This window comes from Anabrus simplex, chromosome 4 (assembly GCF_040414725.1).
Source record: "Anabrus simplex isolate iqAnaSimp1 chromosome 4, ASM4041472v1, whole genome shotgun sequence".
In the NCBI taxonomy this organism is placed as follows: Eukaryota; Metazoa; Arthropoda; class Insecta; order Orthoptera; family Tettigoniidae; genus Anabrus; species Anabrus simplex.
Window position 1 is genome coordinate 74,096,582 of NC_090268.1, and position 233,404 is coordinate 74,329,985.

Below are 233,404 nucleotides of genomic sequence, written 5' to 3' on the forward strand. Positions count from 1 at the left end.
ATTAATCGGCCATTACCTGGTTGTTGACTGCCGCCGAAGAAAGAGGCGCTTCCCGCCCCCTGCTATGTACTTTACACACGAAAAGATGGAACAGAAGTGGCGCAGAGACCCTAAAATCAGCAGTTTATACACTCTCGCGGAAAGTTCGAGGCGTTTTAGGAAGGAAAACACCCTCCCACAATCTTTTATTGGTGGTTAAAGGAAACCCCTACACAAGATGAAGAAGAAACACATCATTGGTGGAAAATTAATTTAAGAAATTCGGGATTGGCTAAATTCAAAACAAGGGGAAAGAAAGGGTTAATATTGCCAACTTAAACAATGACTGAAAGAAATTTAGCAAAGAACAAACTTTTGAAATTAAATTTTCTCCAAAGAAAACAGTTCTTTCACTCCGCACTAGGGTGCACTATTGTTGATCTTCAGTAGTGTCCTCTAGAAGAGAAAGTTCACACTTCTTACTACAAGCAAAACAAAAATACGTCGAAAATGACACAGTTCAAAAACTCCAAAATTTCCAAGTAGTGACATCTTCTGAGAAAGTAGAAAATTAATACCGTAGATAAAGTTCAGACTTCCTCCAGCAGAGGAGTTTCAACTGGCGCAAATTTTAAATAAGCGGCGTGGAGGTGTACCGCCCGGTACAATTATTATTATTATTATTATTATTATTATTATTATTATTATTATTATTATTATTATTATTATTGTTATTATTATCTGACTGGGTAGCTGGTAGTCTATGATCCTTAATGGATTGTGTGAGCTATATGATTGAGGTATTCCCTTTCGTTATTCTTGATCTAAATCCCTTGTTTAATTCTCGTCCGATTCCGATAGTATTAGGACAGGCATTTCCTACAGCAGGTCGGTAGATGCAGAGTGGGTGTCAGCCCATAAGTGGCCACGGCTGGTCCGTGGTCCAACAGCTCTGCACTCTGACCGGCCATGCGAGCAGAGGAGGGGTGGCCACGTCTATACCGTGGCTCTACACCTCTGCAATCGGGAGACGGGACAGGGCTGGACCTCACGGCTGTTCCCAACCGTCGGCTGTCCTGAGAATGGTTTTCCGTGGTTTTCCATTCTCCTGCACTAAGGTGAATGCCGGGACAGTTCCTAATATAGGCCACGGCCGCCATCCCCCTCACCTTCTCCGAGCATCTCCTTCACAGTAACAAATAACCCGGCCTGAGAGATGGCGTCATCGTCTAAGAGGCCCGCCTCCCCCTTCAGGGGAGTAATGAAAACATTTTAGGAGTAGTAGTAGTAGTCCTACAGCAGGATGGCAAACCTTTACTGTCCAGCGTGTCATTTAAAGTCTTGTTTATTACTTTTTACTGCCTACTCTGCCGTGGGTTATTTTCCTTTAAAATCATTACAAAACACCTCATTTGACTTCATTTAGATGTTAGGTTTCATTACATACAAATCAATTCGACTGAATGTTTCCTGATTTTAATTTGCAATCACCACTTGAAAATAACATTTAATAACAGATAAATTTTAAGAATAAGGTATATTTTTGCTTTAACTTTATGCAATTTGTAAAAAATACGGCCATAGAATTAATTGAGATTACTAATTCGTAATGTTGTCCGACTCGTTGGCTGAACGGTCAGCGTACTGGCCTTCGGTTCAGAGGGTCCCGGGTTCGATTCCCGGCCGGGTCGGGGATTTTAATCGTCTCTGATTAATTCTTCTAGCCCGGGGACTGGGTGTTTGTGTTTGTTCCAACACTTTCCTCTTCATATTCACACAACACACTACACTACCAACCACCACAGAAACACGCAATAGTGATTACATCCCTTCATATAGGGTTGGCGTCAGGAAGGGCATCCGGCCGTAAAACAGGGCCAAATCCACATGTGCGACACAGTTCGCACCCGCGACCCCACAGGTGTGGGATAAGCGGTAGAAAAAAAAAGACTAATTCGTAATGTTAAAATATGCTATGTTGCTTGATTTTCGACCTACAGTATTTATTCTTTCTTTGTTTTCTTTCTTAATACATTTACCCTCCAGGTTTTGCTTTTCCCTTGGACTCAGCGAACGATCCCACCTCTGTCGCCTCGAGGACAGTGTGGTGGAGCGTGAAAGTTTGGGTCGGGGGATACAACTGGGACGGAGGACCAGTGCCTCGCCCAGGGGGCTCACCTGCTACGCTGAACAGGGACATTGTGGGGGGATGGAAAATTTGGAAGTGATAGACAAGAGAAGGAAGCGGCCGTGGCCTTACGTTCGGTACCATCCCGGCATTTACCTGGAGAAGAAGTGGGAAAACGACGGAAAACCACTTCGAGGATGGCTGAGGTGGGAATCGAACCTCCCTCTGTTCAGTTGACCTCCTGAGGCAGAGTGTATCCCGTTCCAGATCTCGTGCCACTTTTTAAATTTCGTGGCTGAGCCAGGAATCGAACCCGTGCCTCCGGTGGTGGCTGCTAATCACACCAACAACTAATATAACGGACGACCTATTTGTTACATGTTAAAACATTAAAATATGTTAGTATGTTGTGTGACGCACCACAGAATTCGTGTTCGCGCGTCACCTAGTGGCCCGCGAGTCAGAGGTTCGCCATCTCTGCCACAGAGTCTCCTAACTTTTTCGGTGTTAATGGACTTTCTCTTCTTCGAAGGAGGACCCTTACTTTTCGGTACGTAAACATTTTTTCTACCTTTCTTCCTCATGTGGGTAGGAGTTCTATTACACCACGGTAGCCCTTGACTGTCACAAGGGGTAGAGGGTACTTCAGCTTACTCTCAGTCCAGGTCCATGACTAAATAACTAGCGTTCCGGACGGGTCGGGGATTTTAACCTTCGTTGGTTAATTCCAAAGGCCCAGGAGCTGGGTGTTTGTGCCGTCTTCAGCATGAGAATTCATCATATGTAGGGTCTGCACCAAGGCCATACGCTTAGGCTCTACGTCCATCGGTACAACGCAACTGCGATCCGACTAAAACAAAGTCACGTGAGCGTTGGACGGGAGTCGTTTCACAGTCGGACCCCTGTTGAATGCACACTTCTCGTCCACCTGTGCGTCTGCAACGCACTCACGAACGATCAACTCACAAACGACTGGCTAGTCAAATGTGTGCCCGAATCGAGTGAGACCCTCCTGCTATTTTTTTCATAATTCACCACTCGTATAATTCAATTGTATTATGCCAGATCGTTATCACGAGTTGCGTATACAACTCGTAGAAGCAGTGGAAAAGCACCCTTGTTCATTCAACTACAGTTTGCCAGAATACTAAAACAAGAACTCTCAGGATAAGGCATGAGGAAACTGTAGCCAAATAGTTGATACGAGCGGTAAGTGCACATTGTAAGTGCAATGTGCTATGTTATACTATTGGGTGTTTAATCGTATAGCGTATCTATGTACTGGTATATAAAATAAGAAGTTTGTCTATACATTGCTCAGAATTCAGTAGGATTGGTATTTGTGTACCTGTGAAATAGTAGTTAAGAGGAAGGCCTAAAACATATTTCTCAAATAGGCTTGTCTGTGTAATTAGACAATACACCTTCCAACCATAGTTTATTAATATATTTAATACGATTTATCAACTCTGCATATAAAAGAAACACACCAGGATTTTTCAGTTTGATGATGATGAGGCTTTTTGCTTAAAGGGCCTTAAAAGCCCATTTTTTTAATTTACTAAAGTCGTTGATACAAGAAGGAAAGCAGATCTATGGCATAGTGCCTAGGTAATTTGTTAAATGAGGCGATTCGAATAATAACGGCAGATCCCAACTGCCATTGAATTTGTCGATGAGAGTAGGACTGTAGACTCCTGTAGCAGACTGACAAACTTTTGATTTTGCGTTAGTGGATGAAGAACATGCAACGCAACTCTCGTACAACTGACCTAAACAAGTTGGGTTTAATTTGGGTTGAGTTGCGTTGCACCGATGGACGAAGGGCGTTACTGTCATAGCTACAAGTCAGGTGAGTGGTGGGGACGAGAGCACGGAGCGGTAGGCAAGAGCCTTAACCCACGCTCTTGCTCCCAGAATTACATCCTAATAATAATGTTATTGACTCCACGTCCCGCTAACTACTTTTACAGTTTCTGAAGACGCCGAGCTGCCGGAATTTAGTTCCGTAGGAGTTTTATTACGTGCCAGTATACCTACCAACACGATGCTGACGTATTTGAGGACTTTCAAATGCCACCAGACTGAGCCAGGATCGAACCTGCCAAGTTGGGGTCAGAAAGCCAGCGCTTCATCCGTCTGAGCCACTCACCCCGGCAATTACACTTATGCGTCTCTGGTGTATACTGAGAACATGTCATATAGATTTTGTATATTACAGAGCTTAAATGGTGACAAGCGTCTAGGACACCACTTAAACTATCCCCTAGTATTGTTCTACATGCATCCTTAATAAAGTATTATGAACATAAATTGTTTCCTTCGAGCGGGAGAGCGATATCACCAAGTGTCACATCCGGGTCCGGACATTGTTAGGGAACTCTCTCTCTCTCTAAAAGATATCTCCCTAACCAATCCAAGAGATCGCCAAGCAACGAATAAAGGGGAATGGTCTTATTGTATAGGTTTTATGCATGAGGCAGCGTGTTCAGCAAGGTCACTCCTGCTTGTTGGTCGAAAATAGAGATAGGTTTTCCAACGCCTAAAACAATGTATCGGTATATCTTTTCTTCTCTGGTGTGGCTGGTAGTGTGTAAATGAAGAGATAAGAAGACGAACACAAATATCCAATTTCCAAGCCAGTGAAATTAACCAGACGCGGCTAAAATATCCGACTTCTCCAAGAATCGAGCCCCGGACTCTCTGAACCGAAGACCTCAATGATGACGATTCAGCTAAGAGAGCTGGACTTCATATAATAATAATAATAATAATAATAATAATAATAATAATAATAATAATAATAATAATAATAATAATTTGCCTCTGTGGTGTAGTGGTTAGTGTGATTAGCTGCCACACTCGGAGGCCCGGGTTCGATTCCCGGTTCTCCCACGAAATGTGAAAAGTGGTACGAGGGCAGGAACGGGGTCTCCTAAGCGTTGGGAGATTAAATGAATAGAGGAGGCTTCGATTTCCACCTCAGTCATCCTCGAAGTGGTTTTCCGTGGTTTCCCACTTCTCCAGACAAATGCCGGGATGGTACCTACAGTAATTAAGGCCACGATCGCTTCCTCACCTCTGTCTTCTACACCATGCTGGTCCCGCGGTGTGGGGGTAGCGTGGTTGCCTCTTAAACGGAGGCTCCGGGTTCGATTTCTGGTGAGGTCAGGGTTTTTTACCTGGATCTAAGGGCTGGTTCGAGATCTACTCAGCCTACGTAATTACAATTGAGGAGGTATCTGATAGTGAGATGGCGGCCCCGGTCTGGAAAGCCGAGAATAACGGCTGAGAGGACATGTCGTCCTGACCACACGACCTCTCAATATCTGCAGGCCTTCGGGCTGAACAGCGGTCGCTTGGTACGCCAAGGCCCTTGTTGCGCCATGTTTTGTTTTGTTTTTGTTTTCTCTACTTCTACAACATAAAATTAAATATTAAATTTATTTGTGAGGAAAATGAATGTCATACCCTTTTATGATGATCTAGGAGAACTTTCATGCACTGTATTATTGTACTGTACCCTACACTTTGTTTTGTTTATACTTTATTAGGTCCATGAAGATTTTTATTGATGGTGAATTTCTTTATTCTTGAACTACAGTTGTGAGTGTTCGAATGGAAAATGTGTCCCCTAATCTGTTTTAGTTTTTCCGACTAACAGAACTGTTTAATAACGGATATCTTGTAAATCCCCAAAGATTTACTCTATTGAGAAGATCCACTGTATCATCGCTCGTTGTTATTGCACGGGATTTCCTTGTAAATGAAAATTTTGTTTTCTTTTTTTTATTTAAGAATATATGAAAGAAAAATATTTCTTGGCTTTTAGGATGTCCAGAGAAACACTGCAATGAGGTGTTCATGATTTCTTTCTCATTTGGAGATTCCCTTTACTTCACGTTCCTCCTTGCTAAGTGAACTAATTAGACTTCCTGTTCTAGGGAATACTAGTCGGTGTGATAAAATACTGCTTGAGACTACTCTAGTTGGAAGATACGTGATTTAATACTCGCACAGTGATCTCATGACTACGCTTGTCTGTGTCATTTGTTAATCATGAGAGAGCGAGAAGAAAATGCATCTACCATCTTCTCTCATAGCCACCACTATCCTGCTTCTCCACCAATAAATGCTCACTTCATAGCCATAATTAAACATGGATTTTAATTTTTTGTGACATCAAACACTTCCAACCAGCAGAACAAAACAAGGATGATAATAATTATTTTTCTTTCTTCGATTTTGGCCTACTTTGGACCACAGTAAACAATTAATTTGCTGGTTAATCCTTTTTCCTTCTCCCAGAACTTCTTCATAATTTCACTGTGGTCTATATTCATCTCCTCTGACCACATGTTCTTGGACTTTTAATTTTGTTTTTCATGGAACCCCGTGAATTTATCAATTTTAGCTCGAAACATACCTCTGTTAAGATTTCTTTTGGATTGTTGCTAACTTCCTCCATGTCTTTTCTTGTTTCATCTACCCATTTATTAGTTGCTTTTAATTTGATGATGTACTTAAAGATTTTGTTTTTTAGTCGATATTAGTGTTTTTGTTTATTTTTTACAAATTGTACATACAATTCAGGGATGGTCGATGGAGAAAGGGCATAGCCCCATATAGATATATGAAGATGCCTCCATCCCCACTTATAATTACAATATTAAGTAATTACATTTATAGTAGGCTACAGAATATGTTTGCATACAAATACCGTATTTATATAAACTATTATTTAAAAATTCACAGGACCTGTTCAATATTTAAGTAATTCTACTTACACTCTCATGAATCTCCACATACACTTCAGCTAGGCCGGTTCATTCATACCCACATACAATCTCATACACTCGGGTCACATCTGTCCTGTCACGTATACTAAATGTTCACACAAGTAGAAAATTACGTTATGTGCAGAAGGTTTCTTTAAATGTACAATCATTTTACCTTTTTCTGTGGTGAGAGTTCATTTCACAGCCGAGCAAAACGAATAAAGAAGTCACTTTGATACTACACCCTTCCGGGCCTCGAATGGATGACCCACGCATAAGAATGCCTCCACGTAACGGGGTAAACACCTACGGATGAGATTGGATTGAAGAGCGGGTCGAATTGCTTAACGAGCTTCGAACCGCTCCCCTACCTACTTTCTGTGCTTGCCCGGCAGCATGAGCACTTGGGGAGTGGTACGTTCGAAAGAAAGAAACAAAAAAAAAAAAAAAAACAAATACTTAAGATGGAGCCTTATGTCTATAATATGAAAGTAGGATCTCTGGGTTCAAATGCCTATTGGATATTGCTTAGCACTGCTACAAATGACAAGAATCATAAAATAGGGGTTACGAATACGAATTTATTCAAATATGACATATTAAAGAAATTGACACAGCTCTATACAATGAACTCTCCGCATATGGGAGAAAAAGAAAATAATGATCCCTTTAAAATATGAATCGCCCATGGGCGTCGTATGCATAACGGTATGATTGAGGTTTTGCGACTTGCTATCGTTCATCTTTCCTCATTAGTTCAGACCGTTCATGAAATTTTTATATTATTCTGTCGATCACACCGTGAGATGATCTGATGTCCCTATTCACATATTACTCCCTGTTCTTAGCACGAACATAACCGGGGCCTACGCTACATAATTATCATATTAAAAGAAACATTTGCATGATACACAAACAAACACACATACCATTTAGCTAAACCCCGGACTCCTCATCTATCACCAAGACCACGCAACGTTGTACAAAGGTTCTGTTTGAACTCAAAATTATATGCATATAATTACGAAACATACACAGATATATGGATATATACACTTCATGCATAAAGGAGAGCCATTCCTAAAAAGAAACAGCATGGTTATCACTGTCTCCGGCCCAAGGCGCAAGCCTGGGGCAGCTCGCTCAAGGGCGCCATCATAATCCAGAGTCGAACTGGCCGACTCCCGACCGAGAGGTACTGTGGGTTTCTGAAAATCCCTAGAATAGCTACAGTCTCATATCACCGGATATCTGGGGGAGATCCCTACTCATTTATTAAATACCTTTTAAAATCACCGTGATATTATTATTATACAAGTATTCTTAGCTAAGCCATTTAAACCAAACAGAAGAGCACGGGGTAGACCCAGAGCCCCAAGTCTTAATACAATGGTACAGCGGGATCCTTCTGTCAGGAAGGCGAGAGCTAGACATTCACAAAAAAAGGAAGGGCGGCCATTCACTTCGCACGACCATTTCTCATTCATTGGCCACGCCAGATTCTTCTCTCCCTCACACGTCCATCCTTCTCATCTCGGGGACATATATCCATGGCCCACTTCATTTGTTTATTCATATTATCGTGGAATTCCCATGAAATACTCTTTTATTCTCTCCCTTCTCATTATTACCGCTGAACGCCGACTGTGGGCACGATCACTTCTAACTCATCTCATCGTAAATTACTCGGGCATTCGGCCCTCTCACTACGTTTCATATCGCGTATCTTCTTCCCTTGGGCATAGGGCTCTCATGACTCCTCAGTCCACCTTCCCACACTCCTCGCTCCTACCGCAGGAAATATACCTATATTTAAATCTTCCGACCAAAGATTAGGGACTCCTGCCTCTGGGTCTCACCCCGGCCATAGATTTAAAAAAACCACTCCAAACCATTCTGGCCAATTAATCAAAAATCACGGGAGACTTGCACATGGTCCCTCACACCTACCTAAATAACACAACATATACCTCTCCCGGTCGGGATTTCTTCTCTCTTGCTGTACATGCACTGATTATATGTGTAAGCTAGGCATGCATTGCCTGACTGACCCATGAGTTTCCCTGGCATCTACGACAGCCACGTGGGACAGTAACTACCAACATTTTGACATGGTTTTCCCTGCTCGCCAGCATTATTGTTCCAGCCACCCCTAAGGGAAACTCAAATATTCTCCTAACCTTGTTCCCATATTTGCTAGGACATTCTACATATTACTAAAAATATAACCCTCACGATAAGCTAATTATTAAGAAAAAATGAGTCGTCCGGGAATTTAGCTCCCTTGAATTTACTCCAACATTATAAAGATCAATAAAATTTCCATATTTGGACATGCATTATCTTACAACATTTTGATATTTACAAAAGAAAGCTAATCCTATCCCCCGGTTACATTATCATGCTTAAGAAATTAGATTTGGACATCACTCATCTGTTTGGTGGCCGTTGTTTCTCCTTCCACGGGAGACCCATGATGGAGTTTTAGTGCTGCATGACCCCGCGGTTGGTGGCGGGCGTGCAGTCCTTCATCCCTGGTCCATACAAGTCCGACATCCTGGGAAACTCGTTCACAGCTGAAATCTTACAGTAATCCAAAATGGGTAACACTTTACACTCGTCACACGGCCTCTCTTTCCAGAGTTTACACCACGAATAAGACGGTCTTTCAAATCACGGCGGGCGCGTTCACAGCAGGGATCGGGTGGCTTACGAGACTCGAGCACCCTGATTCAGAGTAACACTTTGGGTGATACCAAATTATGAATTTCACTGACTCAATAAAGCCGGCACCGTCCCAGCCGTATTCCGCTACTCGTTTGTAAATTATGCTCGCGGATTAACTAGTTTGACACGCGGCACAGAGACAATTCACCTAGGCTCGTTTGGCCTCCCGTTACACTTCACAAAGGCTTTGTACTTCACAGCGGCGATGGACACAATAACACTCTTACAAAGCGGTCAATGGTTTCGGACTGTAAAACTGGAGCACCGCGGGACACAGTGTCCTTCTCAACGACCCGCAAAGAACAACAGTCTTCTGCGATGGCCAGCCCGGCCTATATCATTTTGCCCGCCGGAAGCCTGGGGGCGTAATCGTTCACGGTTCATTAAGGACAAGAGCTCCTTTCATACCAAGAATTGAAGACATTTAAATAGTGCATCTTGTAGCCCTCTATCTCCTCTTTCATTTGAACAAGGCGTGCTGGACCTACGATCGGCGGTTTTTATGCAATTTGCTTCCCGCCTTTGATTAATTCATAGCGTCCCTTGGGGGGTGGAGTCGTCTTTTGAGCGCGACTCTTAGCTTGGGTGACGCTGTTGTATTCACATGTGTTAGCGATATGTTACATCTGGACAGCTGGTGACCTCATTTCTTCCCCTGAATAAGTTATTACATATTTTTAGTCTGGGAACCGCAGAAAATTCCGCTCTATTCAATGGTGCGTCTCACATAATTTTCCTATGTCTGGATCAAAATATCATCCCATTTTTACGCGCCAAAATCCAACGTTGGCACCCGTGACACGTGCATAAAAAACCGGAAGTTCCTTATGTTAGTTTGGAACTCTGGGAAGCTAAGCCACACCTCGGGGCGTATCTGACTACTCCAGCATCGCGTCCTCTTCTAGCTCTCTCTGCAAGTTGAGAGGGTATTTCCGCGGGGGCTTGGCTCTTGCTCTGTCTTCCCTTTGTTTTTCAGGCGCTCTTTCGCGGGTTCCGTTCTGGCCGGACGCCGCTCGATCCCCATCGCCCATACTGCTACCAATGACGCGACCTTTAGGAGTGAATTTAATGAAGTAGAAAGGCACCTATAATTCCAGTGAGCTGTACAGGACACTGTACGGTTTCATTACGATGTTGTTCTTATAAGTGGAGGTAAAAGCGACACACCACGACCTCTTTGAACGGAACGGTAATTGCTAACTGTTCCATGCTAGAATATGCTTTTACTGCTACAGCAGAAATATCGCCACAATAAGAGATGAACACTATCATGTGGAGGAAGCCCGCGACCTACTAATGCCACCATGGGCATTAAAATAACTATCTGAGCATCCCACGACATCGGCCACATCTTTAAGTTAAGCATGCTATTTTAGTATAAATAATTCCACTTCTTTGACTCCCGAAAAAAAAATTCTGGGTCATCAATTACAAAATACCCTTATCATGAAATGGGATTTACATGACCTGATGGAATCAGATCCATATAGTAATTGGGATCTATGGAAACAGGCTCTTTGAAAGCTACAGGAATCGGAGGTTATTCATCGTCGTTGTAGACCTTCAACGTTTGAAATTCCTGATTTGGTCCTTCTAAAGAATCATCCATAGAGTTCAGCTTCTGATTTTATATCTTCCAAGCTTTGCTCACGCTGGCTGGGACTGTACAGAATTGTTGCGCTATCTAGCAGTACTGCTTCTGTGCATCTCATTCCACATTATGAAAATGCTACGCAGCAACAAGCAATTTACACTCAACCAACCACAAAATAATGTATTTACCTGGCTCGTCAATTTGGTGCTCGCCTGTCAACGTCATGTGACTCTTACATCACTGAACTTTTCATTGGACAATGGCGACATCATACGGTAACTTTCCCGTACATTCGTACCGCCCCTTTATCATAAGACATTCGGTATAAATACTGAGGTAAATGCCAATCAAACTGTTCAGCATCGCGTGGTGGTCAACGAGTAGAGAACAGTGTGGCGGTCGTGCTGTTTCATCATTTTCTACGTAAGGTGAGCAGGGGTCTCTATTAACAATGGTTTGTCCATAATTGAGGGCCAAAGATGGAAAAGGTGAAAGTGCCAGAAACATGTTCTCGAGTAAACAGAGTTCCCGAGCAGAATGTCACACTCACCCTTTTCTATCAAAGGAGACCAGGAATTAATGATTACCTACGGCCTTTGAACTGCAAGTATACTAAATTTTATATAATTACCTAACAATATTTAGGTTCTATAAATTTCATTTCTTTAATTAAGTGGCTCAGAAATGAGTGACAGCACACTGACACAATGGACAGTACAGAAGAATTGCAGCCAATAACCTACTACGCAGGTGTAGCAGGGGGAGAGGTGATACTCCCACGTGGCGCGTCCCAGATGGCGGATAGGGGGGCCTAACCGGCTTGCCGGCGGACTTGAGGGAAATAAAATACCCCTCGCGGACCAAACACACACCCCCTGTGGGTGCAGGAGGCAGACGAATAATACACCCACGGTATCCCCTGCCTGTCGTGAGAGGCGACTAAAAGGGGCGACCAAGGGATGATTACATTCGAACCATGAAACTACATGCGATTAGTACCACCACGCGGAGAACACCAAGGGTCGCTTTTACTTGTGCGTAGTACCACTATATTAGGTACGAAATAGGTTTATGATTAGTAGCACACAGGAGCACCGTGCGGTTGGCATTTGCAGTACCTGTGATTAGTACCACCATATGAGCAGAACCATGGGATGATAGCTACCATGGTTCTGCCTTGCCTGTGATTAGTACCCACTATATGAAGAACACCACGGGATAGGGGAAGGTCCCTGTAGCTAGTACTCTTATGTGATGAACACCATAGGTTTGCGTTGCCTGTAAATGGCGCCGCAAAGTAGGAAAAACATATGTCTGTATTATACGTCGAATTTCATAACTTCTGAGTAGTACCATAATGTGTGGAATACCGCAAGTCTCTGCTACTTATGATTACGACCGCAACAGGACTGATACCATGGTTCTACATTACTAGCAATAAGTATCATTCTGAGGGGCCTTTGACCTGTACCACGAACCTGCTACGAAGGCGTAGCAGGGGGAGAGGTGATACTCCCACGTGGCGCGTCTCAGGTGGCGGATAGGGGGGTCCTAAACGGCTTGCCGGCGGACTTGAGGGAAATAAAATACCTCTCGCGGATCAAACACACTACCCCTTGCGGGTGGGGGACGCAATGTAGAATACACCCGCAGTACCCCCTGCCTGTCGTATAAGTCGACTAAAAGGGGCGACCTAGGCGCGGACATGGATTGCGGTTTGGTATAATGTGTTGGACTTCCTGTGGATGGGAGGGGTCGAGTACATTCACAGGTAATCCCTGCCTGTCGTAGAAGGCGACTTAAAGGGTCATGTGGCCATGGTCCCCTCTTTATTTTTTTATTATTTTTCCGAGGGTCAGATGTAGACCATTCCAAATTTTGATGTGCGTGCTGCCCGGAGATGGGCCTCTTACGTGTGCGATTACGCCCAAAAGCCCGCAACTGTCCACCCAGGACCATTGCGTGGTGGGAGCGCCATGTACCTTGGCAGTGGTATCCGCCTGACAACAAAGGTCCCCGCACAGCCGAATGCCAGAAGGACATATTATTATTAATTATTTTTAATTTTTTCTCTACACGCTATGGGGTACATGCTATTGCGGGTGACTGGAGGAAGGGAGCCCTAGTGCTCATTGCCTCAGTCATCCCGTATTAGGCATCGTCCAACATCGGACCCCGGGCAGTACCTGCTACGACCAGGTGGGTATTGCCTTGGCTGCTTGGTTCGGCTACAGAGACCCCTGATCAGAGTGGGTGGCATTCGGGGAGGATGCTATCGGGAATGGCTTCCAAACGAAGTCGTCCTTCTCAACGTGGTCCTCCACCTAAGTCTTTAACTTTTGCTTCCCTGAGAGGTTCAACTCCCTGGGAACATGCGCAGCGTGTAGGAATAGGATCCAGCTTCCCTAGGTTTCTTGAGGACCTTAAGAAAATGCGCAACGGTAGTTTGCTTATGAAGACTCGCACAGCACTGCAAGCTGATCAGCTGCTTAAGTGCGACCACTTTGGCGAAATCCCCGTCAAAGTGGAGGAGCATAGGTCCTTGAACCTGGTTCGCGGAGTCATCTTTCACCGCGACCTTATTTTGAACACTGACGACGAGTTGATGGAAGACATGAAGAACCGTGGCGTGACACACGTCCGGCGCATTACGCGCAAGGTCAACGGTGAAGACGTTGCCACTGGTGCCTTCATTGTCTCTTTCAAGTTGTCAGTGTTACCAGAGAAAGTCAAGGTAACAACTTATCGTTGCGATGTGAGGCCGTACATCCCGCCTCCTATGCGATGCTATCAATGCCAGCGATTCGGACATATGGTATCTCGCTGTTCGAATCGGGCTGTATGTGGTACATGTGGACGAGTAGCTCACGGCGCGGAGGAGTGCACAACTCCGTACAAGTGCACTAACTGCTCCGGTTTTCATTCTTCTCGGGATCGGAACTGTCCGATATACCTGAGTGAGAAGAAGATCCAGGAGATCAAGACCCTGGATGGTCTTTCCTACCAGGAAGCGCGCCGTAAGTTTAATTCCACGAATACACCTGCCCGTACACTCGACTACAGCATGATAGCTCAGAGTCTTCCAGGTTCATCATTTTCAACATCGTCACCTGTGCTGATCGCTGCGCCCAAGGCGACTGTTGCTGCTCCCAGCGACGTCGCAAAGAGTAAAAGCTCGAAGGGGGGGACCAACCCACCTTCGACCAACCAGAAGTCTGTGCAGGCTGGCAGTCCCCAGCCGGCACAGCATGGGGGGAAGACTAAGTCTCCCCCCCTAGGAGGTCGACGAACGTCGTGCCCCAGCCGGCGGAGGCGGCTTTGTCGACCAGGGCTGTGAAACCATCTCCCAGCCCGTCTAAACTATAAAAAAAAGGGGAAGAAGAGCGCCCGTCCTGAGCGCTCTCGGACTTCCCCTGCAAAGGAGAAGTCATGCCCCCCGTCTGGGGGGTATGAGTCTGCGCCGGGCGGTACTCCTGCTCCGAAACCTGCGCGCTCTCCTCGTAGGGGACCCATTCGCCCCCGAAAAACGTCGAAGTTCTGGGCGGCATCCCCGCCGTCTGTTGACGACGAGATGGATGTCGCGCTGTCCACTACATCTACGGATGTAGATGTTGATAGTCTTTAGGTTTGTGAGCATTTTATTGCTCATAACCTAACACTACTTATATCGTCCACACTATGGCACTGTTACAGTGGAATTGTAGCGGTTATGACAGGCATCTTGCTGAGTTACGTCAGCTTATTAGTGAGTACGCAGCGAGTATAGTCTGTATTCAGGAGACCAATTTCAGACCTGGTCATCATACGGTCTTGAGGCATTTCAAACTATACTCGACAGAACGATACTATGCTCACCGGGCTTCCGGAGGCGTTGGCATTTTTGTACGTTCTGATAGCTACAGCGAAGAAGTTCCATTAAGAACCCCTCTTGAGGCTGTAGCTGTTCGCGTCTCGCTGCCTGTCATAGCAACAGTGTGTAATGTTTATCTTCCATCAGGCCAGCATCTGAACATCAATGATGTCGCTGATCTTATTGATCAGCTTCCACCACCCTTCCGCTTATTGGGAGATTTTAACGCCCATCACCCCATATGGGGCTCTGAGACACCTTGTCCCCGAGGAAGAGAGCTGGAAACACTTCTAACAGATCTGGATTTATGTATTTTGAACACAGGGGAACCAACTCACTTTAGTGTACGTTACGGCACATACTCTCGCATAGACGTAAGTCTATGCAGCCGGACGTTAGTTCCACTGTTTCGGTGGAATGCACACGATGATCTCTGTGACAGTGACCATTTTCCCATCATTCTTACTTTGTTGAAACACAAATCCGTCGAGGCTCCCCCTCGATGGATTCTTAAACATGCTGATTGGCCAAAGTACACATCACTACCTGTCTTTCACGATGATGTCAGGCGGACCGTCGGCGAGGAAATAACTTACGTCACCCAAGTTATTCTTGCTGCTGCTGCTGAGGAGTACATTCCGTTTTTCTCGGGGGCTCCTCGCCGAAAACTCGTTCCTTGGTGGAATGATGAAATAGCAGCAGCCATCAAAGAACGCCGTCGCGCTCATAAACGTTACCGTCGACAGCCTACTGTGGCCAACTTGGTAACATTTAAGAAACTCCGCGCTAAGGCGCGAGTTCTTATTCGACGAAGTAAGAAGGCTTCATGGGAGAGATATGTGTCGTCCATGACGTCACATACTCCATCATCTCAAGTGTGGACGAATCTTCGACGAATTTCGAGTATTCAAGGATCATCTGCTGTACCGGGAATTTCCATTGCAGGCAGTGTCGCCACTGATCCCCTCGCGATTGCTAATCATCTCGCTTGTCATTTCGCGGATGTCTCTGGCTCCGGGAATTACAATCCTGATTTCCTCCCTCTGAAGCGGGAGGCAGAACGTCATCACCTTAGTTTTGCCACCCAAGCTTCAGAGGACTACAACGTGCCCTTTACGGAGTGGGAACTCCGCAGCGCCTTAGCGCTTTGCAAGGACACGTCTCCTGGACCGGACAACATCCATAACCAGATGTTGAAACACCTTAGTGATGATAGTTTACTATATCTCCTTCGTGTGTTCAACCGAATCTGGACAGAGGGTGATTTTCCGTCTCAGTGGCGAGAGGGCATAGTCATCCCTGTCCTCAAGCCTCACAAAGACCCTAAGTATGCAGGAAGTTACAGACCGATTTGTCTTACAAATTGCCTGTGTAAGCTATTTGAGAGAATGGTAAATCGCAGACTCGTGTGGTGTCTGGAGAAACAAGGACTCTTGTCCGAGTACCAATGTGGATTTCGAGCCGCTCGATCCACCACAGACCACTTGGTACGCCTGGAGAGCTCTATCCAGGATGCGTTTCTCCGCAAACAGCACTTGGTAGCTGTCTTCTTTGACTTGGAGAAGGCCTACGACACCACCTGGCGATATGGCATCCTTTCAGTCCTGCATCAATGGAGATTCCGAGGTAACTTGCCGGTATTTATTGCGAATTTTTTGTCCCTCCGTCTATTCCGTGTCCGAGTAGGGAGGACATATTCGCAATACCACGTTCAAGAAAATGGAGTCCCACAGGGATCGGTTCTTAGTGTCACTCTGTTCGCGATTGCCATAAACGGTATTGTCGCTGCTGCTGGTCCAGCCGTAATACCGTCCCTATATGTGGATGATTTTGCTCTGCACTATAGCTCGTGCAGTATGGCAGTCGCAGAGCGACAGTTACAGCAAGCTATTAGGAGGGTGGAGAAGTGGACCTTAGAACATGGCTTTCGGTTTTCTGCCGCAAAGACCTCTGTTGCCCACTTTTGTCGTCAACGTACTCTTCACCCTCATCCTGAGCTTTATCTAGGAAATGTCGTTCTTCCAGTTGTTGACACCTACCGATTTCTTGGGCTCCTTTTTGACAGTAAATTATCGTGGGAGCCACACGTGCGGGAGCTAAAAGTGCAATGCACCAAGAGGCTTAACCTCTTGAAGTTTCTTAACAGCACTAATTGGGGAGCTGACTGCGTGGTGCTCCTGCGATTCTATCGGGCACACATTTTATCCCGGTTAGACTACGGCAGTGCAGCATATGGCTCCGCAAGACCAAGCGTTCTTGCGAAGCTGAACAGTATCCACCACAGCGGGGTTAGGTTGGCGACGGGAGCTTTTCGTACTAGCCCCATCGCTAGCCTGCTCGCTGAGTCTGGTGTGCCGCCTTTACACCTGAGGCGCCAGCAACTACTACTTATGTATGCTGCAAATTTGCGACAGATGCCACTTCATCCGAGCTATCCCTGCGTGTTCAACAATGGCAACCGTTTGTTGTACGTTGCTCATCCTCGTGCGACGCGGCCGGTTGGGATACGCTTGGATAGCAGTTATGAATTGTTTGACGTACCTTCGATTCCTTGCCTTGTCAGACAACCAAGTGGGTTACCTCCGTGGGTTGTACGACGACCTGAAATCATCCTGGATTTGCACACTGGCCCGAAAGGAGACACGGACCCTTCTATTTATCGGAGGATCTACCTGTCCGTTCTTCGCCGCTATCCAGGTTCAGTCGTCGTTTACACGGATGGTTCAAGGACAGATACGAAGGTGGGCTGTGCGTTCGTTGTCGACAATGATCGGTTTCTTTTTGCTCTCCCGGACACTTGTAGTGTGTACACGGCAGAGCTCTATGCTATCTGTGAGGCTCTGCGGTACGCACTAGACAATGAGCGCCGACACATTCTTGTGTGTACTGACTCCTTGAGTTCGCTTCAGTCTATTGATACCTGTTTCCCTCGACACCCTCTGGTGCAGCGGATCCAGGACCTGCTGGCCGGGTGTTCGGATGCCGGCACCAGAATTACGTTTGTGTGGCTCCGCATCCACATGGGCATAGAGGGAAACGAGTTAGCAGATGACGCTGCCAAGGAGGCAGTTACACTGCCCCCGTTGCCTTTCAAGGTTCCAACAAGTGATATTCGCTCTCAGCTGAGACATCTGGTTATGTCTCATTGGGAGATGGAGTGGCAGGCCATCCCACTTCCCAATAAGCTGCGAGCGATAAAAGGAACAACGAAGGTATGGAGGACTTCCCTTCGGGCTTCGCGGAGGGAAGCCGTGGTATTATGTCGCCTTCGGATCGGCCACGGTATCTTGACGCACTCCCATCTACTGAAAGGAGAACCCCCTCCGGTGTGTACCTGCGGCGACCATCTTACCGTGGTACACATCCTTACGGAGTGCGTGGACCTGGTCGATCTGCGCCGTAGTATTAACCTTCCGAGTACTATCTCCCTTATCTTGCGCGATGACGAGCAGTCAGCAGACCTCGTCATCCGCTTTATGAGGGATAGCGGTCTGTTTTATCGTGTGTGATGATGTCCTTTGTCCTCGTGTTGTTTATGTCAGTTGCGCTTTTATCTCATTGTCTTCATTTTAGTTTGTGTTGCGCATTTTAATGTGTTATTTGAACGTCTAACGTAAATTATGTGTTAATATCTGTATTACTGGGCAATGCCTTATTCCTTCGATTTCCTGTACTTTCTCTTATTTTAATAGAACATAAGGCATTGCGTATTAGATCCACCGACTGTTTTAATCTCACCCTCATTTTTCTTCATCACCATTCTTTTTTAACTCTAGTCAGTGGATACTTTTTAAAATTTTAACTTCATGTCTCATCTCATTCTTTTCGTTCCATTAGAGGCCGATGACCTTCGATGTTAGTCCCCTTAAAACAACAAGCATCATCATCATCTTTGACCTGTATTTTGGATTCATTTAGACACCAAGCATCCTCGATTCAGGATTGTGCTTTGGAAGTGGTCCCTTGGTCAGTAATACTATTAACTATGATAGTTTTTTGAGTCGGATCCACTGATTGTTTTAAATTCATGTTCATTCATTCATTCTTCATGACATTTTTTATTTTGGTCAGTGGATGATTTTGATCTTTTACTTTGTCGTACCATTAGGGGCCGATCACCTCGATGTTAGGCCCCTTTAAACAAGAAGCATCATCATCGAAGAATTGCAGCGCGAGACGCTGGCACATCCACCCTACCCCGCCAAACTCAGATGGGCACATTGCATTATGCCTCTATCTGTAGAACTTCCTAACAACTAAGTTACCATGTGTTAACATCCACTTATCACAAAAAAAAAAAAAAAAAATTATATTTCGGTACCTTCACCCTTTTCCATCTTTTGTCCTCAATTAACAATTACTCTGGCAAGTAGCATAAACCTTGATTCAGCGGATGATATTTCTGGCTAAATACACTACATTTGTTATAGGTGGGCATGAACTATGCAGCTCAGCAAAACTGTGGGAGATAACACAGTAAAGGACATTACTTGGTCTTTCATATATTACGGAAGTGAAACCGCAAAAGATTCTCTTGTATGCTGTTTTCATGTGTTCACACATGCTGAGATACGAATTGGAACTCTCTGTTGAAAATCGTGCCCCTTTTCATTTGACTCTCCGGCCGACTTGGAGCGAGACTGCCCGGTCTGGTGTTTCCAAACAAGACATTGCCCGTTAGCGTGTGTGACCTACTCATGACTTGTACCAGCCTTCAAACTGGAGTCCATTTTGGTCATCAAAATGAGCTGGACTTTGTGTGGCTTACAAAGCTTGAAAGCGTTTTTATAGAAGCTTCCCTCTTTATCCGTCAAACTTCCGTTTTTGTAAACATCCTACCTCCTTTTGTATTTTAAAATACGTTTAGGCTATAAGTTGTAATATTTAAATGAGATTTGTATCTAGATTACCCCACCTCATTTGAAAACTGTGAAATGATATTTCTTTCTTTCGCAATATGTAGTAACAGATGAACAATAAATGGCTTGAAAATCTTAGAAAACTAATTTGAGGCAATAGGCGTGGATTATTAGATTTCTTAAAAAAAAGTCCAAAATTACGAGTGTCAGGAGCATCTCAAAGTATTGGCTGTTGAGCATCATGAAGGGAGTTCTGTGCCGTTGAAGCCGAAGCCGAAAATATCCACTGCCCTAGTAGTGGGAAATGGTTTGAAACTTATAGTCTTGAAAACTCCACCACTAAGAAACACCATGAGCATCTTAGAGCCGGTCCCAAGTCCGGATAAAGAGGAGGGTCATGAAAATAACCAATCCCAGTGACTTCCAGCGGGAATAGCTTATTTTGGGGAATCCAAAACATGCGAGATTACCTCGGGACAAAATAATTAGATCACGATCACGAGAACTGACCAAATTATACTAGAGTACTAATTTGAGGTTTTTTTAATTGCAAGTTGCTTTGCGTCGCACCGTCACAGACAGGTCCTATGGCGACGATGAGAATGGAAGGAGCTAGGAGTGGGAAGGAAGCGGCCGTGGCCTTAATTAGGTACAGCTCCAGCATTTGCCTGGCGTGAAAATGGGAAACCACGGGAAACCATCTTCAGGACTGCCGACAGTGGGGTTCGAACCCACTATCTCCCGAATACTGGATACTGGCCGCACTTAAGCAACTGCAGCTATCGAGCTCGGTGAAAACAATTTGGGAGCGTCCTGTCCTGATTGTAGTGGCTGTAAAGGAAATGATTTTGTTTAATTAAACAAGGGACTAGTCTGGTATACTTGGTGGATCAGAAACAAGTACTAGGGTGGGATGCTGAACGAGGCTATCCTTTAGCCTTCGTCAGAATGCCACAGTATTTCAAGCCGATTTTTTTATTATTGGCAATAATGTAGGAGACCATCAAGAAGGGCCGTTATAAAGACATTTTTATGATATATGACAGTCAAGCGGCTCTTAAAGATCTGGAATCCTCGAGGTTCAATCTCAACTGACACTTATGCCTAGCTACACTCATGGAACTGGTGAAACACAGTTGTTAAGCAGGCACGAAGGAATTCACGCCTACGAAAGAGCTGGCAGGTCGGCCAAGTAGAGCTCTCAGAGCTTATTCACAGAACCTGAGCTAGTATTTTGACTTTTCTATGGACTAGTTAAGTCAAAGGCCAAAGAATTTATGATTTACAGTCGTACAAAGCACTAGAGATTCACGGACGGATGAAAACATGCAAAAGCTCGTATAAAAGAGTTTAAATAAAGGTAGCGCAAATAAACTACTTCATATGAGCAGAAGAAATCTGAAATGGATAACTGATTTGCTCACTGGTCATTGAAGACTGAAGGGACATTTATACAAGTGGAATTTTTATGAGTCGTTCTTGTGTTATATGTCACAAACCAGATGAAGCTACCAAACAACATTCTTGGGAGACACTTCATTGATTCAACTGAACTCTCTAAAGTGGGGGAAGCATTAATAGATCTAATTCGTCCGATATAGTGACTTCTTACTTGTAACCTAATCTAACCTAACGTTTGGCAATCGTAAACAACAGCACAGTTAACGTCTGTGCCATAACGTGAAGATGAAAATGAGTATTTCCTTTTTCTTTTAGTGCATTGATTCTTCTTTTTCTACCACTTTACTCACATACTGGTGGGGCGGCGATCTGTGTTGCACATGTGGAGTTGGCCCTGTTTTATGTCCGGGTGCCCTTCCTGACGCCTACCCTAAGTGGGGTGATGTACAGTACTCACTATTACGTTTTTCTTTGGTGGTTATTAGTGTAGTGTAGTCTGGTGTATTTTGTGTGCATGAAAATGAGAGTGCTGGGACAAGCACAAATCCCAGTCCCCAAGTCGACCGGGCGAGTTGGTCGTGCGGTTAGGGGCGCGAAGCTATGAGTTCGCATCCGGGAGATAGTGGGTTCGAACCCCACTGTCGGCAGCCATGAAGATGGTTTCCGTGGCTTCCCATTTTCACACCAGGCAAATGCTGGGGCTGTACCTTAATTAAGGCCATGGCCGCTTCCTTTCCATTCCTAGGCCTTTCCTATCCCATCGTCGCCATAAGACCTATCTGTGTCGATGCGACGTAAAGCAATTAACAAAAAAAAGTCCCCAAGTCAAATGATTTAGCTCTCTTAGCTACATTAAAATGTTATAATAACATGTCCTTCTAACTGTGTAATGATTTTTGCAATTAAAATGTGTATAAAGGTAAGTTGTTTTGACTAGATGGACAATTATATTACCATTTTCCATACCATTGTAAATTGTAAATACGGAATTACGCTGTAATCAAATAATTTTGTCAAGAATAAGCTTTATAAAGATATATTGTAAAACATTCCAAAATGTTTTCATTTTTACGTTTCTACGTTAACTACTTTAAATGCACTAAGGAAGTTTGTCTACTTAAGAGATTCTGATGGGCTACTTAAAAAAAAACCTCTATTTTAAACAGAAGTGGAGAAATTATTATTACCTTTTCCAATCTTATCTTGATAATTTAATTAGTGAAATTTTCATCGCCTTTCAAGTTGACCTCCATTAACTAACATAGATATTTGAATAACTTTACTTCCACAGCTGCAAGTTATGTTGTGTAACAGACTTTCTATTTTCAAAAATATTGGGCATACAGTTCTTCAGAGTAAGTTTCCAAAAATGTAACAATTTATGTTTGCGATTTGTTTTTAAGAACGTGATTGAACAAGACTAGGAGATATATAGTTTTCTGAGAAATTTCAGTTAAATATCTCTGATATCTTCTAAGGTACCGGTATGTTGTGTAATATAGAAACCTGCACCTTTCAGAAGATTCACACTTCCAAGTTTCCTTAATATTGTTCTTAGACCGAAACGGACACAAAATTCCCTAACGAATTTGTTAATAATGGCTGTGCATCCCACAAGCAACCCTGTTACCGTAACTGTTTGGAGGTCGTACTTGGCATTAAAATAATCCACTGTGGACTCATAGATGTCCTTTTCTTAAAGATCGACAGTTAATGGTTGAGATTTACCAATTTCAAAGCAGACCACGGGATCGATGATGATGATGATGATGATGAAATCAGTCCTACTTTTCCTGTCTATCACTATGAAGACAACTCTGCGCGGACTGGTTTGAGCAACACAAGGAACCTCCTGGTGCAAGGATGCACAGAAATGGTGTCTCGACATAAACAATCAACACTGCCCCACTCCAGTACTGAGAAAGGAGGGGAGGAATTGAAGGGGTGGTGTTGAAGGCCATTCCAGAACCGAAAAGGAGGGGAAGGAATTGAACGAGTAGTGCTGAAGGTAGAGTGTGTGTATTGCTATACATCCACCACTTTGCCCATTTCAATTACAACAAAGTCTTGTAGCGGGCTGTCTACCTGCAGCAATGCGTTGAAGCTAGGAGATGGGGGATAATACACAGTAAAAAAAAATAGGGGAACATGTCTTTGAACGTATGCCATGCTCCACAAAACAATACCTCACACTCATGTATATTACAAACTAAACCTTTATTCTTTACCGTTGAAGTATACAAAATAACACAAACGCAAATGTCCAAATATGGGCGAAAACGAAGTGATAACAGTCCTCCAGGGTTGATTTTTATCACAATTGGGGAGCTTCAGTATGATGTATGTCCTCCACGAGCATTTATTACAGCTTGGCGACTATGTGTCATGCTCCGGATAAGTCGACGGAAGTCACGTTGCGATATCATGTCCCATTCTTCAATGAGAGACTGTTTGAGGTCTTGGAGAGTCTGTGGTGGAACAGGACGCCCACGAACACTTCTGTAAGCCTATCCCACACATACTCGATGGGGTTAAGGTCGGGACTCACTGCTGGCCATTCCATCTCTTGAATGTTCAGTTCTCACAAGACAGGTCTGGTGATGCGTGCTACATGAGCCATGGCATTGTCGTGCATGAGTACAAATTCAGGGTCAACACCGTATGCAGCAATCAACACATGCTGTAGCAGTATCTGCTCGATGTACCTCGCAGCAGTAAGATTAGCACGGACAACAAGATCCGTACGGCCATCAATACTGATGGCACCCCGCAGCACCACAGAACCTTGTCCAAATCGGTCGTCTTCCTGGGCAACATTTGGCATGAACTGCTCACCACGGCGTCTTCATACACGTTGACGTACATCACGCTGTGTCAGGGGAAATATGGACTCGTTTGTGAACAACACAGGTCTCCATTGGCGAAGTTGCCAGTTGACGTGGGTACGGGCAAATAGAAGGCGAGCTGCGCGATTTTGCTACGTTAAGCGGGGCACTCGAATAGGACGTCCGGGTCGTAAGGACACTTCTCTTAACCTGTTTCTTACTGTCTGGTCAGACACCGGGACTCCAGTGACCCTCCTGAGGTCTTGTACAGTTCTCTGCCAGTTGTTGAACGAAGGCGCAACGCACAGATGGTCAGATATCAGTCATCCTGTGCGGTTGTCATGCGTCCACGACCTTGTCCAACCCTCCTTATGAACTGACCTGTCTCATTGTAACGATTCCACAAGCGTTGAAAAACTGACGGAGAGACATCGAGTTCCACAGCAACACGACGAAAAGTTCATCCTTCCTGGATCAAAATGACGGCCTTTGTGACTTAAACCTCGTTAAGACGTCTAACGGGATGTGCTGCGTACAACGTGCTCAAATGACCGCAGTAGTCTGTGTACCTCACAACGGACGCACCACTATTCACTTAATTTTGAGGGGTTACCTGACAGTTTAATTCATGGCTACGCCTACAGATGGAGTATAACTTCTATTTGACATGCCCTGAGTAGCTAAGGTCTCAAGGTATGCTGTACGACCATTGGAATCCCATCTACCAAGTTAACTTTCATACACCAGACGTTACAAAGCATGTTCCCCTAAATGTGTACACCTCGTAATTCCTTTTGGTTAAGGCTGACGCTGTCTGCACCCTATGAGATGGAGGAGTTCTCCATGCTGGGAAAGGCCAAGCACATCTTAAATGTTTCATTCTCGTGGCAATGTTTGCAAACGGGTACCGTCATTTCTTCTTCCGTGGAGAGCTCTCACAGGGCTAAAATTATATTGAAGTTTTATGGCATCGCGCCATTGACCAACCCTTCTCCGGAGTCAATCCAGATGTTAGCTTTTATATGTTACTTATACAGAACTATGTCTTTGCAATGAGCTCTTAACTGCCACCATACTGTACTCTTTTGCTTGTAGTGCACTTGCTATAACCTCTGAGATGTTATCGTTGGATTTTGAGCCTGATTACTGATGCCTCAGTTCTTGAATAGATATGTCTCTGCCTCTCTTCAGGTCTCGAACTCCATTTACGTACTCTATTTGATCTCTCACAGATGTTACAAGCATTGAACTGATGGATCGACAATTTCCACTGCACTTTACATAAACCTAAACCTTTAAATTGTTTAGATGTACATAATATCGTCCCTGCTCTGGCAAACTAACGAATCTGAAAATTGTCAAAAGGTTAGGAGAGCTGAAAGAAGTTGTGATTACTCATGTCAAATCAATTTTTATATTTAATTATTGGTTTTATATGTTAGGCATACAGAATGAGCTGCAGATGTGAGACTTTGTCAGAGGGTAGACAATATATAAATAACAAAATCTAGACCAGAACTTCAGAACTACAGATTCCTTAGTTTGTCAGTTTCGCTAGTTTGCCAGAGCAGGGACGATATGGTATTCAATAGCCAATTGAAAGTTGGAGAATTTCTTTACATTGGTGTTTTATCTTTTTAGTAAGATTCATCAAATCACAAAAAGTTTCCAATTTTAAGTTTGTTAGTATTTTGGAAACGGTAAACGAGTGATTGTAAGATAAACTTCTTTTGCATGATGCAATTGTTTTCATTTGATTTGACTTGTTTGTTTAATAGTGGTCAAGTTGTAAACAAAGTGATAATAATGTTTAGTAAAGCAGATAAAATAAGTCCGCCTCTGTGGTGTAGTGGTTAGTGTGATTAACTGCCACCCCCCCTGAGGCCCGGGTTCGAGTCCCGGCTATGCCACGAAATTTGAAAAGTGGTACGAGGGCCGGAACGAGGTCCACTCAGCCTCGGGAGGTCAACTGAGTAGAGGGGGGTTCGATTCCCTCCTCAGCCATCCTAGAAGTGGTTTTCCCTGTTTTTCCACTTCTCCTCCAAGTAAATGCCGGGATGGTACCTAACTTAAGGCCATGGCCACTTCCTTCCCTCCCCCTTGTCTATCCCTTCCAGTCTTCCCATCCCCCACAAGGCCTCTGTTCAGCATAGCTGGTGAGGCCGCCTGGGCGATATACTGGTCATCCTCCCCAGTTGTATCCCCGACCTAATGCCTCTCGCTCCAGGACACTGCCCTTGAGGTGGTACAGGTGTGATCCCTCGCTCAGTCCGAGTGAAAAACCAACCCTCTAGGGAAAACAGGTTAAGTAAGTAAGTAAAGCAGGTAAAATAGCATAATCAATATAATAATTGTATCTGTCCCATGAGAATGTTTACTGAGAGCACATCATGCACGGAGAATGTGATCATCTTTCCCTGCACGGTACCCATCACCATACACATTTTCACTGGGTATCGAATGTTTATTAAATACTTATTTTCTCCGAAACTAAAACTCTTCTGGAATCATAAACTAGGATAGCTTGTATTATTTTCGTTCAGGAATATCGGTCTAGAAGTCCTTAAAACTAAGACAGAATATACTTATTTCAATACATTTATTCTTAAATACGAAATAAACTCCAGTTTTGGAACATGTAACAATTAGTTTAAGACGGAATTCAGAACACACAATTAAAGTAAAACACCCAAGTATTCTGCCAAAATTTACAGGGACATCGTTTTTAAAGTGCTATAAAAACAGCCGTCTTGGATATGTACAGAATTTTACGATTACTATTTTCTCTTTCAGTGAAATGTGACTTAATTTCCAAGTCTGCGAAAAGAATTCATCCAAAGTGAGAACTGAAATTCCTTCTTATTCTTCGAAACATCGACCATCATTCACTGCTACTGGTTCCTTAATTGGTCGTATGGCGCGCTGCCAGCTCGAACTTCCACACGCGGTTAGGGCTGATCTCCGCGACGTAAAGTGCGCTGCCGTTTGGACAAATAGCAAGGCTATGAGGATTGGAGAACCCCTGAAACACAGAAAGATCTCAGTAAGAATGGGATATTTTTACTACGGTAAAAATGCGTTCATTTTAAATATAGAATACAGCATTTTATCATTTTCACTTCACAAGATCAAAGATGTAGATCAGATCTGAATTTGTTTTCACAAATAATTTCCTGTTGCTGTTGGGGTGATGCGGTACTTTTAAATTGGTCCTAAATTGGGGCTCATGACGATTATAGTTATTCAAAATGTGTAGACTAATTAGATGTTTCATCGCAATGTTCCAAGATTAAGTGGGTGAAATCGGCCCTTTGGAACTAGGGCATAACTAATATAGGCAAACTATCGAATTTATCGCAGAAGGACTGAACAAAGCCATGTTACGTACAGGGACGGCCCTACCTTATGTGCTGAAGTGCTACAACACAATGCCTATTTCAAAATAAATTACTTTAGAAATATTATCTGCAATCAAATACAGTTCATTGAAAAAGACGTCAGCCAAAGAATAGGAAATTATTCAACTCCTCTCACAATCAGGTAACTGGTCGTGTGCTCCACGCCGGGTGGCTGTGCGATCACAGCTCAGCGAGAGTGTCTAAGCTTTTTGCCAGAAAGCAGGAACTCTGCCTTTTGCGCATGCGTGGCCAACTTTTCCGATAGGCTGTGGAAACAACAGCCAAGACCGGCAAGACATCACTTCATTGCGATTCTTCGTTCGACCGCAGAGAGACAACACTAGTCACGCTTGCATTACCACGTGGCAGGTGGCACCCTCTTGTCTCAGCGGTAGTATTTAAGAGGGGATCGCTCAAAGCAAACGGGAAAACAAAATAATGTAGAGCTGTTCCCGCCAGGTCTTTTAATACCAAAGAGGATAGAATACTCTCAACTTGCCTATTCCATAGCCACCTTTGTTAATCGACGAACTATAAAATTTGTACATTTTATGTTGTCAAAATAAGGACATGATATTGTGATTTTCTGTAATAAAAATGTCTAGTTTATAAAGGACACAATAAAAACATAACATGTAATTTTGCATAACGACGTTCCTGGTTTTATTTGAATAATTTTGGTAATATTGGGAAGATCTGTTTTTGCGCGCTCACACCAAGTGATTGAGTTCGTGAATATTTTGCCATTGCAGTTGTTATTGTGCGTTTAATTATAAAGTTTTATTATGAGGAATTTGTATATGTGTTGGGGTTGTTTGCGTGTTTGTTCAGTGTGGAAAACTCAGTGGGGAGCCTCTTGAAAACTTGTATCGGTATGTTTCTGAATATTTTAATTTTTTGGAGGGGGGGGGGGATGGGTTACAGCACACAACCGATTTTCTGCACCAGCCGCCACTGGTTACGTAACCTAATCAGGGTGTGTAACAATTCTTAGTCTTTTGTTAATCACCAGGTTACATCGAGCAGTTATCACTACTGGTGGGAGTTATTATCCCTATCATTTCAAAATCATTTTAGTTCGTGAGTAGCCTCGCGATTCCTGGCAGCAGCTTGTTTAGTTCTTATGACTGTATATTAGATGTGATTTGGTCGCTACTAAGGAAAGGAGGATAGTTCTGTATAGACTCTTTGGAATACATATGAAATATGACTGAACAAAGCTCAATTTACGCCCCTCGATGCGAGAAAGAATGCTCGGCGAGTCGCTACGAGAAACCGGAAACTACATTTTAAGGCCCTAAAACGGAACCTTTCCGAAATATATCAAGAAAATTAGCTGCGGTAAACCGATCAGGTCATTGCGAAACGTAGCCCCGATGTCTCACGTTATTCACCGTACCTTTCTTGTTGCGTTATTACACACAGCCTACTTGATCATTGGGTTCATGTTTTTCGAAATCGATCGAGTCAGTAGTATTATTGGTTGTACGTCCCTCCAACTGCTTTTACTGTTTTTGGAGACGCCGAGATGCCGAAATTTTACCTCGCAGTAAATCTATCGACATGGGACTGAGGTATTCTAACCCGGCAACTTAGGCTCAGAAGGTCAGCGCTCTATAACCTGAACAACTCAGCCGGTCTCTATTATGGTATATTTATACATCATTGGTTGGCACGTGTTGTCTTTGCTCAGTATTTCTTTGTCCATTGTTTTTTAAGAGCCCGGCTGAGTGGCTCAGACGGTTGAGGTGCCGGCCTTCTGACCCCAACTTAGCAGGTTCGATCCTGGCTCAGTCCGGCGATATTCGAAGGTGCTCAAATACGTCAGCCTCGTGTCGGTAGATTTACTGCGGGACTAAGTTCCGCCACCTCGGCGTCTCCAAAAACTGTAAAAGTAGTTAGTGGGACGTAAAAACAAATAACATAGGCCCTACTTCACATGTCTTTGCTCAATTATAATGGCCGCTCCCGAAGAGACAGTTGCCATTAAGTGATCAAGAAGTCGGAAGCTATACGGCGCGAGTACAGAGAAATGAACATGAAAGAACAAGTTGTAAGGTCAGGCATTACAGAAAGGAGATATAATAGGGTAATTCCGGGAGAGTTGCCGCACTTTTTATGTCTTTTGTTATATCTCGGTATATTTACTTTAAAAATTGTTGCAAATTCATCGAGCATAATTTGAAAACATGCACATTTGATCAGGGATGAACAAAATATTGGCAATTGAAAGTAAATGGGAGAAAGGAGTGAACAAAGGAATTGTTGCATCTGCGGCGTCTCTCCCTGGATCCCGGTATAGATGCCGACTTTGCTCGGGAGAGATGCCGCGAGTAAAATAATTAATGACAAAATCAAATTTAAGCCAATTTCTTCAACTTTAATATAACCGAACACTAGAACGTACTACAAGACAATTATATCCACATAATATAATCATTCAATGGAAAAAAATCTATCTGATAATTTACAACATTAAAATCATATTTTAATTTCGATTTACTATAAATGTGCATGTGCAATGGATTCTTCACTGTGTTATATAAAACCCCACGGCACTTAACACCCTTGAAATGGCTCTGGCCTGCACAGCGACCGCTGCTCAGCCCGAAGGCCAACTATCAGGGAGAGACGCACCCTCCTGTTTTCATACCTCAAGGCTATCATGGCCCAAAATTAGCTTACTCTCAACTACAGTTATGTTTCTGACGTCTACTGTACTAAAAACGTCTGATTTAAGCATTTGAAGCCAACTTAATATACAATAAATTAACACACGCAAAAACTTTGTCAGGAGGAAACATGTACTAGCCTCATGATATCGGCTATAATTGGCGTAATATACGAGCAAATTTCGTCACACTCGCAGACAGTAGTTCTTCCTTAGAAACTGAAAAACCACACATATTGCCATCTAGCTGTAACGATGGGAACCTTTAGCTACAGTGTATGCGGCATCTCTACCGGGGCGGCATCTGTCCCGGATTTACCTTACTCAGTGTTCAGCCACGACCAGCCGTAGGTGGCATTGTCCAGGGTGCGTTGCTTTGAGGATATCAGTTACAATTGTACACAAGAACCTCGTTTAACCGGCCCTCATTAATCTGGATTTATCTGGACAGAAAATAATAAAAATGTATTTTTACTTGTGCAGTATTTCTTTTACAGGGGCGATTCTTCTTGACCACAAACCTGCTACGCAGGCGTAGCAGGGGGAGAGGTGATACTCCCACGTGGCGCGTCCCAGGTGGCGGATAGGGGGGTCCTAACCGGCTTGCCGGCGGACTTGAAGGAAATAAAATACCTCTCGCTGACCAAACACACAACCCCCTGTGGGTGGGGGACGCAGACGAAGAATACACCCACGGTATCCTCTGCGTGTCGTAAGAGGCGACTAAAAGGGGCGACCAAGGGATGATTGGATTAGAACCATGAAACTACTTCTGATTAGTACCACCACGCGGGGAACACCATGGGTCGCTCTTACTTGCGCGAAGTACAACTATGTTAGGTACCAAATAGGCTTATGATTAGTAGCACGCACGAGCACTGCACGGTCAGGCTTTTACGGTACCTGTGATTAGTAGCACTATATGAGCGACACCAGGGTTCTGGCTTGCCTATGATTAGTACCCACTATATAAGGAACACCACGGGATAGTACGAGTCCCTGTGGTTAGTACACTTATGTGCTGAAAACCATAGGTTTGCACTGCCTGTAAATGGCGCCGCTATGTGCGGAACACCATAGGTCTGTATTACATGTGCGAATTTCATAACCTGTCAGTAGTACCATAATGTGTGGAATACCGCGAGTCTACGATACTTTTGATTAGTACCGCACCATGACAATACCATGGTTCTACTCTCCAAGCGATAAGTACCATTATGAGAGGCCGATAATCTATATTTTGGAACCCTCTACCTTGCAAGCATCACCGATTCAGTATTGAGCTATAGAAGCAGTCCCTTGATCAGTATTACTATTGTTTTCGGTCAGTTTCTGAGACTGAGGCATTGCGGGTCGGCTCCACTGATTGTTTTAAATTCATATCCATCCATTTATGAGGTAATTTTTGGGCTTGTGCCGTGTAATTAATTATAAAAACACACTCAACGCGTTTCGAAAGGAACTTTGTGTCTCCTGATGAAGAAAGGCAGAGAAAATGAAACGACGCATAACAGGTTGCTAGGAGAAAGCAACAAGGAACTTGAAATGGTGCCCTAAGATGTAAACGGGACACCATTTTAGCCCCAGATAGAGACAACGAATGGCAACAGTAAAGCATTACTCTCTAATGGTTCTGATAATATGTAGCCATGATTCACTGAGGTTGTAGCCTGTATCGTGGTTGAAATTATCTGGATGTTTATACGTATTTCAACCGCCTCCCTGATAATTCTTGGGCGATATTGCTTTATACGGGCAAGAACATCCACTTCTCGGACGTAGATGTGAACGACGTAAATGACTGGTTGAAAAAGGACTGTAATTCAGGCTACGGAATAATGACAGACGAATAAATTATTGCCTCTTGTTCCTCGGCAGGTAATGACGAGAGAGATGGTGAATTCGAAAATGAAACTGGCGCTCCAGCAGAAGAAACAATGACTCGTGGAGATGCAACAATGAAGCTGACAAACTGATGGCCTATTTAGAATCCCAGACTGAAACCACACCGGCAGAACTGCTGCTAGTAAAACGTCTTCGTGATCGTGCTGCGCGCAAACGCTATACAAATGTAAAACAGAAAAAGCTCACGCATTATGTTAGTGCATAAAACAGAGTCGTAAATTTAACAAAAGCGTTCTTATAATTTTTTGTACAATTGAAAAGAGGTATTACTGTACAACTTATGTTAATGTATTATATAACATGTAGCCTACTGTAGCCTATTTGTTTCTTTACTTTTTCCGGATTATCCGTATTTTCGATAATTCGGATCAGTTCCGGTTCCACTTAATCCGCATAAACGATGTTCTTGTGTACAAGGATCTAAGCAGGCAAAATGAGTTGAAATTGTGAAAAAATATTCACTGAAAATGTGGTTTACAAAGAGGTACTCTGACATTAATAGCATTTGCAACCAGTGTTCAGCCACGGACAGCCGTATGTAATAAAGAAAACTCACAGAACAAACATTAAAAAATAGCAAACAGAGTTTTTAAAATATAGGGCAATAGTCAGAGGGGAATCCATGGCCCATGCCGCGGGAAAAAATCCAAATTACTGAAGATAATGCCGTATTCAGTAACTAAATACAGGTTTCAACACAGCGGAATCATACATTTCTAGAGCCCGTTTATTAAGTTGTCAACAGGCTTTTCTGCTTCTGAAATATAATTCAGATCCCATGTAGATATAAAAATTGTAGATACGCTCAATATATCTATGGGTTAAATTATTTCAGAGAAGTGTACCTACCGAACAAGCTGGCTACAAGGTTTAGGTCACGCAGCTGTGAGCTTGTCCGCTGTCGGCGGCCCTAAACATGTTTTGCTGTCATTTCCCATTTTCAAATCAGGCAGTTCCTTTAAGGTGGCGGTCGCTTCCTTTTCATTCCCAGCCCTGTCCTATAGCACCATTGCCGTAAATTCTGTCTGTGTCGGTGCGACGTAAAACAAATAAAAATTAAGTGTACACGCGAGGAATTTACACAAACGCATGCACACGTGCTGGATTGTTTTTGAGTGATTACACATAATCGATAGTTGGATTTGGCAAAGCACGAGTGCTTGTTGCATCTACAGATATTGCAGGAATGTTAAGTGTTGGATACCGAGCTCTATAGCTGCACCACGAACCTGCTACGCAGGCGTAGTAGGGGGAGAGGTGATACTCCCACGTGGCGCGTCCCAGGTGGCGTATAGGGGGGTCCTAACCGGCTTGCCGGCGGACTTGAGGGAAATAAAATACCTCTCGCGGACCAAACACACACCCCCTGTGGGTGGGGGAGGAAAACGAATAATACACCCACGGTATCCCCTGCCTGTCGTGACAGGCGACAAAAAGGGGCGACCAAGGGATGATTGGATTAGAACCATGAAACTACTTGTGATTAGTACCACCACGCGGGGAACACCATGGGTCGTTATTACTTGCGCGTAGTACCACTATGTTAGGTACCAAATAGGTTTGTGATTAGTAGCAATCAGGAGCACCGTGCGGTCAGGCTTTTACGGTACCTGTGATTAGTAGCACAATATGAGCGACACCAGGGTTCTGGGTTTCCTATGATTAGTATCCACTATATAAGGAACACCACGGGATAGTACGAGTCCCTGTGGTTAGTACACGTATGTGAAGAAAACCATAGGTTTGCGTTGCCTGTAAATGGCGCCGCTATGTGTGAAACACCATAGGTCTGTATTACCTGTGCGAATTTTATTACCTGTGAGTAGTACCATAATGTGTGGAATACCGCGAGTCTACGATACTGTTGATTAGTACCGCACCATGTCAAATACCATGGTTCTACCTTCCAAGCGATAGGTACCATTATGAGAGTGCGATGACCTGTATTTTGGACCCCTTCAGCTTGCAAGCATCATCGATTTAGCACTGAGCTATAGAACCAGCCCCTTGGTCAGTATTACTATTGTTTTCCGTCAGTTTCTGAGACTGAGGCATTGCGGGTCGGCTCCACTGATCGTTTTAACTTCATATCCATCCGTTCATTTTTCGTCCTCACGTTTTGAATTCTGGTCAGTGGAGGATTTTGTATTTTTTATTTTGTCAAAGCATTTCGTACCATCAGGGGCCGATGACCTCGATGTTAGGCCCCTTAAAACAACAAGCATCATCATCGATAGCTGCAGTCGCTTAAGTCCGATCAGCATCCAGTATTTGGGAGATAGTGGGTTCGAACCTCACTGTCGGCAGCCCGGAAGAAAGTTTTCCGTGGTTTCCAATTTTCACACCAAGCAAATGCTGAGACTGTACTTATTTAAGACCAAGGTCGCTTCCTTTCCACTCCTACCCATTTCCTGTCCCATCGTCGCCATGAGACCTAGCTGTGTCAGTGCGACGTAAAGCAACTTGTAAATAATAATAATAATAATAATAATAATAATAATAATAATAATAATAATAATAATAATAATAATAACAAATATATATATTACAATTTGCTGCACATCGTATCGACACAGATAGGTCTCATGGCGACGATGGGATAGGAAAGGGCTAGGAGTGGGAAGGAAGCGACCGTGGTCTTAATTAAGGTACAGCCCCAGCACAACAATTATTATCATGGTTATAATTATTATTGTCCGACTCGTTGGCTCAATGCTCAGCGCACTGCCCTTCGGTTCAGAGGGTCACATGTTCGATTCCCGGCCGGGTCGGGGAGTTTAATCGCTTTTGATTAATTATTCTGGCTCCGGGACTGGGTGTTTGTGTATGCTCCAACAATTTCCTCTTCATATTCAGACAACGCACTACACTACCAACCACCACAGAAACCCGCAATAGTGATTACGTCCCTCCATATAGGGTTGGCGACAGGAAGAGCATCCAGCCATAAAACAGGGCTAAAACCACATGTGCGACGCAGTTCGCACCCGCGATTTCACAGGTGTGGGAAAAGCGGTAGAAAATGAAATATTGTTATTATTATTATTATTATTATTATTATTATTATTATTATTATTATTATTATTATTATACGCGATTCAGAGATTCAGAATGTAATTTGAATGAGAATGGATGTTACAATAACGAGAAAAACGTCCTAAAACTGAACCTGCAGATCTATCGGTAAGGGAGGGGCGTAATAACTTAATGATGCAATCTGTAACTTTTTAAGCAAGGCAGTCGCGTTCATATTCCTGTCGAGGCATGAGGAATGTCACGTCGCTGTGGTGGTCCACGTGAAACTGGAGCTCCTGTCAAAACTACAGACTCACTAGAACCTTTGGCACAGTGTGTCCTAGAGCCATCATACAATGAATGTGTGTGAGGTCCAGCACTTAAAGCGCACACGGTGCCTCAAGTGCCTGCTGAAAGCTTTTAACGACGTGCTACATACAATAACATGGAGGGTCTGATGACAGAGATAAGTGTGTACTGTCTACAAGTACTCCCATGATGAGTAGTGTTTGAGAAGATAACCACAGTTACTATCTTAGACTCGATCATTTTCGGCAGTTTTTATTTTGTCAAGTTGCACAGTGCTAGCGACGAAGGGCGAGAGAAATGCAAATGTATTGTTATTGTTGCCTCAGTCTACTGTTGCATTGTGCTGTTCCTGTCTCTATCCTCACTTCGCTCAGATATCAGACACATTTTACTGTGCAGGATGAGTAGCTCATGATATATATATTTTTTTTAAATTCTTAAGAATGATCTTAAAAAATATTAATCATATACAGTCTAATGTGTCAATGATGTATATTTTAATTAATTTATTTATTTTTACATACCGGTACCCAAATTATGGGATGTTTAGCTATCTTGTAAAAGGCACAGTCCATCCTTAATGTGTTAATGAATAACTAATAAACTATATTCTATTACAGTGATGCTGTATTCACAGATGCACCGAAAGGAAAACAAATAGAAAGATGTAAAGGACCATGAATTCTTGCATCAGATTTATATTTTTGTTGCGCTATGACACACATGTCACACCTTATTACAAGCAACTTTCCCTCCTGAAATTTGAAGGACTCAGAAATATTCATGCAATTGTGTTCGTGTTCAAATCACTAACTTAGAGAACTCCTCAGTACCTGTCATCAAATTTTATATACCTTTCTTCTTTTCACCAGCAAAATACACGCTTTATTACTACACTTTCCATTCCCTTCAGCAGGTCAGCTGCCTATAATCGCTCATTTATTCCGACGGGAACTAGATAATGGAACTCTGTTCGAAATGACATCCGCAGCAGTAACCCATTAGAGTCTTTCAAGTCTTCCTACAGAAAGTACATCTTATGGCTAGTCCACACCAAAGTTAATAAACAATGTTAACGAAAACATTTCTGAAGATGTTAATAAACTTTTGTTAACAAACTTCTTTAACATTGTGTCCACACCAAATAAACATTTGTTAACAAACTTCTTTAACATTGTGTCCAAACCAAAATATCTGTTTGTGAGGTTACAATGGATAGGGTCAGGAAGAAGAAAATACTTACAGCTGCATCTTTCATTATTTTAATGAGTGCAATTAGAGAAAAGCGCAGACGCAAAGTGTGGCAAAGAAAAATATTGGAAAAGCGTTCAGAATTAAGTTTGGAGAGGACACTTATGTCAGAACTTTTAATTCATGATGCAGCAGGCTTTCAGAATTTTCTGAGAATGTCTCCACATGACTTTCAGTTCTTGTTGACAGTAATTGGGCCTGAAATTGCAAGAAATGATACAAATTATCGGAATGCCATCTCCATTAATGATAGGCTTGGTATAACTTTAAGATTCCTAGCAACTGGTGACTCCTACACTTCACTTATGTATTTGTCTAGAGTATCAAAACAAGCAATTTCAGTTCTTGTGCCTGAGGTGTGTGAAGCTTTATACAAAAATCTCAAGGAATTGGTAAAGGTAAGAAACAAAGATAATATTTATGTAATCTATTTAGGCTAGTATTATTCGATTATACACAAGTGGTTATGGAAGGTTAGGTTATTCAATGAGGAGCAAAAATGGAAATTACTTAATTATATTTACCACAATCCACTTTAAAAATAAGTTTCATTCACCATATATATTCAAAGTACATTAAAACATTCCTAAAAATTACAATACAAAAATAAAACTACGGTACCTTAGAACATAGCTAGAAGAATACAAAATTAAGAATACATTAAAACTTACATTACACCCGTACATACACTTCCAAACTCGTACTCTCAATCCCACACTTGCCCCCAGTCACTCACTCACTCACTCACTCACTCACACTCAACCACACTCGCAGTCCCACTCAACCCCACCCTATACTACACCAAGACATGTAACATTTCACATTGATGATGCACAAGTGGACTTCGACCCTGACGATACCTCACAATAAATTCAACCCAAAAGAAAAAAGGAAAAGGACTGGTAAAAGCACTGATGATATAAAATCTGAGGCTTACAGTGCATTTCATCAAGTGGCACAAGCACCAGTGACACCAGAGGATGATTTTGACGTGTTATAACATGTTACTACATGTGTGTTTGATGTGAAATGTTACACGTTTATGGTACATGATTACAATACAAAATTTTTAAAAAATACAACATAACAAGAATAGAAATACATTAAAACATAGCAGAATAATTACAATTAAGTATACAATTAGAATATAGCATAAAAAATACTTCAAATTATGCACATTATGAAATTTATTCGCTTGGAATTTCTAAAACTATAGCTTCACCACCTTCATTAGGAAATTGTTCCATTGATGCTTTAAATATTATATTATGCATTTCAAACTTCACTCTTGCCAGAAGATGAGGATTGTTTTTAAATTGGCGCAGTTCATTGCCAATTAAACGTCCATAAACATCAAATTCATCCTCTGGTGTCACTGGCGCTTGTGTCACTTGCTGAAATGCACTGTATGCCTCCGCTATGATATCATCTGTGCTTTTACCAGTTCTTTTCCTTTTTCTTTTGGGTTGTATTTGTTGTGAGGAGGTACTGCTTCCTTGAGTACTCCCCTCCATTTCCATCAGTAGAGGAAACTGACTTTCAGTGCTCACACTGCATACATCGTCAGGGTCGAAGTCCACTTGTGTATCATCAATCTGAAATGTTACAAGTTTTGTTATAATAAATGTTGAAACATGATTGGTTCTTGACATTTTCATAGGCATACTATTTTCTTTGGTCTTAAATTAAATTATTAAAAGGGCACTCAACCATAATTTTTGAGTGTAAGTTAAGGTACTATGAAACCTTTATTTCTTTGCTCATTTCAGATTCCACAAGTTGACACAGACTGGTTAAGAATAGAGAGAGGATTTTCGGGAGTATGGAATTTCAGTCACTGTATTGGGGCAATAGATGGAAAACATGTGGTACTACAATCCCCTCCAAATAGTGGTAGCCACTATTACAACTACAAAGGCACCCACAGCATAGTCCTTTTGGCTGCAGTGGATGCAAATTATATGTTTACCTATTTTGATGTGGGGTCTAATGGAAGACTATCAGATGGTGGAGTGTATGTGAATTCTAGTCTATATCCAGCAATTACGAATGACCTATTAGATATTCCAAAACCCTGCCCACTTCCTGGGAGAGAGACTGATACTCCATATGTATTTGTAGCCGATGAAGCATTCCCATTGTGCACGAATATCATGAAACCATTCCATGGTAGTTTTGAGAGGGGATCACCTGAAAGGATCTACAACTATCGGCTTAGCAGGGCACGGCGGGTGGTTGAAAATGTGTTTGGAATAATGACAGCAAAATTCAGAGTATTCAGAAAACCACTAATGCTTGTTCCAGCTAAAGCTAGAATTATTGTGACTGCATGTATTGTACTTCACAATTTTTTGCTTAGAAATAAAGCTGCAAGAAATACATACACTCCTCCAGGTTCATTTGATAGTGAAGATACTGAAAATGGGACAGTCACTCCAGGTTTATGGAGACTGGATGAATTTGAACTGCAACCTATACAGGAAGGACAAGGCAGGCCAGCACAAGATGCTAAGAAAGTGCGCCTTGAATTTACAAATTACTTTTTGAGTGAGGAAGGAAGTGTGCCATGGCAAGATCACTGTGCATAAATCTGTTTTGGTTAGTGCAATGGGATTGTTATTCTTCTATGGTATATTTGTTTACATAGCTCATTAGTATAAGAATGCAAACACAATACTGTTCTTATGATACATCAATTTTTATTTGACTCTTACATGCTAATAGAAAAATAAGTATGCTACTATTACTATGTTGTTAACTCTTTTCAAACCAAGGGGTCACCTACATATTGAGTCCCCTGACAGTAATGTACATTATTTATGTATGGATAATCTCAATGTTAAGAATTATATATGTGTAAAATAATAAATAGCCTACATGTTTACTTACCTCTACCTGTGAATTGCTTATTGTGGTCTCGCTATCTTCTTCCCTTACCATAAACGCTAGCATGCTCTTATATGCAAACCATTTTGGTGTATAAACACAATCCGAACTGCTCCCACTTTTTTTACTTTTCTTGACTTTCAAAAATTCTCTGTGGAACTGACCTCTGAGTTTGTTAATTTTATGCTCAATATCATGTTGAGTGCAATTAAACTCAGAGGCCAGTTCCGAGTAACTATCCTTTCGAGCATTCCTGTCCTTGTGGTTTGGATGCCGACTGTCCCACAAAACAGGATAATTCTGGTAGGATTCAATGAGCGCCAAGACCTTTTCATTTGACCACTCCATTTCAACAAAATAATATTGTCATATACTTCCTGGTATTTCGTAATTCCGCGCAATATACGAGTTGCTTGCGATTCAATAGTCGATTTCGAGAAACAAAAAAGTATCGTATTGCGCGCTACGAGTTTGCGTGTTTCAATTACGTCTTTGCGCATGTGCGAACCGAAATGTTAACGAAAACACGAAAAGTTAATGAAAAGTTTCATTCACAAAAGTTAAAGAAATTTTGTTTATCAACATGCTCGAAAAGTTAATGAACACGCTATTTTGTTTATTAACAGACAGAAATGTTCATGAACATTGTTCATTAACAATGTTTATTAACAAAGTTAACGAAAATATCTTGGTGTGGACGTACCTTAAGATGCATAAAAAACGGTATGGATCTTGATGAGTAAATGATGGTGTCTGTGTGTGTGTGTGTGTGTGTGTGTGTGTGTGTGTGTGTGTTTTAGTTAATTTTCATTAAATTAATTTAAACTTAATTTTCATTAAAATTCATTTTAGTAGTTTGACAAATTATATGTAGGTATACATGTTGGTATAATTCTTATGTTGCATTTAATTTGAATTTATATTACAAATTAGTTTCTTTTAAAATATGTAACATTCCCCACAATTTCCTGTACAATGATGTGGTTAAGTGTAAATGAGGACGATGAGTCCTAACTTCACCACTACTAAAGATAAATAAATAAATAAATAAATAAATAAATAAATAAATAAATAAATAAATAAATAAATAAATAAATAAATAAATAAATAAATAAATAAATAAATAAATAAATAAATATTAGAAGGACAAGCTTATTAGATACCACTCATGTGAACCTTAATCAACAGGGAATAATGACTACGTGATTTTGAACCTTATAAAACACCCACGAGGACACTTTCTACCATCGCAACTTAATTCGTTACCATCACCACTGAATAATATTGGTCAGAGATTTTGATCGTAGATCGACTTAGAAATGAAATAAAAATTCACGAATAACTCCGTTACCTTAAGTGATAGGCCTACGATAAAATATGTATCAGGCGGAAAGGATTGAAAACTGTACTTTACTACATCTTTTGTAATCTACGTGTCTTATGATGTACCAGTATTTCCGGAGATATTTGTGAACCACGAACCTGGCGTAGCAGGGGGAGAGGTGATACTCCCACGTGGCGCGTCCCAGGTGGCGGATAGGGGGATCCTAACCGGCTTGCCGGCGGACTTGAGGGAAATAAAATACCTCTCGCGGACCAAACCCCCCCCACTCCTGTGGGTGGGGGAGGAAGACGAATAATACACCCACGGTATCCCCTGCCTGTCGTGAGAGACGACTAAAAGGGGCGACCAAGGAATGATTGTGTTAGAACCAGGAAACTACTTTTGATTAGTACTGTGGCGGCCTCTAGTATTAATATATGTGTATAAACTGTGTATGTGTTATAAACTCTTAGAACTTTGTTTGTGTTTCGAAGACTTTTATATATTGATGTTCTGTGCTTTTAATATTATCTTTATTCTCTCTGATTATTATTCATGTTTTACTTTCGTCCCCACGATAGTTGGAGTGTTAATTAAACACATTAATACACCATCCCTGTTCTATTATTCAAGTACATAATCATCATCAATTACCACATTGGTGACTCCCGACGTGATATTAAAATACGGCGCGGAACGCATTTTGTGGTTAGTCAAGTGTGAAAATGACTGATGCCAGCAACGAAACAAATCCACCGCCAACAACAGTATGGAACGAAGCGGATATTGCTCGCATTTCAGTGAAGATTCCGCCCATCTGGAAGAAAAACATAAAGGTATGGTTTCTTCCCTCCTCTGCGAACCATGTGACCTTGCCGCGGTGGGGAGGCTTGCGTGTCCCAATGATGCAGATAGCCGAGCCGCAGGTGCAACCATATCGGATGGGTATCTGTTGAGAGACCAGACTAACGAATGGTTCATCGAAAGGGGGGTAGCAGCCTTTCGGTAGTTGCAAGGGCGGCAGTCTAGATGATTGACTGATACGGCCTTGTAATAGTACTCAACATGGCTTAGCTGTGTTGATACTGCTACACGGCTGAAAGCAACGGGAAACTACAGCCGTAACCACCTCCCGAGGACATGCAGCTCTCTCTGTATGAATGATGGACTGATGATGGCTTCCTCCCGGGTAAAATATTCCGGAGGTAAACTAGTCCCCCATTCGGATCTCCGGGTGGGGACTACACGAGAGGGGGCGATCATCAGGAAGATGGATACTGACATTCTGCGAGTCGGAGCGTGGAATGTTAGAAGTTTGAATCGTTGTGGTAGGTTAGAGAATCTGAAAAGAGAGATGGATAGGCTAAAGTTAGATGTAGTTGGTATAAGTGAAGTACGTTGGCAGGAAGAACAGGATTTTTGGTCAGGCGACTACCGAATTATCAACACGAAATCAAACAGGGGTAATGCAGGAGTTGGTTTAATAATGAATAAGAAAATAGGGCAGCGGATAAGCTACTACGACCAGCATAGTGAAAGAATTATTGTCGCCAAGATAGACACCAAACCAATGCCCACCACAATAGTGCAGGTCTATATGCCTACTAGTTCAGCGGATGATGAAGAAATTGAAAGAATATATGAGGAGATAGAAGATTTAATACAATATGTCAAAGGTGACGAGAATCTAATTGTGATGGGAGACTGGAACGCAGTGGTAGGCCAAGGAAGAGAAGGTAGCACAGTAGGAGAATTTGGATTGGGACAAAGGAACGAAAGAGGAAGTCGGCTGGTTGAATTCTGCACTGACCATAATTTAGTCCTCGCCAATACTTGGTTCAAACACCACAAACGACGGCTGTATACGTGGACGAGACCTGGAGACACTGGAAGGTATCAAATAGACTTCATTATGATTAGGCAGAGATTCAGAAACCAGGTGTTGGATTGCAAAACTTTCCCAGGAGCAGACGTGGACTCTGACCACAACTTGTTGGTCATGAAATGCCGTCTGAAGTTGAAGAAATTGAAGAAAGGAAAGAATGCAAAAAGATGGGATCTAGACAAGTTGAAAGAAAAGAGTGTGATGGATTGTTTCAAGGAACATGTTGCACAAGGACTAAATGAAAAGGCCGATGGAAACACAGTAGAGGAAGAGTGGAGAATCATGAAAAATGAAGTCAGTAGGGCTGCTGAAGAAATGTTAGGAAGGAAGAAAAGATCAACTAAGAATCAGTGGATAACTCAGGAGATACTAGACCTGATTGATGAACGACGAAAATACAAGAATGCTAGAAATGAAGAGGGTAGAAAAGAATACAGGCGATTAAAGAATCAAGTGGATAGAAAGTGCAAGGTAGCTAAGGAAGAATGGCTGAAGGAGAAGTGCAAGGATGTCGAAGGCTGTATGGTCCTGGGAAAGGTAGATGCTGCATACAGGAAAATCAAGGAAACCTTTGGAGAAAGGAAATCTAGGTGCATGAATATTAAGAGCTCAGATGGAAAGCCACTTCTAGGGAAAGAAGACAAAGCAGAAAGATGGCAGGAGCATATCCAACAGTTGTATCAAGGTAACGATGTAGATAATTTCGTTCTGGAACATGAAGAGGCTGTTGATGCTGATGAAATGGGAGACCCAATTTTGAGGTCAGAGTTTGACAGAGCTGTGAGTGACCTAAATAGGAACAAGGCACCTGGAATTGATGATATTCCCTCTGAATTACTGACTGCCTTAGGAGAAACCAGCATGGTAAGGTTATTTCATTTAGTGTGCAAGATGTATGAGACAGGAGAAGTCCCATCCGATTTTCGGCAGAATGTTGTTATACCTATTCCCAAGAAAGCCGGTGCTGACAGGTGTGAAAACTACCGCACTATTAGTTTAGTATCTCATGCCTGCAAAATTTTAACACGTATTATTCACAGAAGAATGGAAAAACAAGTTGAAGCTGAGTTGGGGGAAGATCAATTTGGCTTCAGAAGAAATGTAGGAACACGTGAAGCAATCCTGACTTTACGTCTGATCTTAGAGGATAGAATCAAGAAGGACAAGCCCACGTACATGGCATTCGTAGATCTAGAAAAGGCATTCGATAATGTTGATTGGACCAGGCTATTTATGATTCTGAAGATGATAGGGATCAGATACCGTGAACGAAGAATTATCTACAACCTGTATAAAAATCAGTCTGCAGTGATAAGAATCGAGGGCTTTGAAAAAGAAGCAGCAATCCAGAAAGGAGTGAGGCAAGGCTGCAGTTTGTCTCCTCTCCTTTTCAATGTTTACATAGAACAGGCAGTAAAGGAAATCAAAGAGAAATTTGGAAAGGGAATCACAGTCCAAGGAGAGGAAATCAAAACCTTGAGATTTGCCGATGATATTGTTATTTTATCTGAGACTGCAGAAGATCTTGAGAAGTTGCTGAATGGTATGGATGAAGTCTTAGGTAAGGAGTACAAGATGAAAATAAATAAGTCCAAAACAAAAGTAATGGAGTGCAGTCGAACGAAGGCAGGTGATGTAGGAAATATTAGATTAGGAAACGAAGTCTTAAAGGAAGTAGATGAATACTGTTACTTGGGTAGTAAAATAACCAACGATGGCAGAAGTAAGGAGGACATAAAATGCAGACTAGCACAAGCAAGGAAGAGCTTTCTTAAGAAAAGAAATTTGCTCATTTCAAACATTGATATCGGAATTAGAAAGATGTTTTTGAAGACTTTTGTGTGGAGCGTGGCATTGTATGGAAGTGAAACATGGACGATAACTAGCTCAGAAAGAAAGAGAATAGAAGCTTTTGAAATGTGGTGTTACAGAAGAATGCTGAAGGTGAGATGGATAGATCGAATCACGAATGAAGAGATACTGAACCGAATTGGTGAGAGGAGATCGATTTGGCTAAATTTGACGAGAAGAAGAGATAGAATGATAGGACACATCTTAAGACACCCAGGACTTGTTCAGTTGGTTTTTGAAGGAAGTGTAGGTGGCAAGAACGGTAGGGGTAGACCAAGGTATGAATATGACAAACAGATTAGAGCAGATGTAGGATGCAATAGTTACGTAGAAATGAAAAGTTTAGCACAGGATAGGGTGGCATGGAGGGCTGCATCAAACCAGTCTATGGACTGATGACTCAAACAACACAACAACAACAACAATGGTTTCTTCAAGTTGAAACACAGTTTACTATGTTGGGTATCACTAACGAAACCACGAAATTTAAGCATGTTGTTGCGTCATTAGAAGCGGATATTGTAGAATTAATTTCCGACTTTTTATCTCGACCACTATCTACCACTCCGTTCACAGAGCTTAAAGCACGACTAATTCAGGAATTTGAAGAGTCAGAGAATAGGAAAGTGACGAAATTATTAACAGAATTAGAATTAGGTGATAAGAAGCCTACTCAACTCTTGCGTGAGATGCGAACTTTAGCCGGTACGCAAGTCAAGGACGATTTCTTGAAAACCATATTTATGCAGCGGCTTCCTGTTACCGCACGTTCTATATTAGCTACGAGTAAAGATAATCTGGACACCATAACCACTATGGCTGACAAAATTGTTGAAATTTCGCAACTGAGGTTAAATGTTTGTGGTCAAACCGCGCAGGCACCACCATCCACCATTGCAGTCGATAAAGTAAATGATGTCAGTAACGATCGTATCTCAAGACTAGAAATGCAGATCGCTGAATTATCACTGAAAATCAATGAATTGAAAACGTTGTCACGTTCTTCAAGAAGTAGCTCACGATCATCTCGTTCCTCACCAAGAAGGTCACGAGACAGGTCCCGGTCAGCCCACTCTTTTAATCTTAATGGAGCACTATGTTGGTATCACTTGAAATATCGCAGCAGAGCAAAGAAATGTCAGAGCCCATGCTCATATCAACCACCTTCCGCTCAGAATTCTAACATGCAGTCAAACTAAAACGCTCCACACTAGCGGCGGCAGGTGATCGGAGTTATTTTTCACGCCGCCTATTTCTCACAGACAGAAGTAGCGGAAGTCGTTTCCTGGTCGATACCGGAGCTGATTCTGTGATTCCGCCTTCGGATAGTGATCGCCCAAAAAAGACAGATCGTAAACTTTATGCAGCAAACGGCACTGGTATTAATATTTACGGAGAGCGACTACTAGTACTCAGTCTGGGTTTACGGCGCAATTTCACATGGAAATTCGTAATTGCAGATGTGCAATCACCGATTATTGGAGCCGACTTCATTCACCATTACAACCTTATCGTAGATCTAAAGAACAGGCGACTCATTGACCCATTAACATCAGCAGAGGCACCTGGCACATTGATTAAAGTCTCGGGCATAGAAACAGTTTATCTAATGCCACCAGATCAAAAACATGCTGACATTCTAAAGAAATTTCCCAACTTGCTCCATGAAAACGTCCATTTCGACATCCCAGATACCTCTGTTTATCATACCATTGTCACAGAAGGACATCCTGTAGCAGCAAAGGCACGACGACTACCACCAGATAAACTCAAAGCAGCTAAAGCAGAGTTCCAACAAATGATCGATATGAAAATCTGCCAGCCATCAAAGAGCGCCTGGGCAAGTCCCCTCCACTTAGTTCCCAAGAAAGACGGATCCTGGAGACCTTGCGGAGACTACCGTGCTCTCAACAACATCACCAAGCCTGACAGGTATCCTATTCCTAACCTTCAAGATTTTAACAGCCAACTACATGGAAAACGAATATTTTCAAAAATAGATCTGATCAGAGCTTATCATCACATCCCTGTACATCCGGACGATGTACCTAAGACAGCAGTGATAACTCCATTTGGTTTGTTCGAATTTTTGCGGACCCCATTTGGACTCCGTAATGCGGCTCAAACTTTTCAAAGATATATCGACAGTATACTCAGAGACCTCGATTTCGTGTACTGTTATATAGATGACATCCTAGTGGCATCACAAGATGAAGAAGAGCACAAGAAGCATCTTCAAATGCTTTTCGAACGACTCAGTACGTTCAACATCAGAATCAATCTGAACAAGTGCATTTTCAGTTCAACAGAAGTACCTTTCCTGGGATATGTGATATCTGCAGAAGGAATCAGACCACTACCAGAGCGAGTGCAAACCATTGTTGACTATCCGCTACCCACAACAGTAAAAGAACTGCGCCGGTTTCTTGGCCTCATTAACTTTTACCGAAGAGCACTGCCAAATTCAGCCAGTAAACAAGCAGAGCTTTTGAACCTACTCCACGGGACTAAGAAAAATGACAACAGGAAAATTAATTGGACAGAACATCTTCGACAAGCCTTTCATGATCTAAAAAGTAGCTTGGCCGATTCAACACTTCTAGCTCATCCATCTTCAAATTTACCACTAATTTTAATGGTAGATGCCTCAGATTATGCTATTGGTGCATCCTTGCAACAAATCAAGGACAATAATCTGCAACCATTAGCATTCTTCTCCAAGAAACTGACAGATGCAGAGAGGAATTACTCAACCTACGACGGAGAACTCCTCGCTGCCTACTCAGCTGTGAAGCACTTTCAGTACATGCTTGAAGGACGTGATTTTCCGATTTACACCGACCACAAGCCACTCACCTTCATGTTTAAGCAACGTTCAGACAAAGCTTCTCCACGTCAGATACGACACATTAGTTTCATCGGGCAGTTCACCACAGACATACGTTACACTACTGGAAAGGAGAACATCGCAGCTGATGTTTGTTCACGAATTGCTTCAGTCACTATACCTCCAACTGTTACCATGGAAGAAATAGCAGAAAGCCAACAATGTGACGAAGAACTTCCACACATTAAGAATACGTCACTTGCACTTCGAACAATAATGTTGCCCAATGGTGAAGAACTCGCTTGCGACATGACTGAAGATATGATTCGCCCATATGTACCTCAACAACTACGACAGGCAATTTTCAATTCGCTACACAATTTAGCTCACCCTGGTGTTCAAGCAACCATTAATTTAGTAAAAAAGCACTTCATTTGGCCATCACTAAGAAAGGACGTAAAGACCTGGACATCAGCATGTATTCCTTGCCAACGAAGTAAAGTCTGGAGACACACCAACAGTGCAGTGGGACAGTATCCTCCAACGGCAGCAAGATTCAGTCACATTAACGTGGACATAGTTGGACCCTTACCTCCATCACAAGGATATCGCTATTTACTAACAATTATTGATCGTTTCTCCCGATGGCCAGAAGCAGTTCCATTAGCTGACATCACAGCAGAAGCAGTTTCATTTGCCATAGTCTCAACATGGATATCTCGTTTTGGCGTGCCTCATATCATAACTACTGACCGCGGAAGGCAGATTGAATGTCAACTTTTCAAATGCCTTACAAGCACACTGGGCATCGTCCACATTAAAACAACAGCATATCATCCGGCAGCAAATGGGAAAATCGAACGCTGGCACCGTCAATTAAAATCTGCTTTGAAGGCACAGATGTCTGATGATTGGGTTTCGAAGCTTCCCCTGGTCTTGTTAGGACTTCGTTCCTACATAATTCCGCAAGTCAACACCTCGCCAGTGGAAATGACTTACGGCTCAACAATTAGGCTACCAGGAGTATTTCTCAACGAACAGAAACTAGTAACTGACATCCCAACCTTCGTTTTCAAATTGAAGGAACAGTTGAGGAACATAAGACCAGTCCCAACAGAACATCACGACCGCAAAAAGATCGTCATTCATCCACGGCTGATGACGAGCAAGTTCGTTTTCGTTCGACACGATGCGGTCAGAACACCTCTTAAATCACCATATGACGGGCCATATCCAGTCCTGTCTCGCAGTGACAAACACTTCGAGGTGGAGATGCCAACAGGGAAACAAACTATTACCATTGACAGATTGAAACCTGCCTTCCTTCTGGCAGACCAATCATCGGAAAACAAGGAAGACATATCTGGAGAAACTACTCTGGACATTCCGTCGAGTTCCATTCCAAAGACTGTCAACCTTCAGATGAAGACAGGCAGCACTCAATCCAATACACCCGCACCACGGATCACCAGATCAGGTCGAAGGGTCACCTTCCCTCGAAAATGCATGGACGCTGTCACTGCGGAGGGAGTGTGTGGCGGCCTCTAGTATTAATATATGTGTATAAACTGTGTATGTGTTATAAACTCTTAGAACTTTGTTTGTGTTTCGAAGACTTTTATATATTGATGTTCTGTGCTTTTAATATTATCTTTATTCTCTCTGATTATTATTCATGTTTTACTTTCGTCCCCACGATAGTTGGAGTGTTAATTAAACACATTAATACACCATCCCTGTTCTATTATTCAAGTACATAATCATCATCAATTACCACAGTACCATCACGCGCGGAACACCATCGGTCGCTTTTACTTGCGCGTAGTACCACTCTGTTAGGTACTCTATAGTTTTGTGATTCGTAGCACTCGAGTGGGGTTCAGTGTGGGTTTCCAGTACCCGTGAGCCGTGCCCATGTGTGCAACACCGCAGGTCTGGGCGTTGCCTGTGGGTTGTACCCGTGTGAGCGACACCACGCGTCTGGGCGTAGCCTGTGAGTTGTACCACTATACGAGCGACACCGTAGGTCTGCGTTGCCAGTGATTAGTACCCACTCTGTAGGAACACCACGGGAATACCGGCGCCCGTGATTAGTACACCTAGGTGAGGAACCTCATCGGTTTGCGTTGGCTATGAGTGGCGCGATTGTGTGAGAAACACCATAGGGCTGCGTTACCTTTACGACGTACAATACTTGTGAGTAGTAGGCCCTACCTTAATGTTTGGAACACCGTGAGTTTACGCTACCTTTGATTAGTACCGCAGCTTGAGAAATATCATGGTTCTCCTTTACTACCGATAAGTGCCATTAGCATCATTGTGCTTTATAAGTGGTCCCTTGGTCACTAATACTATTATTTACAATCCTTCTTGAGTCTGATCCACTGTTTTCTTTGTTTTTGTTGTGTTAAATGTCCATCCATTCATTCTTCATGCCATTTTTTAATGTTTTTTTATTTTGGTCAGTGGATGCTTTTCATTTTTTGTTGTTATCTCATTTCGTACCATTAGGGGCCAATGACCTCGATGTCAGGCCCCTCTAAACAACAAGCAAAAAAAAAAAGATATTTGTGAAAAATTTGATAGTGGGAAATATGTATGTAATTATTCCGCGCTCGGAAAAACGCATGAAAATGATTGGAAATTATATTTCGCACGACCTTTATTATGTAGGCTATCGATACATCTAACATAAAGAGAGACAATAGAAATTGCTTACTTTTATTTACCGCTACGCCACTACAAAATCATCAACTAATATCGCTGGATTGGCATGAGTCAAGAAATTATTTTTTCTCCGTAATGTAACAAACAGATACAAATTGAACTGTACCTAGTTCCGACTTTTTAAAATACCTAATCTTAGATAGAAACGAAGTATGAGGCAAGAGTATAAAGTGTGCAGGTAAAACTGTGTTTGGTCAGTATCATACATGTTTTAATGATTGGTTTTTAATGTTCATATTATTGGAAGTTTAGCCCGCCTGGTGGCCATGATCGTTAAGGCGCTGAAGCCTAAAAACGGTCTAACACCGAGGTTAGCCGGTTCGAGTCCCGTTGGTTGAAAAAATGTTCACCATCAGAATGTTGGCCGGCAGGGTAGGGGAGGTGGTGGTATACAATTTCTAATCACTAGATTGCGTGCCAAAAGTCTGGATTAAATTCCAAACCTCTCCGCAGTGCTCATATGGAGTGAGGGCATATGACGCTGTTGATGGTGATTCGTCCGTCGGATGGAGACGTTAAGCCTTGAGCAGACCCCTTGGTGCTATTCGACAGGAGTAGGCTATGTGCCGCCACCGGGTTTCACCCTCTCCCTACTATCATATATCACGTCATTCATTTCATCTCTCATTAACTCCTCTGATGAGGTTGACGTCAGGAAGGGCATCCGGTCATAAAAAACCGCCACGACAAATTCATCTCACCTCATACCCGACCGGGAAACGGGACAAGGGTTGGACAAACATTATTGGAAGTTTAGCTACTTGTAATAATAATTTAAGATACCTTCTATTGAGGACCGTTTTTGAAAAACTCAACAACTACAGAAAGTAAAATTATCAGAAAACACATTTTATCGATTATCTTCCAAAATAATCATCACATTTTAAACTGAAAATTCGCTTATAATAGAGCATTAACACAAAAGTTATTACTGTAAATAACTTTTCAAAATAATTATTAACAACAGTAAAAAATAGGGTTGAGAATGGTGGGTTTTCTGTAAAACTCAAGGCCTACAGGAACAAAAGTTTAGAAAACCATTTTCAGAGGTCATATTTCACATATTATGTAGCACTACACGTTGAAAATGAATGGATTGGCTCGTTTGGATACTCAGCATCATTATTGTCCTCACTCCGCTCTGACCAACCTTGCAATACTGCAGAATAGAACTTTTCTTAACATTGACGTGATTTCATAATTTGATAGGAAATGCCTTGTTCATACTCCTGAAGTTGGCTGTACCACTTTTTAACACCTCAACAACAATATAATCAGCAAAACAATTTGTTTGAACTTTGCACTGAACTGAATTTTTTGATTTCACATACGTTAAAACCCGCACTTCTGTCATTTTGAAGGATAACTTGTGTTTCAATACCTGTCTACTTGTTGATTTCAAGTCGTGCACTTCCCGGCTCTTCCCAAGAACAAGACATCGCCCTGATATAGTTTCCACTTTTCTCAGTTGTTTCTCAATATTACCAAAAACTGACACGGTTTTCGAAATTTAAAAAAAATACCTCTTAGATGCAAATAAAATATGGAAGAGAATGAAGGTGTTGAGTTTTGATTAAAAAAAATTCCCGTAGATGTGGAGTTTCGCAAAATCTCCTATCTCTTACTGTGGTAGATATTCAGTTTAGCTAAATTCTGATGAGTGCAATTGATTCCTCTCTTATTAAACTACACGACCTCATATATAAATCTTTTTTGGAAATTTTGTAGTTGTTGAGTTATGCAAAAACGTTCCTCAATTGATGTAGACTATATGAAAGCCAGGCGCGTGGAGCCACATCTGAATATTTCTTGAGCTCACGAACTGAGTGGTGAGTACTGAAGTAAACTACGTATATTGTTTAGTTATCAGAGAGACCCATGAGATGAAAAGTGATGTTAACCTATAATGTATTTCCGTAAGAGCTGACAACGCCTAGAAAATTGAACCGGTATTTGATTGCTTCTGCCTGTTGTTCGTGTCATCTGAGGTGATGGTATTCGAGGTGCTTCTGCAATTACATTCTTTACGTTAAAATATCAAGCTGAAGTAAGGAAACTGAAAATAGACTGATGTAATTAATCATTCAAGGTATCCAGCTCTAGGGAAATTTAAAGTGTCAGGATGTGAGGACAAGGCCAATCGGATCACGATGCTCCATTTTTGACTCTAAAACTACTTAGCCTTCTTAATAATGTTATGTTTTTACGTCCCAGTAACTACTTTTGACGGTTTTCGGAGACGTCGAGGTGCCAGAATTTTGTCCCTCAGGAGTTCTTTTATGTTCTAGTAAATATACCGACACGAGATTGATGTATTTAAGCACCTTCAAATACCACTGGACTGAGCTAGGATCGAAGCTACCAAGTTAGGGTCAGAAGGCCAGCGCTTCAACCGTCTGAGCCACTCACCCAGGTCATAGCCTTCTTGACTTGGATAGTTTTCAGAATAAGGAGTCCAGAGCGCGGTGTGCGCGTTGAGGAAAGGATCGCCCGCAGTCCTATTAGATGTAGAATCTTTCCTTTCGTCCGTGTACCGTGTTTCGTGCAGAATTTCGAGTGTCACACAGGAAGGAATAGAAATGCAGCTATAAATGGTATCTAAATAGTTAGAAAATTGAAGAATGAAAATATTCTTTGAAATTAGTTTCAAATATCGGTGGAGTCATGGTGAGAGGTTGGAGAGCGCCTGTCCATTTTGTGTTGAAATAGAGATCGTGACGCAGTAAACTTAGTTTAGCTCGCTAATCCTTGGTGCTAGAGTGTCGTGAGTAGTATCGTTAAACTGGTCTCTAAGAATTCTATCCTGCTATCTACGATTGGTTTCCATAACTTCGTGACTAGGTGAATTGAAATTTGGAAATGTGCTAGATTTGCAAAATGCCTAAATGTCTTCGATCTAAATGGATCAGAAAGTACCATATTCCAGGGATAGAAGGAATTCTAGGAAGTCGAGTAAGCCCAACAAGTCTGCATCGTAATGTACCAGAGATTCCTGGCAGCGCAAGAAAGTGGAAGCGATCGCTTAGCGGGACATAGAGCCCAGCACTTCCACAGTGCCTGTGGCTCCTGAGGACTGGTAGTCAGCTGTAGATAACGAAGCAGTCGCTGGGGACCACTCGCAGGCCATCTCACGTCGGACGGAAGAGTCTGGCAAGATTGATCAAGCCGTGTCGCCTCAAAACTCACGAGCCTTAAAATTCACGAGTATCAAAATTCACGAACCGAGCTCGATAGCTGCAGTCGCTTAAGTGCGGCCAGTATCCAGTATTCGGGAGATAGTAGGTTTGAACCCCACTGTCGGCAGCCCTGAAAATGGTTTTCCGTGATTTCCCATTTTCACACCAGGCAAATGCTGGGGCTGTACCTTAATTAAGGCCACGGCCGTTTCCTTCCCACTTCTAGCCCTTTCCTGTCCCATCGTCGCCATAAGACCTATCTGTGTCGGTGCGACGTAAAGCAACTAGCAAAAAAAAAAAAATATATATATTAGTAAGAATAGGTTTCTTTCCTTGGGCCACCTGGCCAGTATTTCCTTGGATGGATAATGCCCACCCTATCCGCATAACGACTGTTGATATTTGAAAATGTAATCGGAATTTGTGCGAAAAGGTCCACTGTTACCGCCAGCCGGAACTGCGTGCCCTCTTTCAATTGTCACCTCTCTCATCAAGATGTGGACCTGTCGTGTAGCCTCACACGAAGTATACGTGACAGGAGGTTGAGAAACCCACGGACATCAGGTACACACTGGTGGGCTATTGTCACTTGAAATTGTCACCTTACCGGCACACGTGGTTGACGGTCTTTAATGACAAACCCGTGCCGTTTCGCCCGACTTGTTTTATCTCTGCTTATAAAACCTATAACCGTTGTACATTAAATTCAGTTTATCCTTTTCCGAGGTAATGGATTCCATGTTGTGCACTGCTCGATGACACTAAGCAGAACAACTGAGTAAAGATCAGTGTTACACTTGCAGAATTTGGTCTGTGGTGGGGCGATAATTCCTGTTAACGATACATGGGATATCCCATAATAATAATAATTTCGTGTGGCTATTTCTAGCCGAGTGCAGCCCTTGTAAGGCAGACCCTCCGATGAGGGTGGGCGGCATCTGCCATGTATAGGTAACTGCGTGTTATTGTGGTGGAGGATAGTGTTATGTGTGGTGCGTGAGTTGCAGGAATGTTGGGGACAGCACAAACACCCAGCCCTTGGGCCACTGGAATGAACCAATTAAGGTTAAAATCCCCGACCCGGCCGGGAATCGAACCCGGGACCCTCTGAACCGAAGGCCAGTATGCTGGCCATTCAGCCAACGAGTCGGACGGGATATCCCATTCTGAAAGGGGATGGACAAACATGTGTTTGAAGAGCTGCGTTAGTCATCCCTCCTGCGGTTATCGCAGGTAACTGCTGTCCGGAGTCGTGAATTTTGAGAATCATTGGAATGTTAATTTACTAGTTTGTAGTCGTGAGTTTTGATGCTATCTATATATATATGAAATAAGAGTTTTGTCTGTACATTGCTCAGAATTTGAAAAGAATTGTATTTCTGCATCGGTCATGTCCTCAGTAACCAGGAAATGCACTTTTTACTTTTCCGTAATGTCTGTCTGTCTGTCTGTCTGTCTGTCTGTCTGTCTGTCTGTCTGTCTGTCTGTCTGTCTGTCTGTCTGTACACGCATCACTGGAAAACGGCCAAAGAGAATTTAATGAAAATCGGTATGCAAAGTCGGGGAATAAGGCGCTACAATCTAGGCCATAAATAATTTTATTCACGCTGATAGAAATGGTAGTTTAGGGGAAGGCCTAAAATTTAATTTTCAAATATTTATGTTTTTAGTAATCCTATCTTCATAAAAATTGGTATGCAAAGTCTAAGAATACGTCAATACAATGTAGCCTATGAATAATTTTATTCACTCTGAGTGAAATGGTAGTTTACGGGAAGGTCTAAAATTTAATTTTTAAATACTTACGTTATTAGTGGTCCTATTTAATTGAAAATTGGTATGCAAAGTCGGAGAATGAGCCACTACAATTTAAGCTATAAGTAATTTTATTTACGCTGAGTGAAATCGTAGTTTAGGGGTGGGCCTAAATGTAATTCTCAAATATTTATATTATTAATTGTCGTATCGATAAATACTACATAATCAAAGTTATAGAGAATTAAATTTCCGACCATTTATGTCTTATACATTTTTACCGTACCGTATGATAAGACAGATATTCATGAATTTGTATTTTTGTTGCTAAGTCCATATCAATGCTGAGCCACGAGAAAATGGGTTAGCAGGATTTAATGAAAATCAGTATATAGAGTAGGGTAATAAGAAACTACAGTCTAGGCTATAAACAATTTTATTCATCCTGGATGAAATTGTAGTTTAGGGGAAGGCGCCTAAAATGTAATTTTTAAATACCAATGTTATTGGTCCTATCGAAAAGTACTATATGAAAAAGTTATAGAGAATACAATTTCCGATCATTTATCTTTTATTCAGTTTTACCGTACCGACTATGATAAGAGTGGTATTTCAGAGTGGGAATAAAACGAAATGTGAAGGCCTATAATATCGAAAGTGCATAACATTGATCAACAATAACATTACATTGACCATTGTTTATTGTGATGTTCTTTGACTCTTATGCTGCTTCTCAATTCCGATAGATGGGATCACTGCTGCGTACCGAGTATAACAGCCTGACTGAATATTGGCGGGAAATAGCTGGGGAGTTAGAAAACTGTCTTCTTTAGCATGCCATTCCTCTGGTACATACATTTTCTGATACAGCTGGTACGTAACACACTAGATCATCATAGTATTTCAGCTATTCGATCCCTACTCTAACGCGCTGTTTTGAATGAGCAGCGTGCATACTTAAGGCAGAGCCTCACTTAGTGGTGGTAGTAGTAGTAGTAGTAGTAGTAGTAGTATGGCCTGGTCTAGAATAACAGTTTAGGCCTTTTCCAAATTATAGCACCATAATATTCACTAAATAACTCAAAATTCAACTCAGAAAAGAGCCGTTTCTTTCTCTTCACTTTTATTAAATTCTACATTCAATTTATTTCAAACTAGCAGTGAAGAGGGGGTTTCTCTTCTGTCTTGGAGGAAAAATTTGCCTTCAAGTCAGATAGATTTTTCCGCCGCCAGTGTAGTGAACTGATATTTTCCGACTCATCGGGTACTCCTAGGAAACAGAATAGTATCTGGGCATAGTTTTTGTCCTGGGAGTCTCCACTATTCGACCCTCTCCCCGCCGAAGAAAGCCGAAGAGTGTTCACGGATCACGGCTGTCTGCGGTTTGGTCATTCCAGGTCTGGAACTTTGGACTGTTAGATAGGCAGCGTAGTCCTGTTCGTTAAAAGTGAGAATATGTGTGGTGTTTAATTTGAACGAGTGTTTCGTAATATGAAAGCATTGCTTTTAATCGCGCCATTCCTATTGACGTCATTGTATGTTCATTTCAGTTGGGAAAACCACTAAGACAGTCTTTCTGAGGATGTAAAAAGGCATTATAATGAAAACATCCCAACCTGATTGTGACTGACGGTATGAAATTGGGTCTACAATTACAGTGAAAATTCCCTCAGTCTTCATATGAGAAAAGATGTTTGGTGACCTCCCGTCGCGTTTCTAGGGTAACGTTAAGAGCTATACAATTTAAGACAATCTTGCTCACAACGTGTACACTACCTAACCTAGAATTCTGTACACAATGTAGAATTCCGTAGCGAAGCACGGGTACATCAGCTAGTTTTCTACTAATTTTAGCCCGTTAGTTTTGAGACTCGTGACTTTTGAGACATAATCGGGCAAGCTGCCACTAAGCACTTTGGTGTTGTGTTGTGTTATGTTATGTTGTGTTGTGTTGTGTTGTGTTGTGTTGTGTTGTGTTGTGTTGTGTTGTGTTGTGTTGTGTTGTGTTGTGTTGTGTTGTGTTGTGTTGTGTTGTGTTGTGTTGTGTTGTGTTGTGTTGTGTTGTGTTGTGTTGTGTTGTGTTGTGGACAAAGATTGTTGTTTTATAAAATTTGATCTACTTCATTCCTGTCAAGGAGATGTATTCTAATCCATAAAACTTGCAACCGTGCCTTCGACACTGATGTTTGATAAAATCATTGCCTCATTGGAGTCTTTCAGGATACTTGTACTTGTTCAACAAACCTGCCATTTTTTCTCTAAATATTCTCCGAAAACAAGGTGGTATCTTTCCAAAAATTTCAACATGTGCATGCGTGATATAGGCCTAACGATAAGATCACGAAAAAAACACAGCGTTTATTTACGAAAGCCGGAATGTGATATCAACACGGAAAATTAGCCTATACACATGAAACTGTAAATGTAAAATGGATTGAAGATCTCATTTCCATCAATTAATTTCTTAGATTGATTGCCGACGACGTTGTTAGTTAGTTAGTGATTAGTGATTAGTGGATGACTTCAAATTAATGAGAAAGGAAACATTACGTCAACTTTGAGAAATCCATCCGCAATAGAGACAAAAATTTTAAATGAATGTTCGAACTTCGTAAAATATGACTTTTCTAAAAAATTAGCGAATAGTTTGTCCGAAGGAACAGCGTGAAGAAGAGTGCGAAATTTTTGACGTCGGTAGTACAGTAGCTTCATTTGCCCCTCGGCTTCTACCACCCGTCGTACTCCGGTAAAATGCATGCATTAAATGTAAGAGGCAATTTTTTAAAAAAATTTACGAGTTGCTTTTACGTCGCATGACACAGATAGGTCTTATAGCGACGATGGGACACGAAAGGTCTAGTAATGGGAAGGAAGCGGCCTTGTCCTTAATTAAGCTACAGCCCCAGCATTTGCCTGGTGTGAAAATGAGAAACCACGGAAAACTATCTTCAGGCTGCCAACAGTGGGGCTCGAACCCACCATCTCCCGAATACTGGATACTGTCTGCACTTTAAGCGACTGCAGCTACCAAGCTCGGTAGAAGCAATTCTAAGTACATTACTCCACTGCATCTTCAGGTAGTAGGCCTATGCATGCCTAAGGTGTATGAAAACCTTCTACGTCAAGAACAGAGAGTTTTCACACTGGAAAAATATTGTAATGTACGTCAGCGAAGCTCTCAGTCGTTCATAATTACCTGAGCTACAAACACCAAATTTTCAACTTACTTCTTAAAAAATAGAAATAGGACATTATTTTACGTCGTCCGTACTCGGGGTCCTACTAGTAACCAGCAGAAAAAAGTGTTTGTAATTTTCTCCGAAAGAACCTCTATATCTAGTTATCTTGTCAAAGAGCAGGAAAACGTAACTTATTTTTCCTGCCGCTTTTCCCCACACCTGTGGGATCGCGGGTGCGAACTGTATGGAACATGTATATTTGGCCGTATTTTACGGCAGGATGCCCTTCCTGACGCCTACTCTACATGGAGGGATGTAATCACTATTGCGTGTTTCTGTGATGGTTGGTAGTGTAGTGTGTTGTCTGAATATGAAGAGGAAAGTGTTGGAACGAACACAAACACCCTGTCCCCGAGCCATAAGAATTAATCAAACACGATTAAAATCCCGACCGAACCCGGGGCCCTCTGAGCCGAAGGCTAGTACTCTGACCATTCAGCCAACTAGTCGGACAGCAGAAAAACGTAACTGTAAGTCAAAATCAAGAAATTATTTACAGATCAGTGAAAATGTACAAAGATCATTAACAGCATGCGTTAATAATCTAATTAAACCTCATACAGTGAATGTTTTAAAATATAATCGGAAACATTCGCTGCAGTATGGTTCCAGTACTCCGACCGTTATGTTTACTCACCATTGCGGGCTCCCAGTGGTCCACGATAGCCTCGGACTTGGGAAGGAGCGTAAAGCCCCTCACTGGTATCTGGGGAGATGTGGGGCCATTGACAGCGTACACGAAGCTTCCTGAAACAGAGAGGCCCTGTTAATGTACATTTAATTAGAATATTGAGTTAAATTCTCAGTAGGCTGAATCTACTGTAGTAGTTCAAGATTATTGTATACTCGGGAGAAGATAACTAAAGAAAAATATGGATAACAATGTAAATTTAACATTCAGAGTTGAACATTTTAGACCTACGCGGGACTCAAACCTTAGCCCCCGTAACAAAAAAGTGTTCAAATGGTCAACGATGGCCGTGCGTGCGGGTAATCAATGTGTGTCGGTAATACTGGTATAAATATACCTTGTGTTAGGCCAAAGTATTGTTAGTTCTCAACAGTTGCTCTAAAATGCTATTAGACAGCAAATTATATATGAACATGTGCGTCAGAGCAGCATATTTTAATATCTTACGTAGTCCGTCACTGCAGCGCCATTTTAAATATGTCGGCAGCTCTGAAGATGGTTTTCCGTGGTTTCTCATTTTCACACCAGGAAAATGTTGGGGCTGTACCTTAATTGAGGCCATGACCGCTTCTTTCCCACTCCTAGCCCTTTCATGTCCCATCGTCGCCATAAGATCTATCTGTGTCGGTGCGACGTAAAGCAATTTGTAAAAAAAAAACAACAACAAGAAAGCCAGTGATTGAGTGTGCTTGCGAATGGAGCGAGCCGACAACTTTCTTTGCTACTTGCATGTCATTGACGGTGAGCGTCCGGCTTCATAGCTGACTGGTCATTGTGGCCCCGGCTTCGATTCCTGGTCGGATAATGGACTCTTAATCTTTCATGGTTTCTTCCGTTGGCTCGGAGACTGGAATGTCGGTGCTGGATTGTTGGTGCTGTCCCCAACATTCCTACTAACTCGCATATCGCATACCACACTATTCTCCACCGCGATAACATACCCTTTCACAAACATGGTAGACGCTGCCTTGTAAGGGCTGCATCAGGCTAGTAATAGCCACATTAAATGAATTAAATTGACTGTGAGTGAAACAGTACCGTCTGTAAAGCCAAGAATAACGGCTGAGATGATTCTTTCAGCTGACCGCACGTCAGCACTTAATCTGAAGACTTACGGGCTGAGCAGCGGTCGCTTGGTAGCCCAAGGCCCGTCAAAGGTGTTAACACCATAGGGTGAACGAAACAGCTTCCTACTTGGAAACTACGGTAAGGAAGTTCTTACGCTAATGTAGAACGCCAGTCTATATACAGTATATAAAATACAGTGTTTTGTCTGTACATTGTTCGGAATGATATTTCTGCACCGGCCGTGTCCACAGTGACAAGGAAATGCACTTTATAATTTTCCGTCATTTCTTGTTTGTTGTTTCTTTAGGGGGCCGAAGACCTTAGATGTTAAGCATCATCATCATGTCTGTCTGTCTGTCTGTCTGTCTGTCTGTCTGTCTGTCTGTCTGTCTGTCTGTCTGTCTGTCTGTCTATCTTGAACCCATGACCTTTGGACCTCCAAGGGTTCAGTATGTATGTATGTACGCAAATCACGAAAAAAATGGCAGAAGAGGTTTTAATGAAAATCGGTATGTAAAGTCAGGGAATAAGGCCCTACGGTCTAGACTATAAATAATTTTATTCACGCAGAGTGAAATGGTATTTTTAGGGGAACGCGGTTAATCTTCAATTTTTAATACCTGTGTTATAAATGCAATTTAATAAAATCATATTCACGACGTGTACACGACTTCATCTAGAATTCTGTATACAATGTAGAATTCTGTAGCGAAGCACGGGTATGCCAGCTAGTAGATTATACTTCTACCTACCTCTCGCAGCCACCCCAAAAACTCGTCCTAGATCTGGTTCTTGGATGGTGAGTGCTGGTCCCTGTTCTCCTTGCTGGCCCCGAAGTCCTGCTCCAGGACATGTGACCCTCATATTTTCTCGGTCGGCTACACACAGCACATCCAGATGCTCGAGCAGAGCTAGGCCATGTGGCACTTGGAGCGATAGGAACTCTGAAAATAAGATTAAAACATCCTGATCAAACAAACAAGATACATTTTCAATTAGAGATATTATTGATTCATCTGAAAGATGCCCACTGTCTCTCTGTTCTGTCTCATGAACGAATAATGGACGCTGTACTGTCTCTACGGTTACGTGGAGTTTGAAGCACGTCACATTGCCCATTGAGTGGCCGATCAGACATTATATCCCGGCAGCAGGCAAGACTTTTTTGATGTTACTCCTGAAATACTCGTAGATGACTGCTTAAAGAATCAATAGTCAAATGCAAGGACTATTGGGCCATTGTCCGCCATGATCTGTTTTATGTTAATTAGGCCCTATGTTAAGAGAAATGCTCATTTCCAATTGTCATTGTCATACGCTAAGTAATAATAATAATAATAATAATAATAATAATAATAATAATAATAATAATAATAATAATAATAATAATAATAATAATAATAATAATAATAATAATAATAATAATAATAATGGCGTGTGTCCTCCGGAGAGGCCTAGTGCTGGTTTCCCGATTTGACGCCGTATAGGCAACCTTCACGTATTTGAGATTTGGACCCTATCTAAGTGAAATCTAATGCTGGAAACGTCACACACACCCAGTCCTCCAGCCATTAAAAAAACTAACGAAAGTTAAAATCGCCGACCCGACCTGGAATCGACCCCGTGACCCCTTGAACGGAAGGCCAGCATGCTAACCATTCAGCGATGTTGCTGGAAATAATAATAATAATAATAATAATAATAATAATAATAATAATAAAGTAAATGCATGTCCTCGATCCTAGATGGTACTGCTCATTTAAGGCACACCCCCAATGTAGGTGAACTGCATGTGCCATTCCAACCACATACCAGCCCTCCTGCCATTCTTAAATTTCTGGCAGTACCGGGAATCGAACCCAGGCCCCCTAGGACAGCAGCTAATAACCCTAACCGTTGCGCTACGGAGGCGGAAATAATAATAATAATAATAATAATAATAATAATAATAATAATAATAATAATAATAATAATAATTATAATAATAATAATAATGAAATGAAATGTCGTATGGCTTTTAGTGCCGGGATATCCCAGGATGGGTTCGGCTCGCCAGGTGGAGGTCTTTCTATTTGACGCCGGTAGGCGACCTGCGCGTCGTGATGAGGATAAAGTTATGATGAAGACAATACATACACCCAGCCCCCGTGCCGTCGGAATTAACCAATTAAGGTTAAAATCCCCGACCCGGCCGGGAATCGAACCCGGGACCCTTTGAACCGAAGACCAGTACGCTGACCGTTCAGCCAACGAGTCGGACATCATAATAATAATAATAATTGTTACGGAGATCTCCGTGGTAGTTAGAGGTGAAAGAAGGTGCGGGCTGGAATAGGTCTCAAACTACAAAATTAAAGTTAATTTAAAACTTTAACAAAGGTTATATTTTCTTTTCAAAATCAATCAATAACAAAGTATAACAGGTACCAAGTAGCAGATCAATAAATTAACAATTTACAGTTCGTTACAAGATTCGGGCTTCGAGCCCCAAGTTTAATTTCTGAGCTCTCTGCTCACAACCACAATTGCTAAAGGGCAGAAAACCCCTAAATACAAGGAGCACTTGCTCCCAGCTATTAACCTCAAGCCTCTCTAAGGCACCTTTACCACAACACCATAAAGAGCTGACCCGCTCTCGATCTTTCAAGCCTATCAAGGCAATAACAGACTCTTATCCAAAACTGCTATCAAGGCATACAAAGAAACAGGGGTATTTAATACCCAACCTACAGGGCCTTCGCATGAAGAAAACTAAACATCAGGTTAAGTTACTGGCTCAAAGTACAGAAGGGATTGGAGGCGTGAACTTGCACTCCTAAATACACTTTTAAAACCTAAGTGGCTCTAGGCCGAAACACAGGGGCTAATCCCAAGCTAAGGAGGTGACCCGTATGAGAAAACTTTAATATTTTAAGGCAGAGAAGAAACGGTTATGAAAACGTAGTCACCTCAATTTCCAAATGAAGGGGAGTTTGAGAGGGTAAAGCACTCTCTATCTCCGCTTTACAGTAAAAGAAATTTATAGATTTGACATAGACAGAAAAGAATTTACATTTAAAAAAAGGTAGGTTACATACTAAAGGTTTCGAACCCTCCCCGAGAGTTAAACTGCTGAGCTAGCAAGAAATGAAGATGTTAACAGGCCATTACCTTGTAGAAGAACTGCTGCTTGAAGAAAGAGGCGCTTCCCACCCCCTGCTACATTTCCACACACACTAAGTTAGATGTTACTGAAGTGGCACCGAGACAAGAAAATCAGCAGTTTATATACCCTCGTGGAACATTCGAGACCTTTCAGGAATGAGTAGACACACCCTTTCGCTTTTATTGGATAGCTTAGAGCAACATATCTATGTCCAAGAAGACGTACATGATTGGTTGGACATAAATTACAGGAATTTGGGATTGAATAATTTCAAAACAGGCGGATAGAAAGGATTAATGTTGCCAACCCAAAGATAACAGAACAAAATATAGTAAAAACAAAACTTATGAATACTAAATTTCTTCCAGAAGGTTCATTCCTCCGCACCAGAGTACGTAATCATAGTTTTTAGTAGAGACATCTGGTAGAGAACGTCCACACTTCTTGATCAAATACAAACAAAAACACATCAAACTTCACACAGAGCTATCTTCGGAGAAACTGTTGAGTTAATACAGTTTGTTAAAGTTCAGGCTTTCTCCTGTAGAGGAGTTTCAACGGGCGCAATATTTGAACTAGCGGCGCGGAGGTGTACCGGCCGGTACAATAATAATAATCATAATAATAATAATAATAATAATAATAATAATAATAATAATAATAATAATAATAATAGAGATACTGAGACCAGTCAAAAATGAGGGCACATTTAGATTGTCATCCAACTCAGGAGCTCTACAGTTGCACAAAAAATCACAGACTCTGCCAGGAAGAGATGTTTAAACATTTTCTCAAGAATGGATCGGGCCAGACTATCATACAGAGTACCGAATTTTGATCTTTCCAGTTGGAAAGCTAACACCATACTTATTAAGCCACTGCGGCCAATTTGTACCAAAAAATGTTTTACCGAAGACACTTCATCGACTGGACAGAGACAACAGCTTCATCCTCCCTTCTTATCAGTAAGGGCAGTTTTCTCTTAATTTAATATGGAAATTAAAATATTTACATTGATAAGCATCACCCAGCAGCCTTGTTTAAATCCTCAATACCGGTTTCAAACCTGTTAAGCATACAACATGCTCGCAATTAGACTGATGTTCAATCGTGCTTGCTTTTCTCCTTAGAACTATGCAAATATTGCACCAAGACTGCAGATTTGAAGAGAAGAAAACAGAACGGCATACTGAATGTTATTCTTGTGAATGAAAATAAGAGCTGAATTACCTCACTTTTGATTGATTGTCCAAGCGGGCAGGAGATCCAGGTCCGACCCACAGTGGCGATCACATTATCAACTCTTTTGTCGTACAAAGAAAAAGCTCATCGTGGACCTTTGGCTTTTGTATTTCATACAGTATAGTGTTGCGTTTCGTAGTGTTTAGGGTCAGAGGGTACAGTGTTTCAAAACTTGTGAAATTATCTGCGGTATGAATGAGAAATGTATATGTGTACTATGTAATCAGAGGAGTAACAAGTAGCAGTCTGCCTTTGTGGTGTAGTGGTTGTGTGACTAGCTGCCACCCCCGCAGGCCCGGGTTCGATTCCCTGTTCTGCCACGAAATTTGAGAAGTGCTACGAGGGCTTGAACGGGATCTACTCAGCCTCGGGAGGTCAACTGAATAGAGGTGGGTTCGAATCCCACCTGAGCCATCCTGGAAGTGGTTTTCCGTGGTTTCCCAGTTCTCCTCCAGGCAAATGCCGGGATGGTACCTAACTTAAGACCACGGCCGCTTCCGTCCCTCTTCCTTGTCTATCCCTTCCAATTTTCCCCACATCCATCCCCCCACAAGGCCCATGTTCAGACCGCCTGGGCGAGGTACTCGTCATCCTCCTCAGTTGTATCCCCGACCCAGAGTCTGAAGCTCCAGGACACTGCCCTGAGGCGGTAGAGATGGGATCCCTTGCTGAGTCCGAGGGAAAAAGCGACCCTGGAGGGTAAACAGATAAAGAAGAAGCATCTAACCACGTCCCACAAAAGAACAAAATCTTTTAGTGAATACAGTAATAATTAATGCCTATTCGGGCGATCATTTTTCATTTGTATTTCAGTGAAGGATGTATATTTTTTCGGTTTGGTTTGGCCTACTAGGGACCACGGGCCTTGCCTTAATTCTCAGGTATGTTGTTCTGCGTTTTCTTCGACCGGTATGCTTCCATTTTCTGGCTGTACGGCTGCTTCCTTCCATCCGGCCACTTAGGTCTATTTGTCCCTGTACTCTTTTTGCCTGTAAGGGACAGTGGGAAGACTCCCTGTAGGATGGCCTGTCGGTACTGAGATCGGTTTTCTGTGGTCTCTGATGGGATGTTCAGTTCCTCTAGGTCTGATTTTACTGAAGCGATCCACTTGGTCTTGGAAGCCTTTTCTCCTCTTGTCGCTGTGAGGATCCTATTATTACTACTTCTAGAGCGGAATCTTATGGATATCTGACTGTATAGCTGAGTGGTCAGAGCCCCGCGCTCGTTTCCTGGTCGCTTCAAGTTATTTTAATGTTAAATGGTTAATTCTCTTGGCTTGGGGAATGGATTTGCGCTGTTTCTGACATTCTTGCAACTCGCACACTGTACAGAACAACATCGTTCAGCACACTAATACGCAGTTTCCCATACAAGGCAGACGGCACGGCACACACACTAGTCGGAGAGTATGCCTGATAAGGACCACACACGGCTACCAATAGCCACAGGCAATATAATAATAATAATAATAATAATAATAATAATAATAATAATAATAATAATAATAATATAGTAATTTAGGGATATCTCGACACGCTAAGCAAAAACGTGTAATTTTGATAATGCTTTATTTGCAAAATAGTTCAATTTTTACCTGGTGAATTTGCAGACAGTTAGTGTATGTTTTCTATTATTTATGGCCAAAAATAAAACTTCATATCATTGTAAATTAGAAAATAAATAAACGATGCAAAAATGTCCACTTCTCCCGCACTTAGGGAGAACCTGACACTAGGTAGGACCTCGGAAGAGTTACACAGCTATTGTACACAGTGGGCACATATAAACTGTTCGTCGTTTCCATTTTCTACACACATCTCGTGGAACCATTTCCTGCATTCCCCACTACACTGGACCCATGCCTCATTTCGGTTGTCGTCATAGAAATAGCCATCACATACTGCGCAGTAATTCTCAGAGCAATTAAGACTGCTTGAGGAACAAGCTTCCCCACTACCAACACGCCGAGTTCTCGTTGTTTTGTTTAGATTTGAGGGATTCTGTTCATTTACGCGTTTCCTCTTCCTTAACTTTTGTCGGTAATCCTGAGAAGTCACCATGGCGGATTCTTGCACTCTTCTCTCTCTTCCTTTTCCAGATAGGAGTCTTAATATCGGAACAGGAGATAACTCCTGGACTGGGCAACTCGGAGGTGTAAATGCAGGTGAGGCTTCATGTTCCTGTGATAATGTAGGACTACTGGCCTTAGTTTCGACAGCAATATCTTCTCCAACATGTACGTGATTTGAACCATTTTCGTCTTGCACAAGGTCGTATTCAAAAATGTCTTCTTGGAGGATATCGGGATTGTACGGATAAATGACAGTGTCGAGATCTCCCACGCTTGTCATGTCGACATCTCCCCGAGTTACATTGGCAGGCAAGAGGTGGCAGCACTTACCACGCTGAATGATTGGCGATTTGGAAATGACATGGCCGCTTCTCCAAAACGTGCTTTGTGCGCCTAACCTCAAACATTGCCTTAAAAATATCGCATGTCTACGTATTTCGTTCTACAACCTACTCATTATCTTATAGTACGTTACATTTACATCATATATCCCTTACATACTCACCTTCAACTATTCAGATGTCTTGTATTTATAGTGATAATCGTCTGTTACTGGGATCACCATGAGCACAACACCCTACGGCTGCAATACATGTAGTTACTAGTTCGACCTGTAGAGTACTGTGGTTACCAGGGGCGCTAAGCTTAAAAGTGTCGAGTTCTCCCTCATGTCGGAATCTCCCTAAGTTACCTTAATAATAATAATAATGTCGTGAAAGAACAGCATGGGAAAAACAGAGATAATATTGACATCAGCAGCACCTTTAGAAGGAATCTTCTCCACGTCGTAACATGCCCATTTCATACTTAAACATACCGTGGATGAATTCATTAAAGTAATACGCAAATTTTGAAGCCTCACAATTCGTGTCCCAGAATACTTCAAAGTACTACACGGATGTTCGTTTCAAACCACAAACAGCGCGCAGCTTAAGTTTCACGATAATCTCACTTCCCATGGCATACTGTTCCCTTGTTAGATCAAAATTAAAATTATTTGAAAACGATGTCTCAAAACTGCTAGATGTAATTCTGATACTATAGCTTTCTGGACGGTTAATTCTGTTTAGAAGGACTGAATCTCAACCTCAGCTGGAAATATAAATATTTGTGCAAATCCGACTCCCAGACATTTGTGTGTGTGTGTGTGTGTGTGTGTTTCGACTTAATTTTCATGATTTCTAGAATTGGATTAATTAGCGCACGAAGTTAGGACCACGTCATTCGTGATACGTAAACAGACGCATTGCATCAAGTAAAGCTGAGCATAATAACATGAAGATCGTCTTTTGTCAGACGAGCGTGTGAAATATATTCCTTATCAACATGCGGGCCGATGTTAGTGGCAGGATGTACTAGGCTTGAACTGCTACTTCCGGCAGTAAGTGGCTCTTGGAGATCAGGGTGGGCACTTTGCACACGTTGAAGACAGCCGTGGCTTTCCTCTTGGTCAGCTGATTTACTGATAAAGCTCAGGAACTGCAGGGTGTAATTTATCCAATGAAGGAAAATAAAGCTGGCTATGGATGGCGCGGTTAGTCACATACGTTGTGTTATTTTAAAAGCTTCAAACTGGATTTTAGAATCATGATTATCCGGTTTAAAGAACCAGTCCATTTTATATCGACAATATATTTTGTACTGGGCGCACAGTGTAGTGTATTAACCCTGGCACATGTAGGTGTGCGTCGTTTCATGTTGGACCAAGCGTGGCACATTTTGTCCATATGTTTTTTTCACTTGAGCTTATTTTTGGACTGGCAGTGTTTAAATGATTTTAGACGGCAAATTTTAATATTTTAATTAACTTACATTTAAAGTCCGATTTACACAAATAGCAAGTAATAATAATACTAATTTCGTGTGGCTGTTTCTAACCGGGTGCAGCCCTTGTGAGGCAGACCCTCCGATGAGGGTGGGCGGCGTCTGCTATGTGTAGGTAACTGCGTGTTATTGTGGTGGAGGGTAGTGTTATGTTTGGTGTGCGAGTTGCAGGGATGTTGGGGACAGCACAAATACACAGTCCCCGAGACACTGGAATTAACCAATGAAGGTTAAAATCCCCGACCCGGCCGGGAATCGAACCCGAGACCCTCTGAACCGAAGTCCAGTACCTTGACCATTCAGCCAACGAGTCGGACAATAGCAAATAAAATATTAAGATGTGCTGTACACTTATTACAGATATATTTAGAGCAAAAGGATTATTTTTAATAATGGAACATCATACATGACGTCAGGAAAGATAGACAATGAGAATACAGTCGAGGATTCCTAAGGTATTTATTATCGCATAGCAGTGTTGCCAGGTCTCCGGAAATTTCAGGAGATCTCCCAATTTTTGTTTGCAACACACCAGGAAACTCGAAAAAAAATATCTCCCGAAATTTCTTCTAATCCAAAGTTAAGTCAAATGAATAATAATAGTATATAATATATTTGTGACGAAAAACTCTTTCTTCGTCTCACTGCCTCACGTTTTATCGATAACATCACTCGTCAGGGTTTTCCCCGCATTAATTTTAGGCTCGAATTTCGTAATCTCGCTCCTCGTATTGAACTCAAAACTCGCGCTTGACTGCATCACTCGAAGGGAAATCCCCGATCTGAAAATAGAATATAAAATCTGCTTCCTGCTTCAACTTCAAAACTGGTACACAATTTCTACACCTGATGAATAACTACGTCTACAGAAAAAGTGGCGAGAAAGAGAAGAAAAAGCACAGAATGGCTGGAGAGTATCAGTGAGTGTATATTTTTCTCATAATAACTTCACATGACTATTGCATTCTATATTTTGTTATAACTAGGGCTCGGATGTTTAAGACCTAAAAATAGCCCAAATAAGCAAGCAAATATGACCTCGGGGAGAAATAAGACTTAAAAAGTGACGAAATATGACGTAAAATTGACAAAATATGACCCGAAAATGGTTAATCTAAATATGGCCATTTTAAAATAACTTATAAATCGAAACGGAAATTCCTTATATGCATATTTGTTAAGTAAATTCTTTATTCTTACCTTATATTAATTGTCTGAATATAGGGCCTACATGTTTATTCATAGTCTTGTCCTCGATTCACTCATCAAATATTTGTGAATACATCTGAAAAGTCAAAACATGTTGGTTTGAAACACGAAAAAACTAGAAATCAATATATTTTTTAAATTTTTTTTGGAACGTTTAAATCCAGATTGCATTAACATTACTCAAATGCGTTGAAGTTTAAACTGAGCACCACGAAACGAATTAAGTGGATGTCTTTCGATACATTATGGTAGGGCGGCAGGGCAAATAGTGCAAACTCACATAACTTTTTCATTATTCTCCGCGGGCGGTAATGAAGTGTATGACAAGATTCATCTTCAAAGCATCAGGCGCGAAAGACCTCCGATTATCACTTAACACATTCTTATAAGAGAAGAAGCTCCTTTCTACGTCACAGGACGTTATTGGTGTGTATTTAAATAATATTAAATCACTGCTGTCGAGTATGCACTCATCTTGAAATGTACTGGTACCTTCTTCTGTAAGAACATCATTTATCTTGCTACACACAGCGAAGACCGTCACTTCGATTAAGCACGTTTTGAAGTTTCCGTTTTACACTGACGCCAACTATTCCATGTGATTGTTGTGCTGAAAGTTCAACATTTCTCACAATGTCAATACTTGCATGAATTTCTAAGCTAGCAGCTTCTGAACGAGTAAACGCACTCGATATAATTCCAAAGTTCAACGTAATATATGCCAGACTTTCTGACAAACTGTTGGAAAACAATTCCTGCGGAATCTTGATAGAAGATGGAGAGCATTCCATTTGCATTAACTACAGATGTGATGCGGAAAATCCGTTTCGAGAATACTAGTTCTCATTGGGAAAGTTGACGATGACTTTTCACAGGCATCTGTCGCCAAACCGCCGAGATATTTTCTGCGAAAATAGCTCAATATATGACTTTATGCCAAAAAATAGCCAAAATATGCATTTTTTTCCTATTGGCTTTACGTCGCACCGACACAGATAGGTCTTATGGCGACGATGGGACAGGAAAGGGCTAGGACTGGAAAGGAAGCGGCCGTGGCCTTAATTAAGGTACAGCCCCAGCATTTGCCTGGTGTGAAAATGGGAAACCACGGAAAACCATTTATATGACAAATAAAAATCACTTAATTGTGACGATAATAACCTAATTTGCACCAAAATCCACTCGGGCAGGAAAATTGAGTCAAAGAAAAAATATGATTTTTCCTAAACATCCGAGAAACTACTGAAACTACTGCTCGAGAAACTACCGAAATTTTCATTAAAATTCCGGAACTTTTTACGTACAATCTACTAATATTTTATTTGTAGACCTGGCAAAACTGCGCATAGTTAAATGTGCTAAAACTACTCTTTAGCTGAAGATCTAATTTCTCCTTGTATTAACCACAGCACATGTCGGTATGCGTCGTTTCAAAATGGACTTATCGTGGTACATTTTACCCATATATTTTTTCACATAGGCTTATTTTTGGACTGGCAGTGTTTAAATAGCTAATTTAAATATTTGATATTTAAAGCCCGATTTACACAAACAGCAAATAAAATAAGAATATAAAGAATAAGATTTGTTGTACGCTTATTACAGATATATTTAGAGGAATGGCCTTCGTAATTTACTCAGTTTTAAAGATCTCCTAAAAATACATGGGCGCAAACCACCACCCTCGGTCCAAAGTGTCCTTTTCTAATCTCAGGCCTGTCAGCGTTGTACATTATGTTCTTTTGGTCGGTAGTGCCTCCCAGTTGCGGAACAAAGACAAATATTTGCGGAGTGGTCATAGTACGTACTACGAGTACAATGACAGCAAACCATACTTTCAGAAATCAATGATGTTATATTTCATGTTATCAGGCTAGGACAGTGGTCCCCAGCCTGGGTGTGATCGCCCCCGGGTGGGAGATTTGGGTTATCAGGGGGGCGGCAATAAATAAGCAGGGGGCGATCTGGGGGCGACGAGTATTCAAAGGGGGAAGTTTAAAATAGTACTGTATAATAGAAGATGTCGGGAATAAATGCATTTATTATAGTACGCCTCTGTGGTGAGTGGTTAGTGTGATTAGCTGACACCCCCGGAGGGTCGGGTTCAATTCCCGGCTCCACCACGAAATTTGAAAAGTGGTGCGAGGACTGGAACGGGATCCTCTCAGCCTCGGGAGGTCAAGTAAGGGGAGTTCGATTCCCAACTCAACCATCCCCGAAGTGGTTTTCCGTGGTTCCCACTTCTCCTCCAGACAAATGCCGGGATGGTACCTGACTTAGGGCCGTGGCCGATTCCTGCCCTCTTCCTTACCTATCCCTTCCAACACCCCTCCCCCCTCCACAAGTCATCTATTAAGCATAGCAGGTGAAGTCGCCTGGGCGAGATACTGACCATCCTGCCCAGTTGTATACGCCAGACCCAGTCTCACGCTCCAGGACAATGCCCCTGGGGCGGTAGAGGTGGGATCCCTCGTTGAGACCGAGGGAAAAACCAACCCTGGAGGTTAAACGGATTAAGAAAGAAAAAAGAAAGGAAGGAAAGAAGGAAGGAAGGAAGGAAGGAAGGAAGGAAGGAAGGAAGGAAGGAAGGAAGGAAGGAAGAATATATTTATTATCAGAGTTTTTCCGTAATCCTATTGTGTAAAATCTATTTCGGGCCTATATGTGAAGGAACATATTGTTTTTAAATGTACGTAAAATACGAATTGGACTAAGAACTTTCATTTATAGGTAATCCTAGGTTGTATTGTTCTGCTTGTAGTGTAGAAACTTTGTGTTCAGCACCCTGGCCCAGTGTAAAGTTTACCTTGACTGCCAATGCTTGCCTCAAGCCTCCAGTAGTGTCCAGCGTCCTTGGCAGGCCTGTCGTCAACTATCAGCATTCGTACAAAGTTTTGTTATGTCAAACTGATGTAGATTTCAAAAAGGAAAGACCTATAGTAGTGCAGCATCATCGCCTAGAATTGCTCTCTAATCCTCGCACACGTCATAAAGCTTTCTCGTCGCCCTCAGGACTCTGCAGTGTCATCCTGATGGCGCTACTGCATCATCTAATTGGGAATAAATGTCAAACTAAAATATTAAACCTCGAATGGAAATATCTTTCACTCATGCCCTTTCGAAATCAGTCACTTCAGAAGGTGAAGCTGGTTTTTTAAACTACTTGAAGTCGACTCTTTATTCGGTAGAAAACGGAAATGAAAATGGTACTAACATCATCTTGCTGTTATGATTGTTTTATCTGTACCTTTAGATGAGAGACTTGGATTGTTTGTAATACATACGCCTCACATATTTACCCGAGTGGAGCGAACCCCCTGACGAAGAATCGCTCTGAAATGCAAACGTTATAACAGCTGAGAGTCCAAAGAAGGAATGTTCAATAGTCACTTATTAGATCGTTATTATCTTCAGAATCAGTTTGCAGGATGTATCCTAAGGAAGACGAAGTTTCAAGCGATCCTAGGTGTCGATTTTATGCCAAAATATACGAAGCACCAGGAATATTTACCTACGTAAAGACTTTTTTGAGACAGTTTACCAATATATTGAACGTAATTCAGGGTTAAAATGACCATTTCGCAATATACCATACAGTTTTCACAGAAATAGAGTACAGTTTTCGCTTCTTACTAGGCTATCTAAAATTACTTTAGAACAACTTCTTCTTTTTACTTAAGTAAATCAATTTAGATAAAATTTTAAGTGTGGTGGTGAGGAACTGCAACTAGGCAACCATCCTCTATATAACACTTATCAGAGAGAAAAACGGGAGGGATCCGGCACTTCGGAAAATGAAGTAATCAGCCGAAGAAAGACAAGGGCCACGAAGGGCGTGAAAACGGAAGACTCCCTATGCCTCGAATGCTGTAATACACCCGGGGTCGGAAAAGAACAAGAGTTAACCAAAGGAAGTCGGATAGGATAGATGAAAGTGAGGAGCCAGTCACAAGTAAGTGAAAGCGATGCCAGGACTCAGCTAAGGGCCCCTTGGTCACTAATCCACGCTCCCAAGTGCAGAGACTTTAATCGTCTCTTACGACAGGCAGGGGATACCATGGGTGTTATTCTACCACCCCCACTCATAGGGGGAATAAAAGTTTAAGATATTTGGTATTTTTCCCTATCCTCTTCTATTATTTCAAAAGAAGTAGCTTTAGTGATCAGTGTAGTGATACGTTTTTCATTCGCTGCTCACAATACAGGGTGTTTCCATGATCCTGATTCAGGTTTTCAGGACTGCTGGAGAAGGACACGTGTATCAATCTGAGACAGGGAACACCCCATCCGTAAACGCCTCAGTCGCATGTTATATGCCAACGCCGTTTTTGGTATGTTGAAAGTTTTTCCACGAATGTGGGTTCAACATGATGCAACCCCAGCCACTTTTCACTTGATTTTCGAGAACACTTTAATCAGACGTTCCCGAAAAAGTGGATAGAAAGATGAGACCCTGCTGCGTGCTACCCCGTCCGCCTGATGTGATCCCACTTGATATCTTCTTGTGGAGTTATGAGAAGAATCTTGTCTGCGAGATACTTGTGAGGACTGCAAATGACATTGCTAAACCGACGCCAGAGTTGTTTGACCGGATACGCTAGAACTTACTGCGATGTTGTCGAAGCTGGGAAACACTATTTTGAACAGCGGTTGTACATGTCTTCGTGGCATGTGCAGGTAAATAAAGGTATTACATCTCCATACAAAGATTATTTAGTTTTTCTTTTAATCCCTCGTGCATAAGTATCCCACATCAAATTTGGTTTATCCCCAGCGACTGAGACATTTCCGGTACGGGGTTCCTTATCTCAAAAAGATATATGTGCCCTTCTTCAGCGTCCTCGGAAACGCCCGTTAGAAGTGAAGTCTACTCTAATCATTTTATGCGTTCTGACGATGACATTTTCTTTTTGTGAAATGTAACTCCTATCTTGTATAAAACATCTTCCTATTCAGAAACAAATGCTCTTTATACCACCCACAGTTAAATTTCCCATCGTTTTCCCTCGGAAATGTTGTCCACAAACAGCGCATGCAAACTAAACGTTGTGCGGGGCTTTCACCTGTATCAGAAACATTGTGTTTTCCCGATCTCGAAGAAGGATGTGTACCTAGGAGGCACTGAAATGGAAGATTTGACAGATTTGTAAACAACTGGCAATTTAATATATATAAATGGCGTATGACTTTTAGTGCCGGGAGTGTCCGAGGACATGTTCGGCTCGCCAGGGGCAGGTCTTTCGATATGATGCCCATAGAAGACCTGCGCGTCATGATGAGGATGAAATGATGATGACGACGACACATACACCCCGCCCGCGTGCCAAAGAAATGAACCAGTGATGGTTAAAATTCCAAACCCTGCCTGGAATCGAACCCGGGATCCCTGTGACCAAAGGCCAGCACGCTAACCCTTTAGCCACGTAGCCGGACAATTTAATATAAATTACTTTTTATGACGAGGTTCTGGACCATATCAAAAAATCAAATGTCGTATGGCTTTCAGTGCCGGGATATCCTAGGACGGGTTCGGCTCGCCAGGTGCAGGTCTTTCTATTTGACGCCTGTAGGCGACCTGCTCTTCGTGATGAGGATGAAATGATGATGAAGACGACGCATACACCCAGCCCCCGTGTCATTGAAATTAACCAATTAAGGTTAAAATCCCCGACCCGGCCGGGAATCGAACCTGGGACCCTCTGAACCGAAAGCCAGTACGCTGACCGTTCAGCCAGCGAGTCGGACTCTGGACCTTATAAACAGGTTAAATAACATGCTCGTACATTGATATCCGCCTTCCATTAACGTTTATTAAATATTGTGTACATTTTAAGCAATCTCGTGGTTTATTTCTCCTTCATGGTCTGTAGGTTCCCCTTTCCAGATTTCGTGAAAAAACATTTTCAGTGTTCAGTTGCTTGTCCAAAGAAATAAAACTGTGTATTTTTGGTGCATATTTGCATGTACATTTTGAAGCAATTTTGGTGCAGAAATAGTCAAGCCCGAATATAATAAACGTCCTGGGATATCCCGGCACTGAAAGCCATACGACATTTGATTTTTTGATATGGTCCAGAACCTCGTCATAGAAAGTCATTCTTTTCAAAGTCTTTCTTTTCAAACGATTTAGCTTGATTCTCGAACACCTCATCAATGATATCTATTAACGTCGATGGTTCACAATACTCTGGGATCATAACGTATTTTAAGTAGGTAATTCCAGTCGACACTATTAGACTTCACTTTTGGGAGTTGATTCGTCCACCATATACGTTCACACAAATGACAGAATTCATTGAGATTGGCCGAGAAGAAGTTGGTATCCATATACTGTTTACACGATGTAATTCTAGCTTTGAAATCCCGTCGTTTTAGTTATTCTTGTTGATGAGGTTTACGTTGATTCTGCACTTTGACATTGTTTGAAGGTCTATTATCTTTATCAATTTTCTTTGCTGATCGCTCTACTATCACGGCATCTTCATCCGAACTACCACTAGGTCCTGGTTCAGCACTATTTCACCACTTATAGTTTTTTCACTTTTCTAACCGTACATAAAATGTATATAGAAAAATATTTAATATTTATTTCCACCTATTCAATACAATACAAGATGTTGGCATTTAAGTTAAAACATTTTTTTAAATGTGAGACATGTTTCGCCTCTTACTGTGAGGCATCTTCAGTCACTATCAAAACCTTTTATTTTTGTCAGACAACAGGTTGAAATTATCTTAAAATGTGTTTGATAATGATTGTAGGTGAGATAACATTTTTTTACAGTTATTGTAAAAATGTTCATGAATAACTAAAAATCTAATATAATGATGAAATCATGTGTAATTCACTTGATGAATGGGACGTCATTTGATGGTACAGTAGCAAGAAAATGGCTTGAAGTCTTAGTCAATACCAGATATCCAAAACATAGTGGAAAGCGTATAAAAAGGACGTTTACGTGTTGGCGGCATAATGACGCTCGACACACTTAACCTCAAACTGGAAACTCATTGGTTGATTAACTCTACCATTAGTAACGCTGTTGTCACATCATACATGACACCCTTCAAGTCGAACTGGAGAACTTAGTTTTGCGAAATTTAAAAATCTGCCACGTACATTTTTTAACAAAGGATCAATCTATTTATTGAAATATTTAAAATGAACATCGAATAATGATTGTGGAACAAGTTCATTTTTAAACACTGCCCTCTTTGCGGGTTTTCCGTGAATAACATTTGGACCAGATAGGTTTTCCATATGTTCCCCAAAACACGCGTTTTGACACCTTAACCATTTCTCTGCCTTGAATGCTTTAGTCACAATTAAGTGAAGTAGCTTAACTTTACGTTTTTGCAATACTGTGAGATCTAAGAATCACTTTCAATGTTAAAATACGGAAATTATAAACACAAATTTATAGAAATATGCAATTAAAATCGTGTAATTTTATTCTAAGAATTGATTCGTCTGTGACTTTTTGATTTAAGCAACATTTTGCCCCAAATTATTGCAGAATAGGATAATTTTATTTATTTCATGGAATGTTGCGGTACACTAAAACGTGACAAAGGTCGCCTGAAAATGTAGGTTTGACCTGCGTAATAAATTATTGTTGTTTGTTGTTGTCCTTCTTCCCCTTCTTTTCAATAATATGTGCTGTCGTCCTTGAAAGTTGTATCAGCTGAAATTTCTTTTCACATTTGACTTCGTTTGAATAAACATTTACCGAGTGAGCTGGCCGTGCGGTTAAGGGGCGCAGCTATAAGCTATCAGCCTGCGTTCGGGAGAAAGTGGATTCGAAACCCACTGTCGGCAGTCTTGAAGATGCTTTTCCGTGGTTTCTCATTTTCATAGCAGGTAAATGCTGAGGCTGTACCTTAATTAAGGCTGCGGTCGTTTCCTTCCCACTCCTAGCCCTTTTCTCTCCCATCGTGGCCATAAGACCTACCTGTGTCGACGCGACTTAAAACTAACTGTAAAAAATATACTTGAGAGTACACAACATCATCTGAGAATAGTCACTATTACCCGACAACTCGTTCAATGAATATTTCCTGCTGCTGTTTTCTTTGGGTTTTCACAGAAAATGGACTCTTAATAGTGGGACGTAGAGCACTAAAGAAGAGAGTAACACATTCAGTGGTGCACATTCTGGCGTGCCGAAAGGAATGCAGGAAATTCCTACTCCCCTTCCTTTCTTCAAAGCTGTGTACTTGTATTACAAATGCAACTCGAGGTGAAAATAGGCTGGTTTTCTTGCTGTTGAAGGATGCCCAACATATAGGCAAAACCGACTTTACCGAGCTCGATAGCTGCAGACGCTTAAGTGCGGCCAGTATCCAGTAATCGGGGGATAGTGGGTTCGAACTCCACTGTCGGCAGCCCTGAAGATGGATTTCCGTGGTTTCCCATTTTCACACCAGGCAAATGCTGGGGCTGTACCTTAATTAAGTCCACGGAGTCCACGGCCACTTCCTTCCCATTCATATGCCTTTCCTACCCCATTGTCGCCATAAGACATATCTGTGTCGGTGCGACGTAAAGCCAATAGCAAGAAAAACCCGACTTTGTTGAAGATGATTGAAATTCTCCTTAATTTCAAACTACTTCTTCTTCTTCCACCGATTTCCCCACATCTATGGGCTCGCAGATTCGAACTGCACAGCAGATGTGGATTTGACTCTGTTTTACGGCCGGATGCCCTTCCTGACGCAACCCTGTATGGAGGGGTGTAATTACTATTGCGTGTTTCTGCGGCGGTTGGTAGTGTAGTGTGCTGTCTGAATATGGAGAGGAAAAAGGTGGGACTAACACCAACAACCAGTCCCCGGGACAGAAGAATGAATCAGACGCGATTAAAATCCCCGACCCAGCCGGGAATCGAAGACGGCCAGCACGCTAACCATTTATCCATGAAGCCAGACCCTCCATTAATTCAAACTATTATGCTGAAATATTCTGTTACGTTTAGAATACGCAATAACACGAAAACCTCCCGAAAAGTGCATTTACGTATGCGCATTTGCATTTTCAAAAAATCCAGGCCCAAAATTTTTATAGCATTTATTATTTTAAATTGTCGCATACACTGATATGCAATCATTTTGCTACAGAGAAACTGTTTATATTTTTCAGTTACAACTTATGGGTTTAGTTTCGTTTCATCACGTCCAATTGTTTAAAACAACCTTTTTTGAAATTCATGAACATGTCTAAATATCGAAATAAATAAATAAATAAATAAATAAATAAATAAATAAATAAATAAATAAATAAATAAATAAATAAATAAATAAATAAATAAATATATTTACATCAATTATACTATTATTATTGCGTTAAAGTTGGTAATTTAGACATAATGGAATCACTAGAATCTTATAAAACAACAGAGATTGAAAATTATGAACAAAGTATCCTATAATTATTATTTTTTCTTGCTTAATATTGCAAGAGCACTTGATAAAACTCAATTGATTCCTACATTTGTATGAACGCCATTCCTTGAAACTGGTAGGTATAAGTCTTAATTGTGTATTCATTTCGTGGGTCGTATACCGAACGCAGTAAACAGATAGTGTTCAGAAAATATGTTATTCTTTTGTTTCTTTAAAACTGAAATTTTCGAGAAAAAAGCGAAGCAACAATTAAAGCTGATGTGTTTGATGGAGAGATACGCGACCTAATGAGGGATGCAAAGTTTTAGTCATGAATGAATGAAACAGAAAAATCTGCGTGGCGTTCATTTAAAAGCGTGACAGAAATCGTCCCAGGTAACAGGAACTCTAAAAAAATTCACTAGGAAATTGCCGAGGAAATGTTAGTTAAACTTAAAATCTCTAAGTTGTAACATGAGTGTACAACTTCATTTTCGACACAGCCCCATATTGACTACTTCCCCCAAAATTCTTGGTGCAATGAATGAGAAGCAGAGTGAAAGACTTCACCAAGATATTAAAACGATGGAAATTAAGATTCTAAGGCAAGTGGAATGAAACTAAGTTAGCGAATTATTGCTGGTGCGTAACAAGGAGTACATCTCCAAGTCACAGCAGGGCAACAAAACGGTGCAACATTTCGACCGACAAATTGAACATCTGAATGGCTGTAAGTACTTTTTATTGACATAATTCAATGTTGTATAGTTAATATTATACACACGAAATTTATATTACGATGTTTAAATATGTTTCAAAAATAATATACCTAATTTGACGTTGTTGAAATTATTGTTCAAATTTTGAAGGTTTTCGTTCCTTTTTAAAAATTACATAAAACAGGACACGATAGACAAAATCTGAATACAGGCTTGGATTCTACATCGCTCAATACCAAATCAGTTATTTCAGGTATATTATTTTATTAAATTACAGGTATTTTTTTAAATGATGAAATTTCCCAATGTTGATGTTTATCGATATTCTTTTCAAAATAACAAAACACTGATGTGATACAAAAATTCTGAATACTGATATAGATTCTGGGCACTTTAGTTAAGAAGAATCAGTAATATTTTATGTTGTAGCAGAAAAGAAATTGAGATGCATATCAGTGTTATAGACCAATCTGCATACATTCGTGCCAGCGTTGCCAATTCACGGAAGAAAAAATATTGTCACTGCGCCTGCGCATACCGCCAAGTGATAATATAGTGGGAGAAATAGCGACCCGCAACACATGTATCATTAGAGCAAAAATTACTTCATATTACACAATATTGAACCGTAGATAACAGAACCTTACCGGACAAAGTTCTCTGAGAAATGTAAAGAATTTCACGTTGTTTCCTTTACACGGCAACAGCCTGAAAGTTTATCTTGTCTACAATTACGGACCGTGAAAGTAAGGACATTTTAATATTGCATTTTGCACGAAAACTACCTTATGTATTGCTTAGGCAGTGATTAGTAAATTCATTTATTATTATAATAGTCTTATTTATCGAGAACGGAATAGATCTGGTCACTTCATCACGAAACGAAAAGATGCCGCCCACTTTGGAGCGTTCCGATTCGTTCTGTTTCAATCCAGCCAGTGGTTCCTCGTTAGAATCAGTCTTACCATTGTCCCTAATTCCAGTGCCTCAAGCACCAAGTTCAGGGAATTGTGTTCACAAGTCTCTTGATCTGTAGGTGTCCTCCAGGTTTGTGGGACGAACAGCCAGCCCTAATTAATGATTTCCGGAACATGTTAATTTGGCCACGTCTGCTGGGTGTGTCTCAGACGTGCGATATATCAATTAACGCCTTATCGATCTCGCTCTAAGAACAGGTCTCATGGTGAGCAACAGCGTGTATGCAAATGTTCCAGGGTTCATTGCTACTTGCTGTTACAAGTGGACTCTGTTTATCGGCAACTGATTGTAACGTTCATCTTAATTCTGAGAAGCCAGTCCACAAGGTTATCCGCCTGCCTTCTCGTTTGAACAAATATATATTTTTTAATTTTTTTTAGTTACTGCTCATTACACGAAGATAAATCTCACTTTGTATTTCTTATGTGTTAGATGCTTCTTTATATCTATCAGCCACAATGAATTATTGTGCACTAAGAAGGGATGTTATGAAGGCGGTGTATATCTTTACAGCGCTGATTCTTTAACTATGAAGACTCTCTTGGAAAGGTTTCTTTTTGTCTCGTCGATCCAGTTTCCCGCTGAGATTGTTTACCCAAGATTCCACTAGGTTGCTCGAATTAACTGGGTTATTATTATTATTATTATTATTATTATTATTATTATTATTATTATTATTATTATTATTGTTGTTGTTGTTGTTGTTGTTGTTGTTGTTGTTGTTGTTGTTGTTGTTGTTGTTGTTGTTGTTGTTGTAGTCACATCCTAATTCTTGAAGCATGAGCAACGGCCGAGTGGCCTAGTAAGTGGTCCTGAGAGTCGGGATACCATTTGCTATGGAATGGCAGTGGGCATCTCGAATATATTCTGAGTCATGGTCCTCCTTGTGCTTGGGCGGCTATGACCATACAATCCACCGGTGCTCCATAACCTGTTAGAGGAGAGATCCTCACTTGGACTATGTGTAAGTAGGGTAGCATCCTGCTTCACGAATTTACCGAGCTCGGAACATTTTTAGCAAGCCTCGGACCTATGGGAGTAACAGAGTCCCACTCCCATTTGACAGGCGAGGGACTCCTTCGACACAACTTGGCGAACGAAATGGAATTCGATGGGGAGCTATCAATATTAATGGGGCTTATGGAAGAAAGAAAGTAGAACTGGCTGAGTCAGCAAAGAGGATGCATCTAGATGTCATAGGAATAAGTGATATTCGGGTAAGGGGAGATAACGAGGAAGAGATAGGAGATTATAAAGTGTACTTGACGGGCGTTAGAAAGGGAAGGGCAGAGTATGGGGTAGGGCTGTTTATCAGGAATACTATTGCACGCGACATAGTTTCTGTTCGACAGTAAATGAGCGAATGATGTGGGTAGATTTGGCAGTTGGAGGAATTAGGACGAGAACTGTCTCGGTGTATTCATCATGTGAGGGTGCATATGAGGATGAAGTTGACAAGTTTTATGAAGCATTGAGTGACATCGTGGTCAGGGTCAACAGCAAGGATGGAATAGTGTCGTGCAGTGTCGTAATTTTGCATTACGCGATATGACTTTTTTGTTGTAGTAATTCCACGTCATTCTGTATGCCTTATGTAGTTTGGTGTTTCTTTCTACATTGGCACGACTGTCTAATCCTGATGGTAGTATAATTTCTCCAAGGTATTTGAAGGAGGGCACCTGTGAAATTGTGCCGTTTTCCATCTCTAGAGGAGTTCTTTTGCTATTTTGACGTAGATTTTCCATGTACTTGGTTTTCTCGTAGGATATCTGGAGGCCTGCCTTTGATGCTATATTGTGTAGTCTCTGCATGGCATACCTTGTTTCATCCTTGGTCTTAGTAATGATTGCGAAATCATCAGCAAATGCTAAACATTTCACATTGACCTTGCTTCCCAAATTTCCGATGTTCACACCCTTGATATCCTTTTCCCACTCTCTAATAACTTTGTCCACAACTAAGTTAAACAGAATAGGGGAGATGCCTTCACCTTGACGAACGCCCGTACATATTTCAAAAGGCTCAGAGATTTCTCCAAGGAATTTCACTTTAGAGGTCGTATTTGTGAGGGTCTGCTGGATAAGGGCTCTGGTCTTCTTGTCCACTCTGAGTTCTTCTAGAGTATCAAATACTGTCTGTCTGTCTGTCTGTCCACAGAGTCATACGCCTTCTTAAAATCCACAAAAGTGACGATCGTGCTGGCACTTCGGCGAATGCTTAATATCGTTATTATTGTTATTATTATTATTATTAATATTATTATTAATATTATTATTAATATTATTATTACTATTTTTGCTAGTTGCTATACGTCGCACCGACACAGATAGGTCTTATGGCGACGATGGGACAAGGAAGGGCTAGGAGTGGGAGAGAAGCGCCGTGGTTAATTAAGGTACAGTCCCAGCATTTGCTTGATGTGAAAATGGGGAACCACGGAAAACCATTTTCAGGGCTGCCGACAGTGGGGTTCGAACCTAATATCTCCCGAATACTGGATAGCGACCGCACTTAAGCGACTGCAGCTATCGAGCTCGGTTATTATTATTATTACTATTATTATTATTATTAATACTATCAAATGTACCCGTGCTTCGCTTCAGTATTCTACATTGTATACGGATATCGAAATTACTGTACATGCAGTAAATAAGAATTTTAAGAAATCATGTCTCTTAGCGTTATCCAAGGAACAGCATTGTTGTGTTGTTTTCAATGTGAAATGTGAGTTGTGGAGTTGTGATGATAACGGCAGGCTAACTTGCCTACTGCCATTCACAATCGAGTTGGAAAGTTTACATTATAATGGTAGGCCCCATTGCCTACTGAGCGGCTACAATCGATTAGGGAGTTGTTGTTACAATGGCAGGCCCCCTTTCCTACTTCCACACAGATTACAGTAGAAGAGTCTTTATTACAATCGCAGGCAACTTCCCTATTGAAACTCTAAAATTGAGTTGTGATGTTATCATTATAATGACAGGCCAATTTTCCTACTGCCAGCCAGCTTACTGACAGTGACACCGAATTGGTGAGTTTCCATTAAAATGCCAGGCCACAATGCCTAATGCCAGTGATATTTTGGTGGATACATTTGTTTATAATGGCGGGCACCCTGGCCTACAGCCAAACACAATCGGGTAGGGGAGTTTTGAACAAAACTGCAAGTTTCCTTGCCTTCTGCAAGTCAAATCGAGAAGGGAATTATTCATTACAATGGTAGGCCCTCCTTACAAATGCCAGTTGAGTTTGAGAAGGACACCATTCCTACCGCCAGTCAAAGTCGATGTGGGGAGTACTGATTACAATAGCAGACACAACTTTCCTCGATCGCTACAGATCGACATCAATGAATATATATAGATCTATACACGAAAGTAAATGAATGTTTACAATATTGCAGACTTTCATTTACAGACTAACTGGTGCTAAACAGTACGTCATATCGACAAACGGATTGTATCATAAGACGCCGTATTTAGCGGTCTAAATGGCTGGTCCTATGATATTTTACCGTATATCTTCTATTCATGGATCAGATTGAGTAAGATACGATGAAAGGGAGTGAAATTTGGGTAAGATTGTTTCACACTGCATTACTTTTCGGATAATTATGTGACAGCTACAAACGTAGCATTTGGCTCACATGTGGCTACAGGGTGGGTCAATGTTTGTGTAGAATTTTGTGAATCTATCTTTCCTATAAGTGATTCAAAATATGAATTATCCGTGTAAAAAGTACAATTACTTACAATCGAGAAATAGGGACAAATCTAATGTATAAGGGATAGAGATACGGCAAGAAGTCATAGGATCAAAGTTTTAGATCATTGAACGGAGATTGTGCCATCCGTTTCCTGATACGACTTACCGTTTAGCCACGAAATACCTCGCAAAGAAGGTCTGCACCGTCATTAAAATTGCCTACATATTTCGATATTATTTGGGGATAAAAAGTGAAAAATTTTAAGATCTTGGAATTTTTCCGTCCGTTACAGGCTAAAATGTATAATTTTACAAAATTTCATTTTTCTAGCTCGTCTGGCGGATTATGTCACAATCTTGATTTGGGGGAAGGGGCGGTAAAATTAGGACTTTCAGGAAACTGAAGCTAAAAATATGCAGATGGTCATTATTACCCTTAATCAGATAGCTCTGCGAACATTTCGCAAAAATAGTCAATGTACAGACACACAGGCATTACGACTTTATTTACATCGATCGATAAGGAAACTTCTCCGCGTACAACACCTTTAGGGCTCTGTCCGCTGAACTTAGCCTGCAAAAATTACCGTTCATGATATCTCCTTTATTAATCCTCCTGTCGAGGAAATGCACACGAGAAAAATGTTTTTAGAATTGGAGATCCATCAAGGTTGGTCGATTACCAGTCACGTTGGTCTTGTATATATTGATGATAAAGCTTGTTGTTTAAACGGGCCTAACATGTAAGGTCATCGGCCCCTTGCATATATTGTGGGAGAGTAAAAAATCACTGTTTCGGATATCTATAAAACTCCAGTCCACTCCAGAAATCTGAAATGGTTTGGACCTTAAAGCTCACCTTTGGATGCTACATATAACTTTTGGTTGAAAAATCTTCAGTAGTTTCCAAGTTATAAGAAATAAGCTTTACTCGCACCCGCCTTTGAGTAAAGTTCGTTGGGGACCTGTGCTGAAAAACCGTCCATTAATGATATCCCCCTTATTAATCCTCCTATCGAAATGATGCACATGAGGAAAAAGTTTTAGAAATTGATTTCCACTAATTTTGGTTGTGCATATTTTGTGGGGGTACAAAATCATGGTTTCGGTTTCAGATAAACCCCCAGTAAATTTAGGTATTCAGAAATAATATTGGTCGTAAAATCTACCAAAGGAAAGGTGGATTTTAGATATCAAGTTTGGTAGAAATATATCCAGTAGTTTTCAAGTTATAGGAACACAAACAGACAAGCAAACATAAAAATGGACACCAAAGCAAAAAAATATGCGAATGGTCATTATTACACCTGAAACGGATAACTGTACGGAAATTTCGCCAAAATAATTAATGTACAGACACACGGTTGTTACGATTTTATCTATATATAAAATATTTATTATTATTATTATTATTATTATTATTATTATTATTATTATTATTATTATTATTTTGCTACTTGTTTAACACCGCACTAATACGTCGAAAGTTCTCGGCGACAGAAGGATGGGAAAGGGCCAGGACTGGGAAGGTAGCGGCCGTGGCCTTAATTAAGGTGAAAATGCATCGTATGAAAATGAAAAAAACATCTCAGGGCTGCCGAGTGTGGGATACGAACCCACTATGTTCTGAATCCAAGCTCACAGCATTATTATTGTTACCGAGTTTTTGTGGTAGTTATGCGTGAAAGAAGGTGCGGGGTGGTGAACGGGTCCCAAGCTACTAAAATAAAATTAATTTAAAATTTAACCAGGTTATATTTTCTTTTCAAAAACAAAGAAATAACAAGCATGGCAGGTACAAAATAGCACGTCAAAGGGTAGTTACAATATTTACAGGATTTGGGCTTCGAGCCCTGAAAACACAATGCCTGGGCAATCAGCTCAGTTTTACCTCAAACACAAGTTTTAACAGAGGGGCAGAAAACCCCATTCATACCTAGGAGCACTAGCTCCTCTTTACACAGGAAAGCCTCCTCGAGGCATACAAAATCGAATTCCAAAAGAGCAATCTGCTCTCAAAGTTTAAGCCAATCATAGGCCACACCAAACTCCACCTTCAAGCTGTCCTCTAGGACATATACACAGGGGTAACATACCCAACCTACTGAGATCTATTAAATGAAAAAGGAGGTTAATTAAATGACCTCTAAAATAACAATTTGAGAGGAGGCAACTTGCACTCCTAATACACTTTGATTAAGGCCTACTTGGCACTAGGCCGTTAATACAAGGGCTAATCCCATACTAAAGAGGTGACTTAAGAAGAGAACACTTTGTTTTACGTTATCAAAGAATAGGTTGAGAAAACTAAGTTCACCTCAAAACAATATGAGTGGGAGCTCGAGAGGGTTAGCACTCTCTATCCCAGTATGTAGCTTTAAAAGAGAATATATGAAAAGAGTAGTTACATTTAGGAAAAGGTTACATGGTGGAACGCTTAGAACCCGCCCCGAGAGTTAAACTGCTGAGCAAGCAAAGAAAGAAGTTATTAATCGGCCATTACCTTGTTGTTGACCGCTGCCGAGGAAAGAGGCGCTTCCCGCCTCCTGCTATGTACTTAATACACTGAAAGATGGAACAGAAGTGGCCCAGAGACCCAAAAAATCAGCAGTTTATATCCTCTCGCGGAAGGTTCTAGGCGTTAGGGGAAAGAAAACACCCGCCCACAATTATTTTATTGGCTAGGGTACAGAAACATATCCCAGTTGGGGGAAGATACATCGGATAGGTCGGAAATTACTAAAAGAAATTCGGGATTGGATAAATCTAAAACAAGGGGAAAAAGAGGGGTATACAGCCAACTTAAACAATAACAGAAAGAAATTTAACAAGAAGCAAACCTTTGAAATAAAAATTTCTCCAACAAAATAGTTCTTTGACTCCGCACTAGGGTGCACTATTGTTGATCTTCAGTAGTGTCCTCTAGGAGAGAAAGTTCACACTTCTTACTTCAAGCAAAACGAAAACACATCAAAAATGACACAGTTCAAAAACTCAAAATTTTCCACGTGGTGACATCTTCTGAGAAGGTAAAGAATTAACAGCGTAGATAAAGTTCAGACCTCCTCCAGCAGAGGAGTTTCAACAGGCGCACATTTTAAATTAGCGGCGTGGAGGTGTACCGCCCGGTACAATTATTATTATTATTATTTTTTTTTTTGCTAGGGGCTTTACGTCGCACCGACACAGATAGGTCTTATGGCGACGATGGGATAGGAAAGGCCTAGGAGTTGGAAGGAAGCGGCCGTGGCCTTAATTAAGGTACAGCCCCAGCATTTGCCTGGTGTGAAAATGGGAAACCACGGCAAACCATTTTCAGGGCTGCCGATAGTGGGACTCGAACCTACTATCTCCCGGATGCAAGCTCACAGCCGCGCGCCTCTACACGCACGGCCAACTCGCCCGGTATTATTATTATTATTATTATTATTATTAATCTCTATTGGGCGATCTATTTCTGAGTGAACTTCGAATGTGTCACCAAGGATATTTTACAGGACGTGTCAAACTGACATTTTACCACCCTTAAAAAGTCCGAATTACTCTTCCGTGTTTGAACTGCTATCTTAGTAACCGGAAGCTGACACTCAACCACTGATCCACAAAGAGAACAGCTGACAGCATAAGAAATAGTTCTCCTAACGTCGCTCATAAATCAGCTACTTTCATATTGTCAAAGGCAAAGATGACGTGCCATTGGATGATGTACTATAAATACACTATCTAATTAGGTCGTCTTGAGTTCCTATAGAATATATCGCAGAACTGTGAAGTACAGAACGAAAATGTAAGATGTTAATAAACGCATCGTAGTTATTGATGTTATTTACAGTCTTTTTACGACAGAATCCGGTCTTCTTAGTGTAGAATTAGTTAATACATTTTCAATTTTCAGGCTATCAAGCACAAGGTACAATATTGAAAATGAAAATCCTCAGCCTGTTTCCAGTCATTCGACCGGTCAGGAATGGATGAGTCCCCCATCTAGCGGCGTGGATAGAAATTAATTGTGCCGGTTGCCGAAGCCTGTCGCACTCCTCTGGGGCAATGATTAAATGATACTGGAGAGTGTTGCTGGAATTAAAGTTGACAGGGAAAACCGGAGTACCCGAAGTACCCGGAGTACCCGGAGTACCTGCCCCCGCCTCCGCTTTGTCCAGCACAAATCTCACATGGAGTGCCCGGGATTTGAACCACGGAACCCAGCGGTGCGAGGCCGGCGCGCTGCATCCTGAGTCACGGAGGCTACAAGGTACAATTATTATTGTACTAAATATTCATACAATCAACACCGATGTTTAGATTTACATAATTTTGCACATTAATCTATGCTTTTTCTCGTCTTCTTCGTCTTTATCGAAGTCATTCTTCACGAAACGTAGATACTCCGTGCTAAGTTTGAAAACCTAGAACTTAATACTAATATTGGTTTTACGTCCCACTAACTACTTTTACGGTTTTCGGAGACGCCTAGGCTCTGAAATTTTGTACCTTAGAAGCTCCTCCACGTGCCAGTAAATCTACAGACACCGGACGAGTTGGCCGTGCGGTTAGGGGCGCGCTGCTGTGAGCTTGCATTCGGGAGATAGTGGGTTCGAATCCCACTGTCGGCAGCCCTGAAGATGGTTTTCCGTGGTTTTCACACCAGGCAAATGCTGGGGCTGTACCTTAATTAAGGCCACGGCCGCTTCCTTCCAACTCCTAGACCTATCGCATCTCATCGTCGCCATAAGACCTACCTGTGTCGGTGCGACGTTAAGCCACTAGCAAAAATAAATCTACAGAGACAAGGCTGTGGTAATACAGCACCTTCAAATACCACCGAACTGGGCCGGGAGCGAATCCACCAACGTAAACGCTCGAGTCGAGTGCTCTTTCGTCTGAGCTATCCAGCCAGTGATCTGTCGTGTATTGAAATCTTAGTGCGGGCAGCTGGCATTTAAGGCGAACTGTTTTCAAAGCAATATGTTATTTATTAGTGATGGGCAGTCTGAGACGTGGTTTCAAGATTTCTAGTAGTTACTGAGACGTCGTACAGATCGCAGCACGGGAGAATCGGGCTCGAGATCTGTGACGTGGTGTGTGAGTTGCAGGAATGTTGGGGACAGCACAAACATCCAGCCCCCGCACCACTGGAATTAACCAGTGGAGATTAAAATCCTCGACCAGTCGGGAATCAAACCCGGAAGATTTCTTTAGACTAGCGCAGGCACTATTTCTCGGGAGAAATTTCGAGATATCTCGAGAGCGTTGTCCCGCATTGTGTGGCGAGCAGCGTGTCGTAGGCCTGCAGGTAGAATGAGCTGAATGTTGTTTGTGCCAATATGCGAATAGGCAACCACGGGCCTCCTCCATTCCGTAAATACGTGTTATCAAGCGACTAGGGCGTTCATTTCTTTCATTTCTTTCATTTCTACCGAGGTCTATTTTGTCGCAGTATAACATAATTATATAGGATACGCATTCTATCATTGCATGCAGTGGTTAGTACACGAATCAGTAGGCTAAGTGCAGAACCTGACGGCTATTGTAGGTACACCAACCTGGATAGCCTACTAGAGGCGTGCATTATTCGAACTCAAGACGGGGCAAGATGCGCCTTGCTGCATATGCAACCACCATTACCATGTTGGCTCGTCTCAAGTTCGAATAATGCACGCTTGTAGTATCCAGGTAGGTGTACATCCTATCTATAGTTATTCACAAATTATACAGGGTTATTCAGCTAAGATGCTCACTTCAAATAAGTCGTGAACACTTTAACTCTTCACTTTCGTTAATGGTATTACGAGGCTCATAGTTCAACGTGCAGTAATTTCCTAGGCTTTTGACAAAATTTATCGGCACACACGTTTCCATAATATGAGAACTGCCGATGATATACTATCAAGCTTACTCACGTAGTTACTGGGACGTCCTACAGATCGCAGCACAGAAGAATCAGTCTCGAGATATGTAACGTGAGTCTCGAGAACCTCTAGCGCGAGCGTTGCCCATCACTATTATCTATCTCCAAACTCCTCTTAAAAGCGATGAGAGCTGAGGGAAAATTAAACACACATGCATTACATCAAGGACAATAGATATTTGCACTTGGTTACTGTTCAACTTTCGTATTCACTACCTAACGTTCTTTCGTCGCAGATTTCTTCCCAACTGGTATAACTGTAGTCTTGTATAAGCTAGTCGTAAATTAGTTTCGTACTCCCTACATATCTTTCCAGCTCCATTATTTCAACACAGTCTGTCATTTTGATCAAGTCATCAAGCATTGGCCGATCTGATTAATATATTCTCACTGAACTGAATCCCTCCCTGCCATTTTATACCTTTCAGTAAATGATCCATGTGAACTCCGAACTACAGTATACGGATAAAAAAAACACACTGGAAGTATTGCTTATCTACTATCCACATTTCCCTAGCAACGATAAGTTATTCTAAAATCAAGAGGCATATGAAGTTGGTTCGAATCCGAAAGGGCAAACATGGAATGAGATGGGCTCAAAATTAGAAGATGAATATTTTTAAACCAGCTATTGTTTTTTCGTTTAAATATCATCAATACCGACACAAGGGGTACCGTTAGAAATATCTCTCTGCGAGCGAGATAATGGTACCATAAAGAAGTTGAAAATATGAGAATTTTTTAACATACATCGTATCGACTTCTGAATGTAGTATCCGACCCATGAGGTGGTGGTGGTGATTATTATTTTAAGAGAAAGTACAACTAGGCAACCATTCTCTGTGTCGGGCTCTAACACTAATCAGAGAGAGAGAAGATGGAGAGATCCGGACACTTCGAAAAATGAATGTTCGGGCAAAGGAAGATAAGAGCCACGAAGGGCGTGAAAATGAAAGACTCCCTTGCCCTCGGGAACCTAATACCGTCGGGGTCGGAAAAGAACAAGAGTTGACCAAGGGACGTCGAATAGGATAGATGAAAGTGAGGAGCCTGGCACAAGTAAGTGGAAGGAATGCCAGGTTTCAGCTAAGGCCCCGTGGTCGCATATCCACGCACCTAATTTAAGAGCCCCTGGGCCCCTTTTAGTAGCCTATTACGACAGGCCGCGGATACCGTGGATGTTATTCTACCGCCCCCACCCCCATGAAGTGTGTATCATTGAAAAGAGAATATTAATCCTAACACGGTACCATTGCTACAGACTTAGGTCAATTAGGTATAAGATGTTCTGAAAATTACTGAGTGTTTTGAAACTTATGCTCAGGATGTATAATTGACCATCCATATCGCTTGGTGAACCAGCCAGATAAGATACTTCTCAATGAATAACGCCGGTAACATCACAGTAGCAACCACGATGTCATTCGTCTGTTATTGTAGTTGTTATCGATCACTTGCAAATGAAATTGTACTGAATTGACAAATATTGTGTATATTTAAGTCAATGGCGATATTATCACCGTTTACTCAACAAAACTTTATGATAGTCTATGTGTTATAGATTTGTGGTAGTTTTTACCCGAAGTGAAACTTGCGTCGGGCGATTTTGTCACGAAAACCCAGCGGGACACTCCCTGACCTGTACCATCCATATGTTGTTTCTTAAAACTGAATGCGATTTGCACGCAGTGGTACCCCTATAAAATATACTGTCAGAATGTAGGGCAAAAAACTTTACTTGAATTCTGTAAAATTAGCAAAAATTTGTCGATAAAGAAAGAACTAAATATTTACGAATAGAGAAGTAAGAGGTATTGCGTGGTTGTTAATGGGTGTAATATTCATAAGGATACAGATTTAAGAGACGAACATGATGAAAATCGTAGATTATTCTGCGGAGAATCAATGGGTATCTACAACCTGTGTCTGAAAAGTTCGGTGAATGGTCTCATAAAATAAAGACAACGTACGTTACACACAAAACTCCTTTAGTGGCCTTCAAAGTAATCTCCGTTAGCTACAACACACTTTTGACATCGACTGTAAAGCTGCTGGAAGCTGGCAGCAAACGCTTCTTTTGGAATCTCCCGGAGAACTCTTGTCACGCGTTGTTGGTTATCTGCTACACTGTCGAACTGGTGGCCTTTCAGGGCTAATTAAAGACGGGGGACAAAAAAAATCTGCCGGCGCCAAATCTGGAGAATACGGAGGGTGTGGAAGAATAGTCACCTGACGTTCAGCGAGAAACTAGGGCACACGGATCGCAGTGTGCGGACGGGCATTGTCGTGGAGGAGCTCCCACTGTCCACTCCGGTACATTTCAGGCCGAACGCGTTTGATGCGTTGCAGAAGCCGTTTCAAAACTCCCTCGTAGAATTCCGCGTACACAGGTGTACCCTGGGGTACAAATTCATTATGACTGATACAATTGCTGTCGAAAAAGGCGATCAGCATTGTCTTAATCTTGGACTTTGTGCGCCGACTTTTCTTGCGAGGCGGAGAAGGCGCTGAACACCACGCCATTGACTGTCACTTGGTCTCCGGATCATACTGGTAGCACCACGTCCCGTCTCCTGTAACGATGGTTTTCAACACCTCCGGATTTTGGTCACAAACGTCAATGAAATCTCCCGACGTTTCCATCCGAGTTTGCTTCTGCTCGTCTGTCAGGTTGTGCGGTGCAAACCGGGCACAAATATTATGCTTTTTCAAATGTTCGTGAACAATGGTCCTTATACTGTCCTTGCCTACACCCACTTCATCTGCTATCATTCGTAAGGACAGTCGCCGATCATTCGCAAGCATCTGTCGCACTCGTTCGATGTTGTCTGGAGATGAGCTTGTGGCTGGTCGACCCGAACGCGCCTCGTCCTCAACACCTTCCTTTCCATCTCGAAAGCGTTTAAACCGGTCAGAAACGCACTTTTTACTCACTGCTTGAGTGTGGTAAACTTGCACTAACATTGCGTGTGTTTCCGTTGCCATTTTGCCTATCATGTCTCTTAATGCGTATGCGCAGCGCATCGTCCGAACTAGCACGGTGTACAACGTAGGCGACCATTCACCGAACTTTTCAGACACAGGTTGTATAACAATAAAGGTTAAGGAGAGAGAAACACGAAGAGAACTGTTGTTGTTTGCTTTGTGGAGAAATAACGGAATAGAGTATGTAGGGAGAAACTCATTTGCGGTCAAATACCTGGGTAGTGATTCCGAAGGAAAAATAAGAAAGAATTTACTGCAGTCGTAAAATTAAAGAAAGAGTGGATCGCAGCGGGTAAGACAGGAATTTTTTTGGTACACGGCATTAAAAAGTATGTCATCATCATCTACTGGAGGCAGTGAATGCCTTGTCGCTGTAGCCACATCAGGCGATCTTCTGCTAGCCTCTTCATGTTGCTATATGAACCACGTGCCGGTTCACCGACGGAGTTCCTGATGTGTGACATCCTTGGTCGTCCTCTGGATCTCTTTACCAGTAATTTATATGCGGTAAATGTTTGGAGAAGAGAGTCGTGTCTCAGTACGTGTCCAAGGAACATTGTTTTATTCTTCTGTACCGTATTTAATAAATATCGATCCTACATTACGTTTTTTAAAACAAGCTCATTTGTTTTTCTATCTGTCCAACTTGTTTTTGTAACTCTTTTCCGAAACCACATTGCTGCAGCCTCAAGTATTGTTTCTTCCTGTTTCCCTAATGTCAGGTTTCTCATCCATACAGTAGCACACTTCAAACAAAAGTCCTGAGAAATGATTTGCTGGTCTCCAAACTGGGATGGTTGTTTAGCAATAAGTTTTTTCTTATTTCAGAAGGCTTGGTTTGCTACCACTATTCTTTATCTTGATTTCCGAAAGGAACCTCTTGTGAGAGGTAACTGCACTATCCAAAACAGGATAATTATATGTCTTGTTCTACTGGTGTTATTTAATTTTAAGTTTTCTTATAGCTGCAGGCTTCTCTTTGTTTACTATCACGATTTTTTTCCTTATATTTATTTTTAGTTTAATTTTTTCTAAGGATTTGTGTCAAAAGAAGATAAGATAAAATAAAATAATCTCTAATTAATTCAACTAATGAAGGATAGAAAGAAAGAAAACACTGACAATTTGGAGAATGGGTGTAAAGATTTATTAGGCTTAATCTAGTAATAGGCAAACTAACTGTAGTAAGGAAGATCAAACGCATCTATGAAAAATGGATTGCAAAAATTGAACACACTCTCCCCAGTTTCAATTGATCCAGAACTAGGGGATGAGAATATTCTATTCCTATTATTCTCCTATTCGATTTTATTATATTATATAACATATAATTTCGTATTACATAGCCCAAGCATTGTTTTACCTCGAGATTTTCGAGTCTTGATATTAGTTTAGTACAATATTAACTATAACTTATAAATATTCTATTTTCAGAACTATCAGATGTAATCAAAAAATTTCTGTCAAAAATAACCAATATCAAAAATATGAAATTTTCAGGAGAAACAGTAAACTGCCTCAATGTGAATTTATGTAACAATGAAACCAGGCAAAATGTTCATACTTGTGCTCATAAGAAATAAATATGCTGAAGATTGTGATGTGGAAAGTTTAACATTGCTCTCTTAAAAATATTCAGATATCGGTTGTTTTTCCTGAAATTGATATGAAAAAACATAATATTCCTTGCATTCAGCTTTTAACGCAACAGAAGTTTTCCTTACACATATATATTTAAGTTAATTGCAATATTATCACAGTTTACTCACAAACCTTTATGATAGTCTATGTGTTATAGACTTGTGGTAGTTTTTTCTTACTTATTTTTCTTACATCACATGGTACTGAAAACGGATTAAGAAAATAACACATTAATGTCACGGTCTACTAGAAGATTTTCATTGTTCTTATCTTCATCTACATCAGTATTACCATCAGCAGTACATTCTGGTTCCTCTTCCAGCTGTATGTAAAGCAGCCTACTTGCTGGGTTCTGAAGGAATGCACGCAATCGTTTCAAGGCCTGCAGCTTTGCTGGTCGAAGAGGAATGGGACTTCCATACAATGGGGCTAGTGGCCATGCTACACTGCACTCAGGATCCTTCTCAACTTCCGACATAATGCAACAGTAAGAACTTACAACCCGAGCACAAGAAGGACGAAATGTTATGGCTTGCAAGCAAAAACAACCAATGTCATTTGACATTCATTATTCTTGCTGGAAATCCAACTGACATTGGTCGTTTCTACTGAATTACTAATATTCCATGCCTCTGTAGCTCGGTGACTACGGCTGATGTTGTAGAATATGTAAAAATTAAATGGCGTATGGCTTGTAGTGCCGGGAGTGTCCGAGGATATGTTCGGCTCGCCAGATGCAGGTCTTTTGATTTGACTCCCATAGGCGACCTGCGCGTCGTGATGAGGATGAAATGATGTTGAAGACGTCACATACACCCATCCCCCGTGTCAGCGAAATTAACCAATTATGGTCAAGATTCCCGACCACGCCGGGAATCGAACCCGGGACCCCTGTGAATAAAGGCCAGCAAGCTAACCATTTAGCCATGGAGCCGGAGTGTAGAATATGTGATGTGTATAGAGAGATGAGCATCCTGTTATCCCCATTCCACTAATATCTCATTTCTGGTACTGTACTTCTTGACACTGGTTGCTTCTGTCAGAAACCTTTCAATTTATTTGCTTCACTTTCTTGATAAAATCTGAACAAGTTCATAGTGGTTATTTCTGCCACGTGCCTGTATTGTTGTTTGGCTTCTCCGAATTCAGATATTATCTCTAGGTGACCAGAATATTGCTAGTCGGTCTTCTGTCTCAAGTCACGTGCTAAGCCACTTTCAGTTTAAAGTCATTGCATCTAGATACCGTCGAATATCAAAGCATGGCCGAGTTTTCAGAAAGCCAAACTTACGCGGAATACTTCGTCAGGTGTACAAATGGTATGAATCAAAGAACACACTGTTCTCAAGTGGTCAATAAAGAGTTTCACTGAAATAATGGCAATTAAGGAAATATTGGAATGAAGCAAATATAAAATTTAAAAATAATTGTGTTCAAGCTCTATACAGGGTGTTAGGTGTATACGTGCAGATAATAAGCTAGTCGGCTAAGAAAAATACATCTCATAATATATGCTATGTACTTTTTACCTTGTCCTATTAGTTTGCCCATAACTGAGCCAAATATTTCAGGACCTAATGTGTTTTGAACGGCCGTAGCAGGATACGCCGGTGATGTTATTCTGTCCACGCGTAACGGAAGTACAGTAGCCGAGTATAGGGCTTGTTGAACCTGTTTCTTATCGCAGGCCAACACATGTTGTTGTGCACTTCCCCTAAAGGCTTGGCAAGTATAAGAGGATGACTCACGTGCCAGGTCACTTGCTGTACTCGAAAACCGGTGTAGGGTACTCTGTGTAAAAAGTACACAGAATCCTTACAGTGACGTCGAAGATCCGTACAAGCACATACGTGCGAATCAAGTGTTGTGTATTTGTGTGCGATTTTTAAGACGTCAATGGCATTACTCAGTGATCCAAGCTGACAAAATGAAAGGAAATGGTTAATAAGTAAATGAAATATGGGCGCAACATTTCTGTGCTGTTATTGCGACAGTCTACGATGAATTTCTGACAATAGACAATGCGGGTTGTCTATGCTTATTCATAAACTTTTTAGGTCATTGAAAGGACGGTGGACACTGAAAGAAAAGGCTATAAGTATTCAGTGAAATTGTTATTAATGAGACAAATTTCAAAAACCGTAGTTGCATCCATCGTGAACATTGCTCGAAGGAAAAAGACCTGCTGTGGAATTGCCGCCGGGCATTTCTAATAGAAGGCTTATTCTTCTTTTTCCTAATCTGTTTACACTCAACGGTTGGTTTTTCATGGGACTCAGCAAGGGATCCCACCCCTACCGCCTCAAGGGTAGTGTCCTGGAGCGTGAGACATTGGATCGGAGATACAACTGGGGAGAATGACCTGTACTTCACCCAGGCGGCCTCACCTGCTATGCTGAACAGGGGCCTTGCGGGGGTATGGGAAGATTGGAAAGGATAGACAAGGAAGAGGGAAGGAAGCGGCCGTGGCCTTAAGTTAGGTACCATCCCGGCATTTGCCTGGAGAAGGGGGGAACTACGGGAAACAACTTTCAGGATGGCTGAGGTGGGAATCAGACCACCTCTACTCATTTGACCTCCCGAGGCTAAGTGGACCCCGTTCCAGCCCTCGTACCACTTTTCAAATTTCTTGTCAGAGCTGGAAATCGAACCCGAGCTTCGGGGGTGGCAGCTAATCACACTAACCACTGCACCACAGAGGCGGACGGAAGGCTTATTACTGAACAGTAAGTATCGATAGGTAAAATGATGACTGTAATGGACCCGTTTAATTAGAACTTCCGTAAAAATAATATTACTACTACTACTACTACTACTACTACTACTAATAATAATAATAATAATAATATCTTTACGTTCCACTAACTAATTTTCACGGTTTTCGGAGACGCTGAAATGCCAGAATTTTTTATCGCAGTATTTTTTAATGCAAATAAATCTACAGACACGAGACTGACGTATTTGAGCACCTTCAAATACCACCGGACTGAGCCAAGACCAAGCCTCCCAAGTTGGGTTCAGAAGGCCAGCACTTTACGCAGTGCTGCACCAATCATCTTGCCGGGCTGAGTGGCTCAGACGGTTGAGGCACTGGCCTTCTGAGTCCAGTCTTGACAAGGTGCTCAAATACGTCAGCCTTGTGTCAGTAGATTTACTGGTACGTGAAGAACTCCTATCGTACTAAATTCCTGCAAATCCGCGTCTCCGAAAACCGTGAAAAGTAGTTAGTGGGACGTAAAGCCAATGACATTATTATCATCATCTTACCTGCACAGTTCATAGGGGTATCTTACCTGGAGTTCCTCATAGGTACGTTATTAGAGCTTTCAGAGGATGCTCCGTTTCGACTACGCCGAAACATGTGGTTTTTACACGATGGTCCACCACCTGATATAAGCCGCTTACTGCGTGATCATTTGGATCAGTCCTTTGGTCTATGGCGAATAGGACGACATGGACCCATCAATTGGCCCGCCAGATCTCCAATGGATATTACGGAAGACTGGATTCGGAGAAGTGATTTTCTTTTGTTAGTTGCTTTACGTCGCACCAACACAGAGAGGTCTTATGGCGACAATCGGACAAGAAAGGCCTAGGAATGGTAAGAAAGTAGTCGTGGCCTTAATTAAGGTTCAACCCCACAATGCCTGGTGTGAACTTGGGAAACAACGGAAAACCATCTTCAGGGCTGCCGACATTGGGGTTCGAAGCCCCAATCTCCCGGATGCGAGCTCACAGCTGTGCGCTCCTAACCGCATGGCCAACTCGCCGGGTACGGAGAAGTGAAGTCTGCAGAGTAGTCCAGGGAGGTCACTTGAACAATTGCTACGTGTTTCACATTGGTATGTCAGATGTTACACCATTTCTGCAGCGTATTGAGTTGGGAGTTCAGTTCCCAATCGATGTAGTATTTTGAGTCTCGATAGTTCGATATTCTCATAAATCCGAGCAGAAAAATTGAAGTACCGGTAACAAAAATTAAAAATCTAGAGTTTCAGTTCGCGATTGCCTTGTACGTGGCGCAAGCTGAACACAACACACGGAAGACGTGCTTGTTAAAACGCTAGATATTGACCTTGAACACAGCATGGCATTTCTTCATTCTACACTGTACTGGTTTGGGTACATTGCGTGTGTGTGTCTGTTGGTGTGCATGTTTGATGTTTATACACAAAACCTGTTTGTCACACTTTGTCCTCTAGTGCTAACCACAATACGAAGATACACCTGACTCATCGCAAAGAGACCTGGTTCTGGTCTTACGCATGCTATCCTGTAGTAAACTACTGCGAGCGATGTAGGCACGGGTGAAGTACATTTCATCTTGTTTCCTCCTACACCACGCATATTTTACTATTTTCTTCCCTGCCTTTCAGCTCCTAATGACCTGATAATACCGGTAATGTTATTTGCTTTACGTCCCACTAACTACTCTTACTGTTTCTGGAGGCGCTGAGGTGCTGTAATTTAGTCTCGCAGGAGTTCTTTTCACGCGCCAGTAAATCTACTGACACGAGGCTGACTTATTTGAGCATCTTCGAATACCATCGGACTGAGCCAAGATCGAGCCTGCCAAGTTGGGGTCAGAAGGCCAGCGCCTCAACCGTCTGAGCCACTCTGCCCGGCAGCAAAAAATATTATTATTATTATTATTATTATTATTATTATGATTATTATTATTACCGGGCGAGTTGGCCGTGCGGTTAGAGACGCTGGGCTGAGAGCTTGCATCCCGGAGATAATGGGTTCGAATCCCACTGTCGGCAGCCCAGAAGATGGTTTTCCGTGGTTTCCCATTTTCACACCAGGCAAATGCTAGGGCTGTACCTAAATTAAGGCCACGGCCGCCTCCTTCCAACTCCTAGGCCTTTGCTATCCCATCGTCCTATAAGACCTATCTGTATCGGTGCGTCGCACCGACACAGATAGGTTTTATGGCGACAGATATAACTAAGGACTAGGATCGGGAAGGAAGCAACCGTGGTCTTAATTAAGGTACAGCCCTAGCATTTGCCTGGTGTGAACATGAAAAACCACGGAAAATCATCTTTAAAGCTGCCGACAGAGGGATTCGAAGCCAGTACATCCCGAATATTGGATACTGTTCGAACTTTGGCGACTGCTACTATCAAGCTCGGTGATGATTTAAGAGTGGATTTCTGCCGCTGGTTAATTGATCAAGCACTCAATCCAGAATTTCTGTCAAGTGTATTAGTGACACATAAGGCAATTTTTATAGAAGGATTGTTTAATATTTAGTATACCAAGGCAACCTCTAGCACCGGCTCTCAATTAATATCTGGATGGATGCAGTGAGAAGTCTGTCTCTTTGACCAATCGTCTTTTTATTAGCGTTATTTTGCTTTACGTCCCACATACTATTTATACCGTTTTCTGAGACGCTGAGGTGACGAAATTTCATATCGCAGGAGTTCATTTACGTGCCAGTATTTCTACGACACGAGACTGACGTATGTGTGCCCCATCAAATATCATCAGACTGAACCAAGATTGAACCTGCCAAGTTGGAGATCGGAAGATAAGGACCTCAACGGTCTCAGACACTCAGACCGGTACCAATCACCTTACTTGCATAAATTTGATCGGTGTAGCTTTCCTTATGGTGACGATGGGAGGGAAAGGGCTAGTATCGGAAAGGAAGCGATCGTGGCATTCATGACGTTACAGCCCCAGCATTTGCCTGGTGTGAACATGGAAAACCACGGTAAACCACCTTTAGGGCTGCCGACAGAGGGGTTGGAACCCACTATATCCCACTCATGAGCTGTGGAATATCCCCATTCAATAGGACAAGGCAGTTCCCAGCACCGGTTCTAATTAATATCAGGATGGGTGTAGTTGGATGTCGGTTACATCTTTTTATTAATGTTATCTTGCTCCTGTACAGTAGATACAGTACGTTACTGGAGCTTTCAGAGGAAGTGTCGCTTCGACTACGCCGAACCACGTTGATTTTACACGATGGTGCAGACATTTCCTCAACGGTAGACAGGACGATGTGGAACTATCAATTGGCCAGCCCTTATTCCAGTGGGGGGACATGAGAAACAAAGTATACCGAACTGAGGTAACCACTTCGGATGACCTCCGTGAACGTATGTTTAAGCACCAGAGGATATTATGAACCACAGTGGTGTCTTGGCTCGAATGACAAGTTGCTTTACGTCGCACCGACACAGATAGGTATTATAGCGATGACGGGGCAGGTAAGGGTTAGGAGTGGGAAGGAAGCTTTTTTTTTTTGCTAGGGGCTTTACGTCGCACCGACACAGATAGGTCTTATGGCGACGATGGGATAGGAAAGGCCTAGGAGTTGGAAGGAAGCGGCCGTGGCCTTAATTAAGGTACAGCCCCAGCATTTGCCTCGTGTGAAAATGGGAAACCACGGAAAACCATATTCAGGGCTACCGACAGTGGGGTACGAACCCACTATCTCCCGAATACTGGATACTGGTAGCACTTAAGCGACTGCAGCTATCGAGCTCGGTGTACCAGTAAATGTACCGACACGAGGCTGACGTATTTGAGCACCTTCAAATACCACTGCACGGGGCCAGGTTCGAACATACGAAGTTGGAGTCAAAAGGCTGGCACCTCAACCGTTTTAGCCACTCAACCAGGCAGGAAGCACGAAATGTAGGTACGTTTAATTTACTTAGTTGTATAATATGTCCATTTTTCGTTTGAAACAAAACGTTCGATGTGCTTCGATAATTCAATTCTGATTCTACTCATATGGATATCCTATGCCATGCATTTGTTCGTTGGCGCAAGGAACTGTCTTCCTTCTTCTACCTTTACGCAATGCACAACGGGGATCGTACCGCATTTCACGTCCCGGCGTGCGTATCCCAACCAACAATTATATCACACGCTCGTACAGGTCGCGCACCGACACAGGTTTTCAGGTCATTTCCATACTCACTAGACCACAGGGCTGACGACCACAGATATCCCTATCCCCTAAAGGACGTAACAGCAAATGAACCAGTATTAACGCTGAGAATTCAATACATCTCCAGGGTCCGAAACCGATAACTAGTGTTGTCTGAAACCCCTAAGACGGAAACTAAATACTAACAACATCAAACCAGTCTGGCGATAATGTAACGTAACATGTTGTAGACTGGTAGCCTTCAGCTGTTACCGTAGGTCAGTTGCTCGTAAACATAAAACCAGTTTGGCAAGTATATTACGTAACATCTCGTGGCATTGAATAGGGAGCGCTCAGCTGTCACAGTAGTCCATTTGCTCTTAAACATAAACAGAACAGAAACCAGTTTGGCAGGGATGGCGCGTGACTTGCCTGTTATCAAAGGAAAGCTATTCATTCACAAGAACAAGGCATACTACCTATTCTAAAAACATTGTACCCCTTTGCTCTCGAAAATAACTTCCGAGGATTACTAAAAGTTTGATATATAGTGGTTCGTCACATCGTTCTCTATTGCTACAATAAATATCTGCACGTATACACCTAACACCCTGTATACCTTTACAATCGTGGGATTACATGCTTTTAGCCTCACTATGGCGGGCTAGTCACTTCGATTACCAAAAACTATCCAACCGATTCTGAGTTGTTTTCTCTTTTATTTCCTGGTCACCAATTCTTTCTTTCTTTCTTTCTTTCTTTCTTTCTTTCTTTCTTTCTTTCTTTCTTTCTTTCTTTCTTTCTTTTTTTCTTTCTTTCTTAATCTACTTACCCTCCAGGGTTGGCCTTTCCCTCGGACTCAGCGAGGGATCCCACCTCTACCGCCTCAAGGGCAGTGTACAGGAGTGTGAGACATAGGGTCTGGGGATACAATAGGGGAGTATGACCAGTACCTCGCCCAGGCGACCTCATCTGCTATACTGAACAGGGGCCTGGGTGGGGGAGGGGATGACTGGAAGGGATAGACAAGGAAGAGGGAAGGAAGCGGCCGTGGCCTTAAGTTAGGTACCATCCCGGCACTTGCCTGGAGGAGAAGTGGGAAACCACGGAAAACTACTTCCAGGATGGCTGAGGTGGGAATCAACCCACCTCTACTCAGTTGACCTCCCGAGGCTGAGTGGACCCCGTTCCATACCTCGTAGCACTTTTCAAATTTTGTGGCAGAGCCGGGAATCGAACCCGGGCCTTCCGGGGTGGCAGCTAATCACACTAACCACTACACCACAGAGGCGGCGGTCACCAATTCACCAATCAATCAATCAGTCAATCAATCAATCAATCAATCAATCAATCAATCAATCAATCAATCAATCAATCAATCAATGCTGATCAACATTTAGGGCAGTCGCCCAGGTGGCAGATTCCCTAGCTGTTGTTTTCCTAGCCTTTTCCTAAATGATTTCAAAGAAATTGGAAATTTATTAAACATCTCCCTTGGTAAGTTATTCCAATCCCTAACTCCCCTTCCTATAAATGAATATTTGCCCCAGTTTGTCCTCTTGATTGATGTACGTCTCCATTATTCTCCGCTAGCCTCTTAAACTCTACTTAACTATTCCATTCTACAACTATTCTAGACTTCAAATCCACATACACTTCTACCATTCTTAACCGCTAAATTTCTCTCTCCTCCCACCAACATGATTCAGCATGTTTTCTTCTGTGAAACGATCTACCTATTTCATCTTTAAAATCATTCTATACTCCCAAATTTGAAGGAGAACGGAACAAGAACATCGGTAGGAGAATCGTACAGGTATCTCTCAATTTTGCGTTAACAATCCACTTGTAGGCTACAGCTGTGTATGGGCTGATAGTATGTTCAATACTATTTTTCACGTCTAGTATCAAAAGTAAACGATTATGCACTAATTATTATTACAGTTAATCACCTAATGGTAATTTGGAAGAAATAATTTCTTTGATCAGAAGTGTTTAATATGAAATTCCATAGATTAAAACTACGTCCATTTGTAAAATTTAATGAAAGTGATGTTCAATGCATTTATACCCATTTGAGCATCAGCCACCATGTCATTTTAGTTCAACAAGATGTCTTTTGAACAGAACAATATGCAAACTGCTATTTCGTGATTACTGATCACACGACGTCCGACACGTCCAATAGAGGTAGATAGGTGAGGAGGTAGTCAAAGTGCTGTCATCCTAGACCGTGACAAATCGTTCGTTCGTAATCTGTTTACCCTCCAGGGTCGGTTTTTCCCTCGGAATAAGCGAGGGATCCCACCTCTACCGCCTCAAGGGCAGTGTCCTGGAGAGTGAGACTTTACGTCGGGGATACAACTGGGGAGAATGACCAGTACCTCGCCCAGGCGGCCTCACCTGCTATGCTGAACAGGGGCCTTGTGGAGGGATGGGAATGTTGGATAGGACAGGCAAGGAAGAGGGAAGGAAGCGGCCGTGGCCTTAAGTTAGGTACCATCCCGGCATTTGACTGGAGGAGAAGTGGGAAAGCACGGAAAACCACTTCTAGGATGGTTGAGGTGGGAATCGAACCCACCTCTACTCAGTTGACCTCCCGAGGCTGAGTGGACCCCGTTCCAGCCCTTGTACCACTTTTTAAATTTCGTGGCAGAGCCGGGAATCGAACCCGGCGCTCTTGTGACCTAAGGCCAGCACGCTAACGATTTAGCCATGGAACCTCGTTAATGTGATTACCTCAATGAAGATATTTTTCCGTGCAGTAACACTTAATTACTTCCATTAGTAATAATAATAATAATAATAATAATAATAATAATAATAATAATAATAATAATAATAATAATAATAATAATAATAATAATAATAATAATAATAATCGTATGGCCTCGGCTAACGTGTGCAGACATTTCAATTTGACGCCATCTGGCTGTCTGCTCGTCAATTTCGATGCTCTGTTTTACTCTAGGCCCCCACTAGATGGCAGACCGAGTAAACCGAAACTCTCTTGGGCGTCTATGGCTGAGATTTAATGAATTTTGTCGGGTAAACACCAAATGTGTCACTAGAGATCTTTTACATGCCGACATCGTACGACATGGAGTGATCCCCATGAGGTACTTTCACCCCATCAACAAAGTAGTTAAAACTGAGAGGACTCTTCCTCTTCGTGAAACTTACAACCTGACATTCCACTCCGTTTCCCCCAGTGCGTGGGGGCGGTAGAATAACACCCACGGTATCCCCTGCTTGTCGTAAGAGTCGACTAAACGGGGCCCCAGGGGCTCTGCAATTTGGAGAGTTAGTTAGCGACTACGGGGCCCTTAGCTGTGTCCTGGTCTTGCTTCCACTTACTTGTGCCAGGCTTCACACTTTCATCTATCCTATCCGTCCTCCCTTGGTCAACTCTTTTTCTTTTCCGACCCCGACGGTATTAGAACATTCGAGGCCTAGGGAGTCTTTCATTTTCACGCCCTTCGGGTCCCCTGCCCTCCTTTGGCCGATATCTTCATATTTCGAAGTGTCGGATCCCTTCCGTTTTTTCTCTCTAGTTGTACTTCCTCTTAAAACAATAATCATCACCACCACCACCACCACCACCACCACCACCACCACTACCTTCACTCCGTTTACGACCATACCATTGTCTGCTGTCCATCTTGAACACTGTCGAGGTCTCTTTTGCTGTTTCTCACAAGACTGGAACTTATTTACTCCTCTATACATTATAAGAAAAGCAGCAAAAAGTCTTGTCTGTGATTGCAGTTCTTTACATAATTTATATACATAATAAAATATAACGGTACAATAATACTGCCCTGCACGACCACCCCCCCCCCCCTCCCTCTTAATCGTTACAGGATCAGGTAATCCTTCACCTTCTCCAATTCTCTGAGATTTTTCTAAATAACCTATATAGCCTCCCATTCAGCCACCCTTTTGTGTAGTGCAATAGCCCTCATTTTTGCCAGCAGTCTACCATGATCTACCCTATCAAATGCCTTGGATAATTCAATAGCGATACATTCCATTTGACCTCCTGAATCTAAAATATTTGCTATATCATGCTGGAATCCTACAAGTTGATCGTCACTGGAATAAACTTTCTGACATGCGAACTGCCTTCTATCAAACCAGTTAGTAATTTCGCAAACGCGTCTAATATAGTCACAAAGAATGGCTTCCAGGCCAGACTGACTGGCCTGTAATTACACGTTTTATATTTATCACACTTCCCTTTGTACAAAGAGGCTACTATAGGAACTTCCCTTCGTCGCCATAAGACCTATCTCTGTCGGTGCGACGTAAAGCAAAATAGCAACTTCCCAGTCATTTGGTGTAGCTCCTTCATGCGAACACTCGGAATTGGCTTTAAGTCACACTGACGCACACAGATGAGTCGTATGGTGACGATGGGATAGGAAAGGGCAAGGAGTAAGAAGAAAGCGGCCGTGGCCTTAATTATAGTAAAACACCAGCAGTTTTCTGGTGTAAAAGTGGGGAAAACACGGAAAACCATCTTCAGGCCTGCCAATAGCCGGGTTCGAACTCACTATCTCCGGAATGCGAGCTCACAGCTTCACGCCTCTGACAAAAGGTGTCAGGGTGGTCAGAACGCACTTTATATTTCAATGTTGATAGCTCCGCATACGATGTTGACCGAATATTACCGAGTGAGGACTAGGGAGCCGAACGCTCAAGAAAACCGGCGTGGATATTATCTAATGGTTCGTAATGGGCTAGGACCCGGATGTTATGACCTAAAATATTAAAACTATGCAAGTATTTATGACCTGAAATGTATTAAAATTTGACAATAAATATGACTTAAAAGTCTTTTGGTCACATTATCGAATTCTTCAAAGATTTGCCGCTGTTTAAATTAACATCATATTGAAAATATACTGTTCAAATCTAGAACATTCAATAATAATAAATAATTAATAATGGACAGTGGCGAATGAGACCAAATGAGGATTTGTACAGCAAGACAGAACCTCTCACAGCGTCAATTAAGACGAGACGGCTATTATTTTATGGTCATCTCTTGAGGATGACTGATGATCAACTAACAAAAAGAATATGGAATTTTATTCGATCTAAGGCAGCAAGGCCGAGATGGTTCCAGGAATGCGAAAAAGATCTGAGGCAGATTGGTATTTCAGACCAAGAAATTCATGACAGGAACGCATTCAGAAGATTGGTGAACAACTATCAAGGTTTCCAAATGGCATCAACTTCCAGAAGACGGAAAGGACCTTTGTCTGAAGAGCATAAACAGGCACTCGTTGCTGGGCTCAGAAGATACTGGCAGGAAGTCAAAGCCGGAAAAAGAACAAGACCTAGACACTGAAATGAAGTTGGTTGTTACCACGCAATCCATAGAGGCTCAACTCGGTGTATAAAAAAATTTGAATTTTATTACTATATTTTGAATTTATTTAATTACTCAATCCAGAGGTAACTCTCGACTCTGCACAGAATGAAATAAATGTCACATTTCGATGACCGATGAGAAAGCATTACAGTAGCAAATTACATATATTTTAAAGTTTTCATATAGGAACGATCTTCTATTTTCACGCAACATTGATTTGTAACGGTAAAAAGACGCTCAACATTGCAGGATGTTATTGGGGGATATTTGAAATACGTCAAATCATTAAGATTTCAACTGAGGCTCACTATTCTGTCTCTTTCTATAAAGCTTACCCTCCTAATTCACATCAATATATGTTTCTAAAGGTTAATACACACCTAGCGACAAAGTTGCAGGACATTGTATGGGGACAGTTGCAAGACACTGTCCCTAGGCTGTTGAGATACAATGTCCCGCGTCCACATCTATAGAGCCAGTTGCACCACAGGAAACGGCGCGAAATGGTGCAAAAAATTGCTTTATGTGCTTTTAATGTTGTGAATCATTTTCTCCATCTTGTGAATGGACATAGTGAACTTTTCAGCCAGAGACTCCATTGCTTCCCTCCTTTCGTCTCTGCTTTTATACTCGGTGGACATAACATCCCAAAGGCAAGGGAGGGTGTGTAAATCCTCAATGATTTTTAGAGTAGTTTCCATCGCAAAACAACAGAACACGAAACACAACTCCAACACGTGGCGGCTATCTGCACTCTGGCATCGGCGTGTCCCGGGACTTTGTCTCGCGACACGTCCAGATTACATCACGTTGCGCAACATTTGTGTCATGTATCCCATTTCGAATGGGAGACCTGCGACAGGCAACTTTTGTATCGCGACAGTCCCAAACACGGAAAAAATGTCGCAGGACATCCCTGGGACTTGTCGCGATACACGTGTTCCGCAACTTTATCGCTTGGTGTGTATTAGCCTTAAGAAATATAATTGTAAGAAATTACAAACAACAATTAGGAAATGTGAAAAATTCGTTTTCAGACGACTGAAAGAAGATATGCGAAAATGGAATAAACATGTGACAAAAATACGAAAATTCGCGGAGAAATATGACCATAATATGAAAAATTACTGGAAAGTGACAATAAAGCGCTAAAAGAGCCAAAATATGACTTTATATGACCCTTGAAAATTGCATAATTTTAGTCGCCGTAGATAAAGCTTAATTTTTATTTTCCATGGTAATAATTTAAAGAAAAAATATAGAAGGTCATAAATATCCGGGTAATGATCAATGTTGTTTTCATCAATATATCCCTTCTCACAGATTGTGTTTTAAAGTTATCAATTGAGAATATAGTAATGCTGAATTGACTGAAACTCTTATTAAAAACATATTTTGTTACGGCTTGAATTTTCCTTGGTTCTCTTAAAATAACTATAACCTGTCTTCGTCGAAAATGTACCCGTTTTCAGATATCAGTGTATCTGTTCTCAGTTACTATTGTATGAGTAACAAGATAATAATGTAGCCGTCATCAGTGATGAAGATGGCTGCTGCTTGCCGTGTTATAACTGTTATCTGCTATAAGTTACGCGCTACTCTCCCCAAATAGAATGTGCTTGTTCATATTTTCTCTAAAGGAAACTTTACAAACAAGCCAGTGGCTATACGGAATATTAAGAGCAGAGTTGCTCAGCTGGCAGCCTGTTGAGGCTAGCCCAATGCGGCCGGGCTGGCGTGGCGTAAATGCGGGCAGCTTACGTAGCAAGCATACGTCACAGTTAAGCGAAAGAGCGAACACACTTGGCAGGGAAGGGAAGCAGTAACGTCCGATTGCGACTACGAAGCTCACCTCCACTACTCAGCGAAATGCGGTACAGTATTAAAAATAAATAGCAAGAATACTGACCTTTTTAACACATTCCGGTTTGATTTATACTGCGCTCGATATAAAAGGTCAGTTTTATTTTCTTATATTTATGCATTCAAGGAAAAGTGGCACGTTATAATTTTTGTGTTACAATTTACAAAGGTACAGGTTTTAAGCGTACAAGCTACGATTTACAATTCCTCGGATGACTGAATTTCAATTTAAAAAAAATAAAATTCCTGTTATTCATTCAGCAAAACGTAATATATTTACATAATTCAACAAGTCAGATGCTTGATTTTGCATAGTGTTGTAGTGTCACGTGACTTTCTCTGTACACTGAATTTCAGAAAATAGTATTTAAAACTTATCAGGTGTCCGATGATAATAGCTAGCCTCCAAAAGGCGGGGGAGTTTTATCACGAGTGAGGACGTAGATATTTACTATCCAAGATGAAAGTACAACAACAACAACAACAACAACAACGACGACGACGACAATGTAAATGCATCTAACAATGCGGTATGCATTCAAATAAACAACCTAACTGATGTTTTTCCCGGTAAGGATGATTGCATTGTTGGTGAGTTTCATCAGATAAATTTAAACCCAAGCAACCACAAGCCACGCCTTCACCACCTTAACTCCCTATTAGAAATGTTTCTTAATCACCTCTTAAAATATAAAATTGAAAATTGTAATTCATTACGTACATTGCAAAAATATTTCAGGTTGTTGACCTAACTCTTTATTGTATCTGATCAAAATACATGAACTCCTATGAACATAAATAATTTATTTCTTAGAGCGAACCACGAACCTACTACGCTGGCGTAGCAGGGGGAGTGGTGATACTCCCACGTGGCGCGTCCCAGGTGGCAGATACTGGGGTCCTAACCGGCTTGCCGGCGGACTTGAGGGGAAAAATATACCTCTCGCGGACCAAGCACACAACCCCTGTGGGTGGGGGACGCAGACGAATACACCCACGGTATCCCCTGCCTGTCGTAACAGGCAACTAAAAGGGGCGATCAAGGGATGATTGTATTAGAACCATGAAACTACTTGTGATTAGTACCACCACGCGGGAAACACCATGGGTCGATTTTACTTGCGCGTAGTACCACTATATTAGGTACATAATAAGTTTGTGATTAGCAGCACGCAGGAGCACCGTGCGGTCGGCCCCCCACTTAGAGTGCACTCGGCTTTCACAGTACCTGTGATTAGTACCACTATATGAGCGACACCAATGGTTCTGGCTTGCCTATGATATGGGTACCACTATATGAGGAACACCACAGGATAGTACGAGTCCCTGTGGTTAGTACACTTATGTGATGAACACCATAGGTTTGCGTTGCCTGTAAATGGCACCGCCATGTGCGAAACACCATAGGTCTGTATTATATGTGCGAATTTCATTACCTGTGAGTAGTACCATAATGTGTGGAATACCGCGAGTCTACGCTACTTTTGATTAGTACTGCACCATAACAAATTCCATGGTTCTACTTTCCTAGCGAAAGTACCATTATGAGGGGCTGGTGACTTGGATTTTGGACCCCTTTAGACTGTAAGCATAATCGATTCAGTGTTGTGCTTTAGAAGCAGTCCCGTGGTCAGAAATACTATTGTTTTACGTCAGTTTCTGTGAATGTGAGGCTCTGTGGGTCGGATCCACAGATTGTTTTAAATTCATATCCATCCATTCATTCTTCGTCCTGAATTCGTTTTGAATTCTGGTCAGTGGAGGATTTTGGACTTTTAATTTGTCGTTACATTTCGTCTCATTTCGTACCATTAGAGGCCTATGACCTAAATGTTAGGCCCCTTTAAGCAACAATCATCATCATCATCATCATCATCATCATCATCATCATCATATCAAACAGCTCCAAAGTTGGTCTCATGAGAGTGAGTGCTTCCCTTCGCAGCCTACAGTCCAGAATTGAAATCCCTGCGCGATCGAAGAGTCGAAACAAGGACCACGAGGCATGACACGCTACCCCCACACCACGGGGCTGACTCATTTCCTCTACCTAGATCCAAAATACTCCAACCACGTCGTCTCCATTGCATTACGAACATCTCTTTATTTTTATTTTTTATACGCTCCGATGGTTCCGTGGTACTCGAGTTATGTGAAGTCTCCTCCTTCGTTTATTCCTGGCTTCACATGTCGGAAGTGGATATAAAAAGAGCAGGCTAAATGTAGTTTACTTGGTGAGAGCTTCAATATGTCCCCATGACAGGAACTTGTACAGACTGGGTTTATTCACAAGACGAGTAACAAGAATAACTGAGTGGATGCAGAGCTGTCAAAATATGAGTATGTTCCGGCGAGATATTGAAACGAGTTCTTGTCGGGCTGAGTAGCTCAGACGGCTGAGGCACTGGCCTTCTGACTCAAACTTGGCAGGTTCTCAAGGTGCTCAAATACGCCAGCCTCGTGTCGGTAGACTTACTGGCATGTAAAAGAACTCCTGCGGGACAAACTTCCAGCATCTCCAAAACCCGTCAAAAAAGAAGTTAGTGGGACGTAAGAAGAATAACATTATTATTTAATCTTCTTCATCTTCTGTTTCGAACCGCTTTTCCCACAAATGTGGGGTCGCGGGTGCGAACTGTGTCGCACATGTGGACTTGGCCCCGTTTTACGGAAGGATGCCCTTCCTGACGCCAACTTTATATCCTGTTTCTGTGGTGGTTGGTAGTGTAGTGTGTTGTTTGATTGTCAAGAGGAAAGTGTTAGAACAAACACAAACACCCAGTCCCCGAGCAGGAAGAATTAATCAAACACGATTAAAATCCCCGACCCGGCCGAGAATCGAACCCGGGAACCTATGAACTGAAGGCCTTAACGCTGACCATTCAGCCAATGAGTCGGACTACATTATTATTCAATGTCAAGGTTAATTTTCCCTCAAAGCAGAATTCTGATTAAAAATTATAATGTTATTGGTTTTTGCTTCCCACTAACTATTCTTGACGGTTTTCGGAGACGCCAAGATGCCAGAATTTTGTCCCGCAGGAGTTCCTTTATGTGACGATAAATCTACTGATACGAGGGTAGAGATAGTAATTATTGTTTTAAGATAAAGTACAGCTGGGTAAGTCCGGCCCCGCGGTGTAAGGAGCAACGCGTGCGCCTGTCACCCGGCGGCCCCGGGTTCGATTCCCGGCCGGGTCAGGGGTTTTTAATTATAAATGATTAATATCCTTGGTCTGGGGACTGGGTGTTTGTGTTGTGGTTGGTAGTGTAGTGTGTTGTTTGAATATGAAGAGGAAAGTGTTAGAACAAACACAAACACCCAGTCCCCGAGCTGGAAGAATTAATCAAACACGATTAAAATCCCCGACCCGGCCGAGAATCGAACCCGGGAATCTATGAATCTATGGGTGTTTGTGTCGTCCTTAACGTTCCTTTCCTCACATTCAACACTTTTCACTTACGCAATTCCAATTACACGCAGGTTCATATCATCTGGTTCAAGTAGGGGCAAAAACTCCCTATAGGTCGATGCCCCGAACAAATAGCATTATAAAAATAACAGCTGGGCAAAAATCATCTATTAACACTTCTTTTTTTGCTAGTGGCTTTGCGTCGCACCGACAAAGATAGGTCTTATGGCGACAATGGGATAGGAAAGGCCTAGGAGTTGGAAGGAACGGCCATGGCGTTAATTAAGATACAGCCCCAGCATTTGCCTGGTGTGAAAATGAGCAACCACGAAAAACAATCTTCAGGGCTGTCGACTTGGGATTCGAACCTACTATCTCCCGGATGCAAGCTGACAGCCGCGCGCCCCTAACCGCACGACCAACTCGCCCGGTCTATTAACACTAATAGGAGAGATGAAAGTGAATAGCTTGGCACAAGTAGGTGGAAGCAATGTCTCACTCAGCTAGGGTAACCGTGGTCGCCAATTCACTCTCCCATGTTGAAAGCCCGTGGTCCTCCTTTCAATCGCCTCTTACGACAGGTTGGTGGGCGGGGGGGAGGAAGGTAGAATAACATCCGTGGTATCTCCTGCCGAGCCGAGTGGCCCATTCAGGCCTTCTGCCCCCAACTTGGCAGGTTCGATCCTGGCTCAGTCCCGGTGAAATTTAAAGGTGCTCAAATACGCCAGCCTCGTGTAGGTAGATTTACTGACACAGAAAAGAACTCCTGCGGGGCAAATTTCCGGCATCTGGGCGTCTCTGGAAACCGTCAAAAAGTAGTTACTGGGACGTAACTACAATGGCATTATTATCATTATAGTTGTCAAGTTGTCCGCCTATGTGATGTAGTGGTTCGATTCCCGGCTCTGCAACGAAATTTGAAAAGTGGTACAAGGGCTGGAACTGGGTTCACTCTGCCTCGGTAGGTCAACTGAGTAGAGGGGGTTCGATTCCGACCTCAGCCATCCTCGAAGTGGTTTTCTGTGGTTTCCCCACTTCTCCTCCAGGCAAATGCTGGGATGGTACCTAACATAAGGCCACGACGCTTCATTCCCTATTCCTTACGTATCCCTTCCAGACTTCCCATACCCCCACAAGGCCTCTGTTCAGCATAGCAGGTGAGACCACCTAGACGAGGTACTGGTCCTCCTCCCCAGTTGTATCGACTCCTTAAGTCTCACACTCCAGAACACTGCCCTTAAGGCGGTAGAGGTGCGATCCCTCGCTGAACCCGAGGGAGAAACCAACCCTGGAGTCTAAACAGATAGTTGTCAAGTTATGAACAGGAACTTACTACACATTTGTGTTTGACGCTAGAAATTCTACGCGGAGCTCAGTACACTAATGAAACGAAAGACGTCTTCTGCATCGAAATAAGTAAATAACAAGTCGTAAACTTTTAATTGGGAATTAAGTTCTCCTGTGAGATACGCAGTTCATTAGCATCGTATTCTACTATTAAATTAAACCATATTGGTTATTGGCAGACTGAATTTCAGTGAAACTTAATGACCGGTAAATTAACAGCAATTCAATTTCACGGTAGGTAGACCTTTTCGGTGATCACCTAACAGTTGGTGCAATCAAACTGTCCGCGACGAGATTGTACGCAGTTGTTGCGTGGTGTCGGCATCTGGCTTTGTAGCTAGTTCGCATTGTTCGCCTCGAGATGGCAGCATTCCCTTCAATTGATGTGCCGAGACCCCTAGATTGAGGACCTGTCAGGAATGCCTATACAATCACTGGGCGACGCCTTTCGTGTGTTGAAGATACGCCTCACTTAACACAGCGCAGAGGAAGGAACATTCTCTTGTAGCATTTTGAAATGGCAGGGTGCCATAGTTACCTTTCACGATAGAAATAGTAACTCTGATACATAGTAGAACACAATGTTACATTTGGTAGAGGAAGCCGGTTCCTTTAACCCATTGTATCGATACATTTTGCACATACGTTCTCAGAAATATATTTTCTAAGAAAATGAAGTAAATTAACGTATTTATATAAAATCTTTTTTCTTTCTTTCTTTCTTTCTTTCTTTCTTTCTTTCTTTCTTTCTTAATCTGTTTACCCTCTAGGATTGTTTTTTCCCTCGGACTCAGCGAGAGATCCCACCTCTACCGCTTCAAGGACAGTGTTCTGGAGCGTGAGACTTTGGGTCGGAGATACAATTGGGGAGAATGACCAGTACCTAGCCCAAGCGGCCTCACCTCCTATTCTGAACAGGAGTCTTGTGGGGGGATGGGAGGATTGGAAGGGTTAGACAAGGAAAAGGGAAGGAAATGGCCGTGGTCTTTAGTTAGGTACCATCCCGGCATTAGCCTAGAGGAGAAGTGGGAAACCATTTCAAGGACAACTGCTTATATAAAATCAAAAGGTATTTTAAACAGATCACTGTACCGATATGATTCTCTACTTAATAAAAGCCAAAATATGGTAATTTCTAAATGTATTTCTTCCTTTATTTTAAGGCTGCCAATTTAACAAAGCTTAACATAGCACATACGATTCTAATTATAAAAATTAATTTCAATAGGAATAATCTTTGGAGAATATAATTTTAAAAATGTAACTGGAAGATAGATCATCGTATTCTCAAGGCTAAGGCCCCGTAACCGTAACCGTAAAATTAACGTAAAATTTGTGGTATTTACAATGGAGGAACAACATGAACGTAAAGAGTACACGGCAGCCAATCAAAACACTGCCATGTTATTTAGCACGGAAGTCGGGTTTTAGGTTATCTCACAGTTTTATATTTTAATGTCTCGATGGAATCAAACAACGTGGTAGCGGAATTCATATTAACTTCAAACATCTCTTGCTTTGCTCCTGGGAGATGTGTGCATGAAAAGGCGAACTAAACAACTGTGCAGAAAATGCGTCTGCCAAGCCCACTGAAATACCAGCATCAACCGACCCTATGAGCAACATTTTCACACCATTCATAACAGGGAATAACTGCATAAGGAATGGCATTACTAGCATCACTCATACCTCAGTCGCCTTCATGTTGTCAAAGCTCAGGATGAGACTCAGACAAGTGAGTGGTGGTTTGTTTTAAGAGGAAGTACAACTAGACAACTATCCTCTATATTACACTAATAAGAAAGGAAAAATGGAAGGGATCCGACACTTCGGAAAATGAAGATATCGGCCAAAGAAAGACAAGGGCCATGAAGGGCGTAATAATGAACGACTCCCTATATCTCGAGTGCTCTAATACCGTCGGGGTCGGAAAAGAATAAGAGTTGACCAAGGAAGATCGGACAGGATAGATGAAAGAGAGAGCCTGGCAAAATTAAGTGGAAGCAATGCCAGGATTCAGCTGTGGGTGGGCACCAACCCACGCTCCCAAGTTGAAATCCCATGGCACCACTTTTAGTCGCCTCTTACGCCAGGCAGAATTAAAGTAACAAATTTGTTTAAGCCCACTCCAGAAGACGTGGTGGAGTGTCAACACTAGGTCTTGCCAGCAAAGGCCTACAATTTAGAGATCGGGTGTAAATAGTGAGTAGATGTAACTGTAATATTTAAGGCAGTAACAGAGAAATTAGTCCGCCTCCGTGGTGTAGTGGTTTGTGTGATTAGCTGCCACTCCCGGAGGCCCGGGTTCGATTCGCGGCTCTGCCACGAAATTTGAAAAGTGGTACGAGGACTGGAACGAGGTCCACTCAGCCTGGGGAGGTCAACTGAGTAGAGGTGGGTTCGATTCAAACCTCAGTCATCCTGGAAGTGGTTTTTCGTGGTTTCCCATTTCTCCTCCAGCCAAATGCCGGGATGGTACCTAACTTAAGGCCACGTCCGCTTCCTTCCCTCTTCCTTGTCTATCTCTTCCAATCTTCCCATCGCCCAACAAGGCCTCTGTTCAGAATAGCAGGTGAGGCCACCTGGGCGAGGTATTGGTATTCCTCTCCAGTTGTATCCCCGACCCAGAGTCTGAAGCTCCAGGACACTGCCCTTGAGGCGGTAGAGGTGGGATCTCTGGCTGAGTCCGAGGGAAAAACAGATTACCGGGCGAGTTGGCCGTGCGGTTAGGAGCGCGCAGCTGTGAGCTTGCATCCAGGAGATAGTGGGTTCCATCCCCTCTGTCGGCAACCCTGAAGATGGTTTTCCGTGGTTTCCCATTTTCACACCAGGCAAATGCTCTGGCTGTATCTTAATTAAGGTCACGGCCGCTTCCTTCCCATTCCTAGGCCTTTCCTCTCCCATCGTCGCCATAAGACCTCTCTGTGTCGCTGTGACGTAAAGCAAATAGCGAAAAAAAAAAGGTAAACGGATTAAGAAAGAAAGAAAAAATAATTTTTTTGTTTTTACGTCCCATTATCTACTTTTCACGGTTTTCGGAGACGCCGAGGTGCCGGAATTTTGTTCCACAGGAGTTGTATTTGCGCACCTTCAAATAGGCTACCACCGGACTGAGCCAGGATCGAACCTCCAAGTTGGGGTCAGAAGGTTAGCGTCTCAACCGTATGTGCCACTCATCCCGGCACGAAAGAATTAGCTTTTACGTTAGATACACACACACATATATATTGTATCTTGCAATAAATTTTATTAGTATCTCCCAAGTTCCTGGCGATCCGGAACTAGGGGATAGGAGTACTCTATTCTATTCTATACTATTCTTAATCTGTTTATCCTCCAGGGTCGGGTTTTCCCTCGAACTCAGCCATAGATCCCACCTCTACCGCCTCAAGGGCAGTGTCCTGGAGCTTCAGATTCTGGGTCGGGGATACAACTGGGGAGGATGACCAATACCTCGCCCAGGCGGCCTCATCTGCTATGCTGAACAGAGGCCTTGTGGGGGGGATGGGAAGATTGGAAGAGATAGACAAGGAAGAGGGAAGGAAGCGGACGTGGCCTTAAGTTAGGTACCATCCCGGCATTTGGCTGGAGGAGAAGTGGGAAACCAGGGAAAACCACTTCCAAGATGGCTGAGATGGGAATCGAACCCGCCTCTACTCAATTGACCTCCGGAGGCTGAGTGTACCCCGTTCCAGCCCTCGTACCACTTTTCAAATTTCGTGGGAGAGCCGGGAATCGAACCCGAGTCTCCGGGGGTGGCAGCTAATCACACTAACCACTACATCACAGAGGCGGACTTATTCTATTCTATGTTTCCTAAAGTTTCCTAATGTGGTGGCATACTCAACTTCGATTTTGGCAACATCTTTGGAACATTGGTATGAGTAATACTAATCACACCATTTCTCACACAGTCATTTCAAATGACGACTGGTGTACAAATCTTTGCTTATAGGATCAGGTGATTGATGCCTGTCCGACTCCGCGGCTAGATAATTAGCGTGCTGGCCTTTGCTGCATGGGGTCTCGTGTTCGATTCCCGGCTGGTTCGGGGATCTTATTCCTCTGGCTTGGGTGCTGGATGTTAGTGCTGCCTTCATAATAATTAGAAATAATTTAACATGGAGCCCAATTCCCGGAACCCTTTTAGTCGCCTCTTACGACAGCTATACGATGTCAAATCGAAAGTCCTGTACCAAGACTCTCCAGAGACCACACGCCATTAATATTAATTGGTGCCTATGTTTAATAGACTTGGTAGACTGAAAGAGCAAAGGGAAACTATCACTCATATTTTTATCTTACAAGTAGAGGCCAAACCCTGCGGCCAACCGATTTCAGTGAGCTTCAATTTACCTGTTGGGGGCACTCAACAGTAACTCATCTATAAGAGTATAGGTCAATAAAAATGTAAACAAAACATTTCGTAAATTGCAGTACACTTTGCAGTATTTTCTACCTGAAATTAATATAGGCCTATACGTTCTCAGCCAACGGCCGTAGCCGTGCTGAAACACCGGATCCCGTGAGATCTCCGAAGTTAAGCAACATTGGGCGTGGTCAGGAGTTGGATGGGTTGCCACGAGCTGTTGGTGGGGGGTAAGGGAATGGAGGAGCGGAAAGGAACTGGCCACCCTACCGCACGTAAACTCCGGCTCAGGAACACCTCTGCGGAGGTTCGGACCTGCCTTCGGGCAGAATAACCTTTACCTTACCTATACGTTCTCAGAGTTACTGCTGGATCTCTCTCTCTAACTCTCTGCTAATTTGAGGTAGGAAATAAAGTTCACTGCAGTTTGCCTAATATTTTCGTTCGCATTTTTTATCTTCACTTCCTCCCAAATAATAATTTATTTTATCGTCGCCATAAGACCTATCTGTGTCGGTGCGACGTAAAGCAACTAGCAATATATATATTTCGTACAGAAAATATAACTGCGACGAGATCCAAACTCAGGTCGTCGAAATTCATAGTCACAAGCCTGGAATGAAACATCTGGCGATGAGAAACGTACGAATTTGGAAAACACCGAAACAAAATAACAATAGTGAAGGGACAAGGAAGGGAACTACAGTACCTACGCAAATCCTTAATGGCTGGCAACCAGGTATTACTTAATTGATAGCCAGTGTCCCTGTTGAAATTGTTAGGATTGCTTACGTATTTCCACAGCTTCCCGTATAATCCTGGACCTGGATTGTCTAGTGTGAGTAAGAGCTCGAGCATCTTGGAACATGACATCATGGCCCGACAATGGAGCTTGCTCAGCTATTGCTGATTTGTCTGGCTGGTTGAGAGACGAATATTACGTTCGTGTTCCTTGATACGGGTACCAATGGACCGGCATGTTTCGCCAACGTATACCTTACCGCAAGTACTGGGAATTTCGTATACCCCAGGATGTAAAAGTGGGGACAATTTGTTCTTGGTTTTACGCAGACTGTGAGCAATTTTAGTGACGTTGCCAAACACTGCTTTTATATTGTGTTTACGGAGGACCTTGGCAATTCGATCTGTGTGCTATGAATGTAAGGCAGGTAGGCAGTTCCCTTCACTTCTTCCTTCTGTGAGCTTTGCTTGGTCGTTTGGTGTACTTGTTTCCAGGGGCGGTGCGTGGTATTGCTGCAGGGTTACACAACTCCCAATAATTTTGAACTTCAATTGTCGTCTTTTCTTCTAATGTTTTGGTTTAGTAAACCTAACACATATTCAAAAACATGTTAAAATCAACCGTCCTCGGGCGTTCGTTGTACTAATGCTTCGTAACGGACCGACAAACGCCACTGGCTTCGAATCAAACTCAGGGGGTTTGCTTTCCTACGGCAACTCCCTAGCGGACAGCGCGGCGCAGTGTACCTCAGCAGGGACGAGCCTGCATAGCATCAGGTAGCATGCTCGCCAGTATCGGTCTCAGGGAGTTGCACGAGACTAGCAAGCCCGCTATCGAGAAACAGTTCAAATGTCCCCGTTAGACTGCGCCACTCCGCGGAGATTACTTCATTCCTACATTCTCTCCCCTCGTAAAGGTAATTCATTTCCATTTTTTTAAATTTACAGATTTAATTTACGTTGTAACGACGGACATAGGTCTTACGGCAAAGGTGGGATAGGAAAGGGCTAGGAGTTGGAAGGAAGCGACCCTGGCTTTAATTAAGGCACAGCCACAGGATTTCCCTGGTGTGAAAATGAGAAATCGCGGAAAAGCATCTTCAGGGATTCCAACAGTGGTGTTCGAACCCACTATACCCCGAATGTAAGCTCACAGCTGCGCGACCCTAACCGCACGGCTAACTTGCTGGGTAATTTCTTTTCCACGCCATACCAGACCACCCAAAATATTACCATCATCTTGCTTCAATGAAAAACAGGATGGCAAATTTTCAGTTCAAGTGAGGAAAAAGTAACTCTGCCAGGCTGAGTGGCTCAGATGGTTGACGCGCTGGCCTTCTGACTCCAACGTGGGCGGTTCGATCCTGGCTCAGTCTGGTGGTATTTGAAGGTGCGCAAATACATCAGTGTCGTGTCAGTAGGTTTACTGACACGTAAAAGAACTCCTGCAGAACAAAATTCCGGCACCTCAGCATCTCCGAAAGGTGGTGATTGGTGGTGGTGATTATTGTTTTAAGAGGAAGTACAACTAGGCAACCATCCTCTATATAACACTAATCAGAGGGAAAATACGGAAGGGACCCGACACTTCGAAAAATGAAGATATCGGCCAAAGGAAGACAAGGGCCACGAAGGGCGTGAAAATGAAAGACTCCCTAGCCCTCGCAAACCTAATAGCGTCGGGGTCGGAAAAGAACAAGAGTTGACCAAGTGAGGTCGGATAGGATAGATGAATGTGAGGAGCCTGGCACAAGTAAGTGTAAGGAATGCCAGGACCCAGCTAAGGGCCCCGTGGTCGCCAACCCACGCTCCAAAGTTCAGAGCCCCTGGGGCCCCTTTTAGTCGCCTCTTACGACAGGCAGGGAATACCGTGGGTGTTATTCTACCACCCCCACCAACAGGGGGATCAGCGTCTCCGAAAACCGTAAAAAGAAGTTAGTGGGACGTAAAGCCAGTAACATTATTAAGAGTAACTGTAGTTACAGTGTATAATTAGCCTCTTATTTCCTGGGTTGTAATTGCTAGATATATTACAGTTTGATTAGGAATGTAGTTCATTACTTAACGATAATAGAGCTTCTTGTTATTTCTGTAAGCTATAAAAATGTGACACTGAAAATGTTGGTGCAACACCCAGCTTCAGATACCGCCAGCCGCCACTGCTTATTGCTATGTGGGACAAAGGATAAACATTTTATTAACGTATAAACTCGAGTGTCTAAACTTTTCTCCACGACAACAGCCCTCGAATGGCTCTAATAGCATCGGAGTCGGAAAAGAACGAGAGTTCACCAAGGGAAGTTGGACATGATAGATGCAAGTGAGGAGCCTGGCACAAGTAAGTGGGAGTAATGCCAGGACTCCACTAAGGGTCCCGTGGTCGCCAATCCGTGCTCCCAAGCTGAGAGCCCCTGGGGCTTTTTGTCACATAAATTACACAAGGCTCACCTGGTGGCTGAGGGAGGATACGTAGAAGATGACCTCTTCCGTTGAACTTCAGGATTCGCGAGTTACAGTATCCATCCGCGATGAACACTTCCCCTGAAGACGCTACAGCCACAGCCGTGGGTTTACACAACCTCCTGGTGCCAGCCCCGGGACGGAATTTCTCGCCGAACACAAGTTCAGGGGTGCTCGCTCCGGGAGGAAACTGAAATATAAATGTTGGAAATTCATAGCTATTTAATTGGTAGTACGGGATAGGCACATGTTTCGAAGTTTTACTGCCCTACAGTTGAGTCTCTAACGCCACGTAACGACCGTTATCAGCAATGTGGAAGTCTTAATCAGTGGATGTTCTGCCTAAAGCAGTACCCTCCTTCCTTGTCCTACTCACAGAAAAGTGATCTGCACATCTCACAAAGAGCAATAATTACATTTTTACGAAAGTAATCCCAAAAATGAGGTCTCCTATCTTTTTCATTTGACAGCCTGAACATTTAGCTACCTTTTTACATAATCACCATTTCGGTCGATGCATTTTTGTAGACGCTGTGACAGTTTTTGTATGCCAATGTCATACCAGCTCGCCGCCATAAAGTCTACCGATCCCAAAACGTAGTTGTCATGATTTTACCGGCAGAATGTGTTTGCTTGAATTTCTGCGGCTTTGGCGAAGAGGGTTACCTCCACTGGCGTGATTGTTGCTTGGTCTCAGGTGTAAAGTGGAACGCCGAAGTTTCGTCACCTGTGACAAGTGAATCCAAAAAGTTGTCCTGTTCACCTGCAAAGCATGATTTACCATACACTATCGTCAATTGGTTGGCGGTAACATCCAATGGGAGCTCCATTCTCAGCGGCTGCCAAGCAAAGACTGAGTGCCTCATCGCGGCGTGCGCGAGAAACACTCTTCACAATGTTGTGATCAACAGCCATACAACTATAGGAGACCTTGTTTTTGGAATTACCCTCGTAAAACATATCAGTGATCCCATGCTGCTCCATAACATTCGTTATGAATAGGTCAGATAACTCGTCTTAATATACCTGCCGCAGTCATACTGTTTTACCTGCCCTTTTAAATGGTTTTATCAAGATTTAATAAAAAAGCGCGTTATGGCATGCCTTAGTTCGTAGTCAGACTTCATCCGTTCTGATGTGATCATGTCGTCTGATTGGTAAAATTCTATCCATATATTAGCTTTTTTTCTTTTATCCTGCAGTTCTTGATGCAAATCGTGGTATTATGTCCTGGAAGGCAATAATATTTTTAATCGTAGTTTTATATAAAACGGTTGTCTTGTGAGCTCCTAGGTTAGTCTCCAAGGAGCGTTCTTTAAGATACATGGCCTTCGCGCTGTCTAGTGTAGCTATGTTATCCTTCGATAGGTGTTCCCACATTATGTCTAAGACGTATGTCATGATGTATTTTGTTTGCAGGTAGACATTTTTTTCCTAGCAGCATGTACGTTATTAGAAACGCTCTGTCATCTGTTGAAAATATTTGAAAGCTGGGAAAGGTTACAGAATCAAAGAGTATCTAGCAAGGAATAGTATTCTTCCGTGAACAGAGGAAGAGTACACTCCCTGGCTTGACAGGTAGTAATCAAGGTACGTAGAATACAAGGTAGGGATCACTAGAGAGGTGCGCAGTTGCAAAGCAGAGCTGTGACGTCACGCAGGACCCTCGCGTTGAATTTGCTCTGAATGAGGTAGAGGTAGTTCGAATAAGAATCGCTGTACACGCAGAAGCTAGGTGCTAATAATAAACGATAGTAACATACCTGTGATGTACAAGAAACCGTGTGTGTTTATTTTATGTGATAAAACGTAAAAAGCAGTAATAGTGTACACTTTTCAGTATGCTTTGTCATGCCATTGCAGGCTGCACAAATTATAACAGGCACGCGAAGGAACGAAACATACACTTTCATGTAATCCCTAAAGCCACTGACATAAATAAATGGTGACAAAAGTAATCAAGTCATAATCGAAAGCTATCTTTCTCAGCTTGGAGGGTTCGGAAGGCTTTATGACCATCCTCTTCCGACAGCTGTGAGGCGAAAGGTGAGATCATTGCTTCTTAGCCTCAATGATTCCCAGGCGATAAGAAATTCCATCTGTCCTTCGGAAGATTATGAAACATTACGCCCAAATATGTTACATGCTACTGATGAACTCGATCAAAACTCGGATATCGTATGCCAGTCTAAGGCCAGCGTTGAGCCCACAAAATCCTATTCTTTACCGGAGGATAAGCAAAGGTTCGTTAAAGTCCTTGAAGAGCTAGTAAAACAGCTCGAGGACAGTCGCGAAACCAAGGATCGTGATGAGCTGCTTGAAAACTTCACAGGCTATATTGTAGCTTTTAGGGTAAAGAAGAAGAACCTCGATATAGAAAGCAATTACGGAGAGAAAACAGGTCAAACTACAAGGGGTGGAAATTAGATTTCAAAAAGAGGTCCATTTTTTCGCAAGTTGCTTAACGTCGCACCGACACAGATAGGTCTAATGGCGACGATGGGACAGGAAAGGGCTAGGAGTGGGAAGGAAGCGTCCGTGGGCTTAACTAAGGCACAGCCCCAGCATTTTATTGGTGTGAAAACGGGAAACCACGGAAAACCATCTTTAGGGCTGCCGACAGTGGCGTTCGAACCTACTATCTCCCGAATACTGGATACTGGCCGCACTTAAGTGACTGCAGCTATCGAGTTCGGTAGTTTCAATTTTAGCACGGGAAAGAACTGAAAGAGGGTTCTCAACATCATGCCAAACCTTACGGATATCCTGAAGAAGGAATTCCCCGAAATTTATGAGCTTCCAAGTTGCTTAGTGAGAAGCCGTTCTTTTATTCGAATGAACGCTTTAAACAAAAGTAATACATTCAAGAGACCGGGTTTCAGTTAATACAATACCGATAAAGAAAGAAGGAAAGCAAGTAAATTCCACTGATGCTAGGGATAAGTGTGTTTGATATTATTTTTTTAATACCAGCATTATACTTTGTGTATAACATACCTGTTATTTTTTTATGAAAGGCAATTTATTATGTTGTATATGAAACCAGTGCTAAGAATGTTAATTAATTTATATGGCCTATCTAATTGGAGGAGAACATTTACTGTACTGTTTGTGTTGTGGACAGTTTCCTAACATTTGCTGTTTGTGTTGTTGACAGTGTATATAGTTTCCCAATACTGCTTGTAACAACGGGCATATTTCTTGCAGTCATCAAGCTTTAATGTTCGCGTCTGTAACAATTAGAGCCCCTTTTTATTGTCAATATAGGTGTTGAGAACATGAACATATGGAATGGTCATTCCACTGCGATCACAGTCTTAGCATTGTTACAAGCTTTTATACAATACTTCAGAAACGCTGCTGGATTCACAGTGTATTTGATCTCCTATTATTACTCTACTGTAATAGTGAAGTGGAATGCATTTTCTTATGTTATGTTAAAATATCTATGAAGTTCTCTTATCTCTAACTTGTGGCTAAAACAGAATAGCTTACAGCTGTCTATTAGCCTACCTCATACAGAAGACAAGGCGCTGAGGGTTCATGTTGACGTCATCGACGGCCAAGCGTGGTGGGGAGACCTGCGCGTGATCCCTACCTCTTATTCTAACTACCTTGGGTAGTAATCAAACATGGCTGCATGCAATGACATTTCTAAGGATGAAAATCACATATATCAGAATATTAATGAAAGTGTTAGTCGCTTAGCAACCTGCTAAGTACAAAGTGTATTGCGGGTTAGGGTAAGCCTTCGCCAGCAATTATTGCAGTGATCACTTTAATGATTTGATTTTACGATTACCCAAGTTGGCTGAACTTCGAGACCTACTAATGTCTCATGATTCACCGGCACGTAATTCCGGAGAGAAAAAACAGAAATGAAGCAAATAGATCCATTTGACGAATTTGCCAAAGTTGTTTTTAGTAAACTCTTGATTATTGATTTAGAATTTATATTCATTTTAGACTGGTTGATAGTCGGCCATGGCACTGACTTCTGTTTGTACCTTCGCACACTCCGGTGTCCACTCCTAATCAGCAGGACCCACCAAGAACAGGCAGAGGAGATCGGTTACATAAGCATTAGGAAAGGGGGACGGCCTCCTTTTGCACCCACCAACACTCTCGACGAAGATGACTCTGAGGGTGACATGGACGAACAGGGTACGGTGGAAGTAGGAAGAGTTCAGAGTTACCCCATTCCAGAGATTCATTTTGACAATATAGGGCACTTAACAACATTTGTTGATGCAAAGAATGCCTCGAAATGCAGAAGGCCAGGATGCCATTCCAAAACTAGGATACTCTGTACAAATGTGGTATGTACCTTTGCGCTCTAAAAAAATTACTGCTTCTGATATTATCATACCAAGTAATGAGTATAATGGCTTTTGTAGGCCTATAGTATATCAAATTAGTGATAAATTGTCAAATCTTATATATAAAATTGGATGTTGGTATATTTGACGTTAATAGACTCAAAAACTACTGGACCGATTTCGCTGAAATTTTCACAGTTTGTTCTTATTACATCTAAAAGGGATTATCAAGTGGTTTGAACGAAATCTGATTGGTAGTTCGGCACTTTGGATGAGAAGGGGTGAAAAGGAAAATAGGGGAAGATAAGCAAACCGCAAGACAAGTCTGATCAGCGGGTTGCCTACCCAACAGTATGTGAAGATTACGATGTGTTTCTTAAAACTTATTTCTGCTTTTAATTATGTAAAAGTGAAAAGTCTAAGTTCTGCCCCCATAGCACAGGGGGTGAGAAGGTGAGAAAATGTCGCAAATTACAGATATTACGGGTGAATGTGTGTATGTTCCAGCATAGCTCTCAACGAAATTTGATACTCATATAACTTACTATCTGGAAAAATTACTGTAGGGGCAAGAAACCCATAGCACCCCTAAAGGAAGGGGGTGAAACTTAAAAATCCGAAAATGACGATATTAGTGACGATTTCATAGTCTTTGTGGTAGTTGAGATGAACTGTGACACTCTGAATGCCGTTTAAGTCAAAGTTCGTTCCCAATCGGTATGGTACATATTATGAATTACTGTTTGGAAAAGAAAACTGTAGGGTAAGACACACATACGGGCCGGATCATACAGTATATAAATTGACTTTCATAACTGACTGACTGACGGACTGACTGACTGACTGATTCATCATCGCCGAGCCAAAACTACTGGACATAAAGAAAATAAATTTTGGATGTTAAATTTATATTACGATGTAGGTGCATGCTAAGGGAGGATTTTTGGATATTCCGCCGCTAAGGGGTGAACAGGGGAACAAATTTTTAGAATGAGTATCTATATCTCAAAAACTTAACAGTTTAAAGACATGAACGTTAGTATTTGGAATATTCTTTAAAAATAAGGAAACACGTATATTTTTGTTTCCGGAAATTCCTTTTAAGGGGGATGCGGTGAAAAGAGGTTAAAAAGAGCTTGAATACTTTTTACGAGGATTCTTATATCTTAAAAACTGAAGATGTTGCAGACGTGAAAATTGGTATTCGGAATCCTCTATAAAAATAAACACATTTTTTATTTTTGGAAAATCCAGTTTAATAGGGGTGAACGGCATTGACAAAGGGGGTGAGTTTTTTAAAAGACTGTATATATCTACAGTATTTCTCAGAAATGTAACATTTTACACACCTGAAAATTGGTATTTGAAATGTTCTGTGAAGGTAAAGAAACACAGGTAATTTGTTTTCGGAAAATCCGCTTAAGGGGAACTGAAAAGGGGGATGAATTTTTAAAATGAGCGTATCAACAGCACATCTCAAAAACTTAACATGTTTCAGACGTGAAAATTAGTATTTTTAACCTCTTTTAAAAATAAAGAACCACATACTTTTGTTTCCGGAAAAAAACACTTAAGAGAGGGGGGTAAAAAGGACTGAAAAGGGAGTGGAATTCGTTTTATTAGGATGCTGATATCTCAAAAATTGAAGATTTTACAGACGTGAAAATTGGTATTTGGAATCTCCTTTAAAAATAAAGAAACGCGCTTCTTTTATCTTCTGAAAATCCACATAGGGGGAAATAATTGAGACATTAGTTGAATTATTTTTACGAGGATACTTGCACCTCAAAAACTGAAGATGTTATAAACGTGAAAATTAGTATTTGGAATCTCCTTTAATAAAGAAATATGTATTTTTTTTTGTTTTCGTAAAATCTACTTAGGTGGATTGGGGGTGGGGGTAGGACTGATAAAGGGGTTGAATTATTTTTATGGGGATACTTATATCTCAAAAACTGAAGATGTTACTGACATGGAAATAGGTATTTGGAATCTCCTTTAAAAATAAAAATAAAATCGACTTGAGAGAAGACTATTTCTCACACCTACAGTTCTAAGTCGCATCTTAGCCCCAAAAGGCAATAGAACAAACGTGATGTACAAAGACTTTCTGGGGTAAATGAAACTCAATTCTTCGGTGAGCTTTTATACTTTATGGAATTTCAGATAATGTCTTAGTACAATACCGGGGAACAATTACTTTTATCAGATGACGAAATCCACGCGAGAGAAGCCACGGGTAACTGCTAGTAATATATATATATATATATATATATATTTCGTTTCTATGTATGTTCAGAGCTTGTATGTTTTGATGAGAGTGTTTGAAAAATATGTTTTTGTTATTTTAAGTAATCAAAGTACATAATTGTAATTAAAACGCGTATTGTTTCTAAAATCTATCTGCTGAATCAAGATAATTGTACTGTAATCCATAATGTGTTAACGAAGACCTGAGTTCACATAAACACATTACGTTACAAAGAAAATTTTTTTTGTACAATTTGCTTACTGGTGATCCATATTCTCAGAAATTAAATATTTAAAAGTTCCATATCCAGAGTTTTCAGCCCAGGATTGAAGAAGATAAACTAATTATATAATGAAAGTGGCAAATATTAATTTCATTTTCCCCAGAATTTTGAGAATATTTCGAGCTGTTAACACACTTGAAGTTGCCCTGTTAAGTCAGTATTAGAACTAAGTAATGTATTTGGTGCGGGAAACTTCCACACAGTCCGACGATCTTTTACCTGGCTCGGCAAATGACAGACAATCAATGTAGCGACTATTGCCTTCATATCAATAAACGTATGTCGTTGCTTTATTCACGTAGCCATGCTACCTGGTCTGGGAGTAAGATACTACGCGATTTTTCATAAATAATTTCGCAAATATACACTGACTGACAGAGCAAATGCAACACCAAGAAGGAGTGGTCAGAACTTTATGCCAATTGCAGGGTAGACTGACGTCACTGAGGTATGCTCATGATGTGAAATGCGCCGCTGTGCTGCGCACGTAGCGAACGATAAATGGGACACGGCGTTGGCGAATGGCCCACTTCGTACCGTGATTTCTCAGCCGACAGTCATTGTAGAACGTGTTGTCGTGTGCCACAGGACACGTGTATAGCTAAGAATGCCAGGCCGCCGTCAACGGAGGCATTTCCAGCAGACAGACGACTTTACGAGGGGTATGGTGATCGGGCTGAGAAGGGCAGGTTGGTCGCTTCGTCAAATCGCAGCCGATACCCATAGGGATGTGTCCAAGGTGCAGCGCCTGTGGCGAAGATGGTTGGCGCAGCGACATGTGGCACGTGCGAGGGGTCCAGGCGCAGCCCGAGTGACGTCAGCACGCGAGGATCGGCGCATCCGCCGCCAAGCGGTGGCAGCCCCGCACGCCACGTCAACCGCCATTCTTCAGCATGTGCAAGACACCCTGGCTGTTCCAATATCGACCAGAACAATTTCCCGTCGATTGGTTGAAGGAGGCCTGCACTCCCGGCGTTCGCTCAGAAGACTACCATTGACTCCACAGCATAGACGTGTACGCCTGGCATGGTGCCGGGCTAGAGCGACTTGGATGAGGGAATGGCGGAACGTCGTGTTCTCCGATGAGTCACGCTTCTATTCTGTCAGTGATAGTCACCGCAGACGAGTGTGGCGTCGGCGTGGAGAAAGGTCAAATCCGGCAGTAACTGTGGAGCGCCCTACCGCTAGACAACGCGGCATCATGGTTTGGGGCGCTACTGCGTATGATTCCACGTCACCTCTAGTGCGTATTCAAGGCACGTTAAATGCCCACCGCTACGTGCAGCATGTGCTGCGGCCGGTGGCACTCCCGTACCTTCAGGGGCTGCCCAATGCTCTGTTTCAGCAGGATAATGCCCGCCCACACACTGCTCGCATCTCCCAACAGGCTCTACGAGGTGTACAGATGCTTCCGTGGCCAGCGTACTCTCCGGATCTCTCACCAATCGAACACGTGTGGGATCTCATTGAACGCCGTTTGCAAACTCTGCCCCAGCCTCGTACGGACGACCAACTGTGGCAAATGGTTGACAGAGAATGGAGAACCATCCCTCAGGACACCATCCGCACTCTTATTGACTCTGTACCTCGACGTGTTTCTGCGTGCATCGCCGCTCGCGGTGGTCCTACATCCTACTGAGTCGATGCCGTGCGCATTGTGTAACCTGCATATCGGTTTGAAATAAACATCAATTATTCGTCCGTGCCGTCTCTGTTTTTTTCCCAACTTTCATCCCTTTCGAACCACTCCTTCTTGGTGTTGCATTTCCTCTGTCAGTCAGTGTATTTTCAGGTCTACATTCTGAAATAAAACCTATTTAGCCATGTGAAATCTCTCTCTCGGAATGTTTATATAAAATTTCATGATATTCCACCCAGCGGTTTAGACATGATGCGGTTTCGGACAGCAGACACGCGTGATTTCATTTTTATGTAGAAAAAAGCACTCAGTACATCGTGGGATTAAAGGGCACCTTCAAGTGGATAGAAGTGGCCAAGAGGGATGTGGAATTACTCAAGAGATGATCCACAATAGAACAGTTAAAAAAGTCGACAGTCTAAAATCGTTTGAAAAGAAACCACTAAAGATGAGATCCAAACGGATCATTTCCGAAGAGGAGATAAATATGAGAAGCGAAAGAATGAATGGATTCTCGGCAGAGAAAAGAAGAAAACCTTAAGTTTTATGTGGCTATTAGTTTTCCAGACTTGGAAAAAAGTATACTCAATAACCTTGACGATGGACGTTCGTGCATCTTACCCTAAACATTTAATTCTTTCGATGTGAATCACTCAATAACCTTGACGATGGACGTTCGTGCAGCTTACCGTATACAATTAATTTTTTTCACTTGAATGTTTTAAGGAGACAGTCTGGAGATAATCTCATCTTTTAAAATAATGTAAGGATTTTCAAGAAAATTTGTGCAAATGTCACCGACATTGAAGTAAATACATCTCAAAACTTTAATTAATTTTGAAAAATAATATTTTTGAATCTTCTGATTATTTCAGTTCCATACTTTTCGTGAAGTTTAATTGAAATGCTAACGACAATTTGGCATTAGGTTGGTTGGTGATACTTTTTCAAAACACTGTTTATGAACTTTTCTGTACGTAATTTACATTCTGAGGTAAATTGTATGTAAATTCATGTAATATTTATGTACAAAAATTGGGGAAATATCCATATTGTCTGTAAAATCCTAATATAACTGTGATACATGTACCATAAAAATCTTGTTTTGCCAGAATATTATGAGATACAATGGGATTCAGTACCTAAAACTGGAATTTTCGGGAAAAGTAGTTTCTACTGTGTTCGAACTCCCTGTCAACAGTCTTGAAGATGGTATTCCGTGGTTTCTCATTTTCCAGACGAATGCTGGGGCTATACCTTGATTACGGCCACGGTCGTTTCCTTCACACTCAGCCCTTTTCTATCCCGTCGTCGCGTCTGTGTCGGTGTTGTAACGATTCAAATCCCGTTACAAGCATTCATCTGTATTATTATTATTATTATTATTATTATTATTATTATTATTATTATTATTATTATTATTATTATTATTATTATTATTATTATTATTATCACTATTATCGTAGGTATTATTATTGTTTGTTTCAGTTCTATAATCTGATTTCGCTATATATTAATTAATTATCGCTTACTTCATTGTAGTTAATTTATTGTGCATATATATATATATATATATATATTTCTGTGTGTGTGTTAGCATTAAAATAGTGTAGAGTGAGTTTTGATGCCTAATATCAGACATGGATATGTTTTGTGAAACCTTTTGACATTGCAACATATGGTGTAATACTGCCACCGTAACTGTCGAGTCATCGCTCTGTCATTGTATGCATTTAGCGTTGAGATCATATTTAAGGAAGACATAGTTCGCCTGAGGCTATTTCAACACAATATGTAACATTTGTAGCTGGATGGGAGTTACATCATGTCTGTTTTTAACCCTGACGTGGGTGTTATACCATGTGGCAAATAATGGCTATATATAGGGGCTGTAATCCTATAGCGGTAATCAGTTGGAAGAAGAGATCAGTTGGAAGGAGAGTGAGGCCGCAGATGGTCATTCAATTCAGTTGGAGAAGTCAGTTGGATAGTTCAGTTGGTTGGAAGCAGTTGGTTGGAAGGAGATGAATGGAGAGAGTTGCCATGATGTCCATTGGAGTCAATTGGAAGGAGACTTATGTGGAACAGTGATACGGGTACGTAATCGCCAGTGACCAAATGGATTATATGTTCGGAGTGTGTTTCGTGCATCTGTTCGGTCCAGTTCTTGTATCTGGCCGATGACCTTGATGTTAGGCTCCTTTAAACAACAAGCATCATCAGTTCTTGTATCAGTTCGGTGCCAGCCAAATCCTGAGTCGTCGTAATGCAGACTAACAGTTATCAGTGAATTACTTGTAAAGTTGATTGTGAAGTGTGGATATAATTTCAAGCTATACTATATCTCGTTTGTGAAACTAAAAGGATACATCACCAAATTAGGCTTGATATACCTATAGCTGGTACCAATTCAAAGGAATACGTCGTAATAACACTCAAAGTGTTGAAGGTACTGTAAAGTGAACCAGTGAGGGACAAATTTCTTGTATAACTTTTAAATGTACGGTCAAGAGGATTTGAAAGTTAATGCCTACAGTTTCCTTCAGTTATAATGTCAGAGTTTTATATTATCTTTTGAATTATCGCAGTAAATCTCGTTCGTTAAAAACAGCATTTAAAGAATATATTTTGTTTAGTATCAAATAATTGTTTCATTTCAATAGTAGATCAGATAACCTCACATTTTAATGGGGAAACCGAACGCCAAACTCCTTTTCCGAGAACCTATATATTATGCTGTCAAAGTACAAGCTTATTACCTAGAGATCTTAAAGACTCTCATTTTATTATCGCCACATCTATTTGTAGCTGGCGCCCATCAACTATTGCATGCGTAAGCAATCAGGTAAGTACTAAGTTTGAGTACATAGTCCGACGATTGAGCATATTATTTCATGAATAATTGTATTTCATTTAAATTTAGTTTCATATTTTGAAATCCGTGAGTAAAAATGTACAGTGTGAAGTAAAGCAGATTGTAGAAATAAGTATTTGCGGTGTCCCGCCCAGAAAACAATGGATTGTTAATGTGATAAACTGTTTAAATTAAACTTATTATTATTGTTATTAATATTGCTATATGTAAAGCTGCGTGATCCAAGAGAGGATTTACCCAAAAGGAGCTCCAGAGGAGTTTTGTAAGAGGTCCCACAAGCGGAACGGAAGTCGATCCCCACTATGACTGCTAGTAAATACCTGACAATGACTATCTGACATTGTACCTCTTTACTCTATGGAATTTAATTACCTATGTAATCTAATCATTGTGAATTATTGTGTGTATGGCCATTGGCTGCAATAAATTATTACATTGTTTTTTATTATTAACAAACACATCCCAAATGGGAAATATCCCGCTGGCAATGGTCACTTAAAGTTAACATAATTTCCCAACAACAACAACAACAACAACAACAAACAAACAAACAACCAAACAAATAAACAAACAAACAAACAAACAATAAACAATTCCATGGAAATAAAATATTACAAGAAATACTACTAGTTTAACATTCTAAATCCAGTATCATCATATACAAATTCACACACACAACTTAAGTATTTCCAGTACTTAACTCTACGGCTTACAATACTATAGGTTGAGCTTACTACTAGCTTTACCGAGCTCGATAGCTGCAGTCGTTTAAATGCGGCCGGTATTAAGTATTCGGGAGATAGTAGGTTCGAACCCCACTGTCGGCAGCCCTGAAGATGGTTTTCCGTGGTTTCCCATCTTCACACCAGGCAAATGCCGGGGCCGTACCTTATTAAGGCCACGGCCGCTTCCCTCCCACTCCTAGGCTTTCCCTGTCCCATCGTCGCCATAACACCTATCTGTGTCTGTGCGACGTAAAGCAACTAGCAAAAAAAAAAAAAAAAAAAACTACTAGCTTAACATTACAAGTGATAAAGAAGTGAAGTTAAACCATAATTTCCTTGCAACGACAACAACAAAAACAAAAACCTTGTGACAAGAAAGAAGAAACTTATTCCTTTCAATTTAAGACATTTTCTCTGGCAAAATGACCAAAATATATATCTTTATCTCCAGGCTGTCCCCGTAATAGGCCTGTCGATGGAAGTCTGGAGATCTTACTTCAAATATATTATTCACTCTAAGCGAATCTCTCAGTAAGATTCCACTGCCTAAGGCATTGCCTGTTATTTTGGAGCTGTTATTCGGAACATAGTATTTTTCCGGAACAAAAACAACCGGAACTGTTCTAGAAAAAGAACAACTTTGCTCATCTCTAGTTTCCTTATATAAGAATATGCATTCTCTACATTTTAATAAGAGGGTATTGTATTCACATACTGTATGTTGAATTCCTTTACTTAAGTACTGATTTATTCCACGTGACCACACAATACGCCTGTGCGTAGAAGTGTGAAGAACTTACCTTAAACACCTGATGCATAGCGACGTCTGTGAGCCAGGTATTCCCATGATGGTCTACGGTAACACCATGGGGTAAGTAGAAGAATCCACCGCCCCAGGAATCTATCACTGCTCCAGTAACACTGTCCAGTGTCAGCACTGTGTCAACGGCGATTGGGCCATCTTCTACTCCCTGGAAATGTTCTGTCTTGTTGAATGATCTGAAACGAGAGACTCCTCTTTCAGTGTTCTATGATTTTAAGGACTTTGTATTAGAGATGGGCAAAAAATAACACACCATTTATTTTGGAACTCTTCCGGACTGGGAACTGATTTTTAAATGAACAGTACGCCGGAACATCCTTTTCTGAAAGAACAGTGTTCCATGTCGCCTGCAATCCAGCGTTTGTTCATTAGAAGTGTTAGAACTAGAGTATTATACATAGTGGTGTGTACAAACTTGACAATATCAATTACCGAATGTTTCATATTTTACTGGTACCTGCCTTCTTTTGCCTGTCTGTCTGTCTGTCTGTTAGGTCATCAGCCCAGAGGCTGGTTGGATCCTCGAATAGCACCACCAAAAGTTATGCGGTTATAAGGAAACTGCAAAAACCAATGGCAGCACCAAAATGAGGCGTACTAGGCAAGACGAGGAGTGAGGTAGTTTTGCCATTGCTTTCCTCACTGGGTCAGAAAGTGCTATTGCAGCGAGACTGACCCTATGAGCAACACCTTTCATAACACTCAGATGCACTGGTCGTGCTCTGAATGCCATTACTCAGCACCACCCATACCCCAGTAACTTCCATATTGTCACAGCCATGGACTTTACTCTGGCCTGTGCCAAGAGATGGATATAAAACTACTGTATCCATCAAGAAATGGCACTTTTGCCAGATAAAAGCCTTATTTAATCTATAACTGTCAGGTTGTTCTGTCTGTCGAAATCAATTTATGATTAAATAAAATATATAAAATACCTGGAAAATAAAACATTTAAGAACAGATCAAACCTGAAAATTAATTTAATTTAATTAAGGTTTTTTTGTTTCATTAATACCAATTTGTTGTGATAAAACAATGTTTCACCGTTTTCTAGAGACATTAAAAGTAAAACGTGCGTCTAACAGTGAGAAAACAATTTTCGAATTAGCATTTATGAGGTTCGATAATATTTTCTAATTCTCCACTGCCTAAGGCATTGACTGTTATTTTGGAACTGTTATTCGGAACATAGTATTTTTCCGGAACAGGAACAACCGGAACTGTTCTAGAAAAAGAACAACTTCGCTCATCTCTAGTTTCCTTATATAAGAATACGCATTCTCTACATTTTAATAAGAGGGTATTGTTTGATTGACTATCCGCATAGCAGTCTTGAGTAGTCATACACCATAGCATAGCAGCTTAAAACGCTATATTTGGCTACTTTGACCATCAGAAAGTTTTTTACACCTCATCTCCAAGGTTACTCAAGGCTCGCTCAGAATAGTAACGTCAGCGCCATGGAAAAGAAACGTTTAAGTGCAAGTGAAAAATAGAAGTTGATTAAAGAAGTGGAGAAAGGTAGGAGGAAGAAATGATAATATTCAAATAATACTGAAATTGTAGAGGTAGAAAAAATCATTTATGTCGAACATTGGGGAGTAAATGACGGTACAGTTGATATGTTTTGTTGGCCCGAAGTAGTATGAACGTTTCTCTGCACCTCGAAGGATTTTTAACCTGTGCAGGCACTTCGAGATATCGACGTTCGACTGTATTTGAATCGTTTGTTTCACAAACGACACTTCTCCAACGTACCAAATTGTTCAGAAAACAGCAAAAACTGTCCGTAGTGTGTAATGTCATTTCTTTCTTTTTCTTTCTTTTTTTTTTTTGCTATTTGCTTTACGTCGCACCGACACAGAGAGGTCTTATGGCGACGATGGGATAGGAAAGGCCTAGGAATGGGAAGGAAGCGGCCGTGGCCTTCATTAAGGTACAGCCCCAGCATTTGCCTGGTGTGAAAATGGGAAACCACGGAAAACCATCTTCAGAGCTGCCGACATTGGGGGTCGAACCCACTATCTCCCGAATACTGGATACTGGCCGCACTTAATACTGGCCGCACTTAAGCGACTTTAGCTATCGAGGTGAATGTCATTTCTATCCTTTCGATATTTAATATGCTTATTCTACTGTTGAAATGACTATGACAGATAGGTTGTTTGTATGAAATAGTCCAATATGTCCCTTTGCAGACTTTGTTGAAAATGGTGGAGACGTGCTGTTTCTGCAACAAAAACCATTAATGAGAATGTAAGGAAGTGTAACATTGATTTTTATGTCATTTCAATTTCAAAAGGAACTTTATTTGTACTGAGGAAATACAGTGTTTAAACCCATTATTTAACAGTTATTCGTAAGACTTACTTATTTGCACATATTATGATTATACCACATTGTATAGAAAAAAAAACAGAAGAATACTCCTTTTATGTCCCTTTCCAAAGTTCAAAATATATATAAAACAAAACAACACAATGTAATACAAGTAACATGTAAGTCTCTTATCTTTGAACAATGCTTCTCACTTTTATTGCGCTGACGTTGTCCGTGCAAACAGTTCATTATAAAACTCATGGTGTTCTTCTGGTATGTAAGATTCCAACTTCTTTATGCCTGCTAATTTCTTTTCATTTAATGGAACACAGCCCTGTGAATAAGCAAGTCTAGTTGTTAACAAAGGGAGACGGGTTGCAGAAATAAGCAACTTGAAAGTATGAACGCACAGTCCATCAATACTGTATTTTCCTAAGACATGATTTGCCTCATACTGAAACTCAATAAATTGATTTATATGAAACGCGACTTTTGCATCTCCTTTCACACCTCTTCCTAGCGACTCAATTGAAAGAACTGACTTCTTGAAGAATGTCTTCCACCAGTACTACTTTGTGAAGCGGGCTGATTTGAAGTAAAAACAACACCTCTCCAGGATAAGTGTTCTTTCTGCATAGAACGGAAACTTTCATTCGCGACTGACAGGCAGAGATATATGGTAGAAGTGTTTTTTCTGCCCAAAATGGTAGCCCTTCGTGCATTAATCATGGCAATATTAATAACTCATATAGTGTCAAAAAGTGGAGAAGTGCTGTTTCTGCAACAAACGATTCATTTAAATGAATGATAGTGAATTTATATTAAGCTTGCTAAATTATGATTTGACATTTGTAACTGCTAAGTCTCAAAAAATTGAATTCTACCAAATTTCAGCTAGTTAAAGGTGATCCTCCTGCCTTAAACAGTATTTGTTGGAAGTATCCCGTGTTTTCAATCCAGTCATTATTATAAAATACCAACTCACAATGTTAGTTAAAATCTTTATAGACCTGATGCATATTCAATTAATTTTACTATGAATTGTGGATTATTTTTTGCAAGGGCATTTTTGAAAGTCGCACGAACACTTTTAGATTTTTGGTGACAATGAGGTGGTAAGGAATAACACTGGGAATTAGTCGGCCATTGCCTAATTTTAACATGGTGTGGAAATGGAAAACCGCGGAAAGGTACCTTCAGAGCTGCCGGTGATGGGATTCGAACCTACCGTTCCTCGAATGCAAGCTTACAGCTACAAGAACGCTACGGCGTAGCCAATTCGCTCGGTAAATTGTCCAGTCCTAGGATCCTTAACGGGTCAGATGGTTTGGGTCAGTACCTATTCCTGTACTGTACCCTGGGTTCAAATATCAGTGACTGCTGGTACGGGAGAGGTTTCCACCAGTATCTCTGGTTTCGTCTATCAATTTATTTCCCATAATCATTCATTTGTAATCACCTTGAGATGAGTTACAAACCTAAAGATCTGGCACCGGGCGAGTTGGCCGTGCGCGTAGAGGCGCGCGGCTGTGAGCTTGCATCCGGGAGATAGTAGGTTCGAATCCCACTATCGGCAGCCCTGAAAATGGTTTTCCGTGGTTTCCCATTTTCACACCAGGCAAATGCTGGGGCTGTACCTTAATTAAGGCCACGGCCCCTTCCTTCCAACTCCTAGGCCTTTCCTATCCCATCGTCGCCATAAGACCTATCTGTGTCGGCGCGACGTAAAGCCCCTAGCAAAAAAAAAAAGATCTGGCACGTTCCTATATCTTTGTGCCAGTTGATGCTTCATCACCTGACCTAGCACTTAGCTAGAAACAAGTAGATATAACTTAGTTCTAATCTTGACAACATTCCTTAGCAGATCGAGTAGGGGTTCCCATGCTACGGAAAACGTGCAATTAAGACATTTCCTCAAGTGTGCCGAAAGTTGAAGGGCTAAAGAGCACGGAAAGGTGTCAAATTGTGAATCTTGGATAGCTCTATCAAACTAAAAGGAATTTAAAAATTTGAAAAGAGCCTAAAATCACTTGTTTCTTTACTCATTTTTTAAATTAAAATCCTAGCCAAATTAACTTCTTTACATAAGTCTTTTCCGGAATGTGTTCCTTGGTTCAATATCCTCAGGCTATTTTTTATTTTTTGAAAAATGTCCACAGTGAATGTAGTTATAAGGGCTTAAGTGAAACTCTACATTGACTCACATTAGCGCTCGTAGTGGTAGAAAAAGGCAAACTGCTAATCTAATCGAGCGGATAACATTAATAAGGAGAGGATTGTAATGAGGGAATAAATAAAGAATATACTCTCATATTTTATTTACCTAAAATTCGTCGCCCATATCCCTAGTACGTTCACTTCCCCACTGTCGCCAGCCCTGAAGATGGTTTTCCGCGGTTTCCCATTTTCACACCAGGTAAATGCTGGGGCTGTACCTTAATTAAGGCCACGGCCGCTTCCTTCCCAGCTCTAGGCCTTTCCTTTCCCTTCGTCGCCATAAGTCTTAACTGTGTCGGTGCGACGTAAAGCCAATTGCAAAAAAAATATCCCTAGGATGTTTCCAACATTGAGTTGCTTGCCTAAAGGGCTAGAAGTGTGGATTTTAAAATTATTTTTGTTTAATTTTTTGTTTACAATTTGCTTTACGTCACGCCGGCATAGATAAGTCTTACAGCGACGATCAAATAGGAAAGACTGTCGGGCTGAGTGGCTCAGACGGTTGAGGCGCTGGCCTTCTTACCCCAACTTGGCAAATTCGATCCTGGCTCAGTCCGGTGTTATTTGAAGGTGCTCAAATACGTCAGCCTCGTGTCGGTAGATTTACTGGCACGTAAAGGAACTCCTGCGGGACTAAATTCTGGTACCTGGGCGTCTCCGAAAACCGTAGAAGTAGTTAGTAGGACGTAAATCAAATAACATTTAAAACATTATTGTTAGGAAAGGACTAGGAGTGGAAAGGAAACAGCCGTGGCCTTAAGTAAGGTTCAGTCCCAAGGTTTGCCTGGTGTGAAAGTGGGAAACCATCTTCAGGGCTGCCCACAGTGTAATTCAAACTCCCGAATGCAAGCTCACAGCTGCGTGACACTTTCGCACCGCCAACTCGCTCGGTTGTAGATGTAGTGTATATTAAATGCCCTTAAATAGAAGCTGAAAGTTTTACGTATCCGTATGTGATATCTCTGTTTGTTTGTTTGTTTGTTTGTTTGTTTGTTTGTTTGTTTGTTTGTTTGTTTGTTTGTTTGTTTGTTTGTTTGTTTGTTTGTTTGTTTGTTTGTTTGTTTGTTTGTTTGTTTGTTTGTTTGTTTGTTTGTTTGTTTGTTTGTTTGTTTGTTTGTTTGTTTGTTTGTTTGTTTGTTTGTTTGTTTGTTTGTTTGTTTGTTTGTTTGTTTGTTTGTTTGTTTGTTTGTTTGTTTGTTTGTTTGTTTGTTTGTTTGTTTGTTTGTTTGTTTGTTTGTTTGTTTGTTTGTTTGTTTGTTTGTTTGTTTGTTTGTTTGTTTGTTTGTTTGTTTGTTTGTTTGTTTGTTTGTTTGTTTGTTTGTTTGTTTGTTTGTTTGTTTGTTTGTTTGTTTGTTTGTTTGTTTGTTTGTTTGTTTGTTTGTTTGTTTGTTTGTTTGTTTGTTTGTTTGTTTGTTTGTTTGTTTGTTTGTTTGTTTGTTTGTTTGTTTGTTTGTTTGTTTGTTTGTTTGTTTGTTTGTTTGTTTGTTTGTTTGTTTGTTTGTTTGTTTGTTTGTTTGTTTGTTTGTTTGTTTGTTTGTTTGTTTGTTTGTTTGTTTGTTTGTTTGTTTGTTTGTTTGTTTGTTTGTTTGTTTGTTTGTTTGTTTGTTTGTTTGTTTGTTTGTTTGTTTGTTTGTTTGTTTGTTTGTTTGTTTGTTTGTTTGTTTGTTTGTTTGTTTGTTTGTTTGTTTGTTTGTTTGTTTGTTTGTTTGTTTGTTTGTTTGTTTGTTTGTTTGTTTGTTTGTTTGTTTGTTTGTTTGTTTGTTTGTTTGTTTGTTTGTTTGTTTGTTTGTTTGTTTGTTTGTTTGTTTGTTTGTTTGTTTGTTTGTTTGTTTGTTTGTTTGTTTGTTTGTTTGTTTGTTTGTTTGTTTGTTTGTTTGTTTGTTTGTTTGTTTGTTTGTTTGTTTGTTTGTTTGTTTGTTTGTTTGTTTGTTTGTTTGTTTGTTTGTTTGTTTGTTTGTTTGTTTGTTTGTTTGTTTGTTTGTTTGTTTGTTTGTTTGTTTGTTTGTTTGTTTGTTTGTTTGTTTGTTTGTTTGTTTGTTTGTTTGTTTGTTTGTTTGTTTGTTTGTTTGTTTGTTTGTTTGTTTGTTTGTTTGTTTGTTTGTTTGTTTGTTTGTTTGTTTGTTTGTTTGTTTGTTTGTTTGTTTGTTTGTTTGTTTGTTTGTTTGTTTGTTTGTTTGTTTGTTTGTTTGTTTGTTTGTTTGTTTGTTTGTTTGTTTGTTTGTTTGTTTGTTTGTTTGTTTGTTTGTTTGTTTGTTTGTTTGTTTGTTTGTTTGTTTGTTTGTTTGTTTGTTTGTTTGTTTGTTTGTTTGTTTGTTTGTTTGTTTGTTTGTTTGTTTGTTTGTCCAAACCCTGGCCCGTTTCTCTACAGGGTCGGCTATGAGGTGAGATAAATCTGTCGTGGCGGGTTTTTATGACCGGATGTCCTTCCTGACGTCAACCTCATCATAGGAGTTAATCTGATTAAATGAATGAGGTGATATATGAGAGTAAGAAGGGAGAGGGTCCGCCTCTGTGGTGTAGTGCTTAGTGTGATTAGCTGCCACTCCCGGAGGCTCGGGTTCGATTCCCGGCTCTGCCACGAAATTTGAAAAGTGGCACGAGGGCTGGAAACGGGGTCCATTCAACCTCGGGAGGTCAACTGAGTAGAGGTGGGTTCGATTCCCACCTCAGCCATCCTGGATGTGGTTTTCCGTGGTTTCCCACTTCTCCTCCAGGCAAATGACCGGATGGTACCTAACTTAAGGCCACAGCCGCTTCCTTCACTCTTCCTTGTCTATCCCTTCCAATCTTCCCATTCCTCGTTCGGCTCCATGGCTAAATGGTTAGCGTGCTGGCCTTTGGTCACAGGGCTACCTGGTTCGATTCCTGGCAGGATCGGGAATTTTAACCATCATTGGTTAATTTCTCTGCCTGAGGGGCTGGGTGTATGTGTCGTCTTCATCATCATTTTATCCTCATCACGACGCGCAGGTCGCCTACGAGCGTCAACTCAAAATATAATCGGACACTCCCGGCACTAAAAGCCATACGTTTCATTTATTTCCCATTCCTCCTGTTCAGCATAACAGGTGAGGCCTCCTGGGCGAGTTACTGGTCATCCTCCCCAGTTGTATCCCCCAACCCAGAGTCTGAAGCTCCAGAACACTGTCCTTGCCCGGTAGTGGTGGGATCCCTCCTGAGTCCGAGAAAAAACCGACCCTGGAAGGTAAACAGATAAAGAAGAAAGAAGAAGAAGGAAGGGAGAGGGTGAAAGTCGGTGCCGGCACATAGCCTACTCCTGTCGAATAGCACCAAGGGGTCTGCTCAAGTCTTAACGTCCCCATCCGACGGACGAATCACCATCAACAGCGTCATATGCCCTCACTGCATGTGAGCACCGCGGAGAAGTTTGGCACGCAATCTAGTGATTAAAAATTGTATACCACCACCTCCCCATCCTGCCGGCCAACATTTTTGTGGCGAAAATGTTTTTGACCGACGGGACTCGAACCGGCTAACCACGGTGTCAGATCGTTTAGACTTCAACGCCTTATCAATCATGACCACCAGGCGGGCGTATGTGACACCTCTACGGTTAAAAATATTGATGAGGATTTTTTGCAATAAAATCGTAAAAAAACAGCTGTGTTTTCTCCTGCGGCCATGCAGAGCATTTCGCGTGTGATTCACTTTTTAACACTTACCCTGTATCCCAGACTCTTGGACCTCGGTGGAAGATGACAGGTTGACCATCAGGTCTCACAGACACTCCACTCACTTGGCCTAGGCCTGGGATGGGTTGAGGCCATCCTACTATCTCCCGCGGTCGAGGACTCTCTCCACCATCCTCCTGAAATAACAAATAACACAAGTTCAAAACTAAATCCTTTGACATTTGCCTATCATTACATTGCCTGTTTCTTGTTTTACCGCGCGCACATAGAGGCTTTGTTACGTTGTTACATTTTACCATATCTCTATTATATAAATTCACAAGGCTAACTGACTGACTCACTGACATTAATTAATGTTTACCCACTTCCAGATGAGCTAGAAACTTGAAATTCGGCAAACTAATAGCCATTAGATTGTAACCTAAGGAAAAATTCCAAGAAGTTCACATTTGACGTTTTTACCCTCCCTTCCCCAAAACAAAAAGTCTGACGGAAACTTCCATGTGCTCTAGAAAATTGAAAATTTGCAAAATTGGTCTGCAACAGGCACAGAAATTCCAAAAGGTCCAAAGTTTAACTTTGTAAACGTGGGGGCTATTTTCATGACGGTGCAGACTATCGTTTCGAGGTATTTTGTGGCTAAATGGTAACTCTGTTCGCAAAACGGATTGCATATTCGGGTCTAAACGTGAAGATATCTGCAAAATTTGTCCCTATGACTTTTCGTCACATCTCGATTCCTTACGCCTTAGATTGAGCTGCATTTTCCGATTTTACGAAAATTTTGAACATTTTCGTTAAAGATTGTACTGTTTGGCACTCTTATAAGACTGATAACGAAATTCGACAGACTCATTGACACACCCGTAGGCCATTGACAAGCCAACTAGCATTATTCCAATTGCTGTGTAAGTATGGAAAAACAGTAGAGATATGTGGAAACTGTACTCAAATTTCAGACTAATTTAAGTTTCATCCCCGATACGGCTCCCGAGTTTCAAGACTGTGGCTGTTTATTTAGTCAATAAAATAATTTCTCAACTTGTGAAAAACGTACGAAATTTGCCCCAGATCGAAACGTTTACTTCTATCTATACTATAAATCGCCAACACAAGAGAAAATATCCTAGGACCAAACCACGTAAGCCACTAAAAGGACGGTCCGGTGGCGCAGTCCGTTTGTCGATGCGACATACCGTTTCGCCACAGTATTTTTTGAAAACGACCACTTCTAATATAGAGCAACCGGAGGTTTTGGGGCGGAGCCCCAAACGAGCGAAAGCGAGTAGCTATATCTGTATAATACGTTTATTCCAGGGAGCACGCAGAACTATTATTTATTACTGATCTTCTTGTTCTTCTTATCTTCCCAAAACTTCATCATCAGTCGCCACTCATCTATATCCAGGGCTGTCGCCCAAGTGGCAGATTCAGTATCTGTTTTTACCTAGTATTTTCTTAAATAATTAGAAGGAATTTGGAAATTTATTGAACATTTTCCGTGGTAAATTATTCCAGTCCTAAACTGCTCTTCCTATAAACGAATATTTGTCCCAGTTTGTCCGCTTGAAGTCCAACTTTATCTTCATATTGAGACATTTCCTACTTTTAAAAACACCACTCAAACTTATTCATTTACTATTGTCATTCCACGCCTTCTCTCCACTGAGAGCTCGGAACATACCACTTAGTCGAGCAGCTCGGCTCCTTACTCCCAAGTCTTCCCAGCACAAACTTTTGCAACATTTTCGTAACGCTACTATTTTGTCGGAAATCACCCAGAACAAACCGAGCTGCTTTTCCTTGGATTTTTTCCAGTTCTCGAGTCAAGTACTGTAATCCTTGTGAGGGTCCCATATTCTGGAACCATACTCTTGTTGGGGTCTTACCAGAGGCTTATATACTCTCTCCTTCATATCCTTACTACTACCCCTAAATACCCTCATGACCATATGCGGAGATATACACGCTTTATTCACAATACCGTATATGTGATGCCAACGGCCGTAGCCGTGTTGAAACACCGGATCCCGTGAGATCTCTGAAGTTAAGCAACATTGGGCGTGGTCAGGAGTTGGATGGGTTGCCACGCGCTGTTGGTGGGGGGTAAGGGAATGGAGGAGCGGAAAGGAACTGGCCAACCTACCGCACGTAAACTCCGGCTCAGGAACACCTCTGCTGAGGTTCGGACCTGCCTTCGGGCAGAACAACCCTTACCATACCTATATGTGATTACCCCAATTACATATTACGTTGGTGAATATCAGTTTACATTTGTGGAGCGTCCAGGCGAAACCAAACATGTCCATCAAATCCAGACTTTCAGGAGGAAAGAGAAACGTAAACTATCAACTGGATAGCAGATTTTTAATGTGCACCCTTAAAATATAATTTTACTGATCTCTCTGTATAACTAGGACAGATCAAAAATCAATAATCAAATAATTCCATGTGTAAAAATTGACATGTTTGGTTTTACCTGGACAGGGTGTGATTAGTCAGGTTTTGCTCAGACGCTAGCCGAATGTTTTCATATGTGTTTCTAAGACGCTAGCAGGACGCGTTAATTTCTTCTGAAACAATTCATGCGTGCCTTTAAAACAAAAACGGTATTCTTTCTTTATGATATTAAATAAGAATATGTAGGCCTACAATGAGAAATCGCTTTCCACCAAAGCCAGCCTCTGTCACTGCTACACAGTTGTTCTTCCAACAGCACTCTACGCAATTGAGACGTCATCCTTAACCATCAACATCAAGGGCATAGAGAAAATAGAACGGCAGATACTCAGAAAAGCCGGCTCTGTGGTGTAGGGGTAGCGTACCTGCCTTTTACCCGGAGGCCCCGGGTTCGATTCCCAGCCAGGTCAGGGATTTTTACCTGGATATGAGGGCTGGTTCTAGGTCTACTCAGCCTACGTGATTACAATTGAGCTATCTGACGGTGAGATGGCGGCCCCATTCCAAGAAGCCAAGAATAACGGCCGAGAGGATTCATCCTGCTGACCACACGACATCTCATAACCTTCAGGCCTTCGGGCTGAGCAGTGGTTGCTCGGTAGGCCAAAGCCCTTCGGGACTGTTGCACCATTGGGTTTGGTTTTTAGATACCCAGGAATATATTTGGACCCATTATTCAAGACGGTATCTGGATGTGTAAAAGTTCAGAAGAACTGTATTCTATGACTGAGCGATTCTCCTCAGTTTCACGTAAGTGGCGTATGAAATTTTACGGACATAGCACGAATAGACGACTCTCGACTGACCAAAAGAATGTTTTTCATCATTAACGGAACCCGACAGACCAAATCACGCTGGTTGGTAGACACTCAAAGTGACCTTGCAGAAATTAATCATTACTCACTGGCAACTACACGGACTACATTCAGACAGAAAATCAATTCATATAAATTCACATCCAAGAACCCAACAGCCAGGAACTTGAAACTCAAAAATGCTTGGACACAAGAGAGAAGACAAGCTCATAATAAAATGATGAGAGAGTTTTGGGAAGATAAGAAGAACAAGGTCCAGTGCTAAGTAATCTTCCTACGTGCTCCTTAGAGGGCAAAACGCATTATACCAGGTGGCTCGCGAGCGCCGTGTTTCCTACTTATAAATGACCCACATACACAGGTGATGAATGGGATATCTACTAACTGATTTTCACCGGGGCACTACTACAAGCAGGCAGGTTACTTCAGAATATGAAGAGATAACAACCGGACGGTCGCTCGCAGCATGTTCCTCAGCGCTACCCGTCTAATGCCACCCATTGCATTAGTAAACCTCGTTTTCGACCGCATAGTACTGGGCTGGTGTATGGTACAGCAGCACTACATCTTCTGTCTGCATATAAGCAATGGCTAGTGTGTTCAGCATCGACGAATACACAGACATCATTTTAATCTGTGGAGAATCTGGTCGCAATGCAGCCGAAGTTCCAGACAGACGTCTGCCTTCTACACACGTATTTCGCTGGACAGTATTAGGTTTTGTTTCATACAAACAACTCTTTCATAGAGTGGAATGTCCACAAGTGAATAAATTAATTTATTAAATTTTCTTTTCTGCTTTTTGGCGTATTTACAAATACACCCTGTTGTGGAATATGTGTAGAAAAATGGCTGCTATTTGTTTCACAACATCCAAAATACAGCACGTAGTAGCGCTCCTTCGAAAACAAGTGACTAGGCATCCCATGCATCACTGGTGCATGCAGGACATTTGTAAGTAGAAAGTACGGCGCTCGCGGGCAGCCTGGTATATACGGTATGTAAAATAAGAGGACGAATGCTATCAGTACGCTAAAATAATATTTGATAGTACATTAGAAGACTAGTGGATACGAAAAATTCTTCAAAATGAACAAAATAAATACAATAAATGATGAATTTTGGTTAATATGTAGGATCAAAATCTAGGATACCTTAAAGAAATGTTTTAATAATTAGTTTTAGTTACCACGGCAAAGTTGTACATTAGTTCAGTTTATCTTCAAAGTTATAAGGTGTCCGGATCGCTGGCTGAATGGTCAGCATAGTACTCTTAGGCCCGGATTCTATTCCCGGCTGGGTCCGAGAGATTTTAACCTTAAATGGTTAATTATATTGGTCCGGGGAATGGGTGTTTGTGTTTGTCCCATCACCCTTGCAACTTACACACCTCAAACAGCATTATGCTCCACTACAATAATATGCAGTTTCCTATACACGGCACATACTGCTCAACCTTTTCGGAGGTTCTACCTTACAAGGGTTGCGCCAAGCTGGAAATAGCCACACGAAATTACAATTGAAAGAAGGTAACTACGTTAATTATTTCACGTTCTGCACACGTTTAAAACAACGCTAACAAACAAGAACTGGGAAGAAAAGCAGGGGGAGGGGAAGTCACCTGAAAAATTGCCCGCTTGTAGTTAGAGGTTCGAAATGCTCAGGCCTACTACTAGTACGTGCCTACTTTAGCTAAGACCTAGAATTCTGTACCTTCAAAATTAGAAGACTCTATTCGGTTTTGATCAGATCTCAGCCGGGAGATGGATTCACACGATAATGTTGTGCATCGAAAACGTGTGATAAACACACCAACCACTGTTGGGCAAACTTGCTTCCTTTGTCATCAATATAACTCGATGTATTGTTTCTCTCTTTCCTTTTTACTTTCATGTTCCGGATTTTTGTTTGTTTGTTAAGATTTGTTTTCTTTCTTTCTCCCTTTCTTTCTTTCTTTCTTTCTTTCTTTCTTTCTTTCTTTCTTTCCTCTTATGTTCTCCAAGTCTTTTATTTAGCTTAGTTATATTTGATTTTATAATAAAGTAGTACGTATGATGATGTTTGAGTCATCAGTCCATAGACTGTTTTGATGCAGATCTCCAACACCCTATCCTGTGCTAACCTATTCATATCTACTTAACTACTACATCCTACATCTCCTCTATTTTTCTTGCCATATTTTTACCTTGATCTACCCCTACCGCTCTTACCACCTACACTTCCCTCAAAAAACAGCTGTACTAGTCCTGGGTGTTTTAATATGTGTCCTCTCATTATCTTCTTCTGTTCAAATTGAGCCAAATCGATCTCCTCTCACAAATTTGATTCAGTATCTCTTCATTCATGATTCTATTTGCCCATCTCACCTTCAGCATTCTTCTGTAACACCACATTTCAAAAGATTATATTCTCTTTCTTTCTGAGCGAGTTAATTTTTTAAGAAAGGTCTTCCTTGCTTCTTCTAGTCTGCATTTTATGTCCTCCTTACTTCTACCACCATTACTTATTTTACTACCCAAGTAATAATATTCAACTACTTTAAGAATTTATGTCCTAACCTAATATTTCCTGCATCACCTGACTTTGTTCGACCACACTCCTTTACTTTTGTTTTGGACTTATTTATTTTCATCTTGTATTCCTTCCCCAAGGCTCTCGTATATTTCTGTAATTTACGTGTTCACTCGAACAACAATACCAACGGCCGTAGCCGTGTTCAAACACCGGATCCCGTGAGATCTCGGAAGTTAAGCAACATTGGGTATGATCAAGATTTGGATGGGTTGCCGCACAGTGTTTGGGGGGGGGGGTAATTGAATGGAGGAGCGAAAAGGAACTGGCCACCCTACCGCACGTAAACTCCGGCTCAGGCACACCTCTGCCGAAGTTCGGATCTGCCTTCGGGCAGAATACACCCGAACAATTGTACTGCGGAACTCTCAAAGCCATTTTACCATATATTCGGAAGATTCTGCTGCTGCAAATAGTTCCCAAAATTCATTTATTTCACACATCTTAAGCAAATTATTTTCCTTTTTTTATGTATCAACGACCACTAATTAATTAACTGATTGTAAAGTATAATCCTAAAATTGTCCTATAAAATATCCTTCCAATTATTACGATGTTCTATAACTAAATACATAAATAAATATGGTATGGCTGATAAGATATTTGCGCCATAACAACTGTGCTAATCGTCTTGGAGGACTGGAATAAATTTAGATTTCTGAGCAGTTCACCATTACCCTGCCGAGTCTACGAGACTCTTTAATATACGGTAGTAGTTATACACATGGTCTAGGAATGGTTCTTTTCACCGTATAGGTAATCTCGAATAGAGCTTAGGTATAATATAATGGTGAATGGTAATGTGAATGTCAATACACAGAACATATGTACCGGAGCTGAAATCGAAGTTCGAGTAAAAGTACGTCTCAGTGCAACAAGTACACACATCATCATTTATAGATTTACATGTAAAATAGTGGTCGGAACTGCCAGTTATTAAGACTCGTGAAAGCCACGAACCTGCTACGCAGGCGTAGCAGGGGGAGAGGTGATACTCCCACGTGGCGCGTCCCAGGTGGCGGATAGGGGGGTCCTAACCGGCTTGCCGGCGGACTTGAGGGAAATAAAATACCTCTCGCGGACCAAACACACACCCCCCTGTGGGTGGGGGAGGCAGACGAATAATACACCCACGGTATCCCCTGCCTGTCGTGAGAGCCGACTAAAAGGGGCGACCAAGGGATGATTGCATTCGAACCATGAAACTACATGTGCTTAGTACCACCACGCGGAGAACACCAAGGGTCGCTTTAACTTGTGCGTAGTACCACCATATTAGGTACGAAATAGGTTTATGATTAGTAGCACACAGGAGCACCGCGCGGTCGGCTTTTGCAGTACCTGTGATTAGTACCACCATATGAGCAGAACCATGGGATGATAGCTACCATGGTTCTGCCTTGCCTATGATTAGTACCCACTATATGAGGAACACCACGGGATAGGGAGAGGTCCCTGTGGTTAGTACTCTCATGTGATGAACACCATAGGTTTGCGTTGCCTGTAAATGGCGCCGCAAAGTGAGAAAAACATAGGACTGTATTATACGTCGAATTTCATAACCTCTGAGTAGTACAATAATGTGTGGAATACCGCAAGTCTCTGCTACTTTTGATTAGTACCGCAACAGGACGTATACCATGGTTCTACATTACAAGCGATAAGTATCATTCTGAGGGGCCTTTGATCTGTATTTTGGACCCATTGCGACACCAAGCATTCTCGATTCAGGATTGTGCTTTGGAAGTGGTCCCTTGGTCTGTACTACTATTAAATATGACAGTTTTTTGAGACAGATCCACTGATTGTTTTCAATTCATGTTCATTCATTCATTCATGACATTTTTTATTTTGGTCAGTGGATGATTTTGAACTTTTACTTCGTCGTTTCAATTCGTACCATTAGGGGCCGATGACCTCGATGTTAGGCCCCTTTAAACAACAAGCATCATCATCATCATCAAGACTCGCGAAAGGGAATAATGAGGCTTATTGTTCTGTCAGCTTGGACTTGAAACTGGCGTCAAGTCTTTTGATTTACTTTATGATAGCAGTGTATACCAAGAAGAGAATATAAATATTGACTTGGATCTCCAAGACGAAAAAGTATACTTTCTTCATACTACTACTACTAAACGTTTGCATTCCTCCCCTGAGGGGGGAGGCGGGCCTCTTAGACGGTGACGCCGTCTCTCAGGCCGGGAGATTGGTTACGGTGAAGGAAATGTGCGAAGAAGGTGAGGGGGTGGGCGGCCGTGGTCTATACTACGAACTGTCCCGGCATTCGCCTTAGTGCAGGAGAATGGAAAACCACGGAAAACCATTCTCAGGACAGCCGACGGGTGGGACCAGGCGTGAAGTCCGGCACTGTGTCCAAGGTCCGTCTCCCGAATGCAGAGGCGTAGAGCCACGGTAGAGCAGTGGCCAACTTTCCTCTGCTCGGTTGGTCAATCAGAGTACAGAGCATATGGGACAACAACCCACTCTGCATCTACCGGCGCTTTTTTCATGCCTCGTCTCCCATCATATACAGCAATTAATCACTACTCTTTTAGTCCGAGTATAACTCAATTTGTTGGACCGTCCTCTTTCATTCTCTGTTTTATTTTTAGCCACCGATCAGAGTGCTTCAGTGCTTACAAGCGCTCGCTACTGTATATGACATCTCGTTAGATGCTTTTCTGTGTTTTTCTTATTGACCTCCAGGAAAAACCTGATTAATGTGGGTTATACATGCTGTCCCAGCTCAGCTGCTTCAGAGGATCAGTCGAAGAGTGTGCCAATCATGATCCCAAGTTCGCGGGTTGAATTTTGAAGGGCGGTCAAATAATCTTGGGGGTGCCGGGCTGAGTGGCTCAGACGGTTGAGGCGCTGGCCTTCTGACCCAAACTTGGCAGGTTCGATCCTGGATCAGTTTGGTGATATTTGAAGGTGCTCAAATACGCCAGCCTCGTGACGGTAGATTTACTGGCACGTAAAAGAACTTCTACGGGACAAAATTCCGGCACCTTGGCGTCTCCGAAAACCGAAAAAGTAGTCAGTGGGACGTAAAGCGAATAACAATAATCTTGGCAACTCGTGTCACTGTTGTTAGCATGTCACTAATGTCACCCGCCAAAATTACATAAACTTAGCCAGAGAAACCGTTCGCCTGCCTCGAGCTGTAAGGGTAGCGTGCCTGCATCTTACCCGAAAGTCCGGGGATTTTAATGGGGGCCAACACCTTTGAACATAGAAAAATGATGTGTATTATACTCTTTATTCCACAACAATGGAAATTAATACTAACAGGAAACTTGGTATGACAAAACACATGATTCCTTAACCCGCGAGTGGTCGCTAGCCAAAATGTAACGTGAGTGGTCGCGCGTGAGGCTTTCTCTCAGATTAAAATAAATATGACATTTTTCACAGTTTTGTGGGTCGTAAGGCTGAAATTTACCACCGAAATCAAACGCAAGTTCTACCTTATATATTTTAGATAAAAATGAAATAAAGAAAATGAAATAGCGTATGGCTTTTAGTGCCAGGAGTGTCCGAGGACAAGTTCGGCTCGCCAGGTGCAGGTTTTTGAGTTGACTCCCGTAGGCGACCTGCGCATTGTGATGAGGTTGAAATAATGATAAAGATGACACATACATTCAGCCCCCGTGCCAGCGGAATTAACCAATTATGGTTCAACTTGCCGCCCCTGCCGACAATCGAAGCCGGGACCGCTGTGACCAAAGGCCAGCACGCTAACCATATAGCCATAGAGCCGGAGATAAATATGAAATGATTAGCTGTTTATTAAAGACACAAATTTCTACTTAAAATATCAAATGCAATGTACATAAAAATAACTTCCGTCGTGGAGTTGTAAAAAAAATCTCACACATGCATTATATCTAATAATATTTACGTACAAAGTAAGCTTTCTGAACACAATAACATTTTCAAAAACCGGGCGAGTTGGCCGTGCGCGTAGAGGCGCGCGGCTGTGAGCTTGCATCCGGGAGATAGTAGGTTCGAATCCCACTATCGGCAGCCCTGAAAATGGTTTTCCGTGGTTTCCCATTTTCACACCAGGCAAATGCTGGGGCTGTACCTTAATTAAGGCCACGGCCGCTTCCTTCCAACTCCTAGGCCTTTCCTATCCCATCGTCGCCATAAGGCCTATCTGTGTCGGTGCGACGTAAAGCCCCTAGCAACAACATTTTCAAAAACAAGAAGTGCTCATAATACAAATACTAACGCGAACAACAGGAGTAAGTTTTCCGCTCCACTTCAACATAACACCAACGCCATTGGTCGCGCGATGAGAGAAACTCTCACACAGCGCGCACGGACACATAGGAACCTTTGTTCTGGATTGATTGATTGATTGATTGATTGATTGATTGATTGATTGATTGATTGATTGATTGATTGATTGATTGATTGATTGATTGATTGATTGATTGATTGATTGATTGATTGATTGATTGATTGATTGATTGATTGATTGATTGATTGATTGATTGATGGGGAGGGGGTGCTTACCCTTCAAATGGGAATCGTTCTACTAACGACAGTTATAAACTCAGCTAGAAGAGGGAACAGTCACCTCCCTTTCATCATTGTGAAGTAATATAACAATAAGAAATTATGTGAGAGAAAATCTCATATAGCGACCACTCGCGGGTTAATAATATGCCTACAAACCTATGCTATTAAACAATTAATTATTCAAAATGGCGGTGTATCATGGCTACTATTTTACCGTTTCCGTAATAATTTCCAAACACATGAAGATTTTTCTATGATTCTTTTTTAATTATGAAAAGTAATGTTATAGCTACAACATGTACTAGAATCAGTGAAATCCATCAAATAAAAATACTTTTACCGAGCTCGATAGCTGCAGTCGCTTAAGTGCGGCCAGTATCAAGTAATCGGGAGATAGTGGGTTCGAACCCCACTGCCGGCAGCCCTGAAGATGGTTATCCGTGGTTTCCCATTTCCACACCACGCAAATGCTGGGGCTGTACCTTAATTAAGGCCACGGCCGCTTCCTTCCCATCCCTAGGCATTTCCTATCCCATCGTCGGCATGAGACCTATCTGTGTTGGTGCGAAGTAAAGCAAATAGCAAATATATATAGGCCTATATAAATACATTTTCCATGAAGTTATTTTCTTTCTTCTTTCTCCTTCTTAATCTGTTTATCCTCCAGGGTTGGCTTTCCCCTCGGACTCAGCGAGGGATCCTATCTCTACCGCCTCAAGGGCAGAGTTCTGGAGCGTGAGACATTGGGTCGGGAGATACAACTGGGGAGGATGACCAGTATCTCGCCCAGGCGCCTCACCTGCTATGCTGAACAGGGGCCTTGCGGAGGGATGGGAAGATTGGAAGGGATAGACAGGGAAGAGGGAAGGAAGCGACTGTGGCCTTAAGTTAGGTACCATCCCGGCATTTGCCTGGAGGAGAAGTGGGAAACCACGGAAAACCACTTCCAGGATGGCTGAGGAGGGAATCGAACCCACCTCTACTCAGTTGACCTCCCGAGGCTGACTTCCAGCCCTCGTACCACTTTTCAAATTTCGTGGCAGAGCCGGGAATCGAACCCGGGCCTCCGGGGGTGTCAGCTAATCACACTAACCACTACACCACAGAGGCGGACTAGTTATTTTCAAGTAGTATTTTTTTTCAATAATTTTCATTTGAAAATACTTTTTTAAACTTAACCAATGAAGGCTAGCTCAATAATTCTAGTATATTTTCTTCTTCTTCTCTATGAAATATGCGTGCAAAATTTCATCTTAATATCTTAAAAACATTCAGAAACGGTTCTGAAACCATAAGTTGCGGGAAACAAGCAACAAACTTACCGACAAAGGGCTTGCTTGGGTGACAGAGCTTCATGTTTTTTTGTCGTAACTCCGAAAGTATGGGAGATATTAACAAAAATGTTACACCATTGTAGAGAGAAAAATTCAATTTTAAATGAAATCGCATTTTTGGTCGGTCAAAGGTGTTGGTCCCCGCTTAATTCTAGATTGAGGGCTGGAATGGGGTTCACTCAGTCTTGTGAGACTAACTGAAGAGCTGGATGATATGAGAGGTAGCAGACCCGGTCAGCTGAGAACGTAGGAGTACGTGACACTCCAGTCGCTACAGGACATCTGGCTGGGTAGCAGTCGTCTTGACAGACCATGACTCTAATGGGCTGTTGCGCCACGAGCCTTTATAGGAACTGTCCACTAGAATTTCGCTTTTGGTGCTAGGCAGCAGCACAATTAGAATGTAGAAGTTGATCGGCGATCTGCCTAGATGGCACCACTTCAAAAGATGTGCAGCTCGGTAGCTGAAGCCATACTAATCATCATAATCATAATCATCATCATCATCATCATCATCATCATCATCATCATCTATACTATCTTAAGTGCGGCCAGTATCCAGTAATCGGGAGATAGTGGGTTCGAGCCCCACTGTCGGCAGTCCTGAAGATGGTTTTCCGCGGTTTCCCATTTTCACACCAGGCAAATGCCGGAGCTGTACCTTAATTAAGGCCACGGCCGCTTCTTTCCAATCCCTAGACCTTTCCTATCCCATCGTCGCCGTAAGACATATCTGTGTCGGTGAGACGTAAAGCAAATAGCATCTCTACTATAAAAGTCATAATATTTAGGCTCTAAAGACTTATTCAACGAATTTAAATTCTCCACTCTTATTTATCGAAGATAAGTTAATCAACAAGTGTTTCTGTATAAAATAATAAATGTTATGATAGATGAAAGCGATTTATTTGCTACGGTAAACTTCAGTGTACAGTTAACTTATTTGACGACACGGCAACCATTCTACAGTGGACGATCCATGTCCGTTAGTCAAAGAAATCCACCATTGGTTAGAATAATTGAACAGTTTAATCAAATAAATTTAAATGTTAATAATATTGATTTTACAATGCCAATTTACGAATTTCTGTTTCACATTGTTTTACACATATCTGATTCGTGAAGTTTCTGCATGGATAATATTACGTTGTCTTCAATAAGTAGGTCTATTCCAATATATTCCTGTATATTGTACACCATTTCATTGTAACATTGTCTTTTTGAGTAAAGTATTTCCTATTACTGTAGTATTTTTCCATGATTATATTAATTAATGCATTTGTTAAAATTTTATACAAATCATGGTTGTACACGAAGATGCTTTGTTTGTCTGCGAGAAAGACTCATTTTGTTCATTTTTTGGTTTGTTCTCTTTTTCTCAGCGTTTTAATGCTATCTTTTAAATGTTAATGTACTATCTACTGCCTTTTGTAAATTGAGGTAACCTCTGTAAAAGGCAATGTCTAAGTAAATAAATACAATAAATAAATCATCCAATATCATCATCATCATCATAATCATTTTCATCATTCAACCATTTCCAATTGCTCGAGTGTGCTGTAAGAGCGCCCTCCACCTCTGTCTATCCAGGTCATTTCTTCTTCTTGGACTTGCCACTATTCCAGGTCCTGCTTTATTTGGGAGATCCATCTTTTCCTCAGCCAGTCTGTAGGTCTGTTGCCTTCGAGATCTTTTTCAAACTATTATTTTGAAACTCTATTTTGGTCCATTCTCTTCATATGTCCAAACAACTGCCACCTTGATATGGTTACGTTTTTACAGAGAGTTTCGTCATTTAAATCTGATGATGAGTCACTTCATTTCGGACCTTATCTCTTCTTATTTTGTGGAGGTTTAACTTAAGAAACTTTACTTCAGCGGCTTGGTTTCTGCTATTAAAAGTACATTTTTCAAGGATATAGGTTGTTAATGGTGTGAAGTAGGCCTAACAAAGAATTATCTTGGTTTTCAAAGGGATTTGGTTATCCCAGAGGAGATGCCGAACTTGGTGGTAAGACAGAATTCCTCTTTGAAACCTGTTGGTGATTTCCACAGAGGACACAACAATACCGAGGAACTGGAAGTGATCTTCTTGTAGGTTCACTCCATCCAATTTGATGTTAATAGTTACATTTTTCCTGCTAATTGCATAACAACGGTTTTCATGTGATTACATGTTTGGACGCACTTTTTCAAATTGATGGTTCAATATGTCTAACGTCTGTTGCATATCTTCACAGTTTCCCCAAATCACCTCATTATCTGCAAAAGCGAATGGATTAAAATCCATGTTACCGGGCGAGTTGGCCGTGCGGTTAGGAGCGCACAGTTGTGAGCTTGCATCCGGGAGATAGTGGGTTCGAATCCTACTCTCGACAGCCCTGAAGATGGTTTTCCGTGCTTTCTCATTTTCACACCAGGCAAATGCTGGGGCTGTACCTTAATTAAGGCCACGGCAGCTTCCTTCCCATTTCTATGCCTTTCCTATCCTAGGTGACCCAGATTCATATACAGGCACTGGTCTGGAAAATGCAAGTTATAATATTTATACTAAGATCCTCGAGAACAGACTTATTGCAGAAGCTGGACAGATTATCCCTGAACAGCAGTTTGATTTCATGAAAGTGAGAGAAACCCCACATGCAGTCAAGAACCTCCTCGACAATATACAAGACATATTAAGGCACCCAAAAGGGAAATTCTACGCAGTCTTCGTCGATTTCAGGAAGGCGTTTGATCTTCTGAATAGCAAAATGCACTTTGCTAAATTGGAGGACATGATTGGATAAGACAATGCGCTGACCATAGCTATCAACAACACCCTCGCGTACAACCAAGTAATTGTTCACGACATCCGACTCGTTGGCTGAATGGTCAGCGCACTGGCCTTCGGTTCAGAGGGTCCCGGGTTCGATTCCCGGACGGGTCGGGGATTTTAACCTTCATTGGTTATTTCCAATGGCCCAGGGACTGGGTGTTTGTGCTGTTCCCAATATCCCTGCAACTCACACACCACACATAACACTATCCTCCACCACAATAACACGCAGTTACCTACACATGGCAGATGCCGCCCACCCGCATCGGAGGGTCTGCCTTACAAGGGCTGCACTCGGCTAGAAATATCCACACGAAATTATTATTATTGTTCACGACGACAGAACATCATCGGTTGTTATAACTCAGAGTTATGGAGTCCTGCAAGGAGACTCACTAAACCCCTCCTGTTTAACATACCAATGCCAGTTAGGCTATCATAGAGATCATCCACAACACTTAGGTAAATGAAATGGCGTATGGCTTTTAGTGCCGGGAGTGTCCAAGGACAAGTTCGGCTCGCCAGATGCAGGTCTTTTGATTTGACACCCGTAGGTGACCTGCGCGTCGTGATGAGGATGAAATGATGATGAAGACGACACATACACCCAGCCCCCGGACCTGCGGAATTAACCAATTATGGTTAAAATTCCCGACCCTGCCGAGAATCGAACCCGGGACCCCTGTGGCCAAAGGCCAGCAAGCTAACCATTTAGCCATGGAGCCGGACAACACTTAGGTTAATATGTATTTACACGCAGACGACACTGTCATGGGTCAAACAACAGGGAAAACCTACAAAATACAGTGTATAAACTTGAGAACTATGCTATCAAGAACAGCATTGCAATTTTTAATAAAAGAAAGTTCAGATGGTGTTCCGGAAAGGAGGAAAGAATCAAGTCAAATGACAGAATACAATGTGGCGGAGAGGACCTCGAAGTTGTGAATTCGTTCAAATATCTGGACACCACACTTCAACTCTCAGCTACTTCAGAAGCTATGTAAGGAAGAAATCTTTGGCAGCCATCAGAATCATTGAACCCACGAGACTGTCTTTAAGCACTTTATTTTATGCTAAAGTCCTTCCAGTGCTAACATATGGACTGGAGCTAATCTAGGAGCATGTAACGATATCTGACCTACGGGGTATTGAAAAAAATGTTAAAGCTAGATTCTTTAAAAGAAAGCTTGGAATTTTTAAAATCTCTCTTTCAAAACTGGCGTACAAACTAGGTTCAGAGACATTCCTATTGAAAGATATGAAACCCAAAATGTAGCTCACATCTAGAAGGATGGAAAGGGCGTTTCTTGGGTTAAGAGAAGGGAAACGATTATAAATCGATATATAGACTTTTATTCAACAGATGCTATGCTCAACCAAAACTGGACTGGACCAAATAACGATATGGGAAGTGCCTTGAAGGTGGTGGTAGTGGTGATTACTATTTTAAGAGAAGTACTGTACAACTAGGCAATCATCCTCTACAGTATATACCACTAATCAGAGAGAAACAATTAAAGGGGTCCGACACTTCGAAAAATGAAGGTATCGGCCAAAGAAAGATAAAGGCCACGAAGAGCGTGAAAATGACAGACTCCCTAGCCCTCGGAAACCTAACAATGTCCGGGTTGGAAAAGAACAATAGTTGACCAAGAGATGTAGGATAGGTTAGATGAAAGTGAGGAGACTGACACAAGTAAGTGGAAGCAACACCAGGACACAGCTAAGGGCCCCGCGGTCGCCAACCCACGGTCCAAAGTTCAGAGCCCCTGGGGCCGAAGTGCCTTGAACCGGTTGGCAATACACGGCTTTCATAATAAACTATGCATCCGGTCGGGTTATCACAAGCCACCTGTGTGTAGTGTGCAGTTTTTAAATCATTTATTAACAGCATGCTCCATTACAGAAAGTAATACTACATGCTTGTATATACATAACGACACTAGTAATTAATACCCTATATACAATTATTTGCATATGACTGTTGTCAATATTACACTTAACTGCTACCTCTTTGTAAGATGTCAAAATTTATTTTAATTAAGAATTTATAAAAATCCTTTAGGTGTTTGTGTACGAGTGAGTATTTCTCCGCTGTCCAGTGGCCCACTGACTTTATAACACACCTACAAAGTTCATCTCTCTCGGAGTTGAGTAATTTACACTCCCAAGGAATATGGTCAACTGTCTGATCATTTGTTTCACCGCATACGCATGTAGGGCCATTCGTTATTTTCAACCTAAGGAAGTATTCACCAAATTTCCCGTGGTCGGTAGTCATTGCTGTCATGTTATGACTGAGGTTTACTTTAATTTTCAGTTTACTCCATACGTTAGGAAAGTATGACTTTGTTACGCTTCCGTCTGTAGTATTTTCCCACTCGCTCTCCGACGATCGAGTGGTTTCCTCCCTCAAGTCTTGTTTGATTGCACTCAGCTAGACTGTTTGATCGTAAACCACTGCTAGGTCCAGGTTGTTTGCAGCTTGATGCTCTGCAAGTTCGTTTCCTTCATTGCCATCATGAGCCTTGTATGATCCAGTTTTCTTGCTGAAGGTATCGTAAAATACTTTGTATTTCTTCTATCAATGTATTGTGCTTGCGGTTGTTTCGTAAAAGATGCAAGGTTACCTTCCTGTCAGTGTGTATTACAGCAGATTGTTTATGTATATTGTCTATGTCTTGTAACTTCTCAAGGGCGTTCGGTATCGCAACTTGCTCAGCCGGATTGTTTGACCATCTATATTATACAATTTGAACCTAAGTTGGTGAGTTAATTCATAGTTGATATATATATAACTATTCCAGACCCGACACCCGACTCGGTTTTGCTGCCGTCTGTGTACTGTCTGTATAATGTACTTCTTCCTTTTTGTCTTGTATTATTATGTTTTCAGCTGGGTGAGGCCAATTTTTGTAATTCTTTGTAGAGTCAATTTGAGTGATGTGTCTCGTGTGTTTAATTCTTCCGTGAATTATATTGTAATAATTTGCAATTTCCACAAGTTTAATATTAATTGAAGTCATTCCAGCTAGTATGCATAATGCTTCATGTGACGTCGTTCTGAAGGCTTTCGTGTGTGTGTGTGTGTGTGTGTGTGTGTGTGTGTGTGTGTGTGTGTGTGTGTGTGTGTGTGTGTGTGGCCGGGCTGAGTGGCTCAGACGGTAAAGGTGCTGGCCTTCTAACCCCAACTTGGCAGGTTCGATCCTGGCTCAGTCCGGTGGTATTTGAAGGTGCTCAGCCTCGTTTCGGTAGATTTACTGGCACGTAAAAGAACTCCTGCGGGACTAAATTCCGGCACCTCGGCGTCTCCAAAGACCGTTAAAGTAGTTAGTGGGACGTAAAGCAAATAACATTATTAAATTGTGTGTGTGTGTGTGTGTGTGTGTGTGTGTGTGTGTGTGTGTGTGTGTGTGTGTGTGTGTGTGTGTGTGTGTGTGTGTGTGTGTGTGTGTGTGTGTGTGTGTGTGTGTGTGTGTGTGTGTGTGTGTGTTATTAAGAAGATCGTGTGAACGTTATCGGGTTTTTTTCCTAGCAAATGTAGCAAGAGAACAAAATCTGCAATGTAAGTGTCTGCGTGGTTTGTGTCATTTAGCTTTCAGCTTGGTGGATTCGAATTCTACTATCGGAAATTCTGAAGATGGTTTTGCGTGGTTTCTCATTTTCACACCAGGCAAAGCAAACACTGTACCTCAATTAAGGTCACAGACACTTCCTTCCCACTCTTAGCCCTTTGAATTTCAGTATTTCACACTCGTATGATTTACGGTGACATAAAATGTACGACATATCTGAGTAGATAATGTGCATTTAAATATCAATAAAAATGTTATTGATATTGTATTTTAGTCATTGCAAGTAATAATGCAAATGATCGTTTCAGCGTTACTGAATTGGGTTTAATACTGTCATAGAACACTAAACTAAATTTTCTTCCGTCACTGATTTCAGTCCTAGAAGTAGTGTGATAAATACGATAGAAAAGCTTGGGTTGGATACACTGGGGACTAGAAAGAAACGAACACAGTTATGTCATCATCATCATCATCATCATCATCTGTTTACCCTCCAGGTTCGGTTTTTCCCTCGGACTCAGCGAGGGATCCCACCTCTACCGCCTCAAGGGCAGTGTCCTGGAGCTTCAGACTCTTGGTCAGGGGATACAACTGGGGAGAATGACCAGTACCTCGCCCAGGCGGCCTCACCTGCTATGCTGAACAGGGGCCTTGCGGGGTATGGGGAAGATTGGAAGGGATAGAGAAGGAAGAGGGAAGGAAACGGCCGTGGCCTTAAGTTAGGTACCATCCCGGCATTTGCCTCGAGGAGAAGTAGGAAACCACGGAAAACCACTTCCAGGATGGCTGAGGTGGGAATCGAACCCACCTCTACTCAGTTGACCTCCCGAGGCTGAGTGGACCCCGTTCCAGCCCTCGTACCACTTTTCAAATTTCGTGGCAGAGCCGGCAATCGAACCCGGACCTCCGGGGGTGGCAGCTAATCACGCTAACCACCGGACACACGGTTATGTACTATGTATAATGCTTACAGGAATAATCCAGTTTGGGGAGAGTTGAACGGTCGACTAGAAAAGCCTTGTTATATAAGAAGGACAGATCGTCCACATGAAGTAAAAGGTAGATCGCAGAAAACTAACTATGGTAAATATTCGCTTGTAAATCGGAGAATTGATGACTGGAATGCACTACCTGCAGCTGTCTTAGAACCTTTTCCCAACAATGTAAGATGGTTCAATAAGAGACCTCAGCATTCTGTAAACTGTGCGTAAATTTCTATGTGATGGTGTTATATTTTAATGCACTGTAAATTGTAGTATTAAGGCATCTGAATTGTTTAATGCATGTGTGAATTTGTATATGAACGTTCTGTATTTACAATTCTAAGATAACAGTTAGTAATTGGGCCGCTCAGTTTACTGCAAGACATAGTGTTCAATTTTGAAATACTTAAGGTTCGTGTGAATTTGTATATGACGGTGTTTTAATGTTAAACTAGTAGTAAGCTTAGCCTATAGTATGGTAAGCCATAGTACGAGTATTAAGCACCGAGCTTGATAGCTGCGATCGCTTAAGTGCGGCCAGTATCCAGTATTCGGGAGATAATAGGTTCGAACCCCACTGTCGGCAGCCCTGAAGATGGTTTCCCGTGGTTTCCCCATTTTCACACCAAGCAAGTGCTGGGGTTGTACCTTAATTAAGGCCACGGCCGCTTCCTTCCCAGTCCTAGCCCTTTCCTGTCCCATAGTCGCCATAAGACATATCTGTGTCGGTTTGACGTAAAGCCAATAGCAAGGAAAAAAAATACGTAAGTTATGTGTGAATTTGTACGTGATGAGGCTGGATTTAGAATGTTACACTAGTAGTATTTCTTGTAATATTTTTCTTTCATTGTAATTGCTTGTTGTGCTTGTGTTGTAATGGTTGATTCTGTTGTTGTTGTTGTTGTTGTTGTTGTTGTTGGGTAATTATGTTTTAACTTTACTTTATTGTCACACTACTGTAAGTGATCACTGCCTCCGAGATATTTCCCAACTGCGATGTATTTGTTAATAATAATAATAATAATAATAATAATAATAATAATAATAATAATAATAATAATAATAATAATAATAATAAAGGTTAATCTACGTTATTATTGTAATTATCTCTTGTCTGTTATTCACTTCCTTCTTTTGCAGTACAAATACCGCATGATTCTTTCTGACATAAGGAAGAGCTTGGATCTGTTTGGTGTCATTACCTCTCTTCCTTAAAAATAATGTCATTTGGTTCATTTTAGAATAACGCCACCCAAATAATCAATAACACATTATAATGGGCTATTTATAACTGCCTACCAACGTTTTGATATTCTTCCATTCGATCCGGCATGCATACCATCTTTTGTACGAGGAGTTGTTCGTTTTTCCGCTGGAACTAGCCATTCATTTCCTTACTTCATTTTGATTTAAAGATAATTTTTTTTTCACCATTAATCATCTGGGCTCCACTCGAAACATACGCTAACTATCAATTTAATTTTTTAACGTTGAAAATTGTATTCACAATTAATTATATGCTGATCAACATTTTATTAATGAGAATTATCGAAAATGAAAATGAAGGAAATAAAAAGGATTTTATCAAATTCGGATGTTCTTCCTGGGCTTCGAGAATCGTTCTACCTACAATAGCCCTCTTCGAAAAAAGAAAACCATTTTCTTTTCCTACTTTCCCCATAAACAGTGTAGGCCTACATATGCTTTCTAACAGCTTCCGATCTATAAGTTACTTAATAATTGAAAAAATCCAAGAGGTAGTACAATTTTATGATGTTTTAATGACAGTGAATTATCTCTAACAAGTGTAGGCCTATTGACAAAATACTGTTGTCACAGAAAAATAAAACGATACGAACTTATGCATTAGCCAAATAAGTTAGATTTTTAAACAATGTTCCCACTGCTACCACAAATTTAGACAAAACGACGAATAATAATGACAATGAACAGCAAGTTAAATAAATTGTTACCGGACGAGTTGGCCGTGCGGTTAGGGGCGCGCAGCTGTGAGCTTGCATCCGGGAGATAGTCGGTTCTAACCCCATTGTCAGCAGCCCTGAAAATGGTTTTCCGTGGTATCCCATTTTTACACCAGGCAAACGCTAAGGCTGTACCTCAATGAAGGCCACGACCGCTTCCTTCCCACTTCTAACCCTTTCCTATCCCATCGTCGCCATAAGACCTATCTGTGTCTGTGCGACGTAAAGCAGCTTGCAAAAAAATGTTTTCCTGTAACTTAGGGAAGTTATTTTCTGATTTTATACAATCGACAATTTTTCCCCGTGTTATGTAATTCATCACGAATATTTTCAGATCAAACTCTTAGTAACAGAGGTACGATGATACTGTTCTTTTAATTAGAACCGTGCTGAATTCATGACTAAGTTCATATTAAAAGGCGTAATTGATGCTGTAACTAAACGTATTAGAGTTTTATCAATTGGTTACAGTTCCCTCTTATCTTCGTGTCAGATGTTCTAAGTAGTAACTCTCCAAAATTTAACCGACATCTTGCACCAGGGAATGGAAACAATGAGGATTCCTAACACGTTTGAAAGTCTAATACACGTTTTGAATGTTCACATTATCATACAAATTTAGCCAACGTTGTTCCTTAATTTTGTAATCCATAAAGAAATATTGCAGCATCTAAAGGATAATAGTCTGTCGTCAGGATCTCACAGCGTGTTTATTATTGGAAGATGTCCGCTAAGTATCATAATATCTTTGGCTATAGTATAGCTAGAAAGTGTATCTTAATAACATTTAGGTTGTTTTCAAGAAATTAAAAACACGTCTACGTGAGAGAAATGGCAGTTATTAGAACAGCGAATTCCTTTCTTTCTTCTGGAAAGGCTTTGAGCTGCAGGCCAAAAGCAGTGTCAAAAACAGTAGATTTTCTTACCTGCAAAGCAAGCTGTTGGTTGAGAAGATCTCTGATCTCGGAGTAGAAGTCATCAGCTAGACCCGCTGAAGACCGAGCGTTGCTCTGACCTAGCACCTGTAGCAGAAGGAACACACACAGCCATATCGTGCCCCGGCCCGCCATCTTGTGCGAGGTCGATATACAACGTGCCGTCACAACTAATCAATACATACGAGAATCACAGCTATCATAATAAAAGTGATCGGATGTAGCAGGCGTGGCTGTTCAGTGGATCATTACGTCCGTTATACAATGTATTATATTGTGATTAGAAAATTGTAGAGCGTGGTCAGTGAAGAGTGTTACTTAGAAAGAAACCGTTTCGGTTGGACTCGACCGATCTCAATGAAAATTTGTTTAATTATCAATTAAGACGTCACATCTTAACGGCATATTCATTCACTGTTTACGTACGAATTGTTTTTCTACAGGTTTGAATGGAATGGAGTGTATTGATGGCATTAGTTGCAACGAAACTTGGTAGGATGCTGAAACGAAACAGCATATGGCTTTTAGTACCGGGAGACCCCAGGACGGGTTCGGCTCGCCAGGTGCAAGTCTTTTGATTTGACACCCGTAGGCGACCTGCACGTCGTAATGAGGATGAAATGATGATGAAGACAACACACACACCCAGCTCCCGTGCCAGGGAAATTAACCAATGATGGTTAAAATTCCCGACCCTGCTGGGAATCGAACCGTGGACCCCTGTGACCAAAGGCCAGCACGCTAACCATTCAGCCATGGAGCCGGACGTAGGATGCTGAAATAACACATCATAAAATTAATAGTAATAGTCATTTTATTCGTAAAATTATATTTATGCTTTAATTTGTTTAATAGAACGAGGTGTATCGAACGCGCTGGTGATTACTGTTTTTAAGAGGAAATGCAACTGGGCAACCATCCTCTATTATTACTAATCAGACCGGGAGAGTTGGCCGTGCGGTTATGGTCGCGCAGCTGTGAGCTTGCATCCGGGAGATTGTGGGCTCGAACCCCAGTGTAGGCAACCCTGAAGATTGTTTTCCGTGGTTTCACATTTTCACACCAGGCAAATGATGGGGCTGTACCTTAATTACGGTCACGGCCGCTTCCTTCCCATTCCTAGGCCTTTCCAGTCCATCGTCGCCGTAAGACCTGTGACCAAAAAATAGAGGAGGGAGATACTTTCGAAGAACGAAGGCATTGGAAAAAAGAAGGGATGGGCCACGAAGTGCGTGAAAATGAAAGACTTTCTTGGCCTCGAAAATCTAATACCGTCGAGGTCGGAAAAGATGATGATGCTTGTTGTTTTAAGGGGCCTAACATTGAAGGTCATCGGCCCGGTCTGAAAAGAACAAGAGATAGAAGAAAATAAGGAGCCTGGTACAAGTACGTGGAAGAATTCGCCACCGCAAGAACGCACTGGAGGGTCTTTCTTCTTTAGGAAGTAAGAATGCGTAGACCTTTAACGACCTATTCTCAGCCTTGACAAATTTGACCATTTTCGATCCTTAGGTGGTCCTATTGAGTAAGTTCATAAAATATAATATGGGTGATAGTTTGGTCCGCCCTACACAAGACTACGGCCTCTCTCCGCGAAGGCCAGATAGAGGACCGCGCCACACAGTAGTTGCCTTCTTAATTGTTTCTTGGGAGTTCGGAAAGCTAGCCACTCCGATTCCCAGGACGCCAAGATGGTTCGACGTAGGTGAGAACTAAAATCCCTAGCAGGTGCATTCACATGTCTAGCTGGTAAAAGTACCGCTCCTTTTGCAGCTTGATCCGCAAGTTTATTTCTCGCAAGGTTACATCGCGCATTCCTATCTACGAAATGTCACTGTAAAATTTGTCACAAAAGGAACATAATAATTGATTTTATACCGTCGTTATTAGAGAAATATGAATACATACTTAAGGCCTGTATACAGAACTCCTATATGTCGTATTTCGCTGCTGGTGCCGTCTTTTGTTAATTTCTTGAGGTCCAGGGCTAGCACCGAGAAATGGGAGTGTTATGTCTGTGGGCTCTCATTATCTTTGTCCATATGACTAGAGCGGCCAGTTGAAAGAGCAAAATGGAGGTCAATAGCATTCACGATAAGAAAAATAGCATGATCCCTGCACCAATAATTTTTTTTTTGTTCGAACGAAAATAGCATGATCCCTGGATTAATAAATCACTAGTCCACAGAATTCTTCTTATGTACATTGGCCATAGCTGTTTGTCGCCAATTAAATCTTGCATATCGCGATACAATTCAGGAAATGATGTCATTGACACCTGAAGCAATAAAACGAAAGCAAAGAACTTCACTGAACACAGACATCACACACGAACTTGTTGAAAGTGTAAGACAAACAAACGACATATGTGTGTTACTGTGAGCGTAGCACCAAAAGTACTTTTTTTTTTTTTTGATAGATAATTTATTGAACATAACAGGCGATTTCGCCCCTATACATGTTCACATACAGAGAAAAGGAAAAATAAACAATAGAGAATACAAATTTACTAACTACTGCTACCGTCCGGCCGTGTCATCACCCTGGTGAGAAAAAGGCCGCCCTCCTCATGATGACACAGCCGGCACTAACTGTGGGGCCCTAAGGCGAAACCCCAACAATTCTAATCAGATGACAGTGCGTTTATTCTCACCATTCCATTGCAACAAACCACATCTAACTGGATCCACTCTCCTCTCCTATCCTACCTATCGCATTCTTCCCTTTCTTTGCTTATTTGGAGTGGGCCTTACCCACCCCGTCATTTCCCTTGCCCATCCTCCCTTATCCCCCCCCCCTAATATGCATGAATGGCGAGAAAAGGCACCTGCCCTAATTTCATAATAATAATAATAATAATAATAATAATAATAATAATAATAATAATAAACCACTCAGATCACCAAAAAGAAAAAGAAAAAGAGAAAATTATCGTATCCCCTGGGCATGCCATAAGGCTCGATGGACACCCCGGAAACGTGAAACCCCTAAAGTAGAGCCACCACAGCAGTCATCCTCAGAGCCTCGTGCCATGCCCCTCATTCCGTAGAATTAACACCCCAGAATCAAGAGAGTAAAACTAAAAGAGAGAATCATAGTAATAATAATAATGAAAGTAATAATAATAGTAATAATAATAATAATTTATGTATAAGAGTATTATTCGTAACAGTCATTTGCTGTAGCAGTCTCTTACTCAATATTCAAGCATGCTCATCAAGTGTCCTTATTTCGTTCTGCGCTTTCGTCACTTTATTGTTACTGACCTACACCTAATCAATACTGCAAACCACACCACTCAGCATTTCAACACTTGCATTCTCACCAACTCTAACACAAACAGAAAGACCTTGCCTTCATGTAATCCCATATCATTACCCAACTCCCCATACTCAACTAAGTACACAACTCCTATCTTCCCTAGCTCATTTGAATCTTATCATACTATCCCCTTCCCTTATATCCACCCTCTTCCCATATACATACAAAACTATTCCATCCCCCTACTCCCTTGTCCAACCTCTAACTCAGCCTCCTTCATTTTGCTCTCGCAGGTCTTTTTTGCCGCGCATAAATACCTGTTCAATTCACCCCCTTTTTCCCACTGTTTAATAATCCATCTCAAGATTGCTTTCTCATCCCCCCTTCCCAATATTTTCCGATGCTCTTCACTCAATAATCCATGTCTTATCTCCCTCGTTTCCTCGCAGTCTCTTAGCAAATGAAATTCATCATTCTCTGCTCCACAAAGTATACATCTTGTCTTATCCCTCCCCTGTAACCAACCAGTATTCCTTGGTAAACCTAACAACCACCACATCATTCCATATCGTTTTGACCTCTCAACGTATCTAATATTCAACCCTGCTATCTCCTCTATTTTCGTCAAAACCTTTAACGAATTTCTCAGTCTGCTTTCCCCTAATAATTTCTGCCTATGGATATCTCTAATCCTCCTTTCCAGTATCTTCATCCCTCTAACTTCTGTCTTCGACCATACCTCCCCCCACAGGTGTCCTAATCCTCTCCTCTCCACATATCCCTTTATTTTTTCTAGCCAGCCTCCCCTATACATGCTCTTACATTGCTGTTCATACGCGGCCTGCACTATCTTCCCACCTTCCTGTCTTTTTAAATTCATCCAGTATCTCGCTATTCTTTTTACCCCCTCTGATTCCAAATCCTCCCCACACATTAGTTCCGCCCCTGCATTTGCTGTGCACCTCGGTAAGCCCATTACTAACTTAGCAAAACTACTAATAATCCTTCTTAGTTCCTCTCTTTTCTCATCTAGTCCCCAAACTTCTGCACCGTACAATACCCTCCCAAAAATTACCGACCTTAACACTAGCCGCAGGGTTTTATAACTGATACCCGGATATTTGGTTAGCATGTTTCTGACTGAGGCTAGGGCTGCCAATCCCCTGTTTTTTGCCCTTCTGATCTGATCATTCCACGTTCCTTTGTCATTAAAAATAACTCCTAGATATTCCAACTTCCTTACCTGTTCCAAACTTTCTCCCTGCATTACCCAATTACCTTCTATCTTTCTTCTTTTGTCTACCTGGACTACTAATACTTTAGACTTATTTCCATTAATTCTCAATCCCCATTTACTCGCAAATAGCGTCACTGCATTTAACGCTCTATTCAACCCCCCTGAAGTTAGCGTCATCAATAATACATCATCCGCAAATATCAGTCCTGGTACCTCTAAACCATTAATTACCGGCACAGCCAAATTTTCTGCCCCAAACCCCTCTAAAATATCGTTGATAAATAAAATAAACAGTATTGGCGATAATTTACACCCTTGCTTTAAACCCACCCTGGACTCTAAGGGTCTACTCAGTCTCTCTTCTCCCAATTTTACACAAAACCTAACCACCCTATATATTCCTTCCACTGCCCTCAACATCTTTTCTGAAATCCCTAACCTGCCTAATTTCTCTAATAGGGCCTCTCTATTCACCTTGTCAAAAGCTTTCTCAAAATCTATTGCTGCTACGTAAACCGTACTTCTAGCCATACTTTTATACTTTTCTAGAATAGTCTTTACTATCATAATATTGTCCACCGTTCTTTTCTTTTTCCTAAATCCTCCTTGATAATCTGTCAATATTTCATTTTCTTCCGCCCACCTACTTATCCTGCTCGCTAGCACTCCAGTGTATATTTTACTTAAGGAATCCAGCAGAGATATGCCCCTGTAATTGTTCACACTACTCCTACTACCCTTCCCTTTGTATATTGGGCATATAATTCCTGTTTCCCATTCCTTCGGGAACTTCCCTCCCTCAAATATCTTATTAAATAGTTTAACTATGCCCTCTATCATTATCTCATTTTTGCCAATTTCTTTCCAAAACTTGTTATTTAAACCATTACATCCCCCGGCCGACTTGGCTCTAACTCTGCTTATCACTCCCAGGACTTCCTCCCTTGAGATTTCTTTATCCAGCTCATATATTGCCACTCTCCTATTCCTCCAAATTACCTCTTTCTCCGTCCCTCTCCATCCTTCTTCTCCCTTTTCCCCTAGTAATTCATCAAAGTGCCTCATCCATTGCTCTTCCTCAATACTCGTTTTCTCTTTATTCTTTCCACCCTTAATAATTTTATTAATCTTGTCCCAAACTCTCTCAAAATTATTTGTCTTGCAATCCTTATTTATGGCTTCAATTTGTTCCTCTAGCCACGCCTTTCTTGTCTCACAAATTTTCTTTTTATACTCCTTCCTCAATTTACAGAAAATCTCCCTTTCTTGGTCCCCACCCTTCCTTCTATAATCTTCTAACGCAATCATCACCTTCCTCCGCATTCCTTCACACTCTCTATTAAACCATTCTTCTCCTTCCTTCTTATTTCTTTTACTAGATCCCGTCTTCTGTGCTATTATCTTTATTGGATGTAGCAGCAACTCTAAAGCTTTATCAGTATTATTCTCTTCTAAGGCCCCTTCCCACCCATATTTCAGGAATTGTAACTCCTCTTTTACTACTCTATTCCAATCTCGGCCCACTTTCTCTGACCGTTTATACTTATTATATCCACTCCCCCGTTTATCACTCGTCCCCAACTTCCTTGTGCACTTCTCTTCCCTCCTTTTCAACATAACCCCCACCGGGAAATGGTGTGATTCAATCCAGTCTCCTATTTCCATTCTTACAATATCCTCAATCATCCCCTCCGAGCTCAAAACCATATCTATCACACTACCACCTTTCTCAGTAACATATGTCAATTTCCCCATCCTGTCCCCCTCTATCCACCCATTCAAAATATACAAATTTCCCACCGCACACATCTCCAGGAGCTTCTCTCCATAACTATTTATAATTTTGTCCTCACTCCTTCTACTTTTCGGCATACACATTCCATCCTCCCTACTGTATATTGGGCTCTGTTCCCCTATTCTCGCGTTCCAATCCCCGAATAACAACATGTCCTCTTCCCCTGGAAACATTCCTCTTATCCTACCAATATCTACCAGTAACTCTTCAAAAAAAAATATTTATTTGCATATGCTGAATTACTAGGATGGCAGTAAACAAAGGCTAGATTTATTTTTCTTCTCCTTCCCTCAACCCCTCTCATATTCAATCTCATCCATATGGTTTCTTTCATATCGGTCTCTATATCCTCCACCATTTCACTAATTTCTTCCCTAATTAGAACTATCATCCCTCCTGGTGCGCGGCCTCTAGTCCTCTCTTTTCTTCTATATTTATATTTTATCACAAACCCCTTCCATGTAATCTCCTTCCCTGTTTCCAGCCACGTCTCCAAGAGTGCCACAACATCAAAACTTTCAATTACTTCCCGAACTTTCTTATTTCCTAATTTGTTCATTAATCCCTCTATATTTACACATCCTATTTTCCAATCTAGTTATAACTTTCCCTCACTCCCTTCTGTATCTCCCCCTCTGTTCTTGCTCCTAGTCATTATCGACCTATCGGTCGTTATCACCCTCTCATCTCGTGTCTCCCTCCCATCTCTTTTAACCGATCTATTCCCTTCCCCTTCCTCCCTATCCTCCTTGCCATTCCGACCTTTTCCCCATAGATCCTTCAGACTCATACTTCTTTTCTTACTCAAAATTACTTTACCTTCCTGTTGATTCGTCTTCCCTTGTCCTTTCTCGCTCACTAAAACACTACACTCTGCTCTCACAGTTTCTTGCTGTTCTCTCTCGCTGACCACTTCACTATCTTGATCTTCTGTATCCGGACTGCACTGCCCGTTCTCTTCTGAGATGATCTCCTCCCTTTCCACGTCTCTCCTCCTCTCCTTTTCTTCCTTCTTCTTCTCATCTTGCCTTGTCATCTCGCCACCCTCCGCGCTCTCGTTTGCGTCCATCTCCTTTAGCTTCGCCACTGAGTGCACTCTAACCCATCGCCCGTTTGTCACCTCCAACCTCAGTCCTCTTATTCGGGCCTTTAGCCCCTGGTTCCTCGCTCTCCATAAGTGCCTATTCAAGATCCTCCTATTTTCACTTCCTTCTCTTCCCATGTCTCCTTTCACCCCCATTTTCAGTCCCTGTAAATTCTTACTGTTACCTAACACAATTTCTGCCATTACGGTTGAGAAAAATTTAACCCTAATTGGCCTCCGACCTTTGATTTTACCAGCTCTCTCTACATCGTCTATGTCTATCTCACTAAAGTTTATCTTCATTGTATCACGTATAACTTCCACCACCTTAGATATCAGTTCAATCTTGCTCTCCCTCGCCCCTTCCTCAACTCCATATATAAATATGGCTTTCTTCAATCTCTCCTGCCTGTACCCCTCCGCTTCTTTCTTCATCTTCATCACCTCCTCTTTCAGATGTTTCACTTCCCCTCTCAATAACTCGATTTCTTTCTCATTATTGTCCACTCTCCTACTCGATTCCTCCGTCTTCGTTTCAAGCCATTTCTTCATGTTCCCTATCTCCTTCCTCTGCTCCTCTATCAAGTCCTTTATTTCCTGCACCTTATCCCATTGACACTTTTCCTGCATAACTTCACTTACAACCACCCTGAGTGCGGCCAAATCCTCCGTACTATATTTTCCACTGGTATTTGGGCCTGGGTTTACTTCCACCCCCCCAATAACCAGTAGCACCGCTATCACTGTCACTACCAGCACCGCTTCACTCATTTTTAATCCGTCCGTACTTATCACCAATCCATTCCTGGTCTCCTCCTTCTGCCTTGCCTGCCATTTCCCAATAGCGGCCCGGTACTGTTCAATGCCGACCATGTTTACAGCACGCACTTCACTACGCAACCTCTCTCCTCGACCGCTCGAGCTAGACTGACCAAAAGTACTTGTAAAGTAGTAAAGTAGGTATACATAATATTCACCAAAAATATTTCTTAATTTACCGCAGATTTTATACTTCAGCTGTTGATATTTTTCTTGCAGTCTCGACGGTGTGGTGCTGAAGACTTCCAGTGTCAAGTATTGAAACTAACATTACCTTACCTAAGCTAGCTGGCCTGTCGCCGTAAATTGCTGTCGGGGGAGGGCCTACAGTTCCACCCAGCTCCCAGGACAAGGAAGCTTCAAGAGCATGCGTCACCCAAGCGACCTTTACTTTCGCTGGAGGTAGCTCTCTTTTGCGCCGACAAGGAAACCCAGCTCGCTGGAGAAGCTGAACTGCGGTAGTGCGAGAGGATTATCGAGACAGCTGTACTTGGCTTGGCTTAGAGGTTCGCAGTTTTTTAAACATTATAAAAATCCTGCCGGTAAAAACGTTGTAACCCTCAAAATGCAAATTTTTCAGGAGAGAAAACAAAAAACAAATATACAAGCGAATTGTTTGTGAATGTTTATTCTGCCACGGATAATTAGTTTATATGAGTTCACTAGTTATTACTGCATAATAATGTTGACAATGTGCGACTTTAAAATCAAGATATAAGATATGGTCGTTGGACGTCCGCGCAAAAAGGTTGTAACTGTAACAGAAGTAGCACATTTTTGTGGATTACAACGTTATTACTACTGAAAATATTTATAGCTTTCACTATCATTTATTGTTTTTATTCTGTATACAAATAATAAAACAGAAAACACACTTTTAATTTGCATTACCCATTCTTAGAGCGTCCTGTTGTTTAACAGAGTTCACTGAACACCAGCAATATTGTTGCGAGAATGTTTTGCAATGATGAATAAACATTACATTGTTACTTCACTTTGTCTTTAGGTTCTCATAAAAACCTCGATTTTTCAGAAATATATCGACACATGTCTAGCAGATTAGCTTTCTTTTCCACGGATAAAGGCAATAGGTCTTTATCCAGTCTGGGTAGTCCATCCAAGCTTATTACAGCAGGCTTTCTTCCATTGGCTTGCAACGTTTTTGCACCCACCTGTTCAACAGGGATTTTCCCAGGCACTGATTCGTTATTGTAGGCCAAATATGGTTCCCTCGAATTCCGCTTGTATTTCTTTTCATTCCTCTTCCATTTACTACATTTAATTTTGCGTTTTCATCCCGTACTTATATCGTTGCACACACTAGGACTTAGCGACACACGACGTTCCTCCTGCATTGATACAACGTTTCTGCACCCGCACGACCCGTGGCGAAGTTTAAACAAAATAAAAACTGCGCTTAACGTACATGTTTGCCGACATAACTTCCTACATGCCTCACTCTGACGGCATCCATCGTTTATGCACGGAAACCCATCATTCTATAAAAGTGAGGGTTACAACGTTTTTGCCGGCAGGTATTCAATTAGAAAATGCTAATACAAAGTTCTTTACCCCAGCACGCTGGGGTAGATGGGGTTCAGTGCACGCCACTGGTTCCATTTGCTTTTCGTTTTACGTTTCTCGTGCTTTTTTCACTACTTTCTTAGGGTGGAATTAGCACCTCTTGAACAGACAATCCTCAATTGGAGTTAGATATAGACAGATGTTTCTTACAGCACATAAGAGCGACTAGGTTTAGATGGGTGTTTATTTCCAAAATAAAGTTCCAGACGAATTTCAAATCACCTAATACAGCAGACTTTCATGTCTGCCCCCGTGCCATTGGAATTAACCAATTAAGGTTAAAATCCCCGACCCGGCCGGGAATCGAACCCGGGACCCTCTGGACCGAAGGCCAATACGCTGACCATTCAGCCAACGAGTCGGACATTAGGTACTGATAGGTTAAAATGCAAATTTACTTAAGGCAGTAACAAGTATACCCTACACTGTACAACGGTTATGTTATGAGATTTGCATAGATGTTGGGGGTACAGCCAATAGAACTCCTTGAATTTATTCTACTCTTCCTACATTATGGTACGACGGGTTGCATGACACTTCCTACAAACCAAATTACTTTGCATTCGAACCTATTACCACCTATTACCATGGTACCCGTTCAACTCTTCACGGTTATTGTGCGAGAGAGACAACTGAAGGAAGGAAGGAAGGAAGGAAAGAAGGAGAGAGAGAGAGATAGAGAGAGATAGAGATTCTGCACATGCGAGGAATAGCCAAGTATCTCCACTACTACCGTTTCCAGTGTTGCCAACTTACTTGTTTTACATGTAAATTTAGAAGGGGAATTTTGCACGGAATTATTTTCTGAGGGATCTTGAATGGCTATGGAGACGACATAAAAATTATTTATTTCATTGCAATAGCATGCTCGGGTCCGCTAGTGTGTCGATTTCCTCTTGAAGTTCAATTTTTCGCTGTTGGCCAGCCCGTCCCAGATACTGCAACGTCGTGATTTTCTCTTCTAGCGGCTCTAAACATACGAACCCTTCACGTGCCTCGAGATTCCCTCTTATCGTCTCTTTTACAAACGCAGCAGCCACCTTATTCTTTTCTTTTATTCTTTTTTGTATTGACTACCAGCAGATACCGTAGGTGTATTTATATACAATCTACTGAATTGTTTAGTTAGTAAGAATTACGAACTACCGATACGTCAAATTATTAAAGACATACACATCTCTCGCCTTTTCTCTCTGCTCCTCCTTCCCCTCGGTAACCGCATCAGCATTATTTTATTCCCTTCGGTAGATGTTGAGGGGAATCACAGACTTCCTACCTCTCACATATATCATTGGTCCGTTGGTAGAGTAAATGTCACTAGTTGTCAACGTCACGTAGGAGGGAAATCCCCACAATACGTAAATGTAGCACTATGGTCACGTAACTCGAAGCAGTTTTAACTGTGACTATTAATAAGGCAATATCTGTGATGTGTGAATAATTTTGTGGAGTGATTTACTCTTTTTTTTGTGAATAACGGCAGTGCTATTATTATTACTGGGGGCTTATTGTATCATTTAGGGCGATTTTACAAGTGATCTGGGGGAATTTGGACTTAAGTGTTGGCAACAATGACCGTTTCTACTTCAGTGCGTCTCTGAGCGATCACTCTGCTCACATCTGTCATCATTAGAGTCCGGATTATTAGGTACTGAAATGAAATGAAATGTCGTATGACTTTTAGTGCCGGGATATCCCAGGACGGGTTCGGCTCGCCAGGTGCAGATCTTTCTATTTGACTCCCGTAGGCGACCTGCGCGTCACGATGGGGATGAAATCATGATTAAGACAACACATACACCCAGTCCCCGTGCCATTGGAATTAACCGATTAAGGTTAAAATCCCCGACCCGGCCGGGAATAGAACCCGGGACCCTCTGGATCGAAGGCCAGTACGCTGAACATTCAGCCAACGAGTCGGAGATTAGGTACTGATAGGTTAGATTGCAAACTTACTTAAGCCAATAACAAGTATACTCTACACTGTACAACGGTTATGCTATGAGATTTGCATAGATATTAGGGGTAGAGCCAATAGAACCAAATACAGTAGAGACAATACGCGACACTGAGCGAGATATCGAGGGACAGCTATTAGAGCTCTCTCTAGCGGATAGACCTGAGAACTACTGATTCTGTCATAAGAGCACGTGTATTTGTGTGTGAAGTTTTTGGTGTTATTTATGCGTTTTCAGTGAGTTGACATAATTAAATAGTAGCTTGTGTCATTCCTTGATATCTCCTCTCAACATGAGGGGAAAGGTTTGTGCCGTGTTTGGCTGCAGTAACTATGAAGTAGAGAAGAATGCGCGGTCTTTCTTCCGTTTCCCTCGTGACGAGAAAATGTAAGTAATATTGTGTTTACATATATATTCTTCCAGTGACAAAGAAATTTTTATAGTACTTCATAATCTTCTGACCTGCTCGACCCATATTTTAACTGGCTTAAAATATAATACGCATGTTTTATTGTATAGTGCAGCAGTTAACCTTCAATATCGATGTGTTGTTGTAGGTGTGATCTGTGGATTTGATTTAATTCAGGAAAATACATATGCATATGAGTGTGGCTGGTTGTGTTCCAAGTTACCCCATTTGGAATGCCGTAATGCGTTGTCAAGCATTGAAGAAAATATGGGTGATTTAAGAAATGTATATATTTTGTTGAAACAATATGATGATGCAAATTTGCTTTACCCTAATGTAATGGCATTACGGCAAGTATTGCTTATAGGGAAAATCTGATTGTTTTTTAGGCTAAATTTATAGATTTTCTTTCTGTTAGTAAGCTTCAAGTTAAAAGGAAAATTGTCCAGCTCTTAAATGTAAATTCATTGAATCATATATGTAAGGAATGTGCCGATAGTTTTGTTGACAAGTGTTTTAATATGATGATACAATGCTTTTAAATGAGAAAAAAGAAAAAAAATCTAGCCGAATTCTAAAGCTAAAAAAGTAATGAATAAATGAAAGATCAAGCCCTTTTACAGCAGTCCATCTCACATCTTGATTATATGTCTAATTTCAGTCTTTAAATAATAACCTGTTAAATAATTCTTCATTCATTTATCCAGAATTGCTTTAGCAACTTTGAAGTTAATATCTTGGTGACACTTTCTTTCTAGACGTAATTTATTTATCCATTTCCGTATATACATTTCCATTGATATTTGAATTTAGCACGAATTTTCAGGTCAAGCTACTAGGAGCGTCACTTGCGACTTGTCTCCCATTTTAACAAGGTTAAATCCGGAAGTGTCGCGTATTGTCTCTACTGTATTTGATAGAACTCCTTCCTACACTGTGGTACAACGGGTTGCATGACACTTCCTACAAACCAAATTACTTTGCATTCTAACCTATTACCACCTACAAATCCGAGGTGTACTCATCATTCTCCTTTCACAGCAGAACTCTACCCACAATGAACCAGAGCTTGCTGACAAGCGAACAACTATACCGTGCCTGGTAACTGTAGTTTTGGTGAAGCGACTTGATTCAGGAGGAAGTGAAATTTGTTCATCCTCCTTTACTGATAATACAGTATTATTAAGGGGTTAATTTGTAGCCGAAAGAAAAATAAATAGGCCTAGGCTGTATTTACATAAAATTGTTAAATATATCTATTTACAGTGAACCATTTGGTGTTTTTGACATTATGCGATAGCCAGGAGATCTTTTCAGATAGACTGGCTGCCAGAATATTGTTGCTCGCTTAACACCACCCAGGGGTCACGTGCGTACTCGGGTAGCAGGGGTGATTCCTTTATACCACAGAATCAGTGTTAGAGCGGATGAAAAGGCTTGACATCCTGATTTGAAATTGTTTTCTTGTTATTGTAATATATTCAATTGTACATATGTAAATTTTATTCCATTGGCTCAATAAATAATAAAATACAGCGAACCTGGACAAACTATGAAGTTCTTCTCTTGTTATGATACAATAAGTGACAGTGTGAGAAGTAAAGCCATTTAGTGTAGGTTCGGTAAATAGATTTAGTGACTGCGATATTAGTTCAAGTGCGCACATATTTTCTCTTTTGTCTGGTTATTAATATTTTGAAAGCTTAAATGCTGCCGTTAACATAAACTGTACTTACAATAAACTTACGGCAGAAGAGAAAAGATCATTATGTAAGAACTAGCAAGATACCCGCGCTTCGCTACGGTATTATACTGAAATTTATAATTGAATGCTTATTATTTTAGATACATAATCCGCCGAAATTCGCGATCTGACTCGTTTTCGGCGAGAATCCACCAAAATTCCCGATCTGACTCGTTTTCTATTAGATTACGGCAGGTTTCCTCCCATTTTTCAATCTTCCTTTCCAGCAATCGATTTCGTACTTCCCGGGCTAGGCTCAGGTATTCCTCCCGGTCAGTTGGGTCCCTAAATCTTTGCCATATTTTCCTATAATCATTTTTAATATGGGCAAAATCCTTCAGGAGAACCGGCGTGGTGTCATATTGGTGCCTTGGCGGCACTAAACCCGCGGCCGGACTGCATTCTTAGTCATTACCAGTCCAGGAGCCGTTTCCAGCGCAGTCCGCACAACTGACGACAGTCCGGAACATTATTATTATTATTAATAATATTTATATTATTATTGTTTCTATTATGTGTTGCTGTAATGGCTGATGACAGGGAAAACCGGAGTATCCGGAGAAAAACCTGTCCCGCCTCCGTTTTGTCCAGCACGAATGACACATGTAGTGACCGGGATTTGAACCACGGAACCCAGCTGTGAGAGGCCGGCGCGCTGCCGCCTGAGCAACGGAGGATCCTTATAAGTACATTAAGAACAGTAAAATCAATTGGTCTCACCTCCTTCTACACCCCACCACCGTTAAGTTTATTTACCGCCACCCACTCCCCCCCCCCAAAAAAAATTAAAAGAAGGCTTGTTTCTTTATGTTTAAGGGAGATTCCAAACACCAATATTCACGTCTATTACCTTCAGTCTTGAGATATAAGTATCCCCATAAGAATAATTTATTTTTTCACTTCATTTCAGAATACTCCCACCCCCTTAACTAAGTGAATATTCCCGCAAAAATTACTTGTTTCTTTAATAGTAAAGGATCGTCTAAATACCAATTATCACGACTCTAACTTCTTCAGTTTTTTATTTATGTGTCCTTATGAAAGGAATTCAACTCCTTTACACTCCCGCCCTCCAAGATGATTTCCTCCCAAAAACGCGTTTTTCTTTGTTTTTAAAGGAGATCCAAATCCGAATTTTCACGTCTGTAACAGCTTTAGGTTTTATTAGATGTATGTATTCTCATACAATTAAGTCAACTAAATTTATTTCACCCCCCCCCTCCACTTCATTGGATTTTCCGAGAATACGTGTTCCTTTACTTTTAAAGCAGATTGCAAATATCAAATTTCACGTCTGTAACATCTTCATTTTTGAGATATCAGTAGCTTAATTAAAATAATTCAACACCATTTTCAGTCACATTTACCCCCCTCCACCCAAGTGGCATTTCCGAAAACTAAAAATACACGTTTCTTTATGTTTAATAGAGATAAAAAATACCATTTTTAACTTCTGTAACATGCTATGTTTTTTAGATATACTGTAAAAATTCTCATTTTAAAATTTCTCCCCTTTTGAGTTCCCCTTAAGTGGAGTTTCCAAAAACAAATCACCTATGTTTCTTTACATTTACAGGAGATTCCAAACACCCACTTTTTACGTCTGTAACATTTTACATTTCCAAGATATTCTGTAGATATAGTCTTTCAAAAAATTCACCCCAATTTGTCACTCCTGTTTAGCCGCCATTAATTGGATTTTCCAAAAATTAAAAAATACGTGTTTCTTTATTTATAAAGGAGATCCCATATACAAATTTTCTGTTCTGTAATATCTTTCGTTTCTGAGATATATGTTTCCTCATTAAAGGCATTCAACCCATTTTTCATCCTTTTACACCCCACCTATTGCGATTTACAGCAAACCAAAAAATACGTGTTCCTTTATTTTTAGAGGAGATTCTAACTACCAATTATTACATCTGTAAATTTTTAAGTTCTAAGATGTAGACACACTCATTTTAAAAAATTCACCCCCCCTTTTCACCCTCCAATATTTGGAATTTTCAAAAACGAAAAAATACGTGTTTCTTTACTTTTAAAGTAGATCCCAAATACCAATTTTCAGGTCTGTAATATCTTCAGGTTCTGAAATAAGAGTAGCCTCATTTAAGGCATTCAACCCATTATTCACCCTTTTACACCCTTCCTATTGGGATTTTCCGAAAACAAAAGAATACGTGTTTCTTTATTTTTAAAAGAGATTCTAAATACCAATTTTTCCATCTATAAACTTTAAAAGTTTCGAGATATAGATACACTAATTTTAAAAAATTACCCCCTTTTCACCCCCCCCCCATTAACTGGAATTTCCGAGAAAAAAACGTGTTTCTTTATTTTTAAGGAGATCCCAAACACCAATTTTCAGGTCTGTAATATCTTCAGGTTCTGAAATATAAGTAGACTCATGAAAGGCATTGGACAACTTTTTCAAACTTTTCCACCCTTCCTATTAGGATTTTCCGAAAACAAAATACACATGTTTCTTTATTTTTAAAGGAGATTCTAAACACCAATTTTCACATCTATAACCTTTAAAAGTTTTGAGATATAGATACACTCATTTTAAAATATTACCCCCTTTTTACCACCCCCTTAATTGGATTTTCCAGAAACAAAAAAATTCGTGTTTCTTTATTTTTAAAAAGGATCCCAAACACCAATTTTCAGGTCTGTAATATCTTCAGTTTCTGGGATATAAGTAGCCTCATTAAATGCATTTAACCCTTTTTTCACCCCTTTTCACTCCTTCTATCGCGATTTTTCGAAAACGAAAAAATACGTGTTTCTTTATTTTTAATGAACATTCTAAATGCCAATTTTTACATCTGCAAACTTTAAAAGTTTGGAGATATAGAATCACTCATTTTAAAAATTCACCCCCCTTTTCACCCTCCCATTAATTTGATTTCCCAAAAACAAAAAATACGTGTTTCTTTATTTTTAAAAGAGATCAAAAGTACCAATTTTCAGGTCTGTAATATCTTCAGTTTCTGAGATATAAGTACCGGTATCCTGATTAAAGGCATTCAACCCATTTTTCCCCATTTTCACCCATTTTCACCCCTCCTATTGGGATTTTCTGAAAACAAAAAAATACGTGTTTCCTTATTTTTAAAGACGATTCTAAATACCAATTTTTACATCTGTAAACTTTTAAAGTTTTGAGATATAGAGACACTCATTTTAAAATTTAACCCCCCTTTTCACCCCCTTAGCGAAGGAATATCAAAAAATCCTCTCTTAGCGAGCACCTACATCTTAATATGAACATATCCCCAAAATTTCATTTCTTTATGTCCAGTAGTTTTGGCTCGGCGATGATGAATCAGTCAGTCAGTCAGTCAGTCAGTCAGGACAAGTTATTTTATATATATAGATATATCCAGCATATAAGCTAAAAGAGTTAATATCTTGAAATTAATTTCTTCCACGTACTTTTTGTAATATATTTCTGTATACGTACACTCTGTGCATTTTTGTACCAAATTTTTAGAACTGCTATTAACGATACAAAGAAGAATTAAATTCACTGGCCACATCTTGCGAGACAATACCTTTCTTACCAATTTGCTGGAAGGCAAAATTACTGGGAAGGAAGGCCGAGGGTGACCGAGGAAAAAATTCGCTCAAGACTTGGCACAGAGTCTTCATTGTGGTTCATATTGTGAAATGAAACGAGGAGCTGAGGACAGGAAAGAATGGTTGCATAGACAAGGCATTGCCTTTAGACATTAATGATGATGATGATGATGATGATGATGTATTCATAACAACTGCTGTTCTGATATACCTACGATTAAAAACTCCACTTACTCTCTGAAAGAGGTGCGACTTTCGAAGTATAGAGATATCTCAAGTAAGTGATTTCATACTGACTTCTCCGAAACAAAAGTAAAGTTAGTTGTACATGGTAAGGAGTTGGGAAAGTAGTACAAACAGGGAAGATGAGAAATGAAAAGCCAATACTGTTGGTAACAGTAGTATATATTTCTGTTTCATAAATTCGAGGAAAGCTAAGCCAAGCGCAAGGCAAGGGCAGGAAACGATGTCTAGATATTATAACATGTCATACATAGATTTATTATTGCATCCAGAGTGTTATTGTCTTACTTTATGTATGTACACACACTGGGCAATTATCTACATGGTATAAGGTTGTTATATCCCAGTATATTGATACCGATTTATTGATTAGTTCTATATTCATGTATGGTTTACAATTAGTTTGTAAGTAAAGTCTAAATCATTTCAAGTCCGTGAGAGTAGAAGATGTTTTTTGATTATATATAGACCTGACATATTTGTCAGATGAATGCAGAGAATTGTAAATCACACGCATTAATCATATGTCCATAAATGATGGAATGCCAAATTTTAAATATAATTAACATTCCTTAACTTATATTTGTGCTCTCTTAGGAATTAATCTCATTAAGGTCTATATCACATTTTAATTTTATACACATATTTTAATACCTTTTATCATCTGTGTGAGTTGCTTTACATAGTTGTAGTTCTTTACCCAGGATTGTTCTAGTAGTTTAATGTGTCCTCATATACATTCCAGAATGAACCGTATTATAGGCCATACATTTACGAATTATACATATATTGTTTAGATTTTAACTTCGTAAATGTTTAAAGTTGAGACCATAAAATAATGTCGAAGTACTTTTCTAATAATTTCTTTCATGTTAATAACAGAATTCCAGTTTCATTGAAAGTGTAATAAATAATCTCATGCTGAATTATATTCTTATACTACAATATACTTAGAAAATAACGCACATTACAGTTATTGATATTTAGGACGAAATTCTAAAATAAAAATTATAACCTTTCGATCCTATCTCAGCTTATAGCCCTTCCCTCAAAAACTGAATTTTTTGTTCTTTTTTCACAATCAGAATGTGATTCTGCCTCAGATGTGCAGGTTATTTATTTTTCAGTTCGTTTATATTGATTCTTGATGTACAGTTACTATAATTAGGAAGATTACATATCTTGTTTTACCGGCCAAATTTGTGTATTAATAACTAGTATTCTAACAACAGTGTCGCTAGATTTTTATCAGCGAATGTTTGAAATAGACACAGTGCATTATTCACAATGTCAAACATATCGACACATGAATGAGCCCTGGTGTACAAAATGTGTGACTTCCCTAAGAAAATTCTCTCTCAGACGGTGTAGACCTACACATAGTTTCCAGTTTCGTCTAGAGTCATCACCCCAGAGACATATTTAGGTATAGGAAATATAGGCCTAGGCATAAAGTGGCGTCCTTGAAATGAATATTTAAAAGTCAATTTATAATTTTTTGAAGAAAAATGCAAGAAACTTGTTGGAACTGACTTGTGTGAAGAAGAGTAAAAGAGAAAGAAGAAATCCATCAGGTATTTCGACGACAGTTCAGAGGAAAGTAAATATGCATATGAAGCCGATCGCAATTTCAAAACTGACACTTACAGCTCAACCTTGCGGACCCTCGCTTTTGAAATTTGTAGAAAAATATCATATGATATCCTCTCGAAAGAAGTCCATTCTCTCATAACAATGCATGTGAAATGTGAAATGGGCGTCATAAGGGGGCAAAAGCTCACAAGAACACCTTCTGTCCTATATTGAGCCTGAATTCCTAAACGAATGTCCCCACTCCGCACGTACCTTACATCAAATGGTCTATAAGTCATTACATTCATACATTCAAATTCCAAACAAAGAAGAAAAAGAAAAAGAACATGTACACAGAAAGGCCTGTTGTGTGTATGTACCAATTTGGACATTACTGCAACAATGTTTCTGTGTATGTTGGCAATAAACTGCCAAAGATAATTTTTCCGTCCAGAAAAGACTGATGGACTACCACAGAACAGGAGAAAGAACTTGGCATTTCTACAAATCGAGACTGACGTCACAAGGACACCGGACTATGAAGATGTGATAAATACCTTCATCAAGCGAGAAGCAAGGCGTAGAACAAACATTCCAGGGCATTTTGGATGAGTCATAAAAAATAAAAATTTAAGAGTTTTATCGTTTATGTATGTTCATTATATGGTGAGGCTTAGAGGGCGGGGAATATCTAAATACGCCACTGTATTGGCCGTAACGGTGGCTAACAGGGAAAAGACTTCGCGATTGACTTGCCACGGTGGACTCGACCCGAAATTATTTACAAGAAGCCAATCAACTGATCATTAATATTTTATCTATCGAAAGAACATTTCAACATATTGGTGAATTACTTGTAATCCATTAGCAATATATTATCCAATGAACAGAAGTAAGTTATCTCAATGGTCATCAACATGAAGGTAATAAATGAATTAAAGATGCGATATTTTGTGTGTATTTTCTTGTTCAACCACAATATAATACTTATACCCCTAATTTAGATTTGATATGATGCAAACTTAATCGCTCTATCCCACACTGTGAAGAGGTTGAGAAGAGGAAATTGGGAGTGCTCATTCTTCTAGCATTTTCGGAGAAGGAAATGTAAGAGACAGGTATGTTTAAGCTAAACGAAATGGTAATAGAATAATTGTTAATCACTGTAGGAGGAGTACATTTGAAATGAACTCATACCTACCGTATTTACAAAAATAAGTTTACCCAAAACCACGTTCAGAAGATATATACTGGGTGCTGGTCCATCCCATCGATTATTTAACAAAATCTGTTTTATTAATGGTAATTTAAATAATATGTTTGAATCTGTTATTTGTTGATTGTTAAAATCCTCCTCCTCCTGGAGTAATTTTCAAATCTGAACTCGTATGAAACCGCCAACGTTATCCCTACTAGCTTTCAGAAACATGGAATGGGTAGGCAACCAGACTTGCAGCAGCGTAAAAGAAGTGGACTCAGTCTACTTCACAGGAGCTTCTGCGCTTACATCACAAGTCACAGGTGAAACCTCAAAGTCAATGAGGTACTCTACTGCACGGACGCTACATTGCTGGCAGCTTAACTCAATCCGGGATCCAAAAATCATGGCATTATTAAAGGCAATATTTGTAGTTAACTGTTTACAATACGTATATGGGAGATGTACGTATCAATGAGGTGTCTATTTTCGTACGTGTTTAATTTTATGTAAAAAAGTAATTTGACGTTATTAATGCATGGTTGTTATAAACTAATATTCTTAGTGTCAATAGCATGAGGTGTTTGTTTGAAGTTAAGATGTTCACAAAAATGTTTTGCATATTTGCTCGAATACCATCTCTGAAGAATTCTAAACATATGTAAGTCAAAAACTAATAAATGACTGGATTCTCGAGGAGATGAATAGAATGTTTAAAATTAAGGTTTACCAAATAAGTGAGATAAATAAAGGACACTCAATGCTTGAATGGTATAATATTTGAGTATTAAGGTAGCTCAGCACGTCTACAAACCTAAGAAGAATAAATCAATACATAAAATGAGAATGTGGCTTGTCTTAAATCACCGATATTGAACAGTGCCCTGTTTCTTTGAGCCTACAATATACAGGATTAACAACGAAAACAACTATCAAGAACATTAACGATTTATGTCGATAATTCCATCTGCAAAACTTAGTTATTTGAATTATTTTTCTTTAAATCTCCGAAAGAGGTATTATACAGTATATACATACAATTCTTACGAAAAATTACGCTTGTGTAAATTGACAAAAAGAACGAATATGAAAGAATAATTAAATAATATTCATGAAGATGGCATATCGAACTTTAAGAAATTATCAGTCTGAGGAAGTAATTTAAATTAAATAGCACAATTTGTACTAACGATAGATATCTTAGGTTTGACCAGTCAAACAATTTCCCTGACGAATTTTCCTCACCAATAATATGCGTACCCTTTCGAAATTTAGCAATATTGAGCCCACATGTAATTTTAGCAGCTGCATCAGTACCGCAGTCTGTTCTTCGAAAGAGTGGTTGTGTAAAGAATATGCGTGCCTTATATAAGCGTAAGAAAATAATTAAGATGTAGATTTCTAAAGCCTCAATTCTCTTAATGCGATGTAATTGCCTGAAGAAAATAGAAATTCATTTTAAGTGTTTTTTTATAAATGGAGAGTCAGACTGTAATAAAATGAATGGAATTACCTGACGAGAAAATTTCCTCAGCAAGAGGAACTGGAACTGAAGTGAATTACGATATCTTTCGTATTATATTTTGAATCTGTTAAGTAAAATATTATAGTGCATTACTTCCATATCATTTTCAATCGTTTTAGGCGAAGAACCTTCCTACAAAGAGTTAACTATTTCATTATATAAAGTTCACTCATTGTACCAATTGTAACTTTAATGAGATACGCTTATAATTTGAAAATATCGCTTAAATTTTGTTTCATCACATAATAACTATTCAGATTACGCAGACAATTTTTCTGCTGAATTTATGTTTAGTTACTTCCAAATTCGTAAACTCAACCAGTTGATTTTATTATATTTAAGTGAATCTGGCCTTACTAAATGACGTACGTCCATGTGTTAAAAAAATTCGACTTGAATACGTTACACTGGATGCGAGATGTATTAAACTAAAATAGAATCCTCAGTTGTTTTACAAGTGAATAACTGATCGAATTCAACAAATCAAATAATATAAACTCTAATAAATAAAATTAAGATATATTTATTTTTTCTGTTATGCTACTCTCAACATATGGACTAAGTAAACTCGTGTCCCCATGCCGAGATAGTTAAGCTCTTTTCAGACACACCCCTAATGGAGGTGATCTTCATGTGCAATTTCAACCACATACCATCCCTCCTGCCATCCTTAAATTTCTGGGAGTGCAGAGAATAAAACGCGGCCACCCCAGGACGACAGCTAATAACAATAATGTTACACAACGGAGGCAGACAACACATTGAGTGGGACTAGGTATTAAAATCTCTCTACTTCATAAGTACCTGTGATAGAGGTCACCATGGACGAAATGAACAGAAACTGCTACTCTTATTCTCTTACGTTTGAAGGACTTTTCTCCAACTCCGAAATATTATTCAACAACGTTATGAGAGAATATGGAGAAAAACCTAAAATAGTGATTAATGAAAATGAATTAATGCTTCAAATATTGTCTAGCATGTTACACGTAGGACTTCGCCATGATCTTCGACATACTTTGGAAAATATTGGAGACATATCAATCGTTTCACATTCTTAATTGATAAATAACAGGGGAAATATTGTCTGAGGACTATATGGTAGAGTCAATGTAAACATTAAAGGATCCATTTGTTTGAACAGCTTAGACGTCGCATCTTTGGGTGATTCAGAAATGCGTATATTAAATCCACATTAAATCATAAGGACGGATACCCCAAATCAGAATAAGGATATCAAAACAGCAATTTCATCAATCCAAATCTATCAGTTCGAAATTGATTTTGTAAATTTAGAGCATTTAAGCTAAATATAAATTATTTTCTTGTTACTTTAATCTTTCATAGATCGAACAAAACATAAGTAAAAACCTTGTTAAATATATCCTCTGTCTAATAAGTGCCGTTCTTGCATATAGAAAGGCTGAGAGTACTTTAACGGAAAAGAATATCTATAAAGATATTTTAAACTAGAAATCTAACTTCCATTTTAGAACTCAGCTAATCGCTGGTAGTTTATTCTTCCTTTACTATAATTTTGAAATTAGGCTAGACCATTCATAGTTGTACAGATTTTTGAAGTGTTGTTAAGTCACGAAGTTAGTTGCACGTAGTCGAAATTAAATGAATACGTTTAGTAAATTAGTCGAATATAACCGCTATTTTCAAAATATAACAGTTACAAAACTTGGCTTTTAGATATTGTAATAAGTAATTCTCCTGCAAGAGAATTCGAATGCTAATCATTATTTCCGAAATAAAGATGCGTCAGCGTAAGAAAGTGAGTTATTTTACTTTTTCCGCTGACCTGTAAGTTTGGATAACGTATGTTTTCTTCTCTTAAGATAAGCGTGTGAACTAGAAAAATAACCTTTGGTTTTTTAAATGAGAACAGTGAGATACCTGATTTAAAGATAACTAAAAAAGTGATGTAATAGTGTTGAAAATTAAATGTCATAATATTTTTTGTATGTAATGGAGTTCAAAAAGTTGAATTCTATGGATCATTCCACTGAATCATTGTCAATATCCTGAATTCTAATATCGCTCTACAGTCATATGATGTGGGCTGTCCCGAGTATCGTGAGGCAGATAGAAACGACAGAACGATGTTAAATCGATTCTTCAGTTCTTCTATGCGAAAAATTGACAGCTATTTCATTTATCCGTAGCACACATACGTATTGTTGGTGTATTTTTGTTAACGCTGTATCGTTCAGACCCACAACAATCCGTTCATTTGAAGTGTATGGTGATGTGTTATATTGTTCAGTTATGAATTTATTTTCTTGTATGCATAGCGAACAGATATTTCTGTCCAATTTATTCAGATTTCATTCGAGGAGTAGGCATAATTTTTCTTACCACTCATTCTTCGAGAAATGCCTGTCATGTAAAGGGATTTGAGACATTTTATGTGTAGAGTCAGTCCGATAAATGTGAGTATTTCTTAATACATTTTTCCCCAGTTCGTTTTGGAATTTCAGGGATGGGCACTGGCCATGGCCAAAGCCCCAGGTAGCTCCTTGAAGCTAGTGCTGGGTTTTGGGCGGGGCCGGCCGGGGGTACGACTGGGGGGCAGGGGCGGATGGCCCCCGCTCAGCTCTCCACTAGGAACCCCAATTACGATCAGGCTGGGTCCAGATATAGCCTGTCCCAGTCATGGTGCAGAAAGCGTTGTAGTATCGGCCAGGGCTGCGGCAGAAGGACCACAGAGGGCACTTACAACGGAACAGTGTCTGGAACTCCTCCTTGCAGATCTCGTTCCACCAGCAGGTGCGCTGAAAACAATGAAGAATTACAGTACCAGGGATTGTTTAGAAAGGATATATTCAGTGTTGCCTATCTAGAGGATGAAATTGTAACTTTTGGTTTACATAACACATGAATACATAGAAAAAGAACAAGATATTGAATAATAATAATAATAATAATAATAATAATAATAATAATAATAATAATAATAATAATAATAATAATAATAATAATAAATGTATCATGTCCGACACAATTAAAATTGAACGTGGTATATTTCAAGGAGATTCATTAAGTCCTCTGCGGTTTTGCCTTGCAATGAATCCCCTATCCAATCTTCTAAAAGCTACTGGTTTTGGATTTGATATTAAATATAACAATGGGAAACACAGAATATCTCATTTGTTTTATATGGATGATCTGAAAGTGTATGCCCACAACGAAACACAAATGAACGCCCTGCTGAATATAATAGACTCTTACTCATCTGATGTGGGAATGACGTTGGGAGTAAAGAAATGTAAGCTGCTAACAATTGAACGTGGTCGGTACACAAACTCCCAATCATATGAGCTCCATACCGGATCTTTAATTGAGGGAATGACACAAACAGAGACATACAAGTACCTTGGATTTGTTCAGAATGTAACTCTGGAGCACAAAAAATCAAACAGGAACTCACTGATAAATATACATCGAGGTTGCATCAGATTTTGCGCAGCTACCTAAATGCCAAGAACAAAATTAAAGCAATAAACACGTACGCTATTCCAACCCTTATTTATTCATTCGGAATTCTGAAATGGTATGCTACAGAAATAGACAGCATACAAAGAAAAACGAGAACTTTGCTCACCACCTATAGATTACATCATCCCAATTCATGCATGGAAAGGGTCACTCTCCCACGAAAATAGGGAGGCCGAGGAGTACTGGATCTTTAAGTCATGCTCCTGAATCATAAAGAACCTACGGAGATACTTCCATAAAAAGCAAGAAAACAGCCTTCTCCATAAAGCTGTAGTACTTGCTGACAAGTACACTGTTCTGTATCCATACAATGCCGCTGACCCACATACAAATCACCAAGTATCCCTGCAGGAGAAAGAAAGGACATGGCGAGAGAAGACCCTCCACGGAAAATACTACAGCAATCTAAACCAATAGAGCATACACAAGAATGCGACGTGTATGTGGTTACAAAGTGGGCGCTTATTTGGGGAGACAGAGGGATTTGCAGTTGCTATACAAGACCAAGTAATAGCTACAAACAATTACAAAAAGTACATCATCAAAGACACCAGCGTACTCTCCGACAAATGCAGACGATGCTCCGTTCATCTCGAGACCATCGGCCATATCACTGTGGGCTGCCCAGTACTTGCCCCCGTAGAATACACGAGACGACATAATCATGTCTCGGGAATCATACACCAGGCACTTCCTCAGGAAAACCAATTAATTCAGGAGCGTATCCCTTATTACAAGTACCATCCAACACCATTCCTGGAGAACGAGTCGATTAAGCTTTATTGGGACACTGCTGTAGTGACAGACAAAACAGTCAACCATAACAGGCCAGACATCATACTGGTAAACAAGAAAACTGGGACGACTTTCATTATTGACATCGCTATCCCCAATGACACCAACATTGACAGGAAGTACAGTGAAAAAATCTCGAAGTACAAAGAACTTGCAGAAGAGAAAAAGAGGATCTGGAAGATGAAACTGGTACGAATAGTTCCTGTGATTCTGTCAGTCAACGGCCTCATTCCACACACACTTCACAATAGTCTGCGAGAACTGGGTCTTCCACCGAACATCTACAAAATTATGCAACATTCTGTCCTCCTGTCAACATGCAACATTGTGCGATCGTTTCTCTCTCAAGAATGAAGATCCCGTGATCTACAGTTTTGTATATACCTGTAGATCAACGTTTGTATTATAATGTGTAAATACTTTAATTATTGTAAGGCACTTGGTGCATCCCGTGCCCCATTACTATCCATATTTCCTGTGGAGAAGTGTATGAATAATAATAATCAAAATAATGATAAACTACTGTATATATATAAAATAAGAGTTTCGTTTGTACATTGCTCAGAATTAAAAGTAGTGTCATTTCTATATCAGTGATGTCCACAGTAAAATAAAATTCAATTGTTAATTTTCCGTCATCACTTATGTATGTGTTTATGTAAATATGTTTGTAATATATATAATGTATGCATGTACAATGCCGAAAGAAAAACATGCAACATCATCAAGGACAAGGTCATTTTATTCACAAGCGATGTGACAGGCAGTTCATGATTTCAGAATTGATTACAAACTGAAACCAAATCAAACTCACATGCCACAGTAACGGATACCCAAACAGTCGCATCAATACACAGTGTAACCTCCTCTGTCGTCAATGCAGCGTGTATTCGCGCATTCAAACGATCATAAAGGTGCCGAATGGCAACCTGCGATAGATTGTCCCAAACATCTTGCACCTTTCGATCCAATTCGGCAATGGTTCTTGCAGGCTCTGGAGAACGCGTAAGTTACTGCTTCATCATATCCCATACGTGTTCAGTTGGTGAGAGATCCGGTGATATTGCTGGCCAGGGCAGTTGTTCTACACCACGTATGTTGCGTCGCAGTAGCTGCATGTGGACGTGCACTGTTCTTCTGAAATAGCACATCACCTTCCTGTCGAAGAAATCGCAGTAACACGGGGACAACAACCTATGCAATATAGCGGGCACTAATTACGTTATCCTGCAAAAACACCAACTGTGATGGCGAAATGTAACCGATGGCCCCCACACCATGAAGCCTGGGGTGGGACCTGGGTGTCGTGGGCGAATGCACTCTGGAATAGGCCGCTCACCAGGTCTACGCCGTACACATATACGTCCGTCACTTGCATACAGACATAACCTACTCTCGTCACTGAAGACACCAGTGCGCACTTCCCCGCTCCAGTCGACCATCTCAGGACACCAGAGCAGCCCAGCTTGATGGTGTTGTGGTGTCAGTGGTAACCTGGCCAGAGGCACACACGATCATAATCCTCCTGCAAGCAGACGGTTCCCAACAGTGACACGGCAGGTGCAACATGTGACCGGACTTCGTTCCAGGATGGTGTTCGGTCGGCCACCGTTAATCACACAGTGCGTCGGTCTCGTCGTGTGTCTGTACTACGCGAGCGTCCGGAGTCTCGTTCCACGGACCTCTGCTGAAAGCAGCGACATACCACCAATACTGCTGAAATAGCACGTCATCTTCCTCTCGAAGAAATCGCAGTAACGTGGGGACAACAACCTATGCAATGTAGTGGGCACTGATTACGTTATCCTGCAAAAACACCAGCTGTGACCACGAGTAGTAACTGATGGCCCCCACACCATGAAGCTGGGTGCCGTGGGCGAATGCACTCTGGAACAGGCCGCTCACCAGGTCTAGGCCGTACGCGTGTACGTCCGTCACTTGCATGTGTCCAACATGTGCAGCAATCCGTTGATATGTCCGTCCAGCTTCCCGCAGGTCCACAATGCGACCCTGTTCAAATATGGTTGCAGTTGTTCAACAGGAGCACATACTCGTCGGGTACGCTGGAATGAATGTTGCAAACACTGTTCACTTCTAAACTCAGCAGAGTCAAAACAGAGTGAGCACAGACAGGCCTCCTGAGCTCCATCTGATCGCCGACGTCCGTGACAAATGAATCACTAACGCACATGTTCTACTCCGGTGCCACTGAACACAGTCTTTGAAGATGTATGTTTATTTCCGGCGGTGTATGAACAAGGAAACGAGTACATCACGACAAGACAGTGAGATGCATGCCCACTATTCTGCCTCAGAACCTGGGGCACAGGGTGAGGGATGGGCAACAATTTCATCATGCACATGCTAAGTGATTGTCCCGTCAACGAAGGGTACTACATCTAGTAATAATACTAAATAATAATAATAATAATAAAATGGAACTTATGTTCAGACTGTGTCAGAAGACTTACAAATCTTATAGGCCAAATTTAGGCACTACTGAACGATGAGCAAGCCAAAATGTTTATACAATAACTAGAAAGGTGGTGTTGGTGCTGGTGGTATTATTGTATTAAGAGAAAGTACAGCTAGGCAACCATCCTCTATATAACACAAATCAGAGAGAAAAAATGTAAGGGGCCCGGCATTTCGAAAAATAAAAATGCCGACCAAAGAAAGAGACAAGGACCACGAAGGACGTGAAAATGCAAGACTCCCGAGGCCTCGAGTGCTCTAATACCGTCGGGGTCGGAGGAAAACAAGACTTGACCAAGGGAGGCCGGATAGGATAGATGACACTGAAGAGACTGGCACAAATAAGTGGAAGCAATGCCAGGACTCAGCCGAAGGCCCCGTGGTCACCAATCCACGCTCCCACGTTAAGAGCTCCTGGGGCCCGTTTTAGTCGCCTCTTATGACAGGCATGGTTTACCGCGAGTGTTATTCTACAGCCCCCACCCACAGGTGGTGGTGGTGATTATTATTTTAAGATGAAGTACCTCTATATAACACTAATCAGAGAAAAATGGAAGGGATCCGACATTCCAAAAAATGAAGGTATCGGCCAAAGGAAGACAAAGGGTGTGAAAATGAAAGACTCCCTAGGATTCGCAAATCTAACACCGTTGGGGTTGGAAGAGAACACGAATTGACCAAGGCAGGTCGGACAGGATAAATGAAAGTGAGCAGCCTGGCACAAGTAAGTGAAAGCAATGCCAGAACTCAGCTGCGGGGCCTGTGGTCGCCAAAGTTCAGAGTCCATGGGGCCCACCTACAGGAGGGGGGGACTATAAAGGGACTGATGTAAATATAATAGAAAAGACAGCAAGATCTTAAGGAAGATTATGGGACCAAAATTAGATAACAGCAAATAATTTCACATTCCGCCTGAGGCCAAACAAAGAGCTGTACGAAGTCCATTACAAATCACAAAAATGCGGAGCTAAGACAGAATATGTAGAAAACAGAAAAATGTTGAGAAAGAAAATTTCTGAGGCGAAGGATCTGTTCGAGGAGAAATCAAGGTGAACAAAGGTATTCTCAGAAGAGGAATCGGCCAGGTGAACTAGAGAAAAGGGTATTGGCGAAATAGGAAGGAAAGAGAAAATAACAAATTGCCAATAGTTGGCTGACATGAGTACCGATAATGATGACAATAATAATAATTATTATTATTATTTTAAGCCTAATAATAATAATAATAATAATAATAATAATAATAATAATAATAATAATAATAATAATAATAATGAAAAGAAGTGCGGCGCGTATGTTATGAACATTAACAATGCCCAAAACGAAGTTATACCAGTTGGGAAGAAGCCTACAACAGGGTTAAGTGTCAGGTAGAGAATACACAACTAGAAATTCAGACAAATAAGGAATTAATGGAAAACTAGATGTTTAACATAATTGGTTACCTGTTTTGTGATCTCATTTATACACCACGAATACACCATTCGTGGCTAATATCATCATTGAATTCCTGTAAAAATAATCGAAAATGGGTTGTGGATGCCCTTTGTCTAAGTTCAGTCCCCACTGGGGTAAGGGTTGAGAAGAGGTGAAAAATAATGTCCAAAATGACCGGGATTACAGACCTATGTGTATATTTTCCAGCATAGCACTCAACCAAACTTGGTACACATTGACTTACTATCTGGAAAAATACTCCTGGGGTAAAACACCCCTAGCAACCCCAGAGGAGGGGGTTGGTATGTATAAATAATCGAAAACGACCAATATCAGTTTCGAATTCATTGTTCCCGGGGTCGCTAAGATGAATTCTGACACTCTGGATGCCGTTCCACGAATAGACTCCATCGGCATGCGGAATGAGAAGGTTTGAAAAATTAACTTCTCTGAATAATCCCATTGTTAATATTGCGATATGCAACAGATCTTATAACGTAGTAAACGAGAAAGTCTTCCCCTTGTTGCCATTTTTTGACGGATACAGTACTTTAGCACCTGTCTCTAGCACAGGCCAGAGGAAAGTGTACGTTCCATCAAAGTCTGGGGGTGGTGATTATTGTTTTAAGAGGAAGTACAACTAGGTAACTATCCTCTGCATAACACTCATAAGATAGGGAAAAAATGGAATGAATCCGACACTTCGAAAAATGAAAGTGTCGACCAAAGGAAGACAAGGGCCACGAAGGGCGTGAAAATGAAAGACCCCCTAGGCCTCAAGTGCTCTCATACCCTCGGATAGGATAGATGAAAGTGAGGAGCCTGGCACAAGTAAGTGGAAACAATGCCAGGACTCAGCTAAATGTCCCGTGGTCGCCAACACACACTCCCACGTTAAGAGCCTCTGGAGCCCGTTTTAGTCACCACTTACGACAGGCAAGGGATGCCGTGGGTGTTATTCTACCACCCCTACCTACAGAGGGAGCCATCAACGTCTCAGTGCGATTTTGTGGTCGCCATTGGTTACTGAGATTTCTCTATAACCATATAACTTTCGGTGGGTTAGGTGGTGGTGGTGATTATTGTTTTAAGAGGAAGTACAACTAGGCAACCATCCTCTATATAACACTAATCAGAGGGAAAATATGGAAGGGGTCCGGCACTTCGAAAAATGAAGATATCGGCCAAACAAAGACAAGGGCCACAAAGAGCGTGAAAAGGAAGGATTCCCTAGGCCTCTTCACCTAACACCGTTGGGGTCGGAAAATAACGAAGATTAACCAAGGAAGGTCGGATAGGATAAATGAAGGTGAGGAGATTGGCACAAGTAAACTGAAGTAACGCTAGGAATCAGCAGGGAGCCCCGTGGGCGCGAAGCTAGGCTCCCAAGTCAAGAGCCATTGCGGCCCCTTTTTGTCACCTCTTACGGCAGCCAGGGATACCGTGGGTGTTTTTGTACCGTCGCCACCCACAGGGGAGTTTTGGTCTGTTAATGACCCAACAAACAGACAAATGACAAACAACAAACAGGAGAATATAAATTTTATTACGTAAATATTGGTGGTAACGGTGTTTATTAATTTAAAGAGAAAGCACAATGGACAATCATCCTCTATGGTCTATCAGAACCTCTTGAATTTATTTTACTCTAGCTGTACTGTGAAGGAGCAGGTTGGACAACACTTCCTCTATAAGTAAGTAGAGTTTATTTGTCTCGAACTCGACCGCTATCGCTGGGGCAAAAATCGTTCTGGACTAGTGAAAATAACTTACGTCACTTGTAACTTAAATAACTCTTATTAATAAGCATTAAAGAATTAGGATATGTTTAACCTGAATCACACAAATGAGAGAGAGTAATACCTGATGAGTTGCTATTCCAGTATAAACTTACCTCAGTCAGGTATCCACGGACGGACTGGTCGCTGAAGGATCGCTTTACAAGGGCCTTGGACTGCACAGCGCCAATGTTGATCATCAGTCCCACCAGAAGAAGGCTGTGGCAACTTCCAACCTGGCGCAAACGGAACAGGTACCGTTATACAATAGCACAAAATTCCAAAGTGTAGTGGTGATGATGATGGTGGTGATTTTTGTTTTAAGAGGAAGTACAACTAAGCAACTATCTTCTATATAACAATAATCAGAGATAAAAAAATGGAAGGGATCCGACACTTCGAAAAATGAAGATACCGGCCAAACAAAGACAAGGGCACGAAGAATGTGAAAAGGAAAGTTCCCCTAGGCCTCTTCACCCAATACCTTTGGGGTCGGAAAAGGACGAGAATTAACCAGGAAAGGTCGGATAGAATAGATTAAAGTAAGGAGCTTGGCACAAGTTGAAGTAATGCCAGGTCTCAGCTAAAGGCCTCGTGGTCGCCAACCCATACTCCCAAACTAAGAATCTCTGGGTCCACTTTTAGTGGTCTCTTGCAACAGCTAGGGGATACATGGGTGTATTTCTATCACCCCCACCCAGCTGGTGGTGATGAGGAAATACAACTACTGTAGGCAATCATCCTCTATATAACACCAACCAGAGAGGAAAAATGGAAAAGATCCGACACTTCGAAAAATGAAGATATCGGCCAAACAAAAACAAGGGCCATGAAGGGGGTGAAAATGAAAGACTTCCTAGGCCTCCAGTGCTCTAATACTGTCGGGGTCGGAAAAGAACAAGAGTTGACCAAAGGAGATCGGACAGGATAGATGAAAGTGAGGAACCTGGCACAAGTAAGTAGAAGCAATGCCAGGACAGAGCTAAGGACCCCGTGGTTGCCAACCCACGTTCCCAAGTTGAGAGCCCCTGGTGGCCCCTTTTAGTCACCTCTTACGGCAGACAGCGGATGCCGTACTGATACTAACTCTGTGTGGACGAATGTATTCACAACTACTCCTTTCTGTGGAAGTTGGTGGTCTGTTGTGTTGTACGAAGATAAAGCGAGGCGTATTAAGACGAACACAAACATCCAGTTCCCGGACCACAAGAATTAACCACATGAAGTTAAAATCTTCGACCAGGCCGCAAATCGAATCTGGCGCCCTCTGAACCGAAATCCAATACGCTGCCCATTCAGCCAAGGATTGATACAAAATGACGTTCTTTTACCTCCATTTATAAGATAATTATATTCACATTCTAAAACGGTTTTTTCATACTGTCTGACCGTATATTGTTTCTAAAGTCTTTCCATGATTTTCGGCTGGAATTTACCCCGTTAGGCCAAATTTGGTACCCGATTATGCCTCATATATAAGGCCAGATTGAGAATTGAATCATTGGAACAATTGGCCTCAGTTTAGAAAAGTGTACCATCCAAACTCTTGCCTGACTGCTTTTAAATATGAAAATCAGGGAAACACCAATTAAAGTGTGGCCAGCTGCGAGATTTCAACCCTCGTACTGTAAATTCAGGAGTGCCCGATATTTCTTCCCCTGTGGATGGGGGTGGTAGAATAACACCCATGGTATCCCCTGGCTATTGTAAGAGGTGACTAAAAGATGTCCCAGGGGCTCCTGATTTAGGGGCGTGGGTTGGCGACCACGGCGCCCTTAGCTAAGTCCTGGCATTGCTTCCACTTACTTGTGCAGGGCTCCTGACCTTTATCTGTCCTATCCGACCTCCCTTGGTCAACTCCTGTTCTTTTCCGACCCCGACGGTGTTAGAGCAATCGAGGCCTAGGGAGTTTTATTTTCACACCCTTCGTGGCCTGTTTCTTCTCTTGACCGATACCTTCATTTCTCGAAGTGTCGGATCCCTTCCATTTTTTCTCTCTGATTACTGTTGTATAGACGATGGTTGCCCCGTTGTAAGTTACTTCCTCTTAAAACAGTAATCACCACCACCACCTGCCCGATATTTCAACCCGGGATTTATATCTCTAGCTACCTTGATCGGTGTAATGTTCTGACTGTTGAATATGATGATAAATCTTGAAGGTGTTTCGCTTGTCAGTGTGAATCTATTCAGAATGGCTGCGATCAGTGTCCTCGATTCAATGAATTCACCGGTTTAAGCATGATGCAGAACGATTTAAATCAACACCAGATATGGACAGTGAATACGTTTCACACACCAGCGGTCTGGTTATCAGTTTCTCGTCTACAAAAGCGGCAAATGTAAAAGGAGATATGATCAGCAACGTTACGCTTCACTGAAACTCTCTCTTGAACTGTACGATCTGCATTGCCAAGGCTGTACTCACTACATGTTTGTTATTGTAAGAGACTTCTTAGTCAACACCTCGTTAACTAGGGTCTGGCGATGATTGCTGTTTGAAGATCAGATGCTCCATACGATTAGTAAAAATGTGGGGATAGAATATTGAAACTTCGAGGAATAATAATAATAATAATAATAATAATAATAATAATAAAATAATAATAATATGAACATCATCATCATCATCGTAAGGCCTTAGTGGTGGTGGTTGCGGTGGTAGTGGTGATGATTATTAATGTACCGGGAGGTACACCTCAACTCCGCGCATTCAAAAGAAGCGCCATAATAAACTCCTCTATCAACCGAAAGGTGAAATTGCTACTACACAAAGTTTAATCAGAAGATGTCACTGCTGCAGTATTAAGTAATTGTGTTATTGTGAAGTTGCCTAAACTGACTGGACTTAGTTGCTTTGTGTTTGTTTACTTCAAGAAGTTTGGACATTTCTCCATAGATGGCAGTACAAAACTAAGGTCACGCACTCTGGTGCAAGGAAGATTTATTTCTTAGTGAAATAAATTTTGTGTTTATGGGTTTTCTCAAGTAAATCAACTTTCATTTTTTTAAAATATATTTCAAGGTTTGCAACACTTCTCTCTCATTCCGCGGTTTTTTAATGTGACCAAACACTAATTTTCTGTACTTATTTTTCAGCCTAGCACAGGCTTCTTCTTGGGTTTTGAGTGTAACTTATGTATTTACCAATAAAATTGAGAGGGTGTGTCCGGGCTAGTCCAGAATCCTCTCGAACCTCCCCTGCGGGTAAATAAGCTGAGACTTTTCTGGCTATCTTGTCTCATTGATCGTCGTCCTTCTAAGTGTGTGTGTTAAGGCAGGAGGCGGGGCGCCTCTTTCTTCGGGAGGCAGAACATCAGCCAGGTAATGGCCACATAAATTCTATCTTTCTAGCTGTCTCCACAAACGTATCCCAGGGGAAATTTCTGACTATGTAAACCGTCTGATGTAAACTTCTTCCTTTTCACGTAAAATTTCATAAATTCTTAAAACTGTAAATCGGGGATAGAGAGTGCGTTACCCTCTCGAGTTCCCCTTCAACTTGGTTCGAGGTGACTACGATTTTGTAACTGTTTTTCTTCTTTTCTGTAATGCCTTAAAGTAACTTTTATTCGAGTCACCTCAGTAGCTTGGGATTACCCCCTGTATCATCGGGCGGAGAGCCCTGTTAGGGTCTTAATACTTTATTATCTAGGAGTGCAAGTGTACGCCTCCATTCAGTTCGTGTTTCGGGCCATTAATTTAACCGTTCTTTTTCTACTAAGGCCCAGTAGGTTGGGTACTAGATACCTCTGTGTACTACCTTTGTTAAGTGTAAATTGTGCCTTGAGAGGCCAGAGATCATGAAGTTTTGTGTAATGTTGCCTTAAGCGGGCGGTTAAAATTGGATGAGTGTTGGAGAGCACGGAAGCTCTTTTCAAGTTTACTCTAATATTGAGGAGTGCCTCTGGAAGGCTGTAAATTATTGGAGCAAAGTGCTCTTGAGTTGGGGGATTTCTGCCCTTGCCCAAATAACACCTCTTTGAAATTGTAAATTTGTAACCTAGGGGTTTGAAGCCCAGAATTGTTAAAGTTCTGAATCTTGAATTTTCCAATTTTTGAAATTGTCATTGTACCAGTAACCTCATTATTTGTTAAGTTTGAAATTCTGAAAAAAATATAACCTTTCTTTAAAGTGTTAACTCAATTTCTGATATCGTAGTTAGACCCATCCAACACCCGCACTTTCTTTCACTTCTTTCTGCTCCACGGATATCTCCGTAACAATTAATGTAAGAGGAACTACAACTAGGCAACTATCCTCCATTTTAACACTAATCAGTGATAAAAAATGGAAGGGGGCTGTCACTTCGAAAAATGAAGATATCAGCCAAAGGAAGACAAGGGTCACGAAAGGCGTGAAAATGAAATACTCCCTAGGCCACGCAACTTAATATCGTTGGTGTCGGAAAAGAGCAAGAGTTGACCAAGGAAGGTCGGATAGGATAGTTGAAAGTGAGGATCCTGGCACAAGCAAGTGGAAGTAATGCCAGGACTCAGCTAAGGGCCCCGTGGTCGCCAACCCACGCTCCCAAGTTCATAGCCCCTGGGGCTCTTTTTATTCGCCTCTTAGGACAGACAGAGGATAACGTGGGTGTTATTCAACCACCCCCACCCACAGGGAGATCTAATACCGTTGGGATCGGAAGAGAAAGTTGACCAAGGGAGGGGGGATAGGATAGATGAAAGTGAGTAGCCTAGCACATGCAAATGTAAGCAATGCCAGGGCTCAGCTAAGAGCCCCATGGTCGCCAACCTACGCTCCCAAGTTAAGAGCCCCTGGGTTGTACAGGTGATTACTGTTTTAAGAGGAAGTACAACTAGGCAACCATCCTCTATAAACACTAATCAGAGAGAAACAATGGAAGGGATCCGACACTTCGAAAAATGAAGATATCGGCCAAAGAAAGACAAGGGCCACGAAGGGCGTGAAAATGAAAGACTCCCTAGGATTTGCAACCTAATACCGTCGGGGTCGAAAAGAACAAGAATTGACCAAGGGAGTTCGGATAGGATAGATGAAAGTGAGGAGCCTGGCACGACTAAGTGGAAGCAATGCCAGGACTCAGCTGAGGGTTCCGTGGTCGCCAACCCACGCTCCCAAGTTAAGAGCCCCTGGAGCCTATTTCATTCGACTCTTTGGACAGGCAGGGGATACCGTGGGTATTATTCTACCGCTCCCACCCACAGGGGGTTGAGGGAAAAGCTTAAAGATGCACAGTAGTTAACTGTCTGAAAGTATTCTCAGTCTAAAGTTTTGAGCTCCACAGACTGAACTGTAGTTGTTTCCGCAGTGCGAGGTTCGGGAGAAGCGCTGTGGCCCAGGTCAGGCTGTCTTCTCTGCGGACAGATCGATGTTGCAGTACCCGAATACAGCCGCTGTGTACGACTCTGGGAAAGGAAACGGCAACCATCCGTATACGGGGTAATGCAACCGTTCTACGTAGCCTAAAGGTGTCTAATGTTATAGCATTTAAGCAATCCAGTTTGAAGTTTTAAGTGACTGTCGATAATATCGTGATTACAGTCACGCGACCTCCAGTTTTACGTAGAATCCGAACTACAAGGAAGTGTCTTTTCATTTCCGAAATCCCACATCCACTGGTCGGGATTAGAGTCGCATTAGAATTTGGTGACAATGCCACTCACCTATCAGACCCCTCACAATATTCAATGGAATATCCTTCTCGGTGTGAGAGGTAAGAATATTAATTGAATTAATTAATTAATTGATGGTGGTGATGATTATTGTTTTAAGAGGAAGTACAACTAGGGAACCATCCTCTATACAACGCTAATCAGAGAGGAAAAATGGAAGGGATAGGATACTTTGAAAAATGAAGGTATCCGCCAAAGAAAGACAAGGGCCATGAAGGGCGTGAAAAGGAAAGACTTCCTAACCCTCGGGTGATCTAATACCGTAGGGGTCGGAAAAGAACAAGAGTTGACCTAGGGAGGTCGGATAGGAGACATGAAAGTGAGGAGCCTGCCACAAGTGGAAGCAATGCCAGGACTCGGCTCAGGGCTCCGTGGTCGCCAACAGGCGCTTCCAAGTTGAGAGCCCTTGGGCCTACTTTTACGGTTTTCGGAGACACCGAGGTGCCGCAAATTAGTCCCGCAGGAGTTATTTTACGTACCGGCAAATCTACTGACACGAGGCCGACGTATTTAAACACCTTCAATTACCACCGGACTGAGGCTTGAGACCCTTGCCGAGAAATCAACATCAATCACAAATACACTGGCTATGGCGCGATGCTGTCAGCTCGGAGCAGTGGTGCCGGAATTTCAGTACCTTCAAATGCCACCGAACTGAGCCAAGATCGAATCTGCCAGGCTGGGCTCAGAAAACCTTCGCTCTACCCCCTAAGCTACTCATCCCGGCACTGGTATTAAAATCTGAATATTGAATTTAGTATACTTCATGATGACACATTTGTCTGAGAGAAATATGCGTTTTCGTATGCTTTAACAAGATATTGATGACAAGGTTAACGGTGATATATTAAGAAATAGATACTGTGTATGGTCATATGATTACCATCCAATACCTGAAATGCAAAAGCGAGTTTGGTAATTTCTATATTCATCGAGCTCGATAGCTGCAGTCGCTTGAGTTCGGCCAGTATCCGTGGTTTCCCATTTTCACACCAGGCAAATGCTGGGGCTGTACCTTAATTAAGGCCACGGACGCTTCCTTTCCATTCCTAGCTAGCCCTTTCCTGTCCATCGTCACCGTAAGACCTATCTGTGTCGGTGCGACGTAAAGCAATTTGCAATTTCTATATTAATAAGTCAGCTCCTACAATGTTACGGGACATTATATTTCAAAAATCTATCTTTCATTGATCGGAATTCTAACCACAACTGCCTCGGGAAGAAGTTGTCGACTAAGATTCACAAATTGAAAGAATGTCTTTGAGAACGACAACTCCAAACATTAAGAAGAGTTAACCACGATGAGAGGTGATACTCCCACGTGGCGCGTCCCAGGTGGCGGATAGGGGGGTCCCAACCGGCTTGCCGGCGGACTTCACGGAAATAAAATACCTCTCGCGGACCAAACACACTACCCCTGCGGGTGGGGGACGCACATGTAGAATACACCCGCGGTATCCCCTGCCTGTCGTAAGAGGCGACTACAAGGGGCGACCAAGGGATGATTGAATTAGAACCATGAAACTATTCTTGATTGGTACCATCATGCGGGGAACACCATGGGTTGCATGTACTTGCGAGTAGTATCACTAAATTGGTACGAAATAGGTTTGTGATTAGTTGCAGTAAAAAGCCTGGCCTGGTGGATTCCAGTACCCGTGCGTTGTACCCATGTGAGCAACACCGCGGGTCTGGGCGTAGCCTGTGAGTTGTACCGCTATATGAGCGGCACCGTGGGTCAGCGTTGCCTGTGATTGGTATCCACTATGTGAGGAACACCACGGGAATACCGGCGCCCGTGACTAGTACACCTAGGTGAGGAACCTTACCGGTTTGCGTTGGCTATGAGTGGCGCCATTGTGTGAGAAACACAATAGGTCTGCGTTCCCTGTACGAATTGCAATACTTGTGATTAGCACCATCTTGTGTGGACCACCGTGAGTCTTCGCTACTTTTGATCAGTACCCCAAAATGACAAATACCATGGTTCTACTTTACTCGCAACATGTACCATTCTGTGGGGCCTTAGGCGTGAATTTAGCACCCCTTCAGACATCAAGCATCATTGTGCTTTATAAATGGTCCCTTGGTCAGTAATACTCTAATTAACTACCTTCTTTTTGAGTCTGATCCACTGTTTTTGTTTGTTTGTTTGTTTGTTTTGTTTTGTAGAGTTCATGTCCATCCATTCATTCCTCATGACATTTTTTATTTTATTTTGTTCAGTGGATTAATTGGAACTTTTTGTTATTTTTGATTTCGTTCCATTAGGGGCCGATGACCTCGATGTTAGGCCCCTTTAAACATCAAGCACCATCATCATCATCAAGAAGAGTTAAAAATGTAAAAAAATAAACATTTTTTAAAATTTAGATTGTTATCCTACAGAATAATATGGAATTTCCTTATTAAATTTGTGACTCACCTTACATATACTAAACGCACAAGGTATGGGTCTAAGTCCCTTATAAAACAAACAAACAAACAAACAAACAAACAAAACAACAGAATCTAAATGGCTCTTCACGACTCTTTATCCCATACGCATTGATGAAAGAAAATGTTCTAAAGTAAATCAATAATAAGAAGAAGAATATTTGCTTTACGTCCCACGTAGAAATGGTGGGAAATTGAAGATTTTGATAAAAGTAAACCGCATATGTGTACAGTTCTTTGTCACATTACCAGACCAACCAGCCCATTAGGAATCACATTTCTAAAATGATGTATGGTCGTAATTTTTAACTGTATCTCTCATGATGGTTCAGTGATTAGGCTCTACCAGTGCTAGAATTAGAGCGAGTAAATATATGAAATTTCATATTCTAAAGTATAAAGAATATTCAAGTGGGAACCAGATATCTCTAGGTTTTATGCAGTCACCAATAAAAAACCACCAATAAAACATTTCATATTGCACCATATTTTGATAACATCTTTACATTTTAGGAACATTTTCATATTCTTTCATATTCTGGCATTTATGCAATTCTGTATAATTGTACATTACATATTTATTCAAATAAATTAAAACCAGAAAATGCGTGTCATTTCATTCGTGTTTTTATAAGGAATAAATAAGAAAATAAATTACAAAACGGAGTTGATTTGTAATTCAGTATTAAATCCAATGACATTAATTATTTACAAAATGTAGAATTGAAAGAATACTTATTATATCTGTTAACACGGATAACATAATTTCGTACATATTTCAATAAAACAGTATATGCCATGTCATATTAGAACGTACGTCACAATTAAATATTCATGTTATCTATTTTGAATAGAGTTTCGGGTATAAAATCGTATGACATAGTATACTTAAAAATAGCGTACCCTGTTTCAATACAGATCCCAGCAGCTGAAAGCGTATTGAAGCATATTGAAAATGTAATAAGCTTTAATCCCGTTTCTTTAAATAAACATATTAAAATTCATGTAATGTCAGTGTTTTCCTTGATTTCGTATTAACTTGAAAATAACATGATTTCGTGTACAAGTAAAAGCAGCTTCATATGTTACGTCGTAATGGAAAGCAAAATTACATATTGATTGCAAATAATTATTAATAATAATTTACTTCATTACTTTTTGTAAATTACTGGGAGCTGATTAAATAAACACAGTCTTAAAATAAACTTATTATTTAATAATTTTAAAGTAAAAATTAAATCTATTTTTTTATTATATTGAATTTTGGAATTAATTCCTACCAATTAACTTTCAACAACTCAAATTAAAACCAGCACGAACAACTTCACATAATTTCATATTTCGTTATTTTAAATTGCATGTTTTTCATACATTTTATTTCATATTTTGGTAAAAATTTCTTCATATTTTTACTCGCTCTAGAATGAACTAGCTGCATACCCGTCGTTGATGGGACCAACGTATAGAATGTGCAAAGTTATCTAACTCCCCAGCTACTTTCCGCCAATATCCAGGCAGGGGACGCAGCAGTAACCCCATCATTCGGAGATGAGCGGCGGGAGAAGAGACAAATCACATCACAACAATGATCAATATAATACTATTTTTGATCTGTTTTATAACTTTCAATATTGTAGGCCTTCCGATTCTGGGATATTAGAGCATCTAATGTAAACGCAGTCCTTCCTTCTTTAACGTCTACCTCTTGTCTCATTCTTCGAGGGATCGATCGTTCCTTTACGATTTTTCTCATTTTTAAAAATCACCTTCATATCTTTCCTTGTCAAAACGGACCGATGACCACGCGATTTTACACCTTAAGACAATCATGACAAAAACCATCGCCAGTTAACAACAATTGAACAATATTTCCATGTTAACAATGCTTGGCGTTGATATGGACTGTTATCATAGTCGGTGCGGTAAAACTGTTTAAGACGTAAAGGGTCAGAACTTCTATTCTCTATAACTTTTGTTACGGTATGTAATGCTTTTCGATAGGGCCAATAACATAGGTTATGTTAAATTTTAAATTTTAGGAACTTTCCCCTAAACTACCATTTCATTCACCTTTAAGTAGCACCTTTAAGTACCGATTTTCATTCAATTCCGTTCACCCATTTTCTCGTGGTTCGACGTTGATATGGACTTAGAAGCAAACATCGAAACTCACGAATATCTCTGTTATAATAACCGGTACGGTAAAAATATTATTTTAAGACATATAATGTAATTATGTAGTATTTATCGATAGGAACATTCATAACATCGCTATTTGAGAATTAAATTTTAGGGCTTCCCCTAAACTATCATTTCATTCAGTGTGCATAAAATTATTTATAGCCTATCTTTAAGTGGATCAATCCCCAACTTTACGTACCGATTTTCATTAAATTTTCTTCAGCCATTTTCTCGTTATGCGCGTACAGACAGACAGACAGACAGACAGACAGACAGACAGACAGACAGACAGACAGACAGACAGACAGACAGACAGACAGACAGACAGACAGACAGACAGACAGACATGACGGAAATTTAAAAAGTGCATTTCTTTGTCACTGTGGACACGACCGATACAGTAATACCATTATTTTTAAATTCTGAGCAATGTACAGACAACAATCTTATTTTATACATATAGATGCGTAATCGAAATTATTATTACTAATTTCCATTTTGATCCGAAACATAATGCTTATCACATCTGTGCACTTATGAGACAGAGATTCGTCCCCTAACTTGTGATGCTGCGGTGTCTGTACCCGAAAATATATTTGTAGGATTAAGAAGTTGTCCACCACCGGCCATAAGAAAGATAATACCCCATCATTTGTCTTGGCTTGAAATAGTAAGACTACATATATCTAGCTTCTACGGTGGTGGTGGTGGTGGTGGTGGTGGTGGTGGTGGTGGTGGTGGTGGTGGTGGTGGTGGTGATAGTGGTGATTACTGTTCTATGAGGAATTACAACTAGGCAACCATCCTCTATTAACACGTAGGCAATCATCCTCTATTAACACTAAACTAGAGTATATAATTATGATCACATATATTCAAAGTTTGTCAGAGGTTATTTTCTGCAATCTGTTTCGGAAATAAATGAACTAGTCTAGTCACAATAGATCAGTTTGGCGAACAGTTGTCACCTAAGTCAATTATCCAGCCTCTACGCGTTGTTTGTGTTGGTGTTTGGAAATGATCTAATAATTCCTCTAAAATTCGAAGGATAAAAAAAGAAACAAAGTTGCAATTCAACGCACAATAAACAGCTTTACAATATAGTTAAAATTAAACTGATTTTAGAGAAGACGTGTAACGTCGTGAATCACGTTCCTATGAATTTCTCAAATTGTAACGAATTTAAAGAAAGAAGAATATAAACACCAGAGCGAGTATATCTGTCAAACAGGCGGCGAAGAAAAACATTCGCATTATAATAATAAGAAAAGTCTTCTCCTCTACTTGATAGAGAGACGTAAAACTTCTGCAATGTAATTGCTGATGTAGGAATTGTTTTAGAACATTTTAGAAAATTTTAAAGAAACGTGTCAATTACTTGGAAAATACAAAAATCATAAAACCATACCGACTGAAAAAGTGACAGTATTTTCTTGATCAAAAGTAATAGTAGATTAGCTTAATATTGGTACGAAGTTGTATTATACCTTGAGATTCAAATTGTAAACATCTGGATAAAAACGAAATTTGAACCTGGGTGGGGAAGTGAAGTCCATGATGATAGAATCATCCCCACACCACCCATCAGTTTGTCCTACACTCAAATATCAATCAGGAAACAGTGTCAAAAAGGAATTTGTGATACTGAACGTATTCAAAGTAATAGGAAATATTTTGCGTAAGATTACTACAGTACATTAGGTTTTTATTCGTCAGATTTTTCGAACAGGTTTTTAAATGAGACGGAAATGGTTTTAGCAAAATTTTGTAATGAACGGAAATGGAAGAATTAATCACGCACACCAAAAGTATATGACCAGTATCTTTCCACTTTTAAAATGTGAAAATCATGCTATTTATGATTAAACGACGTATTCTATGCTCTCCTTCGGTTTAAAGCACTGACGTTATATCATAAATTGTAATGATTTCAAAATTTTCAGCGAGGGACCAGATTCACCACTTTGTCCTTACAACAATTCATTTTCGCACACTCCATTTCATAATCAGAATCCACTCTAAGTTTCTCTAAACTACCTTTAAGGCTACGGGTATGAAATCCACATCTCCAAAACACTTTTAAGACATTAATTATAAATGTTTTCTCATAATAGCGCTATTACATGGGAAATAGTCGTAGAATTATTCCAAATTTTTACTCATGGCACCTAATTCCCAACTAGATTAGCATATCAATCAAACATCAATCAGGAAACAATGTCAAAAGGGAATATGTGATGCTGAACGTACTCAGAGTAAGAGAAAATAATTTGCGTAACATTAGTACAGTACATTAGTTTTTATTCGTCACATTTTTCAAACAGGCAACAGATTTTTAAATGAGATTGAAATAGTTTTAACAAAATTTCTAAATGAACGGAAATGAAAGAATTAATCACGCACACCAAAAGTATAAAAAGTATATGACCAAGAATAATTCGAATGTCAAATTCTTGTCACATTTTAAATTTGAAAATCATGTTATTTCTGATTAAATGACTTATTCTCTGCTCTCCTTCGGTTTAAAGTTCTGACATTATATTATAAATTGTAATGATTTCAACATTTTCAGCGAGGGGCCGGATTCACCGCTTGTCCGAATTGAATGAGAACATTCATTCAATGGACAATGGGTTGGGATATAGTACCATATCTGAAGTACTTATTTGATTATTGTTTGGTCGGAGGAGCTATACCAGATGAATGGAGAGTTGCTATTGTAGCCCCTGTATGTAAAGGAAAGGGTGATAGACATAAAGCTGAAAATTACAGGCCAGTAAGTTTGACATGCATTGTAAGTAAGCTTTGGGAAGGCATTCTTTCTGATTATATTAGACAAGTTTGTGAAAGTAATAACTGGTTCGATAGAAGGCAGTTCGGTTTTAGGAAAGGTTATTCCACTGAAGCTCAACTTGCAGGATTCCAGCAAGATATAGCAGATATCTTGGATTCTGGAGGTCAATTGGACTGTATCGCTATTGACCTGTCTAAAGCATTTGATAGGGTGGATCATCGGAGACTACTGGCAAAAATGAGTGCAATTGGACTAGACAAAAGAGTGACCGAATGGGTTGCTATATTTATAGAAAATAGATCTCAGAGAATTAGAGTAGGTGAAGCTTTATCTGACCCTGTAATAATTAAGAGGGGAATTCCTCAAGGCAGTATTATCGGACCTTTATGTTTTCTTATATATATAAATGATATATATAAAGGAGTGGAATCGGAGGTAAGGCTTTTTGCGGATGATGTTATTCTCTATAGAGTGATAAATAACTTACAAGATTGTGAGCAACTGCAACGTGACCTCGAAAATGTTCTGAGATGGACAGCAGGCAATGGTATGTTGATAAACGGGGTTAAAAGTCAGGTTGTGAATTTCACAAATAGGAAAAGTCCTCTCAGTTTTAATCACTGCGTTGATGGGGTGAAAGTTCCTTTTGGGGATCATTGTAGGTATCTGGGTGTTAATATACGGAAAGATCTTCATTGGGGTAATCACATAAATGGGATTGTAAATAAAGGGTACAGATCTCTGCACATGGTTATGGGGGTGTTTAGGGGTTGTAGTAAGGATGTAAAGCAAAGGGCTTATAAGTCTCTGGTAAGACCCCAACTAGAGTATGGTTCCAGTGTACGGGACCCTCGCCAGGATTACCTGATTCAAGAACTGGAAAAAATCCAAAGAAAAGCAGCTCGATTTGTTCTGGGTGATTTCCGACAAAAGAGTAGCGTTACAAAAATGTTGCAAAGTTTGGGTTGGGAAGAATTGAAAGAAAGAAGAAGAGATGCTCGACTAAGTGGTATGTTCCGAGCTGTCAGCGGAGAGATGGCGTGGAATGACATTAGTAGACGAATAAGTTTGAATGGCGTTTATAAAAGTAGGAAAGATCACAATATGAAGATAAAGTTGGAATTCAAGAGGACAAACTGGGGCAAACATTCATTTATAGGAAGGGGAGTTAGGGATTGGAATGACTTACCAAGAGAGATGTTCAATAAATTTCCAATTTCTTTGAAATCATTTAGGAAAAAGCTAGGAAAGCAACAGATAGGGAATCTGCCACCGGGGCGACTGCCCTAAATGCAGATCAGTATGCATTCATTCATTCATTCACTCATGAAACTCTCTCCCAAGTTGATGGTTAGCCGTGACTGAGAGAGAAGAGTGTTTATTCATTCATTCATGCTCGAGCACAATTCAGTCATGAAATCATTCATTCACTAATTCATGTAGGTACTCAGTCATTCTTTCAGTCATTCAGTTCATTAAAAATGAATGTTTTAATTGTAGGATAACTCTGTAAAGACTGATGAGACAAGCACTAATACAACTTAGGGAGGGTAAGATACATGTTTTTTCGTCCTAGAGTATAGAACTCTGTTAGCGTATAGGACAAAATAATTAAATAAACTAAAGAAAAGACTACAGTTTAGAAATTAGATTGAAATAGTTAATAAGTTTGATTGTAATGTTTTTAATGTGGTAATAGGGAGAAGAATGCATGTATCAAAGCACATTTTGGTTAACAATACATGATTACTCCCTATTCTATTCAGCGCACTGTCCTTTCAATTATTCATACGCGCACAATTCAGTTCATAATCAGAATTCACTACACGTTTCTCTAAACTACCTTTAAGGCTACGAGTATAAAACCTACATGTCCGAAACACTTTTAAGATATTTGATACTTGGAAATGTTTTCTCATAATAGTGTTACTACATGGGGAATAGTCGTAGAATTATTCTAAATTTTCACTCTGGGCACCCAATTCCCGAGGAGGTTCCCATTTAAAATACTGTTCGCAAAGGAAGTCCTATAAAAACCCATTATAGAACGTTTAACGTACATAATATGGCCTAGGGTAATGTGACATCAAATCCCTTGTTTTTAACTTTAATCCACAGCCTGTTTCCAGTCCTTCGACCGGGTCAGGAATGGAACGAATGAAGCCCATCTAGCGGCGAGGATAGGAATTGTGCCGGCTGCCGAAGTCTGTCACACTCATCTGGGGCAAGGATTAATGAATGATTAATGAAATGAAATGGTATTGGAGAGTGTTGATGTAATGAAAGATGACAGGGAAAACCGGAGTACCCGGAGAAAACCTTGTCCTGCCCCCGCTTTGTCCAGCACAAATCTTACATGGAGTGACCGGGATTTGAACCACGGTATCCAGAGCGGTGAGAGGCCGGCGCGCTGCCGCCCGAGCCATGGAGGCTTCTTGTTTTTAACTGTAATACATAAAAAAATACATTTGTATGTAAATTAAAAATGTGGTAGCTTCCCTCGATGAATGAAACTTGAATGCTTTTCAGTTTGGCGAACACACAGGTTAAATAAAAATATTGCACTATAACATGCCTCTGGAAAAACACATTTTTATACCTTGTTTAATAATGTGCTTTTTACAGGTATGTTATAATGTAATATAGTTACGGTTAACATACGTCCCGAAAAAATCGGGACAGTCCTAATTTAAAGGAGCATGTCCCGGCGTTCCGAATATTAATAAAAGTGTCCCGATTTTTAAGTTTGAAAAAAATAATAATTCTCTGAAAAAATATGCGTAATTAAACGAAACGTTTTATTTTGAAATATCATTTTTTGTTATTATAATCATAAAATATAAAGTAAGAAGCTAAAAAATAAAATTACTAATGTTTACTTTTTTTCTCACAAAACTTGTAAGGTACTTGCATAAACAACAAAAACACTAAAATAAACTTTGTATTCATTTATCCCTTTATATTGGATTTTTGGTGGATCAATTTTTGTGGAACTTCTTAAAATTAAATTTTGTAAAGGGCCATAACTTTAAACAAACTCTATATGTTAGAGTCAAATTATAATCTTTCTAACTTCCAACACCTCCCCCACAACAAGGTTGCCCCGATTTTGACTGTCAAAGATATGGTCACCGTAAATACAGTGTAATTCGTGTATTCGGCAGACTGGTAAACTTTTAAGTTACAATTAACAGAATGTAATAATACTTCTTGATCTCCAGCAGTCAACGCAGGCCTCTTTTGGCTCCCGGACCAAAGGTTGGGAACCTTTAATATCTGCCCTGTATATTGATCTAGTAACATTTGTCTGGATGTTTACTACGTATTTTGTGCACTTAAAGAAAATGCTAATTTTGGCAATAGAGAATAAACTTAACTTAAAAGTCGGTATCTCCTACCTGCCACTTCATGCCGGTTGCTGAGATGGCCACATTAGTGGTAGACAAGTGTTGAGTGCGACCTACTAGCACTATATAACCAATTGAGCTACCCTCTGGTGAGAAGATCGAGCGAGTCTGCGCCGCCGCCAACACCCTTCCACCCTCCCCTGCGTTATTCTGCGGGGTGGCAGAGATTTATAGGGCTAGCAGCCTTGCTGAAGCCCACACTTCAGTGAAGGCCACCAGTCTGACCTACTTTCAGAAATAGCGTACAGCCATTGATAAAGTTTACTGGTGGAAAACAATTGAAAGTAAAAGAATTCCTCCTATTGTTTTCCCCAGATGTCAGGCGAAGTAAATACCAATGGAAGAACAAGAAAGTAAAATCCTTAAAGGCACTAAAGTAAACACAAGAAAGTTAAAAGGGTCTTCAAAAGAAAACACAGTTCACACACATTAAAACAAACAACTTATAATATTAAAATATATATGTATATATACAGTGTTGCAGCCAGTCCCTGCTATGAATGGTGTGAAAATGTCGCTCATAGGGTCGGTTGGTGCAGGCATTTCAGTGGGCTTGGCAGACTGATGTGCAATAGCAACTTCTGGCTCGGTGAGGAAAGCAACGGGAAACTACCTCACTCCTCATTTCCCTAGTACGCCTCTTCAGTGACACCTAGGCCATCTATGACAGCTAATGGCGAACCTGTTGAGGATTCTACCAGCCTTCGGGCTGAATACCCAACATACAACATCCATATACAGTGTATTCTGAAATTTTACTAGGAAATTTCCCCGTATGGGTGGGGGCGGTAGAATAACTCCCACGGTATCCCCTGCCTATCGTAAGAGGCGACTAAAAGGGGCCCCAGTGGCTCTCAACTTGGGAGCTTGGGTTGGCAACCACGGGGCCCTTAGCTGAACGCCGGCATTGCTTCCACTTACTTGTCCCGGGCTCCTAACTTTCATCTATCTTAGGCCTATCCGACCTTCCTTGGTGAACTCTTGTTCTTTTCTGACCCCGACGGTATTAGAGCACTCGAGGCCTAGCGAGTCTTTAATTTTCACGCCCTTCCTGGCCCTTGTCTTCTTTTGGCCGATAACTTCATTTTCGAAGTGTCGGATCCCTTCCATTTTCCTCTCTAATTAGTGTTATATACAGGATGGTTGCTTAGTTGTACTTCCTCTTAAAACAATAATCATGAGGCCGATGACCTTAGCTGTTAGGCTCCTTTAAACAACAAGCATCATCATTACCACCACCACCACCACCACTTAACTAGGAAACGTTGGAAAATACAATTATAAAACAAAATATACGTTTTATTTAAAGCCATTGTTTGAAATAGTTTCTCCTCAGCTATGTGTACACATCCTGCCAATCAGTAATGTTGTTGGTGGTGGTGATGGTGATTATTATTGTTTTAAGAGGAGGTGCAATTGGACAACCATCCTGTATTAACATTAATCAAAATGGAAGGGATCCGATACTTCGAAAAATGAAGGAATCAGTCAAAGAAAGACAAGGGCCACGAAGGGCGTGAAAATGAGACCTAATACCGTCGAGGTTGGGCAAGAACAAGAGTTAATTAAGGGAGATCGAATGAGATAGCTGAAAGTGAGGAGCCTGGCACAAGTAAGTGGAAGCAATGCCGAGATTCAGCTAGAAGCCCCGTTGTCGCAACCCACATTCTTAAGTTTAGAGCCCCAGGGTCCCTTTTAGTCGCCTCTTTCGACGGGCATGGGATTCCGTGGGTGTTATTCTACCGCGCCCACAAACAACTTATAATATTAAAATATATATGGTCACCAACCCACACTCCCAAATTCAGAGCCCCTGGGGACCCTTTTAGTCGCCTCTTACGACAGTCAGGGTTTGCCGTGGGTGAGAGAGAGAGTGAAGCGATTTTTTTAACAATTGGCTTCACGTCGTTAGGTCTTAAGGCGACGATGGTATAGAAAAGGGTTAGAAGGGGAAAAGAAGCAGCCGTGGCCTTACTTAAGGTACAGCCCCAGCAATTGCTTGGTGGGAAAATGGAAAAACCGGGAAAACCGTCTTTTGGGTTGCCGACAGTAGGGTTCGAACCCAATATCTCCCGAATGCAAGCTCAAAGCTGCGCTCCTAACCGCAAGGCCAACTCTCTCGATAAACGAAATCTTTACAGGAGTAATTATAGATTTTAATCAACAAGACGTAGTCGATATTGAATAAACTGGGACCCTGAATTTGACGAAATGTTAATAAATTCCAAAAGGAAAATGATTGCACTGATAGTTTGTTCGGCATTAGGAAATATTTCCCTGGTTACGGAACGACTGATGCTACAATCTTAGACGCCAAGATGACGTTGGTGAATCACGTTTTTTTGGGAAACTTTTTTAATGTTAAAGTTTTTATGTGAAAATTTTTATATGAAAGACGAGCTATTTGATAATTAATTTAACGTCAAATATGTTTGGTCAGTTCCCAGAACGTCAAACCAACATTGTTAGTGAGGCAACATCACAAGTGGATAATTCCGCAATTAAATATTTGTACCCCACTATCTGTTATCTCGTTGTCATTGGTCAGAAGAAGTCTTGATCTTTCACCGTCGCTTATTCAATGTTAACCTGCGCGACAGATTTTGCTATTGTTGGAGCAAACATTGTAGAGTGAGGGTAGGTGGTAAATGAAATGGCGTATGGCTTTTAGTACCGGGAGTGTCCGAGGACAGGTTCGGCTCGCCAGATGCAGGTCTTTTGATTTGACACCCTTAGGTGACCTGCGCGTCTTGATGAGGATGAAATGATGATGAAGACGACACATACACCCGGTCCCCGTGCCAGAGCAATTAACCAATTATGGTTAAAATTCCCGACCCTGCCTGGAATCGAACCCGGGACCCCTGTGACCAAAGGCCAGCAAGCTAATCATTTAGCCATGCAGCCGGACAGAGTAGGTGGTGAGTGGTAGTGATGTTTTTTTGTATTAAGAGGAAGTACAGCTAGTTAATCATCCTCTCTGAACAATGAAATGGCGTATAGCTTTCAGTACCGGGAGTGTCCGAGACAAGTTCGGCTCGCCAGATGCAAGTCATTTGATTTGACTCCCGTAGGCGAACTGCGCGTCTTGATGAGAATGAAATGATGATGAAGACGACACATACACCCAGGCCCATAATTAACCAATTATGGTTAAAATCCCCGACCCTGCCGGGATTCGAACCCGGGACTCCTGTGACTAAAGGCTAACCATTTAGCCATGGGGCCTGATCTCTCTGAAAAAATAAAGTGGAAAAGAAATGTAAAATAAAACAAAATTATTTATTCAACGAAGGAATTTCGAAGTGAATTACAAAATAAGACAAAAAATACTGTATCAAGCCGAAAAGGTCGCTAACGAATCAAAAAGGAACGTAAAGTAAGTTCCCTGAGTAACAGAACACTTGTAATTTTCGTGCCCTTGATTAATCCACTCTCTGCATAAAGCGAAAGACGAGATCAACAGTAGTCGCGTCATCGGCTAATATGTATTCGAGTGTCTCCTACAAGCCAAGGTTCCGCCTTATGCCAGACAGCAGTAGCGTAGCCTGTATTTCAGTTTGTGGTGGGGCGGGGGGGGGGGGGGAGGGGAGGGGAGAGCATTATGGTAGTTCTTCATCCGCAATTTTATTTTGATAGGTGTCCAGACTTCCAGAGTTTAGGTGGTATAGAATACCTTAAAAAAGAAAAAAGGAAATGAGTGTCCTTGGATCCCAGTAAGAGTGGTGAATTCGTTCGGAATCCAGAAGCTAATAATAATATACATCTATATAAATAAAATAGCATGTCCTAACTGACTGACTGACTGACTGACTGACTGATTCATCGTCGCCGAGCCTAAACTACTGGACATAATGTAATGAAATTTTGGAGATGCATTTATATTATAGTGTAGGTGCTCACTAAGGGAGGGTTTTTTTTTATATTCTGTCGCTAAAGGGGTGAAAAGGGGGGGGGTAAATTTGTAAAATGAGTATATCTTAATCTCAAAAACTTAACAGTTCACAGACGTAAAAATTGGTATTTGCAATCTACTTTAAAAATAAATAAACACTTTTTTGTTTTAGGAAAATCCAATTATGGGGGGGGGGTGAAAATAGTGAAAAGGGGTTTAAATACATTTTATGAGGATGCTTATATCTCAAAAACCGAAGATGTTACAGACATAAAAATTGGTATTTGGAATCTCCTTTAAAAATAAAGAATCATGTATTTTTTGTTTTTGGAAAATCTAATTAATGGGGGGTGAACAGGAGTAACAAAGGGGGGCGAATTTTTAGAAGGACTATATCTGCAGTATATCTCAGAAACGTAACATATTACAGACGTAAGAACTAGTATTTGGAATGTCCTGTAAATGTAAAAAGACAGATATTTTTTGGAAAATCCACTTAAGGGGCACTAAAAAGGGGGTGAATTTTTAGAATGAGCATATCTAGAGTATATCTCAAAAACATAATATGTTACAGAAGTGAAAATTGGTAACTTTAATCTCTTTCAAAAATAAGAAAGATGCCTTTTTTCGTTTTCGAAAAAAACACTTGGTGGGGGGGGGGGAGGATAGGACTGAAGAGTGGGTTGAATACGTTTTTATTAGGATACTGATATCTCAAAAACTGAAGACGTTACAGACGTGAAAATCTACTTTAAAACAAAGAAATGCATATTTTTTGTTTTCGGAAAATCCACTTAGGTGGGGGCGAAAAAGTGTAAAAAGTAGTTAAATTATTAGTATGTCACTACTTATATCTAGAAACTAAAGATGTTGCAGACGTGAAAACTGGTATTTAGAATATCTTTTAAAAGTAAAATAACACATATTCATTTGATTTTGGAAAATCCAATTAACGGGGGGAGGGGGGTTTGAAAGAATTGAAAAATTAACTGAATTATTTTGTATAAGGATACTTATATCTTATGAAAACATAAGTTGATACAGACATGAAAATTGGTATTTGAATCTCCTTCAAAATGAAGAAACGCGCATTTTAGGGGGAAAATAAACTTGGGGAGGGGATGAAAAGGAGTTGAATTCCTTTTAGGAGGACACATATCTCAAAAACTGAAGATGTTACAGTCGCCATAATAGGTATTGGGAAGCTCCTTTATAAATAAAAATCACGTACTTTGTGTTTTCGGAAAATTCATTTAAGGGGGAGGGTGAAAGGAAGTGAAAAATTTAATTCTTTTTATGTGGATACTTATATCTCAAAAACTGAAGGTTACAGACGTGAAAATTGGTATCTGGAATCTCGTTTAAAAATAAAGGAACGAGCATTGGGGGAGGAATCAAATTTACGAGGGTTGAGTGAAAAAATAGTTGATTTCTTTTTGTGAGGATGTTACAGGTTGGTATTTGGAATCTCCTTTAAAAACAAACACGTATGTCTTTGTTTTCGGAAAATCGACTTGAAAGGGGGGAGGGAGAAAATAAGTAAAGAAGGAAAACACGTACTTTTTGTTTTCGGAAAGTCCACTCAAAGGGAGAGGGGGTGGAAAGAATAGAAGAAGAAGTTGAATTATTTTTATGAGGAAACTTATATCTCAAATACTGAAGATGTACCAGACGTGAAAGTTGGTATTTTGAAACTCCTTTACAAATAAATAACACGTATTTTTTCTTTTCGGAAAATCCACTTAAGGGGCTGAAAAGAATTGAAAAAGTGGGTGAATTTTGAAAATGAGTATCGGTATATCTACAGTATATGTCAAAATTTAACATGTTAAAGACATGAAACTTAGTATTTGGAAAGTCCTTTTAAAATACAGGAACACGCATTTTTTTTTAATTTTTGGAAAAGGCACTTAACGAGGGGTGAAGAAAAGTGAAAAAAGAAGTGAATAACTTTTTATGAGGATGCTTATATCTCAAAAACTGAATATGTTACGGACACGAGAATTGGTATATAATCTGCTTTAAACGTTTTGGAAAATGGGAAGGACTGACAAAAGGGTTGAATTCTTTTTATGGTGACTCTTATAGCCTATCTCAAAAACTGACGTTACGTCGTGGAAATAGATATTTAGAATCTCCTTTAAAAATATACTTTTTTTTTTTTTTCGATTTGTGAGAAGATGGTTTTTCACATGTACAGTTCTATGTTGCATGGTCATCTTAGCCCTAAAAGGCAATAACAGAAACGTGGTTTACAAAGAGTTTCCGGGGTAAATGAAACTAAATTTGTCGGCGAGTGTTTATGCTTTAGGGATGTTCAGATAATGTCTTAGTTCAGTACAGAGGAACGATTACTTTTCTCATTTTACGAAATCCACGCGATCGAAGCCGCGGGTAACTGCTAGTTATAATATATATAAAAGGCTTCATAAAAGTATATTAGTTGAAACTCCTGGGGTGTTTGGACTCCTTGGACGACCCCCCCCCCTCGGCCAGCCTCTGTTATTCCCATCCCAACATAACTGCGATTTTTATTTATTCCGAATATAAGTGAAATGAATGCAATAATAAATAGTTTGAGTAAAGATGCAATATTCTGGTTTTGAATAAATACGGTAATACTAATTTCGTGTGGCTATTTATAGCCAAGTGCAACCCTTGTAATGCATACTCTCCGATGAGGGTGGGTGGCACCTGCCATGTGTAGGTAACTGCGTGTTATTGTGGTGGAGGATAGTGTTATGCGTGGTGTGTGAGTTGCAGGGATGTTGGGGACAGTACAAACACCAGCCCCCGGGCTATTGGTATTAACCAATGAAGGTTAAAATTCCTCACCCGGCCGGGAGTCAAACCCGGGACCCTCTGAACCGAAGGCCAGTACACTGACCATTCAGCCAACGCGTCAGACAATAAATACGGTAATTTTATTATAATGATGGCCATGTGATAAGCTATGAAGAACTGACATTTTATACAAATAATGCGGTGAAGAAATACACACACAATATATATATATAGAATGAAAGGGGTATGGGTATAGATATTTTGTTGTTAAAGAAAAATACACGTCACAACGTATGCTAGGTAGGGTTTAACTTGTCCTATTAGTTTCCCTCGCAAGCCTGGGATGCAGAATATAGTAGTATAAAGTTAAAGTTTTGTGACGCTTATATTCGTATGTATAATTTTTATTAACGTACCAGAAACCAACGACAAGGAGCTGTTGTCATTTCAACGCCGTTTTAAGGACCACCTACCCAAGCCGGAATTTGAACCTGCGAATTTGGACTCATAAGGACAGCGACTCAACCAACTGAGCCACACGAAAAGGAGGCGTTTGTGATTATTGTTATAAATAGATGCAGTTAGCATTTTTACAAAGGTTTTATGAGGAACATTTATTAAGGCGTACCATTTCCAATTGCCCTAAATGCACGAGACCAGACGGAAGAACTAGCTGGAAGCTAAAGAGCTTTGAAGGGGTGTCGCTCCTTCTCTGTTCACTTTTGCAAACCATACTCCATGACGTAACAGCCCCGAAGGGCCATCGCCTACCAAGCGACCACTGTTCAGCCCGAAGGCCTGCACATTGGGAGGTGTCGTGTGGTCAGCACGACAAATCCTCTCCGCCGTTATTCTTGGCTTTCTAGACCGGGCCCGCCATCTCACCGTCAGATAGCTCCTCAATTATAAGCACGTGGGCTGAGTGTACCTCGAACCAGCGCTCAGATCCAGGTAAAAATCCCTGACCTGGCCGGGACCTCCGGTAAGAGGCAGGCAGGCTACCCCTTCAACCCGAGGCCGGCTGTTTACTTTCAGGTCTCCTTATTTTAGAATTTGACATACGGCATCCTGCATTCGATTCTCGGCACTGACAGAGTTAAGAAAGGCATGGGATGGGGAAGATACAGCCTTGTTTTTGCGTGCAATAAAATTGGCCTTGAGTCTCCCGTAATCGAAATACCTACGACCTGAAAGGTAGTCATCTTCATGGGGCGTAGTACGAAAGTGGTTCCTTTTTTTTAAGATGACAAATTGAACGAAGATTCTACTTCCTCACAAATGCCACGGCCAGAAAGAGTAGCAAGCTTACAACATCGTATCAGCTTTTCACATCGGCTCCAGGAAACAACAATATCTTAAGAATCCTGGGGTTGTAACGTCGGTGCGAGATGTTCTGTGTTTAAGTTGCAGCGTTGAGAAGAGTTTGACAGGATTGCGAGCTACACGTTAGTTCCTCATTTTGTACCATATAAGTAACTTTTTTAAGATAGGCCGTTTTGTCATAAAGAAGCCAAACTATGTGCATCCTCGGTAAGTTACGAAAACGTTTTTTAAAATATTCTAACAGTAGCAAGACAGATCGCGGATGCGTGCCTAGGTACTATAGATAGGCCTATATATTGTTCAAATGCTCGGGTTCTGAATGGAACCTCAAATGGCACCATCAAAAGTGGTCGTAGTTCGTTCCTTTCCAGTCTGTCGTTAACATAGCATCTGTAGCATAGAATTCACTCCAGATTTCTCTTCTCTTTCTTTACCTCTCTTCAAGCACTTAGAGTTGGCAGTAGATGGCTGATAGTATTTTACCCTGAGATCTTCGGTTAGGAAGGATTCCCCTGCTAGTTCATAGCCCAGTCTAGAAAACGTATATTTAGATAGGCCGAGAGTAGCTTTTAAGTAGCGACCTTGAACTTTCTCGATGCTGTTTAGGTCTTTCGTTGATAGATTGGGTCAGAAGATTTCGAGTCCTTATGTCAGAATTGGCACTATTTTGGCGTAAAATAGTTTCATGGTTGTTCCTATTGATAGTCATTGGATGTTTCTTATGTCATGCATTGCTTTAATTGTTGCGGTTGATCTGTCTTTCATATGGGGTTTGAATGAAGTAAATGTTTGACAATGATGAGACTAAATCATTGATTGGAATTGTGGTATGCGCTAGAATGTTTTTCACTATTGTAAGCAGCAGTTTCAATAGTTTCTCACACAAACCCACCATAAATAACATTACGGCCGATACTTTCCCGTGTATCAAAAACAACATGAATGTCGCGATCACTGCTTTCACTCACAAATTCTATATCCTAGTCCTTGTTTAATGAAACTAAACTTTCCGTATCATCATCATTCGGTAAAAAGTCGTTAGTTTTTGAATTCGCGATCAAAAGAAAACTGTTAACTCCCATGATGTCATCAACAGAACTTGTTGGTTCTTCAGACTCGATATATCATATCTAATCGATAAAACACGATAGATATGTGCATCAAATGAAAGATCGATGCTTCGTCTATAGATATGTCTTATTATATTTGAAATAATTCAAGAACTATTCGCTAGATAGAAACACAAAGCAGAATCTGCTATGCGCGTGCAATGTACGTCACTCCGCGACAGAGAGCGTTGGGGAGTCTGCGCGCAGTGTACGGCATTCCACGTTGAGTGGATAATATCGAATAAATGCAGCCAATGGCCATTGAGGTATATCACAATCAAGGCTCATAGGATAGATTCTATGTATCTCAATAGTTCGTAAGCTAATTATTGGCTAATCAGAACTACAAAACTTGATCAAAGTGTCTAGGCGTGATTTGCAGGTCTTGGCGTGATACCAATCACAGTGTTCCTTGCACAGTTTATAAACACAGCTCTTGTTTGGTTGATAAATGTAATTAGTCATGCACAGTTTATGGTGAAAACCGTGAACAATGTAGCGTGTGACAATGTGTCTTAGGTCGTAGTTCGTTCCTTTCCAGTCTGTCGTTAACATAACATCTGTAGCATAGAATTCACTCCAGATTTCTTTCTCTTTCTTTACCTCTCTTCAAGCACTTTGAGTTGGCAGTAGATGGTTGATAGTATTTTATTATGAGATCTTCGATTAGGAAGGATTCTCCTGCTAGTTCATAGCCCAGTCTAGAAAGCGTATTTTTAGATAGGCCGAGAGTAGCTTTTAAGTAGTGACCTTGAACTTTCTCGATGCTGTTTAGGTTTTTCGTTGATAGATTGGGCCAGAAGATTTCTAGTCCATATGCCAGAATTGGCACTATTTTGGCGTAAAATAGTTTCATGGTTGTTTCTATTGATAGTTGTTAGATGTTCCTTATGTCATGCATTGCTTTAATTGCTACGGTTGATCTGTCTTTCATACGGGGTTTGAATGAAGTAAGTGTAGTTTGCAGGGTAATGCCAAGACATTTGAAGGTGTTTACTACGGCGATTGGGTTTCTCTTGTATGTTGTGTTGCAGTTCTACCTCCCCGCCTGAAGACCATTTGCAGAGTTTTCTTTTCGTTTATCCGAAGTCCATTCTTGTCTGCCCATTTCGAAATGGCATCGTGTGCATTCTGGAAGTTGTATCTCTTGGTAGAGCCCAGAACCGTGTCGTCGGCATACATATAGAGAGATGTATAGTTTGCTACCTGCCTTATATTGTTGGGGATGCCGGAGGTCATGACATTGAACATTAGAGGACTGATCCGGTTACCTTGCAATACGCCATTCCTTTGCATGATTTCTGACGATGATAATACTGGATCATTTATTGTAATTGTGTTGTGTGCTAGAATGTTTCTCACTATTGTAAGCAGCGGGTGTGATTTTCCGAGAATTTGTTCGAGTTTCGTTATAAAGATTTCTCTGTCGAGTAAGTCGAAGGTCTTTGTGTAATCTATGAAGATGCAATATAGCTTTCCCTTTGGATATCTTAGAGCTTCTTCTAGATCCCCAATTAAGTTGGTCAGTGCATGAACTGCACTATGTTCTTTACGGAATACAAATTGTTCTTCCGGTATAAAGCGGTCTATTTTTTGTGTGAATCTGTTGAAGATTTTTCTGAGCTTCTTCATGAACATGTTGCTTTTTAGTGCTATTTCCTTGTAGGGATTCGGGTCGTTGATAATGCCTTTGCCTTTGTAAAGAACTTTCATTGTCGAGTTCCTTCAGTTGTGGGGATGTTTCCCATTTCGATGCAATGGTTTAATAGCAACGCGCAGGTCTCGAGTAGAATGTCTGCCGACTGCTTGATGTATTCATTGAATGTTGTCTGGTCCTGCCGCTTTTCTGTTTTTCGTTGTATTAATTACATGCTTTATTTCTTCACATGTAATGGCTTGGAAGTCTGTATTATTTACCTTATTTGTTGAGGTCTCGAAGGCTTTTAAACCACCTGCGGTGTTGAGGATCTTTGAAAAGTGTTGTTCCCACCTAGACATGTCTATGACATTTGCATATTGTGGTTTCTTCCATCTGAGTGCTACGTATGGGTCTTTCATAGCATTATCCGCCGTTCTTCTGACTTCTGCGTCTATAAATGCAGCTTTCTTTTCTTTTATTAGTTATTTATAATTTCTTCTTGTTCCTGCGCGTTTCTGAAGATCAGGAAGTCTATTGTTTTGTTTTGCAATCTGTAGGAGATTCCGTGTGAATTGTCTCTCCTCGTAGCATAGAACATCGAACCAGGGTTTTGCTTTCCTCTCTCTTTGTGAGATGGCTGCTTCGATTATTACTTTCTTGAGTATTTTTGCTGCATCGTCGAGTTGGTTGTCTTCAAGTTGTTATTTTATTATACAAATGTGGGCTTCTGATGATTGCAGTGCTTTCACGTCTAGCTTCCTTGTGAACCTATGTTGGTCTTCCCATTTCTTCTGTTTGCTGTATGTTCATAGCGATTTCGTTATGGAAACGGGGCAATGCTTCCGGAGTGGATGATGATCTATTTTGATCTTCGTTCCTCTGTAGAAAATTAAGTGTGTGAAGTGCTACTACCATTGTTTGCAAAGTATGACTTGTTATCTTCTTTGTTGACAAGTATGAAGCCTTCTTCCTCCATTGTGATTAATAGTGTGTTTTCCCATGGATAGGTAGATCGATTCGACAGTTAAAGTCTCCTGATATCAATGTTCGGCTCCATGGCTAAATGGTTTGCGTGCTGGCCTTTTTCACAGGGGTCCCGGGTTCGATTCCCGGTAGGGCCTGGAATGTTAACCATCATTGATTAATTTTGCTGGTACGGGGCTGAGTGTATGTGTCGCCTTCATCATCATTTCATCCTCATCACGACGCTCAGGTCGCCTACGGGAGTCAAATCAAAAGACCTGCACCTGGCGAGCCGAACATGTCCTCGGACACTCCCGGCACTAAAAGCCATACGCCATTTCATTTTCCTGATATGAATGCGTCCTTTGTGGGGTCCAGCCGGCTCATGATTTTCATTATAATTCCCATCACGTCTTCAATTGGGGTGAGGGGTGGGATGTATAAGCCGACTATTTTTATTAGGTCTGTTTGTATAATTACGGTGTTATCTTCGATATGTGTATTTGTTAATTTCCCAAGGTGTGGTTTGAAATAGCACGAAACTCCTCCTTCGGGGCTGCATCTTTTGCTTGTGTGTTGCTAATGCATGTTCTCTGTAATACGTTTCGAGTTGGATTGCCTCTGTTGAAGGGGGCCGATGACCTTATATGTTAGGCCCCTTTAAACAGCAAGCATCATCATCAGCCTCTGTTAAGAAGGTTTCTGTGAAGATTAATATACCCTGTGTGTTGAGTGATTCCTAGGGGATTAGATTGAGAATACTGTTCAGTTCTTCCAAGTTCCACAACACCAAGTTAAAAGTCAAAACTTGCTCCTGTGAATTTTCGAAAGCGATAACCTCGTAAGATTACTCTTTTTGGCCAGAAGTCTGCTTCATTTGTCCGTTAAAGGTCTGTGAATAATATGCCTATCTTGAATGCTTTCAGATGTCCTTTGATTTGCAAGTCTTCACAATCGGCAATATTGGAGATTCCTAATCGGTGTAAGTGTTTCCCGATGGTTTCTTTTGTCGTCTGTTGGTGCAGTTTACCTACATAGAGCCAGGCAAGTTTAGGTCCTGCCTGAAGTTCTCCATGGAACTGGTCTGACGTACCAATTATTGAAGGATCCCTTGGTTTTAGTTTCTTTCTTGCTATGTCTGTGAAAGTGGTACCGTTTCTTGTTTCTTGACCCTTCCTTGTTTCTGTTACTATGTCGTCATTATTTTCCGTGGGGTGAGTGTATTTGTTGAGCTTCTTGAGGTGTCTATTCGATGGGGTCTCCCTGGAGCGGCCCTCCTTTTTACTTCTTTATTTATCATCGACTGTTTGGTATGTGTCCTGAAAAGTTTTCCGACTGTTTTTTCTACGATACTGCTCATGTCATTTGTGATGAAAGACATTATATTTTCGACCTTTTCGTTTAGCTGTTTGATTGTGTTGTATTGCTTCTTTCTTCCTAGGAGTTCTGGCTTGCATTTGTCACAGAGCCATTGTATTGCCATACAGTCTGCGTTGAAAACTTTCGCACATGTTCCGCACTGTTCTTCTTCTTTATCCCTTGGACACTCGCGCTAGGAATGGACGCAGCGTTACTCGCGCGGGCTACATGCGTAGCCCAAACTATAAATCAATCTGAATGACTCGTACGCGCTCTTTTCGGTTTCTTTTGTAACAATATCTTAAATGGTAGTATATATAAATATTCCAAGCCAAGTTTGAAGACCATATGTAGGTTTTCTGTTGTTGAGGGGAGGAAATAATAACTCTTGAAAAAAAATTTGATTGCATCTCACACTAAGGGAAATCTACCATGGAAACAAAAATAAAAGAATTGCAGATCTTAAATTTATTTATATATACCCAAATACCTACATTAGAACATATTTGCACGGTAAATAAATAAAAACAATGTTAGGTTAAAAAGTTGAGAGTTTCTGAGAGCATTTTAGGGAATTTTAGCACTCTATCCAAGCACGCATTTCTGCAGTATCGGTAAATAATGCATCGCGATCACATTCAACTTGTCTCTTAATTCACCTATATAAATATTTGTCGCTTTGGTTATCATTTGTATTATATTACTACCTATAAAACGTTCGAAACATTCAAGTTCAGTTTTCAGAGTAGGCACATTGGTACGTGGATGATCCCTTAGCCACTTGAAATTGTCCTTGGCAGTGAACCATCCGGAATTATTGCTGCCGGTATCTGCATCGTCATTTGTCGCTGGACACTCGAGCGGGGTATCTTCCTCACTGCTCGTACCTTCTTCAAATTCAGTTTGGTGTATTTCATGTGTAAGCATATCCTGTTTATTATCGTGACTATCACCGCTAATAATACTATCACTAGTTTCATCTAACCACTGACTGATTTGAAAGTCATCTGCTTGACCGCCTGCGAAACGGCGTTTTCATTGCTCGGTCATTGTCAGCACTGAAACAGCAATGTGCGCGGGCTACTATTGTAGCCTACACCACTTCTAATCCGTCTGGTGCTTAAATGGCGCGCCTAGCCAAGCCGAAAACACACTTGCCAGTTAATTGCAACATTGCACTACAACGATATAAATGACTGGGCTACACATGTAGCCCGCGGAGTATCCGGGGGTTAGTTCTCTTGGTGGGTGTCGTGTCTTCTGGCACTTACGAAAATATATAATAATTGATATTTTCTCACGCTATGAAGCACAATAACACAAATTTATATGAGAGACTTGCTAACACAGCACTAAGTGATGAACACGATCTGCCAAACTCTACAGTTTGCCGTCGAAGTGTGCTATACGTATGTGCCTTATCTTAGGTTCACTTAATTAAGTAAACCTTTATTTCCTCCAGATCTATAGAGTATTGAATCTAACGATCTTTATGGAGAAAATAGAAATACCAATAGCAAACAAAACAAAACTGAACACAAAACAAAGAGCAACCCCATAACAATCTTAGAGAACTTACTCTCTACCTGCCTAATACCCCACACTCTTTCTCCACCCGCCCCCAAACCTCAGAAGCATACAGCATTTTACTCTTCACCACTGCATTAAACACCATGCTTTGTATATTATAACTTACCCCCCGAAATTTATTCTCCAATACCCTAGTTACTGAGAGTGCAGCTTTGCGTTTCCATTTGGTTTGCCTAATCTGCTCCACCCAACTACCATTTCTACTTATCATCACCTCCAGATACTCCATCTTATCCACCACCTCTATCTCTTCTCCATTTATTGCCCATTTCATCCCAGGTTTCTTTTTATTCCCTTTCCTACAGAACATGCCAATTTCTTCGCAAATCTACAAATCTCGTTCAAACTCTTTTGCAGGCCCCCAGCTGTAAACGTCAACAATAATACATCATCAGCAAAAATCAACCATGGAATTTCTTGTATCCCTAGGACCGGATAGGCCCCCTTTTTCTCCTCATGACCTCCTAGTAAGTCGTTAATAAATAATAAGAAAATAATTGGCGGTAATTTACCCCTGTTTCAGCCCAACTTTTGATTCAATCGATCCACTAACCACCCCTTCCTCCACCTTAATGCTACAATGGACTTTATCACATATGCTTCTAACCGCTCTTCTCATCTTCTCCCCACCCCTATCCTCCCCAGTCTGTCAACAAGGCACCCCCTGATCAATGTATCGAACGCCTTCTGGAAATCAATTACAGCTATAAACACAGAGCCTTCTTTCCTTACATATTTATCTATTATTGTTCTCACAATCATTAAATTATCCGCCGTCCTCCTCCCTTTTCTGAACCCACTCTGAAATATCGATGAAGAGAGTAATCTTCCAACCATTTCCTCCCCCTCTTCCTAATCCCCTCTCTTCCACTACCCCACTCCTATTCACGATTACATATACCGGGGAATGATGTGATTTCACTCAATAACCACCTCAATTCTGTTTATTCTAACTAACATATCTTCCCAACTAATTACCAAATCAATAACACTTCCTCCCTCATTTGAAATATATGTCATTTTTCCTTCCCTATCACCCTTGCACTACCCATTCAGAATGTATAAGTTGCTCACCCCACATAATTCTAACAACTTCTACCCGTAGCCGTTCCTCCCTTTACCTTCACTTCTACATCCCAGCTTTACTCCCGTTTTCTCTTTACCATACTTTGGGCTGGAGCACCCAATTCTCGCGTTCCATTCCCCTAACAAAATCAATCCATCCTCTTCGTACTTCCCACGAATCATATCTATTTCCTTTACCAGACTTACAAAATATATTCATTTGCATATATCGAGCCCTTTGGGGATTGTATATAAACACCAAGCACACACTCTTCATCTCATCTCCCTCCAGCTTAAACATAAAGCCACCGAGCTCGATAGCTGCAGTCGCTTAAGTGTGGCCAGTATCCAGTATTCGGGAGACAGTAGGTTCGAACCCCACTGTCGGCAGCCCTGAAAATGGTTTTCCGTGGTTTCCCATTTTCACACCAGGCAAATGCTGGGGCTGTACCTTAATTAAGGCCACGGCCGCTCCCTTCCCACTCCTAGACCTTTCCCGTCCCATCGTCGCCATAAGACCTATCTGTGTCGGTGCGACGTAAAGCAAATAGCAAAAAAAACATAAAGCCGTGTGTTAATTATTGTGATGTTTCGGTACTGTGTATTCTGTTTACTGACCGATGACTGTGTTTATGTGCGATTTGTGTTGCGTTCAAATTAAGATATAGCGTTCCTTGTTTTGAAAGTAATAAGTGAAAAATACGTAGGAAATATTTTGCATTTAGTAATGATTTAATGACATTACTTCTTAAATTGGTTCGTCAGTATCTTAATAATATCTCAAACGTGTATGTGTGCATAGAGCTAAGTGATCTTTCATTAATTAACCCCGAAATGAATCTCAATTGCAATTATCAATTACAACCTTAAAAACCCCTGTTCAACTATTAGTGTACATGCTACGTATTATAAACATATAATAACTCTGCAGGCACCCACATGATTGTTATGTACCGGTATGGCATACACATCTAATTCCACAAAACTACTTAAAAATATATTAACATGCTTAGGTTAATGAATTTTGCAAGCATTTCACCCCATCAGTCAGTTAACTGGACACCTTTGGCATTTTCCGGGTATGTTTTGCGGTCGTACGAACTTGCATTTCCTTACTTCTTTTATTCGGAAATAAAATCGGCATCGTATTGTAATGGAAAATCAATTTTGATACCAAGTCCTGAGCAATGTTAAGTACAGCACCCAAGTCCATGAGAAACAGTAATTGGAGGTAAACTATCAAGGCCTTCTTGAAATATTTCTCCCCATAATGCTTCTTGTATATTAAAATTTCTCACAATTTCCTCTACATGAGAAAACAAATAATTCGATGGGTAAATGGGATAGTTGAGTGAGTTACTATATTCTTGTAGACTTGTTAGGATTGAAAACGGACTGCCTTTTGCCTCCTCTGTGTTAAATAAAATGGCGTACGATATGGCTTTTAGTGCCGGGAGTGTCCGAGGAGAATTGGGCTTGCCAAATGGAGGAAGTTTGATTTGACATCCGTAGGCAATCTGCGCGTCGTGATGAGGGTGAAAAGACGACGTATACATCCAGCCCCCGTGCCAACGAAATTAATCAATTCTGGTTAATTCCCTGCCGGGAATCGAACCCGGGACTCCTGTGACCAAAGGCCAGAACGCCATGGAGCTGGACTCCTGTGTATTGTTTTGCAGAGAACCAATACATGCTGTAAAATCTGTCACTTTGTTTAACAATATCCCCACAGAAGTGATGAATAACATGCATTTTTTTATCTTGTGAAAGAAAATATTTGTTCATCCTCCCAACTTGATAATAGTGGCTCATCAAAGGTAAGTTTGCTGTATTTTGTTTCCTGGGCTGTACTTATGATTTTGGCATTCTGTTTGACAACAGCTTTTGCCATGGCTCTAATTTGACTGAAAAATGATGTTAAGGGCACTATCACTTAAAGGCAGATCTTGACGTGAGATAGCCTTCGATCACTTTGAGAAGAGAGTGGAATCTTTTGGGGGTGAAAAAATGCCGTTTTTCATTCTAATGTTTATCGTAACCCGACTTGCAACCCGGAACATAGCAAGTTGTAGGCAAATTCACATGCGTTAGTAAATTGATGCATATGCCAAAGTATACGTCCTAATTTTCAAATGCTTAATCTTTTCTACTTTTCAGTTCACGAAAAGTTAACACCAGATATTTTGCACGCATAAAACTGAAGAACGTATAACTACCGAAAAAAGACCACAAACCACAATCTGTTTACACACTTCCACATTAAGCCGACAAAAAGCGCGCGTACATGGATTTTTATCGACGGCAGCGCTGCAGATGGCGGAGAACATGTACACTATGTCTGTTAACATGTGATTCAGAGGGAGTCGTCACACTATTAATTTCTGTTCGTTCTGTTATGGCGTAGGCAACGAACATAACAATACGTCAATTTTATCAGATATCGATATGTACATTAAGATCAAGACCGACTCCAATCCTCAGACCGTAATATTAAAAAAAACATGGCCGTCGAAGTAGCCGGATTGCTGGTACTGGCTAACACGAAAATATCACGTACATATTATATAAGCGGCGGTAATTTAACATGATAAATGTAACATCATAGGAAAAATCACTTTTACACGTATGAAAACGCTTCGCCAACAAGTACTCACCACATATAATCAACCAGAATCACATATATTCTACTAGAAAAGAGATCAACAAGCTGATTATTTAGAAATTGTAATTCGTCAGACGTTTTCTCTTATATTTCACTTCGCTGGATAGATGAAAATACATGATAAAACTTTTAAAATCATATTTCTAACACCATCTGGAATGTTTCAAAATAAATGAAGGTGCAAAAAACCTCGATTTATTCGCTCTTATGAGAATTATGAAACATAATTTGTTGCCTTAGTTTTGAAGTGGTGGACAATTTCTTAAATTCAGCACCCAACGAATGGGAAGTACACCCGAAATAATAATGTTATTGGCTTTACGTCCCACTAACTACATCTTTTTACGGTTTTCGGAGACGTCAAAGTGCCGGAATTTAGTCCTGCAGTAGTTCTTTTACGTGTTAGTAAATCTACCGACACGAGGCTGGCGTATTTGAGCACCTTCAAATGCCACCGGTCTGAGCCAGGATCGAAACTGTCAATTTGGGGTCAGAAGGCCAGCGCCTCAACCGTCTGAGTCACTCAGCCCAAGTACACCCGAAATTAGTATGTTAACCCAATGAACAGCCCTGGTAATGTTAACATAATGTTGACATATGGCATAACAGCACTTCACACAATGATAGTGACCTTAGTAATGAAACGTTCAGACACTAAAGATATAATAGGTTTTTACCCATTAAAGAACATGAGTGCAAAAATTCTTTTGACTAAACATTGATATTTAACCACATGGACGTGCTTCAGTTCAGCGCAGTCTGCTTGATAACAGATAACCACAGCATGAATCGGGAGGTGTTGGTAGTGTAAAACCCTACGTTGCATACCCAGGTAATCCCTCTAAGTCACTATTTCTTTTGTGTAGCATTATAAAGATTGCTCCATCTGTCACACTTATAAGTTTTGTTATCCAATCAATCAATCAATCAATCAATCAATCAATACTGATCTGCATTTAGGGCAGTCGCCCAGGTGGCAGATTCCCTATCTGTTGCTTTCCTAGCTTTTTCCTAAATGATTTCAAAGAAATTAGAAATTTATTGAACATCTCCCTTGGTAAGTTATTCCAATCCCTAACTCCCCTTCCTATAAATGAATATTTGGCCCAGTTTGTCCTCTTGAATTCCAACTTTATCTTCATATTGTGATCTTTCCTACTTTTATAGACGCCATTCAAACTTATTCGTCTACTAATGTCATTCCACGCCATCTCTCCGCTGACAGCTCGGAACATACCACTTAGTCGAGCAGCACTTCTTCTTTCTCTCAATTCTTCCCAACCCAAACATTGCAACATTTTTGTAACGCTACTCTTTTGTCGGAAATCACCCAGAACAAATCGAGCTGCTTTTCTTTGGATTTTTTCCAGTTCTTGAATCAGGTAATCCTGGTGAGGGTCCCATACACTGGAACCATACTCTAGTTGGGGTCTTACCAGAGACTTATATGCACTCTCCTTTACATCCTTACTACAACCCCTAAACACCCTCATAACCATGTGCAGAGATCGGTACCCTTTATTTACAATCCCATTTATGTGATTACCCCAGTGAAGATCTTTCCTTATATTAACACCTAGATACTTACAATGATTCCCAAAAGGAACTTTCACCCCATCAACGCAGTAATTAAAACTGAGAGGACTTTTCCTATTTGTGAAACTCACAACCTGACTTTTAGCCCCGTTTATCAACATACCATTGCCTGCTGTCATTCTCACAATATTTTCGAGGTCACGTTGCAGTTGCTCACAATCTTGTAACTTATTTATCACTCTATAGAGAATAACATCATCCGCAAAAAGCCTTACCTCCGATTCCACTCCTTTACTCATATCACATATATATATAAGAAAACATAAAGGTCCGATAACACTGCCCTCAGGAACTCCCCTCTCAACTATTACAGGGTCAGACAAAGCTTCACCTACTCTAACTCTCTGAGATCTATTTTCTAGAAATATAGCAACCCATTCAGTCACTCTTTTGTCTAGTCCAATTGCACTCATTTTTGCCAGTAGTCTCCCATGATCC

The 233,404-nt window shown here is 41.1% G+C and overlaps 2 protein-coding genes across 2 annotated transcripts; both read right to left on the reverse strand.

The window, feature by feature from the left end:
- Nucleotides 1-26,535: 26,535 nt before the first annotated feature.
- On the reverse strand, nt 26,536-164,640 carry Pal2 (Peptidyl-alpha-hydroxyglycine-alpha-amidating lyase 2). Its single transcript, XM_067146009.2, has 7 exons — nt 164,497-164,640; nt 142,533-142,678; nt 134,288-134,486; nt 121,384-121,585; nt 60,872-61,063; nt 58,998-59,107; nt 26,536-27,163 (listed from the first exon to the last, which is right to left on the reverse strand). The coding sequence occupies exons 1-7, from the start codon at nt 164,638-164,640 to the stop codon at nt 27,044-27,046; spliced, it is 1,113 nt and encodes a 370-aa protein (XP_067002110.2). The 3' UTR covers nt 26,536-27,043.
- Nucleotides 164,641-188,919: 24,279 nt separating this feature from the next.
- Nucleotides 188,920-213,022, reverse strand: LOC136872415 (uncharacterized). The gene is made up of 3 exons (XM_067146233.2): nt 212,973-213,022; nt 196,622-196,741; nt 188,920-189,296 (listed from the first exon to the last, which is right to left on the reverse strand). Exons 1-3 carry the CDS (start codon nt 212,982-212,984, stop codon nt 189,126-189,128), a joined length of 303 nt encoding a protein of 100 aa, XP_067002334.1. The 5' UTR covers nt 212,985-213,022; the 3' UTR covers nt 188,920-189,125.
- Between the last annotated feature and the right edge of the window lie 20,382 nt (nt 213,023-233,404).

Coding starts and splice junctions, on each gene's coding strand:
- Pal2 (XM_067146009.2), bottom strand. CDS start 164,640: ATGGCGGGCCGGGGCACGATATGGCTGTGTGTGTTCCTTCTGCTACAG. Junction 61,064..121,383: donor TATCCTCCCTCAGCCACCAG/GTGAGCCTTGTG, acceptor TCTTATTTTCAG/AGTTCCTATCGCTCCAAGTG. Junction 59,108..60,871: donor TTTTGGGGTGGCTGCGAGAG/GTAGGTAGAAGT, acceptor TCTCTGTTTCAG/GAAGCTTCGTGTACGCTGTC.
- LOC136872415 (XM_067146233.2), bottom strand. Junction 189,297..196,621: donor TCCGTGGATACCTGACTGAG/GTAAGTTTATAC, acceptor CATTGTTTTCAG/CGCACCTGCTGGTGGAACGA.